Here is a 248,651-nt window from a genome sequence, read left to right on the forward strand (position 1 = left end):
GAGTTACGTGTAGTTGTAATCCACGTATTATTCAGCTCCTTGCAGCTCATTTTCTGAATGTCATTGATGAACTTCACACCGCTGAATTGAAGGTGACTTTCTCAGTGTTTATCTGTGCCTCCACCTTCCTTTGCTGGCTATAATCTCTCCTGGTGCCCTTCTTACTTAACAATATTTTTTGACATTTAGTGTTTCTTAACAAGCATGCATGTTTGGTGGGAGTGTGCCCACAGCAAGCGTGGGAAGTCAAAGGCCAGCTTTTACGTGTTCATTCTTGTTTTGTTTTTGAGATTATAATTGAATTACATTTCTCCTTTTCCTCCCTCTAAACTCCCACATAATCCTCCCTGCTCTTCTTCAAATCCATGGCCTTTTTTCATTAACACATGCAATGTATATGAATATACATATATATATTCCTAAAAAATAACCTGTCCAGTTTGTATAATATTATTTGCATGTTTTCAGGGTTGACCATTTGGCACTGGACAACCAGTTGGAGTGCACTGGACAGCCTGAGGAAGACTTCTCTTGCCTTCCTTCCACCATGTGGGCTCCAGGGATCAAACTCAGGTCATCAGACGTGGCTACCAGAGTGCTTTCCCATGGAGCCATCCTTCTGGCCCCCTCATACATCTCCAGCCATTCATCCCCAGCTTCGAGGAGCTTTTCTGTTTTCTCTGCTGGTATACCACAGGGTTCTTTCTATGCTTGCCCCAAAGTTTTTGTTTATCTTTGTACACTTCTCATGCAGAATCCCAACACTGATATTGTTTGGAGACTGTTGGTGCATGCAGGAGGCAGTGCACAGAGCATAACCAAGAAGGACGTTTTAATTTACGTCAGATTTGAGATCTCTATGGAATATGCGAAACTAAAGATTACACATAAGGTCAAGGTTAAAGTGTATTATTTATTGATCACCACTGGTGCCATCCCCATTTAGTTACCCAAACCAGAGACAGAGGAGCCATGCAAAACTTATTTGTCTGAACTCTCTGCATCAGGCCAGTCAGTAGAGTTCATTAGTTTGGGCCCTGAATGATTTTGAATCTGTCTTTGGAGCCATCGCCATCTGCAGGATTCTGGTCTTTCCTTTCTGGTTCAGAACATTGTTTCCTCCAGTCCCTTTCTCCTGACTTGAGTCCTTATGTATATTTTCTGCACGATAGAGAAAATACTTCTAAAGCAAAACTGAATCTTTTAACGTCTTTACTCAAACCCTCTGTCGTTCCAGATTAGAGTGCTACGTTTGTGGTATCATTTCCCAAATGCCACTTGCTTTGTTTATGTCTTCTCGTCACTTCCTGCCTCATTTCTCACCAGTCGGTCTTGTTTCACACCAGTGTCTAATGACACTCAGATGTTTGTTGCTCCTCGCGCCTTTCCCACTGTTTTTGTTTCTGGTTTTGCTTATTTCGTGCCCTTTGTCTCAAATTCTCTTCCAAGTGTTCTTTGCCTTGAAGTTTTTTAGCTTATCTCTCAATATTCTCATCCGTGGCATCTAAGTTTTCCCTCCAACTTCTATTTGTTCTGACTGCTCTCTTATGACCCTCACACAGAACCTGTGGGGCTTCCTGTATGCTAATACAGTGAGTTGCCTCTGTGTGTCTGATCTAATAGGCAAGTCTTCCTTCAAAGGAGGGCTCGTAACTATTCATTTCTCTTACACACCCCTGTTTTGGCACAGGACATAGTGCATAATGGATGTTTAATAAAGTTTTGTTATGTAGAATTTGACATGTTGTGGGCTCAAAGTCCTGCTGTGTGAATTCTACTCTGGTCCTGAGACCAGGAAGCCCAAACAGGCTTCCTGAAGAGAGCAGTTCACTGGATTTGGATTAGGAGAAGAAATGGTGTGTAGCTGGAAAGCATTTGAATGAACAAAGTTAGAAGATTTGTGTGAAGGACAGAGAAGCCACGGAGCTAAGCAATCTTCAGGTTTCCACGCAGATTGGTGGAGCTTTTGATAGGGGCTGGTGGACATAGGACCTGTCCCTGGGCAGAAGGAAGCTGTAGAGATCCTGGAATAGCAAGATGGCATTTCCAGAGTGCAGGAAGAGCAGCCCAGCGTGGGGAACTAGGAGAGCTGAAGTAGGAAGTGGAAGGGACCAGCGAGGTCAGGGATGCTTGGTGGACAGGCATCAGGTGAGACGGTCTTAGACAAGCATGGAACTGTTGGGGGGTGGGGGGGGAGAAGAGTGACACTTACTTGCTTCTCAAACACACAAGATCTATTTAAAATAATTAAATAAAATTTCAGAACTGGAGAGATGGCTCAGAGGTTACAAGCATTGGCTGCTCTTCCAGAGGTCCTGGATTCAGTACCCAATATTCACATGGTGGTTCACAATCATCTGTAACTCCAGTTCTAGGGAATCTGATGTCCTCTTCTGACCTCCACTAGCACCAGGCACACACCTGGGTGCACAGACATACAAGCAGGCAAGGCACCAGAATACATGACCTAATATTTAAAAAAGTCTAAGAATAAATATTAAACACATATGGTAAAAAGTACCTAGCATGTATGAAAGCTTCCATAAACCAGAAAGTCAAAACTCGAAGCTGGGGAGATAATTCAGTTGGTAAAATAGTTCAGCAAAAAGACATTCAGTTCGTACCTTAAGTACTGCTGTGAAAAGCAGGGTATAGAGACATCCACGTACATATAATCCCAAAGCTGAGAAGGCAGGGACAGGAGCATTTCTGGGGAACATCAGATGAAATGAGAGATCCTGTATAAAATGAAAAGGTGAAGGGCTTGAAAAGACTCTGGATGTTCTCAAATTGACAGCTGGCCTCCATGTGCCTGAATTCACATATGTATATACACTTACATATGTGCACACACACACACAAGAACACCCACACACTGGCAAAAACTAACCACAAAACAAGCAAAAAATATCCAACTTTCCTTAGGAAATCTAAAATAATATGATCTTCATGTTTAGCAAATTGGAAATTTTGACACTTAAATGCAGTATTCATTGGGAATACAGCTCAGTTGACAGAGTGCTTGTATGTGAAGCTCTTAGTTCAATCGCTGGCACCTTGTAAACTATGAATGAGGACGTTGACCTGACATACGTGAGAAATGGAAGCATGAGGATTAAGAATTTAAGCCTAGCTTCAGCTACATATTGGGTTCAAGGCCAAACTAGACTGCACAGGATGCTGTTTAAAAATCAAACAAAATTCATATAAGCCCTCTAAGAATTTGACAACATCATATTTGATCCAGTAAGTTCTTGCAAGTTACCTTAAGGAAATAGTTGTTTGGCACCAATATTTAATTATAAACATGTTTATTACCATTTTACCTATCAGCTGTGCAAAGCGGGGCACACACTTCCTCTGAGCTGAATAGTCGAGCATCTGGAACTTTGCCACCTGTGTTGAGTGGTGCTTGGCCACCCTCTCCAAATAGCTCTCGGCAAAGCTGTCATAGTGGTGCCTGTGCCTTGTGTTGAGGTCTCGCACAGCGCGTATTTCCGTGGTTATTCCTATATCTAATCTACGGCATGTATCGCTCTTCTTTTACGATTGCACAGCTTCTTCTCTCAAATTCTCAGCGTCATTGCTGCGGAGTCTCATTGGCACGCCACAGATTATTTGGCCGTCTCTCTGAGTGTCATGCGTAAATATTTCACTGCTCCTCAAAGAATCTTGCTTTCCAGTTGACTGATGTTGAATCAAGTATCCTTACTCTCCCCGCAAGTCTTTTAAAGCAACAGTTGACTGTGTTTCCAAAAACGCACAGACTGCTTGAGGTGTCATAAACACAATGTTTTCAAACCTTTGAATACTCCATTTTGCATGAAAGGTCATGCGACTCGCTTAATGCTATATGTTGTGTAACTCTAAATCCAGTTATTTTTAAGATTTTGTTTTAGAATGTTATGTGTATATGTGTGTGTCTGTTTGTGGCTCTGTGTACATACATGAGTGTGGGTGCTCATGGAGGCCAGAGGTTTGAGATCCCCATGGGCCCGGAGTTACAGAAGAAGTTGTGATCCAGTTGACATGGATACTGGGAACTGAACTTGGGTCCTCTGGAGAAGCAGTGTACTCTCTTAACCACTGAGATATCTTTCTAGTCCCTTAACTCTAGTCTTTAAAAACATTAACTACATTCTTAAAAACTTAGATGATTTCTTTAAATGGTGAAAGAATCCATCAATGACCATGTTCATCAGTTATAAATACATTAGTAAATACTAGATTTTACTTTTACAAAGCCCCACGATATATCACCAAGTTTGACCTCAAAGTCTTGATACCCCCCCGTATCTGCTCCCTGAGTGCTGGGATTGCAGCTGTGCACCACAACATCTGGCTTTAGAATCTAGCTGGGTGATCATTGGCAAGCCATGCCCTTTTGATTCCTGGGACATGGTCCTAAGTATCATCTATTAGACAGATAGGCAGATAAGTAGGTAAGCTAGATTAGGGTAAATACATAGTAGGAAAATGATTAAAAATAATGTAGAACTGGTTTAATAAGACGATCAGTTATTTTACTTCACCTCTTAGCACACATAGAAAAAAATGGGTCACCACAATTAGTCATTGCTTGTTTGATCATGCCTTCAATACTGCCAAGAACCAGGAATAAAATGAGAAAAGTTCTATTCTTAGTTGGTAGGTATAGTTGAACTTATTAATTGCTCAGTTAAGTATGATGGATAAAAGCTCAGGGTCAGAAATTGGGGTTCTACCTGAAGATACAAAAAGTAAAATAGCCAGCCACTGGCTCTTACCTTAACCTTAGTCCAAAAAATGGTGATCTTGCCTCCAGGAATCTCCGAATGAGACTGTGTCTAAGAGCTGTCTAGCCCTGTTTCATATTCCTTTCTAGGGCTGGGATTAAAGGCATGCGCCACTGGGATTAAAGGTGCATGTCATTGTGGCTGCTGGGATTAAAGGTGTGTGCCACCATAACCTGGTCTGCAAGGCTGACCAGTGGGACTGTTTCACCCTCAGATCCTCAGGCAAGCTTTATTTATTAAAGTACAACTGAAATGCCACTACAGCTCAGGCTCAGTTTAGTCTAGTCATGGGACTCCTCTTCTTTACTAGGCTTGTTTTCTCCACTGAAACCAAGGCTGAACATTGGGCATATTGTTAAAAAAGTCTTTAAAGTACTAGCAAGACGGCTTCTGTTTTGTGCTGAGATTGGAGACATGGGTGCCTTATACCTTATGGAAATGTTTTGTATCTCATAAATGCACACAGCAAGGATGGACAAGCTATGGAACTAATGACCGTAGGATAATTCACTGAAGACTCTAGTCATATATCGAGAAGACTACAAAGGTTCCAGGAAACACCTTGAAGAACTATCTCCATGGCCATCCTGCCTTTTTCATAGGCACAGACAGACAGATGCTTATTCCACGGTTAAACAGTTTTCTTGTTTGCAAAATGGTGCTCCTCCTGCAGTGTTTATTATGTGGGTAGTCCTAATATGTTGGTTAGCAATCCAGAACTTAAAATTCTTACATTCTAGATATACCCAGAGACATCCAGATAAAGCAAAGCACATATGTAGTCTATGAAAATCTTTCTGCTAAGCAATATGGAGGTATTTGTTAAATTCATCTCTTTCCCTTCGCCTAAGGACCAACCAAAGTAAACTCTTTCCTAGCTCCATTTAGCCCCTGCTTCTGTGTCCATCTATTCTTAGAGCCAGAAGAAGCAAATCTGAGGAGGTGCAAACTCCAGAATGTCTGAGAGCGCCCAGAATATTCATAGTTTAGTCTGTGTAACACAGGCAGCATCCCCAGCCACACAAAAGAGAGATATCACCTGTTGGAACTTGGGTGTCTAGTATTTATTTACTTATTTATTTGGTTATATAAAACACTCTGGTTCTTGGCATTTTAGATCTGTTAATGCTTTTGAACTAAATTCACACACACACACACACAAACACACTGGGTTGAGGAAACATGCTGCGATTTTATGACTGTTGAGAGATAGGATGAACACAGGTTAACATAACGTTCGTGAAAGTTGACTCTGCTGCTGAACGGCATGGGTTAAAATCATGTTTTTGTCACATCTTGGGTCAGTAGAGTTAATTAACGATTCTGTTCCTCTGTTTTCTTAGCTATGACATGTGGAAAGTATAAATCATAAGAATTGCTTAGTGGTGAAGAACTGCTTTTGGAATATACTGAAAGCTTACTAAATACAGCATACAGAGGGGAATCCCACATCAGTGGCTGTCCAGCAATATCATGTGGCGGTTCCATCAGAAAAACACTGTGGTGTTTCTGAGAGGTGATCATCAACGTCCAAAACCATCCCCCTGAGTTTTATTAGCATAGTCTTGGGTTACTGACATTGATTTATGTTTTACTAAAAATCAGGTTCACAATCAACTGCTTCAGTCGACATATTAAGTGATAATGCATGGTATTATAATTTGTTTTGATTGCTTAGTTTTTCCCACCCAGGTAGAAAAAGCAAATGAGGAGGGAAATCAAAATATAATCAGAAAATTGATAGAAAATATGACATTTGATTATGAGGAGGTTCTGTGGGCCCAACTAGATGATTGAATCTCTCTGTCATTTCTAAGAATAAACATACAGATTGGCAAGACAGATGCCATGCTTACTAGTGAAGAAAGCATAAGGAAAACAGGACCTTGGACTTCATTTTTCTGAATCTAAAGAGTGCATTTCCCTTCCAATCCATAGGTTCCACTTTGAGAGAGAATCAGCCCCAGGGGTTACATTCTTCATATTTCATAGTTGAGTCTTGCTATTTGGCCTGACTCAGCATGGAGATCCACAGAGCTCAGACAATTACAGAAAATCATGCAGAACAGAACTGCAGTTGTGTTCAGGCCCCTGCTTTGCTCTGTTATTAGCACAGGGCTTCCCTGAGGATGTCAGATACCTCCCGTTGGCATGTTGTGAGTGCTAGGTGTTTAAACCATGCAGAGTTACACAAATTAAGAAACCTGTTATGCACCATTAACTTCTTCCTAGTGAAGAGATTTTGTTGCTTCCTGGCTGTGTAGATTGTCTTGTGGAGAAAAAAAAAAGTCATCAAAGCAATCACTGTAATTTAAAACATTTGTGCTTGTCTTTTGATATGGGCTCCCTAGTTAAGTCACTGACATTTTCTGTCTGTCTGTCTGTCTGTCTGTCACAGAGGGTCCTCTCTTATGGGAGGAAATTAAACATCAAAGTAATAACTGTGATCTACAGCGTTTTTGCTTGTCTTTTGCTATTCCTAGTATTCCCTAGTAAAGACGCAGACATTTTCTGTCTGCCAGAGTGCCCCTCCCAACAAGTGGTTCTTTTCAGGCTTGCCCCTAGCTTTCCCAGAGGGCAACTCCCTGTGACTTTGAGTAAATGCCAAAGTATATTTCTGTATGTCACAATCTCTGTTTCAAGTCAGAGTAGCTTGATTGTATTCTTCATACTCAACAGAAAAACCAACTTCGTATTTTCATTTGATGGGAGAGTAAATGAGGAGATTGCATTTGCTTTATTTACAAAGGTTGATTTTAGGAACTGTCATCCCCAGGGTCCACCCGACCCCACTGTCCGCCTCCTTTGAGACAGTCTCATTGACTTACAACTCACCAATTAGTCTAGACTTGCTAAGCAGGGCGTGCCAAGGAGTCTCTTCCCATCTGTATTACCCACTGCAAGTGTGTGATACTGCACTTGGCATTAGAACACAGGCTCTAGGAAGCAAACTCATCCTTGCAAGGCAAGTGCCCAGGAGTTACTAATTTTTGAGTAGCTATTTTGTTCCATGAGCATTATGGTTTGCATTTATTCCCTCCTCTCATCCTTAAAAAAAAATTCAAAAAAGTGAAGTTCAACTAAGTTACAATAATAAAGCATCAAGACCCCGCCAAAAGTTTCAGTTGTTGAGCAAGGCAAAGGTTTATCATCCACCCAAACTCTACTGTCCATCATCAAGTGTTCTTCATCTCATAAAGACAAATCTCAGTTTATAAAGCTGGCTGGTTAGTGTCGACATAAAGGGACCAATGCCATTAAAAATAAAAAGTTATTGTTTCTCACGGTTTTCCTGGAAGTGAGGGGCATGACTCACTGCAAGGACTATATGCCACCCAAGTCAGTCAACCAGCAAAATTAGAAGCAACAGGAAAACAGGCCCGAGGTTTTCATTGTATTTTCTGAGGATTCAGTACAGTAGGTCAGAGTCAACAGATCAGTTCTGAGTTCTGACTAGCTTGGATAGGGGTTAGTCTTGGGCCTGGTAGTCTCTAGTTGCTTGTTTTGTACCCATGGTGATATCATGAGAGGAGGATACTGGCTCTGTATGTGAGAGTAAGCCATGGGAGGTGGCCGGACATGGACACGGGATTAGCTGTTTTGGAATGTCGTTTCTTTGGTGCACTTTTCAAGGCTGGTCTCCAGAAGAGGTATAAACAACTTCGGCTGTTAATTTGGCACTGTGATTGATTAATGGAAGCTCCTTGGACAAATATAGAATCTATGAAAATCCAGAACACATTTCAACACCTGGCCCCTGAATTTAGCATAGCTGAGCAGAAGAAGAGAGAGCAAGGCTCCCTCTGGGGACTTTACAAATGTCAAATCTGTCTGTCTATAACCATGGCCAGGGTGCTCACAAGACCTAGAGGATTCTACTTCTGATGTTTGCTGAGCGGACACATCATCAAACTGCCTTCTACGCATTTATGATTACGGCCATAGACTAGTGCTGTCTCAGCCCTGGTCAGAGGAGCTCCGTTTTACAGTGGGCTGAGGTAAATGAAGACACTGTTAACCGGCCCAAGTGTTGAGAACAAGTGACTGTTAGGTGTTCAGTCTGAAATTTGACATCTATAGCACACTGCCCACGGCTTCAGGAATGAAACACTACAGAAGAGAATGTAAAAAGATTGTAAGGCTCAGAAGACATGAGTCGTATTGTGAACTACTGTCTTCTGGGTATGTCATGGCCATTGTGATTATGAACACTCATAGCTGTGGCTACCACACAGAACTTGCACAAAAAAAAATTCATAAAAATAGGATGGGGGCTAATTGGGGTAAAAAAGAGGGGCCATTAGAGGTGGGAGATTAATAAGAGGGTAATGGGTGAGATACAAGATCACATTTTATACACATATAAAAACTGTAAAATGTTATAAAGTTTAGAGCCGAGAACTCCATAATGACCACTTGTGATTTCTGTGCTAATTTCTATCCATTGCAAAAGGAAGCCTCTCTGATGAGAGCTGAGGGACGAGCTGATCTAAGCACTGATCTGTACATCTACCATATAAAGATATGAACTTAGAGAGCAGTTTAATACTATGTCCCGTGAGCAAGAAATAGCAGTAGGTTATTTCCTGAGGTTTACAACCCATCTAGCTCTGGGTTCTCCATTCTGATAATGGTGCCAGGTATTAAAATTGAAAGTGGCACTGACTTTACAATCCAATAAACATGGTATACTAAGACCCATCAGCTTGTATAAATGGCACATTGTATGCTATGAGTATTATTTATCAATTAAGATTTTATTTTCCAAAGATGGCTCAGCTAAGATTCTAGGAATCAGATGGATTCCAAAGTTTAACAATTAGGGCACTGATATAATGTAAGGGAGAGTTCCTGACTTTACAGCTGTGTTATCAAGCTTTAAGCATAAGAGCCTTGAAAGACGCAAATAGCCTGGAAAACCAGTGCTCTCAAAGGTTTGAATTTCTCTCTGTGAAAATAGAGATACGAAGAACATGCTTGTCACCAGCAGGTACTTTTTTGGTGAGACAGCTCAGTGAGAGCCTCGTCTGGCATCCCCAGGGTCACCATACCACATTGCTGTCAGTCTAGTTACCTCAGTAACACATCTGGAGACGCATCTTCAAGACAATGGATGAGAACAGGCGAGGTGCAGGCCGACACCGTGTGCAGAAAGTCCCCACTGAGCACCACAGTGAGTTCCTGGAAACTGTGTCATACAGCAGACCAGTATGCGGTACTCACATTTTGGCAGACAAACAATGCTATATGTCAAGTGCAGGCTATGCAGCTACCAAATACAACTTAACTCAAACATATGACCAGACAACTTTTGAAAGCAAAGATATATACACTACAGGCCCCATTACAATTTCAGAACAAAATATGCCAATTTCTAGATATATATAAGAAATGCAAACACTGAGTTTGCTTTGAATCTGAATAATATTTTCATGTAGTATGAAGCCTAACTCACAAATTGTATCTTCACTGCTTCATAACCATGACTTCAAACACATTCTGTTCCTTGTGATTAACCATTCTATTTGAAATTTTATAATGTAAGTTTTAAATATTAACCAGATTTTTCAGGTCTCTTAGAGGACTGTCTGAGGAAGTCTAACAGATGTGTATGTCGGGTGTGTATGTGCGTGTGTATGCATATTGCATTTTACAGTTTTCTCAGCATTAAATACACCTTTTCAGAATTATTCACTAGGTTCATTGTATGCAAAAAGTGTATGAGAAAATGGTACATATGTGTACAATAGGGACAGATATACCCGTCTAGAATAGGGACAGCTCTGTCCAGCAACAGCTGTCTCTAACAGGGAAATGGTAGATGTTGTCCATGGGCTTAGAGCCAATTCAAGAAAGATGAGAAAGTCCCTTTTTAGGCTTGGCAGTGGTATCCAACAGACTGATTTTTTTTTTCAATTACTGTGCACCAGTTCTCTTAATTTATATATTTACACATAAAACTATATTTGTTCATGACCCAGTGACTACATTTATAGATATATAATCAAGAGAAACAAAGAACACATCTTCACAAAAATATGTTCAACAATGTCCATTACTGATAAGAGCCAAAATCAACCCAAATCCTCCTAAACTGATAAATGTGTGAATAAAGTATTATATACATATGTGTGTGCATGTATGTGCATGTGTGTGTGCATGTATCAGAATATCATCTGCCATAAAACATATATAATAGCATAGATGAATTTTTTTAAAAAACTAAAATTTATTTGGGTTGTATATGAACCTATGTCTGTGTGTGTACACGTGAACAATAGTGTGCAGGTGGAGGTCAGAGGGTAACTTTTTGGAGTCAGCTCTTTCCTTCCACCATGTGTGTCCAGGGGATCAAACTCAGATGATTAGGTTTGGTGGCAGATATCTTTACCCACTGAGCCATCTCAACAGCCACACAAATGAATCTTGAAAGCAACAATCTTAGGGTTGCTAGTGTAGCGGAGCTAGACACAAAGGACTGAATATTGAAAAATCCCCATCCAGAGGGTAGTGGACAGGGTGGAGTAGAAGTGGAGACAGTGATGAAAGGGTATGAGGTTTCTTAGAGTGTGAAGATATTCTAAAATGTATTGGAAAAAATGGTGAGCTACCAAATTGTAGACTTTGACTGATTCAGTTACATTGTATGCGGATTGTATTTCAGTGAGGCTGAAGTAAAATTTCTATAACATCTGCCACAGCTCAACACTCCAGAAGCAACACAAAAAGAATTTTCATATTATATATTTTCATTTCAGGCACAAAAATATCATAGCATTCCTGGTACTCTGCTGTCAGGGAGGGAAACATAACTGAATAGTCTCAGGACATGTGGGGCTTATTTTTGAGGAGGCAAGATTTACTCCAAGAACCACCAAGAGGCTAGTTTACCACTTGGTACTATTCTTAAGACTTGTTTAGTTGGTTGGATCGGTTTGGGTTTCTTTTACATGTTGCTAAATCATATTTTTTTGTTTTTATATATTGATTTCACAGATCTCATTAAGTAAATGATATAGTCCAAATACTATGTATGGAAAGGATGACTGCCTTTTCATCTTCAGTTTTGTCCCAAACCATCATGGTCCGCAGGGATAGAGATTAAGATGTCCTGAGAGCATCATTGTCAGGGGCATGCTGGGTGCTGTGAAGGGTTCAGTGAAGAGGTTAAGAAGATACTGATTGGCTTATAAAGGGCTATTATTAGATTTGTTGTCTAATGACACTCATTATCTTTGAACCATAGTTTGATCTTCAGTTAAAAGAAGGGGCATCTGAGGATATAGTTGGTAAAGTCCTTGCCTAGCAGGCACAAAGCATTGGGTTTGATGTCTATTATCACAAAACTGGGTCAGGGTGGTACATACCTCTAATCCTCACACTTGAAAGGTTGAGACAGAAAGATCAGAAGTCCAAGACCATCCTCACATATACAACAAATTCCAGGCCAGCTTAGGTTTCATGAGGCCAAGGTTCTAAAAATTATTTAATGGTGAACAAAATATAAAAGAGATTCTAGATTTTTCCTCACCCCTCCAGGACTGTATCCTAGTTATGTTGCAAAGAGGTTTACTGCCTTCCGCTTAGGAAATGTTTTCTTCTTTCTGTTGTGGGAGGAAAGAGAACCAGGTGCATCTTAAAAGAGAAACCGCCTTTTCTATTTTCTTAGATAAATAGTATTTCTTTGCCACAGGTGATCTGATACCCAAGGTTTTCATGGTGAACAATTGTTTCCTTACCCAGCATGACACGTGTGTCAGTAATCACTAGTGTCTCTGGGCAATGCTGCTGGGAAGGGAACTTCCGCTTATTCCCAGGAATTCTCAGGACTGCATCCTTTCCCTGCTGTGTGAAAATTCATTTGTAGTTTTGTGAAGAAGAAAATTAATAATGAAACTTGAATTATCACCCATGATGTTACTGGTTTCCATTTACCCCAAGACTCATTTATCTCTTGCCATCTCTTGGCATTTGATCAAAACCCAAAGGATGCGAAAATGAGTCATGGCTTTGTGAGTCTTACTTTCTCTATCTGTAGCCTTTACCTTCATGGCTATGAGTGAGAGAGAAGGTGCATCTCTTAGCCACTCTTAGCCAGTAACAGAGGAAGTGAAGGGAGCTCTTCGAAGCCCAGGACAAGAATATGCATTTGTTGTGGTGACTACCTTGGAAAACGAAAGTTTGATACTGTTTACTTGTGATAGTTTGGTTCTCCAAAGTTGCCTTCTAGGAGGCAAAGCAAAAAAAAAAAAAAAGAAGAAGAAAAAAATAGAAAAAAAATAGCATGGTTTGTATGGAATGCATTCTTGAGATGAGAAGACTTGAGAAGACTACACATGCTATTCATTCTTGAGAACATTTATTCCTGGTGCCACTGGACAACAGCCAGTGTGTGTGTGTGTGTGTGTGTGTGTGTGTGTGTGTGTGCATATGTGTGTGCAAATGTGTGTGCATGTATGTGTGCATGCATGAATGTATGTTATGCAAGGGGAACCAAAAGTGTCTTCCTTCTGTAAGAGTGGCTATGTTCTAGAGGGGGAACCAGAAGAGTCTTCTGTGGGTATGTTCCAACCTGCAGATGACAAGACTGCTCTGTGGAACCAGAACCAGGAGAATCCATCTCATAGAAAATGTGCACTTGGAGATTCCGCATCATAGAGCCAGGTGGTGGTGGCATGCACCTTTAATATTTCTCCTCATTTTGAATCTGACTCTCAGGCACAACTGCTTTGACCAATGGCATGTCAGCTTTGAAACTAGCTTTAAGGCAACTAAGGAGATTCTTTCTTGGGGTGGAGCTCTGAACTTTCATATGAGAATTCCAACTACCTTCTGGAGATTCTGCCTAGATGGGGAGAGGAAGAAAGCTCAGATGCAGCCTCACAGATGCCACTGTCATGGCAGCTGGTATGGGAAGGAGACCATCCTGGCCTCTCCAATCTGATGAACTATCTGTTAGAAACCAAATATGCTCCATGAAGAATAGGTAGATATCCCAGCCCAGGTACCCGATTCTACATAATTGTGAGGTACAAGCTACTCTGAGTTTTAGGCTTGAGGCTAGTTAATTATGCTGCAATAGACCATAATGAACTATAGTAGGAATCAAGTAAGTAGATACACAAAATGCAATTAAGCAGGGTATGGTTAATAGCCAATAGCATTTCCTTCTCTGTCCCCTCTCCCTTTCTTCTTCCTTCCTTCTATTCTTCCTCTCTTTTCTCTTACTTTTTTCTCATACCTTCTAAAATATGTCAATGACTTGGCAAATCCTGCAGTTCTCAGCATTCAGCACTCACAGTCTTTGTCCTGTCCATTCATAGCACAGAGTAAAACCTAGATGGCATCATTTCCTGATGGATTTCTTGGCTTTTCACTTTTTCCCCAAGCTCAAGACAGCTGATAAGTCACACTGACATTCAAGACTTCAGTTTGATGTATTACTTTTGAAACTTTGTCTTTTCCCTTTTATAAATACATCCTGGAAGTACTTAACAGTAATCCTAACCTATAAACTGTTAGGTTCTTGGAGAAAGGGGTGAATTACAACAGTCTCACCATTAGGGAGATTAAATAGAGTGGGAACAATGTGACAGTGAAGGAACAAACAGAAGTGTCCCAGAGGCAAGAGTCTGAGGCTGTGGGAGTGAGGCGTGAAGGGATCCATTCTAGGTAGCAAGGTCAGGGAGGGTCCTGAGACATGACACCAACACCAAGGTCTGGTAGACATGATGCCAAGGCCGTGAGATGGATCCAGAGTGTCCTAGGTGGAGAGGGAACTGGGTGGTGTGGAGACCTGCTGGAAAGGAAAGGAAGTCTGGTGCTTGGCATCTAGGCTAAGATGGAGGAGCAGATCTGCCATTGGGTGTTGACACCCGCCTCTAGGGATTCTGAGAGGGCAAGGTAGGTTGGGGCTCATGCAGGCCATTCACATGGGAGGCTCTCTGATGTTCTCTACTTTAGATTTCGAAGGTGGCATCTCTAAGATTGCTGAAGGATTGAGCCCATTGGGAGAAAGGAAAACATAAAGACTCTGTCATCTCCAAAACTGATTCCAGAATCTCCAAGCAGAGGGTTTTGCTTTTTTTCTTCTTCTCTGTGGAGAATATTACAAGCAAAACTTTTTGTTGTTGTTTTAAGATAGGATCTCAGTATTTAGTTCTGGCTCCTCTGAAACTCACTAATTCAGGATGTCCTCAAACTCAGAGATGTACCCAGGCCCCACTCCCACCCCAACTCACCACCATTTACCCTCTGCCAAGTACTGGAATTAAAGACCCGTGCCCTTGTGCTCGGCTTGAAAATTTCATACACATGACATCATTTGACCTCTAGTATAGCCTTATAGTTTATCGTGTGTGTTTCAGTGCTAGCGGAAATGTAGTTCGTTCCTGAGAATGCTTTGAAAGAATTGAGAATCTCAGTTTTATGCAGTAATAATGAACATTTGTTGAATCAGACTAAGAATGATTGCAGGTGTCATGAGTTTTCAAAATTATAGCTATATAAACATTTCTAGTGGTAGTAATGTTAAATACTTGGAAATGATGGACAACAAAATATAATATATATAGTGTAAATATAATATATAAATATAATGTATATAAGTATATATATATATATATAAAAACTTATAAATGATTTTCTTTAAAAAAATTAATGTCTTGGCATTCCCTTAAGTGACTTCTATAGAGTACTAACACTTTGAATGCTTCTAGAAAACAAAATGCCCTTGCCAGTTTTTGGAACCACTTCAATCCCATCTGGGAAATACACAGAACTCAGAATCCCATGGACAGCACTTTTTTTTCTTGTTTTCCTAATGATAATTTGTTTCTGAACCCATTTGAAGACACAGAGTACCTATTACCTTCCTCCAAAGTACTGTCTGCAAAAGAACCCCAGGAAAGCAGAGCCAACTAATTTTCCAATATCAAATGGTCAGCCCTAAAAACATATGCATATAAATAACATAAAGACCAATCAGATTATAGTTATGTGTTTAGGAATACATATGTCTACACATATACATACACGTGTGTAACAACAATTAATGAAAAAAAAGAGGCCATAAATTTGAAAGAGCAAGGAGGAGGATTGTGGGAAGGTAAAGAGGAAGGAAATGGGAGGGGGAGATGATATAATTAAACTATCACCTCAAAAGATAAAAATATAATTATGAAAATGATATAAAATTTAGATGGGGCATGTGAAAAGAGATTTCCATTTAAATGAATCAATCTGTGGCGAGTTCATTTATAAAAAGGGAACATTCTGGCTGCGCTGTTTTCAGGCTCTGATGGGAAGATGGATGGGAAGAGCTGAAAGTGAAGACTGAATGCTGGCTAGCAGTCTGAGGGAATGCTGGGCAAGCTGACAGGTCATGGCCGCTATGCTCAGTTATTGTGGGAAATGCTGATTCTCCTGACTTTTATGAACAGGGTTATTTATGGTCTTTCTCCATGAATTTTATTTATTTATTCATTTATTTATATTGAGTTGCATGGCCAAAATGAGAGAGATGAAAATCACTATGATTATAATTATGTCTCAGATGGCTCTCTGAAGTGAAAAACTAATTCATTATTTTATTCATAACTATGTCAAGTGAATATTTTAAGCTAATTAAATAAATCTACAATAGTGTTTCATATTTGTTTAAAATTGTTTCTCTAATTTACCGAGTGAGAGGCTTTTTTTTTAAAGTCTCATCACAATGTTTACTAACCTAAAAACTACTTACAAGTTAAAAGTTGCTTCAGTAACTTGTGTTATTTGTTAAGCTTGGCCATTTCATAGGAAGTTGTCTAACACACTCAGGAAGAGGAGATGAAAGTGGAAAACAAGGAGCTGAGCCACTTCATGCTTGAGAAAAACAGAGAAGACCAAATTGAGCTCACTGAACTTGACCACAACAGCCTGGTCCTCCCCTGGTACCCTAGTTCTCTCTTCCTTTTCACCCTGAAACCACAAATTGTGTTGGTCACGTTTATTTATTATGTTCTTAGTATACAGTTAATACTTAGTAAGGAGCAATGAAGAAAGAAAGGAAGGAAGGAAGGAAGGAAGGAAGGAAGGAAGGAAGGGAGGGAGGGAGGGAGGGAGGGAGGGAGGGAGGGAGGGAGGGAGGGAGGAAGGGAGGGAGGGAGGGAGGGAGGACAGAGGGAAGACAGATGGAAGGAAAGAAAGAAGGAAGGGAGAGAGGGCGGGAAGAAGAAATGAAGGGTAGATGGCAGGAGGGAGGGGGAAAGGAGAGGAGATAACTGGAGGTTTTGTACTTTCACAGAAAGGTTCTAATAATATACATTATCTTTACCTTGATCATAGTTTCATAACAGAAAATGATGTGCTGTGGTTCATGTTTTCATACAACCTTCTCCAATTCACATAAATTCACTGGTCCTATGGGGAACTGGAGGTTTTATAGGATTCCACCTAGTGATTTTTGTTTTTAATGTGTGTGGGGGGGAGCACTAACATCTAATTGTACATGTCCAAATGTATGCACGTGTACATGTGCACGCATGAAGAGGAGAGAGGTTGATGTCAGGCAACTTTTTCAGTTGATTTCCACCTTTGTATTTACACAGGGTCTCTCACTGAGCCTCCTGAGGCTCATTCCCAGGAATCCTCCTGCCTCTGCCTCCACAACTTGAGGACTACAGGTGCGTACTGTCTCACCTAGATTTTTGTGTGGGTGCTGAGGGTACAAACTTGGTCCTCAGGTCCCCATGGCAAGTGCTTTACTGACCGAGCCATCGCCCTGGTCCTCTCCATCTAATCCTAAACTGATTCTGCGATCTGTGAGAGGTCTGTCTCCGGTCTTGTCTCCTTATTTCCTTATATAAATATGAATAATCAGGCTGTGGAGCAGATTCAGCAGCTAAGAAAACGCTCTGCACAACCACGAGGAACCAATTCTGGAGCTGCAGAACCTGCCATCCATGTTGTTGTTTGTTTATCTGCTTTTTAATTTTTTTATTGATTTTATTGAGCTCTACATTTTTTCTCGGCTCCCCTCCCTTCTTCTTCCCTCCTATTCTACCCTCTCTCATGGTCCCCATGCTTCCAATTTACTCAGGAGATCTTGTCTTTTTCTACTTTCCATGTAGACAAGATCCATGGATGTCTCTCTTAGTGTCCTCATTGTTGTCTAGGTTCTCTGGGATTGTGAATTGTAGACTGTTTTGATTTTTTTTTTTTTTTTTTTTTTTTTGCTTTGTGTCTAAAAGCCACATGTTCTAGTTCTAGTAGATAGTAACAGAAAGATCACTATTGATAGCTGGCCAGCTACCGGAGCAAAAGGGGCAAGCTCCAGGCTCAGTGAGAGACCCTGTCCCAAAGAAATAAGACTGAGAGCAATAGAACAGGATATCCCACATCCTTCTTCCGGCTTTTACACATGCACACATGCACATACAAAACGTGAGTACGCACATATAAATGAAGAAGAAAAGCAAAACCAAGGTTAAATCTAAAGACCCCTGGCAATCCTCTCTACCCCTTGTGCACATGCGTGCATGCTCACACAAGTCACTTGTATGACAATTTCTACCGTAGTGCTAGTTCTAATGGTCTTAATAATAAAAGCCCAGAGTCAGCTACCAGGGGTGAAAGTTGAAAGATCAGAGAAGCAGAGCAGCCAGCCACTAGTTCTAACATTTACCTCAGACCTAAAGAGCAATTCTGTCTCTATGAATCCTCAGGCTGAATGCCTGCATGCCTGTCTCCTCCAGCCTTATATTCCTCTCTCTACCACTCATATCCCTTCCTGTCTCCACCTCCGAAGTGATGGGATTAAAAGCTTGTGACTCCCAAGTACCAGGATTAAACACCACCCGACTTTGTTTCTCTTTTAGACTGGCTTGTGTTTGTGTATTTAAGGGTGGCCTTGAACTCACAGAGATCTATTTGCTTCTGTCTCCTTGAGCGCTGGGATTAAAGGTATCTTCCACCACGACCTGGCCTCTATGGGTAACAAGTGTGGCTAGCTCTGAACTGTGATCTTCAGGCAAGCTTTATTTGTTATAGTACAAACAAAATATCACCACAGACCACCTCCGATAAAACTTTCAAGCCCTGGACAGGTCCCTGCCCTCACTACTGGTAATCCCCCTGACTCTGGAGTGTGGTTTGGAACTCCCACGTAGTGATCTTCTGCCCTACTTCTGGATTTTACAGTAAACAGCTTAGCAGCTGGAGGCACTGAAGTTGCAGAAAGGTCCTGTGGGTTTGCGTCTGATAATATTCATATTGTTTCTAAACTGTTGAATATTTCCTGCTCTTGTTGAAAAATCTCTTTCAATTTTTTTTTTTTATTTTTGTCTGCCTTTCCTGGATTCCAGGCCCTTCCTGAGTTCTACCTGCTTGGGGCTTCCCCATTACACTCTTTGTTTCTCTTAGCCATGTACTTTTCTTCCTTCCATTAACTCAGGTCTCCCATGGCAGCTTCGTTGTTTATTCCTATTAGTTCAATAATAACTTCTTAGAGAATGAGATTTCATTTAGTGGAATTGTGATATCTCATCCTGACTTCATTTCTAATCTGTGTGCATGCCCTATAGTCAACCCAACTGACACAGTTTGTTTGTGGTTTTGGTTAAGCACTGCTGCTTTCTCTACATATTCAGGGGTCCAGGTGTCCTGGCCCTGTCTTCCTTCTCTATGCCTTCTCCACAGAGACAGGGAAGATCAATGTACTGACTAAAGTAATTACTTTAGCCATTTCAACTCTTCATTTCTATTTTCTCTTGCAGAAACATGACAATTTCACAACTTTTGATAGGAAATGAGATATCGTCCTAAATAACACTCCCATACTCCAATTTCACTCTGTTTTGGTCTTTTTAGCTTTACCCTTGTTCATTTCTTCAGTAACTATCTCAGCTCATATTGTGTGGGAGGCACTGAGGTGGCTTTGGAAAGTCAGGAATGAAATGTGTTGGGTGGCGCTGCCACTCTCACAGGGTATGTGGTCCTGATGGGAGATAAGCAAGCCTCCATCTCTCCATTCTGTTCCCCCTCCCTGGGTAAAGCTCTGAAAATGTGCTCCTATATGCAGGTGCTGTGATTATTCCCATTAGGATTTCAAAATAAAAAAAAAAATGCCTGAGTCATGAAGGAGTTACAGCCTACGTCTGGTGTGTGTAGTAGAGAGGAAGGATATGCAAATGGGGAACTGGTCATTTCTGGAGCAGGGGGCTGGTGAAGAGCAATGGAAGCTTGCTTATCAGACTCTCCCATCAGATCATAAGTTCATATATAACACCATATAACAAATTTCATTCCTGACTTTTCAAAACCACCTCAGTACCTGCCACGCAATATGAGCTCAGATAGTTACTGAATATACTGAGCCTTTTCCCATATGTTCTTGTCACTAACCCACCCCTCCAAATATGTTCACTTCCCCATCTGCCTGTCCATTCTCTCTACTGCACACACCAGACATAGGCTGTAGCTCCTTGATGGCGCAGGCATTATCTATCTATCTATCTATCTATCTATCTATCTATCTATCTATCTATCTATCTATCATCTATCTATCTATCTATCTATCTATCTATCTATCTATCTATCTATCATCTATCCATTTATTTATTTTAAACCCTAATGGGAATCACAGCACCTGGCATGTAGGAGCACATTCTCTGAGCACTTCCCCAAAGAGGCAGATCCTGAAGAGAAGACTGATTTTATTGTAGGGGCAGAGAAGTATTTCTGAATGAGTAGCGTACCTGAAAAATGACTGTTTGATGTTGCGGTTTCTCTGGGCAATTATAGATCTGCACAGCAGTTAGTTCTTCTACCGTGTAATCTGTAAGGGAAGGGGTGCTAAGGAGAGAATTGGCTAGTCATGAGAAATCATGCGTGCTGTGACGGAGAGGGTTTATTTGTAAGATGGCCTCTAAATGAGGATTGAATACAGTGATGGAGTACTTGAACTAAGAACATACAATGCTTATCAGGTAGGACTTGTGAGTTTACTTACATGATATTAGGGAATCAGTAAAAGGTTTAAAACAGAAGACAGAGATGCTCTGTCGGATGTTTGCTCAGGGCCACCTTATGAAATGCGAGTAAAGGAAGAAGGAGGTTACCACAGCAACCTGGATGAGCTATCAAGCCACAACAGGTGGAGAGCGTGAGTTTTGGTTCTGAGATTGTCTAATTCTTGATGGCTCCAACAGTCTGAAGAGATGGAATTGGTGGTTCTGTGAGTCTGCACCATGAGAGGGACACAGATCTTAAAGGTGACAACAGATTTTCCGGCCCAGGGGATAAGAAACACATAGCATCTGAGAAGAGGGAAAGGAGCAGGTGGGGCATGCATATGGAAGCGCCAGGTGTTCAGATTTGCTCAGATTAGTTTGAGGAACATGATGAACACCCAAATCTGTGTATCAACTCAGCAGCTGGATAGAGCTAGATCTGGAATTTGGCAGTCAGTCAAATTCCTGTGAAGACGCAAGTCTGATTCACAAATCATTAGCACCGCAGTGCCGTGCAAAAGCATGGCATCAAATGAAGCCACTTAAAGCAATGTTTTCAAACATTTTGGACAACAATGTGAAATTCATATTACCTTACACACACACACACACACACACACACACACACTTCCTCCTGTTAAAAACTTTCAAAGACCAAATCTGAGTGCACAAATGTTATGCTCTGACATTTTTAATTTTGTTTCATTTTTAAAATATTGGTTATGATGTTCTAAACTGACATCAGAACACTAATATTTAGCAAGCCACATTTTAAAAACCCAGTGTAGGAAATTAGTAGAGGTCTGAGAACTGAATCCTGATGCCAAACTAGTGTGTGGACTTCTAATAATACTTCTGAAATATCCAAGCTAATGAATGTTACTATTATAGTAAAACTATTATATATTTATTGATTTATTGATTGAAAATGATATTTTAAAAAGTCACTCCTCTGAAGAAATTGACCTAATGTAAAAGATATTTTATATAAATATTTAGCCTTTATAGGGTTTCCCTAAAATTGAAGTGGCTGTATCCTAATTTGGTTTTTGTTGCTGTGATGAAACACTAACCAAAAGCAACTTGGAGGAAGAAAGTGTTTGTGTTTGATTTGTTTTGTTCTGAGCTTGCATTTCACACTACACTCCATCATGGAAGGAGGCCAGGATAAGGTCAGTGCAGGAACCTGAAGCACAGATCATAGAGGAATGTTGCTCCATCGCTCACTTCTAGGCTCCTGTTCATCTACTTTGTTATATAGCCCAAGACACAGCCTACATATGCTCCCACCCATAGCGATCTGGTCCCTCCCACATCAATTAGCAATCAAGAAAATAGCAGTGAGGTCCTAGATGGAGGAGGGCCGTCTGTCTATGTGTTACTTTCATTGGTTAAATAAAGATACTGCCTTAGCCTTTGATAGGGCAGCCCTTAGATGGGCGGAGAAGACAGAACAGAATTGTGGAAGGAAGAAAGCAGACAGGCAGACGCCATGGCTCTCCTCTCTGAGACAGACATTGGTTAGACTCATGCCGGTAAGCCACAGTCAAGTGGCAATACACATTAATAGAAATGGATTAATTAAGATGTGAGAATTAGCCAATATGAGGCTAGAAATAATGGTCCAGGCAGTGTTTAAATGAATACAATTTGGGTGTGGTTACTTTGGGGGTTAAGTGGCCGGGTGCCAGGAACACTGCCCGCCGCTTCTACTACAAATCATAATGCATTATTACCATATTCTTAATCTTTGCCACACTTTCTCTCGCTCTCTCTCCCTGCCTCCTGTGTGTGTATATGAGTATTTCTCATGTATAGCCCCAAGTCGCCTTGATGAACCATATTGAAATCACCCTGTATGGAAATTTCCATTCCTGTGGGTGCCCTCATCAACCCATGTGGATTCTGTTACACACCTGGATTTTGCTTCCATGCAGTTCTCCTCAACCCTATCTGTGTTGTTATTCTTTTTTTTTTCTCTTTACTCTTGGGGGGCCCACCACCTAGCTCCCAAATAAATCAGACATGGAAGGTTATTCTTTCTTATAGACACCCAGCCTTAGGTTGACTTATTTCTTACCTGCTTTTCTTAATGTATCCCAGCTACCATTTGCCTCTAGGCTTATTTTCCTTTTCTTACTTCTTTCACTCTTACTCCATGGCTGCTTGGTTGACTGGCTCCTGATGTTCTCCTCTCCTTGTTCTCTCTTGGTTCCTCTCCTTCCCAGATTTCTCCTCCTATTTATTCTCTCTGCCTGCCAGTCCCACCTATCCTTTCTCCTGCCTTGCTACTGGCTGTTCAGCTCTTTATTAGACCATCAAATGTTTTAGACAGGCAAAGAATCACAGTTTCACAGATTTAAACAAATGGGACATAAATAAAAGCAGCACATCTTTACATCATTAAACAAATCTTCCACAGCATGAACGAAAGCAACACACCTTAAAATAACATTGCACACCATATCTGATGGTTTGGGGATTACATTTCTGAGGAAGGAAAAGAAGAAAGGTTTAGCTAATTCTTAAGATTTTATCTTTATTGTTTCACTGGCTAAAAATCCATTGCCCAAGGGTGGACAGGGGTGGACCAAGAAATCACATACCATAAATTCAAGTTCAGTATTAAGACTTTTAAATAATGGAACAGGAAAGTAGAATTGAGTTAAAGTTTAACGTAAAATGACCCCTGAAAGAATTCTTCAGAAATTTAGGCTTCCTAGCATTTCATATGAATGACAAGTTTTATTTAGTTCTCCAAGCTCCTGGTAGCTTGAGTTCCATCATTTTCCTATTAAAATAATTTATTTTTCCAAAGCAAGTTTAGTCTAAAGATTCTCTAGAATATTTCTTCTTATGTATTTTGGCCACAGGTTCTCTTCTCTGTGATTATTCAAAGCAGAAATTCTGAATCACTTGATTATAACAGAACTTTGATAACCAAATTTCCTGTGGTTTTCTAATTGTTTTCCTGTGCAATAATGGACCACCCCAGAAGTTTGTTAGTTACTTCAAAAGGTCTAACAGAAATCCAAGCTCACAAACAGGCTCACAAAGCTCAGTTAATGCAAGCTGATACTGTAACAACGACAATAACAACAACAACAACAGTAACAACAAAACCAAAACCCCAGGACCAGAAAGGGGATTTCTCTGCATCCTTGTTTCTCTTTCCTCCCTTTACTAGTAGACTTTATCCCTACCCGCATCTGTCACCTTCACCTACATTCATTTGCATCATTGTTGTCTGAGGCCAAAGCCCTCTATTTACTAAGGGAATTGCAAGCTGAGTAATTCCTGGAGAGATACTTGGGTTTCTGACACAATCAGAGAAAACCACCCAGTCCTATCACATTCACCATGCTCATCTGGTCAGTGGCATAAGAGAGTCCTGGAATTCCCCCCCCTGCAGTGGAAGAATGCAGGGCAGACCAAGAAAAATACCCTTTTACAGGTCCATTCTCAAGGTTGCTTTAGAATAACCAGGGATATCGCTTTTTTTCCTCTTATGAGAATTGTATTATTCCATTGGCTCTGAGTTCACTAAGTGGAGATTTGACATTTCCTATCCCACTAGCCTGCCGTGACCTCATTGACAATCCTGGAGCACTAGTAGATACATCTTTGTGGTGTTGAATAGCTTGGTCCCCAGGGTGGTGCTATAGTGGAGGTAGTAGAATCCTAATGTTAGGGAAGGCTTTGGGAGGTCCTTCTGTCATAGGTGATGTGTCCTTGAAGAAAATTTTGGAATACTGACCTCTTCCTGTTTCTTTTATACTTCCTGCTCCTGAAATATGACATCTGCTCTACCTACACTCCCACTATGATGTGCAGCCTCCACTAGAAGGCCCAAGTGAAGATGCAACTAGATCTTGCGCCAGAACTACAGCAGTGGTTCATTTAAAATTGTTCTTTGCTCTCCAGTATTGATCCTTTTTTTTTGCCAAAGGAAGGTCTTTCCTCAGGTTCTGGTTGACTAAGTGAGGGAAAACAACATCTATTGTGTGGCACTTGCCAGAGGAAAAAAGCGTTTTTGTGTATGATGAAGATTCCCAGGCACAGAGATTTCCCACGCATTGTCTCATGTCACACATGTGTCTCATATAGTACCTTTCTATCCCTGGACCTTCCTGAAGGTAGAGATTTGTGACAGAAAAGGCTCCACTATTCTCCTCAGGGCCGGCTGTGGACATATCTCCTTCCTTCCGCCAAAATCTGTCTTCTAGGTTTTGATGGAATGGCCAGCAGGACAAACCTCCCAAGCCAACCATTTCCTTCTTCTTTCGGCTCAGTGTTAGTTTTCATTTATTTGTGTCTATCACATTTCATTATCCATTAATCCATCAGTGGTCATATGGGTTGCTCCAGTGTTTAGGCTATTGTGAATATAAGAGGAATATAAGAGATATCTAAGACTCCAACTGCAATTTCTTTAGATACACACCAAGAAATGGGATTCCTGGAACAGATGGTGATTTCATTTTTAACTTTTTGAGGTATATTTGTATCCTCTTCCACCTTCCATATTAACTGGTACAGAGGGCTGCCTTTTCTCCACATCTTCTGGTATAGAGTAACAGCCATTCTAACTATTACTAAGTGATTTTTTTCATCATGATTTTCATTTTCAATTTTCATTTCCATGATAATACTGATGCTGAACCTTCCTTAAAGTCACCTTTGCATATCTTCTTCAGTGTCTATATAGTACCTTTGTTAAACTTTTAACCAAATTTTGGGGGGCGTATTTACTTGATGGAGAGCATCCCACAGTTGCTCAACTCTTCATTTTATATCAACTCTTCATTTTATACATGGTTTGTAATAGAATCCTGTATTTTTTTTTTCTTGATGTTCCAGCACATAGAAGCCACAAGACCATTACATGGAATGTGGGCACAGTTTGTTTTATAAAGCTTCAAATCTTAAAGTTTTTTTAATAAGGAGAAATTTAGCAGCTGAATAATTTAATTCAATATTAAAATGACTATCATGGGGTTGAAACTAGAGAAGATAAGCCTCTAAGGACGAATGGAGGAGGGAGGCAATTAAATACAATGGAGTAAAATATACTTAGCACCAAATAGAGGCATCATTGGGTTAAGAATAAATAAGAATGAGAAGTGACTTCTTCCTAGAGAGAACCAAGTCTCCCAGAGAAGACTGATCCATGAGTTCAGTAAGCCAAAGTTGGGAAGTATAAGACTTGAGGAGAGGGTGCCTGCTAGGATAAGGCTATAGCACAAGGTCTCTGAGGACTATGGCCAGAAATAATTCACAAAAGGCAGTTGCAGAATGGATCATGATCTCTAGGCTCTTGATTGATGGGTTCAGATTTTGTTGTGCTTTACATCTCAAGTGTCGCCTGTTAAGAATATTCTCTAACAGAGCCTCTCTGCCAGCGTAAAGAATTCCAATCAGACCAGATTAAGCCAAATTAAATGCCGAGTTTAATAGAGGGCAGATTCAGGTGACCCAGAACATGGCAGGGGAAAGCAAAGGGAGCACACACACAAACCTAAAACCATGGGTTCCTTGTTCTGGCATGACCCTAAATACCCTGTGGTAGGAGTCAGCACTTGGCAGGCTGGGAGTTGGAGTCAGGACCAACATTCCAGATTCTTTGGATATAAGGGGTATGACAAGGAGCTGAGGTGATATCTACAACAAACATTTTAGACTCCCTTTGGATAAATGGGTGTTGGCTCAAGTCTGGCTACTTCCTGGGGGCATAGAGCACCGTGGGAGAGGGGAGAGCTGGGAGTTGGCGTGCTCACGCTCAGCGAGAGGAGTGGCTGGAGTGGCATCCAGTTTGTTGTCATCCTGGAGTCCTCAGGCAGCTGCTTTTTGAGGAAGAAGAAAATATTGTTATTACTGGTCCTATGCTTTAACTGCCAGAAAGAATGGAACAGGGAAATGTCCTGGTTGGACAGGTGAGATTTGGGTGTACCAGATACAACCAGATTTTAGTAGGTAGGTGTCCTTCATCTAGGAGAGTTGGTATCAATGGTGAAGGCCCAGGAGCTAGTGCAGGTGCTTAGTGTTGTCTGGAGAGCACTTTGTGAGTTGGTCTTGGCCCAGGCAGCAGGAGTGACCTGTAAAATATGCTTGAAACTGGCTGGGGTTAGCAAAAGGCTCTGGAGACTGTTAGTTGTTTTGTTTTGTTTTTTCCAGACCTGAATTTGATACAGCAGTAGAACTTTTCCAGGAACCTGTAAGAAAACTGGAAGAAATTTATATCCGCAAAAGGCTACTGCTTTAGGTTAAAAGGTATAAACATTTTAGAATACAATTAAAGTAAATTAGGAACTCTGAACCTCTGAAGAAACACCTGAAGCCTGTTAATCCTGGACTATGGAACCTGTTAAAGAACAGTACCCTAAGTTGTCAAATGCCCTTAGACAGATCTGGAAGGGATAAATGAGCAAAACGGAAAGAGCTTTTTAGCTATGTAGACAATCCCAAATCCTCTCCTTAGCCCTTGGAGAACACCAGTCTAAGAAGCAGTGCTTGAGTACAAGAGGCCCAAAGATTCTTCCTATGGGGGAAAGATTTTAGTCTACTTGTCTTGGCAGGATGAGACAATTGATTCCCCAAAAGGCATCTAGAAGTGCAAGGCCGCTTTTTGCTTTGTGGGTTGTTTTGCCAAATCCAGAGGCAAGGCATGGAGGCAGAGGGTCTTCTGTCTTCTTGGAGGAGCTAAAGGATGCTGCGGAAACTGCATGTCTGTGTTAGAAGCTCTTGTTAAAATGTGATGCCCTCATATCTGTAAAGGCATTTGAGAACCAGGTACCATTACCTATTATTTTAAACTGGGTGTATAAGCTAAATTTAGATGCATATTTTATCCAATTAGTTACAGTTTACCAATGCTAGTAGAATACTAGCACATGTGGTTATCCTTACCAAAGATGGCAGACTAGCATACATGGTTGCCCTTACCAAAGATGGCGTTCAGGTTAAAATGGTGGCTAGCACATGTGGATACCCTTATCAAAGATGGCAGTGAAGTTAAAATGGTGGCTGCCCACGTTTTTTTTTTTTTTTTTTTTTTTTTTTTTTTCCCCATGTTTGTATTTTTCCAGACTGTTGTAATCTGGAGATATAAGTTTTACTAATCTTAACATAAGCACACATGTACACAGAAACTTATATTAAGCACATCAGGAAAGGACACTAACATACTTACATAAACATATTGTGGCCATATCATTCTAACAGACAGACAAATAGGACACTTGGAAACCTGTGTTAGCTGACCAACTTAAAACTCCTGGTGCAGTTAGGACTGGCAGGGAAGCAGTAAGGAAGGAGGAGCAGAGCAGCTGTGGAAATGGAAGTTGGGCTTGAGAAACCGCTGGCCTCCAATGAGCAAAGGGGGGAGGATGAGGGCGTGCATCTAAAAAATGTGGGCGTTTGGAACATTGTTAATTCAGGTTAGATAGTCCCAGTTTAAAAGGATTTTTGTCCTGGAATTAGCTCCTGTCTTGAAAAACCAAAAAAAAAAAAAAAAAAAAAAAAAAAGGATAAACGGCTGCCTAAGGGCATTTTGTATTAGGCTTGGAATCATAAGAAATCCATTTCAAGCGCATGCCTGTGTGACTCAATCCTGTTGTGGTGCGTCCACTGAACAGTATTTGAGTAAAAAAAAAAACAAAAAAAAACAAAAAAAAAAACCAAAAAACGGGGGTGCATGAGAAGTGGGTGACAGATGTCTCTTGAAACCCAAGCCCCATCGCAGCGAATGGCTTTCACCGCATGGATTAGGCTTTCAGCACAGCCGAGACTTCAACAAAACCCGAAAAGCGAATGGGTTACCCCAAAACCCTAAAAGTGAATGGGTCACCCCCAAACCCGACCTGCAAGCAGTTTAAAAGGGGAACTTACCAAGTGAAGCTGATCTTGCCTGGCAGAGGAGGCACACAAGAAGAGCATTTTCCAGCAGGCAACTCTGGGCCCTGGGCCCGTGGGAAAAAAACAAACCCTCCATCTGTTAAGAATATTTTCTCTGTCAGTGGAAAGAATTCTAATCAGACCAGATTAAGCCAAATTAAATGCCCAAGTTTAATAGGCGGCAGACTCCTGGGTAGCTGAGAGCATGGCAGTGGGAAGACAGAGGGAGCGCACTGCAAACCTAAAGCCACGTGTTACTTGTTTGTGTTACTTGTTCCGGCTGCGATCCAAAATACTCTGTGGGAGGGTCAGCGCTTGGCAGGCTGGGAGTTGGAGTCTGGACCAACATCTCCCAAAGGCCCATTTGTAAAGGCTCCGTTGTCATTAGAGATACATTCTGGAAGGGGATGTTGGGAAACCAGCCTTTCCCCTACCTAAATGCTTCTTTGTTACCGTGAAGTGGGCAGCCTCATCAGCCAAGTCCTCTCTCCATGCTGCCAAAAGCTCAAAGCAACAGGACCAAAACTTTGGATAACACGTTTTCTTACTAAGACAATTTTTTTTCTGATATTTTGCCATAGTACTGAAAACCTAACCCAGATTACATTTTATTAGTAGCATGAAGGAATTGTGTAAGAAAGTGAGTGGCATAAACTGATTATCAGTTTGGGAGCTGTGTGGTAGAGTGGGCAGCACTGGTGTCATAAGGTAAATTTATTACAGTCTGACCATTTATTTATTTCGCAAGTATTTGTTGAGCATTCAGTAATTAGTGCTGTTCAGTTAACAAGGTGTGGCACCTGTCTCTGAACCCTTTCTCACCAGGTTGGTGGCATAGTCTTTGAGAGTGATCGTACAAAGAAAATGTAACTCAGACTGATAAGGACAGATAAGAAGGAAGCAATGCTATGTGGGTAGGTGGCACTGTGCTTGAGTTTTGAAGGATGGGTGTGCGTATATATCAATAGACATATCTGGTGTATAGATGTGGGCATGTATGGTGATGGTGGTGACATTCATGGCGATCAGACGCTTCAAGTACAGAGACTCATGCATGACTACATAGACATGTAAATTATTTCACAAAAGTGGGTTTAGCAGTATGCAGCAGAAATGGCAAGAAAATAAACTTAGAAAGATAGACAGAAATAAAATCATGAAGGGTCTTGGTTGATCAATAAAGAATTGTGTCAGGGGCCATGCGAAAGTAACAGCAAGCAGCATTGAAACTCGTGGAATATGGCTCAGCAGTCAGCTTAGACACACTGGAAAGGCAGAGCCCCAAGGACTATGTGGGCTAAGGACCTCGTGCTGTTATCAACATGGCTGTGCTTCCTGCACACCCCTCGTAACCTATGAGCTGTATGAAAACTCTCAGGGGGTTTCTGGCCCCTCACCAGGCACTGTCACTGGTACTTACAATAAGAGTGATTGACTTTTTCCAAGCCTTGTTACTGGAGCAGATAAATGATTCAACCACCACACTTAAAAGGAATTTAGACATGTAGATTTTTAGTAAAGTTAGGTTAAGATGTTTTTGTTAATGGCTTTGATGGAGAAAATCTTGGGGGAACATTTTAAAGTTTAGAAAGACAAACTTTTAATAGTTGAGCAAAGGAGTCATTGAGGTCAGGGAACAAGAGAAAAGGAAGCCTGGCTATTGCAGACTGGTGTAGCTTTCTTGCTAAAGATGGGTTGTTGATCAAAGGTGATGATTAATTCCTTGTACCCGTTTTTCCCTCAGTTTCATGGTATGATTTAATAAAAAACTTTTGATGAGTGGTTATCCACCCTGAGGATGTAAAGTAGAAATGACTGATCATTTTATTTAAAAAGTTTAGATTTGTTATTCTTTTAATTTAAGGTCTTTATAAGATTACCCTTTGAGATAAATAATAAAATGATTGATCATTTCTTTTTAACCACCATTAAGCCTGCCATTAAAAGAACTGGCTGAGAAAAATACCTTGCTTGTTTGCACTTTGTTAACCTATGACAAATTGCTTAGACACGAATGAATGTGGGTCCTTGGGAAGAATTTGTTTTCACCTGTAGTAATATAATGTTTAATCATGTAAGGGTATTGAGATACATGCTGGCTTCTACTTATATTGTAATAATTCACTGAATAAAAGTAGAATGTACCACACTGTAATTTTCATATTGCTTGAAAGATTTTGCCGGGGTGTATAAGCAGCAGTAAGGGAAAAAAATAAAGAGATATAGGAGGAAAGATATAGGATAAATTCAAGGAAGATATAGAAGGAGTACAGCTAGGAAGAAGAAGAGAAACAAGAGGTTAGAAAACAGAGCAGAGAAGGAATGGGGTAGAACAAGCAGCAGAAAAATAAAATAAAATGAAGAATTAAGTTTGGTCCTCAGAAAAAAGTTCCCATGTGTCTGTCTGTCCAGTAGTTGGCCTAGTCAGATCTCCTCTCTAGTTTCTCTGACCAACTGAAAGTTGACCTTTCAACAATGGCATTTTATTAGTATTCTGAAACCTATCATCATCAAAGATATACATTTAACAAAGCAAATCTCCTAATCAAATTTGGGGATTAGAGAGATAGCTTAGGTACATATAAAGAGAAGGCAACCAAAATAGAGGCAATAATAAAGAAGGCACAGTTGCCCCACTGAGAGGTAATGAGGCCCCAGGATTGTAGTAACAGTGGGTAAACTGAATCAAAAAAAAAATCCTGGGGTGAAATTTATAGATTCAAAAGTTAGATAGGATACAGGATGCTGTGTGAGGACTCGTCTAGCAAGATAACTAATGTTTGGCCCACGGTAAATAGAAAATCAAGATAGTATGACTTGGCATAGTAAATGGACATCAGAGAAAAGAGAATGTTTGGGGAGAAAAGTGATGAACGTAGGGTGTTGAGCTTGGAGATGCTATGAGTCATTGCTTTATGAGAATGAACAGAATTCTAGGGAACTGTGACATTTAAGAGATGAGTGGAGGGTTCTCTGAGAGATAGGAAGTCACAGTGTCACAAACGTGGTCCCTGTGAGATTAAATGGTAGTTCGTATCTGAGTAACACAAAACCATCAGGCTGTTGCTTAGGGATGGCAGGAGGGAGGATGCACGTTTATGGCTGCGAATGAGGAACAGATTCAAACACTAGCAGGACAAAGAGGAGGGTCGCAAGTGCGCGTGCAGTAAAGACATGCATGGGAGGCACAGAACTATATAGCTGTAAACTGGCAAGTTACTAGATGTGAAAAAAAGGTATCTTTATTATAAAAGCAATACATTTCTTGCATACTTTCCCATTGTTATGCTCATAAAAGTTGTCCTGTATGTCTGCTCTTCTCTCATGACAGTACTACAGGTGACAATGACTGGAAGGGCATTTGATCTTAAAGAGACCAAATTACAGGCCCGGCTTCAGCCTGGGGAAGGAGCACTAAAGGGAAGAGAAAGCATGTGAAATGGGCAAAGGGGTGTAGTTTGAACCCCTGGTTTGCATCAAGGATTAGCAGTTCTACAGAATGTGGAAATCGTGGGACCCACTAACAGGAAATATTTGCAGACTTAGAACAAAAATGTTTACTTGATTTTGAGATTAAACGGTAGTTCATATCTGAGTAATAAAAAACCATCAGACTGTTGCTTGGGGACCACAGGTATTATCCTTATCTAGGAATTATGGGAAAATCCCCAGGGGTTATTTCTCTCAGACTACCCACAGGCATTTGAGTAACACTAGAGATGTTTGGTTCCTACACATTCTATAAAATGTTGGCTTCTGGGTACCAGAAAAGCCTAGGCTTGACTTTTTATCCCATAATAAACATTCTCATATTTTTATAACAGGAGATACAGTTTTAGTAGAAAATAAAATGTTTACCAAAATGGGTAGAAAGTAGAAGTTTCCCACTGTTAGCACCTCATAGCCACTGTTAACCAGTAACTGTATATACTATATTTAATTTGTAACTTTGTTTCTTTGATGCCAGCATAAAGATGTCAGTCTTTGCTTTTTTCTTGTTAACAAAAAAACAACTTGTATTTCATAATGTGTGAATTATAAAAATTATTTTCAATGACTACTGCTAGATATTTGAGCTGTATGGGTCTTTTGCAGTTTTAGACAGTGTGATAATAATTATTTTTGTTTACAGTTGTGGTGTGTGTGTGTGTGTGTGTGCATTTCTGCCTAGAAGTCAAATCACATATACTTTCTATCTACTTCTGAAGTGCATATATATATATATATATATATATATATATATATATATACTACATGACCCACAGTTGGGAATATTACTTTGGCTTAAGTACAGCTCTATAGTATAAGCTCTCAACTTGGGTTTAGAGACTGTACATGTGATTGTTTGTGAGGCTCAACAGGGGAAGAACTTTCATTTTCCCCAAATTCTAACTAAAATTTAGATTTCCCTTTAATTATTGACATCAACCACCACCGTGTTTGAAGTGGCTGAGACTGTACCACTAATGGAGCTCACAAATATTTCCATTGTGGTGCCAGTAACTTGAAAGGGTATTACTTGTGCCTGTCATTGATTCAAAATTATAATAACCATGAATTTAGTTGGTATCTCTTCCTATAAAAAGTTTGTGGAAAATAGCTATTACACCAAATCATCAGTCAAAAAATGTGTGATGTATAATTTGTTTTCATTGGTAGCTTATGCAATATATGTTTTTATAGTATTATGATGAGAAATGGCAAACATGAATTACCAGAATGTCAAAATTTATAGCATAGGAAAAAGACTGAAATTCCTAAGAAAAAAGTAGAATCTGAGAAATGAAAATTATTCTCATTAATTGAGAGTGATAATAGAAAACAGCTAAGCAAAACTGTGATGTATTAGACCCTGTTAAATACCTTGTTTATTTAATTCTTAAAACCTAATGAGGTGATCTGTTTGAATTTACAAGCAAAGAGCCTGAGGTCACAGAGCTAAGCCAATTTTGTAACCAGGGCCATGAACTCAGCAGCGCTCCTCAGGGGCTGGCTACTTCCTCTTGGGTGAGCTAGAATTTAGGAAGAATAAATGTGGACGTGCAATTCAGTGAAGTCAGTTACTTTACCTGGTCATCCTGACCTGTACCTCACAAGTCTGAGTACAATGTACCCCACCTACTATATTTATGCAAATTTGGGGCAAAACACTAACCAGGGTGTCATGGACTGTGGTTCTGACCATAGTCTATAACTCGACCTACTTTATTCATTAATTATTTTCAACTTTATTCATTAATTCATTCATCCCACAAGCGTTTCAAGTCTCTAGTGAAGCAGGCACATTTCCAAGCCCTGGGAATATATCAGGAAATCAGGAAGAATGTGGTTCGTGCATGTTCAGGGCACTCCACTTCGGTGAGGAAGATGAGACACCAAATCCAGCATCCCAATGTCAACCTTTCTCCTTCCCCCTCTGTGTGGATTTCTTACCAGCCCAGCCTGCACCTGTGTATTGCTGTGACATAAGATAGCCTCAGCTTTATGAAGTCTCACAGATTCCCTGTTTTAGCCACTTCACCCTTCCTCACCAGAGTTTATATGTTGTATGAAGATATTGATATTGATGTGCCTGGGGGTCTTTTCTTGTTGTTCTCCCCTCCTGCAGGGGTGGAGAGGGAAACCTGCTGGAAGGAGACAGATGGTGTCGGTGGTTCACGGTTCACTACCTCGCTGACCCCTTCCATGCCGCCTTTGCGGATAGGAAGACAGCTCTAGAGAAGAGCGTCTCTCTGGGGTTTAGGATTTCAGTTCTGTGACGATGTTACACCACTGACCAGATTTATGGCATTAAACTGACCAGCTTTAGAAAATACTTCTTTCTAAGAGAATCAGGATTAACATATGAGCGGGGAGGGGGGTTAGGATCATGATGGGGAAGACCACAGAGAAGCTGACCTGAGCTAGTAGGAGCTCATGGATTCTGGACCCCCTGTGTGGGACTGAACGAGGCCCTCTGAATGTGGGTGGCACTGATGTGACTTCATCTGTCATGGGATCCCGGGCAGAAGGACCAGGGCTTATTCTGGCTGCATGAACTGGCTTTTGGGGGCTTGATTCAAGGGGAAGGTTCCCGGTACTGCCTCAACTTGGTAAGTCAGACTTTGCTGACACCCCAAGGGAAGCCTTGCCCCTTTGAGGAGTGAATGGAAGATGGGAAGGGAAGGAGGTGGTGGAGGAGTGGGAGAAGGGGAGGGGGGAGAACTGGGGTTGGTATGTAAAATGAAAAATATTAATTAAAATAATGAAGAAAAAACAAGAAAGTCAGGATGAAAGGAGGGGGGTTGAGGAAGAGAGTCCCTGCGGTTAAGAGGAGGTGAACACAGGCAGCTGGCAGGGGCCAGGGTTTGTACTCACAGGAGCCTTCTCTTGCTCAGCTTTGCTAGGGGTCTGGGGAGGCTGAGGGAAGCAGCACTGGGCAGCTTCTCATAGGAATGCACCTTCAAGATCTGGTTCTCACCATCCTTGGGCTTGCCCTAAATGAGCTGGCAGTGGAGACTGCTGCACAGACTCTGTGTGGTTCCTAAAAGCCTCAAGGCAGCTTTCAGAAGGCAAGAGAGTTACACCTCAAGCTGTAAACACATTAGAACTAGGCTCACCACAGAACATTTTCTGCTTTTCTTCCAAAGTCAAGTTGCCTCCTGGTCTTAAACTGTACATCAAATTGTCATCTTAATGTCATTATAAAACAGTAGTGCACAACCGAAACTAGAATTTTTAAGTGACATGGTGGCCTTGTTGGAACAGAACATCTCTGGCCGCCTCTTCTCGGTATCACAAAGACCCTTGAGGGTATAGGGGAGACTTCACCGAAAGCCTCCTTTTGGACTCCTGACATGTCACCTCAGATCACTTCTTGACTACTGTTTGGAATTCTGGGCATGAGGACGGAGTAGGTAGAGACACTGTAGCTCGAATTAGAAGTGAGTCTTAGTGCACAGATATCAGCACAGCTAGAAGAGGAATGTTAATCTATCAGTGAACCAACTAGGGACTCAGCCTGGAGGGAGAAGTGGGAGGGAATTGAAGGACTCACATAGATAAAGCACCCTAAACAGGAAGAGAATGACACCTAAGAACCAGAGCACACCATGTTCCAGCTTCAGAATTGTGACTGTGTTAAACTCCTTCCAACTGGGAAGAAAGACCCTATGAGTTTTTACATGTAGCTGAGTGCCCCTACTCTACCTAGGAATGTAAACTAGTCTTAATTTAAGAAAAACTTTCCAGACACAAAAGTCAAGTCCCAAGCCTTGAACCCGTGTTACTGAGCTTGATGCTCACGCCCAAGGGTCAAGGAAAAGAACAGTTTTAGTATAGATTTTTGAGATGATTTAAAATGTTTTTACTGCCTCTCAACTCTCCTGGGAAGAGGAGCCTTCCCTGGATGTGGACCAAGAACCTGCATCCTAGAGGTGTTACTCTGACTAGATTCTATGAAGGGAGTGGGTGCAGGGGATAAAATACTAAAACAAAACTGGGAGCCAGGGTCCCCATCTGCAGCTACAACTTAAACTTAAGATCCTAAACATGGAGTCAGTGACAGGTGTTGGGAAGGGTGCAGGAGGCAGAAACAGGGAGAGAGGAGGGTTTTGGGGTAGAAGTCTGTCTGATTGCCTTCACTTCTTGGCCTTGCCCTGAGAGGCCACAGTGCCCATGGCTTTCCGCACCCTCTCTTCATCTCCCAGGAACTGCAGGGGTTAAAGGGTTTCAAGTTCTTGTCCAGTTCATAGACAATGGGAATGCCAGTTGACAAGTTCAGCTCCATGATGCATGATGGCCTCTTCTGAGAAACCTTCTAGATGCTTGACGATCCCCCCACCCCCCGAAGGCTGTTGCCATAGTCACAATCAGGACTCTTTTCCCCTCTTTGATCTGGGGCACAATCTCTTCATTCCAGAAGGGCAGTGCTCTGGCAATAGTGTCCTTCAGGCTCTCCCAGGACGGCAGCCGGTCCTCAGTAAGGTCTGCGTACCTGCGATCGTTACTGATGTTGCTGTAGAAGGGACGATCCGGCTCCATTGTGTTGGTGGTGGGACATCGTGAGATCGCCTCCAGATCTTTACTTGTGACTCAACATGCTTAGCAACAGTTACTACTTTATTGAGACCAGTCAGACCCCCATTGTGTCGTTCATTGAGGCGCCAGGTCTTGACCAATGGCAGCCACATCCGGTCAGTGGCATCCAGGACTGTCCAGAGGGTCCAGATTGCTCTCTTTCTGCACGGAGGTGAAGCAGATGTCGAATTCATAGCTAGCGTCTCGCAATGCCTGTCCGCCGTGCTTTGCCTCCTCGTGGCCGGCCAGGCTTAGGTCAGGCTAAAGCGGTTCTTTGAGTTCCAGGTGCTGGATGAAGACTAGCTTGTAGGCGGCCATGGCGATCTTTTGTTTGCAAGGGTCTGCTTTAGGAGGATGTCAAGGAGGAACTATGCTGTGGCCTGACCAGTGAAATGCTGCAGCCAAGTTTTGACCCTAGAGGAGCTGCTGGCCCCAGAAGGATGGGATCAATCCTGTCAAATCTATGTGTTACATTTACTTTTACAAAAATAAAAAGTACTTATATATTTATCAGCACACAAAAGCCCCTCTGAGATTTCTAGTGGTGATTGAAATAGTCCTATGTGGTCACCAGAAAATAAGCCATCCCTCATATCAAGTGGGATAAGCTCCTTGTCCTCAAGGGACAGGAGTGTCTCTTACTGTGTGTTAGGATCCCTCCGCCTTGTCTTGTAGAGGGGAAGTGCCCCTTGATCGTGTCCGGGGTTTTGTCTTTCATTGTCTGAATCACGTTCCAGCTGCTTGACCCTACCATGTGGGTTCAGAACTTGTTTTGGGCATACTAAATCTCTTTCCAGATCAGTATAATAAATGAGTGAGGTGCAATAAAAAATAAAATAAATTTTTTCAAGGTTCTGAGCAAAGTACTTAGCAGTAGGACTCTGCCTTGTCTCCAGGCAACTTGCCTGTGTGCACAAATGTTGTGGTGATGTTTTGCATCACATTAATTCATTTTGGTAATATACTATTCCATCATTGCTGAACAAAAAAAGACATTCATCTTTGGGACTGTGAAGGTGACTCAGTGAACAAGAACATTTCCTGTGCAAGCAGTAGACCGTTAGTTAGAATCCCCAGAACCCAATTGCAGCCAAACATGGTTGTGCATGCCAGTATTATCAGCACTTGGGGCAGAAAACAAGTAGATCCTGGGAGCTTGCTGGTCAGCCAGCCTAGCTAAAATTGCAAGCTTCAGGTTCAGCGAGAAATCCTGTGTTGGGGGGGGGGGCGTAAGGAAGAGAATGATAGAGTGGGACACCAGATGTTCTCTTCTGTGTGCGTACCAGCAACACACATGTGCACACCCATGCAGTATGCACAAACAGAGAGAGAGAGAGAGAGAGAGAGAGAGAGAGAGAGAGAGAAGGAGAGGGAGAAAGAAAGATGATAGAGAAATTTAACTTCTCTGAGGCTTAAATCAAACTGAGCAAATAACTGAAGTCAGGAACTTTCCAACTGACAGATCAGGTACATTTCTCCTGGCAAAAAGAGTTTTCCATGTTGCTTTCAATCCAACTCAGTAGAAATGTAGTGAGGTCAGTAACATAACTTCACACTTGCCAAGGAAGTCATCCTGTGTGACATTTCTTAGTTAGGTTATGATCTCATGCCTCTCAAAACTGTTGCTGATATATCAGCATGTCCCGCAGTGCAACATATCTCATCCACTACACAGCCCAGCAATTATTCTTAGACCCAGTCAAGTGTCAACATCCTTAGCAGAAGCCCATGAAAAATATCAAAGGTCAAGTGGTCACTGATGGAACTGAAGATAAAGGCAGAGAGGAAAGTTTAGAAAATTTACCAGCGCTTCCTACACGCAAGAAAAGAAAATGTTCAAGCATGTAAGGAAACGCCCTTTGAAAATTAAAGATTGATTAGAAATGAAACAAGGCGATAAAAACATCAATCTGGCAGTGGAATTAACACGAAGAGGCTTAGAGCCACAGATCTAAGGCTGCCTAGAGAGTTCACAGCAAAAAGAAAAAGCAGAGGCTAAAAGGGTTTAACTAGCATTTTAAAAACATGGGAGAAAGTGGAAAATTAATTAAACTTAAGATTTGTTGCTGAATGATTTACTGCACAGTGGGATGATTCAAAGATCACAAGGACTTTGTAGCATATCCCAGATAAAACCCAGTTCTGATCTCTATGCCAAGATGTGTCTACAGAATGTGTGGCTGGATCTCTGATCTTTCCCCCCAATGCCTTGGCATGGCTTTCCTGACACCATACTCTCCTCGGGCTCTCCTTCCCATGACCAAGGAAGCTATGAAACAATTTCAGATGTATGATTCCACCTAGCTTTCTTGAAGGCCCATTCTTACATAAGGGTGGTTTTTGGTCTTGAGGGTATTTGAAAGAGCATTGGAGTTAGGGTCAGAAAAAATAAGCCCCAGTTACTCACAAGTAAAGTAAAAAACTACCACTTTGACCATAGCTTTCCTATTGATGGGCACAATTTATTATCTACATATACATGATTCCAGGTACAGAAACTGTAATGAAATAACAATTTCCCAGGACTTTTGAGAGGCTCCAAAGTTTACATTTTCTTACTATATCCAGATAATAAGATATCTAATATCATGAAGTTGGTATTAATGTAGATAATCTAAAGATAAAAATTATATATAAAATATATTTTAAATAGTTGATGTTAATTTTAGGTAATTCATAAATGACAATATTTAATGAAGTGGAAAGCTCATGGGGTTAAGTCATGTGATTTGAAGTTTGTAGTAAAATAAATCAGCATTTTAGGCATTTTTTGGGTCCTTTCTGTTTTGTTTTGTTTTTCGAGACAGGGTCTCTCTGTGTAGCCCTGGATGTCCTGGAACTCACTCTGTAAACTGTACTGGCCTTGAACTCGGGGATCCACCTACCTCTGCCTTCCAAGGATTAAAAGTATACATCATCACTGCCTATAAATTATAATTATTAAGAGTAGATATTATTATAGCATATAGCTTTAAATCTAGGTTTTCAATGGAGCTTTATGTGTTCATCTATCCAAGTATCAAATATATGTATATATATATATATATATATATATACACCTGTATTTGATTTCATGTGGTATTATGTATGTATACAGTATACATTTGATAAATTTATTTAAATTAAAACTCCAAGGATTTGAGAATAGCTAATAAATTTAAGATTTTGGAACTTCACTTCGGTCTTTTGGATATCAGGAGTGGTGATAAAATTGTACAGAATCCCACTTAAATGCCTTAACTGTTCATTATTTTCCAGTAAATATTACCTATGGTCAAATCAATGGTTTATGCTTTATTATCTTTCAACATATGTATAAAAAGTTGTAATTTGCATGTCAAAAGACTAGCTTATGAAAATGCCGCTCAACAGTGTAGTGCAGTCACAGAATTGTAGAGCCACCTCCACGGTGTAGATTTAGTACCCTTTCTCCACTCCAAGAGCAAACCTAAGCCCGTGGATGATTGCACCCCCTTCTGACACAGTGCTGGGGCACACTAGCACATGACTCCATAGATCTGTCAAGTGTATTTGCACTGGCTGACTTTATTTTCTTTACATTGAGCCGAGCTTGAGTTTCTGGAATCACCACCACCTGGTACGTATTTTTAAAGTTCTTAAATATTGCTGATTTGCTGCTACTTTTTATAAATTTTTCTACCACTATTATAAAGATGTTGGTGTTTGCTTTATTTTTTTTTCTCATAATGAGTGTCTGGCTTGAACATCAGGGTGATTTGGGCCTTATAGAAAATGTTTTAGTGCTTTTAAAAATCATATTTCGGAAAAGCTCATAAAGAATTGATATTACTTCTTAGAATTTGCCAGAGGAATTGTATATTTTGTGCTTTTCATTATGAAAAATTTCTAAATATCTAATCTAGTTTTTTACTTGTAATAAATATACTTGGATTTTAAGTTTTATTACCTAGTCAGTTTTAGCACATTTATCTTTTTGGAATTTTCCCATCTTGCTTGAGTTATCTAATTCGTTCTTCGGAGTGTTCTCTTACTATTGTTTTATTTTTGGAAGACTAGCAAATAATGTCCTCTCCTTGCTAATTATTCATTAGTATTATAATAACTAAAATCATCCTTCTGTTTTTCTTAGTCACCCTAGCTAACAGTGTGCCAATTTTATTATCTTTTCAAGGAACCAACTTTTGACTCCATTGCTTTCATCTACTGTTTTCTATTTTTATGGAAATTATTTTTGTGTTAACCTTTATCCTTTTTCATAGAAAACTTGTAGGAAATTATGCTATTTTCATTTTCATTTATAACATTTAGTTGGAGCATGATTTTTCTAGTTTAAATTGCTGGGTTATTTTTCTTTGATTTGTTTGTTAACATTGTTTTACTTATTTGTGGATTTCCAAATTTTCCTTTGTTGATAATTTATAATTTAATTTGATTTTGATTTGAGAATGCATTGTATAATTTCACTTTTCAAATTTATTGAGTTAACTTTATGACCTACATTAAAATCTGCAGCAGAAAAATGCCCACTGGAGAAGAATATGAATCCTGTTATCATTGAATGGAGTGTCACATAGATGTTTCTTAGATAAAGTTGTTTTACCACCTCATTAAGAATTTCAATCTCCTTATTGATATGTCTAGTTGTTGTATTTATTATATAAACAAAGAGAAAGAGACCATGAATTTGAAAGAAAGCCAGGAGGGACACATGTAAGGAGTTGGACAGAAGAAAGGAAAGAGAAAGTGATATAATTATATTATAATCTCAAAAAATTATTTAAGAAGTTACGTGTTTATGTGTATGTCTTTGCATATATATGAGGACATGAGTGCAGGTGTTCACATATGCCAAAGAAGGCATCAGATTCACAGCAGCTGAAGTTACAGGTAGCTGTGAACCACCTGAAGTGGGTGCTGGGAATTGAAAGTGAGTCCTCTGCAAGAGCAGTGTTTTACTGCCCAGTTGTCTCTTCAGGCCCACCCTCTCATTCATTAGAAATGATAATTTTCAAGGTTTTGGACATAGTTATATATTTGTTAATTTGTTTTTATTTTTACTGTATTTAGGTATCAATCCTAGGGCTTAACACTGAACACTTTAGCCTTTCTTTCTTTTTCTTCCTTTCCTTCTTTCTTGTCTTAAAAACCATGAATGAGAGAGACAGAGAGGCGAGAGAGGCAAGGGAGAGAAGGGGGGAGAGAGGAGAGGAGGAGAGAGGGGAAAGAGAGAAAAGAAAGAAAAAGAAGAGAGAGAGGGGAGAGGGAAAGAAGAGAGGAGAGAGACAGAGGAGAGAGGGAAAGCGGAAAGAGAGAAGAGAAATTAGCTAACTTAGTTCCCTGTTGTACAAAGTCATCTCATTTCTTTCATTCATACCAAGAACTTCTGTTATAGCTACCACTGCTGATCAAATCAAAGAAATGCTTGACAAACATCCTCCATGATGGGAATGTATGAGCAAATATATAGAAAAATTATGTTTATCTTATCTGTTGTTGACAGAAGTTTGTGTACCACCAAGTCCTGCAGTCATTCAGTCCCAAAGAAACACACAGAAACCTACATTAATTATAAACTGGTTGGCCTATAAGCTCAGGCTTTTTATTAACTCTTACATCTTACATCTTAACCCATTATTTTTGTCTATGTTAGCCACGTGGCTTTGTACCTTTCATCAGCGAGACGTTCTCATCTTGCTTCTTCTATGTCTGGGTGACAACTATAGACTGAGTTTTCCTCTTCCCAGAATTCTTCTATTCTCATTGTCTTGCCTCTGCTTCCTGCCTGGTCGCCCCACCTATACTTTCTGCCTGGCTATTTGCCAATCAGTGTTTTATTAATATAAGACCATTGTCCCACAGCACTTCCCCCCCTTTTTTCAAAACAAGAACTCTGAATCAAATATTCTTTGTTTAGCTTTTTTCCTATTATCCATAACAACTTGTAACCAACACTTTAAACAAAGATAAATATCCATAATCCATTTCGGGGGAATGTGGGCATAGTTTTCCAGGCTACTTCCTGCTGATTGGGGGAACTGATAATCTTATGAGGACCTAAAGAAAATTTAAGATTATGGTCAAGTACTCACTGGAAAATTCTGTGAGGCTTGATCATCTCATCCAGCAGACAGAGAGGAGAGGTTGTTCTGGATGTAAAATGTAGACATCTGGGCCATCTGCTCCTGTCAGAGATGTTTCAGGAAGTCTTCCTTGATCAAATTTTATTTTTATTAGTCCAGAATGAATCCACAGCCTCTCATTTCCTGTGGAAACAAAAGTAAAACCTCTTCTCCAGAGTAACACATCTTTTGACTTAAATTTTGAAGTCAAGGTATTTTCAAAATACACATGTTGGATTAATCCAGCAGCATTTATAATCAAATGTCTTTTAGCAGCTGTGCTCCTTCCTCAGTCATCAAACAATTTAAAGACAACACAATAACATACAATCTCCAGATTCTCTGTGTATTTTCCATCTTTACATGGCTTTATTTTAAACTCTATTTCTTTTCTTTTTATTTTTAATTTTTGGTTTTTTGAGTCAGGGTTTCTCTGTGTATCTTTGGCTGTCATGGAACTCATTCTGTAGACCAGGCTGCCCTTAAACTCACAGAGATCTGCCTGCCTCTGCCTCCCAAGTGTTGGGATTAATGGTATGTCCCACCACACCCAACTGCTCTCTTTATTTTTTTTTATTTTAAAGACTTTATCCTTTTTCTTTTCTCTCCCAAGCCTACATATATTTTTAAACACACTGTAAAATGTTTAGAGACTTTTTCGTCTGAAACTATCTTTACTGTATCTCTCTTTTTCTGACCACATGAGTTTTTAATTTGCTAAGCAATATGGCTAGGATTGAAATCGTGGCTTTGACAGCTGGATCCAGTCAATTCCTTAGCTTTCTGAGAGTATAACCTCATGGCAGAGGTACCAGCCCAAGCCATGATCACTGCCACCACCAGAAGCATGCTATTCATCAACACCATTTAAGTGTTTGGTATTGGGGCCTCTTAAAAGAGCTACAAGGTTTTTGCAGTTAAAGCTTAGTCAGGAAATCTCTCTTAAATAAGACATACTTTCCTCTAGCAAACAGAGCCCAACCAAGAAAATGCTGCTACCAAGAAACCATGCTCAACTCTGTTCTTTTTCTAGAATTACTTCACAAATTCCCTCAGGTTTTATGTAGATGCAGTTGTCCATGTTAGTACCATTCTGTTGACCAAGGTTTCTATCCTGCCTGGTCCTGCAACCATTCAGTCCCAAAGAAACACACAGAGGCCTACATTAATTATGAACTGGTTGACCTATAAGCTCAGGCTTCTTATTAGCTCTTATATCTTACATCTTAACCCATAATTCTTGTCTGTGTTAGCCACGTGGCTTGGTACATTTTATCAGTGAGTCAGCCTTATTTTGCTTCCTCTGTGTCTGGGTGATGACTGTAGACTGAGCATTCCTCTTTCCAGAATTCTCCTGTTCTTGTTCCCCCGCCTCTATTTCCTGCCTGGTCACCCTGCCTATACTTCCTGCCTGGCTACTAGCCAATCAGCATTTTATTAATACAAGACCGTTGTCCCACAGCAATCTCTCTCTCTCTCTCTTTTTTTTTTTTTTTTTTTTTTTTTTTTTGGTTTTTCGAGACAGGGTTTCTCTGTGGTTTTGGAGCCTGTCCTGGAACTAGCTCTTGTAGACCAGGCTGGTCTCGAACTCACAGAGATCCGCCTACCTCTGCCTCCCGAGTGCTGGGATTAAAGGCATGCACCACCACCGCCTGGCCCCACAGCAATCTCTTAAGAAAATAATTTATACTGATTGGCAGCATCAACAATTGATAGTGTTTGGAAGATGTACTCTAGGCTGTAGGTGGTTCATGCCTTTCAAGTTTCTATTCAAGGAGATGTTATCCAATGAACACTGAAAAGGTTTACAAAGAAGACTAGCATACATCCCATTCCATTTTACGTGGACATCAAAGGGTGCTGTGCCCAGGCTTGTGTCAGAAAGAAATACCAGATTGTTCATAGGCCCCACAACAACCCTGACGCAAGAGCTGGAGGAAATTGGTGCATAAACTTTTCAGCTGTTTCCTTGACAAACCATAAGTCTTCTCTAAAGAATGTCTTCCAGACTATTTCCCAGACTTTTTCCACAGTAAATTTTGTCTTTTTTCCCCCCCTCTCCTGACTCACTTCTCTACTCCCAGTTGACCTTCCCAGTAAATCATTGGTGCCTGAATCTATGTCTCAGGCTCTGTTTTTGGAGAATGACAAAATGTAATGGACACATGCATAATACAACCAGGTCCCAGAATATGGAAAGGAAAATAAAATTGTTGATAAAGGAACTATTCCTTGGGATAGAAAAGAACATCATATATGTTCAGAACTGGAAGCTTACTGACTGAAGAACTAACTTTGGTAACAATTTTATTCTACTTGCTATTGCTGTTTGAATTTCCATTTTTGATAGACATAATCTCAGAGCCTCATTTTCTAGTCCATTGGTAAGATCTTGTATGACAAGGCTGCTGAGTTGATCATTCCCTTCCAAGGCTGATAGTCTGCCTACCTGGCTTCTCAATAGGAACAAGGGATTCCCAAAGCATAAGAAGACACCAATAATTATCATTTTCAGAGTTACTATACTGTTGTGATATATTGATACTATATTGCGATGAACACAGCACTGAGAGTAGTCCTTATATAGAGAAGGAAGGATTCTGGAACCATGGAGATAGGCCTAAGCCAAGAGTATTGTTCCGCCGATGACTGCATAAGTTTTACAAACACAAACACAAATACAGACTTCCTGTACTTCAAGATTGTCTTTGCATTGAAGAGAGTCAGGATGGCGTTTAGCTCTTAGCCTACTGTCTCTTCTTTGATCCATCTATCTTCTATTTACAGTTTTGTATGACAAAGGCAGAAACGTATAATGAAAGATAGCTATACAGTGTATATAGTAGATAAAGAAATCTCTAGTAGATTCCATGGGGGAAAATCTTTAAAGGTTGGAAGAAGTGGGAAGATGAAGCTAATTGCTATCTTAAAGCATGGTTTTTACATTGTAGGTTGTGATGCCATATAGGCCATAACTGAAATGTCACATATTAACCTAGAATTAAGTGTATAATGAATCACTTGCTAGTGTTGCATTTAACTTCACTGAAGCCTTGGTTCTAAACACATAGTATGTGCACTCTACCCAGAGTGTACCCTCGTGCCACACAATGCCAACAAACTCTGCCTGAAGCTTGTCGGCTCAGACTTGAGACTACTGAGTGGTTGCAGTGTTTGAACTATAAATATGTTATTTGCTCTTAGATAAACATAGTCATTTAAATATGGAAAACAAAGAATTTTGAGTTTTCCCATTGACATTCCACAGTGTTATCAAGTTAGTGGAGAAAAGGCCTTGATGTAAAGGAACTCCTAGCATTCCACAGAAAAAGAGAACTGCAAACCTCCATGACGGTTACAGTGAGACTTTCTGACAAAATTGTCACTCACATCAGTTTGCTTACTGAATGACAATGAAGCCTTTCATGCCATAAATAACGAGACCATAGAGATAGGAGAGAAAACCTTTCTAAACTTTCCAAGTAGAAACTGTAGCATGTGGGTTATAATTCAAATGTTGTACAAATTGAAGGCAGGTAATTTTCTAGAAGTAAATTTGTTGAAAACAGTTATTGAAATCAAGATAAGCTATCCAGTTTCTATGATTGTTTAAAAAAATCAAATTAATGAAAGAGATTTAGAAAGTGCATATAATCTCTTCTTTTGTTCAGTGTCAAAATAGCACCTTAAATTATGACAGTTTATTCAAAGATACTTCACAAGAGAAACGAAACTTAGGCAGTCATGTGTTCCTTTTGGAGATTTGACTTTCCCTTTGGAAAAATGTTTTGGACTCTAAGATACCATCTTCCACCTGGCTAAGATCAAAACCATTGACGACAGCTTATGTTGGAGTAAGAGGAACATTCCTCTAATGCTGGTAGGATTGCAAATTTGTACAGTCACTTTGGAAATCAGTATGGTGGTTTCTCAGAAAATTGAGAAACAATCAACCTCAAGACCCAGCTATACCAATCTTGGACATATACCCAAAGGATACTAAATCATATCACAAGGACACTTGCTCAACTATATTCATAGCAGTATTATTCATAATAGCCAGAACCTGATTACAACCTAGATACCCCTCAACTGAGAAATGGATAAAGAAAATGTGGTACATTTACACAATGGAGTATTACTCTGTTGTGTGGAGCGGCGGGCTGTGTCCCGCCACCCAGCTAGCTTTATACCTGAAATAATTACATGGAAACTGTATTCTTTTAAAGACTGCCTGGCCCATTAGTTCCAGCCTCTTATTGGCTAGCTCTTACATATTGATCTAACCCATTCTTAATATTCTGTGTAGCACCACGAGCTGGCTTACCAGGAAAGATCTTAACCTGCATCTGTCTGGAGTACGAGAATCATGGCGACTGCCTGACTCGGCTTCTTTCTCCCAGCATTCTGTTCTGTTTACTCCACCCACCTAAGGGTTGGCCTATCAAATGGGCTTAGGCAGTTTCTTTATTAATTAACCAATGAAAGCAACAGATTAGAAAGAAATCACTCCCACATCATTACTCAGCTGTAAAAAGCACGATATCATTAAATTTGCAGGCAAATGGATGGAACTAAAAAAAAATTATCTTAAGTGAGGACTCAGAAAGGCAAATATGGTAATGTACTCATGGATATTAGGTGTAAAGAGTAACTATGCTACAATGCATAGCTCCAGAGAGGCTAAATAACAAGGAGGGGGGACCAAGGAAGGGTGCATGAATTTCCCTGAGAAGGAGAAATAGTTGTAAATAAACTGGGGTGGGGGACATGAGGGATCCCCAGTGTGTGAGGGTTTGGGGTTGGAGGGGGAGAGTAATGAAAGAGATGTCTTGACTAGGGGAGGGGAATTTCAGGATTAAGGAGAAACCTGGTGCCAGGAAAACTCCCAGGAAACCACCAGGATAACCCCAGCTAAGACTCCAATCAGTAGTGGAGAGGGTGCCTGATCTGGTCATCTCCTATAATCAAATTGGTGACTATGCTAATTGTCATCAGAGAGCCTTCATCCAGTTGAAAGCAGATTCAGAGAGCTACAGTCAAGCACTGGACCCAGCTCTGCTCTGGGAGTTCTGTTGAAGAGAGGATTGTATGCAACAGGGGGTCAAGGTCATGGCAGGGAAACCCACAGAGACAGCTGACTTGAGGTGAGCTCCAAACAGCTAGGGAGCCAGCATGGGACCTACTTAGGTCCTCTGCATGTGTGCAACAGTTGTGTAGATTGGTTTGCTTGTGGGGCTCCTAGCAGTGGGATTAGGACTGTCTCTGGCACTTAAACTGGCTTTTGGGGACCTATTCCCCATGCTGGATTGGCTGGCCTAGCTTTGAGGCAAGGGAAGGAGCTTGGTTCTGGCTCAATTTGATGTGCCAAGCCCGTGCTTTATTCACTGGGGTAGGGGAGGAGGGAGGGTGGTGAGAGAGGAGGGAGGGAGGGGAAGCTGCAATTGGGATGTAAAATAAATGGGAAAGTTTAAATTAATAATAAAAGAATGTTTTGGTGTAATTCTTTTTACAAAAACATCAAGCATAGTTAAATATCACAGAAAATGAACAAAATGGTTTTTAAATGTGTACTTTGTTAAGTTTAAAATAGAATGTGAGGAAGTGGTTACATAGTTCAAATGCATTTTTACCATTTTTCAAATAATTTAGACAGAGAAAAAATGTAATTTCTAAAAGCAACATCAATGAATTTAAAATGACTTATGAGTGGTTTGTACACCCAGTGGATTTGGGAGGGTGGAGAAGTGTGGAGGATCTGGAAAGCATTGGGGAAAGGGAACCCACAATTAGAATATATTGTATGAGAAAGGCCTGCTTTAAATGAAAAGGTTAATTAGTTAAATAAAATGACTTATGATTTGAAACAAATAAAAACACTTTAAAAACCTATCACTTGCAAAGAAACATAATAAAAATAACCCCAAAGTCAAATACCTTCTGAAGAAAAGATTTTCAGTGAATTCTAATGTTAAAGCTGTAAAACAAATACACAATACACAAAAGTCATATGTATTCAAAGAGGCAGAATACTGAAAAACATCTGTTTTCATCATCTGGAGACTGTAGCTAATTTTCTTTAGTGACTCATTTGTCTTGAGAAATTGGGTAGTGAAATACGGTGGATCAGCCATTTGTCTTCTAAGATGATGCTGTAAGATCAAAGGGCTTTTATATCCATGATTTCCCAAATGACTTAGTGGGGTCTAGAAATACAAAGTTTGGAGTTAATGTATGGTAAATGGCTGCCTTCGCTCTCTTATCTGAGGAAGTTGTCTTTGGATGTCCACGGGGCTTGGGACATCCTAACACCTGTCTTCATTAGGGTTTCTGTTGCTGTAATGAAACACCATGAGCAAAGCAACTTGGGGAGGAAGGGGTTTTTGTGGCTTACACTTCCACAGCACTGTTCCTCATCAAAGGAAGTCAAGACAGGTACTCAAGTAGGGCAGGAACCTGGCGGCAGAAGCTCATGTAGAGGCCATGAAGGGGTGCTGCTTACTGGCTTGCTTCCTATGGCTCACTCAGCTTGCTTTCTTATAGATCCCAGGACCATCAGCCCATAGATGACACCACTCACAATGGGCTGGGCCCTCCTTATCAATCAGTAATTAAGAAAAGGTCTTACAGCCAGATCTGCAGCGGGGTGGGGGTAGGGTATCCTCAACTGGTTTCCTCCTTTTCGGTGGTTCTAGCTTGTTTCACATTGACAGAAAATCAATCAGGACAACATGGTTGTGTTATTGTCGGGCAGTTAAGCAGAGAAGGCTGAGATGGGCAAAGGTAAGATGGGAAGATGATTGTCAAAAGCATGATCTTTGAGATGGATCCTGAAGGAAGTCCTATCAAGCTTGGATGCACAATGCAAGGGAAAAAAACACCTGGATACTGCAGTCTGTGTGTTGTGTACTGAAAGAGAGTAGAAAAGTGAGTCACAATAACACACTTCAGTAAAAAAAAAGTGGTGTCTACACAATATGCTGCAGGAAACATCTGCATGTGTAAATCTGATGTCTGTCTCAAATTCCTTTGGTGGAGATGGAGATGAAGGATATTAACATTTGCAGAGAGGTAGACAGAGAACTAACAAAGAAGTATTAATTAAAGTATTATTATAGATTGGAATGACTACAGTTCCTACCTAAGGTAGGAATGGACACCTGATCAAATTCTTTGCAAACACTGAGTCATAAATTTTAAACCGGAGTTCCTAGGACAGTAGATATGACTTGGTGCAGAGACCAGAGAATGCCTTTGTATCCATCATTGCTAACTAAAGATGTGATTATTTTTTACAACCAAAGGTAACAGACCAAGCTGTGCTTATTTCCTGAAAGTGGCTTTGACATTTGAAAGTGAAACTCAGCATTAGAAGCCTGCATGTATCCAGTGAAAACAATCTGTGAGCTGTGAAACTATAAAACCATTTTGTGGATAAGTCAGCAAAGTCATTGCTTCATGGGATTTCCTTCCCCAACGAAGCTATGATGTCGGTACATAAACTTGGACATTTTCTTCCCACTATCTGCTCTTCGCTAGGCTAACTCATTAGAGTATGGATGTAACTTTTGATGATAAATGTACAACCATCACAGCATTTACATTCGCCAAAGTTTGCTGCCAAGAATAATGTCTTGAAGGTAAGGCAGGCTTGCGTCGCATCAGCTGAACACACGTGAATAAAGCGTTATCACTTGTTGATCCTCTCCCTGAGATGACAATGTTGTCAGTTTATAACAGAATGTTCCTTACCTTTATTCATCTCTGTAAGTGTATTAATTTCAACAATGACAAAACAGCCAAGTGTGATGGCACACACCTTTAATCCCAGCCTTGGGAAATCTCCATGAGTTTGAGGCCAGACTGTGTCTATGTAGTGAGTTCCAGGACAGCTAGGGCTACATATAGAGACCCTTACACAAACAAAGCAAAAACAAAAGGAAAGAAAAACAGCAAAGCATTCTTTTCACTGTAGGCTCTCCCTTGATTCAGTGTGACTACACTGCTCCCCTTGTCCTGGAGCAGTGTCTATTTCTCCCACCCGTTGAATCAGAACTTGACAGAGATAAAGTCGTTTGGATCATAGTTGCATTGAAAACTATTATAAATATGACACTGGGACATCAAACATGGTGAACAGAGTTTGTCTTTGAAACCTGATCCTTAGGTGTTCTTTTTACTTGTCCAAAGAACTAGGGTCCTTCAATTCTTTGGGACCTTAGGTCTTATATATAAGGAAAGCTCTGAAATTTTCAACAGGGTATGCATGAATGCATGCTTTATTTGATAAATGGATGGGCACTGTGAGATGGACCTTTGAGAATGCAGGACCTCACTCCTTCAAAGCTTTTTTTTGTTTGTTTGTTTTTTTGTTTTGTTTTTTGTTTTTTCGAGACAGGGTTTCTCTGTAGCTTTGGAGCCTGTCTTGGAACTCCCTTTGTAGACCAGGCTGGCCTCGAACTCGCAGAGATTCGCCTGCCTCTGCCTCCCGAGTGCTGGGATTAAAGGCGTGCGCCACCACCGCCCAGCTCCTTCAAAGCTTTTAAATATCACTGAAAAGACAAAGTGTTATAGTTTTATGGCTCATACTTTTGTTCTCTCTTCTCCCCTCACTCAACTCTGTTTCCACCATTCCCCAGTGTCCCCATATCCGCCATGGTCCGACTGATTTTCTTATCTTCTAGGGACTATATAGAAGAGTGTCCTAATTCATTTTTAAAATTTCGGGCCAGAAATATCTGATTCTTGGAAGTTTACATATAACCTCCCTACTCTAGCCAGCCCATCCTGAAATAATTTGTCAAGTAAATTACTGTATATGTTAATCAGCCTTTCAGTCAACTATTCGTCAGTTCAGCTTTCCCACTTCTATTAATGGTGACTTCAGTCCACTCACCCGAGGCCACCTATCTCAGTAGGTTACCTCTTCCGTCTTCTAGTTAGCTTAAACAAAGCAAAACTCAACAAAGTAGTTCTGACTGACCTCAGTTGTCTAAGACTTAGGAGACTCTTTAATCAACTTATTACTTTTAAATAAATAGTTTCAGGTCTAGAGAACTGGCCCAGCACTTAAAAATGATGACTGTTCTTCCAAGGGACCCAAATTCAGTTCCTAGGACCCACATTAGGAGGCTCACTTCACCTTCACCCATAACTCCAGCTCTGAGTGGACCTGCAGTCATGTGTACTTGCCTACAAACAAACATGTGACTAAAATGTAAATAAAAGAAGAAAATAATTCCAAATCCTTTCTGAGCTTTTCAATATTTTCTATGCCCTTAAAAATGACAAGTCGAGTGGGGCGGGGGAGATAGCTTGGTTGGTAAAGTGTTTGCCTTACAAACATGAAGATGTTAATTCAATTCCCAGAATCCACATAAAAACAGCAGGGCAGAGTGTCATACACTTGTAATTCCAGAAATGGGGAGGCAGAAACAGGGGAATGCCTGGAAACTTATGGGCCATTCAGCCCAGCCTACTAGATGAGCGCTGAATCTGTGAGAGATCCTTTCTCAGTTAAACTACTTGGATGGATGCTGGAGAAGGATACCTGAAGATGAACTCTGGCCTTCTTACACACATGCATATAATACATGCACCCCCTGCACACATACACACATGAACATGTGCAGAAGTACATAGACCCTCACATGATGACTCTTATCTCAACACTCTTGGTTCTGTGCTTGTTACTTTTGCTGATTGTCACTTATACTACCTTGTCTTCATGTGTATCTGATAAATTTGCATTATCTGTTGGACTTTGTATTTGAAAATTTTCAATATTTTTAGATCTGAGATAATTTTATCATCCTCTAAAGAAGGTAACTTCTGTGAGGACCTTGGAACCACTGGGTTCTAACCAGATGGGTTGTAGGCTCTATAAGTACAGTTCTGTTCCTCGTTCACCCCCACTACTAGAACTTTTTCTAAGGAATGTTAAAAAAGGTAAACTTTAATAGAAAAATTCTATATTTAAAATAAATGAAAGCAGCAGTGTTCTAAAACCAGTAGATGAGGACAGAAGCATCAATTACACCTTCTTGCATTTTCCTGGTCTGTGGTAGTTCCTAAAGGATCTCTAAGGAGGTCAGCTTTTTCTGAGTATCCTTTTTCAAACCTAGAATTTTAGAAATCAACATTTTTTCTGTCTTTATAAAACCAACATAAATAACATAAATTTTGGTGGGCATACAAGCTTGCCACATCTCATTAGTTTTAGATTTACCGGCATGCATTATATCTTTCAACTCAGGCTTGTGAATAAAATCAAATAAAAAGCAAATTTTGGCTCAAAATACCTCAATTTAGTTGCAAACTACTTTTCTACTGTATATAAAGACTGTTGTAGGAGGCTGCTTGTTCATTTCTCGGCCTCGTAGACTCCTAAAATAATCACACAAAAACTATATTATTTGCAATACTGTTTGGCCAATAGCTTAAGCATATTTCTGGCTAACTCATATCTTAAAATTAATTCTTTTCCATTAATCTGTGTATCACCATGAGGCTGTGACTTATCATATAAAGTTCTGGGGTTTGTCTCTGGCTTCTCACTGACTCTGCCTTCTTTCTCTCAGCATTCAGTTTAGTTTTCCCCACCTAGCTCTACTCTGCCCTGCTTTAGGCCCAAAGTAGTTTCTTTATTAATCAATGGTAATCACAGCATACAGAGGGGAATTCAATATCACCTCCCTTTTTCTGTTTAAATAAAAAGGAAGGTTTTAACTTTGACATAATAAAATTACAAATAACAAGATAAGTATCAAGCAAGAATTGGTTACAATATTTATACCTACTTTATCTTTTATCATAACTAAGGAAAACTATAATTATAACTATCTATTCTTCAGCTCCATCAAAGATTCCAGAAGGATATAAAATTCCTAAGTAAACAAGAAGTACAGTGTAAGCAATTTCCAACACTCTAGAATTAACAGAGACATCTAGCTGCCTGGACAGTCACTCAAAGTTCTTTTGTATCATTGGGGTATCCATCTTCAGCCCACAGGCCCATAGTATCCAGCAGACTTTTCCATGAAGCAGCAAATTTCAAAGACAGTTCTGCCTATATTAGCAGTTTTTCAGTCACTTTCTCCTGTGTTCTGCAAAATGTCTGGCAGACTCTTTCATGAAGCAGCAAACCTGAAGAACTGGTTCACGTTTAGGCAAGTTCAACAGCCATTTTTCTTTGGGTCCTGCATGTCCAGTTCATACAGCATAACATCAAGCAGTCCGGGCAAGAATAGTTTCTTGCCCAAATGGCTAGTTTTGCCAAAAAGAAAAGCTCCAAGTGGAGTGCCTTTGGTGCTCATCATTCTCTGTCAGGAATAGATAGGTGCTGCCAGTATCAATCATGTCTCATGACAACAGAACCCTAAGTTATTTAAATGTCATATTCTACAGCTCTTTGAAGTGTTTAAAGATTACCTATCTATATACAATCTCTATGTATCTAAAGAACCTGATTAGTCTAACTATAAGTATGACAAACATGGATGACTATTGATATATAATTCTTAATATCTTCATAGCTTAAAGACTAAGACTTCATATTAGGATATTAAACAATCTTTAAACAACTTGCAAGAAATGAGGACAATGACCTCAAGTGTAAAGAATGTATAAGTATCTTGATAAGAGGTCAAAATGTATAGTGCAATATAATAAGTATATCCTAAAAGTGATCAATATACATAATGTCTTAAGCAGAGTTAGAAGCATGCATGCATACAATATTACAAAATAACTTTGCCTAGGTATACCAATATGTAGACAGAAATAGGAACATATTCAATATAATTTGAATTTGTATCAATGTACAAGAATCTATACCAATGTAAATTGCCTATAAATAGATCACAAGTACTTACTTTATTACTCACTATCATTATTAGTGTGAGTGAGCTCACACTAATCTATCTATTATTCCATCCAATTTTCCTGTTTTTTTTTCCAAAGAGATCCCCAAGCCTACATCATTTCCACCCAATCCCCCAACCCTATACCAATTATAACCAAACTCTAATTGATGTTCCGAACCCTGAGGACAAACTTTGTTGGGAGAGGGGATGTCGTCTTCTAGAATTACTTCCAGCTGTCATGGGGCAATGTTCTTTCTATAGGATCCTGTGAAAGTAAAATGATGGTTAGGTTTCAAGATTACTGTCTGGTATAATTGCAAATAGTCTCTGAGTACTTAGGTAATAGTATATCTTTCTGGAGTTTTTTATGGTGTCCTAATTTAGCTGCCCTTTCTTCTGTCAGAATTTCCTCAGGAAGGGAAAGTAGGAGGACTACATTGACCACACCCTAGGTGACCAGGGGCCAACTATTCTAGGTTGTCTATTATGGATGCTGTCTTCCATCCTTGTTTGGTCCTTTGGTCCTGGTTTAAAGACATTCAGTATCTCTTCGGTAATGAAAACTTCAGGAAGAAAAGTATAAGATGAATGAAAAAAATGAAGCATTTATTTTGCTATTTATTTTTAAATTTTACATTTCTGGTTGTGAGTCTAGCCTTTAATGGCTGAGTCATCTCTTTAGCCCTATTTTTAAATTTTAAATATTGAACAAATGAAAAAATATAAAGGAAAGGACTTAGGGTGTTAAATGAATGCTGATTTCATAAGTTTTATTTGCTATTAGTGTCAATGTTTTAGAATGACAGGCATGGCTTTCATATATATGTAATGTGAATAGATAAAACAAATTATTGTCTCCCCAAGAAGAAAAGGAAATTTTCTGAGGAACCTGAGGCTGCTGCTGCTAGCTCTACAAAAACCACAAAGAAAAAGAAAAAGTCCCAGAAGGCATCCCAAGAGGATTAAAATGGACATGCTTGGTGGGAGGGGCACACATTGAAGGGGACAGTTCCTACCCATGATTAACCCCAATAAAAACACACACACACACACAAAAAACAAATTATTGTCAACATAACAACTGTGAATTTTTCTAAATCGAATTTTAAGAAACCTGAATTTTTAACAATGCATGAATAGAATTCAATGTTTTTGCATTTAAATTCTATCTCTAGCCATATATCAGTGAGCATTCTAAATTGTATGTCACCTTGGGCACAAGATTAGGGAAAATAACATAGTGTAAAGAAGGTTTCATTCTATATGATGAGATTAATTATTTAGGTCTGGGAGTAACTGTAAGAAGTTGGGTCATATTAATAACTGCAAGCATACTTATTTAAATTGGTGAATATGAAAGTGTTTGAAAGATGCCTTTAAAATAAATGTATAAATCACTTTTTTAATGGGACTTGGCCTGAAAGCTTATAATGTAGTTAGCTAATAACATCCTTAAATCATGTTTGATATGCTTCAATTTAGAGGGAGTCATAGTTTGACATTTAACAAATGACTAGCTGTATGTTGCGCCTGAAGTAATACCATTTAGTTTCTCTGCCATTAAAATTAAATGTCATGATGTAGCATTGACCTTATAGAAGCCTTGAATGTACTGCCTCTGTGGTAAAGTTAAACAAGCCTCTGATGCTTCACATGGGTTTCAGAATGCACACTAGCTAGTTTTAGAAAGCAGTGACTAACACTGCTATTGGTATGTGTTCAGTAGACACTGTTAGTTATTGAGTCTTAAGACATGTACTGAAGACGTATATAGACCTTCTGTAGAAATTTTATGAAACCACATGTGGCAATACCAGCATATAGCACGAAATATTTTCACAGGTTAACATTTTGCATGACTCTCCAAATTATTCAGGAGAATAAATATTACTAAGAGCTAGGGTTAGGTAAAAGGGTATAAGCCATTCAAAGGGAACACATCCCCATATTGTTCTCTACAAGGGGTCATAGAGGACCACAAGTTCACTTTTGTAGATTTCACTTAACAATGAAACCAAAACATCTCAGAGTCATTGAGTCCTCTACATTTGAATACTCTAATCTCCAGCTGGGCGAAAAATTTTTAATTAAAACTGAAATTGGGAGTGAGGAACCTGGACACAATAAATGAATCTTGATAGAGAAAATTCTAGAGGGAAATTTTCCATTTATTTTTTGGCAAGTCAACTTATAACTCTCATACCCCGTGGGAATTCCATTCTTGCTCTTTGGACATTCTTACCCAACCTAATAGCACATCTGTATTCAGAGTCATTTGTCTTGGTCTTCATTTTTTTCAATCAAAACTCTAATTGCACTGTTTTCCAAGTGAATCATGACTATATTTCCTGTGCATGACTTCTAAACCAGTAGTGTTCAGCCTACACGACCCCCACAAGGATCACATATCACATAATCCTGCATATCAGGGATTTACATTATGAGTCATAGCAATAGCAAAATTAAGTTAAAGTAGCAACAAGATAATTTTATAGTTGGGAGTCACCCCAACGTGACAAACTGGAATAAAGTGTCATAGCACTAGGAAGATTGAAGGCTACTGTTCCTTAGTACATTTATTCCTCTTCTTTCTAAAAATTCTTACTTTTAAAAGTTAAACAATAGCATGTAATTTAAGTTTCTTGATTTGTGCTTCTTTTCTTGGTGCTTCTGAGCTTAGAAACTAACCTTAGAATCCATGGAATCCCCAGGGTGATGTTTTAGAAAATCAAAAAGTATTGAGTGAATCCCTCTTTGAATGAGATCATTAAATCCAATGTTTCTAAATAGCTCTTTCATTCAAGCTAATATTAAATTATACATGTTTTGGTTGTATATCTGAATGGATGAACTATGCAAGCATGATGCCTGAATTTCTCTAGATATAAAACTGATTATTTATTATTGTCTGCTGTAAGAAAGTTAGAAATTTTAAAAAAGAGTACCAAATGTTAAATCATTTGGCATGATTTTCCTGGTGGTTTAATATCATGGTTTAAAAGTGAAATGTCTCCCACAGATGTGTCTCAACATGTAATCTCTACATGGAGCACTGCTTGGGAAGGATGTAGAAACTTTGAGATATGAGGCCAACTGAGAATGCAGGTCACTAGAACCAGGCTTTAGAAGGTTGGAGCCTTCTTCTGCTTCTGGCCTAGCTCTCTGCTTTCTCAGCCTGTTAAGATCTGATGAGTCTACCTCATGTTCCTGCCACTATGGACACAATGCCATCTCAGGAGCAATCCTTCCCCCAAACATGGCAGAGTGAATCTCCCTAAGCCATGGGTGTGTGTGTGTGTGTGTCTGTGTGTGTTAACTCTTTTCTGTTAGAACAGCGGTTCTTAACCTATGAGTGGTGACCCTTTGGAGGCCAAATAACTCTTTCACTGGGGTCAACTAAGACCACTAGAAAATACAGATATTTACAGTATGATTCATAACAGTAGCAAAATTACAATTATGAAATAGCAATGAAATTTATTTTATGTTGGGGGGTGGTCACCACAACATAAGGAACTGTATTAAACGGTTGCAGCATTAAGAAGGTTGAGAACCACTGTGGTTAGGGTATTTTTGTCACAGACAATAGAAGTAACCGTTGCAAAAAAAAAAAAAAAAAAAAAAAAAAAAAGAATGTCAGAGAGACCAATCATGTGATCCTTAGAGATTCTAGAACTGGGATTTAGAAAGTATCCTAGTTAAGATTACTATTGTTATTATAAAAATCCATGACCAAAATCATCTTGGAGAAGAAAAGATTTCACTCATGCTTCCATTTCATCATTGAAGGAAGTCAGGACAGGAACTCAGGCAGAGCAGGAACCTGGAGGCAGAAGCTGATGCAGAGGCCAAGGAGCACTGGTGCTTACTGGTTTGCCCCTAATGGCTTGCTTAGCCTGCTTTCTTATAGAATCCAGGACTACCAAGCCAGGAATGGTACCACTCACCATGGGCTGGTCCCTCCCTCATCAATCACTAATTAAAGAAAATGCTCTACAGACTTGCCTATAGTCCAATCTTATTGAGGCATTTTCTCAACTGGGGTTTCCTCCTCCCAGATGACTATAGTCTGTGTCAACTTGATATAAAACAAGCCAGCATAGGAAGAATTCTTAGCTGCAAGCTATAGGAACCCAAGAATGCTGAAAATGGATTTTAATGAGCAATTCTCATGAGAGTCCGGAAGGCCTGAGTTCTGATAAAAGTGCAGATAGTAAAGACTGTTGTTGACTGGGTTTTCTGTCCTGCCTGGTTCCACAGTCATTCAGTCCCAAAGAAAGCACACAGAGGTCCATATTAATTATAAACTGATTGGCCTATTAGCCCAAGCTTCTTATTAACTAATTCTTATATCTTAAACTAGCTCATTATTCTTGTCTATGTTATCCACATGGCTTGATACTTTTTTTTTTTTTTTTTTTTTTGAGACAGGGTTTCTCTGTGGTTTTGGAGCCTGTCCTGGAACTAGCTCTTGTAGACCAGGCTGGTCTCGAACTCACAGAGATCCGCCTGCCTCTGCCTCCCGAGTGCTGGGATTAAAGGAGTGCGCCACCACCGCCCGGCCGACTTGGTACCTTTATCAGTGAGGCATTCTCCTCTTGTTTCCTCTGTGTGCAGGTGACGACTGCAGACTGACTCTTTCCTCTTCCCAGAATTCTCTTGTTCTCGTTGCCCTACCTCTACTTCCTCCCTGGTTGCCCTGCCTATACTTCCTGTCTGGCTACTGGCCAATCTGCATTTTATTAAAATAATACCAGTGACAGGATAAAAGACCATTGTTCCACAGCACTCCCCCCCACTTGGTTTAAAATAAGTTCTGATATCTTTTGTTTAGTTTTTTGTCCAGACCATTATCCATAACATATTGCAGGCAACACTTTAAACAAAGATAAATATCCATAATCCATTTTTTTGGGAATGCGGGTGTAGTTTTTCTAGGCTACTTCCTGCTGATTGGGAGCACTGATAATCTTATGGGGATCTAAAGAAAATTTAAGATTATGGTCAAGTTCTGACTGGAAAATTTTGTGAGGTTTGATCATCTCAGCCAGCAATCTTGATGCTATTCTGGATGTAGAATGCAGACATCTGGACCATCTGTTTTTATCAGAAATGTCTCAGGAGGTCTTCCTTGATCAAACCTTATTTTTATTAATTCAGAATGAATCCACAGCCTCTCATTTCCTGTGGAAACAAAACATCTTCTCCAGAGTAACATATCTTTTGACTTAAATTTTGAATTCAAGGCATTTTCAAAATACTTTTTTAAAATATATTTTCAAAATATATTGGATTAATCCAGTGGCATCTATAATCAAATGTCTTTTAGCAGCTGTTGCTCCTTCCACAGCAGTCATATCATTCAAAGACAACACAATAAAGTACAGTATTCAGACTCTCTGTGTATTTTTCATCTTTACATGGCTTTATTTTAAACTCTATTTCTTTTCTTTTTATTTTTAATTTTTTTAAGACTAGGTTTCTCTGTGTATCTTTGGCTGTCTGGCACTCACTCTATAGAACAGGTTGTCCTTGAACTCACAGAGATCTGCCTACCTCTGCTTCCCAAACATTGGGATTAAGGTGTACCACCACACCCAACTACTCTCTTTTTTATTTTAAAGACTTTATCCTTTTTCTTTCTCTTCCAAGCATACATATATTTTTAAACATACTGTAAACCATTTAGGGGGTGTTCTTCATCTTTGAATCTATCTTTACTGTATTTACTCTCTTTTTCTGATCACACGAGTCTTTAATTTGCTAAGCAATGTGGCTAGGAATAAAGTCATAGCTTTGACCACTGGATCCATCTCATTCCTTAGTTTTATATCTTCAGGGCAAAGATACTTGTGGGAGCCATGTTTATTGCCACAACTCTATGGAGTTTCAAAGTCCCTGATACCACCAAGAAGCATGCTGTTGGAAATTCATAAATACCATTTAAGTATTTGGCTTTTAAAAATACCAACTTAAAATGTAAAAAGATCCTTAGCCTTTTAAAGGTCAGATCAGCACCAATAGATAAATGGATCTTACATACAATGAATGTTGAGACATTTAACTGTAGCACTAAAGCTTGGGTAGGAAAAGTGATTTCCAATGGTATGAGGAGACACCAAAATACCAAATGTTTTAATTGTGGTAAAATAGGATATATAAAAAGGGATTGTAAACAAGAAATTCCTAAAAACAATATCTCCCCTGAAAATGGCAAAAATAGGAGGACTCAGCCTTCAGGTGTATGTAGGAGGTGTGACAAAGGCTGACATTGGACCAATAAATGTAAGTTGACAAAAGATAGACAAGGAAACCTGATACTATTGGGAAATTCATTGGGGGGACGTCTCACACGCCTCCATGTCAAAAGTGGTTCAATCATTCCCAGTTACTATGAAAAACATGTCTCACCAATAATGCTTTATTAACCTTGATTTTTCTTAATGTTAATTAAAAGAAACAATGGCAGCAGAGAGACATTAAATAATAATAATAATAAAGCTTCTACATTAAATCAGCTGGTGTCTTTCAAGGGTGTGTTGACCTCACAATGAAAACCAGGAAATGGACTACATTGGGAAAGGTTTACTCTTGTTTCCAAAGGGTAAAAAATATGGATACCATCAAAATGAATAAAGATTCACTTTTAAAAAAACTCTTACAAAAGAAAAATGACAGCTAATCCACAAAGATAACAACCATACACATGGTAAGGAAACCATATGGGGTTGGAGCAGGGTTCCACTCTTGTCTTTATAGAAAAAGACACATCTTCAAAAAGTCAAGAGCTCCTGGACATTTGGATGCTAACAGAAAAAAAAAAAAACTTTCCAAAACAAATCACCAAAAAGAAAAAAGAAAAGAAATATGACTTATGAGAACAGGTGATCAAAATATATACATATAAATATATGTTTATAAATATATAGATCTGGCTTTGGAGTTGGACAATGGCTATCCTTATCTAAATCCAAGCATGTTGTTTAATAAAAAATTCAGAGTTTCTGCCTCATGTCAGGAAGCATCTGGTATGGGACAAAAAAAAATTAGAAAACATTTTACTTTCTGCAGGCCTATTTTGTCTATATCACATTTTCATTAAATATATGCCTATATAAATAATGTTTAAGTTTTCCACAATGAACAGTAGATTTTCCTACAGATCCTTTTCCTATAGTAATCTTTAAAGATTCCAGGAAGGAGATGGGGCCCCACAGCAACAACTCCACCTGGTTGAGATAACATGATGCTAATAGCGATACTGTAAGACAGGTTTTTGGGTACCACCTGCTAAAATGGTGCACATTCTCACAATGTTCTAGCCAGAACTGTTATGGTAAAAGTAAATCAGAACTGTTTCCTGAGTGGTCTTCAGGCCACAAGGGGCAGCGAGTCCCACGCAGCAAGCCAGAGATGGATAGGCACATCATGGCATGCAGAGTGAGGATTGGATATTTATTTAGTGGGTTATGGAAGAAGAGGAGAAAGGGGAAAAGGGGGAAGAACAGGGAGAAACAGAGAGAGAGAGAGAGAGAGAGAGAGAGAGAGAGAGAGAGAGAGAGAGGAAGAAGAAGAGGAGGACGAGGAGGAGGAAGAGGAAGGGGAGAAGGGTGAAGAAAAGAGAGGCAGAAGCTGCCTCTTTGGGAGAGAGACAGAAAAAAAGGAACTCAGGCTAGAAGTGGAAGGAAGATCTACCTGCCTCAGCAGACGGGGGAGGGAGTGGGCAGGGCTTGTCTCTTAAAGGGACAGGACAGACCATTACAAGAACTCCAAATAAAAACTTTGGAAACACTTGGGAGGCAGAGGCAGGTGGATCTCTGTGAGTTCGAGGCCAGCCTGGTCTACAAAGGGAGTTCCAGCACAGGCTCCAAAGCTACAGAGAAACCCTGTCTCGAAAAACCAAAAAAAAAAAAAAAAAAAAAAAAAAAACTTTGGAAAAACCCTATCAACTACTCAAAAATCATTTGCAATTATACTAGACAGTAATCTTAAAACTTAACCATCACTTTACTCTTACAAAATCCCATAAAAAGGATATCACTCACATGACAGCTGAAAGCAATTCTAAAAGACAATGTCCCCCCTCCCAAAAAAGTTTGTCCCCAGGGTTAGGAACACTATTTAGGAGTTGATTATTATTTGTATAGGGTAGAGGGTTAAGATAAAAATTATGTAGGCCCAAAAATCTCCTTAAAAAATAAAGAAGGAAAATTGAATGAGATAATAGGTAATTTAGTGTGAACTTATTCACACTAATAATAATAATAGTGAATAATAGAGTAAATTCTTGTTGTGAGCTATAATTTATGGACAATTTACATTGGTATAGTTTCTTATATATTGATATAAATTCAAATTATATTTGTTATTTCTGTTTATAATATTTATACTCCTATGCAAAGTTATTTATTCAGATTGTATACATGCACGTTTCTACCTCTGTTTAAGACATTTTGTATATTGATGCTATTTTAAGATATATTTATTATATTGCATTATACATTTCTACCTCTGATCAAGATAGCTATACATTGTTTACATTTTGAGGTCATTGTCCTCCTTTACTGCACAGTTGTTTAAAGATTGTTTAATATTCTGATACAAAATCTTATTCTTTACGTTATACAGGTATAAAGTATTATAGGTCAGTAGTCACTCATGTTTGTTATACATATAGTCAGATTAATTAGGTTCTTTAGATACATAGAGATTATATTGTGCATAGATAGGTAATCTTCAACCCCTTCCAGGATCTGTAGAACATGGCATTTAAATAACTTAGGGTTCTGTTGACATGAAACACAATTGCTCCTGACAGCACCAATCTATTTCCAAGAAAATGTTGAGCACCAAAGACACTCCACTTGGAGTTCATTTTCTTCTTGGCAGAATTGGCCTTTGGGCAAGGATCTGCCCATGCCTTGACCACTGACAAAGTACAATGGTGTCCGGACTGAATAAGCTGAATACAAGAAAAAAAGACTGCCAAACCTTGACAAGACAGAGTAAGATGGTTCTAAAACTTTTCCTGTCTCTAAAAATAGTCTGTCAGTTATGCTAGGCCTTAACCAAAGTTGGTTGCTTGAATGTTACAAATAAAATTTTTGAGTGATTGCTAAGGTAACTAGTTGTCTCTGTCATATACTGTACACTTTGGAAGCTTCTTAATTGCACTTCCTGCCTACTCAAGTAATATTGTCTCCCTTCTCAGGCCTTCAATGGGGTTAAACATTAAGTAGTTATAGTTACCTTCCTCTTAAGAATTAGCCAAGCCATTTCAAATACAAAACTTAGACTCTTTAAAATAAAATGTTTATTAAAACATTTAACTTGTGTTCCTTGCTTAATATTGTTTATGTTGGTTACAATCCTAATTTTATACTAGATATCTGTTCCTAGTGTATGTAGTTTTGTATTGGATTTGTAACTCTCCTATTCAGCCAAAAGGGGGAGCAGCGAATCTCTGTCAGCCAATGATTTTAAGAGTTGGGACAAGGTTAGGGTATGACCTTTTGGGTATCCTGAGGAAAATGCTGGCCCACCCACAGTTCTCTCTGTGTGTGGTTCCCATGCTATACAACTGAGGTTGGACTTCTTCCTCTTTTGTAAGTTTGCCTCTTATAATAATAAAAGTATAACTGGTTTATCTTGGAGTTAGCTTGGGAATTTTTGACCTGCAACCTTCAACACTATGACAGAAGCACAGGGAGCTAGGCAAATGATTACTTTAATCAGGATTTAGAATTTAAAAAAAAATGTACTTCCATCCTTCAGAGTGAAAATTTCTCTCATAAATTTAAAAATGCTATGTTATTGAATACATATACATACACTCAAACACACACAGAGACACATATACTCACACATGTAGACAAATACACGGAGAGATACAGACAAACACAAAGATATAGACACAAAGACATACACACAGGCACAAACATACACAGATACACATACTCATACAGAGACAGACACACACACACAAACATACACACACTTCTGTAATAGCTTTCATTCAATTACTTAACAGAAGGTCTTTGGTTTGGCAAATTTAGGATTTTCCTCTGTAGTTTCTGTTCTGGCTTTCAATTGATGGGGACTAACTGATTTGTGTTGAGCTCTGGGAAGGAGAACCATGGAAAATACAAGCATTATTATCCACAATTCACCATCTAAGTGTGAACTTAGTTTGGTGATTTAAATTACTATGGAATAGGCAATTGGGATCTTGATTGTTAAATTTTAGAGTCATAATTCTGAGGAAAAGAATAACTTTATTTAAAACTGATAAAAGTGTGGTCACATTGGAAGGATTAACACTTAGGCATACAGACAACTGTTTTAAGACAAAAATAAGTCCAAATTATACTGTAGCTTGGGAGTTCAGCTCCCAGAACTGCATCCAGGGTTACAGAAAAGAATGCTTTCAGAGTAACAGGGACTTAAGAAGATTTCCTATCTATCTGAGGGAAAAAGACTCACATACACAATCCGAGGGTCATGCATGCTTTTTGTATTTACAGCCCACATTCTCCAGGTTCAATTTTCTAGTTCTAAATCTTTAGTTCCAATTCTCTAGTTCTAAATCTTTAGTTCCAATGTTCTCCTTTCAATTTTCTCTAGCTTCTTTATTTACCTAGCTTATATACACAAATTCAACAACAAACTTCTTTCAGTAAAAAATAGTTACCAGAGTTACATCTGAGGGGAGTGAGTAACTGTGCCAATGCCAGGCCTCAAGGTTCCTGGTGTACAGGCTGTAACCTGAGGCTGGGGATTAGTGCCCAGTGAGACGAACTGCTGAGTATTTGTACAGGGAGTAGGTCTTCATCAGCCAGACGTGGCGAGAGAAATTGGCACAGTATTTTAGGTTGCTTTGTGCTAATAACCTTGGTTTAGACACTGTAACTCCGTCCTTGTGCATATCTGTAAAGTTTTTAAATCTACGTTTGGTTTATAGAGACACTCAACCTAATTTGAAATTGTTCTGCGATTTTTAAACCAACTAAATGTTAGTATCTTCTTTTAGACTAGGTAGAAATTGTTGTTTACTTATGTTAGTTTGGTAAAGAAAAAAACACGCTTCTAAATGTCATACAGCTTTCATGGAATGATAGATCTGGTTATGAAGCAGATCCCAATATATTTTTGTTCATCAAAATTATATAACTTAATGAGAAGTTATTTTCTTGACTATCCACAGATATAAGTACCCATAAGAATGAGATTACAGCCGGGCGATGGTGGCGCACACCTTTAATCCCAACACTCGGGAGGCAGAGGCAGGCGGATCTCTGTGAGTTCGAGACCAGCCTGGTCTACAGAGCTAGTTCCAGGACAGGCTCCAAAGCCACAGAGAAACCCTGTCTCGAAAAACCAAAAAAAAAAAAAAGAATGAGAGTACATGTACAAATTACTTGAAAATGCACGGTAATGGGTAGATTCCACAGCTGGCTTTGTACATGTGAATTTACAGACAAAAGCAACTGGTTTCCAGAGTCTGTGGTCTCATAACCCTTGCTTGAATGAAGTCCTCCTACATTAGAGAATTACTCATCTGATGGGTAGACATCTGAATTATCAATAGTTATGTGCTGTATTTGCAACATGGCTCACAACAACTCATGACAAAATTCCATAATATTCCATTTCAAATTGAAAAAATGACTTAAAAGTGGACATATGACCCTCTGGCCCCTTGGGATTAATTGCCTAACCATGGCACTATGTTTTAGTAGTCCAGGGAGACTGGAAAAATGTACAGTGGTCACAGCAATTTCTGTGGTTTATGGCATGACTTCAAACCCGGCATCTCTGTTTCTGACGTTTCAAGGAAATTACTTCTCATCAACTCACAGAGATATACTTGCGTCTGGTTAAGTGCTGGAATTAAAGCCTTGCGCCACACAGCTGAGTCAATTATGCTCATATGCTTCTTAAACTATTTCATATTTCCTGAAGACAAATCTCATTTACTATGGCCCTTAAAAATACATTGTTGAATTTTATTAGTGAATATCTTAACTAGTACTTTTATTGCCATGCTGAGAGCTTTATGCATGTTGGCAAATGCTCTACACATGAGCTATATTCACAGCCGTTTACCTGAATGTGGTGTATTGATATCCACTCATGTATCATTGTATCGAAGTTAATCAGAAAGGTTTTCCTCTCTGTGTAGTTTGGTGTCCGTGTTGCTGTGATTTTCCGCAAGGCAGTGGAAAATCTTCCTTCTATTTTGAAGTTTTCAAACAGCATTAGATTTTTATCTCTCTGTTCTCATGATTTGTGGTTATCCTAAGCTTAGATTTAAGACAAAGTAGAAATTTGAGGCAAGTCCCATTTTCAAATGTATTCTTCGATAGAAGTTAACATTAGTCTAACAAGTAATGTTAAATAATAACAGTAATTATTGCCTCTCAACATTTTAAAAATGAAGTATTACATGTTAAGGAACTCAAACCAGTCTTGTGCAGTGCAACATAATTTTAGAGTCATCTTCATGATGTACTGAGCAGATGCAGACAAGTCTTAAGTTTTACTCTGGCTACCTAGTCCTCAAAGCTGGGGGAGGTACTTAGCCTCTCGGGGAGTTCATATCTTCAAGTGCAATACAAATACCAGACCACGTCTAAGACCTTACACAGTTGAAACCCATGTGTTATCTTAATGATTATAATCTCCCTGCCTATCACAATGCTATTTTAGATGGTATCATCAGAAGTAATTTAGGCAGGTGGTTGCCCTGATTCCTATTTTAGAATTTAGAGAAGCTAATCTGGGGTGTTGGCTGGAGAATTTAATATTTCTTCAACTGTCCTTTGACTTTTTTGGTACCCAGGGTTTGGGAAAGATAAGTGTGTGCTAAATAATCAGAGAGCAGATCCAAAGAAAGCAAGGGGATACTTGCCTATTTAAAGTAACAACACAATTAAAACTCCAAGTCACAGGAACAAAGATGCTGCTTCACAAGCATTATCCTATTAGAGAGGACTCCATCAAGCCCAGACAGGGCCCTCTTGAAGCTGAGGCTCCACATTTGAGCACAGGCATTTCAAATGTGTTTATATGCTTTGATCATTGTTAAAAATAAACTTTGTCTAATAATTATTATTTAATCAGAGTAAAATTAGACCACCCAGCTCTGACAGTGAACTACTGAGGTGTGACTTATAGATAACCATCATCCAATTCCACAGACATTGACAATCTTGTAGTAATGTTCCCGTAACGAATAGAGCACCAGTGAATATGGTTGAGCAAGTGTCTCTATGGTAGGATGAAGTGTCCTCTAGGCATACATCCAAGAGTGGAACAGCTGGATCCTGAGGTAGATGGGTTTCAATCTTATTGGGAAACTAACACAGATTTCTATAGTGACTGTAATACGTGAGTGTTCCCCTTACTCTACATCCTTGTCAGCTGTCATTTGTTTTACTGATTTTAGCCATTCTGATAGGTGTAAGATGAAATCTCAAAGTAGTTTTGATTTGCATTTCTCTGATGGCTTAGGATATTGTGTGTTTAAGTGTTTCTCAGCCATTTGACCTTCCTTTTTGGGGGACTTCACTGTTTAGATCTGAACCCCATTTTTAACTGGGTTATTTGTTTTCTTGATATCTAGTTTTTGAGTATTTTATATAGTTTGGATATTAGATATCTATAAGATGTAGAGATGGTAAAAATTGTTTTCCATTTGTAGGCTGCCACTTTGTCCAATTGATTATGTCCTTTGATATACAAAAGCTTCTCAGTTTCATGAGATCCCATTTTATTAATTGTTGATCATAGTGCCTGTGCTAATGGTGTTTTGCTTAGAAAGTCTTTTCCTGCGCCAGTATATTCAAGGCTATTTCCCGTTTTCTCTTCTATCAGATTCAGAGTATTTGTTTTATGTGGAGGTCTTTGATTCATTTAGACTTGAGTTTTGTGCAGGGTGATAAATATAGATAAATTTGAATTCTTATACATGTGGTCATCTATCTTGACCAGCATCATTTGTTAAAGATGCTATCTTTTTTTTCCTAGAGAGTATTTCTGGCTTCTTTATCAACAATTAGGTGTAGGCTGGATGTAGTGGCTCACACCTTTAATCCCAGCACTCAGGAGGCAGAGGCAAGTGAATCTCTGAGGGTTCAAGGCTAGCCTGGTCTACACGAGCTAGTTTAAGGACAAGCTCCAAAGCTACAGAGAAGCCCTGTCTCTAAAAAATAAAAAGAAAAGAAAAAAACTCAGATGTTCGTGGGTGTGTGGATTTATGTCTGGGTCTTCAATTTGATTCCGTTGATCAATGTGTCTGTTTTTGTGACAGTACCATACTATTTTATTACAAAGTTCATATGGATTCACAGGGACTGAAGCAGCATGCACAGGGCTGCGTGGGTCTACACCATGCCCTCTGTGTATATATTATGGCTTCCAGTTTAGTGTTTTTATGCACTTCCTGAATGTGGGAATGACTGGGTCTCTAATTCTTGTGCCTTCTCTTGGGCTCTTTTCTTTTTGCTGGCTTGTTTTGTCCAATTCTGATGTGTATTTTTTTATATTATATATTATATTATAATACCTTAGAAGCCTGTTTGTTTTCCAGTGAGAGACAGAAAGGAAATGGATCTGAATGAGAGAGGTGGTGGGGAGGAATTAGGAGTGGAGGGAGAGGAAACCATAATCAGAATATATTATACGAGAAAAAAGTTATTTTAAATAAAAGGGGGAAAAGGAAAGAAAATGTTCTTTCTTTTCTCATAGGCAATAATAGAATATTTATATTCAGGACATCATAGATTAAGCTCCCTAAAGCTTTCTTCAGTCATCTCTCTCTAGCCCCTTAATTCATTCATGGTTGTTATGAAAAATCAGCTCCACTTCTCTCTAGCCCCTTTCTCTTGCACATCCTCAGAGCCACGTGGTCCCCACTCGTTTGTTTTCCTTTCTGATTACATGTTCCCCTAGGAGAGAAACCTCCCTCCATTCTTGGGAAGGATTAATTCTCTTACAAGGAGGTCTTCCCACCACAATTCTAGCAAATTAAGCCCTCATCACTTTTTCTCTCCCCATCACAGCTGCACTTCTCATGGTTTAGTGACAAAGCAGAGATGGATTTTTGCTCTGTGGAAAGAATTTATCAAAGAGAGATTTTCTGTGATCCCGCTGGCAAGAGGAGAAATTTATCCAATTCTTCCTCATGTTCCTCCCCTCTTGGGAATACCTAAAGGATGTCAGTGGTGGTTTACATGGGTTAAATATATTGAAATTATTCTGATCACATAAATCATTGCTTCTGTAGGGTACTCACTAAGATGACATATAGCCTTAAAATCTACTTACTGATTTTTTTTAATTATTTGGCAAATCTCAAATCAAGGTTGCTTTATGCAAATTAAACTTAAGGTTGCCCTAACATGCCTGTCTATTTGGAAATTTCTTGTAGCATCCTTTGAATTTTAAATCACAGATGTAGCTTCAGAGAGTATTTGGGGGAGTGGATACTTAACGGACTTTTATTTTCTTTTCAACATTTATGATAAAATTACAGAAAACAGTCAAGCATTTTGGAGGTGGGGAGACCATGGAGGTGAAGATCATGTTATATCCTGATAGGAATAGGGAAAAGACACCATAATCTTCTAGCAATTCTTCAGCTAAGAGTTTTTTTATTACAGAGCAGAAAAGATAACTATGCTGGAAAAAATAGGGTTGATAAGGAGTTGGGATCAGTAGGATGATCTTCCTAAGGTATTGGCGTTCAACTCTCTACTGCCCGTTTAGAGCACCGAATTAGGCCTCTTCAGTTTGACTCTCAAAGGAATGAGACGTCCTGAACATTGGCTCACTCTGGCTCCCTTGGGGGAAGTAAGAGCACATAACTACAGGAAAGGCTTTCTATCTTCCCACGCTGTGGTTACCAGTCAGAGAAATAACAAGAAATAACCTTCTTGCCAAATGAAAACTGCTGGGGAATAGACCATTAATTTAACAATGTAAAGATGTGCTACGTTTGTTCATGCTGCATCTGTTTAATTGTGTAAAGTTGTATGGCTGTTTTACCTTGTCTGCCTAAAGCACTTGACTGATTTGATAAAAGGTGCATGGTCAATAGCTGGGCAGTAGAGGGATGGGCAGGACTGGTGGGCAAAAAGAATAATAGGAGGAGGAATCTAGGTTCGAGAAAAGAGAATGAGGGAGAAAGAGAAGGAGATGCCTGGAGCCATCAGCCAGCCAGACATGGAAGAATCAAGAAAAGTATAATATACAGAATGAAAGGTAAAAAGCCTCGAGGCAAAACATAGATAAGAGAAAGAGGCTGAATTAAGTTATAAGAGCTGGCAAGGAAAGAACCTACGCTAAAGCCGAACATTCATAATTAATAATAAATCTCCTTTTCATGATTTAGGAGCCGGCTGGTAGCCCCCCCCCAAAAAAAGCCTGCTACAGAAAGCTAAGGTGGTCAGAGACACTCTGATGTTGGCTGCCTTATTACACACTTTATTTCCAAAATAGGAATCTATTTCTGTGGCCCCATCAAGGAAGTGAAAATCAGGATTTATTCTAAATACTGTGTTCTTAGGTCAGCTACATTTAAAAATAGATTGATGGGAATTGAGAGGACCTTCAAGGTTTTCTTTCTGCGGATATTCCCCCATCTTACGGGTGCTCAAGAATATCCTGAGGAAGATACCCAACAATTTATTTTCGAACCTAGTGTTGTCTGAGTCAGAAAAGTACATCACGTCCAGCTAGAGTACATTCAATCCAAGTTGGTGGATTTTCCTACCTCACAGGAACAATATGTGAGTTAATAAATTAATCTTCAGTTACCGAAGTTTTCGTGATCAGATTGGCAGAATGACTTTCTAACACTGACCTTAAGCAGGTAGGAGTAGAAAGGTTTTGCAGAACATGGAACGATAAGACAAGCTATTCCTCCCCACCCCGCCCCGCAGTGGTCAGAAGCTAGCTACCCTTCAGCCAGTGGTGTACATGTCTCAGTGGAGTCCCTGTGCCTGCACAGCTGCACGTCATACTTCTGACAGTTAAAGTCACGATTGCAATGTTCCTCCTTGGGCTTCATTAAGTAGTTCTGTGATGGGGAAGCTCAGCCAGTCACATCTGGCTACGGTGTGGCTGCCTGGAGACCAGGTAGAAAAATAGGAGAGAAAAGTGCGCACACTCTCTCTAGGCTGTGCTCGCCGGACCATTTCGGATTTCGGACCTCTCACTCTGTTAGCGTGAGTGTCCCCCTTTTTCAATTATGAAAAATATAACCGTTGTTCTTGAGCTGGTCTGTTTATTCATCGCACCGACCGGATACGCAAATGCTTACAGTTCTGTCTCATAAAATGCTCTCTGGTTCTAAAATACTCACCATACTGGCATCCGCACCATGACACACACAAGGACTTCCTGGACATCTGCCCCAGCCTTTGTTTACAAATCCCTTCTTGATGGGCAAAGGGGGAGAACGAGTGGTTTCCATTATGTATAAATCTAGCAGTCTCCTTGACACCATTTTAATCATCCCTGAATTTTTTGCACTAGATTAAAATCTACTGTTCTTTCGTCATTTTATCCCTTGGTTTAATTCTGTAGAATAAATAGACAGTAAATGTGCTTGGTCTCTACTAGAGAAAAATGTTTGGCCATCAGTAACTTTGCTTTCTAGAAAAAAATAAATTTAAGCAATTAAAGCAAACAAGAACATGATTCTCTTAAATCTTGGAGAAGAACTTTGAAGAACTCAACCCTGCTCCAATTAAATAGTTAGTTTTGAATCAATATTTATTTGAATGACATTGCGAATGGATTTCTCAACCTACTCTTTCTATGTGATAAAGATATGCTGGGAAGCCCCAGTGTATCCTATCCTTTTTTTTTTTTTTAAGCTGTGGTTCGCTGTCTTGTCTCCTTTTAAAAAACCAAGAGAGAACTTTCTTGGAGTAGTTTCATGCCTGGTAATCATGCAAAACCAACTTCCCTTCTACTTCTCCAGTAAGAAGCCCAGGAGCGGTCTAAGACAGAATAAGGACAGCTCAGGGTGATTGCTGGGCTCTTTCTGGATGAGAAAGGGAAGGGTCCTCGTATGTCCTTCAGGAAGACTTAACCATCTAAAATCTAAGTGTGGTATGTGCTTCTCGGAACACCCATCATCTTCCTCGGTATCTATAATAGAGTCAGGGGATGTTCTTGGGAGATTAGAGATCACTAACCCAGATCTAAGAAATAAACAGTGCTGGCTAAATTCACGTGCATCTGAGTGCTGCTGCAGTACAGAGGTCACCTTTGGCTGCTACGTGCTTCCTTAAAGAAATTTCGATTCCCATCAAAATCCCAGTAAAATTCTTCACAGACCTCAAAAGAACAGTACTCAACATCAAATGAAAAAGCAAAAAATCCAGGATAGCCAAAACAATCTTGTACAATAAAAGAATTTCTGGAGGCATCACAATGCCTGACTTCAAACTCTACTACAGAGCTACAGTACTGAAAATAGCCTGGTATTGTCATAAAAGTAGACAGGAGGACCAATGGAACTGAATCTAAGACCAGGATATTATCCACACTCCTTCGAACACCTGATTTTTGACCAAGAAGCAAAAAATATCAAATTTATCAAAAATATCAAACTTAAAGCATGTTTAACAAGTGGTGCTGGCATAACTGGATATCAACATGTAGAAGAATGAAAATAGATCCATATCTATCACCATGCACAAAACTCAAGTCCAAATGGATCAAAGACCTCAACATAAAGCCAGTCACATTGAACCTTATAGAAGAGAAAGTGGGAAGTACACTTGAACGCATTGGCACAGGAGACTACTTCCTAAATATAACCCCAGTTGTACAGACACTAAGAGAAACAATTAATAAATGGGACCTCCTGAAACTGAAAAGCTTCTGTAAAGGAAAGGACATGGTCAACAAGACAAAATGACAGCCTAGAGAATGGGAAAAGATCTTCACTAGCCCCACATCAGACAGAGGTCTGATCTCCAAAATATACAAAGAACTCAAGAAATTGGTCATCAAAAGAACAAATAATCCATTAAAAATGGAGTACAGACCTAAATAGATAACTTTTAACAGAAGATTCTAAAGTGCCTGAAAGACACTTAAGGAAATGTTCAACATCCTTAGTCATCAGAGAAATGCAAATTAAAACAGCTCTGAGATTCCATCTTACACCTGTAAAAATGGCCAAGATGATACTGATGGCAACTTATGCTAGAGAGGATGTGGGAAAAAGGGAACACTCCTGCATTGCTGGTGGGAGTGCAAACTGGTACAGCCCCTTTGGATGTCAATGTGGCAATTTCTCAGAAAATATGAAACAACCTTCCTCAAGACCCAGTAATACCATTTTGAGTATCTGTCCGAAGGATGCTCAATCGTGCCATAAGGACATGTGCTCAACTATGTTTATAGTAGCATTGTTTGCCATAGCCAGAGCCTGGAAACAACCTAAATGCCCCTCAATCAACGAATGGGTAAGGAAAATGTTGTACATTTACACAATGGAGTACTACACAGCAGAAAAAAATAATGACATCTAGAATTTTGCAAGTAAATGGATGGAGCTAGAAAACATCATTTTGAGTGAGGTAACCCAGACACAGAAAGACAATTATCACATGTACTCACTCATAAGTGGTTTTTAAACATAAAGCAAAGAAACCAGCTCACAAATCACCATCCCAGAGAACCTAGACAACAATGAATACCCTAAGAGAGACATACACAGATCTAATCCACATAGGAAGTAGAAAAAGACAAGATCTCCTGAGTAAATTGGGAGCAAGGGGACCTTGGAGGTGGGTGAAGGGTATGGGAGAGGCAGGGAGGGGAGCAGAGAAAAATGTAGAGCTCAACAAAAATCAGTTTAAAAAAAGACGAAGAAAAAAAGAAGTTTCCATTCCATGAACATTTTAGAGGTCTCATTCCTTCCTTCGCTCTTGCTCTTTGAATGACCTTTATCTCCACCTTAAATGGGAATGTTAATCTTGTCTTATCACAACTTAAGTTTCAATTTGTTCTTGAAGAGGCTCTTTCAGGCTGGTTGTCATCTAGTTATCAGTTTGAGCTTCAAAGGGCTGGCTGCTTTCAACAACCACCACCACAGACCAAAGATTTGCCACGTTAGGAGGTACATTCACTGATTTGCCCCAACTTTCTATCTATCTTTGGTCCCCAATGCATCCTGTTTGCCTTATCTTGCCTAACTTTCCAAGGAGCTCTCTGCTGCCCCCAGACTCTGCCATGGCATGTGGCATTTACTCCACTTGGAATACTTCCTTCCTTTCTCATATTCACCTAACATTATCACTCTTGTAAGTAAATGCCCCCCTCCCCCTTTTTTCAAAACAAGAGTTGGGCATTATCATCTGGGGATTGGCTTCAGGTTTCATCAGTATATTTTTATTTTAGGTTGCCATCTGAAATGCCACCACATGTTCCCATGGATCACTAGGCTGCCCCCACATATGCCTGTGGATCACTAGGCTGCCAACATGTATGCCCGTAGATCACTAGACTGCCACCACATGTGCCTGTGGATCACTAGGCTGCCACCTCATATTCCTGTGGATAACTAGGCTAACTGTTTGAGTAGACATTCCAAACTTGTTAGTAGTGGTCATGGTGTGGGCCAGGTTCCTGGTGTCTTCTTCCAGAATGAAGTAAAGGCACATAGACCACACAGCTAGCAAGGTAGCTTTATTCAAAGCAATATACAGTTCAAATTTGATGGTGAGCCACATGAGTGAAAGGGTACTCGAGAGCTCAATTATTGTCAGGGACTTTTCTTTTAGGAGTTCAAGACAAGGCAGAGATCTTTTGCTTAGGGCATAACAGGTGGTTCTCCATTTAGATTGAGAGGCTGGGATTATGTAAATCTTTGCTCAAGGTCTCTTCCATAACACATAAGTCATAGGTAAACTCAAATATGCAGAGGCATAAAATGAGAAACAGGATTTTTCTTAAAAAAAAAAAACAAGAGTTCACTTAGAAGATATAGTTTTCCTTATTGAGCATTTATTCAAAAATGACTGTGCCCAGATTTATCCTCCTTCTTGTTCCCAGATATACTGAAAATACATTTGAATAAAAACTGTTCAAGTTTATGGTTGATAATGAAAAGAGAAACATATCCCACTGTTCAGAGTAGAGGACATTTGCAGACTGATATCAGTGGAGGTCCTAGACTATTAACAATTTTGTTGTGCAGAGAGAATTGTGTAGACTTAGTATGCTCAGGTTAAGGTCTCAGGTTTTCAAATGCACTAGAGGAGAAGTGTGTGCATAGCCCAAGTCAAGTGGAGTGCTAGGTTGCTGAACTCTTCTCTGTGTGTACCTGTCTCAGACTCAAGTTCCTGACTTCTCACAGAGCCCACTGAAAACCCAACTGGACTACAAGTTCAGCAGGGGTAAATCTTACCTAGGAATAAACAGCAAATCCTTATTTTCTTTGTGTGTATGTGTGTACATATATACATGATTGAGTGGTTGTACATATCTTGTGTGCATACAGGAACATGTGCACATTTGTATATATGTGTGTATAGGCCAGTTACTGATATTGCATGTCTTCCTCAGTTGCTCTCCAGCTTATATTTTGGGCATGGTCTCTCTTTGAACGTGAAGCTAACGTGTTTGATCAGCAAATCCATGGGATTCTCTTATCTCTGCCTCTTTAGAGCTGGAATTATAGGCATGCACTGCCATATTCAGGTTTTCTGCATGAGTTTTGGGGTACAAACACAGGTTCCCATGCCTGCACAATAAGCACTTTACCAACAGCTGTCTTTCTAGCCTACAACCTTATTTTTGAACAGTATTTCCTCCTCTCTTCTGCCAAATGTATAACACTTCCTTAAAGACACTCATCCTAACTCCTTACTCCATCCTGAGTTCCTTAGCATCTGAGCTAAGAACAATTTATTGAAAAACTCAGTTATTTCTTTGAAGAAAGAAACCATATTGTTGACTTGGAAACTTCAAGTAGAAACTTAAGAATGGCTTACTTAACATTTGTCAAATGAATAGGTTGAGGGATGGATAGTTGAATGGGGGATTCGTGGCTAAATGGGTAGATGGATAGATGAATGGATGGATGTGTGGGTGAAGGGTAGATGCATGGGTGAATGGCTGAATGAGTAAATGGTTGAATGAGAGAATAGATTGATGAGTGGATGGATTCATTATGGGTGAATGGATGGGTACAAAGAGAAGAGTGAAGGTTTCGGGATTAACAGAATACCTTACTCTTGATATTTTGGGTTGTTTCTTACTTTGTTTTCTAGAAATAAATGAATTATGGGCCTAAAATCTTGTTCTGAGATTTCAGCAATTGCTTTTACTTAAATGCGGAGTTTTACATGAGTTTATTTTGAATCAGTAAAGACTGTATGTATCTATCATGAATAGCATGCCATTTTAAAATATTTTTGGATATGAATCATGGAGTGGTGTAATGTAGCTAATTAACAAATACACAACCTCACATGATTCTTGTTCTGTGCTGATAATGTTATCCAGTCTGTACAGCTTTCCAGGCCTGTGTCTCCTCTATAGATCTTTAGAATCCATTTCCCTTATCTCCAGCTTCATAGCATTTGACCAACATCACCACATTCTCTTGGGCTCATTGCTTTGGACCTTGGTAGATATATCCAAGAGCCCAGGCGGCACCCAACTTTCTGTAGGGTTCTCTGAGACTGCAGCTGAGCCACAAGTCTAGTAGTTGTGGACCTTACTCAGATTTTAATTTCTTCCCAACCAAGAGGCTCCTGGGGATACTGACAAAAAGTCCCCAGGCTGAGGAGGTATTTCATTTCTCACCCTAAAAACTGAAAGTTGTCCTGGTTTTTAGTTGATATGTTGGGAAATTTTTAAGACATATCCAGACCTCACCCTTGCTTAGGCTGGCCTTATAGAAACGTAACAAGGTCTATTGTCTTTGATAAAAGGCGAGATCCTGAAAGCAGATCACACTCCAGTGACAGCAGGTGGCTTTGCCATGTTCTCTCCACGTAGTGCTGCTTTCTCTTGAACTGCATTGATAAATCTGGTGTTTTCTCATTGGCACGCATTCTCCTGTCAGCTGTGGTTTTCCCAGGGAGTCACATTTTTCTTCTATGAGCACAGCATTCTTTCAAACATCTTCTATTGGTGAGTCACAGGGACCCACCACAGTAAGAGAGAAAAATCCATCCCTACACTGGGGCATGCGATGACTCAGTGGACCCAGGGCACATTCCAGCAGAAGGCACTTCTGTATTTTATCATGGGCAACTTTCCACCACCTCCACCCAGAAAAAGTGAAACGCACTTTGGGCTTTTCCCATTTATTCATACCTGCTATCTCTCTCCCAAAATGATGGCCACACAATGTTTTCTCACTTCTAGCGGAGTGCATTGTTAATTGTTTAGACTTAAGAGAAGGCTGCATGCAAGCAAGAAGATGGCATGTATACAAAAAAGTAAGTAAGGAAGGCAATGAACGGTTTCTTGGAGGCTTTGGGAATCAGTTACATTATCCTGTTGCCTCCATCAGTCTTTCCAGTTAATTCAGAAATAACCAAGCCTTAACTATGTCTACTTTTACTTCTTAGCGCATTTTTTGGTACTAGGCAGTATGATGTCCTCAGGAAAACTGCACACTGATTAAGTACCATAAAGTACTCTCTAACATGATCTCATAGCACTGTCTCCTTTGTCTTTATTGCAGTCCACACCCTCAGTTACTGTAGTTCTTATTTATCTTTCAATGACTGCCTCCAACTAAACTATGAAATCCTAGACAAAGAAAGCCATGTCTGTTTATCTGGAGTCTTGAATGGTGCTCCATAATCATAGACTTTCCATAAACAAAGGATTAATGCATAAAACAAATTATCAGCTGGCATCGGCTTACCTGGAAACAAGCCCCAAAGTGCTTCTTTTAAACCACTTCAGTTATTTCATCCATACCCTGATTGAAAGCCAGTCTACAGAGCTCCTCAAACTTCTGGTGCAAGTTTCCCTAGTTTCCTAGGCTCATATCTGTACTTTGCTCATCCCCCTGCCCCCACCCCACTACAAACTGCCTAATGGCTAATATAAGAAGGCACTGTGGGCTCAACTGTGGTCTACTTCACCCTTATACCATCCTACCCCTCCTCTTCACACTGTTGCTTGTTGCCTACTTGAACTCATCTCTCATTGTTTCTTAATCAGATTTCTCAAACCCTTTCTCTCTGATCTGTGGGTTCATAGTTGGGTATCAGAAAAATTTTCTATAATTGTGTCATTTTTCTCCATAACCTAGGAATGAATTAAAGAAACAGTAGAAAAGGCAGTCGTAAACTTCAATTTTCTTGGGGGAAAATCAAAACAAAACTAGGCTTTCCCCAGATTTCCAATGATGAGTTGGACCAAAGGCTCATCCAAGAGGAATGAAGTTGAGACCCAGGAAGTACAGCAGAGGGAAAGGATTATGTGACATGACATCAGACCTCAAATACATGTGGTGGAGTTCCTTCTGCGAAATTTGGCAACCTTAAGTCCTGACCACAATGGTCTCAGCACATGACCTGCAGGTTCTAGAGTAATCGCTAGCAGCTAAAGAAAAGGATGCTAAAGTGCACTGATCTACAAACACTTTTCACATGTTTAGTCCCTAAAAGGGCTAAGATATTATACATCTCACATCTTTAAGCTAATGTTTTTCCTACAAATTTAGATAGATATTGAAAGATATATTATTTCGGCATATTGTACACATTATTCTCAAACTTTAAATCATTAAAAACATATCAGATAAAATAAAAATATAACAATTTGTCACTCTTTCATATTGAAATAAGTGAGCATATCTATTTGAAATTTTTATTACATACGTTTGAATTAATATCCTTACTGCCACATAATTTTATCCTAAAATATCTACTTTGCCCTAAAAGTCTTACCTTAATTACCTTGTAATATTCTTTATAACAAATATACATCTCTATATATATTTAAATTTCAACATTTGAAACTTTATCTATATTGAATTACTATAATAATTAGTAAACAATTGATTAAATATGTGAATAAATTTGTGGAATGTAATATAAGTGGATAAAATGTTACACGGGACTGTTTTCCTTTCTAATATTTACTGTAGGTATCCATGAATGAATCTGTCTCATTGCTAAAATATGACAAACTTGAGCATTCAATTTCATTCCCATTTTTAATTTTTAGGCATAACAATTTTGCAGACAATCTGTGCTCACATAATCAAGCAGGCGTGGGAACAGAATTCCACACAGTCCAATGATAATGCTCCTTAAGTATGAAATGCCAACGCTTACCTCAGAAGATTGAGTAAGGATAGTTTGCTTAATGATCTGCCAACCGAAAAACTGATTAAATCCTAGTCTATCTCTTTCAAAACCAAGGAAGCTGCCTGGCTCATGATCCCCAAAATGCTTGTTAAGAGTTCTTTGTTTCTGTTTCTAGGTTCTTTGTTTAAAACTGCCAAGTTTTAAATGTTGCCTTTTTCCTTTCCTATCATGTTTTTAAACTCTGAAGCATCTTTAGGACAGGGGGTGCTGCAGGACCAGGCTGGTCAGAAATTTTGTCTAAAAATAGCACTCAACATGAGGCTTGAACTCATGACCCTGTGTTCTGTGCTTTTGTACCTATAAAGATTTGTGACTCCTATTAGTTTAATAAAATGCAGATTGGCCAGTAGCCAGGCAGGAAGTGTAGGTGGAGTAACCAGACTAGGAGAATTCTGGGAAGAGAAAAGGCAGAGAGTCAGTCACCAACTAGATGCAGAGGAAGCGAGATGCCTTACTGAGAAAAGGTACCAAGCCATGTGGTTAAACATATATATGAATTATGGGTTAATTTAATTTGTAAGAGCTAGTTAATAATAAGACTGAGCTAATAAGACAAACAGTTTATAATCAGTATAAGCCTGTGTGTTTCTTTGGGACTGAATAGCTGCAAGACCAGGCAGAACAGAAACTTCCATCTATAGAGGAGGGTATACTTTTTTTGCAAAATGAAAGAAAAGATAACTTATACTTTATTGTTAATATTTGACACTTTATACATGGAAACTCAGTCCCTTAGACCTTTCAATCAGCCCAATATGGTGGTCCACATCTCAAATCCCAGAACTAGGAAGAATGACCCAAGGAAGATAGCAAGTTCAAGTCCTGTCTAGCCTTCACAGCCAGTTTGAGGGCAGCCTGGTTACACAGTGTGACTGTGTCTGTACATCTCTCAGAAGTCCCTACACACCACTGGTATGTGTAAAACATGTAGAAAACCACTAGATTAGTGCCATGGCTTTTGTTATCTTGGATGTCTTTTTCTTAAGTGGTGACCATGGGTCTCATTAATAAGACCTAATGCACTCCAAAATTGTTTTCTGAATTCTAAATTATTATCAAGACAGTCATTCTTAGAGTTTTGCCATCACTCATCTGAATAATACATTTGAAATACTTTATTGGTAATAATGATGAGAAATAATAATTGACCTAGCATTTGTGTATATATTATGTTCAAGTTACTTTACAAAAACTTTCCATGAAGCCTATACTACTAACAACACTATAAAGTACATATTATTCCTATTCTACTGATTATGAAATAAAGCCACAGATTATCATTTGTGTATGGTTTCATTGGTAAGTGGTGGAACTCAGCTTCATACCTGGAGAATTTGAGTGGGACAGCTGGAGCTTAACCCCCACTTACCATCGCCTAATGGGCTATCACTATTGTTCTTAGCTTAACATTGCTGAGTTTCCTTCATTGAGTTTTCCAGATATATTTTGAAGCCCTGAGGAGCAGCAGCATGAAACAGTTGGGTTTTGTTGGAGGGGTGATAGCCATGCCTTAGGGTGAAAGTCTGAGAAGGATGCTGCTGCAGTGACAGTGGACAATGGAAAAGGCAAAGTGTGGGTGGAGCATTCTAGTCCTAGGAAGAGAGGCTAAGAACTCAGAAATGAGGGCGGGAAAATGAATTGGATCTTATCACTATGATCGTCCACCGGGTCCCTTTGGGAACCTGGTGTGTAAAGCAGAGAATTAACCCTTATGTTCTAGTGATGTTGCATGTCCTGTGCACGTAGGCATGTGTGGGAGATTTAGGGAGTCTTTCACCTCAGTCTCAATATTATTGTGCACATATGCCCTGACTGTATCACGTGATGCAGACATAGCCAAGGCTAATGTCTTAGATAAGAAAGGCTGATAATTGTGGTGTGTTCCTGACTCAGGAATGTTTCAGTTTCAGGCCAGTTTTCCACTTCACTTGCCAGAGTCAAATGTAAAGTCAAGCAAAAAGGGCTTAGACTAATTACATCATCCCAAGATTAGGGATGGATAGTGATAAGCTCAAACCTACCCGAATGTCTTGAAGGTCAAGGTGTCGGTGCCTGTCAGAACAAGTGAAGGAAATTCCCAAAGTTTTGACAAAGTTATATGTGTTCAACTGGGACTGAAATTCTGGAGTTTGTGTATCCTGCTTCATGCAGTTAGAGCATATATGTTGTTTAGATGGAAGGGAGGGTGGAAATCAGAACTTAGACATGAGAGCTGTGAGTTCAACTCTGGAAAGAAAGAAGCTGTGGAAGCCGCTGTAGGGGTTGTTTGTGTTAATCTATGGGTACCTATTTCTGAGAACCAGAATATTATAAAAGAATTTGCTGATAAAGATTTGAAAAAAAAAAAAGCCAAAGACCTAAAGTAATGCTTAATTTTGAATTCAACCCACTGGAAAAATCCTAAAATGGACTACATTAATCCCACTCCCCCATTGTAAAGTATATCCCCACATAAAATCTGGCATAGGACTTGGGATAACACTGACATGAAAGAATCTTGGTATGTGGCTTTTACTTCTAAATATGAGTCAGTTGCAGCAAGGCTGTGAAACACAAATCACTCTGGGCACAGTACCAACATGAAAAGAACAGTAGCTACTGGCACCATGAATAACTGAGTGGTTGGCAGGCAAAAGTTCTAGAGAGTCAGACTTCAAACCACTATTGCAAAGAATCAGCTAGTAATTCAAAGTTTTCAAATACGACATGGACTATCTTATGAGATAATGGGATGGAAATGGGCAAGGAAAAGCCATTAAGGATGTTATAGGGGGCGGTGCTGCTTTAATGGGCTAGATATCAAATTAGGTCATCTTATCTCTCATGCCACTTAACTCTAGCACAAATTTTTAAAATCAAAAAATTCACTTGGAAATTTCTTTTGTTTTCTTCATTAATTTTATAAATATATAAACTTGTGAGGTAAGTAAATTTACCTACTTTTAAGATACAATTATTTATTAGAAAACATGGGTGGGTGGTAGTGGCGCGCACCTTTAATCCCAGTACTCAGGAGGCAGATATCTGTGAGTTTGAGGCTAGCCTGGCCTATAAGAGCTAGTCCCTAAACAGGCCCCAAAGCTACAGAGAAACCTTGTCTCAAAAGAAGGAAAGAAAGAAAGAAAAAAAGAAAGAAAGAAGAAAGAAAGAAAGAAAGAAACAAAGAAAGAAAGGACAAAAAACAAAACAAGAAAAGAAAGCACGACTGTAGTTTGCAAATACCCTTCCATGTTTTTTTTTTTTTTTAAAAGAGGGGTCAGAATATGAATCACCATGCTGTATTTCAGGTTCCAGACATTTCATTGAAGACAAAAGGAGAAAGTGATTTGATTCAAAGAGATCATTATCTAATTATTGAATGGTTGGAGGGCCTTCTTGCCCCAAGGAAAAAGTGTAACCAAGTGAATTTTCTATTATTAATATTTTTGTTAGCATATAAAATAATGGGTTTCAGCCTAACAGTTTCATTCATACATTATTAAATTTCTCCCATAGTCATCCCTCATACCCTTCTCCTGCCCACCAGCTCTTCCCCCATCCTTTCATCAAACATTCTTTCTCCAGCTTCCATGTCATATACATATATTCAAATTTAGATCACAGAGGAGTTTGTGATGCTTTGCTTCCCTAACTCCCTCTCTTTTTCTTCTTTCCTTTTTTTAAGTCCCCTTTCTCTCTCCAAATATCCCTTCCTTCTTTCATCTCTCTCTCTCACACACACACACTCATGCACATACACACTCATGTGCACACACACAGTCAGTAGTGGGGTCAAACCAAGGATATTTCATGTGCTTTTCCTCAGTCTCAGTCCGACAGACTTTTTTTTCTTAAGATTTTGAGACTAGTTTTTGTCAAGATATTCAGGTTTGCCTTGAACTCAGTTTATAATTGAATTTTATTCAATTTACAACATATAAGAGATTGTCATATGATATGTCTATGGGGAGAATAATGTTCACATTGGTGTGTGCAAGTCCCCGATGGGAGTCATTCACTCAAAGGAAATCCAAGGATGCAAAGGAAACAGAAAATGATAGTGGAAAATGCAGCAGAAAGTCATTCACAATTATGGACCCTTGAGTAAGTCATTCACAGTTCTGGGGTCTTGAGTAAGTCATTCACAATTATGGACCCTTGAGTAAGTCATTCACAGTTCTGGGGTCCTGAGTAAGTCATTCACGATTATAGACCCTTGAGCAAATCATTCACAGTTCTGGGGTCTTGAGTAAGTCATTCACGATTATGGACCCTTGAGTAAGTCATTCACAGTTATGGACCCTTGAATAAATCATTCACAGTTATGGACCCTTGAGTAAGTCATTCACAGTTCTGGGGTCTTGAGTAAGTCATTCACAGTTATGGAGTCTTGAGTAAGTCTCATGCTGCTTGTGGTTGGAACTATTTGAATTAAAGGTGGTGTAGTGATACTTTGTGATCTAACAAATAAAACTTGCCTGAAAGATCAGAGAAGCAGAACAGCTAGCCACTAGTTCTTACCTCTGAGACCAAAAGGGCGATCCTGTCTCTATGAACCCTTGGACTGAATGCTCTCTCCAGAAAACCTCAGATTAAATCTGAGCTTCTGTCTCCTTCTGCCTTATATTCTTTCCGTGTTCTACCTTACAGCAGTACCAGACACTCTCCCCACCCCCTTCATAGAGTTCCTGTACTATCTGGTTAACCATAAGCTTCACAGTACATGGTATATATTGCTATCTTGCAAAGACCCAATCAGTGCAGGGGCTCTCTAGCTGTGCGCAGCCTACATTAGAAACACGTGAACGATTGTTGAAAGACAGATTCCTGGGTCCCATTTCAGCTTCCTATTCAGTAGATGAATCCCAAGGATCTCTGTTTCAATACAAATGAGGATGGTGTCACAACCCAGGGAAACATGCTTTGAAGATTACTGACCTACATAAAAAATAGAGTGACAGGTGAAAATTGGAAAGGAGGCAGCAGTGATTGAAGCACAGCTCTGTTTGCTACAGTTGTGCAATCGCTGTACAAAGATAAAATCAAGTTGACTTGAAATTCAAAAGTATTCCAGATGAAGAAATGTTAAAATATTAAATCCCAGCTAGAAAAATGCATTCCCAGGGAGACAAATCCCATTCTGACTAGGGGTGAGGACAGTGCTAGGAGCTTAGGATTCTGGGATAATTACATGAATTCCAGTCTCATTACTTGACTTTTAGATGTTGGCAATATAGTTCTCTACTATGGCCCAACAGTTCTCACATTTGACCCTTTATTAAAAATAATAACCTATGATTTTTAAAAATAACTGATCCATGTGACCCGTGCCAAGATCAAAGGTGTGGTCGGTCTGCACACCAGGATATTTGAATGCTTTCCAGGTCTATGTGCATAGCTGAGAGTGTAGCCTCTAACTCGTTTGGTTTACAAACACTTTCTTTACCCCGAAACCAAGCCCAAGTTCCAAAAGTGGAGTGGTGAGCTGAGTGGAAGGTATAAAGGTTAACTTCTTAGGGTTTCTGCTTGTATAAATTAACCTAAAAACAGCAAAAAGAAAAGAAAAGGGAAAGAACACGTGACAGTGGTCAACCAAACTGACTCTTTGGCAGCAGTTCTACAAAGCAAGGTATTTTCAGGTATTTGGGGATATGATGAGCATAAAAGAACCAGATTTTTGTAGTATGAAGGAACTGCATTCTTTTTATTTTTTTTAAGTCATTAGGTCTTAGTCCAACGTAGCTCATTTAAACAGATACAATGAGAAGCGAAGTTCTGTGTATTTAGAAGCCTGGTTTTGAGGATGGCTCTCACCTCCCTTAAACAGAGATGTACAGGCTTGGCCCATGCCCTTCAGTCTTGTTTCGCCTGTGACATCACTTTTTCCAGCTACTTGTTTGGAACGTTTACAATTTGTGAGCCTGTACTTGCCAGATCTCAGGCTGCCTGGGGAACAAAAGGTAAGGATAGAAGGGGAATTGACATCACCTGGCAGCCTTCCGTCGACTCTGACTCCGGGTACATAGTAGAAATAGAACAGAGGTTGCAAGTGAGTCACAGTCATGCTAAGACATGTTGGCAAGAAGGATTTCCTGCTGGACTCTGGAGGAAGCAGATGAGAATTTTATTTTCCTGTATCTCCTGATTATTTGTGTTGCAAACAATTCTCTACACAATTAATCTTTGGACTACTTGTCAGAATTCTCTTGGTCTGTTCTTCCAAGTACAGAAGGTGGAATACAGGTTCTTAAATGAGTCTGTGTCTTAATGAATGAATTTGATACAAGAAACTTCATATCAAAGTGAAGAAAACTACCAGGCCTCTCCCATGGAAAACCCAGTATAGAAAAGACTGCTTGAGGTACCAGGGCTCTGACAAGTTTTCTGGAAAGAAAACAATATAGGTGCCCAGGAGGCAACGTGGCAGCTTCTGTGATCAGGGAAACATTAATTGGATCATAGCCATCATCACTGAGGGAGCAAATGGTCCACATAGATACTTGCTCAATCTCTAGAAACAGGGATCTAACATTAATGTGCATCTGAACCTCCTAGATACCACTCTTAGGACAAACACACTGCTCTAGTACACATAACCAAAACCTACATTTTCAAGACTTTCTCCCCAGTAATTCATTTTCATTGTAGTGTATATTAGCCGTACAAAACAATGGGTGTTTGTTATGACATTTTCACACAAATAATGTACTTTGATAATATTCACCCTCATTAATGTCTCTTATCCTCTTCCTACTTCACATTGGTCTCATCCTCTTTTCAAATAGCCTTACTTCTAATTTCACGTTTTTATTAAATAGAATCTGAATATGAGAGAAAATATGCAGTATTTATCTTTCCAAATACAACTTGTTTTACTTAAAATATTGTATCTGTCTCTACTGTTTGCCTGCAATGTAATTTCAATCTTCTTTGCAGCTGAATAATCTGCCATTGTGCCTTTAAGCTTTTCATTCTCTACTATCCATTCATGACAAAGAGGCTGATTCCATAATTTGTCTGTCAAGAATAGTGTCACAATAAATATAAATGTATGAAATTTCTCTTGTATGCTGCCTTGCGTTCTTTGGGATATATACCCCAAAGTTATATAATTCAGTCATAGGGTAATTCTAATTTTAGCCTTTTCAGGAACTCCATTGTTGATTTATACCATGTTAAACCCTGCATTAATTTATATTCCCACAGAAGAGGTTCAGTGTTACTCTGTTTCTTCACCTCTCTTATCCATGCAAGTGTTTCGTGTTCCTTTTCTTCATAATGTCCATTCTAACTAGGGTGAGAGAGACCCTCAGTGTAGTGTTGGCTTTGCATTTTTCTAATTGGTAAAGATATTTTTCTAATAGGTAAAGATAGTTTTCTAACAGGTAAAGCAAATTCTTGGGTTTTTTTTTTTGTCATTCTTGCTTCTTTCAAGAACTGTTTGTTCAATTTGTCAATTGATTAGAATGTTTATTCTTTTAATGTTTATTAGTGTAGTAGTAAGTTAGTAAAATAGTGTGTTATTAGTTTATCTGAATCATAATCCCCTGTGAGAAGAATAACTGGTGAAGGCTTTCTTCTGTTCTCTAAACTGTCTTTTCATGTGACTGCTGCCTTCATGTGCAGATGCTTTTTATTTTTTTATATTTTTATTGTTTTTACTGAGCTATAAATTTTCCCCCACTTCCCCCCCCTTTCTATTCTCTTCTGTGATACCTATGCCCCCAATTTACTCAGGAGAGCTTATCTTTTTCTACTTCCCATGTATATTAGATCCACGTATGTCTCTCTTAGAGTCCTCTTTGTTGTCTAGGTTCCCTGGGATTGTGAACTGTAGGCTGATTTTCCTTTGCTTTATGTCTAAATGCTACTTATAAGTGAGTACAAATTTTATTTTTCTTTCTGAGTCTGGATTACCTTACTTAATATGATGTTTTCTAGATCCATCCATTTGTCTGCAAATTTCAAGTTGTCATTATTTTTTTCCATTGTGTAAATGTACCACATTTTCTTATCCATTCTTCGGTCAAGGGGCATTTAGGTTGTTTTCAAATTCTGACTATTACAAATAATGCTGCTATGAACATAGTTGATCACACTTCCTTATGCTACAATTGAGCATCCTTTGGGTATATATCCCAAAGTGGTATTGCTAGGTCTTAAGGTAGGTTACTTCCTAATTTTCTGAGAAATCACCATACTGACTTCCAAAGCAGCTGTACAAGTTTGCACTCCACTAGCCATTTTGAATTCATCTGTTGAGAGTTCTCTGTTTAGGTCTGTACTCCATTTTTTAAATTGGATTATTTGTTTTTTGATGACCAATTTCTTGAGTTCTTTGTATATTTTGGAGATCAACCCTCTGTCTGATGTGGGGTTGGTGAAGATCTTTTTCCATCCTGTAGGCTGCCATTTTGTCTTGTTGACCATGTCCTTTGCTTTACAGAAGCTTCTCAGTTTCAGAAGGTCCCATTTATTAACTGTTGCTCTCAGTGCTGGTGCTACTGGGGTCATATTTAGGAAGTGATCTCCTGTGCCAATGTATTCAAGTGTACCTCCCACTTTCACTTCTATGAGGTGAGGTTCAGTGTGGTTCATTTTATGTTGATGTCTTTGATCCATTTGGACATGAGTTTTGTGCATGACAATAGATATGGATCTATTTTCATTCTTCTACATGTTGATATCCAGTTATGCCAGCACCATTTATTGAATATGCTTTTTTATTTCCATTTTGTATTTTTTTTTTCTTTGTCAAAGCCCGGGTGCTTGTAGGTGAGTGAATTGATATCTGGGTCTTCAATTCTATTCCATTGGTCTTCCTGTTTGTTTTTATGACAATATCAGGCTGTTTTCAGTACTGCAGCTCTGAAGTGGAGTTTGAAGCCAAGGATTGTGATGCCTTTAAAGTTCCTTTGTTGTACAGGATTGTTTTGGTTATCCTGGATTTTTGCTTTTCCATATGAAGTTGAACATTGCTATTTTAAGGTTTGTGAAGAATTTTGCTGGGAGTTATTGGGCATTGCATTGAGTCCATAGATTGGTTTTAGTAAGACTGACATTTTTACTGTGTTAATTCTACCTACCCAAGAGCTTGGGAGATTTTTCCATTTTCTTGTGTCCTTTTCAATTTCTTTCTTCAAAGATTTAAAGTTCTTGTCATATAGGTCTTCCACTTGTTTGGTTAGAGTTACTCCAAGATATTTTATGTTTTTTTGTGGCTATTGTGAAGGGTCATATTTCTTTGATTTCTTTCTCAGCCCATGTATCCTCTATATAAAGAAGGGCTATTGATTTTTTTGAGTTAATCTTGTATCCTGATACATTATTAAAGGCCTTTATGAGTTGTAGGAGTTCTTTGGTAGAATTTTTGGGGTCACTTCTGTGAACTATCAGATGCTATTTGAATTGTGTACAACCCTCACAACATCTTCCATGTGTTTTTGGTATACGACAACTCATTTTTTGCTTTTTTTCCTATGCTATTGGTATTCTCTTTAGAAAGTCAGTGCATACCTACATCTTTAAATGTTTTTTTCCAATTTCTTAGAATTATTCCAGAGTATCAGATATAATATTAAACACCTTGATCCATTTTTGAGTTGGGTTTTTATAGAATAAAGAAATGGATTTTATTTTAGTCTTCTGCATGAAGGCATCTAGTTTCCCCAGACCTTCTTGTTAGAGAGTCTTTGCTCCGGCACCTCATGCTCTTGTCACCTTATCAATAATCCCATGGATGAATATAACCATGAAAGTTTATTTAGGAGTCTTCTATTCTATCTCATTGGTCTCTACATCTGGGTTTGTGCCAGTGTTGTGATGTTTGTTACCATATATCATATCATTGAAATTGGGTGCTGCAGTGCCTCGGAGCTTTGCTTTTGTTCTCATTTACAATTATTTTGACTATTTGGAGTCTATTGTGCTTCCATATGAATTGTATGACTATTCTTACTAGTTATGTGAAGAATATATTGTAATTTTAGCAAGTAGTATATTGAATCTGTAAATTGTTTTTGGTAATATAGCCATTTTAATTATATCAATATATGAGAATAAGATGGCTTTCACCTTCTAATCCTTTTTAGTTTCTTTCCTTGGCATGTTGATGGCTCCTTTTTGAGTTCTTTTACCTCTTTGGTTATGTTTATCCCTAGAAATTTTATTTATTGTTTTTGAGGCTATTGTAACTAAATTAATTTACTGATCTGCTTGTTTGAGTTCTCTTTGAGCTGTTTGCTCGATTTCAAAACTAAATGTTTGAATTCCTTGGCTATCAATCATTTTGGTTTCTTTGGATTCAGTTACTGGTAGGCATAGATAGGGAAGAGAGGGGGAGGTTAAGTAACAAAAAGAAAACCAGGGAAGTGAGATTACTATATCCTTTGCAACAAACTAGCCATATCTAGTAAGTATTTTTCCTAACTTGTGTGAACCATAGAAAATTATTGAATATGGGAAGGGAGATCACAGGAATCCTCTCTTTATAGGAAATGTGGCTGGCCTAAACTTGTGGTTTGTATCTGAAGTAAAGACAGACTGGTAGGATTAAGGCCCTTAGCTTTAATCTGTGTTAACCCTGGACTGTTAGTGTCAGAATTAAATTGAATCATCATGTATATTATGATGGCCAAAAGTTGCAATACTGGTTGTTGGTGTTTAAAACCCACATATTTGAAATCAAGTGTTGAGAGTACCCTACTTTTGTACATAAAACATGTAGTTTTAAAAGAAACCATGAAGTCAGCGATAGAGATAAGAAGAGTAGTAAGGAGAAGAATTAGCAAAGCTAACATCAAAAAGTCAATTTTAATGGTGTGACCTGATGTTCTGTGAAAAAGTCTGTCTGTATTAAAGATTGACTGGAACTTCATAACTGTGGAGAGGTGGGATGCTGCAGATGAAGGCCAGAATTATCTTGGGTTGTCTTCAATCTCTTGAATAGGCATTTACCACCACACTGCATGACTGACCTAATATCCTTGTGACTTCCAGGTACAATATTTAAAATTTATCTTTAGGCTTAGCAGACCATTAATTAACTCAACCAACACTAAAGGTTGTTAAAATGTCTGAACCCGTTAGAAGATGTCTTTCTGTTCTATACTGCCTGGTGATCTGATGTCCCTACCAATGTATCTGACTTAATTAGACTTAAAATCTCTTCTTTTGTTTTTCTGTGACTTTAAAAGTTCATGTAACCTTCTCCACAGCAGAAGAATATGGCATTTAAGGTAACTTCAATCACATATTCTCAGATCATGGTTGCTCGTTTTGGCTCAGAATAAACTAATTCTTATTCATTTTGGAAAACAACTATATTTTTTGTCAATGAATATAAAAATGTATAGAAACAAAATAGACAGAAAAAGAATATTTTGTGAGGTAGAACTAGAGCAGAAACAGATTATATTATCTTTTGGTGTTTTGTGGAACCCAGGTGACAGAAAAACAATCTCACACGTTCTTTCTGACTTCACACTGTTCTCCTTTCCCCAGATTGCCCTTTATTTCTCATCAGCCTTTCCCAATACAATTATAGAGTATTTGATCAAGGTGATCATTATGTGTAGCAATCAAATCTAGCATATGATTGGCAACTATTCTATTAAAAAAGAAGGAAGGTGGGAAGGAAAGAAAGAGGTAGGAAGGAAACAGAAGGCTGTGGGAATGGGGATGAGAGAGCAAAGAAGGCCAGCAGGTAGGTGGTACTCTTTGCCAAAACATTCCCATCTTGTTGAGTTCTCCTGTGTTCTCCTCAACTGAATTAATATCTCTTTATCCACTAGAGGGAAATACCATCATTTCTCCTTTAGGAAAACTTCCTAAATAAAACTCTCTTCCCCCATCCTACTGGAGCCTATTTCTTCTAGACAGCATCATCACATTTTCCTCACCCCTCTTCCAGATAGGTTTTGGCAAAAATTAAGCAGCATCTTAATAAGGTGTGAACTGTCAAAAATAACTTGTATCCCTGCTGTAGAAAGTTCTCATTCACTCTTTAATCCTTAGAAATCAAAACATTCTCTAACTGTTCTCCTTAGACTCACATGGGTGGTCATGTGTACCCCATGTTACAATCTGACAAGATAGCATTACTGCAGTGTGTACTTTATTGTCTTTTCAGAAAACAAAGCTGGGAGTGGAGCTATGGTTCAGAGGTTAAAAGTGCTTGTTGCTCTTCCAGAGAACCAGAGTTTGGTTCTTAGCACCTCCATGGCAAATCAAAACTACCTGTAACTCAAACTCCAAGAGATCTGACACTTCTGTCCTCAGAGGACTCCTGCAGTCATGTGTACATACCCCCAAGCCTCCATGCACATATACACATTTTAAAAAGTAAGACAACAAAACTAGATGCACTGCAGGAAAGTATGAAACTTTTCTTTCCCAACTATTGCCACTGAAAATGGACAAATTGTAAAACAGATTTTAAAACACATTAAAACTTGATAATGTACCAGGATTCTTCATAAAAATAGAAGCAATGCCGGGCGGTGGTGGCGCACGCCTTTAATCCCAGCACTTGGGAGGCAGAGGCAGGCGGATCTCTGTGAGTTCGAGGCCAGCCTGGTCTACAAAGGGAGTTCCAGGACAGGCTCCAAAGCTACAGAGAAACCCTGTCTCAAAAAAAAAAAAATAGAAGCAATGTAACTTCTAAGTGAGAGAAGGAGAGAGGCTAGAGAATGAGAGAGGCTAAAAATCCTGAAAACTGAGGAATTCTAAAATTATCTGGTAGCAGGTTGGAGACCCAGATGAGCCATGCTTCATTTTTGAGCTTTGGCAAACCATGAAAGTTCAAAATGGTCTGCCAAACAAAGGTCTCACCTATTTATAGCAAGGTCAGGCTTCTCATTCTGTGTAGACCTTTATCTCACCAGATGAGTCAGTCACATCAGGCATACTAGAGAAATGTTATACTTTACCCAGCCCAATAACTCAGACACTGATCTCATGCAAAGGCACCCTTACAAAGACACACCCATAATAACATCTCACCAAATATTTATACTTTTTGCCAAAATGACCCATGGAATTAACAATCCCAGAGAAATAAATTCCCTAAGAATTATACTGCACTTTTTCTGTAACAGTATTTGTGAGCACAAGAAAAAAGAATAATGTCATAAGCAAAAGATGGTCATGCTAATTGAGAGTCTATGGATGTTCTAGATGGTTCCCTTTCTCTGACATTGTTCAGCCTCCCAGAAGCCCCATAGTTATTGTCTTTCATTGTAATGGTTTGTGTCCAGTGAAAACCTGGGTCCCAAGAAGAACTGTTAGATGACAAGGTAACTCAGGGGAAGGCAAAATTAGAGTCTATAACCCTACAAAATCATTATCATCATCATCATCATCATCATCATCATCATCATCATTTATGCCCCTGGCAATGCTTAAACATGAATGTGCAGCCTGTTTGTGGTGGTTCTCCAGTAGTTCCTATTCTGATGGATACCCAAGGTATGGTTTACGAGGCTGCTAGTTAGTTCCCAGCTGCTCAGCCCCAAAATAACCACACAGAAACATTAATTAAATCATTACTTGGCCCATTAGCTAGCTCTAGCTTCTTATTAGCTAACTCTTACATCTTAATTTAACCCATTTCTATTAATCTGTGTATTGCCATGGTGTCTGTCTCTGGCAGGGATGCATGGCTTCTCCTGACTCTGCCTTCTTTCTTCCCACATTCAGTTTAGTTTTCCCCACCTAGTTCTACTCTGCTTTATCAGACCAAGCCAGTTTCTTTATTAACCAATGATATTCATAGCATACAGAGGAGAATCCCACATCACCTTCCCTTTTCTGTTTAAATAAAAAGGAAGGTTTTAACTTTAACACAGTAAAATTACATATAACAAAAGAGTTATCAAGCAAGAATTATAGTTACAATATTTATATCTACTTTATCTTTTTATCATAACTAAGAAAAACTATAATTATAACTATATATTCTTCAACTCCACCAAAGACTCCAGAAGGATATAATATTACCTAAGTAAACAGAAAGTGTATTGTAAGCAATTATAGAATTGACAGAGACATCTTGCTGCCTGGACAGTCACCCAAAGTTCTTCTGTATCATTGGGGCCCCATCTTCAACCTATAGGCCCAGAGTATCTGGCAGACTTTCCCATGAAACAGGAAATATCAAAAATAGTTCTGTCTATATTGGCAGTTTGTCAGTCACTTTCTTCTGTGTCCTGTAGAAGGTCTGGCAGACTCTTTCATGAAACAGGAATCCTAAAGGACTGTCCCACCTTTAGGCAAGTTCAGCAGTCATTTCCCTGTGGTCCTGCATATCCAGTTCATACAGCATAATATCAAGTAGTTCAGGGAAGGGCAGTTTCTTGCCCAAATGGCTAGCAAACTCAGAAAAAGCCTCTTTGATGTCCATCTTACTTTTGAAGTAATTGGTGCTACAAGGAGCAGTTGTGTTTCATTGTCATAAAAATTCCTTAGTTTTTAAAACATTTTAAATGCCATATTCCATAGGTATTTGAAAGGTTTGGAGGATATCTATCCAACTGAAAAATATCTCTATATATCTAGACTACCTAACTAACATGACTAGAAACTTGACTATTATAGATGACTATCTATTAACCTATAATTCTCAATTATACATTACATTTTTAATGTAATGTGTGCACAAACACAAGAGCAGAAATACATGTATAACAAAATTGACCTCAAATTTCTATCAATAAACCAAGATCCATACCGATTTGTGTTATTGTCATAACCAAGCCTTCACAGTCTTCTTTATGCTCTCTAGCCAGTGTTTTTGGGGTCTTCTTCTTCACCTTATCCCGTGCACTCCTCCAAGAAATGCTATCTTTGGGTATCTGCCATCATCTATTCTCATAACATGGCTGAAGTATCTCAAGTGTTGTTGACATACCCTGTAGTTTACTTCCTTCTGTAGATGGGATGTTTCTTAATGTCATCATTGTGCAACCTATCTCTTCGTGTGACACTTAGAATCCTCCTGAGACATGCCATCTCAAATACATTCAGCTGCTATTTTGAGTAGCATTTCATTGTCCAGGTTTCAGAGTTGTAAAGAAGGCAGCTCACAACAAGTGTCTCATGTACTTCTAATTTTGTTGTTGTCGTTATGTCTCTAGCTGACCAAACCTTTCCTAGTGCCTGGAATGCAACCCTTGCTATCCCTATCCACCTCTCAATGTCTGAAATAGTTCCCTCCTTTGAACTGAGGTTTCCTCCCAGATAGACAAAGTTGACTGTTTGTTTGAGGTTCTGATTCTTAATTACAATGTTAAAATCCTGTCTTCCCAAGTGCTGTATCTCAGGCTTCTCGATGTTTACTTTCATACCAAGGTTTTCACTGACTTCCACCACTGTATTTACCATGGACTGCAGCTCATCTGGACTTTTATCAAGTAATGCTGTATCATGGGTGAAACACAAGTTATTGATTTGTACACCACCTATCTTCACACCTATCTCCTCATCCTCCTGGGCTGTTGCTATTATTAATTATGAGAATATATTAAAGAATAGGAGTGAGAGGATAAATCCCTGAAACACTCCTATGATTGTCTTAAACAAATCCCTTAGTTCTCCACAGACTTTGACTGATGCAAAGGTATCTTTATAGGCATTTTCTAGTATTCTTGTTATTTTCTCTGGATACCTGTCGAAGCTCATTGTTTCCCAAAGTCCTTTCCTCCAAATGCTATCAAATGCTTTCCTGAAGTCAATGTAATTGACATATAAGACACATTAAAAGAAATATACGAAGAATAACCCTACAAAATAGATAACCCCTAAATATATGTCTTAGAAGGGGTCATCTTTGAAGCAAACTGCTAAAGACTTTGTGTAATGTGTGCTTAGAAGCATTAATGAATGCTTATGGTTTTCTATGTCTTGATCTTGACTTATATGTAGTGTTTCGATTTTAACAGAAACTCTCTGAAATATGCACTATTATTGTTCTTTGGGTATGAAGGAATATATATATATATATGTATATGTATGTCAAGGCAAGTTAGATAATGCTCCACAGTAATAATTTGGAGATCTAAGATCTTACTTTAATTTACTTCACCCTAATAACTATATTCTTGTTGCTATAGTATATTGATTCTGTTTACAAAGGAAGCACATGACCCTAATTTAAAATGATCCCTGACTGTACTATCAAATGCATAAAATTAGAGAATGGAAAAGTTGGATTTCTGTTTCTATTATTCTTCTTGCAACATTCTTGTCAAGTCTTTGACAGTGACATGATTCAAGCAAACAGTTACTTAAATTTTCTCCTTCAGTACCTTAAGCCATTTAGCAGGCTTAATGCCCACCACTCATTGAACTGGAATCAGGTGTAAATGAAAGAATTTATTCAAAAGTCTAGTGTAGTTCCTTTCTCTCCTTCTCCATATGTTCCCTCTAGCCATATACACTTCCTCAGTCAGATCTTTATTTTTTAAAACAGCCTTTTCTCATTTTACATACCAATCCCAGTTCCCTCTCCTTCCCATTCTCCCCCTCCTCCCCCTTCCCTTACCCCACCCTCATCTGCTCCTCAGAGAGAGTTAGACTTCCCATCTGAGTCAACAAGGTCTGGCACATCACTTTGAGGCAGGACCAAAGCCCTCCCCACTATATCTAGGCTGAACAAGTTTTCCCTCTAAAGATAATGGGCTCCAAAAGGCCAGTTCAAGCACTAGAGATAAATCCTGGTCCCACTGCCAATGGTACCACTAACTGCCCCAGCCACACAACTGTCGTTCACATTCAGAGGGCCTAGTTTGGGCCTATGCAGGTTCCCCTGCTGTCAGTCCAGAGTCGGTGAGCTCCCACTAGTTCAGGTCAGCTGTTTCTGTGGGTTTCCCCATCATGGTCTTGACTCTTGCTCATATTATCGCTCTTCCCTCTCTTTGACTGGACTCTGGGAGCTTGGCCCAGTGTTAGGTATGGATCTCTGCATCTGCTTCCATCATTTTCTGGATGAACTTTCTACAATGACAATTAAGGTAGTCATCAATTTGATTACAGGGAAAGTCCAGTTTAGGTATCCTCTCCACTATTGCTTAAGGTCTTAGCTGGGGGTCATTCATGTGAATTCCTGGGAATTTCTCTAGTGCCTGGTTTCTGGCTAGCCCCTCAGCCAAATTTTATTTGGGATTTCTTATTTGCAAGGAGTTCATGGTACATACCTGACTAAAACTTGTGTTTTAGAGCTTGTCAGTTACCCAGGGCTCTCCATTCAGGTTATTATTATTATTATTATTGATTTTATCAAGCTCTACATTTTTCTCTGCTCCCCTTCCTGCCTCTCTCCTTTCCTTCAACCCTCTCCCAAGATCCCCATGCTCCCAATTTACTCAGGAGATCTTGTCTTTTTCTACTTCCTGTGTAGATTAGATCTATGTATGTCTCTCTTAGGGTCCTCATTGTTGTCTAGGTTCTCTGGGATTGTAAAAAACAGCCCACAAATCACAATTCCATTTGGGTTTTTAAGTTTCCCAGAAGACCACTCCAGTAAACAGAATATATTATGAAACTGCAAACAAAGACAGAATCCTATTTGTTTTTCCAAACACTTTTGTCCTTCTTGGCCTATCCAGTCTACTCTTGGTTGGCTTCTCACAGTTATAAGGTCCTCTATTACTTTTGAGCTGTATTTTTTAAAGGATCCATTTCTCAGGCTAGAAAACTCCCAGTTTTGAAGGTGCCACTATTCTCTGCTGTTGATGGCTTCACAATGCTCTAATTATGTGAAAATATTATCTTTAAAAAATTTATATTTTGAATTTTGAAAATGCTAAAAAGAAGGTCTCTTAAAATTGTAGTTGAAGAAAACTGTAAGCAATCTTCACAAACTTCTGGTCACTGAAAACTTTGCTTTGCTACATCACAGGAATTCACTAGTCTGGTCTCAGAAAAAAAAAAAAACCGTATCCAACCAAGAATCATGAGTTAGGGAGAAACCCGGGGCTAGGGAAATTGCCAAGAATCCAAAAGGATGACTGCCAGCTAAGACTCCTAGCAATAGTTGAGAGGGTGCCTGAACTGGTCTTCCCCTGTAATCAGATTAGTAGATACCCCAACTATCATCATAGAGCCTTCATTCAGCAATTAATGGAACCAGATGCAGAGATCCACAACCAAGAACCAGGCTGAGATCCTGGAATCCAATCAAAGAGAAGCGGGAGGGAATATATGAGCAAGGAAGGTCAAGATCATGATGGAGAAATCTACAGAGACAGCTGCACCAAGCTTGTGGAAACTTAGAAATTCTGGACTGACAGCTGTAGAGACTCCATGGGACCAAAGTAGCCCCTCCATATGTGGGAGACAGTGGTGAAGTCTAGACTACCTGAGAAGCCTCTGGCAGGAGGACCAGGATATATCCCTGGTGTATGAGCCAACTTATTAGAACCCATTCCCTATGGGGCGATGCCATGCTCAGCCTGAATGCAGTGGGGAGGGGCTTGGTCCTGCCCCATCTTAATGTGCCAGACTTTGTTGATTTCCCATGGGAGCCCTTACCCATTGGGAAGAGTGGATGGAGAGTGGGCTTGGGGGTATATAGGGGTGGGGTGTGAGAGGAGGGTTGGGGGGAGAACTGTGTATGGAATGTAAAATGAAATTAAAGAAATAAGTTAAAATTAAAAAACAAAACAAAAATAGACTACCTCAAAAAAAAGAATCATCAATTAGACTTGATAAATTAAAACTTGAATTGTTCATGATCTAGATGGAGTAGAAGATTTTAAATATTATAGAAATTTTTAAGTATCTTGGCTTTTCTTTCATGGAACTCTTTCCTCTATGGTTCAAAGATAAGAACTTGTCTTCTAAGTGGGCTCTTTCCCAAAGAAAGCTATGAGAAAATCTGCAGCTGGTGGAGGCTATGGCAGCCCTGTCTGTTTGGTGGACCTGAGCGGGGTTGTATCTTTTTCTGAGGGTATATGTGACAAGTCCACAACAGAATGGATTTTTAATGGTGGGGATGAGCCTATCTACAGAGAACTCAGGATGGAAAGAAAAAGTCTTGTCTTCTTTAAGCACTGGAAGATTACAGTTAACTGTTAGTTATGGATAGATCTAGATGATACAACCTACTGTTCCACACCAAGTCTACTGCTATAGCCCATTGCTCTTGGGCTTCCACTCTTCCTAGCCAGCTACTGTACAGAATACTGTAGGCAATATTAAAATATAGTGGTGAGTATTTGCATACAGTGAACATATATAACTGCAGAAAACACCACAAAATATGGTACAAAAGGAAATATTAAAGAATATTTCCTGAAGGGAAAATTGCTCTTAAGTCAATGAATGAGTAGTAAGTGAACATGAAGGACACTGTCATCCACTATTGTCAATTATTAACATGGACAGTTAGGCCACATTAGATTCTTTATAAAATAGTCCTTCAGCAATAAATTAGCTGTACCTTACTATAACTTCACTACTGTATAAACTTTAATTTTTAATTTTTAATTTTTAAAAAACTTTTTTGGCACCTGAGGTAGCACTTAAAACACAAACACAGATATATGTGTGTGTGTGTGTATGTATGTATGTATATATACACACATATATGTATATACACACATATATATACATATATATGTATATACATATATATACATATATCTGTACAAAAGCTGTGTTTTAGGTTTGCATACACATTGTGTGGTTAAGCAGAAGCAATGCTTTGTGTTGAAATGGACAATGAAAGCAGTCTACCAAGAACCAACACCTCTGAAACCACAGTCAACACAAGCCTTTATGTTAATTGTCTAGGACAGATATTTTGTCATAGTGGTGAAAAACCAACATAACAAACATCTGCTAAATGCTAAAACTTTTGGAAGTAATTATGCTTCCAATGTGTTGTATAGTAGTTTCCTGTGAGTTTAAAACCTTCCAGTTTGGAGGGAAACTTAAGACAAAGGATGTAAAGGAAAGGCAAAACAGTATTTATTTTTATTTTTTTGGGATAGGGTATTTTAAGACAGGATGTGTTAATCCCACAGATGCGAGGAGAAAGACCAATGACCCAAATCATGACCAAATTAATTAAAGCAAGCTTTTTTGTGTACACGGGTTGTCTCTCCCCAAGGCAGGGTTCGAGAGATAAGAATTGGATATGAGGAAGATATAGCTCAGGAGTAGAGGGTTTCCAAATGAGGGATTTGGCAGCAAGTAAGCAGAGTTACAGAAGTAGAAGAAAAACATAAGAAGTTGGTCTTAATAACCTCCCGAATCAAATGACATGGTTGCAAGGTGGTCATAGAAATATGGTCATAGGAAGGTGAACCTAATAGGGTAGTTATAACAAGGTGGTCATAACAACTTTTTGAAACAAAGTCATCATTGCTGTTCCTGGAACAGGCAGTTCAGAACTACTTGTAGTTAGGGTTATTAAGTGGGGCATAGCCAAACTTTGAGAAACAGAGATTTAATCATAAACAGAAATAAGACTACTTTGTTTTCACTATACGATGGCTTTCAAAGCTAAAATGGAGGCAGGTTGTTTTACCTGATTTTAACACGGAAATTAAACAACAGAATGTTCTAGAGCAGTGATTCTCAACCTGTGGGTCACAATTCCTTTGGGGTTCAAATGACCCTTTTACAGGAGTCATATACCAGATATCTTGCATATCAGATATTTACATTATGGTTCTTAACAGCAGCAAAATTACAGTTTTAAAGTAACAATGAAAATAATTTTGTGGTTGGATGTCACCAACACATAAGAAATGTATTAAAGGGTCACAGCATTAAGAAGGTTAAGAACCACTGCTCTAAAGGGAAGAGTATTCTAAAAAACACTCCATCTTAAGTACAGCAAAGCTTCATTAATACAGGAAATAAACAACTCAAAATAGCTTTAGGAAGTCCCTGAAACTGATCAGTTTCACTAGTCCCTGGCTTTCCCCAAAGTTATATAAGCAGCAAAGGCTCCTGAGAGTCACTCTGAGAGGATCCAGGCTACACAGAAAACTTTTGAGAGACAGCCCAGATGCCTGAAGAAGCAGAAAGTAGCTGAGCAACCTGAAAGTAACAGAGAGGAGCCAAACTGCTGCCCAGAAAAACAAAGATTAGCTGGGGCACCTGGAAAAGATACTTTCCCACAACTGCCTACAGGCTGTGAAGTGTGTTCCAGGTTCCCAGCGTTTGTGAGCAGCTGTCACCCACGTTGGGGTGGGCCTTGGTGATCCAGATGTCTTTTAGTCATTTGTGCCCCTGAGAGTAGCCCCTCACCCATACTTCTGTAAACCACCCTAATAAAACCAATTGGTTCACTAAGTTAGACCTTGGTGATGTCTGTACTTTGGTCTGTCATCAGTTCCCTATCACAGGTGCAGTGTACATTTACAGGAAGCATCAGTCACCCATTGATAAAGTCTTATATTTCTATAATAGAGATATAGAAATAAAAGTGCATTCTCAAGCTCCAGGAGTTGACCACGACTAAGGAAACAGGCATGAACAGGATAGTGGCAGTTTGTAGGTGTGCTAATTTCTCTAGGAGCAGTGTGTTCTCCTCAGATAGCCACCAACAACAGATCAAGCTAACAATCTTGCTCAAGTCTAGTTTGGTGAACCAGGGATTTTTATGGTAATTCATGAGTTATCATGATGAGCACGGGTGAAGGATTATTTACAGGAGCATGAATGATCCCAAAATCTCTGCATCACTCAATGATTCTACCCCAGAGCAAATGACAACTTCATCCTAGCTGCTCAGGTGGAGTTCCCATTCAACCAACCTTCCAACCTCTTTGCACTTTTGAACATCCCAAGACAATGTGCAACTCGGACAGAATTACACATGGCTGAGGTGGGGGACAGGAAGGAGTGGTTGGAGTCTCATGTGGGTGTCTAGTGATCTTCTCACACCCTTCTTTTATGAGCTGACGTCAATAGACCCAACCTTGCTGATGGTTTCTTGGAGGTAATCGCTGTTGTTCCGAATAAGACGCTAATGACTATTATGCTTGGAGGAGCATCATGCAAGAATAGGGTTGGAAATAAAATGAACATGTTCAAGATTTGAGAGACCACACAACAATTAAACAAAGAGAAGTCATGAATTTGAGCATGAACGAGTGGGGGTGCATGAGAAGAGTTGGAGGGAGGAAACAGAAGAGGGAAGCAATATATTTAATTTCAAAAAAGATAAACTATTTTAAAAAGACAACAGCTTTTAACATCATCAAGCAATTCTAGTCATCTATGATCCCTTACATATTTCCTGAATATAGCCAGGGTGTTGTGCATATGGTGACAGTAATCCTTATGTCCTGACTCACTACACTTGGCCCAGTCTTCCACTTGGGTCAACTCAGTGAGCTGCACACATGTTTACAGTAAGCAAGGAAGGAAGAAGGACTTCTGGGAAGCTTCCAAAACCAATGTCCCTGGCGATGCAAAATGACTAAGGGTGGTTATGCAAACAGCTTGCAAACAAAGCCAAAGGAAGACAATATGCCCTTCAGACAGAGCTCTCCAGCCACAACTGGCAGCCAGTAGCTCACTAGCCTGAGACAGACTTAGTGCCTCACTGAAAAGGAATGTGTTTGAATCAGTTATAGTAAAAGATAAACAACTGAGATTGCAGATTGCAGGCTCAGCTGGTAGAGTATTTGCCTACCTACACAAAATCCTGAGTTCAAGCTCCAATATTGTATAAAACCAGTGTGGTAGTGCATGCCTGTAATCCTAGCACTTGGGAGGTAGAAGCTAGAGGATCAGAAGTTCAAAGTCATCTTTAGTTACTTTGAGAATTTGGGGCCAGCCTAGGACACCTGGTACCTTATTTCAGAAAAACAATAAGTAAACAAACAGCAGGTAATGCTGGCATTTCTATGTCTGTTTTATCTTAACTACCCTTCACCCTCCAAACTATATGGAAATATTTAGATTATTTTTACGAGGTTATATTTTATGACCCAGGATGATTAGACAGCAGTAAAATGCCCTCTGCCCATGACTCAAATGCAGTCTGTCATGTACTCAGTAGCTTAGCAATGTTCTTAATAACCTAAAGGACTGAGGACCAGGATGGACCAGCACCTCATGAAAAACCTTTGGAACAAAAAGATGTGAGAACTAGATCATTCCTGCAACCCAACCCCACTGAGTCAGTGACCTTTGCAAAAGGAGAAGGGATCTTAAGCTGACCAAACCTGTTTCCTTTCTAGAGTGAACTCATGAGCTCAAAATCCTAACTAAATAGTTGTGAAATACAAACAATTGCATGTCCTGAATACCCACTCGGGTTGAGTCTTCAGAGTTATTTATTTATCTGTTCTTCTGTCCACTCACCCCTACATCCTCAAGAAAGAACCTAAGATAATTTTTGATATAAATGTCCCAGCTGGAGGAATGGTTTAGTGGGTCGTAGTCAAGCATGCAGACTTGAGCTTGAGTCCCTAGAACCCACATAAATGCTGGCATGGCAGCTGTTCTGTAATCATGGGGCTGAGGAGGCAGAGGCAACAGAGAGCAACTCCCTCCCCCAGGACAAACTAAGTAGCTAGATTTTCCAAATCATTAAGCTCTGAGTTCAAGTGAGAGATTCTGCCTCCATATATAAGATGGAGCTATGAAAGCATACTTCCACAATACACATATACATGCAGTCCTAGCCATACCCACACATGCACATACAAAACAATGAATTTCATAGATCCTCGAACTAGTCTGGGCATTACAGTTTAGATGCTCAGGTAGCCAGCACATCAATTAATAAAGTATGTCATAGTAAAGTAAATCATTGCCTAAACTGTATGTCTTGTGTGTGTTATAACTTTAGTGACTTATGAGTGTGTGTTCCATAGTATTTAAAATCCTCTTCAAGTAAAAGATACTTGTTGCAGGGAGGGGGCCCCTTGTTTTTCCCGGCTGCCCAGCTAGCTTACACTCGAAATAATTACACAGAAACTATATTAACTAAAACACTGCTTGGCCATTAGCTCTAACTTCTTATTGGCTAACTCTTACATATTAGTTTAACCCATCTTCATTAACCAGCCTATCGCCACATGGCTGTGGCTTACTGGAGATTCTAACCAGCGTTCATCTCAGGCAGAGGATCCATGGCTTCTCTGCCTCTGCCCTTCTTCCCAGCATTCAATTCTGTTTTCTCTGCCTACCTAAGTTCCACCCTATCAACTAGGCCAAGGCAGTTCCTTTATTCATGAACCAATAAAAGCAACACACAAACAGAAGGAACTCCTATACCAGATACTTGCCCAGTTACCTGCCCTGTCAGTCTTCTCTGGCTCTGCTCTTTCTCCTGATGGGGGCATGTAGTAGAAGAAGGCTGCTTGTTTCTTCCCAGCTGCTCAGCCCTGAAATAATCACACAGAAACTATATTATTTAAACCACTGCTTGGCAAATCACTTAGCTGTATTGCTAACTAGCTATTATATCTTTGGTTAACCCATTTCCATTATTTTATATTTTACAACAAGGCTCGTGGCCTACCCACAAGGTTCCAGCTGACAGCTCGCATCTTTCTCCTCTGGCAGCTCCATGGTGTCTCTCGACTCCGCCTTCTTTCTCCCAGCATTCGGTTTAATTTTTCCTGCCTAGCTCTATTCTGACCTATCACAGACCAAGCCAACTTCTTTATTCATTAACCAATAAAAGCAACACATATACGGAAGGACTTCTCACACCAGGGGCAGATACACCCCATTCCACTAAATCACTCAGAATCTTCTTAACCAATTCTCAGAAATATCCTCTTTCTGGGGGTCTATGTCTTATCAGCAAGGGGGTCAGAAGTAGAGACACAGCTCCATTCTGTCTTCTGCTGCTGTTTCTGCTGTTTGAGGAGTTCCCCTAAACTTTTTAGGCTAAACTGGGACTCCCGGTTCTGACACAAAAAAAGAATTTCAGTACTTTTAGTGATATTTCATTTGTATTTTAATAAATAAAGTTCACCTGAAGACCAAAGCTAGCTTTGAAGTTGGAGTGTGGCTCTCTCCTTCTCTAATGCCAAGCATGATTATTAAAGTTAAATCCAAAACCTCTGTTTCAGTCAGAAGAGCCATCTGATATGGGACATAAGGAAAACAAAAATTTAAGGGCTATTTTATTGCTACTAATCTCATAATCATCTGGTTTTATATTGACTCTTTAACAGCTTTTCTTAAGGTGTAAATTTTATAAGATTAATATTTATATATTTAAACTTTTTGTCATTATAGAGTACTAATTAATTCTAGAAAAAGGTTTCATCTACCTTGCTGTACATGATTTGGGGTTTGAGTTGATCAGTTTTCTGCAGTGAACCATGACGTCTCCAAAAGTATAGAGCCTCACAATGACAATTCTTCCAGGACTATGGTAACACCACTAAACTGAAAAACACCACCTAAAGATCGGTTTTGTACTAAAAATTTCTCAGAATAATTTCTAGATGGCTAACTGAGATGATCTATCCTAAAAGACTACATAGCCAGGATTTGAGACAAGCCCTGCACTTTCCCATTACACAAAGATTGAACAAAAAATGATAACAGCTGTCTTTCCCAGGACTTGATAATTAACCCAGGTAACCACAACCTTTATACAGATAGTTTTATCCTATCTGCCACCTAGAATTATTTGTATTTATCTATTGATCAATTGACCAGTTAGCCAACTTACTTGATATTAATTTTCTAATATGAAAGATTGGGCCCTAGATTCATGGTAATTAAGCTGTCTATCCAGTCAACTACACATTTACTTGTGAGGCTAGCCCAGGACACTACAGATATGGGGAAGAGACATCAGAGACAGAAAGATATTGAAAAAAATTGCTCTCAACGAAGTGATAAATTTCTTCTCCTGCCTTTTTGTTTTCTATTTGCTTCATTTATTTATTTCCTGCTTCATTCCACAAAAGCCAGAGGTAGCTGAGAGTAACTTAGATTCTGCCTCACCAGGGCCAGCTGTAATCTGTCCCAGGTTGGCGGTTTGCCTTGATTTGAAACACTTCCAGTACATAAATCTCAAAGGTCAAAGGTGGAAAGTTCATTGTATCTCAGAAGATAGTGAGTTTAATTCAGAACCTTCAGAGTCAAGCAGCTTTCTAGGTCTCAGTCTCTCTCCTTCTTCCGTCTCGACACCTCTTCTGCCTCAGCTAATTGCCAGATGGTGGAGCACATCATTTCACTGTTTCTTCTTTGGAGGGCTATCCCTCCCAGGTGAGTTAACTGAGCTCCATCTCTTCAGGAAATAATTATGACTCTAGAAACCACTTTTCTTCTCTTTTGGACCCATCTCAGGAAGTTTAATAGATGAAAATGAAAAATAATGAAGTTGCTCTTAATTCACAGATGTTGTTGTTGTTGTTTTTTTAATATATTGTATTTGTCTGTGTGTCTGCCATCTTTGCGAGCATGTGAGATATGGGGTTCTGTGAGGGAAATGTGGGCTTTAGGATCAAGGAGTTTCGTTTTAGCCTAGAAGCAGTGTATTCTTAAATAAGTAAGCTAATGTTTTGGAATCTGTATTTTCTTTTCCATTAAAATTGGGAGGGATGGTGTCCTCGCACTATCTGCTCTAGTCTGTGTCATTGCCCTTGACCCGACAAACCCTTCTTTTTACCCTCCTCCCTACTTGATTTGAATCTTTCTCATCTGCTGTAGAATGAATGCTATCCTCCAAACAAACAGCAGTCAGATGAAGATCAGAAAACTGGTCACTTGCAAGAAACATCCAAGATAAGACTAGCTGACTGTGGATACTCCCTCATAGAAGAGATTTCAGCAGCCCCAGTTTGCACCTCTTATATGTGATTCTGCCTTAACTGCACAGGGTCTTGAGAATATGCTAGAGTATATGGACGTTGGAAAGTTGTCTGAGAAACAGGAGGTGCCATTTAGTATCTACGGTGAAAAGCCATCATTGTGGGGGTCCCTGAAAGTGCTGTGGGTGTCAATTGATCAATAAAATTAAGAGAACTCTCCCTGAAAATTGTGATGATTTTTTGCATCTATTTGGATCTTATGGTGGATCTTAAAGGCATATCTTTTTTTATTGCTTAGCCCAGGAATGGTTGCTGGAGTACAAAGAGAGGTCTCAAAGATGCCCTATATGATTAGTAAAACTATTAATATTACTGAAAAAAGTATTAGAAGAAGTTAATCAAGAGTTGGGTGAATTGAGGAGCAAATTTTACAAAACAGAACTCCTATATATTATTTGTTGCTTAAGCACAATCTTGGTTGTTGACAGTTTCTTGACATATGTTTCTTTAATGTATCAGATTTTTCCCCACATTATTGATGGTAAAATTGATGATTTGCGTAAAGAGAGATAAAATCTGTCAAATGACCAAGAATGGCTGTCAAGATCAGCCTCCTCGACATGAGTTCCAAAGCAGCCAGGGCTACTTTGTGAGAACGTGTCTCAAAATAAAAATGAAAAGAAAACGCGCAAAGTCAAGAAGGGAAAAGTGCGTCCACACCATCACTTCCTGTTCCATCTCCACCTCCATTAAAGAGGCAGCAATAGAGGAAAAGACTGTCTTGAATTGTTTCTGCAAAGTAGGAGAGTACAAGGTGAGAAAGCCCATTCTCTTGTGACATGTCCAGCATGTCTCCCTTTAAGGTCCATTTCTCTCCAGTTGAAGTGAGTATTAATTATCCTTACTGGCTTTCTGAGGAGCTACCAGAAGAGTCAGAAAAGGAAACTCTATTAAAAGTATAAACTCAGCTGAGGAGAGAGGTTAGGGCCACAGCAACTTCCACCCTGGCAGATTAAAGTAGAGATTATCTGTATAGCTTGTAGATCTCCAATGTAGTCAGGCTATGGTGGGGAATGTTTGACTCTGACGTGTGTGATATCAGCCGAGATCTGGAGAATCCACTCCCAAGGTAGAAGTACTAGAGCTGCGTAGTAAGAGGTATGTGTTTGATTTACGGAACTCCCAAAAGATTGGGATTTCCTAGGTAATGGTGAAAAGAACATCTATTGTCATCTATAAGAGCCTTTCCCGCGTTCCTTCTTCTCCCTTCAAACTCTCCCACACACCCCTCCCTTCTTCAAACACACAGACTCTTTTTTTTCATTACTAGTTATGAAAACCAACACAATATGTATTTTAAAACTAAAATATGAGGCCTAAAATAATGAAACTACTGAAGGAAAGTGTACACACATGTGCACGCGCGCGCACATACACACATGCACATTCACGAAACTCAGCAGATGTATAGCTTGGGAAGCAGGTGTTTCCTCCTGATCCGTGGTTGTCTTTTCGTTCTGTTGCAGATCTTAGTCTGAAATAATCCACATGCCTTTCTAATCCTGTTTCTGTGCTCTCATTTTCATCTTAAAAAATATAGTTGCCCAGTTTAATGCCAAGAATTTTTTACTCTGGTTTCCTTTGCCGGTTCTAATTTCAGGGCTTACGTTCAAGTCTGTTATACATTTTCACTTGGCTTTTATGTATGGATAGTGGTCCTAGGCAAAAAGCCAAAGTCAAATATGGTCTCTTCCCCTATTCCAAGATCAGAGCTCTGTGCTAACTGCTTTCCAATGTCTGAAAACAGGTTCTTTATAGAATTGGCCTGGTTTTATAGTTTTTCATAGCAAAAGGGAAGTCCAATAATCATTTCTCCTCTATGACTGAAACTGCACCTGCATTGGAACATATTACTGTGTTCAGTCTCATAGTAACTCTGACATAAATACCAGCAGGCCACTTCACAGCTGTAAAGATTAGCCACTTTCCATTATCTTCTAAGACCCTCGAAGACAAAAAATGAATTGTATTTGCTGTTTTGTTCATAACTCTGACAATTTGGCACACATCAGATCTTCAAGAAATAAACCACAGAAGGTCCCGTTTTTCCCTATGTATATGAAAATTTGAATATCTGAAAAGACAAATCAGAGAAATGAAGTCAACTTTTATATATTAGCTAAGTGCTAGAATTTTCAAATTTCCATGAGCCAAAACCTCTCCTCTCCCCCCCCCCCACACACACACAAAGTTTTATTGAAGCACAGCCATGCTTATCAGTCTAAACATTCCCTGTCTGCTTGCTCACTGTGGTCATCAGCCCGAATATTTAGTCCTGAGAATCCCAAAGTATGTAGTGAATGGACCTTGACACAGGATTATCAGTCCCTGATTGGTGGCACTGTTAGAGGACTTCTCAACTCATAAGTTTCACAGCTATTCTGTGCAATAAATAATGTAATTAATCGGAAGCAGATTCTCACACCCTCAAAGGTACTTGCCCCAGGTTCTATGGCTCATAAGCAGCGGAGCACAAATTTGCATTCTGATTTATCAGACTCTGACTCCTAGGCTTTCTGTTTCTTGTTTTTTTTTAATTCCCTTTATTGAAAATAGTTTCTTTTCTCAAGTAATATGTCCTGATTACAGTTTCCCTCCCGCTACTCCTCCCAGTCCCACTCTACCTCCCCTCTCACTTCTTTACTGTATCATTAGAAAACAACAGACTTCTAAGAGATAAAAATGAAATATAATAAGATAAAGCAAAAAACTATCACAACAGAGTTGTACAAGACAAATCAACAGAATAATAAAAAAAAACTCATGCAAAAGCCCAAGATTCAGAGACCTACTTGTTCACACACTCAGGAATCCTGTAAGAACACTAAACTGGAAGCCATAACATTTACACAGAGTCCTGGTGCAGAACTGTGCAGGCCCTGTGCATGCTGCCTCGGTCTCTGTGGGTTCATAGGAGCTTTGCTCAGTTGATTCAGAGGGCCTTGTTTTCTTGGTGTCCTCCAATCACTCTGAATCTTAAACTCTTTCTGCCTCATCTTCCTTGGGGTTCCCTGAGATCTAGAGGGAGGGAGTTGATAGAGACATCAACTTGGGGCTGAGAGTTCCAAGGTCTCTCACTCCCTCCTCTTGTTTTTTGTCTGACTGTGGGTTTTTGTATTTTCTCTCATCTCCTGCAGGAAAAAGCCTTTCTGATGATCACTGAGTAAGGCACTGGCAGAATGTCATTAGTAGTACAGCAGAATGTCATTAGTAGTCTCTTTATCACTATGTTTTATTTTTATTTTTAATTTGTAGCCCAGTAGTAATTAGTTTTAACCTAGGTTTCTGGACTATTTGCTTTCAGAGTCCTAGTCACCCAAGCAGTGTCAGATATGGGTTCCATCTTATGGAGTGGGCTTTAAGTCAAATCAGAGACTGGTTGGTTACTCCCTCAAGCTTAGTGCCACCATTGTCCTAGCACATTATACAGGCAGAATAGCATTGCAGATCAAAGGGTTTGTGGCTGGTTTGGTGTTCACAGTTTTTTTTTGGTAGCTTGTGGAGTACCAAAGGCCCAGAACATAGAGGTGAAGGCTCTATGTAGGCACCAACTCAGCGTTTCCATGTTCAGTGAGTTATGTAGGTGCTGGCTTCAGCAGTGGGGCCTTGCTGTCAGTTTGTGGAGAGCAAACTATAGACTTGGCAACAGCCTGGGTTGTTTGGGAATTTTCATGGGACACCTTTGGCCAACAATGCAACTAAATGTAACCCAATCTTGTTACTGGAAGCTTCATTTGATGACAAGAGATAGCCACTTAGGGCTCTGTTTCTCCCATTATTTGGTGGTTTCATTTAGATCACCTTCATGTATGCATATATTTGAGGAAGCTTCTACTGTATTAGGTTTCCATGCTACCCTTCAAATGCCTCTTATTTTAACTGGTTCTCCCATATTCCTTCCTTCACCCCTCGCACCCCTCTCTACTTGATCCTCCTGTTCCAGCACCCCATTCATCCTTAATGATCTATTTTATTTCCCTTTCCTCATGAGTTCTGTCTGCACCCTTTAGTCTTTTACCCTTTGTGAGTCTACAGATTGTAGTTTGTTTTTTATTGAGTTGATAGCTAATACCCACACATAAGCAAATACATATTATATTTGTCTTTCTGAGTCTCAGGATGAATCTTTTTCTAAGTTCCATCCATTTGCCTGCAAATATCTTGTCATTTTTTTAAATGACTGAGTAATACTCCATTGTGTAAATTACCACATTATCTTTATTCATTCTTCTGTTGAGAGACATCTGGTTTGTTTCCAATTTCTGGTTATTATGAATGAAGCAACAGTGAACATGGTTGAGCAAGCATCTCTGTGGTAGGATGAAGCGTCCTTAGGTGTATGCCCATTAGTGGTATAGCTGGATCTTAAGATAAATTGGTTTTCATCTTCCTGAGGAACTGTCACACTGATTTCCAGAGTAATTGTACAAGTTTACACTCCCACCAGCAATGGATGAGTATTCTCCTTACTCCACATCTCTGCCAGCATGAGCTATCACTTGTTTTATTGATCTTAGCCATTCTGACAGGTGTAAGATGAAATCTTAAAGTAGTTTGGTTTACATTTTCCCAATAACTAAGAATGTTGACAATTTCTTTAAGGGTTTCACAGCCATTTGAGTTTCCTCTTTTGAGAACTCTGTACCCCATTTTTTATTGTATCATTTTTGATATCTAATTGTTATCTATATAATTATATATTATATATGATAACTACTTATATGTATATCTAATTAGTTTTAATATATTTTTGATATTAGTGATCTATTGGGTGTAGAGTTGGTAGAAATCTTTTTCCATTCTATAGACTGCCACTTTGTCTAAAAGATGTTGTCCTTTGACATGCAAAAGCTTCTCAGTTTAATGAGATTCTATATTATTATTGTTGATCTCAGGGCCTAAGAGTGTTCTATTCAGAAAGTCTTTTCCTATGCCAATATATTCAAAGCTATCCCCCATTTTCTCTTCTATCAGATTCACTGTATCTGATTTTATATGGAGGTCTTTGATCCATTTGAGTTGAATTTGATACAGGGTGCTAAGTATGGATCTATTTAGATTCTTCTACATGCAGCCATCCAGTTTGTTATAGATGCTCTCTATTTTTCAGTGTGTATTTTTGGTTTCTTTACAAAAATAATTTAAAAAACCCAGTTGTCAGGCCGGGCGGTGGTGGCGCACGCCTTTAATCCCAGCACTCAGGAGGCAGAGGCAGGCGGATCTCTGTGAGTTCGAGGCCAGCCTGGTCTAGTTCCAGCTAGCTCCAAAAAGCACGGAGAAACCCTGTCTCGAAAAAAAAAAATCCAGTTGTCCATAGGTGGGTGTATTTAAGTTTGGCTCTTCAATTCCATCAATATGTTTGATTGTTTTTGTTGTTGTTGTGTTGGTGGTTTTTTAGGTTTTGTTTGTTTGGTTTGGTTTTGGTTTGCTAGGTTCTGGGGTTTTTGTTTTATTTTATTTTTGCTTGCTTGCTTTGCCAATATGATGCTCTTTTTTACTACTCTATCTTTGTAGTACAACTTCAAAGGGAGATAGTTGGTAATACCTCCATCAGATTTTTTAGCTATTATTCATGATTGTTTTAGCAATCCTGGAGTTTTTGATTCCATATGAAACTGAAAATTGTCCTTTTAAGATCTTTAAGATTTGTGTTAGAATTTTGATGGAGGATTAACTGAATGTGTAAATTGTTTTTGGTAGGATGGCCATTTTTACTATGTTAATCTTACCAGTCAATGATTATGGAAGATCTTTCCATCTTCTGATATCTTCCTTAATTTCTTTCTTCAATGGCTTGAAATTTTTAATCACATGAGTCTTTCACTTGCTTGGTTAGAGTTATCCCATGATATTTTATATTTTTTGAGGCAATTGAGAAAGGTTTTGTTTCCCTGATTTCTTTCTCAGTCTGTTTGTTATTCATATATGGGAGGGCTACTGGTTTTATGAATTACTTTTTAATATAGCTACTTTGTTGAAAGTATGTATCAGCTTTAGGTGTTCTCTGGTGGATATGTGTGTGTGAGAGTGTGTGTTTGTGCGTATCACTTATATATGCTACCATGTCATCTGCAAATAAAGATACTTTGACTTCTTCCTTTCCAATTTGTATCCCCTGATCTCCTTCGGTTGTCTTATTGCTCTAGCTAAGACTTAAAGTACTATATTAAATAGGTACAGAAAGAGTGGACAACCTTGTCTTGTTCCTGATTTTAGTGGAATTGTTTTTAGTTTCTCTCTATTTATATTGTTAGCTATGGGCTTGATGTAAACTGCCTTATTCCGTTAGGTATATTTCTAATATCCCTAATCTCGCTAGGGCTCTTGTGATGAAGGGCTGTTGGATTTTGTCAAAGGCCTTTTCTGCATCTAATGAGATGATCATGTGGTTTTTGTGTTTCAGTTTGTTTAAACGGTGGACTACACTTATTAATGTTGAACCATCCCTGCATTTCTGAGATGAAGCCTACTTGATCATGGTGGGTGATGTTTTTAATGTGTTCTTGGACTCAATTTGCAAGTATTTTACTGAGAATTTTTGAATCTATATTAATAAGGGAAATTGATCTGTGATTTCTTTTCTTTGTTGGTTTTGGGATTCCATGGCTCCGTAAAATGAACGGGGCAACATTCGTACTGTTTCTATTTTGTGGAATAATTTGAGTATGGGAGTAAACTCTTCTTTGAAAGTTTGGTAGAATTCTGTTCTAAAATCATCTGGCCCTGGGATTTTTGAGGGGGAAGGGTGGGGGGTTGGGAGACTTTTAATGATTTCTTCTATTTCACTAGTGCTTGTAGGTCTGTTTAATTGCTTAGCTAACTTGATTTAACTTTGGTAAGTGATATGTATATAGGAAATTATGCATTTCTTTTATGTTTTCCAGTTTGGTGGAGTACAGGATTTTTAAGTACATCCTTATGATTCTCTGGATTTCCTCAGTGACTGTTATTATATTCCCCGTTTTAATTTTTGATTTGCTAATTTGGATATTCTCTCTCTGACTTTTACCTAATCTGAATATAGGTTTGTCAGTCTTATTGATTTTCTCAAAGAACCAACTCTTTGTCCCATTGATTCTTTGTATTTGTTTTTTGTTTCTATTTTATTATTTTAATCCTTGAGATTATTTCTTATCATCTGCTACTTTTGGGTATGATTTCTTCATTTTGTTCTAGCAATTTAAGGTGTGTTGTTAAGTTGATAGAATAAGATCTCTCTAATATTTTAATGTAGGCACTTAATGCTATGAACTTGCCTTTTAGAATCATCTTCATTGTGTCCCATAAGTTTGGATGTCTTATGTACTCATTTTCATTCAATTCTAGACGGCCTTTAGTTCTTCTTAAATTTCTGTCTTGTTCCACTTTTCATTTAATAGAGAGCTATTTATTTTCCATATGTTTGTAAACTTTCTGTTGTTGCTCATATCCAGCTTTAATCCATGGTGGTCAGATAAGATTCAGGGTGTTATTTAAACGTTCTTATATCTTTAGAGACTTACTTTGTGTTCAAATATGTGGTCAATTTTTGAACACAAAGTTCCACAACATATTGAAACGAAGATATATTGTTTTGTGTTTGAATAAAATGTTCTGTAAATATCTGTTAGATACATTTGGTTTATAATGTCAGTTAGTTCTAGCATTTTTGTCTAGTGTTTTATCTGGATGACCTGTCTATTGGTGAGAGTTGGGTTTTGAACTTTCCCACTGTCAGCGTGTGAGGGTAAATATGTGATTTAAGCTGTGGTGATGTTTCTTTTATGAACTTGGGTGTCCTTGTGTAGTAGCCTGGACTAACATCTGTGGTCTCTTAGAGTCTGTAGTACATCTGTCCAGGGCTTTTCTTAGAGTCTGTAGTACATCTGTCCAGGGCTTTTCTGGCTTTTAGAGTCTCTATTGCGAAGTCATGTGCAATTCTAATAGCTCTACCTTTATTTATTATTTATTTATTATTTGGTATCTTTTCCTTGGAACTTTTAATAGTTTTTTCCTTGTTCTGTATATTTAGTGTTTTGATTGTTATGTGCTGAGGAGACTGTCATTTCTGGTCCCATCTATTTAGTGTCTTGTCTGCTTCTTGTGCCTTAATAAGCATCTTGTTCTTTAGGTTAGAGAAATTTTCTCCTATTTTTTTTGTTGAAAACACTTTCTTAGAATTGATCTTTGCATAACACCCCAGATTCCCTGGATGTTTTATGCCGGAAGCTTTTTAAATTTAACATCTTCTTTAGCAGAGATATCCATTTCTTCATGTCTTTCAGTGCCTTTTATTCTCCTTTTCATCTCCTTTTGTTGGTGAAGCTTACCTCTATAGTTCCTGTTTGAGTTCCTAACTTTTTCATTTCCAGATTTCCCTCAGTTTGAGTTTTCTTTATTGATTCTATTTCCACTTTCATGTCTTGAATAATCTCATTCATTTCCTTCCCCTGTTTGTTTGTATTTTTATAAATTTCTTTCTTTAATTTTATTGATTTTTATTGAGCTCTACATTTTTCTCTGCTCCCCTCCCTGCCTCTCCCCTCACCTTCAACCCTCTCCCAAGGTCCCCATGTTCCCAATTTACTCATCAGATCTTGTCTTTTTCTACTTCCCATGTATATTAGATCTATGTATGTCTCTCTTAGGGTCCTCATTGTTGTCTAGGTTCTCTGGGATTGTGATTTGTAGGCTGGTTTTCTTTGCTTTGTGTTTAAAAACCACTTATAAGTGAGTACGTATGATAGTTGTCTTTCTGGGTCTGGGATACCTCACTCAAAATAATGTTTTCTAGCTCCATCTATTTTCCTGCAAAATTCAAGATTTTTTTTCATGCTGTGTAGTACTCCATTATGTAAATGTACTACATTTTCTTTATCCATTCTTATCCATTCTTCTATCGAGGGGCATTTAGGTTGTTTCCAGGTTCTGACTATGACAAACAATGCTGCTATGAACATAGTTGAGCACATGTCCTTGTGGCACAATTGAGGATAAAGGGGTTTATTCATTTCCTCTTTAATGACCTGTATCATATGCATAAAGTCTGTTTAAGGAATTTTGCTCGGGCTTCAGCTATGTTGCAATATTCAGGACCTGCTGTGGTAGGATAGCTGGGCTCTAATAGAAACAGATCTTCCTGGCTCTTATTGATTGTTTGTTACCCTGGCATCTAGGCATCTGGGGTTACAAAAATTATAATTCTAGGTTCTAATATCTGATTTTGTCTTTGTTGGGTAGGAGTTTTGGTCCTTGATTTCTGTTTCTCCTATGGTTTTTAGGAGAGTTTGATGGCTATGTGTTGCCTGCTAGAAAATTCTTCTGGGGTCCTGATAGGTGTGGCCAGTGAGTGAATGTGCAATGTGTTTCTGGGTATTGGGAGCTGACACTTAGGAATGAGAATGGGTTGGGGGACAGCTAAGGGGGAGTTACAAAAGCAGAACGTTCTACCAGAATATGTTTAGTTAGTCCCCTGGGAATAGAGGCAGAGAGTGAGGAAGGTCACAGTAGGTGTTCTGCCACAGAGCTGGGGATGTGAAGGGGGATTAGATCTGGAGGAGCAAAAGGAGAGGTGAAGCTCTGCAGTTAACTATCTGCTTTCCCGGCCAGAGTGGCCTGCGAGTTCTCAACAAGTGCCTGCTGGAGTTGGGAGCTGAGGTAAAGCAAGGAGTCGGGGAAGGGAAGTTAGGAGAGAAAGATCTGTGGGACCCACTGGAGGTAAGGGGTAAGGAAGGTTGCAACAGGTACAAAGCTGGGCATGAGACTAGGGATTAGATCTGGAGGAGGAGAGGGAGAGGCGAAGATCTTCAGTCATCTCTGTCTACTTCCAACAGTAAGATAACCTGAGTCCACATGGTACTGACCACAGACTGTCAGGTGTGGGACCATCAACTCTAATCATGTAAGACCCTTTCAACCATCCCTGAATTTATATTAAGGTATAAATATATATGGTATATATATGGCATAAATATATAAATATAAATATATGTATATGTGTATGTATATATATATATATATATATGGTGTAAGGTAAGACACATGGAGATAGATGATGGTTTCTGTGTGCCTGGAGGATAAGAACATTCACTCCCATCCAGAGATCTCCAGTAAAGTGAGAGAAGTTGAAGATTAAGTTCAAGTACCAAAGGACAACCCTTTGTTCAATCATGTTTCCATGGAAACTCCATAAAAAAATCCTAAGTGATAGGATCCAGGCTGGTGACCATGAGGTACAGGGAGGGTGGCTCACCAGGAAAAGAAATGGAAACTCAGTTTCTCATCTCCATTCTTTGCCTTATGCATCTTTTTTATGTGGTTATAGGCTTTATAATACACTCATAAACATGAAGTATTCACATGTATGAGCCCTTGGAACAAGCTGTTAAACCCAACGAAGGTTCTTATTTATAAGAACCTTTGGTTTATAGCTAGTTGATCAGATGATAGCCTGGGAACTACAGTTAGAATATGGACTAGGGAATCTATGAGACTGAGACTTTAGTCTGTGGGCTTACCACATTCTAGGTAACTGGGCATCAGAAATATATTAAATTATAGGAAATCTAGATGGTCTTAACAGATAATTGGAGAATGGCTTAATGTATAGGAAAACCCCACACATTTCTGGGGTCAGAAGTAAAGTGTATTTGAATGGAAATGTAGGATTGCCTTAGAATAGCCCACTTTGTAGCCAGTTTTGACTGTTGAATGAGAACTCAGCTTGGGCTGAAGATAGAACATTGTTGAGTCTTTCCACTTTGGCTGAGCTATGGGATCTACAGTGGCTAGGTCTCAAAAGTCAGATCCGAAGTGATAAGAAATAGAAGCAGTCAGTTTCGTGAAACCTAAATCCAGAAACAGTCTCAGGTTGGTAGCTATTGAATTCTAGCAGCCAAATATCTCAGAAGTCAGACTGATATAGTCCTTACCAGCCATCAAGGAACTAACAAAGAATTTGAATACCATGTTTTGAAACTGTCAAATGAGATGCACAGGTTATGAGGTGAGGAATAATTTTAGAGGGGAAAAAAATAACGATCTGAAAGTAGCCATGCAATAACAAGATGGCATGTCATTGACTCCAGATGCACGAACACCTATATTGTAGAGTGCTAAGTGCTACCTCTAGTGTTTTATGTATTTTACACTTCTGAGTCAACATGATGAACCTCAACAGGGCCTGTGTGGGTGTCACAGATATGGGTACTCCTTGCAGGCCACACTAATATTTGCAGCACACTCTCCAGTACCACAGATATTGTCTCAAAAGACATAACTAACTCCTAGGACTTCTGCTTTCCTAGAACTTCCTTAAGAAAGCTTCATTTCCCCTTCTTACTTTCTAGGAATTTGAGAAACTACTGTATCACCTTTGAATATATAACCATCATAACCATAATAATAATCATAATAAGTGAAAATATAATCATAAACCACTTTTGATGACAGTGTTACACCCTAGTAATAAGTATAAAATTTGTGTAAACCAAAGAAAACATACGATCCATCATAATAATCATAGGAATTATAGTGTCTTAGGTTTCTCTGTTAATAAAGGAACATCCTCTAAACCAGTAGTTCTCAACCTTCCTAAGGCTGTGGCCCTTTAATACAATTCCTCACGTTGTGATGACTCCCAGCCATGAGATTATTTCATTGTTAGTTCATAACTGTAATTTTGCTACTGTTATGAATCCAAATGTAAATATCTGTTATGCAACCCCAAAGGGGTTGCGACCCATTGGTTGAGAACCACTGCTTTAAACTTTTTCTCTAGGCTAATCTTCAAGGATAGGTGTTGAATTTATGGGTGTCTTGGTGTCCCTATTCAGACAAAAGCCTTGGGAAGGGGCAAGTTGACAGATTTGCCACCAAAAGCTAAGATCATCTACAGGAAATCTATAATGTCCTGCTAGCATGAGCATACTTTAGTTAATAACGACAGCTTGGGAGACTAGGAAGCTGCTTGAGCAGATAAAGGGTTTGTTGTACAAGCATCAGAACCCAGGTTTAGCTCTCCAGTATCGACTCTAAACACTGAGCAAGACAACAGGTGGCTCTAACGCCAGGGTGGGCGGAGGCAGAGAAGGGAGAATCTCTGGAATTTGCTGGCCTGTCAGTCTAGCTAAATTGACGAGTGCCGGGCTCAGTGAAAGACTCAACACCACCCCCTCAACATCAAGAAATGTTGGAGAAGACGGGGTGAGTGGCAAAATTTAGGAGGCAGAACCACTGTCTTTAGCTGTGGACGAACTGCAGAGCCTACCTGGTTCCAAAAGACCGCTCCAAACCCATAGTCACACAGACAACCATGTTAATCTCAGTGGGTTACAAAAAGAATAAGAACAAAGAAAAAGAAAGAGAAGAGAAAAGGAATCGATATAAAGGTGAACAAGAGATTTGTAATGAGGAACGGGAGAATAGGGAGCTAGTAGTTGACTGATCAGTAGCCATGTCATACTGATACAGAATTGCCTAAAAACAATTTTAATTAGTAAGAAAAATTTAATTTTCAAGAAAAAAATAAGATGTATAGAGTTTGAGGGAAACCCAAACACCATCCTTTGGTCTCTACACATGCACGTGCAAGTGTACACACATACAGACACAAACATATAGACACAAGAGTACTGAGGTTTTCCTTGGATGGGATGAATGCTGACCTTTTCAAAGCCTAATAGGGGAAAAACGCACTTTTATAATATGTTAGGTCACGTTTGCTCAAATACCAAAACCTGAACTAAATATTTCCATTCCTGGGCCATTGCTGAAGCATTTCCTCTTCTTCTCAGAGCTTATGGAACCTGTCTTCTTTGTACAGGATAGTCTCAGACCTGAAGAAATACTGACTTGGGTGTAAAGTGGGCCAGCCTTGTAATCCTTCCCGAGCCCTTTCCAAAGAACTACAGATACCTTATCATTGTTATAGTCCCTGCGTAGATCCTGAACCAAGGCAGAGAAGCAGGGAAAGCCACGGGGCAGCTCAACCTTCCCACACAGCCTCCCTTCCCACAGCAGCGTCACTCTCCTCCAGGTGCCATGAATCATTTCCACTGCTTCCCACCTGAGGGAGTGGAAGAGCTCTCCCCAGTGAAAACAATTCTGGGTCACTCCAAGGTAATGTTTGTTTTCTCCTGGCCCTCATCTCGCCAGGTCCCGGTTTTCATCATCCTCTAAGGAATAGCACAGAGCTGAGCTTGGCTTGAGGGCTTGAGTGTGCACTACAATGCATGGAAATATTCACCATAAACCGATGTGTGTAGCCTTTCCGTTTTTATAGACGGTGAAGTTATTCGTAGAGATGAAAGGGCACATCTAAATAGCACAGTTGGTGGCAGAGCAAGTATTGCGTTTGAAGTTGGCTGATTCCAAACTTGAACATCTTATGTTGTTTGAACCATTCCATTCTATAAAACTTCTTCCTAATTAATAGAAGGGGAGCCATATAAACCCTCATAAACGTTTACTTGGGCATATGTGGAGAACTTAAAGGAAACATTTTATTTTCAGAAGTCTTGGAAGGAGAGGTGAACAAGGTCAGATGGAATAACAGCCTCGTCCCTGCTTCCTCCACAGCGTCCCTCGGCTGTTTTTATCATCATTGTCTCTTATCAACTGATTCTGTGTCACTACTTGTTTTACACTAACACTGTGATGACTGTCGGGCTGGGTCTTCCAAGCTACAGGGTTATGGTTTCCAGAAGAAGCAGTATCTCTCAGTCTTCGGCCTATATTCTGAGGCATTGGCCTGAATTGACATGTGAAGATCCTAAGGAAATGGACAGATAATCAATTTGTGTCTGACTTCTGGTAACATGGGCCAGACACACGAAGATATTTAGTTCTTTATGTTCCTGTAAGAGAACAAAATAAAGCAGGGGAAATACATAATGGAAGTTAACACATGAAAAAGAGGATCTTCAGCGTGTTTTGACTTGCTCCTTGTGGAATGTGCCATCTGGCATAGCAGGCATTGCAGTCTTAATCAGCAGCTGTGACTCTCTGCAAGGGCCCCTCAGGATAGAACCTATTAGCTTTCCCTCATAGGAGGAGAGGTTAGGGACGATCGGTAGACTCTTTCCTGAGATTCCAGCCACTCCCTGCACCCCTCCTCCTGGCTATATGTAATCCTACCCCAGTTGCTCACAGTCTTGCTCATGGTCTTGGGAGGTTCTGGAAGATACTGAGTGTAGGAAGCTAACTGAAATGGGAACACCCTCTCTGTATCCACAGGGAAGTCATCGTCTATGCTGGGGAGGGACTTTTTGGTGATATGGTTGTTTGGAGGCACCCATGCACCTGTAAGGAAGCCAAATAAACTCATTGGCTTAGCAAGCTAGACTTAGGTGAAACTGTGACATTGTTCTATCATTGGTTCCCTACTGAGGGTGAATAAATATTTATTTACATTTCTCAGGCAACTTTTATATAAGATTCCTGAATCTCCTAAAACAGGTGAGAAAGCCTAGGATACGGTATACACTCTATCCATGTTGTAAACCTGTTGGGTAGTTATTCCTAGATCAGAAACCAACTGGTATAAGATGGGTTGGAATCTTCCAGAAAGTGATGTGTCTGATTTTTGGCACATGCTCTTCAGAGGTCTTAGAAGAATCATAAGAAACGGAGAATGTAAGGACAGGGCTCTGCCAGGCTGGGCGCTCGTTATTTCCGACCTGGGAAAGGGATTATCATTTTGTTGGAGACCAGGAAGAAGTAAGAACACCAGGGGAGAACTGCCAGGGATTGCTTGAGAACCCGGTTCAGCTGGCATTGCTTTCTGGCCCTCATGTTAAAAACCCATCTGCCTCACTTGGGTCAGGCATTGACTTGTCTGCAATAGAGCTGACTCAGACACCAGGTCTTGGGGATCACGAAAGGTCTCTCAAGCTGCGAGATTCATTCTTACTTTCTGCCAGGGAAATCCACAGGGTGAGCGCATAGATCATCATCCCCTAGGCACTTGTGTATATGGACCAAGGCTCCTATCTGCAGGTCCTCACAGTCACCCGACTGGAATGCAAAGCTGGTGGAGAACTGAAATATGAAGCGTTCCCTAGGAAAAATGCCTTGACTCTCCCCTCTGAGAGTTTAAGGACTTTCCGTTTTGGAATACCTGGGAGTGTAACTGATGAGGCACCAGGCTAGGGGAACCCAGGCTGAGTGGAAATCCTATCAGATCTACTCCCTAGATGAAGTGGCTGACAGTGAAGAGTGTATGATGGAGAGGAGAGCCGGGGGAAGAGTTAGCCTCCCTCCCTAGGCTGATGAAGCCTTTGTTTCTGTGTTGGCATAGAAGTTGTCAAATCTAAAAACCACACTGACAGACACCTGCTCTCTCTACCCTGCTCTGTTAGATCCTTCAAAGCAGCAGCTCCATTCTTTCCACCATCCTGAAGGGCAGGGTCATACCCCATCCTACCCCTCCTTTCTGGCTTTTCCCACTGCAGCAAACACACAAACTATTTCCCTTAGGGCTAACCTATTGCCTTTGGGTCTGAGAGATGCACATTTTCATGGAGCCACTGAGAACACTGGCTTGCCAAGGAAATATCCCTGAACAGATGCTTCTTTATAGAAATTTCCATCCAGGTTTTTGTTTTAACTTTCAGCTAGAAAATTGAAACATGCAACCATCCATGTTCAGCCAATCCAGTTCCCGCCATCTTTTCTGCTTCCTCAGCAGGGAGCACACAGCTAGCACTTCTTGCATTGGCTTTATTGATACAGTACTGCAAAGTTCCCTTCCAAATCACCTTGAGTAGTACGGAGATGCCTCTGTGAACCTCACCATATAAACTGCAATTCTCACTGCCTCGTTTCTGCTCCTCCTTGTCCTAAAGCCTCCCTCTGCGTTTCGTTCTCTCTGGTGACCAGCACCTTATAAAATCGTATATATTTGGCCTGTGCATTTATTTATTTAATGCTTCTCATTGCTTGAAGTTAAGCTATGTGTTTGTTGACAGATCTCTAATGTCTGTAACAATGCTGGACATATAGTTGGAGTAATGTTAAAATGATGGGAAGATGAATGAATGAGTTAATGGTTCATCAAATAAAATAGGGGTTATAATTCTTTAGCACTGTTCTTCACTTGTTCTAATTACTTGTGTCACTGTGGCTTTCACAGTGAAAGAGAGAAAGTCAGCTAGTTGGTGACTTCAGAGCAACATACCTCCCAAAGGACTGTTTTCTGGCCATTCATCTTCCACTAACAGAAAATGTCACCGTAAACGAACAGAAGAGGGAGATTAGTATCGGTGCTGTTCTTAGTCTCATTTGAAAACTACAGGCTTACTTTAGGCTCCCAAGGCAAAGTCTTGCATCCCAACCCTCTTGAACCAAGCAAGCCTGGTTGGCTCATCTCTGGTTGCTGCAAGTACCGAAAGATTTCGTGTGATGATCTGTGGGAAACAATGCCCAGAGCAAATTCCTCTGAAACACACCTTCCCTTCTGGCCTGGGATTAGTGACATGGAGTACGAAACTTAACCCTGATAGAGCAGAGATGTGCCAGTGTCTTCAGGAAGCTCTTACCAGCTCCCAGTCCTGTCTTAGCATGTTCTTCCTATCAACCTGCCAATGGGTTTCAACTGCAGCTTCATCTGCGGTAAATGGTAATGAGAAGTAATAAGATGGTTTGGGTTTCATTCAGCAGGTAGAGCCTACCCACCTCCAACCAATGGAAAAATGAAGAGCCAGGAAACAGTCTTCTATAAAATATGCTGCTTTGAAGTAACTGACTAGTTGACTAACAATCCCTTAGCTCTACAGAGAAACTATGACAGCCAGAATAGAGTTGTAGATCTAAACAACATATCCACTTCTGTGTATGTGCACATGTCTACATGTATATACGGAAACAGGAATGGGTGGGCAGAGAACATTAACTCAAGAGCTACGTGCAAACTAATGTTTAAGTATCTCCACTGTTCTATTTCCTCCTCATGCCTAGGCCACACCAGCACTTACAATTTGATTGTCTTTTTCTATTATAGTCCATGCTTAGAATACTTGGTTTTCCTTCCAGCCTCTTTAATAATGATTATATCTCTTTTTATGATCACATTTAATTGTTTCTTCACCCACGGTTTTATTTGGAGTAACTTGTCTTGTCTCTCTCACTCCCTTTGGAATGGCACTTTTGCCCACATCCTATAACTTCAAACTCAGTACTACTGTCCTGTTCTCCCTCTGTAATAAAGATGGCTGACTAGGCCTCTACCATTATATATACATCAGTATAGCTATCTTAGTGGTTTTTCTTCTTTGCCACTGGGTTTCTCCATTCTAGGCCAATGCAAGAGTAATCATTCTAAAAGAATTATATTTCTCAAAGCTCAAAAATTTTGGAGGATTGGGATGTGGTTTAGGCAGTAAAGGGCTTGCGGTACAAGCATGAGGACCTGAGTTCCCATGCACACCACTCATGTAGAAAGCCAGGTACGACCATGTGCAGCTGTAACCCCACACTGAGAAGACTGAGTCCGAAGGATCCCTCGGGCTTACTGACTTGGCCACCTAGCTGAACTGTGGACCCGGTTCAATGAGAGATCCTGTCTCAGAAAACAGGGTAGAGAGATCAGTGAGATGGCTCTGCCGGCCAAGAAGCTTGTCGTGTAAACCCTGAATTCCAAATAAAATGAAAGGAAAGAACTGGTTTCCAGAAGTTGTCCTCTGACCTCCACACATATACCATACACAAACCCACGTGTACATTCATGTACATATATGTGTGTGTTTGTATATACATATATATACATACATCAAACACAAACACATGTATACAATAGAGCACCACTTTTAATATTGCTTTTTTAATATTTTTAAATTTTTAAAATTAAAATGTAATTACATCATTTCCCCTTTCCTTGCTCCATCCCTCCTATGTACCCCCACCTCACCCCTCCTCTTTCTCAAATTCTTCTGATCTCTTTTTCTTTAATTGTATATACACAGGGTTTTTTTTTCCTTTTTCAAACCTACAGGACAAAATCCAAAAATTTTAGTTTAACAATCAAGGCTTTTCAAAGCCCTGTCCAATCCACCTTGTATTTTGGTAATTTGTTCCTCCACTCTTCCTTTTGAAGTGTTGCTTTGTTCTAGGGAGTCTATAAGCAGTTCAAAATGGAGTTCCCTATCCTTGTGATATTCCCCGCATCTTCCTCTATTCATCCTTTAGCACAATTAAAAAACTATCTTTTCATGATGTCTAAACCAATTGGCCTATTCCTCTCGAATCACTGGTAACATGTAAAAACTACCATCAACAGACATTTATTTGGTATCAATTAGGCTTCAAGGATAATTCTAGGTGTTGGAGACATGGTAATAAAGAAACCCAGAGACACCAAGATACGTTCAGTCATATAGAAAAAAATGAAAATCACAATGCTTAGATATAAACACAATCTAGTCATTCACAGGTTATCATGGGAACATAAAGAAAGCAGCAAACTAATTTGAATTCAGAATGAGAAAGCTAGGGAAGTTTTCATGAGTGGAATGATGATTATTAGTTTATACATTTCCCCACTCAAATTTTAATTCATCCAGGGAAGGAACTGCATCTCACTTGTTCTTGTCATTAGTGGTGGACATGTTTATTGACTAAATGAGCGAAACACTTAAAACCTAGCCAGACTGGGCTAAAGAAATGTTAAGTGATTTCAATCTCTAAGACTATAAAGTCATCTTTATGGAAACCAAGGATATATTATCAAAAGACAGAGTAGCCAAGAGGTGGTGGTACACGCCTTTAATCCCAGCACTAGGGAGGCAGAGGCAGGTGGATCTCTGTGAGTTTGAGGCCAGCCTGGTCTACATGAGCTAGTTCCAGGACAGACTCCAAAGCTACAGAGAAACCCTGTCTTGGAAAAAACAACAACAACAACAACAAAGACTGTTTAAGATTTTAGGAGTTAAAGATCCTAAAATCTCCTATTTGAAAGCAGCTCCCAAACAAGGGTAAGCTGTCTTGAGCACAGGGATGCATAAGTAAGAGCTGAGGCAAACGAACCAGCCTATGGCCTGGGAAGGAGTGACTTGGTGAGAAAGGAAAAAAAAAATGTCCTTTAAGTGAAACTAACTAAGCCTATCATTCCCTCTTTGAAAGCAGGTAGGGTGATGTTTCAGGTTATTTAGTATTAACTTCCACTCAGTAGCAAATAAAGATCTAGAGAAATGAGCTAAAACAACACTGCAAGATAGTTCATCAAAGTGTCCAGAATGTGGGATATTCTACCGAGCAACTCAACTGCTTCTCTTTATAGGATAACCACTATAGAAACACCATGCTGCCAAAAAGCATGGGACTATTCTAAATAAAAGGAAATTGGATTGTAAGCAAAGGTTATCTCAGAGACAAGCTGGGAACTTGAATGTTGATCAGACAGGTTAGGGAAATGCTGTTGCTGGTTTAGATGTGCCATGTGATTATGGAGACGAGTGTTAGTTTTATAATATACTGGTAAAATTAAGACAAGATAATAAAGTTTCATGAGAAATTTTCTTCAAATGGATTGAGAAGAGGAGCAATGGAAGAGAGTGAGAGACAGAGAGAAGAATGGAGGGAGAGGGAAGGAGAGAGAGTGCATTTACACAGTATAAACAATCTGGTAGTACTGAACTCTCATTTCACCTTTTTGGTATGTTAATATTTTTGTTGTTTTGATTTTTTATAATTGAAAGAAGAGGTTAAAAGACCAAAATTAAGAGGAAAAGTTGTCAGTATGGCAAACAGGTAGCTAATGCACTGTTCCATGTTAATCCACACAGGTTTAGAGTCCCAGAATTCTAGAAAGCCAGAGGGAGTTCAAGCCTCTGGAGTCCTTCTGAACTAACCACAAATGAGCGTTTCCCAGTGAGAAGCAACAAGCTCTATAAAATTTCAGAGAGATGAGCTGTGAGTCCTAAATCCCAAAGATCCATACCTCTCCACTCCCAGCACACAGACTTTGCCGGCTAAGAGGGCTAGGAGCATGTATGTATGGGCTCACATAAGATGTACATGGGATGTGCATGTTATACAGTATTTTACTAATTAAAAATTTTAATATATCTGTAAACTATGAAAGAATAATTATTCAAAAATTTAGAATGCCCAAGGGAAAGTTAGGTGAGCAAGATAGAGCACTCAGCGATGTTCTCTGCACACAATTATCTTTTTTATTTATTTATTAAAGATTTCTGCCTTCTCCCCGCCATCGCCTCCCATTTCCCTCCCCCTCCCCCATCAAGTCCCCCTCCCTCGTCATCCCTAAGAGTAATCCGGGTTCCCTGCCCTGTGGGAAGTCCAAGGACCACCCACCTCCATCCAGGTCTAGTAAGGTGAGCATCCAAACTGCCTAGGCTCCCACAAAGCCAGTATGTGCAGTAGGATCAAAAACCCATTGCCATTGTTCTTGAGTTCTCAGTAGTCCTCATTGTTCGCTATGTTCAGCGAGTCTGGTTTTATCCCATGCTTTTTCAGACCCAGGCCAGCTGGCCTTGGTGAGTTCCTGATAGAACATCCCCACTGTCTCAGTGTGTGGGTGCATCCCTCGCGGTCCTGAGTTCCTTGCTCGTGCTCTCTCTCCTTCTGCTCTTGATTTGGACCTTGAGATTTCAGTCCAGTGCTCCAATGTGGGTCTCTGTCTCTGTCTCCTTTCATCGCCTGATGAAGGTTAATATTCAGGAGGATGCCTATATGTTTTTCTTTGGGTTCACCTTCTTATTTAGCTTCTCTAGGATCACGTATAATAGGCTCAATGTCCTTTATTTATGGCTAGAAACCAAATATGAGTGAGTACATCCCATGTTCCTCTTTTTGGGTCTGACTTACCTCACTTAGGATAGTGTTTGAAAAGGGTACATGAAGGCTAGTGGTTAAGGCTCTTGTTTTAGTGGAGGTTTGATTCCCAGCACCCACGTGTCATCTCATAATCATCTGTAACTCAGTTCAAGGGGATCCAACACCCTCTTGTAACTTCTATGGGCACCAGGCACACACACAAACAAACATTCAGATAAAACACTCAAAAATACTGAATGAGTATTCTTTTAAGTTACATGTATTTGCCCCCTCTACTCCAGAACCTAAGAGGAATTGAATATTAAATATACTTGACAGAAATTCGTAGATGCCAAACTTCCTTTTCTGGATCCTTCAATTTCTAATGTTTTGGTTCTCTTTAAGAGCTGGTGATGTGTGCGGTAAAGATGATTCCCATCTTAGCAATAAGGAGTCGTGAGTGTGAACCTTCCCATTGCTTCTGTTGGGTCCCAGAGTGTGCCCCAACTCCAGCATGCTCCTCCATCTGTCCCTGGAACTGGCGTTGCTGAATATGGTTCTTAGGACCTCCAGGCCTACCTAAGTCATCCGCACTCACTATAGAGGGCTCCTGTCCTCACAAACTGAGGCTCCTGTCTCTGCCCTTCTTTTCAGCTCTAGTAGTGGATTACCAGATAACACCAGGAAATATGCACCCTACTCTGAAACTATCAGGAAAGTTCCCTGGAGGCCTGTCTTATTCCAGAAATGCCCCAAATGTCTCACACCACTATGTCTTCTTGAGAGATTGTACATTTGATATGTCCCCTTAGAACTAGAATGTTGAAGGAAAATAGTTTTCATGCTTACATACTAGTACAAACCAGAAGTTTAATCCCCTCCCATCAAGCTAATCCTCCTACAATTCTCTGTATGGAAAAAAAATTTAAAGTATAAATTTCCAGTGTTCCAGGATTTAGGTTGATGTTACTTTTAGGGTTTTTAAAAATCTTTTGGTCCAGAATTTTGCAATTAGTTGATAATTATGTTTACTGCACATTGTATATAATTCATCTTTGTTAAAAAAGGCAACTCTATGAAGAGACAGTATGTCCAGAATACTTAGGACACTGGTTTGGGAGCTTATTAGCCTGGCTTACAGTTTGTTACTGATAGTTGGCTCCCTATCTTGACATTGAGAAGGCTTCTAAGAACTTTGCTGAAATAAGAAAATAATATAAGATTCTTATTTTTCTAATAACTTCTTTTAATGACACAGTGGCTAACTACAAACAACTAACACCATCAAGGCTCCTCCGTTTTGTCATGACCAGAAAGGAGGAGACGAACAGCTGTGGTGAGGTTATCAGGGATTTGTTCTCCAAAATGAAATGCTGTTGTAAACCCATCTCTCCCCTCAGTTTCTACCAGATCACATCCACTACCCTTTCATGATTCAAAGAGTGCATCTTTATTTTTCATATCTTTCTCTAATTTTCTTATTCTCCTTTCCTGCCTACCAAAGGATAAATTTCAAAATTTTTTTTTCCTGTTATCTTAAAGACATGTTTTGGCTCAGAGTGGTGATGCACGCCTTTAATCTCAGAACTCAGGAGGCAGAGGCAGGAGGATCTTTGTGAGTTTGATCTAGAGTTACAGGTCATTGTGAGATGTCCAAGGTGGTTGCTAAATGTTGAACTTGGATCCTCTGCATGCGTAGTATACGCTCTAGCCCCATTCCCCTGCTATTTTAAAAGTAGTGTTTTATTTTTTGTATGTGTATGTCATGTGTGTGCTGGCGTCTATGCACATGTGTGCACATATGTGTAGAAGCCAGACATTGGAGGGCAGAGGTTGACCTTGGGTGTCTTTTCCAATTCTTCTCCATCTATATTCTGAGACAATATTTCTCCCTGATTCTAGAGCTGAATAATTGGTTAGACTGGCTGGCCAGTAAATTCCAAGGATCCTCTTTTGTGTTAGAATTACAGGCACATAGTACCTGGTCTTTACCCACTGAGTCATCTCCCCAGTTCCCCTTATTTTAAACTGTCTATATTTATGTGTTCTTATATCTCTATTAATTGTTTTAATTTATCAGTGCTTTTTATCATATCATTAAAATACTATTTTTGCCTCCATACTCATCCTGTCTGATTTTTGGTACTGAGTTAGCAACTGGCCTTTTCTCTTTTCTTTAGCTGTCATTTTAAATAAAATATGTAAATGAACCAAGATATTGGATCACCCTTGTTTCTTCATCTCTTATACCAGTTTTTAGATGTGTTTCTTTTGTTTAGAAACCTCTCCAACATTATAGACAATGGTACATGTTTATGAGACAGACTTGAGACTATACCTAAAACATTAACTTCCTTTTAAAAGAAATGATAATTGGGTGCAAATATTTTCATTCAACATTCACATTAATCTATTCTTTATTCTCTCTCTCTGTACACACACACACACATCATTGTGCACATATACAAATCAGAAGAAAACTTGTGAGAGTTGGTTCCACCATGTGAATCTCAGAGATCAAATTCAGGTCATCAGACTTGGCAGCAAACACCTTTACCTGCTGAGCCATCTTGTTGGCCCCTTCAGTATTTTAAAAATAGAATCTTGCCCCCACCCTTTTCCAATCATTGTTTCTACTTGAAAATGTTTTCTTGTCTTATATAATACATGGTTTTCCATTCAAGCTGGATTTTGTCAGGGGCCCCAATTTCTCAGTACTGCCCACCTCCTTAACCACTTTGGCTAAATTGCTTAGAAATCCCTCCACACACTTTTAAGTACCGCCTTTGACATGAGCTTTCTTGCTAGCTTAGACTTTTGGTATGTGAAGGTTCTCAGCTTGTCAGAACAAGCTCAGCTGAGAGAAACTTGTGGGCAGGGCTTGCTATCAGGTGCCAGAGAACAGCATAATCTTCACAGCCAATCAGCTGAAGCAAGCCTAGTGTGCACACACCAATGGAGACAGTTAAAGCCAAGAAAAACACCTGAATCCTACTTTCAGCTCTCTCCTTAAGTCACTCCCATGTCAGACCAGGTAGAAACTCAAGGGGCACAATGGTCTTTAAGAATGTCTTGGTTCCTGTAATAGTACCTGGGCCTTAAATGAGGAAATATGGATATTATGATGAAAATCAAATTACTGTCAAGATCTTAATTATTAAGATGTTCCTGAGCTAAAGACATGGTTTAGCAGCTCAGAGTTCTTGCTATGTATAAGCATGAGGATCTGAATTTGAATCCTCAGCACCCACATAAAAAACTGGGTGTGGCCATGTGTACCAGTAATCACAGTGCCAGTAAGTCTGAGACCAAAATGAACTAAAGACTAAGACAACGAAATCACTGGCACTTACTGGTCACCAGTTTAGCTGAAAAATTCCCCTCTGGCCTATGCATGTGTGCCCTTGGATGTGTACATACACATAGAGAGAGTCACATACACACACATTTATACATACACATACATACATACAAAGAGAGAAAGAAAGAGAGAGAGATCTTTTAATAAGGAGGCTGCTTGTTGGTTCCTGGCTGCTTACCTCTGAAATAATCACACAGAAACTGTATTAATTAAATCACTGCTTGGCTCATTAGCTCTAGCTTCTTATTGACTAACTCTTACATATTAATTTAATCAATTTCTATTAATCTGTGTATCACCACATGGCTGTTGCTTACTGGCTTATGTTCCGTCTGATTCCGGCAAGGCTACATGGCTTCTCTCTGACTCTGCCCTTCTTTCTCCCAACATTCACTTTAGTTTTCCCCGCCTAGCTCTTTCTGCACTGCTCTTCTGTGGGTTCAAAGTAGTCCTTTAATAACCAATGGTGTTCACAGCATACAGAGGGGAATCCCACATAAGGATCTTATATGAATATCCCAACTAATGTTCATTTATCCATTATATGTTCATTATGAAAGGATCCCTGAGTTCTTGCTACATGAAAAGCCCTATGCTGTCTCACTAGGGAGATAAAGCAGAACTTTCTCATATGGAACTGATTATATGGGGGGAAGGAATTCTAGTGAAGAAACTTCACAGAGCAATACAAGAGTATACCTGAGAAAGTGCTCCTAGGAACAGGGGGACTGTGTTCTTCAGCCACACGGGAGGGGTGTGAACTCATTGTGATGAAGGAGGAGCCAGAGAAAGATGTCTTGTTAAGGTGATGACAGAACTGAGATATGAAGCATTAACAGGAAGGAAATAGGCAAAGAGGGAGAAAACATGTGGTTTTAGTTAGGGCTCTATTGCTGTGAAGAGGCACGACCATGACAACTCTTATAAAGTAAAACATTTAATTGGGAAGGCTTGATTACATTTCAGAAGTTCAGTCCATAATGAACATGGTGGTGTACAGGCAGACATGGTACTGGAATAGTAATCTAGAGTCCTGTAGCCTACAGGCAACAGGAAGTCAACTGAGACACTGGATGATATCCTGAGCATAGGAAACTGCAAGGCCTGCCCACACAGTGATGCACTTCCTCCAACAATGCCACACCTCCAAATAGTACCACTCCCTATGAGATTATGGGGGCCAATTACATTCATACTACCGTGCTTGACAAAGAATCCATCTGGAAATATAATGAGAATGTATAGACAGACAGAAAGAAAGCCACTGTGGCCAGAAAATAGACAAAAAGAAAATCAGGTCAGGGCCAGAATGTGTTAGGCCTCCTATTCCATGTTGAGTATATCTTTAGCCTACGGACATGAGAAAATCATAACGATTTTTAAAGCCAGAGTGTAGAGATGGTGTAGTCCCTGCTGAATATGAAAATTTTCATCTTGACAGTGATATGGAGGGTGTTATTGTGGGAAAGAATATCCACTGGCAATAGCTATGTAACATTTCCAAGAATTGGGAGCTCACGTTGATGATATGCTTGAGTGGAAACTAAACTTTGTAACAAGTATGTCTAGCTGTTTGGAAATACTAACAGTCTGCCTACGCACAGCAGCAGTACAAAGAGCACTTCCCATCCTTAAAGTTTATTATTTACGATGATGATAACATCTAGAATAGACCACTAAACTGAACTGCAGGTAAAGCTCTGAGAAATGCTTTTAAGAATGGCTTCCTGCATCAAGTCTGCTGAGAACCGGAGGCACCATTGCGACAGTTCCCTGTGGCCTTGCTTCTCCAGCTGTGCATGGGGACCAGCTGGAGACTTTATTAAAACACAGGGCTCTGGTCCCACTCTGGAATCTCTGATTGGTGGTGGTGGGCAGGGGGAAGGATTCTAGCTGCCCCATTAAAGCTAAATAGGTTTCCAGCTTTTCAACAGAAGTCATTTTGATATGAATATTTTAATAAGAAATCATCCAAGCTCCTCTTTAACAGGTTTATTTGCTAATACACATTTACATTTGAATCTCCATATTTAATAAAAACTACAATGTGTGCTGCACATGAACGGCTTCATGGTCTCTAAAAATCCTCAGCTTTGAGTTATGTTGTGACACAGGTCAAATGTTTTATACTATTTAAATTGGCCCTCTTCCTTCTCCTCCTCCTCCCCTCCTCTCTTCTTCTTCTTTGGTGCTGGGGATCAAACTTAAGGATCCAAACATACTGGTAAGTACCTAGTACTGTGCTATATACTGAACTTGTCTCTGCCTTCTGAACTTTGAATGTCTTGAAGTTGATGTTTTCCCAAGTTTATTATCAGTCATATTCTTAAAGCATTTTTCTTTTATTGAAAAAAATAATTTTTTTTCATACAGTGTATCTTGGTTAGGGTTTCCCCGCCTTCTATACCTCTTAGTTTCTTCCTACCTCCCCTCACATCTAGATCTACCTTTTTTCTCTTTCTCATTAGAAAATAAACAGGCATCTAAAGATTAAAATAAAATACAATATAATAAAATAAAGCAAAAACAAACACATCAGAGCAGTACAAAACAAACAGAAGGAAAAGAACCCAAGAAAAGGCACAAGAAACTGATATAGATGCAAAGACCAACTATGAGTCATAATTTTTAAAATTAAGACTCAAAGAAGATAAACAATAATAACTTCATAAACTTAATACTGATAAAACCTCAGTTAAGTAACTTATTTTTAATAATTTATTTATTTTTATGGGAATTTGTGTTTTGCCTGAATGCATGTTTATGTGAGGGTGTTGGATCATGGAGTTACAGACAGTTGTGAGCTGGCATATGGGTGTTGGGAACTGAACCCAAATTCTCTGGAAGAGCAGTCAGTGCTCTTAACTACTGAGCCATCTCTCTAGTCCCATTAAGTAACATTCTAAAAATTAGTTCTCATTTTTTAATTAAAACTTTTCATGCAATATATTTTGATCATATTCTTTCTTCTCCTCTAACTCCTCTCCTCCTCCCTCTCCACCCAACTTCATGTTCTTTCTTGCTCTTAAAAAAAATCAAATAGACAAAAGACAACACAACAAAAATCAAAACAGACAAATAGACAAATAACCTAAAAGGAAAAAAATCAATAGATGAAACACACACACACACACAAACACACAAAGAGCACATACAAAAAACATGGAATACATTTTGTGTTAGCCAATACTGAGCATGGGGCCCGTCCTGCAGTGTCGTTGATTTATTCAGTAATACTCCATTGAAGAAAAAGGTTCTCCCTTTCCCAGCAGGTGTCAATTGCAAATAGATTCTTGGTTCGGGGTAGGACTTTGTATCCACTTCCCCTTCTCAGTGCTGAGCTTTAGTCTGGTTTGAACTGTGCACATGTTGTCACAGTCTCTGTGAGCCCATGTGTGTATCAGTTCTCTTGTGTCCGGAAGACATTGTTTCCTTGGAATTATTTCCCACCTCTGGCTCTTAGCTCTTTCCCCCTCCTCTTCTACACAAAGCCTGAGTGGAAAGTTTGATACATACATCCCGTTTAGGACTAAGTACTCCAAAATGTCTCAACTGTCTACATGTTGTCCATTAACTTTGTTAATTACCATCTACTGCAAGAAGCTTCTCTGATGAAGATTGAGTGAACTATGCTCTGCTCTATGAATATAGATATATGCCATTGGGAGTCATGTCATTGCTATGTTCCTTTAACAGAATAATAATAGATTTTCCCTCAGGCCACCAACCTATCTACTTTTAGGTTCTCTAGTAGTAATGCCATCTATGGGTTTCATCTCACATGGAGTGAGCCTTAAATCCAACCAAAAAGTGCTTGCCTATTCCCATAACATTTGTACCATTACAGCGTGGAATTCAATCAAGAAGGCAGGGTTAGTTGACTCTTCTTTCCTCTCCCAGCCTCAACTCTTTCCTTTCCAAACCAGCAGGTCCCACGGCCAGTCTCTACTTTCTTTGAACTTATATCTGCTTCTTGGAAGAAAAGACTTCCCTTACCCGCACGACCCAAGACAGAAGGCAAGAGGGAGCTCTCTGGCCAGCTGCCTTCTCCTCCCAATTCATGCTTTCCCATTCATACAGCTGTTGCTACATTGCCACTTAAAAAAAGTGCATGGAGCTGAAGATGTGTTGTTTTGCAAGAAAGGGTATAGTTAGGAAAGCTGGCTTGGCTTCAAAGGATAGAGTGTCTGACTTATACTACATCAATATCTGTTTCTGAATAAGCGTAAGGGAAAGGCTCCTCACTGGAGCAAGATGAAGCGCAGCCTTAGTACTAGTTGGATGGGTGGGGGATTTGGTATCTGACACTACTTCAAGTTATTCTTTTGTGTATTAGATTTAAGCCAGTTTGCCTAAAAAAATGTTTAAAAGATGATCAACTTAAAATATCTTTGCATTCATTTTTGGTACATAAACTCATGTTGAAATAATCTAAAATTTTGGGGGGAACCTCCCCTATGCCCTCGACTGCAAACACAGTTTCTCAGTATGTAGATAGTGCCTCTTTAAAAAAAAATGTCAGAGAAGCTGGTCACTCTCCCATCTCCATAAGGAACACACATTTCCTTTATTTTATTTTATTTTTTTAATACTGAAGTTCACTTTATTTTTTTTCTTGACACTGTATTAGCATAGTTTAATGTCAACAAAAATAAGCATGTTGGTGCTGAGAAAAGTGATGCCACATGGTCAGACTCCATCCATAAGCAAACACAACTCATGTGTTTCCCGGAGGAGCTTGGATGGGATCACCTTTCCCACACTAAGGTTTTATGTGCTTATAACTTCATTCTAAGATTTGGAGGCAGAAATGAAAGAGCTGTGCCTGCTACCTGTTCAAAATTCTACTTCCAAAATTTTTTAGAGCAGTGTAGGCTGCATACAGCAAATTGGGAAGATCTAAAGTGTGAGTGTTTCGGCATTACCATGAAGATTCAATCAATGCTAGTCCACAGAAGAGGTCTCCTTATGCTTCCCAGCCATTACCTCCTTGAGAGATATACCTATTTTCTACTCTGTTGCCATCATAAATTTTGAATGTTATATTAATAAAACCATACACTACACACTCCTTTATGTCTATGTTTTTATGTGCAATACTGTTGTTATGAGGTACATCTGTGTCATTGAGCATAACGGTAGCCCTATCTTTTACATTTCTGTCTTCTACTGTACAGATATACCTTGGTTGATTAATCTTTTGTATGAGTACATATGTGGATTATTTCCAGGTTGGGGTCCACTATGAATAGATCTTCTCAGAGCCTCTTGTACATGTCATGTGTATACACGCAAGCATGCACTTCTGTTAGTTACAAATCAGTAGCAGAAACACTTGGCTGTGAGCTAAGTTTGGAAGACACTGCCATTTTCTAATGAGACTTTGCCTGTTTACATGGCCACCAACAGCATACTGTAAATCATTAAGCCCTTATCGACCCTTTACTGAGTGCTGCTTTAGTTGATTTTGACCTGGTGGCATGTGCTGGTTTCTCATCATGGTCTTTTTTTGCACTTTTAGCCAGGGATGCTGACCTTTCCCCACATGCTCTGCTATTATTTCCTGAATCACTCCAGTCTGGCTTTCCCATCAATCACACGGACAAAACCACACTGGTCCAGTAACAAATGGCCTTCATGATGGTAAATCAGTTCTCAGTTCTCATTCCTTTGACCTCCAAAACCACACACTTCTTGTTTTGCTCCTACCTCAATGGCCCATCTTCCTCAATATGTTTTACCAGCCTTTCCTAATACTTCAGCATTTTGGCATACAGTAATTTATTCAACCCTGTTCTTCCTTCTGGCCCCAACCTTTTCATTCCTTTTTTATTCTTTTTTTTTTTTTAATAGAACCTCTCTTTGTAGTCCTGGATGTCCCAGAACTCATTCTGTAGACCAGGCTGGCCTTGAAACAAAAGAAATTCAACTGATTGTGCCTCCCAAGGGCTGGGATTAAAGACATGACCATTACACTGGCTTTCATTCCGTTTTTCTTGCCCTTTTCTCTTTCTATCAATTAGGACTATAGTTAATAATATATAATTTTCTGTGTTTGTTGATGTGGGATTTCCCTATGTATGCTATGAATGTGTTTTATTACCATTAGTTAATAAAGAAGCAGCTTTGACCTATGGCAGAGCAGAATATAGGTAGGTGGGAAAACTAAACCAAATGCAGGAAGAAAGAAGGCGGAGTCAGGTAGATGTGATGTAGCTGCCGAAGAAGAAAGATGAGAAAGATGCCAGAACCTTACCAATAAGCCACAGTCTCGTAGCAATACACAGATTAACAGAAATGGGTTAACTAGTGCTAGCTAGGAATAAACCTAAGCCATTGGCCAAGCAGTATTTTAATTAATACGATTCTTGTGTGATTATTTGGGTCTGGGTGGCTGGAAAACAAAAAAGCAGTCTCCATTTACAGTTTGTTTTTTACCCTCTGTTATTATAAAGGATATAAACTCCATGAAGGCAGAGACTGTTGTCTGTTTTAACTCTTGACATATTCTTTATACTAGAGCAGTCTCTGACCCTATACTATACTAGAACATTGACATTTTAGTAAAGAACTGAGTGATTGGTTGGATGAATTAAATGACAGGGAAAACAGCAAAAGGCCCTGGAAAGATATATCCCACCAAAAACTTTTAATTGTATTAATATAGAGATAGTCTTCTTTGGAACTGAACACTCTAGGTTTTATATGACCTATAAGAGTTTTCTTTGCATTTAGAAATAGGACAGTATGATAATTTGTGCTAATTATCAACCTGACAGAATCTGGAATTGGGATACAGGACTTGGAGCATGTCTACAGGGTTATCTATATTATTTAAATTGAGGTGGGAAGAGTTACCCACTGTGGGTAGCACCATTACCCTAGCTAGGATCCTGGACTGTGTAAGAGGAGAAAGGGAGCTGTGCAGTAGTGCTCATTAATCCCTCTCTACTTCCTGACTGAGGATGAATGAGATGCCATGTATCAAGTTCCTGCTGCCTTTGCTTCACCGCCATGATGGACTATACCCTCCAACTGTGAGCCAGAATAAACATTGAGTTAGAGTTTTTTATCAGACAGCAGTAGGGTAAGTAAATCATATAGATATGAATGAAAAAGAATCAAGTCAGGAAAAAGACCTGGCAAGTGTTAAGGGCCTCTCAAAAAAAATCACCTGAAATAATTTCACAATTAATTTACACTGGAATATAAACTGGAAACAGATGTAATTTGGCAAGGCTGATATCACAGTACTTCATTTAGGTTCTACCAGCAGAGTCCAAGAAACACAACAGCTGTAGTATCAGCAGGTGAGGTGTAGCAGCAGCTGACTACCAATCTGGCCTAAAGCCGGATTATACAGTATCAGTGGCTATTATGTCTGTGATCAATGAAGTTGAAAGTCAGCATAGGAAAAGGCTAAACTTTGTCAGAAAGCAGTAAGGAGAGAAGGGAAAAAAGAAGGGAGGGAAGGGATGAGGAAGAAGGAAAGGAGGGCAGCTAAACAAAGAACTCTTGGTTTTATTCTGGGCCCCATCAAGGGAGTAGAGGTTAGATGAGAGAGGCATGATCAAGTCAAGTCAAGAACAAGGCTATGAATGCACATAACGTTGAGTCACACTCAGTATGCACTTGGAGCTCCAGGCTGCTGCAAGGAAGAGATGTTGCTGGCTCCATAGCACTTTGCCTGGATACTACCTGCAATAGTCCCAGTCTTCCTAGAGACCTAATTCTGGAAAGACTGAGAACAGAAAAACAAAACAAACAAAAAAACAGGTGATGTGGAAGGCTTCTCCCTCAGAACTGGAGACTCTTTACAAAGTAAACAGAGTTTATTACCAATATTCCTAGATATAGGTGTGGTGGTTTGAAAAAGAATAGCCCCTAGGCTCATATATTTGAATGCTAATCATTAGGAAATAGCACTACTTGAAAGGGATTGGGAGGTGTGGCCTTTTTGGAAGAAGTGTGTCATGGGGGTAGGCTTTGCATTTTCAAAAGCCCATGCCTAGCCCAGTGTCTCTCTCTCTTTCTCTGCTGCCTGGATATGGAACTCTTGGCTACTTCTCCAGTACCAGGGTTTCCTGACTGCTGCCATCTTCCCTGCCATGATGATGATGAACTGAACCTTTGAAACTGTAAGCAAGCCTCAATTAAATGTTTTCTTGTATAAAAGTCACCATATCATGGTTTCTCTTCACAGCAATAGAACTAAGACAATAGGATAAAATGGTTTTTAAGTTAAATAAATGTTGGTTAAACCAACTCTCTTCCTCTAAAATTTCAAATGGACAATTTGAACAACATATAAATGTTTCTGTTCTTGAGTTATTGGTTATCTTTTGACTAATAAGATGTATTGTTTTGATTCTTCCTCCTAGGCTACAATTACAAGGAGCATAGAGACTATGGTTTACCCATCTCCCATCTCCACCTAGCCAGTACCTGGAGACATTTGTGATTCAGGTTCATATTGTATATAGCTCAGTAAGGTATTGTTTCTGTTTTGATACAGAATCTTGTTATACATTCTTGCTGTCCTGGAACTCACTATGTAAGTCAGGCTAGCCTCAAACTCAGAAATTGGTCTGTTTCTGCCTCCCTAATGCTGAGATTAAAGGTTTCCTCCACCACCAGACCCAAACTACTAAATATTTTCTGAATTAAATGGAATTTCCAACAGCTGTGCCAAAATTCGTAATGTCCTAAGGACATTTTAAAACTACCTTCCAATAAAATTACTTCCCTAGCATATTGACACACATGGACTGTTTTAATTACTTTTCTAATGCTATGATAAAACACCATCACAAAAGTAACTTAGAAAACATTAATTTGGGGCTTATGATTTCGAATAGAATCCTTAGTGGTAGAATAAAGCCATGGTGACAGGAACAGCTGAGGGTTTACATCTTGATTCAAGAGTTGGAGACAGAGAAAGCATGCTGGGAATGGCTCCAGAATTGTGAAACCCCAAAGTCCACCCAGAATGACATACTCCCTCCAATAAGACCATACTTCCAAATAGTTCCACCAACTGGGGAACAATGATTCGAACATATGAGCCTCCGAGGGCCATTCTCACTCAAACCATCACGAGGATGAGTCTGGTTTTCCTGTACTTACTTCCTGCCTAACTAGCAAACACCCTTTTGTTGACCTTAAAATACTTATCACAATCTCTTAGGAGTTTTATGTTTCCCAAGGACTGGTGAAGTAATTAAATTTGTGATAACTGACAGTTGATAATTAAGCTTATATGTTTTTAGTTAGTAACAATACTAAGAACATGCCTCACGAGCCTCAGATTCTTCTTAGTCATGAAAAAAAAAAACCACTCCTCTTTGAATAAAACTAATTTTCTGTCTCTCAGGACCCATCAATTACCAACAACTCTTCAGCTAGAAGTGGGGCTTCATGGCCACCTCTTCTTCCATGTTGGCACTTTGTCTGGATTGATCTTCTCTATGATGTCACAACTGCTATAAGTTCTTATGTGTGGTTTTGTTGTAGACATCTACCATCTTTGGCTCCTAAGGGTGTAGCCTCTGTTAGGCCAACCACATTCCAATGAATGAAAACGTACCCAAGAGTGTATAGGAAGTACCAACTGGACCCCATGGCTTTAAAGAGATAAGGATCCAAACCAGGGTGGGTATGAAAGGCATGGTGGACCTAGGAAGAGTTAGGGAGGTGATAGAATAAAAATACAACATTTGTAATTCTCAAAGAATTAATAAAATATTTTTTTAAATATTCTGCTTTGAAAATAGATAAACTGTAGCGGTCATGCTGGTGTTCACAAATTTAACACATTTGTTTTAAATTATTCAATTCCTTCCAATGTGTCCACTAGCAACTGCCAACCCTTGGAGTGGAGCTGGAAGTTTCACTTCCCCCACCATTTCTCAGTTGTGAATCAGTGGTGCTGTCCGGTCCATGGCCTACTAAGAGAAAAAACACTGGGCAGGAGCCTGGGATGTGGTTGCAATGGTGTCACCTCCAGTATAATTACCACCATGTGTGATGCAGAACCATTAGCCATAGCTTCCTTTCTTCCCAGAAGACACATTTCTCTCTTCTTGCACTTGAATTTCATCAGCAGTATTTGATAATATAGGAATGGACAAGACAAGAAAGGAGGTAAAGAGAAAGCATGGACTATTAGGAAAATCTCCTGAGGTCAAAGAATTTCACTCTGGCTAAAAATGAAGACCCAGAAGAAAACAAAGTGAAATGAATTTGTTCTATTTTGAGAGTTTTCCTTTACATGAGCTTCCTGGAGCTTTTAAAAGATATCTCATTGCATAAAATAAAAAATATTATATTGGGTAAATTATAAGGACCCATATTGTGATGGTTATTTTTATGTGTTAACCCAGCTATAATATATTACAATATGTTTGATTAAGCATTTGTCCAGATGTCTTTTAAATAAGATTAACATTTAAATTAGCAGATTTTTAGTAAAGCCATTGTCCCTCCTTTCATAATGTATGAGCCTCCTCGTTTAATCAGTTGAAAATCTTAAAAGAAAGGTCCCATCTGAAGAAATGCCTTCAACTTGGTCTTCAGATTGACTCTTCTCTCCAGCCTGCTGGCCTAGACTGCACAAATCATGTCATTGTCCTCACAACCATAGGAAACAATTAGTTCCGAATTTTCTCTCTTTCATCATATACACATACATAGCATGTACACAGAACATTCTATACATACACACAAACACACAAAGTGTATACTGTATACACAGAGACCACATCATACATGCAACATGGGGGAGGGACATATACATGCAGGGATCATATCACACTTAGAAACACAACATACCACACACGATGCCATTTGTCATAGACCACACCTTATATGTACACATGGCACATCACATACCTATATTATACTGCATACACAATGCACACCTCACACACTAACATTTTATCATTTTTGTTTTTCTAGAGAACTCTGATTAATATAAATAGATTTTTAAAGTTGGGTTTGGGCTTTGTGGCCAATAATACAATTATCTGATGAGACAAGGATTGAATAAACTTCAGATTGTCTTGATTAGAAAAGGAAATGTTAGTCTATTAAGTATTCCCTCCTGAACTGTCACTTTGATTAAGGAGACGTCTGGGGTATTTTCTTTTCAGATTACCTTGTAACTAGACCAACTTGTCCAGAATTCAATCTATAATGATGGCTACTGTATACTGTCTCCTACTATGTATAGGGGGTATAATAATAATACATATTATTCATTCTTTTTAAAGTAACTCTGTAAGGGAATATTGGTACCGCCGTTTCATAATGCAAAAATTGTCCTAGCATGCTCTTTAAGCAAGGATGTGCTTCCAAGAATATTGAAAAGATAAAGAATATCAATATAAGATTTTGATATATCACTTAATTAATAAGCACTAATAAAACAGATTCATGAACACCAGGCACATGCTATATTGGATTATGAAGCTCCCAGACAGGTGAATACAGATGTATTTTTAGAAGAGTCTAAAATCATGATCGGTATCTGGCCAAAATTCTCATTTTTTTAGAAAAATGAATATGTGAGAGCACCCCACTTCCAGTACATGACAGTTATTTTTCTAGCTCTCAAATCATCAGAGACCTCCAGTCTTTTACATCGCCAGTGGCTTGCTTGACATCTCCACTTACCATGTAACACACAAAATCTCAGATCCAGTCTGTTCTTGGCTTCTTCCCTTTTCTCAAACACTATGTCAAATGCATCATCAACCTCCACAACTCATTACTTCTATCAACTGGATTCTAGCCTAGCCAAGGTAGTATTCACTGAATATTGTAAAACAAAAGCCTCCAATTCTTCTTCTTGATTCTTATTCCTTACGCTCAGAAGCCAGAGGGATTTTTACAGTGTAAACCACATCATTTCACCACCGTGCCTCTTCACATAGACATACGTTTTGCGTGATATAAGCCCTGTCTATTGTTGCTATTGTCTTTATTACTCTACTCCTCTCTTTACAGCTTGTTCTCTCTGCTCAGCTACACTAACTTGCCAATCTCCTTACTGATGGCATTGCTCTCTTCTCATTAGAACATTCTTTCCCATAGGTTATCCTGTCCCCTTCATCATCCTGGGCCAACAAAAATGCCAGATCTCAGTTGTCTCCCCTAGTCACTCTAGTCAGGATAGCCACCACCGTCAAAACATATATGCCCCCTTTCCTCCCCTCTTGCCACTCCTCTTCTCTACCCTTCATTACTATTACTTTCCCTCACTTTCTCTCAGTGGTATATAAAATCATCTTAACAATCATCTTCCTTATACATTCCTGTTCATGAACAGGCATTGCTGGTCTTGTTTACAGGGCTGAGAACAATTTCTGGTGAATCAATTATTCTTTGACACAGTGTAGATGAAGAACGGAAGTTCTAGAATGAATATTTCTGCCACACACTATATTTCAGTTGCAGTGGGAAGTCTGTTTTGTACACACACACACACACACACAGACACACACACACACCCTTTATGGTAAAATGACTCTTTCATCAATGTTTCTAACCTTTTGCAGTTTATTCCAAATAGGCAGTTTCCTGTAGCCATAGTTTTAATCGAGACATTAGGCAAATACCAAAGGGGAAGTGGAAGTTCATGGGAGGAGGGTGTTTATGTTTTCTTGTTTGTGACATTTCCTAAAAGGAACCATCCCATTTGCTTGATTATCAGTGTCTACTTATGTCTGCCAGAGGCAGCTGATCTTCGCTCCTAAAATTCACTGTGGGACAATTTGTGTCTCACATATATAATTTTAAACCAATGAAAGTCAGCTTCCTTTGCTTTGGTATTAAAAATGAGAAACCAGATACAGTTTACGTTCAGCAGAAATAGAGGTCATGCCCCTGGAGGAATTTCCCAAGTGCCTTCAGAGCACCCCCAAGAACACTCCTGACCGACAGCAAAATATTCCACGAATCCTGATGAAATTTAGTCTGTCTGTCTGTGTTTAGTCTCCTGGAAGGTCACCAAGATAACTCTGTGACCAGGAGTGAACTAAACCGTCTAGAAATCACCTCATTTTGTGGATGTACAAAAGTTTTTTAGTCCTATGCTTAAATGTATTTTTCCTTGAATAAGTACAGTAATTACATTCTATTTTAATTATATCAATAGTACTTACAATGTTTTTTGAATTTACTTATTATCTTCACTTCTTCTAGATGCAGCCATTAAGTAAATTAAATAGGTTAAATAAGCAGAGTTTGAAGAAAACTATTCTAGAGGCAAAAAATACACAAGAATATAGAAAATTAGAAGTTTAATTTTTCATTCTATTCTATACTCTTATTTGGTTGGCAGAAACTCCTCTCTTTCTCTCCATACATTATCTGTGTGCATGAGTGTGTAAAATTACATATTATCTTAGATAAGCCATATGCATATGTGTATATACCATATGTAATTTTATATTATATTATCACATATATCTTAATTATTTTATATAAAGGTACTTATGTACATATAAGTCACATACATCCTTATTTTAAACAGTCTCCAAGTCACTTATAAGATCTAATCTGACATGAGTACTATGAAAGTAGTTGGCATATAATGTTTATGACATAGTTATAACACAAAATCTTAGACATTCAGTACAGATAAAACTTTTTTAAAGGGGTTTTCAGTGCACAGTGGTAAACTTTGGATATGAAACCTATAGTTTATGGAGGGCTATCTATACTGAGGTTATCTATACTATGCTGTCCTGGATTCTTGTAACTATAATCTGTCTTTCTTTCTTCCTTTCTTTCTTTCTTTCTTTCTTTCTTTCTTTCTTTCTTTCTTTCTTCTTTCTTTTTCTTTCTAATACCTTTCTCATATATTACATCCCTGAATGCATCTAGTCTCATCTGACCTTGGAAGCTAAGCAGAGTCAGGCCTGGTTAGTACTTGAATGGGAGACTCCAATATTTCTAAGCTGTTTGAACAATGTGTCTTAGTTTCTCAAAGATTCAGGTTAAATTTTCACTGGATTTAAATTTAATGTATAAATAAAGGTCCAGTGAACTGGTATTTTTATTATCTTAAGTCTTCAAATCCAAACTGGTTTGTGTTTGATAGTCCCTTCACCGCAGTTGTCTGTTGCGAAGGATATTGGTGTGTATAGAAGAGTACCCGTGTGATAAAGAAGATGGAGGTATGACTAGTCATCCTCCAGCCTGGAAAGCCTGGGAAGTTCTTGCAGTCCCCCAATTGTCCTGCCACATGATCACTTGGGGGAACCTCTACTTATCTTTCCCAAATCAGTCCAAGTATTTTCCCTTCTGTAAATCCTTCCTAGAAACTTTACACCCGAGTCCCCGCCACTTTATCCACCTCTGCAGATCTTATTGCCATTACCTCTTGGTGTGTCTGTCTCCGTGAGGTCAGGGACAATAGTAAATAACTCAGTAGCCTAACAACCTACCACAGTGCTTGCCACATGACAGATACTTGAAGCTTTTTGAGTGATAGGTGGATTTCACATCCTTTTCTTCAAACTAAAGAGCAGACAGGTTTGGGATATGCTACAAGTATACTTTCAAGCTATATTAAATATAGTTAAGCACCCTTACCTATAATATTGCTTTGTCCAGAAGGAAGTATATGTCGTAGTTTAGCATTCTTAGTATACTAAGATCCTGTGTGGCACCAGAACAAACTGCTCCCATTCTGCAGTTACTTAAAGGCTGGAGTCACGAATTCTGTGTAGCTTTGAATGCACTGAAGAACTAACAGGGACGAGACCACTGCTAGCAAGTTCAGTTTGAACTAATGGAAAGCAATTTATGGAAAAATTGCCTGGTAGAAAGAAGAAGTCTAAAGAAAAAAAATATATCACTTGCTGCATTTACTCTTTATCCTCCAATGTTCCAAGAACTGGCTGGCTGAAAAGCACCTTAACATGGCAACCAACAGGACCTAAATCAAGATTTAGGATGCCTATAACAACTTCTAATTCTTCGCGACTAACAGGTCTATTTAGATTGTTCACCTGGTCCTGGTTTAACTTTGGTATATGGTACTTATCTAAAAAAGTGTCCATTTCTATAACATTTTCCAATTTTGTGGCATACAGATTTTTGTAGTAAGATCTAATGATTCTCTGAATTTCCTCTGAGTCTGTGGTTATGTCTCCCTTTTCGTTTCTGATTTTGTTAATTTGCGTATTCTCTCTCCGCCGTTTGATTAGTTTGGATAGGGGTTTATCAATCTTATTGATTTTCTCCATGAACCAGCTTTTTGTTTCATTGATTCTTTGGATTGTTTTCTGTGTTTCTATTTTGTTGATTTCAGCCCTCAATTTGATTATTTCCAGTCTTCTACTTCTCCTAGGTGAGTCTGCTTCTTTTTTTTCTAAAGCTTTCAAGTGGGCTATTAAGTCTCCAATGTGTGCTTTCTCCGTTTTCTTTAAGTGGGCACTTAATGCTATGAATTTTCCTCTTAGCACTGCTTTCATAGTGTCCCATAGGTTTGAGTATGTTGAGTCTTCGTTTTCATTGAATTCAAGAAAGACTTTAATTTCTTTCTTGATTTCTTCCTTGACCCAGGTGTGGTTCAGTAGTTGACTGTTCAGTTTCCATGAGTTCAAAGGACACTGTCACTAAGACAAAAAGGGAATCCACTGACTGGGAGAAGATCTTCACCAACCCTGCAACAGACAAAGGTCTGATCTCCAAAATATATAAAGAACTCAAGAAACTAGACTTTAAAAGGATAATTAACCCAATAAAAAAATGGGGCACTGAACTGAACAGAGAATTCTCAACAGAAGAAATTCAAATGGCCAAAAGACACTTAAGGTCATGCTCAACCTCCTTAGCCATCAGGGAAATGCAAATTAAAACAACTTTGAGATACCATCTTACACCTGTCAGAATGGCTAAAATCAAGAACACCAATGATAGCCTTTGCTGGAGAGGTTGTGGAGAAAGAGGCACACTCATTCATTGCTGGTGGGAATGCAAACTTGTGCAACCACTTTGGAAATCAGTGTGGCGATTTCTCAGGAAATTTGGGATCAACCTACCCCAAGATCCAGTAATGCCACTATTGGGAATATACCCAAGAGATGCCACATCAAATGACAAAAGTATCTGTTCAACTATGTTCATAGCAGCATTGTTTGTAATAGCCAAAACCTGGAAACAACCTAGATGCCCTTCAATGGAGGAATGGATGAAGAAAGTGTGGAATATATACATATTAGAGTACTACTCAGCAGTAAAAAACAATGACTTCTCGAATTTTGCGTGCAAATGGATGGAAATAGAAAACACTATCCTGAGTGAGGTATCCCAGACTCAAAAAGAGGAACATGGGATGTACTCACTCATAATCGGTTTCTAACCATAAAATAAAAGACATTAAGCATATAATGTGTGATCCTATAGAAGCTAAATAAGAAAGTGAACCCAAAGAAAATCATATAGTCATCCGCATGGAGAGGGGGAAGTAGACAAGATTCCAGGGCAAAAACTGGGAACTTGCGGGTGAGGTGGCATGGGGCAAAGGGGAAATGGGATGAGAAATATGAGAAGGGGAGGATGGGAGGAGCTCGGAGGATTGGGATGGTTGGGATATAGGAAGGATGGATACGGGAGCAGCGAAGTATATATCCTATCTAAGGGAGCCATCTTAGGGTTGGCAAGAGACTTGACTCTTGAGGGGTTCGCAGGTGTCCAGGAATATGTCCCCAGCTGGTACCTTGGGCAACTAAGGAGAGGGAACCTGAAATGACCCTATCCTATACTGATGAATATCTTGCATATCACCTTAGAACCTTCATCTGGCGATGGATCGAGGTAGAGACAGAGTCTCAATTTGGAGCAACGGTCTGAGCTCTTAAGGTCCAAATGAGGAGCAGAAGGAGGGAGAACATGAGCAAAAAATCAGGACCACGAGGGATGCACCCACCCACTGTGACAGTGGAACTGATTTATTGGGAGCCCACCAAGGCCAGCTGGTCTGGGACTGAATAAGCATGGGTTGATTCCGGACTCTCTGAGCATGGCGGTCAATGAAGACTGATGAGAAGCCAAGGACAATGGCACTAGGTTTCGATCCTAATACATGAACTGGCTTTGTGGGAGCTTAGCCTGTTTGGACGCTCACCTTTCTGGATGTAGATAGAAGGACCTTGGTCTTCCCGCAGGGCAGGGAATTTGGACTGCTCTTCAGTAACGAGAGGGAGGGGGAATGGAGTGGGGGGAGGAGAGGAGGAGTGGGGATAGGGGGAGGGAAGTGGGGGGAGGGCAATATTTGGGAGGAGGGGAGGGAAATGGGAAATGGGGAGCAGGTGGAAATTTTAATTAAAAAAGAATAAAAATAAATAAATAAGTAAAAAAAAAAAAAAAAAAAAGATTTAGGATGCCGTAAACCCCACTCTACTCCTATTTTTGGTTTGCTGAGAGACAATTTATATCAAGAATAATCAACATCAACCAGAACTTAACTATATTAGCACCTATACAGCTCCTGAATTAGTAACACAAAGAACTGTACGTAACCTTGGCACTGTCAAGGCTGAGGGAAAGGAAGTGACGGATGGATGTATACCTAGTGTGTATAATCCTAGAGATGTTGGCCATCCAGATCTCTTCTTTTCATAGCCTTTCAATATAAAGATTCTAACTTCATCTATTTCCAGCCTCTTCTTTGAAACATTGAGATAGCAAAAGGGAAGCCTAACGACAGTTCACGTTTTGTTCCTACAGTTCTAATGATGGAGTTCACCATCTAGGCTCTAGCTCCACGAGCACATGGTGGAACCACAACAAGCCTCCCTCCCCCATATCTGAACCCTATTCATGAAGAAGCAGCGGAAAATGATCTTTTCCATGACCATTTGAAAAACATGGCTCCTCCCATCTTGCAATCTGCCATGAAACATGGGAAGCATGCTGATGACACTGATGAGGAGGTGTATTTGGGGGTGGCTATGTTTATCTTGGGGCTGCCTGTAATCTGATGCCTTCTATGTTTAAATTTGTCTCCACTCCCTTCCGCTCTGCTCCTGCAACCTTTGTGATGCCACTCTCTCCTTACCACAACGGAAGTATTAAAGGGTGGGGTGAGTCTGAGGAAAGAGTTTCTTTAGGTCAAGCTGAGGCAAGAAGATCAAGGTAAATTACTCAATCCTTACAGAACCTTGTGCTAATTGCCCACACTGCTAGGGTGCAGAAAGAACTAGGCATCTTTCCTTAAAACAGTTTGCAGCAATCCCTGTGCGTGAGAGATGTAAAGATGGGCAGAGGAGATGGATAGATACACACATGCTTGCTATTGACCAAAGGAAAACAACCAAGTACATTTATTTAAATGTAGCTGTAAGGCTCTCACAGCTCTTGGTTCCAGTTAGTTTCAGTTGAGAGAATACACTCAAAGGACCTTCAAACTATTTTGAGCCTAAACATGGAAAGTAAGTGTTCTAGCCTATTTATGTTACTATAACAGATGTTCCAACATTAGTGTCTGGTAATGTCTGCTGGATGTGTCCAGAATAGTGTTGTGTTATTGCAAACTCATGTGTTGAAAGGAGAAGGGAGTCTTGTATTATATGAAAACTCTTTACCAAAGACCTTAATGCCATTTACTCCGGTTCCACCTCATAACTCCATCACTACCTAGACAACCTACAGTCTTAATGGTATCACACTTTAATAAATTCTGATGTATTAGTTTTGGAGGGAACATAAACTTCCAATGCATAGAAACAAGGTTACTTTTATCTCAAGACCTGCAGCCTTCTTTGTTATTGATTCTCAATATTAAAAAAAAATGAGAAACAAACAAGCAAAATCCCCTTTGCTTCACATAACAGGAGGGAAAACAAAGAGGAAAACTAAACTGTCCACCATATAAAGGTCAGGTGTGTGAAGAGTTCTTCCTTTTCTCCTGAGCCTGATTTCCATACTCATCAACCTGCTTAACAAATACTCATCCCTGATTCTGCACGAAACAGCCTGTCTCTATCACTCACTCTTATCTTGTGGTTACATCTAAAGTTATTTCCTTTCTTCTTTTTTCCTCATTTCTTTTACTTAGATAAAACAATTTTTTGTGTTGTTTGCCAAATTTTAATAAATCCACTTAAAAGCAGTCTATGCTGTTCACAAGTTCAGTAGAAAAATGTTACATATGTATGCACAGTTTTGTGGCTGCCCTTCAATAATAAAATTGCTCAAGAGTAATAAAAAACAAAAAAAATGATGATGAAACTTCAAAAATACAGCACTTATATCCATTAATTTATTGACCTGTAGAAGACATGTTAGTGGCTCACATTGCCTGGTTTAGCATTAGTATTCTGTGATATTAATGACTCATACTGTATTTGACATGTTACAAAATATGTTCTCATTAAGAAACGCCCATTGAGGACTTTATACAACCCTTTAAATACAAAACCTAAAGAAGATTAAGTCGGCTATTAAACAGATACTGCAAGCTTAGGGACTATGGCTCTACCTCACATGTGCTCTTGGAAAAACCCAAGCATTTTTAGTCTGCTAATGCATTTTCCAAGAACAGCCTTCTGTAAGAAGAATTTGCTGGTATTAGGTGAAACCAGATTTGCTTATGTATCACACGGAGAAAACTGTCTGCTACCCATGCACATAGTCGAAAGACTTTCACAAACCACTTTCTCATCATTAAGACAAATTTAGCCCACCATGAGCAGAAGTGAAATGTTTGCGGGATTGTTATCTGTGACCTTATTATTCTCTTTTGTCCTTTCCTTTCTATTTAACCTCATTATCTTCATTTCAGATGCTCTTCAGCCCTCTACTTTCTTCACACGCCTGCATTTATCCAAAAAGAAAAATAGAAGAATTTCAAAGAACTATAAGTACTTCTGCTTGCATACAAACAAAAGGAATGACCAGGAAGGATAAGAAACTCCTTTGTCCTTAAGTGGGGGCCCTATTTTCCCTCTGAAATGATTGTTGTACATATGTGTGCTTTTGTTCAAGGAGAAGGTTGAAGGAACAGGAGAGTGAGTTGAGGGGTGACCCTTACATCCAGGAAAAATTAAAAGCTTTAATATGATCTATATCCCTGAAAATCTCAGTTATCTATTTATTTTTTAGTAATTCAGTACTTTGTTGAATTACTCTGTGCCCTCTCCAACACTATCACACCAAGAATAAACTTGTCACATAGATAACCACAACACAAAGCAATAGACGAATGAATATCCTAATGGCACAAAGGAAGAAGAGGTCAGAGGCACGTCAACAAAACCTCGTAAGGAGGATATTCGAGCTAGACTTTTTTATAGAAGAATAAAGCATAGTCAATCGTATATTTCAAGAAGACTAGCTGTACTGGCTATATTTGTGCCAACTTTACACAAGCTAGAATTATCTGAAAGGAAGGAACCTCAGTTGAGGAAATGCCTCCATAAGATCCAGTTGTAAGGCATTTTCTTTTTTTTTTTTTTTAAGGCTTTTTCTTAATTAGTGATTGATAGGGGAAAGTCTAGCCCATTATGGGTCCATCCTTGGGCTGGTTGTCCTGGGATCTATAAAAAAGCAGGCTGAATAAACCATAAGGGGCAAGCCAGTAAGATCCCTTTATGGCCTCTTCATCAGCCCCTGCCTCCAAATCCCAATTCTGCTTGTGTTCCTGTCCTGATTTCCATCAATGATAGACTATGGTGTGCAAGTATAAGCCAAATAAACCCTTTCTTCCCCAACTTGCTTTTAATCGTGGTGTTTCATTCTGGCAATAGTAACTCTAACTATGACACTTGCAAAGATACATAAGCCTAAAACCAAGGAGAATGGAGCAGAGTAGAAATGAGGAAGACTGAGAGTAAGCCTGGCTCTGGTATGATGAACATGCGTGGGCAGTGTGCTCGTGTTGCGTTATCTGCCCCATATCTCTTGCCATTCAAGTCCAAGCAGAGTCATACTTTCCTTTATTTTTGTGACCTTGGATCAACGTCCTACTTTTTGGGCTCTTGGATGAGTTATCATTTGTGACAAGCTTCCACGAGTAGACAGCAGCTCAACATGCCAAGTCTAATGGTATACTCCTTTTCTACATTGGTTTATTGAAAGCACAGAACACAAACCAGGACTACCACAGTCTTTCCTAAGATTTGGTGAGTAAAACTGAGATAAAGATCTTCATTTTTATGAGACTTAACTTACTACTTGTGATCTTGGGTGAGCTGTCTTTTGTCACAAGCTGCCAGGGGGAGACAGTAACTTAACCTGCCAAGTTTAAAGGCATGCCATTTTGCTATAGTGATTAGAAGCACATACTACAGGCTAGGACCATCAGAGCCTTTCCTAAGATTTGTTGAGAAAAACGGAGGTAAAGCTCTTTATTCTTTTGAAATCATAGCCTACATAGGTTAAGCAGTTGTATGTAGTTACCTCCAATGACTGCCTAAAAACTGCTTGCCAAATGAAGCAAACAGGAAAACATGAACTAGAAACAGGGTAAAACAAGAGCAAGAGAAGTGGATGTCATTTCAACCTTCTGCCAGGGAAGTGAAATTTTTTTTTTATCAGTCACAAGACACTCAAGTTATCTGTGTGGGATTGACTTGAGACACGTGAAACTGAATTCCCAATACTGTGACAAAAGGAAATCATGTGAGATAAAATGTGTTATGTCCTTTGGGCTTTATTATCTCTATTATGAAGGAGTTTCAGTGAGTCGGAAACCATGAAACAGTGTATGTTCTAATGCATATGGAGTCAGAATAAAAGAATGGCTTGGTATAAGGGAGGGAATGCTGGTTGTAAAGCTAATATAAAAAAAAGTAAATCCTAGATTAGAGATCATGAAGGCCTAGGAAAACAATGGCAAACAAGCATACATGAAAGGGTTCAATAGGCCATTGGGTACACGGTATGACTGAGAGAAAGTGTTCACGGTAATTCTTGGATTTATTGCATTTGTTTTCAGTTTGAATGGGCTTTTCATTGTTGATGATTTTTGTTCTTGTTCTTTGTTTTGGTATGGTTTTTCATTTGTTTTTGTTTTGAGGTTTATGTTGTGTGTTTATTTAGCTTGGTTTTGTTTCACCAAAAAGAAATAAATATTGGAGTGGAAGTAGATAAATTTCTTCAGGTAACTTTTAGAATCTGTCCCTCATTTGTACACAGATGTACACATACCAGTTATGTGTTAGAGATGTATCTCGTGGAACTGGGCTCCACAAGTCCACATTTTGATTGTAATTTTCTGTAATGGTCTCTGCTTATTACAGGAGACATTTCCTTGATGAGGCGTGAGTACTGCACTTATCTGTGAATATAAGGACATTTTGTAAGCAGCATTTAGCTACACGTTGAGTGTGAACACAAAACATGATAACTCTGCACTCTTTTGGGTATACAAATAACACCATCTGTCCAGCATGGACTGACAAATAACATATTTTTAAAAGTAGACACGGTGCCACCCTATAAAGTTATCAATGTGAATTTGGACTGAAGGAGTATATTAGTACATTAGACTCGTATTAGGAAAACCAGGCGTGAGAACTTACCTAACACGCCAAACTGTGGAAAGGAGGCAACCCCCCCCCACATAAAGCCCATAAAGAGGAAAGTACCTAACACTGTGATGCTGACACCCCACTGACCTATCATCCGACTTTCCGACACTGATAGGCAGAAAAGTCCCAACTGTCCCAAGGGCTTCAGTGTACCTCAATTCCCATCACTAATACAGCCTATTAAGAGTTACCATCTATGTATCTACTATTCAAATGTCTGGACCTTCTACCTATCTGTCCACCTACTCATTCGTTGAAATGACCCCTTCTTTCCATTTGCTTCTATAGTCTATATGATCCCACATTTTGCTGCTTTAGCTCACCTTGATCTTAAGGCTTAGCCCATCTCTGCTCTGACCCTGGACCCTAACTTTATGAGAGTAATTTCAGCAGATCTCCAGTAAAGCAAAGAAAAGGAAGTTCTAATAGTTGATGATGATTGCCAACTTGGCAAGATCTAGAGCCACCTAGATGATAAATGTCCAAGCAAGGTAAAGGGTAGACAAGATTGCGATCATTAATATTGATTGTCAAATTGATGGGCTCTAGAATAGCCTAGGAAACAAAATGAATGTATCTAAAGGAACTTCTGGTCTAGGCTAATTGAAGTAGGAAGACTCACCCTAACTGCACATAGCAGCATTCTGTGGGCGCCTGTTGACTTAGCACCAATTTTTGTCCTTCACTGCTTCCCGAATGTGGACACAACATGACCAACCTCCACATGCTCCAGCATCAAGGCCTCTATAGCAGGCAACTTAACTGTAATTTGAAAGCTGCATAGCTACAGCTCTCTCTGGACTCTTCCAGGATGGGAAAAACAAAGTACATGACTTTGCTGCCCCCTTGAAGTCAACTACTAGCTTCTTGGCATGAGCCTCTCAACATCCACTGCCATAGTTATAAAACCAGCAGAGCACAAGAGAGGATGAGGTTCTTACCAACCTGTCATAAGACTCTATTAATTAATCTTCTTAAGCTAAATACTATACAAGGTCTCACAGATACAGATGTCTTTGATTCTATCCGCTAGAAACTCAGGACCTATATGTATATTTCAATTATTTGAGAAGGCTTTGGAGCCTAAAGTCAACCTTCAACAAGCCCATTACCCTCTCCATGCCTCTTTTTACTTGTCTGTAGGCTGGTGCTAATATTACTATCTTGGAGCTCCACTGTGAAGATAAAACTATAATGTAGTAAAGTCAGCCCCTATCAATATGATCCCTCAATTAATTACTATTATTTTTATTATTATAAGGGACTTTTCCTTGGAAATTTTGTCACTCTAGAGTTTTATCTTGTCTAACTAAATGAAACTGTTTGCAGATGCTGTAACAGAAAGCCCCACACAATCTCACAAATTCTTGGGAAATCCTGAGCCTGCCTGTGCTCTGGTGAATACTACTTTTAGTGTTCTTACTTTTGCACTCCCCGTGATCACTTGCGAAATGAGAGAGGACTTATAGACTGTCCTCCTGACTTTTGCTATAGATGGCTTTATGTATTGACTAAAAAGAGGGGGGAAGGTGTTAGCCCACATGGCCACACTCTCACTTCTGATACAACCCCCAACATAAACCAGAACAATAGCTGTCATTCTCCAGATGTGACTTCCTACTTGTCTTGTGATTTGAGTGTTTTGGATCCTTGAGGAGAAAACATCTCATGATCAAAAATTACATCATGATGCACCAAAGCCACCCACAGTTTCCTCTCTCAGATGGGCCCAGGGAATGTCGTTAACATCACAAGTACATAATAGACCTTAGAAGCTAGAAAACAAACACCATTCCTTTGTAAGCTAGGGCAGGATTTATATGAATAAAGCGTATTTGCCTCATCTTAATTATCTTTGTATCCTCACTCAGTCCTGAGATGCCAACGCATTGTAGTATATAATTATAAAGGTCCTTATAGAGTCAGTCAAGTTAGTATCGATAGAACCAGCAATGTGTACCTTCTACTAGGACTAGAAAAAAACTCTGTGACTTATTCCCTTTTTGTGAAGCTTAGAAAATAAAACAAAGACATCCGCAGCAATTAAAGAAAATGCAGCATCTAAATAGTAATGTGAACATCTAATGAGAATACAGAGTTAAAGAAGTTGGAGGTAGACATTAATAGGATCATAATGAGAACATAGGGAAGATTACTGGCAGTGTTCGCTTTCAGAGGAGAGGAAGTAGGGAGAGTGTTGCAAAACATAGAAATAAAACAATGAGCAAAAAACTCAGAGTAGACAGGAAAGAGAAAGGGTGATGCTTTGTTATTAATCCTAAAGGTTTTTTCCTTTTTAATCACAAAGTATCACCGCTTCTAGTTACACTCCTAGCTACAATTCTAGCTTCCCTTTGTTGGTCATTGCCATGTATCTAAGAAGGCCAAGGATCTTCCTTGATGTTAGTTGAGGGTACTGTTTTAAGGAGTTTCATGAAGCCAGAAAAGAAACAGTAAGGACCAGTTCAGCTGCTGTGTTTTCCTTCTTAATGGCAGCACTGCAGAGAAAGCCTGGCAAAGAATGCTCTGACCACCCTGTGCTGCTCTCTCACCCCCACCCCATGCCACCATCATTGGGGGAGATGCTCACACCAACGGGACCAGGAGCAGGCCCATATGGCGAGTGGAGAAGGTAACACTGAATACTTGTGCAGACTCTGAGTCTCTCTGGCATCAGGCCTCACTGGGAGGCTGATTTCTAGTAAAGATTTCAGTGTTTCAAGGTAGCAAAGCCAGCATTCAGTCCTCCTGGTGATAATTTTAGTTTTCTTTCAATACACCCACAGTGAAGGAAGCAGAGAGAATTGCCTTTCTCAGTAACACATCTTTCCAGGAAAACACACACTGGCCCATTTTCCCTTCAATGTGAATTTAGATCTGCTTTGGTACCCTGGCATAGTCTGGAAGGAAGGCTTTTGTATATATTTCTCTGACTAAACTGTGGGTTTGTTTATGTTTGTTTTGACAAGACACTGTGCTACTGTTACGATTGTTTTATTTCAGAAAAATAACAAACAAGCATGTGTCTTTTTACCATGTCAGAATGTATTAAGTAAACTTTATGAGCTATGGTGGTTTCAATGACAACCATTTGCCAGACACTTCTGTTTTCCCTGGTAAAGTTAGCTGAGGCAAGCACAGGTTCTTTGACTCCAGTCTTAATCACCAATTAGCTCTCAGCTCACACACCCTACCTCCCATGGTGAATATATGCATGTGAGAGTGTGTATGTTGGCTGGAGAGTGGCTGGAAACAGTAAAGAAGACATAGCAAAGTTCAAGAGGTCAGAAGCAGGCCTGTGGAAATGTAGACAGAGTCGGTACTGATGCTGACAGCTCACCAGGGCTGCGAAGAAGCAGAACAGTGTGATTGTGGGCGCCACAGATCTAAGAGTGGAGCATCAGAACTGAGTCCAGTTGCAGAGGTAAGAGAAAGACAAAGGAACAGGCAGATGGAAAGATAGTGTTTGAGGAGGCTACATCAACCATGGGGACCAAGCTAAGCGGGAGTCCTTTCTTCCTGGTCCGATGAGAAGTTGGTGGCATTTGTCAACATGACAGAGATAGATGTCCATCTTTCAGTGGGCTCTAGGGAGGGAGTTACATCCTTTCCTTGGTCTGGTGTGTCTGATAAGTTCTTTGGCCAAGTTTCCCTAAGATGATTATAATGTACCACTGTGCTCCTGATAAATGTATTGAGTGGCACCCTTTCTATTCCCAGGAATAAGTCATTTATAATTTTGTGCTCTGCTGGTGGTTTGAATGAGAACAACTCCCACGGGCCCATACATTTAAATACCTAGACCCAGTTGATAAAAATGTTTGGGAAGGATTAGGGTGATATTTGATATTTGTGGTTTCAAAACATATGCATGTAACAACAACTGTTGAAAAATACATAAATTTTAAAAGGAACAAGAAGGGCATATGGGTGTGTATAGAGAAAGGAAAGAGAGGAGGAAAGTGATGTTCATATATTGTAATCCCAAAACTAAAATTTTAAAAATTTTCCTGATAGTGCCATGTCTCCTGCTTGAAGTTCAAGATGTGAGCTCTCAGCTGTCCCTGCCTCCATGCCTACCCTCAGCCACGATAGACCCTAAGCCTCTGGAACTGGTAGTCCAGTCCAGTACTTTCTTTTACAGGTTGCCTGGGTCTTACCACAGCAATAGGGAAGTGACTAAGGCAGCGCGGTCACACGTCCACCCAGGTACACCATCATCCCCCGCCCTCCAAATGGGGTCAAAAGCGGCACAATCTGAAAGACAACAAACGAACAAAAGCAAACACTGTTTTTATACAATATGGAAGAACTTCAGGTAAGTAAGGCATAACTTGACGTAAGCAGACCCCTTCCCCGGAGTGGAACGAGTGGCTGATTCATACCGGATGTTCAACAAGTGAAAAGGGAACTGAACAGTAGCTCCGTGGTGGAGCACGTGTCTAGTATGAGTGAGCATGAATGAGTCTTATGCGCATCTCCAGGACCACAAAACCGAAAGGAAAAACATTTTTGAAAAAAAGAGAACTTCTAGCCTTCGTCCTTCAGTTACCCCCGGACAAGCACATCATGGAGAAACATGAAATAAGCATGGGAAGAACTCCTCCACTGGGTCAGCGCCATTACACTCCAGACTGAAGATGGCTTTAGAATGTAAAGAATTGTCTGTCTTGATTAAAGAGGTATTTCTCAAAGTAGTCTTTAGCTTCTTTAGTCACAGAAGGCAGTTTTGCTAAGAGTTGGCGAAATTTCTTGAAAAAAGTAGATGGTAATACCCAAAATGAAAGGCTCTGTGCATATGAAGGGTGCAGGGGGCTAAGGAAGAAGCTGGAAGGCTCAAAAGACACATTGAATCAGTGGTTCTCACCCTTGGTAACTGAAATTTTGCTACTGTTATGAATTGTGATATAAATGTCTGTGTTTTCTGATGGTCTTACATGATCCCTAGGAAAGAATCATTCAACCCCTAAGGGGGTCATGACCCGTAAGTTGAGAACCAATGCCTTAGCTCTTCTCCACCCACCCCAGAGCTGATAAACATATAGTTTAGCTAAGAGTTCACCACACCTTCCTGACTGCAAACACAAAGTGCACAGACCAACAGAAGCAACTTAGTTTTCATGAGAACCAGAAAGCAATGGCATTCTCAAACCATATGGGGAACTGGAGGATTATAACAAAAATATGTGTCAACCAGAAAAGCTGTCAAGATCCTGTACACTGTTTTTAAGGAAAAAACCCCATGAAAAGTAGCCAGAGAAAAGTTGCCAAATGGGTGGCTTTCTCTGGAGGATTGCTTTGTGACAGAGAACATTCCCAGGTACTTGCATCTTTCTCCAACGAGGCTACAACTGTATTTGATTGCTTGTTTACATAGACCTTAGCATTTGTTATTCCCAACTCAAGAGCTAACTATAATCTTATCTAATTCTATTCAAGTATTTAGAAGGATGTAGCACCTACCAACATCATACTTAATTAATTGTCCAAAAATAAACAGAGATGTAGAATAGCGAAGTCAAGAGCAAAGAAATTCAGAAAGCCAATGACTCTGGGCATGTCCTTCAGCTTTCAGAACACAGCAGAAACCCACGCTTCCTGCTGCTTAACACTTTACCAGCCACTACACAGTAGCACTCACACACTGTGTTCAAATATTTAATCTCTACTTCCCTCTTAGAAGGACCAGTTCTTGATCAAATATTTCCTGGCTTTAAGTATGTTCCCCTCTTTAAATATTTGTAGGCAGAAATGCCCATTTTTTCATTTTATCATCACACAGGAGCATTGTCTGTCTTAACTGAAAAGTTCCTGAGAATCAGAACTTGTTTATATAGCAAGTGTTTGGGGACATTGTCTCTGTGTTAAGGTTGATCTAACCTGGCAGGTGATGGTTGATGGGTTTAGGTAAGGTATCCCGTCCTGAAGTTCCATTTTACATTTCTTTACTAAGTGAAATCTTTTCAAACATAACGTCTTCTGGAATCCCTAAGGGAAAAGAAAGAACAGATTTTTGCCACCAATGACCCTAATACACAGCAGAAAAAGTGAAAACACACATGCAACAATGGCCCTAATTAATCATCAGACTTCCTGGGCCTTCCTGGGAATATTGTAACAGCTCCTGTGTCATGGAAAGAATGTGTCATTGATATCCAAAAGGACAAGAAATGTACAAGAAACTTCAGATGAAATAGAAAACGGATGTTTTCCAAAACATCTAGTGTTAATCCCATGGGGAGAGCTTGAGGTTCATATTGTGTGGGAATCCTCTTTCCTGGTTAGTATTGACACATGCACAGCAGATTTTCACAGCTGGAACTACCTCCATGTTCTACCTTCCCATTACAAACTGCTCCAGGCTAATGGCCCAGGCCTTATACTTACTGTTATAAAGTCAATGAAACAACTTGTTTAAATGACTTCAAAGTATACACAACCTTTCTCTTTTTGTTCTGTCACTCAAAATGCCACACCATAAAACATTGACACGTTCTATGTACATGGAATGTGCCTTAAGGGCAGAGTCCCTATGACTTGATCACCTTTATTTGACAGCAGAAAATTTGTAAGTGATGGCTGTTCAATGCATTATTTTTTTTTAAAAAAAGCGTATGATTTCTTTGTATGGAGGACATCTGAAATTTACTGTCGGCAGAATACAGTGAATGACCATTACGGTAACTGTACAATGGGTCTCTTGAACCTACTTCTCCTAAGAGAGTAAGTTTCCCTTCTCTCTGCCTGTTGTCACCCGCAGCCGTCGTTCTAACCACTGCTTCAGGGAGCTCCATTTCAGAAGCTGCCACAAACAGAGGTCATGCAATATCTTTCAGTATCTGGCTTATGTCACACAACAAAATTTCCATTGGGTCTGATAATACCCACTGTTAGAAATAATAGCATTTTCTTCATTTTCAGGCGGACTAATATTCCATTGCATATATTTCACATTATTTTATCCATTCACCTATTACGGGAACTTAGGTTGATTTCGTGTATTCCCCACCAAGGAGAATGCTGTGGTGAATATGGACTGAGAATAGCTTATCAATGTACTGAATTCATTTCTTGGAGATATATGCTCCTTGGTGGGCTTCCTGGATCATAACTTGCTTCTGATTTCATTTCTTAAGGAACTCCCCCCCCATGCTGGGTGTATGTCAAACTTTATATTTCTACAAACGTGTGCCAAGAGTTCAGTTAGACATGTCTTTACCAGACCCACAGCATTGGTCTGTGTAGCCGCGTCCCTCGTACAGGGCGACAACAGACTTGTGCAATATCTTCTGATTGATGAGGAAGAACTCTGTCCCTCTGCTCTCAGACACTTCAACTTTGAAAGGATTCCATTTGGCTATGTTTGCTTTTGTTGCCTGGCACTTATGCTGAGTTGGCAAAAATAAAACTTCTCAAACAATTTCACAGAATTATCTTCCTGTGTTTACTTGTAACAATTTTATAGTTTTTTCCTTAAGTTTTTAACCTATTTTGAGTTTGTTTTAATGAGGCATAAAATAAAGATCTACTTTAATGTTTCTATGTGTGTTTATTCAGTTTTCTCAACATCATTTGTTAATGCAACCTATCCTTCTCCATTCTATGTTCTTGTAAAATAATGTAATTGTAAATATGAATTTATTTTGAGAATCTTTTGTTCCATTGGTCTATATGTCTGTCAGCTTACTGGTTCTATGCTGCTTGGATTATTCGAGCCTGGTGTTGTAATTTGAAGTCAGGTAGTATGATGCCTCAGGCTGCAAAGACCCTTTCAATATTCTTGTAGTTTTGGTTGTGAGCCTAGCCTTTAATGGCCAAGCCATCTCTCCAGCCCACCAAGATTCCTTCAATATTCTGAGGGTTTTTTTTGGTTCCATATGAATTTTAGAATTATTTTTCTATTTCTATTAACACTATTGTGAATTTAATGGAGTTTGCATCAAACATGTAAATTGCTTTGGATAATGTCGACAGTTTAGCATTGTTAATTCTTCCAGTCCGTGAACATGGACTGTCGCCCTATTTAACAACCATTTCTTCCATGAATATTTTATTGTTTTCAGCATGTGACTCTTTCACATCATTGGTTAAATTTATCCCTAAGTTGTTAGTTTAAAAGGATTGGTTCCATGATTTCTCTTTTAGATAGTTGAGAGCACAGAAAAGCTGTTAATTTAAAACACCAGCTCTATATGGGGTAATTTCACTGAATTCAGGAAGCTTCTAAGATTCCCTATGTAGAAGATCGTGTTATTTGGCAACAGACAGTTCCAGTTCTTCCTTTATTGTCTATCTCCACTTTCTCTGTTGACAAGGATTTCCAACACTGTATTTAACACAAGTAGCAAGGCATCCTGCCCTTTTCTTATTCCTAACCTTGAAGGCAGAGCTTTGGCCTCTCAGCATTGAGTATGATGCCGCCACGACACTGTCACACAAGGCTTTATTGCATTGAAGTGCATTCCTTTCTACCTTAACTTTTTAATGTAATATGAAGAGCTGTTATTTTTGTTGAATGTTTTTTTTAATTTATTGAAAATTTGTGATTGTCACAGAATTTTTCGTGTCTCTGTATTTTAAAGATAAATCCACTAAGGAATAGCGAATGATCCTTTTAATATAATGTTAAATTCAATTTGATATCTTTTTTGTTGAAGATTTTCCCATCTTTGTTTGTTGGTGACAATATCTTTATTTTCTTCTATAGAGTCATTTCCTGGGTCTTGTATCAGATAGTAAAGACCTCATAAAATTAGTTTATAAGTATTTCCACCTCATAAAATTAGTTTATGAGTATTTCTTCTCTACAGTTTTTGGTACTTTGACAATAATTAGTATTAGTTATTTAAATGCTACAATTCACCAATGAAGTAATCAAATCCAGTACTTAATTGATAAGAAGATTTTTATCGTTGGTTAGTATCTGTACATATGATTCTTCTGTTCACATATTCTATTTCTTCATGTGTATTCCTAGGAATTTGTTAATTTCTTTTAAGTTTTGCAGTTTGACTTGTAAGTTTTCAAAGCAGTCTCTTGTAAGCCTTTCTATCTCCCTGGTAATATCTGCACTGCTGATTCTGAGCCCTCTCTCTGTTTACTTAGGATATCTAGCTCCCTTTTCTTTACCTGTCCCGCTTATGAACTTCATTGTTTCCTGTGTTCTCATGATAGAAACTGTTTTTTCTTAGGGGAAAGATTCCTTCAAGAATCTTCCACAGTCTTGACTTAGTGGTCATGAACCACCTTAGTTTGTGCCTGTCTGGAAATGTCATTATTTCTCTGCCAGTTTACAGTTTTACTAGATCAGTCAATGTTGGTGGACAGTTTTTTGTTCCTAAGGCTTGAAATATATTGCTCCACTCTTTTCCAGGCTTTTAATATTGCTGATGAGAGATCTGATATTATTTTAATGTCTTTTCCTTCATATATGTGTTGTCATCTTTTCCTAATAGATGTTTATTTTGATCTGAACTTTACATTGTTTTATATCTTGGCTACCATTTGTCATGAGAGGTACTTTGCTGGTCATGACTATATGGAGTTTCTCAATGCCTTTATTATCTGTCCATTTCTTTCTCTGTATTTGAGGGATTTTCTATTATCACTTCATTGAATAGATCCTGCACTGAACCTCTTTATTTATTTTTCTCAGTTCACCTCCTATACCATGGAATCTCATGGTCTGGTTTTATTCTAGTGGTTGGATGTGTAGTCATGGGCCTTTTTTCTTTCTTTATTCTTGTTTGGATGTAGTGTTTGTTGACTTTGTCCTCTATTGCTGGTATATTTTTCTTCTGTTTAGTTGTTCTGTTGGTGGTACTCTCTACTGTGTTTGCTATTTTATTCGTGAGTTTTTCATTCCCAAGATTCTTTTTCAAAATTTTTTATGTCCTTACTGTTTTTTTTCTTTTATGTTGCTAATTTATTTAATCAATATTCCTTATTGTCTGGTCCATTTGATTGTTTTTTTTCTAATGTTGCTGACTTTCATGACTAGGTCTTAAAGTGAATTTGTCTAACTAATTTTTATAGTCTTTTAGGTCATCTATAATTTTTACAAGTAAACTTTTAAAATCTTCAACCAGAATTTTACCAATTTTAACATCTTTTTATTCTGTAGTTGAGGTAATATGATCTTTGGGGGAACTCATGTTGCCTTGGTTTTCCACATTGCTTGTTTTACTGTGTTGCCGTGTGCACATCTATCGGTTGAGATAAGTCCACTAATTTTCTTTAGGGATCTTCTTGGTTATCCTACTTTTGAGGATTCAATCACCAAAACCACTCAGAAGAGAAAAAAAAGAAACTGTTCTTATAGCTTTTGTTTGAGGTGTCTGCTCCCTTCCCACTACAGGGCTGTGTCCACTTGGTTTATTTCTTTTTCTCTACATATTTCAGACCCCTTTGTGGATTTCTTTTTTTATTATATGTGTGTATATCAGTGTGTTTGTGTGTGTATGTATGTTCTTGTGTATGGATATGCACATGTGTGTGTGAGTATGTGTAGAAGCCAGAGGACAACCTCAGCTGACATCCTCAGGGACATTATCCAACTCCTCTGAAGCAGCTCTCTTATTGGATTTTAGCTCAATAACCAGACTAAACCTGCTGAACAGCAAGCCCCAGGGATCCTCCCGTGTCCCTCTTCAGTACTGAGGTTACACGTGTGTAGACAGGCTTGTTGCATGGGTTCAGGGATCAAACTTGGGGTTTCAGGCTTGTGGGCCTTTGCCAGCTGTCCTATCACTGCAGGCCCTTTTGTAAATTTCTAGAGTTTTTAAATTTCCTTTCTCTTAGGGATATGGCCCATTTTTTCTCTTATTCTTGCTATTTGCTTACACCAGGTCACACAGGAGCCACTTCTGCTTTCCCAACCTGCCCTGAAGAAGTGACAGTAGGCCATTCACGATGTCAGAGGTAAGCTTGACTTTTTTCAGTTTAATGATAGAAGTTAAGCATGAATTCCACATGTAATTAAAAGATGAGAAAGTTAGAAACAAAAACAACAAAAGAATGTCAAAATAAAAGGTCTGATGAAGTGAGCTGAAAAGTCCAACATGTTTATTGTAGGGCCAAATAAAGTTTTCTAAGATCAAAAACTCTAGCAGTGATTGAATGGTGAAAGGGAAAGGATAGTTATAACAGTGGAAATTTAAGATGATGCAAACCCATAAAAGATTGACCAAATGAGATATATGGGATATGTTGGACAAATGCTCAGGGAAGCTAAAAGTTGCATAAGATAGTCTGTGTCTCTATTTTCAAAGCCTAAGTGCTAAAGTCATCCTATGAGTACCCTCCAGCTGGCTATTTGAGCTTTGGCAGCATTCTTTAAAAGGTTTTTTTTTATTGCTTTATCAATTTCTAGTAGGACAGTTTCAATGGCATCCATATTAGGACTACATTCATCAATTTATCAATAAATGCAATGTTTAGGGCTACAGTTATTTCCATGGTAAACACTTTTAAAAGGGAAAAAAACTCAACCATGGTGAGATATCTATATCAACTTACAACCATCATAACTCTCTCTTCTTTTGGAGGAGTGAGTTTTTAATTTGATAATGTGATTGTCATGGTGATGTCTAATCAAGCCATAGTGTCTATGTGATGTAAAGTTAAAATTTGCTGTCCAAAATTGGAGATATGGCTTACATTTCTTATAGTTAGTCGCTATCTCAGAAGGTGGGACAGAGATAGGTGGACCGCTGAGTTGTATATTCTTGAGATACAATAAAAAAATTACTGTGATCTAAAAGTTCCCTCCACAATTCATGTGCTAGACATTTAGTCTCCAGTATGTTGGAAGCTGAAGATTTGGGAGAGCATGGAGACCCTAAGTCCCCACCAACGCTAATGAATTGAGGCTACAATAAACAGGACTTGGTAGGCAGTAGAGTTGCTCTCTCCTGCCCCACTCCCATAGTCTGCTGGATGAGGGTGAAGTAAGGTCCAATAAGACATTGCCTCTTTACTTTTATACTTCCCAAACCCCAGACTGTGAGAAATAAAATTCTATTTTCTACAAATTATCTATGGTCTGTGCCATTGTACTACAAAAGTGCCGAAAGACTTTGATAACCGCCTAGAAAATAAATTCTGATGAGTATAAATGTTCTTAATTCCTATGAAAAGAGGAAGTTCTCATATGCAGTAAATGGGGGTGGAAAAAACTTCATAACCTGAAAACTCATGAATCAGACGTTTTCATCACTGTAGTAAACAAAATAAAAAGTTCTAAAGATTATCAATTTTCCATCCAAAAGGCAAGAACTCTCATAAGAACTGGCAAGGGAAGTAAATCACTTTGTTCCTGTCCATTCAACCAACTAAACACTAACAACAAAAATCTACTAATTGGGTTTGGCAGTGTGGTCTATGGATAAAGGAAATTACCATGTAAGCCTAGTAACCTGAGTTCAATTCCCGACTCCACAAAGTTGTCCCCTGGCCTTTACATGTGTGCCATGGCATGTGCGCTACCTTCACTTCCCGTATTAAAAAAGAAGTTAGTGGTTGGGCTTTCCTTATTCCCTTCAAGTGATTATGGAGATTAGACACCCTGAAAGACTCCATCCTAAAGATTGTCAGGGACTGGCGTACTACAAAGTCTTCCAGTGCTGCAATGGAAAAGTACACAAGTGAAGGGTGAAAGTAAATTAGTGCATCTACAAACGCCTCAACTGGAGATTAGCTGAAAACTCTGCTAAAAGACCGATTCCAAGTGCTCAGCATATTCCAGCATTGAGTAAAAATAAGCAATGTCAAACTAGCCTAAAGATAAATCCCTACAGCATTTGGGTTGAACAACATGGTTCTGTGTGAATAAAATAAAGGCAACCCAAAGAACAGTCAGGGAGACAATGCTTTAACTGATGAGCTAGCATGGCTCCTAACAATTAATGCCATTCTAGGCACCATTTGATGAGAAGCAAATGTTCTCCCTGGATCTTTACAAATGAAGCCTACTCTGGAGTGTTTTGTTTCAGTTTCAGTAGAGCAGCTGGGTTGTGAGCAGGAACAGGTGATTCTAATAACATCTTCATACAATTGTAGTCTACACATCTTAACATACTTTCAGATACTAATTATGGCTCCCATAGGTATCTTATGATATAAACACTATGTCAGAGAGAGAACCCTTGAGAGTTCCTGAGCTAACTTGAAACTCACACCTTAGACATACACATGGATACTGATTTTGATCCATATAATCATCATAGGATGTAAACACTATGAGAGAGTGGGGGGGGGAGAGAGAGAGAGAGTTACTCAGCTAACCTGAAATCTCACAATCACACACAACAATATGTATGTGGACATTTGTAACAGGCTTAGTCATCATCCCTCAACTGGAAGCAGCCAAGAGAACTTTACTAGAATATGCATGTTGGCACTTTTCCTACATTGCAAAACTATTGCTATGCTCTGATGTTTGTATTTTCCCAAAATCTATCTTAAAATTCTCATCCTAACACAATGCTATGAGAAAGTCAAAGCCTTTTGGGAAGTATTCTGGTTAGTTTTAGCTGTCAACTGACACAACCTGAGAAGGGAGTCTCAACTAGAGGTTGCTTAGATCCAATTAGACTACATGCATGTCTATGGGGGACTGTCTTGATTGTTAACTAACCTAGCCCACTATTGCTAGCCTCACTCCACAGGCATGCTGTCTAAGACTGTAAGACTAAAGAATGAAAAAGGCTGTCTGTACTTACGTACACTAGAGTCATGTGTCTAGCCCCTTGAATGACTGCCCCCAAATAAAGGACTATAACAAAATAAGCCTTTCCCTCCCCTAAACTGCTTCTGGTCAGGGTGTTTCATTGTAACAACAGAAATGAAACTAGAACACATTTCTCTATTACAAAAGTGAGACATTGTGAATAGAATCAATGATGTTACAAAAAGGCCCAAAATTTCAGCCACAAAGAATTACAGGCAACCAAGGAATACTGAGAAAAGGAGAAGCAGTCTTCTCTAGGGAAGAGTCTTCCAATTAGTTATCCAATACCTGATGGAGGTGGGTCTTGTATTAATCTGTTGCTTTCATTGGTTAATTAATAAAGAAACTGCCTAGGCCCATTTGATAGGCCAACCCTTAGGTGGGTGGAGTGCTACACAAAATATTAAAAATGGGTTAGATCAAAATATAAGAGCTAGCCAATAAGAGGCTGGAACTAATGGGCTAGGCAGTGTTCAAAAAAATACAGTTTCCGTGTAATTATTTTGGGGCATAAGCCATGCGGGCAGCCGGGTGCCAGGGATACAGCCCCGCCGCTCCATATTACAACAAATACCAAGTGGTCAGTCCTAAAACCATATACATGCAAGTAACATATGGACTAAGCAGGTTGTATTTCTATATTAAGAAAATGTATATAGGTACATATATACATATGTATGTATATATGTTTTTATTTATACAAATCAACAACTAAAGAAAAATAGGCCATGAATTTGGAGGAAAGAGCAAGGTTTGAATACAAGTGTGGGGTTGGAGGAAGAAAAGGGAAAGACGAATGTTATATGATTATATTTTAATTTCAAAATAATACTTTTTAAAGAAGAGGCCCCAAAGAGTGCCTTGCCACGTTTACCACACAAGGTTTCCAGCAAAAATGACCATCTAGGAAGTACATCTTCACAGGACACTGAATCAAATAGTGTCTTGATCTAAACCTGCTCACTTCTAGAACTGTGAGAAATTTATTGTCATTCATTGAAAAGCACACTACAATATTCTTTTTCTAGAGATCAATGCCAATACTGAGAGGCATTAACTGAGCATGGTTAATAAATGACAAAGACAGATCGTTGACTTCTGCTCCTCTCTTCTGTCCTTTCTACTATATGACAGATATGATGCTCACTGTAGAGAGAAAAGGCTGAGTAACTATTATCACCCATCACACATGGAAAGGCTATTGATGAGAAAGGGTTACTCAAAAGAGATAAATAACCAGTGGTGAGAGAATTGGATTTATCAAAAGCCGAATGAGCATCACTGAAGTATATAGAGTAGAAGGAGGCTTGTCTTATGGTTTCTATTGCTGTGAAGAGACACCCTTACCACAGCAATTTTTATAAAGGAAAAATATCTAATTAGCGTCACTGACTTTCAGTTAAGAGGCTTAGTCCATTATCATCATGATGCGACATGGCGGCATACAGGCAGACATGGTGCTGGAGAGTAGCTGAGGGTCTTACATATGGCAGGCAACAGGAAGTTGTCTTTCTCACTGGCCATGGATTGAACATATATCCTCAAAGTCCAACTCCAGAGTGACACATTTCCTCCAAAAAGACCACACCTACTCCAATAAGGCCAAAACCTGCTATTAGTGCCACTCCCTTTGGTGACCATTTTCCTTCAAACCAGCACAAGACTAAAGCACAAATCAATAGGAATAAAAGAGGAAATTGCATGTCCTAATAGAGCTTTGATTTTCCTAGAAGCTCAAAAGAATAAGAATTTGTGCAAAGGTTTTTCCTTTCTTCTCATCTTTTAGATACACTTCACTATTTTCCTTATGAAAACAGAAGTGGAAAAATGAGAGAGAAGAGTTGTTAACAATGACCCTGGCAAAAGAAATACCAATAGTCTCATTTGCCTAATGCTTTGGGATTGCAGGAGCAAACCTTTCCTGGCACATACCAACCGTTGTTGCTCCATTAAGAAAAGATGAAAGAAAGAATGAAAGCCAGGGTTTCCCCAGGATATCTGCATGTGGTAGTACCATCTCTCCCACACACTTAAAGCTCATTCTGATCCTTCAAAATACCATGCTAGCATTTGGCTTCTCTCTGCAATCCCAACAGCAGAGAATGTCAAGGAAAAGATCTGAACTAGAAGTTGGAAATGCTACTTCTAATCCTTCTTTGGCTAAGTACTACCTGACTTAACTAAGCATAAAGTTAAGTCCCTGCATCTAGAATAAATACCATTAATACATATAAGTAAAATAAAGAGGATTGGAGAAAAAGATCTGAATGATTTAGCTGGCTTCAAGTTTAGAATGACCTAATGGAACTAATATTGCTATGCCCGTACTAATGCAGGGAGTACTAAGGTTCACCTTAGGCAGTGGAGGTCCTGGGGCCCCGCACCTTACATAGAACTTACAAGCACACATTGTGCAACGTTAGTTCAATGTGTGTGCTTTTTGTCTCAGATAAGACTGATCTGTAAACAATTTTCTATCTGTTCAAAGATATCGTATCTTAGGGACTTCATTAATTCCTTTTACCTTAAGTTCTTCCATGTGTTGCCTGTAGATTTGGAAAGCAATATGGTTATCACAAAAGTAACTGCAGAAAAGTCACTAGTCACAATGCCTGTGTTATGTAGAAGGCAGACTTTATAAGAAAGTTAGAAGGAATGCTGTCAAGTACAACTGGGGGAGGGACAGAGGGGATCAAGTGGCATGGGCCACACCTTGAGGCAAAGTCTGCCGGGGTCCAGCCTCAATGAAATTAGCATGTTTCAGGGTAGGAGCGTGAGAATAAAAATTATTAAACAAAAAGAAGAGAGATATGAGAGAGAAAAAGAAGGCAGAAAGACAGAATAGCATCAGGAGGGAAATTCAGTGACTACTGAGCCAGCCGCATTTATTTTCCACATGTTTATATACTTCACTCCAAAAGGAGAGGGGGAAGCAACAGGCTTCATTGACATGATATAAGGAATAGACTTGAATTCTCCAACCTTTGGTTCAGGTGAAACAGATTCACCTCTATATTCAAAATTCTAATTAATCACACCCTAGGTCAGAATCTCTTGTGTGTAGCTATGCCTGTTGTCAACAACTTTGAAAGAGCAAAAAGAAGCTCAAACTCTCTGAACTTTAGTCGAGGTGGAACAGGACTCACATCTGTGGGCCCCCACATATTCCTCCTTCTTTATTTTATTGAATAAAGTCTGTGTTTCTGCTATAGGACAGATGACTTGCCTTTGGGGGGGGGGCTTTTCCCATTTTTCCAAACTTACCCATCATCAGTACATATATTCTGTCGTGTACATTCTGTTTTAGATTGCCTGGGGGTGGGATCTTATCCATCATTGACTATCAGTCTCTGTAAAGAAAGGGTTAAGAGAGAAGGCATCTCTAGGCACTGTGCACCTCTGAGCCAACTTTCTGTTAAGAGAATTCACCAACTAGATAATTATATGCAAACAATGTTTTGTGATACATATACTCCTATGGCTACAATATTTCATAATAAAGAAGTGGAGGATGACTAGAGGTGGGATTGCCTTTTTAAATCGGTCTAGGATGTCTTTAACAGTTTTTAGCTGCATCAAAATCCAAATGTGTTCTTTTAAACATATCAAATCTAAGGACTCATTGGCAATGTCAAAATTCTCTCAGACAAGTTCTAATCTTTTTCTAATCAGTAACATCTCCATAGTGAACTAAAGCAGTTACAAACATTAACAGGTCAATACCATGATTCTAGTGTAGAAGTTAACACAGTTTGTCAAATCACAATTCTCTTAAATCTGCTCTAATAAAAGACAAGAAGAGGTTTCTGTGATGGGTGAGCTATGACTCTTTTTTCTCTCCTAGAGTTCAATTGTTTTACTGCTCTGAACTTTCAAAAATAAGTTCAAACTGTCCCAGTCTTTGAGTAACAGAAAAAACTTTTATGCCATTGCTCCTCATCTCTGAAGAAGGGATTCAGTCACTCTTTGCCTCCATAATAGTGTTTCATTCCTTTAACAAGGCTCTTTCCCCCAGAGGGGAAATTTTCTGAGGTCTCAGTTCTCAGGTCCTTTATTTCAACAGCAGATTGAACAGCATAATGTGTTCCAAGATATAGTACAGATAAACTGCCTAACATTCAGTCAGCGATCTCGGGTCAGCTCCAAAGTAAACAAAACACACCGGGGTCTAGAAATTGGTGCACTAGGGTCCACCAAGAAACTGGGGATCACCACAATCTTCCTTCCTTTTTTAAACTGCAGCAAGATGGCATAAGAAAGTCAGGAACATGGATTCAGAAACCTCACTCTAACTGTTCTGTGGGGGCACCAGCAGCTGTGACGTCATCAGGGCTGGCACGCCTCAGTTTTATAGACAGTATTCCTGTGGGGAAAAAAAGCACAAACATACCCTTAACCCCATACTAACACAGGGTTGGGTCCTTTCCAATCTAGACTGAGGGTATAACTCCCTCATTTTTTTTAAAGTTATGTTTTAATCTCACCTAGGGGCTCAAGATCCCCTGTAAAATCCAAGCTGCAGTCTCACTAGGTTACAGGTTTTCACAGACACCTGGTGGTGCATTTGCATTTCAATAGATACTTGACCATGGGCTAATTCTCCACAGTTTGGCTATCTGGTTCCCAACTTAAGCTGGGAACAGGGCAGGGTACCGCTGCACTCACTCTCCTGCTTGGCTGTCCCAGGAACCTGAACCTGGGACTATCACCCCAATCATTCTTCCTTAAGTTACATTAGTTAGTATTTTGTCCAAACAACAGGAAATGTAGTTAATACAAAGGATTGTGCATAAAAATGCAGAATAGCTAGTATATGGTAATCTTTCAAAATATGATCCATTTTATAATCATTTGTGCTACAAACAAAAATAATTGGTCTCAGACCAACAAGATTTCAAAACAGAATGCTTGAAAGAAACTTGACATGTAATAGGAAGTGGGAATATATTGAGACCAGAACAAGCTCATTAATAGCAAGTCATGCCAGACCCCACACACATTTTCTGTTGGAGCACAAGTTTTACCACCACAAGAAAGGAATTTTGTCAGTATAGCACAAGCAAATATAATCAATAACTGGAATCCCTATAAAATGGGAAATGTGTACAGCAGATGCTTTGGTGGTATGCACATATAGCAACTATACTCTCTGGAGTGTAGAGTCAAAGTATGTATATATTCTAGAGGATATTGTTGTAATTTATTTAAAAACACTGCAAAGAGAAGTCATGCCATTCAACAAGGCTCACACAGGAGGTTTATTGGAAAAGGAGAGAGAAGGGACAGAGAAGAGGGCAGAAAGGGGAGCAGAGATGGGTCCCTGGGTATAAGAGTGGTGGAAGGGAATGAGAAAGGGAGAGAGAAAGGAAAAATGAGAAAGGAAGAGAGAAAAATAGATGGGAGGTGGGCAAAGCCCACCTTTTAAAAGAGAACCCAGTGAATGTGCACAGGAGGTACTCTTAGTGGCTACAGCTGAGGATGAATCCTGTCAGGACCCCAATTGCTGGCCAGTACAGATGCTAGTATACTAACAGATATTATAACAGATTAAGAAAAATGAATGTTTTTACAACTCTTTAGTAAAATATGAATAAATATTCAGCATTATAGTCACATAAAAACAGATTCACTAATTCTGATTGATTATGGAAGGCAAAGGGATCCCTGGGGAAAGATATCTGAACTGACTTTGAATTGTGCTCTTTTTTAATGTTATAATAATTTTAGGAAACAACTTCTTATTCTATCAGAATTGTCACGACTTCAAGAATTATTTTAATTAAAATGATTTTATCCATTTATCATCAAAACAGCATTATCCAAAATGAAACCATTTTGTGATAAATCAGAGCATCATCTTGCCATTGCTTATTGCTTGAGGTCCACAGTTTGGTTTGGTTTGGTTTCTGCTGTGTCTGAAGCAGAGCTGCTCACCTCTCCATTGCTCCTGACACTGAAGACCATTCTTCACCGAGAAAATCTTAGTGGCCTCTTGAGTCGTCATGCGCTGCCTGTCCCATCTACCTTCTGCATAAAACAGGCAAAATCAGGCTTTAAGAATCTAGAACTAAGTTTCTCAAAAGCAAAGCAAGAATCGTTCCTGGGATTTGCTAGTGTTGGTTTTTGCCTGGTATCTCCACACATGCCCTTCCTAGGTGGTGAGAACATACCTCTCACGCTCTGCCTGGAGACCAACTCCTGCTTTTTATTACATAAAATTCAAACATCTACTTTTACCAATTACCTAAAATTTGATATTTCCTTGGTATAGTCCTTTAATCTCTATAACACATTGTTTTTGATGATCCAGTAGAAGAATGGGGTTAGGATTTGGTGATCCAGATTCCTATTCTTGCATTGCATTTAACATCATTGTGTGTCAGTTTCTGTATTTTAAGTGAGAGATTTTAGATTAATTATCCTTTTATAATTTATTTTATCTAATTTTATTTTATTTAAAAAAGAAAGCCAACTATCTTTTTTCATTTTACATACCAATCCCAGTTTCTACTCCCTCCGCTCCTCCCCTACCTCCACCTATCCTCCAACCCCACCCCCATCCTCTCCTCAGAGAGGGTAAGGCACATTGCTTTGGGGAAGGTCCAAGGCCCTCCCTACTATATCTAGCCTGAACAAGATATCCATCCAAAGAAAATAGGTTCCCCAAAAGCCAGTACATGCAGTAGGCATAAATCCTGGTGTCACTGCCAGTGGCCTCACAGTCTGTCCCAGCCATACAACTGTCACCCACAGTCAGAGGGTCTAGTTTGGTCCTATGCTGGTGTTTTCCCTGTCCAGCTGGAGTTGGTGAACTCCCATTAACTCAGGCAAACTGTGGGTGTACTCATTCCGGTCTTGGCCTCTTTGCTCTTATTCTCATTCCTTGCATTTTTCAACTGGACTTTGTGGGTTTAGTTCAGTGTTCCACTGTAGATCTCTGCCTCTGTTTCTATCAGTTGTTGGATGAAGGTTCTATGGTGACATTTAAGATATTTATCAGTCTGACTACAGGGCAAGGCCAGTTCAGGCACCCTTTTCTCAATTGCTTAGGGTCTTAGCTGGGGTCATCCTTGTGGATTCCTGGAAATTTCTCTAGTGCCAGGTTTCTTGCTAGCCCCATAATGGCTCCCTCAATCAAAATATCTCTTTTCTTGCTCTCATCTCTGTCCTTCCTCCATCTCATCTATCCCTTTCCTTCAAGTTCTCCTCCCACCTCCCCTTCTCCCCTCTTCATCCTCTTCTGCCCCCCTTCTCCCCTGACCTCCATGCTCCCAAGTTTATCAGGCGATCTGATCTATTTCCCCTTTCAGATGGCTCTCTGTATGTTTTTCTTAGGGTTCACCTTGTTACTTGGCTCCTCTAGGATCATGAACCATAGGCTCTTTATCCATTGCTTTACAGCTAGTATCCACTTATGAGTAAGTACATACCATATTCATCTTTCTGGGTCTGGGTTACCTCACTCAGGATGTTTTTTTTTTTTTTTTAGTTCCATTCATTTGCATGCAAATTTCAAGATGTCATTGTTTTCTTATGGCTGAATAGTACTCCATTGTGTAAACGGACCACATTTTCTTTATCCATTCTTCAGTTGAGGGGCATCTAGGTTGTTTCCAGATTCTGGCTATTATAAATAATGCTGCTATGAACATAGCTGAACAAATGTCCTTGTAATATGATTGAGCATCTTTTGGGTACATGCCCAAGAGTGGTATTGCTGGCTCCTGAGATAGATTGATTCCCAATTTTCTGAAAATCCTCCATACTGATTTCCAGAGTGGTTGTATAAGTTTGCATTCCCACCAGCAATGAAGGAGTGTTCCCCTTATTCCACATCCTCTCCAGCAGAAGCTATCATTGGTGCTTTTGATCTTAACCATTCTGACTGGTGTAAGATGGTATCTCAGAGTTGTTTTGATTTGCATTTCTCTGATGGCTAAGGATGTTGAACTTTTGTTTAATTGTCTTTCAGTCATTTGAGATTCTTCTGTTGAGAATTCTCTGTTTAGTTCTGCACCCCATTTTTTAATTGGATTATTTGGTATTTTGTTGTCTAGTTTCTTGAATTCTTTACATATTTTGGAAGGCAGTCCTCTGTCTGATGTGGAGCTGGTGAAGATCTTTTCCCATTCAGTAGGCTGCCTTTTTGTCTTATTGACTGTGTCCTTTGCTTTACAGAAGCTTCTCATTTTTAGGAGGTCCCATTTATTAATTGTTTCTCTCAGTGTCTGTGCTACTGGTGTTATATTTGGGAAGTGGCCTCCTGTGACCATGCATTGAAGGCTACTTCCCACTTTCTCCTCTATCAGGTTCAGTGTGGTTGGATTCATATTGAGATCCTTAATCCATTTGGCCTTGAGTTTTGTGTATGGTGATAGATATGGATCTATCTGCATTCTTGTATGTGTTGACATCCAGTTAATCCAGCACATTTTGTTGAAGATGCTTTCTTTTTTCCATTGTATAATTTTAGCTTCTTTGTCAAAATTCAGGTGTTCATAGGTGTGTGAATTAATATCCGGGTCTTTGATTCGATTCCATTAATCAACCTGTCTGTTTTTATGCCAATACCAAGCAGTTTTCATTAATGTAGTTCTATAATAGAGCTTGATGCCAGGGATTGTGATGCCTCTGGAAGTTCCTTTATTGTACAGGATTGTTTTGGCTATCCTAGGTTTTTTGTTTTTCTATATGAAGTTGAGTATTGATCTTTCAAGTTCTGTGAAAAATTGTGTTGGGATTTTGATGGGGATTGCATTAAATCTATAGATCGCTTTTAGTAGGATTTCCATTTTTATTATGTTGAATCTATCTATCCAAGAGCATGGGAGATCTTTCCATTTTCTGGTATCTTCTTCAATTTCTTTCATCAAAGACTCAAAGTTCTTGTCAATCAGGTATTTCACTTCTTTGGATAGTGTTACCCCAAGATATTTTATGGTATTTGTGGCTATTAAGAAGGATGATGTTTCTTTGATTTCTTTCTCAGCTTCTTTATGATTTGTGTTAAGAAGGCAAGTGGGTTTTTTGAGTTGATCTTGTATCCTGCCACATTACTGAAGGTATTTATCAACTGTTGGAGTTCCCTGGTATAGTATTTGGGGTCATTTACTATCATATCATCTGCAAATAGTGAAAGTTTAACTTCTTCCTTTTGAATTTGGATCCCCTTGATCTCCTTTTGCTGTGGTATTGCTCTCGCCAGAACTTCAAGAACTATATTGAATAGATATGGTGAGAGTGGACAGCCTTGTCTTATTCCTGATTTTAGTGGGATCACTTTGAGTTTCTCTCCATTTAATTTGATGTTGGCTGTCAGTCTGCTGTTTATTGCTTTTATTATGTTTAGATATGTTCCTTGTATCCCTGATCTCTCCAAGACCTTTATCATGAAGAGGCATTGGGTTTTGTCAAGTGCTTTTTCAGCATCTAATGATATGATCATATGTTTGTTTGTTTTTTTTTAGTTTATTTATTTGGTGAATTACAATGACAGATCTCCGTATGTTGAACCATCCCTGCATCTCTGGGATAAAGCCAACTTGATCATGGTGGATGATTTTTTTATGTGTTCTTGGATTCAGTTTGTCAGTATTTTATTGAGTATTTTTGCATTTATGTTCATGAGTAAGATTGGTCTGTAATTCTCTTTCTTAGTTGCGTCTTTGTGTGGTTTCAGTATCAGGATAACTGTAGCCTCATAAATAGAGTTTGACAATGTTCCTTCTGTTTCTATTATGTGGAGTATTTTGAGGAATATAGGTGTTAGCTCTTCTTTGAAGTTTTGGTAGAAATTTGCACTGAAACCATCCGGCTCTGGGATTTTTGGTTGAGAGGCTTTTGATGACTGCCTCTATTTCCTTGCAAATTATAGGTCTACTTAAATTGTTCTTCTGGTTTTGATTTAATTTTGGTATGTGGTAGCTATCCACAAAATTGTCCATTTCTTTTATATTTTCCAATTTTGTGGAGTACAGGTTTTTGTAGTATGACCTAATGATTCTCTGGATTTTCTTAGTGTCTGTTGTTACATCCCCCTTTTCATTTCTGATTTTGTTATTTTGGATGTCCACTTCCCTTTAGTACAAGAGAAACTACAAGTTTCCTGACCTTAACTGCATTAACTATGCTCCTGAGGCCATTTTTCATTGACAAGAGAGGAGACTATTTGAGAATAATAGGGATGGGATGGAAAATGGTGAGGAAAGGGGGCTGAGGGCCTCAATTGTCCAGGGTACACAGAAATGCTGTTTTAGCACTAGGAGTCAGAGTTATGAGCCACTTACTGGTTCACTACACAGATAATAAGGACTCTGAGACAGGCACTGCTAAATCCTGGACTTGATTATCAACTTCCTTTCAGAGACCAGCCAGTCAGCCAAGAAGCGCAACACAAAGATAATGAGAGAAGATTGCAAAACTCTCTGTCTTTTACTCCCAGGAAACTAAGCCAGCCCAGTTCTCTGGAACTGATGCATCTGAATGAAAATGGTTCTTCAGGCCCTGAGAGAGAGAGACACACTATCTCCACAGTGTCCCCTGTAAAAAGGCAAAATGGGAACAATCATCCTGAACCCTGAAGCTGAAGATTTCTGTATTGATGTGGTACCCAAAACATGAGGAAGTTGCTTTAACCTTACATTTCTTGCCCACGAAATTATCATTTTTCTGTTTTTAGGGGCATATGACAAAACTTTCTGGTGTATTTTTATAGACAGAACAAGGCTCCTCAATATTTCTGGGTCTTGGACTCAACCGTTTTGAACTCCATATAGTTGTTGGGTGGTGTCAGAAACCAATAGGTTTAAATGGGATGAAGGACTCTGTATCTTGATACCTAGGACATTCAGCGTGGATGTGGTACCGTGTGCTCAATGTCAACTCTAAAAAGAAAATAATTTCTACTAGTAAAACAATATATTTAAAACAGATAGGAATGCTTCTCTAATTTACTTTAACTGTCAAGAAATTAAAGGTGATGTTTTCTGTTTGTTTTTAATAGCGTTCTATTGCATCCAACTTTATTGATCGATACTTTGAATTTCTCTCTGACTTTTAATTTAGCTTTTGTTTGATTGATTCTGTGATGATAGTTTGGAGCTTTGAGAATCTCTTATTCTGAGTCCCCTATATGACTTTTAAACACAGAAGAGTAAAGTCAAACACTAAAGTGGGACTTAGGAAATTAACTTTTACTGATACAACGTGGCCTGGTACCGAAATGCTAGAACGATATCAAGAGAATCCTTTCCTCTCCAACATACAGGAATTACAAAGAAACTCTCCCGGTGCCTGTCCAGAGATCAGTGGCAGCATCCCAGCTGTCTAGGTTATACTACAAGACACTGCCCACTACTTTTGCAGAAAGGAAAGAAAGCAACAGAACTTTCTGAATACAAGCCTAGTAGGAAGACTTAGGGTACTTCCTAGAAAGCTTTGAAATAAATTTCTTGAAATTGTGATATGCAAAAAAAAAAAAAGTGCCTTCCCCCACCAAAGAAAGGTAACCGTGGTGACTGTGGGCTATAATTTAACTCCATCCAGGAAACCTGTTAGGAAGACAAAGGCCAAACGCTAGTTAGAAGAGAAGATCTTTTTGCACTGAGGTGAAACTGCACACTCTCTGCTTCCTGGGGCAAAGCCTGTGTACTATGAACAAACGTGGGGCTCACAAGAGAGTTACAACCAATGAGATTGAGGGTAATGCTATAATATGTATCTGCATCCTTTCAGGTCAAGGAGTGTGCCTGTTCCTACTTGAAGGGAATCTTCAAACTGATGACTTGCCAGTCATATTTCTGCTTCTCCTAACTAATAAGCAAAAATGCCTCCCCTCAGTGAAACTGTCTCATAAGGATAGAACAAGGCAAACATTTCCTCTCCAAGATCTACATATACACCTCATCTAAGGGATTTGCTTTGTTAGAATAGTTTGTGGGCTTGCATCACTTTTTTACTAACTGCTATCGTACAACCAGATGCTCCTCTGCAGTCTTGTAACACTAGCTACAGCCTGGATGAGGGAAAGTGGAAGGCAAACGGCTATTAGTGTGAGCTGAGTCTCAAATGGGTGATCCTTGGCAGGGTGGAGTAGTTGAGAAAGGTAGAAGTCAGAAAGTGGAACTGCCTGACTCATCAGGAATAGAGGCAGTCGAGGCCAACACTAACTGCACCCAACTCTCACTCTTGCAAGTCCTGACATTTCTTGCCAAGATGTGTCTGTATGAGCAAGGATTTCTCTGATGTAATTATGTGCTCTTTAAATCACTAACTTGCCAATAACCAAAGGACAAATCAATTGCAGTACAGTTAAAAATACACACTTTATTATAGCCTTAAAATACAGAAAAGGAACTGAGTATACATTGGAAGCAAAGGCTGAAATGATAACATTGGGAGAAATTCAGATGCAGTATGTTGGTAGCTATCCCTCTGTCTGAAGTATGGAAACCTCTTCTGGTTTCTAAAAGAATCACAATGCTTTTGAACCTTTGCTGGGAGTGTGACAATATCATGGCGTCATTTTGTCTGCCTTGATTGTCCTAAGAATGAGGCTGGGGCAGAATGACATCATTAAGTTTCAAAGAAATAGCTCCATTGATAACACGCCTGCTATGTAAGCATAAGGACTGGAGTTCAGATCCCCAAACCACATGTAATAGTCAGACATGGTGGTACACATCTGTAATCGAAGACCTGTGGGTGGTGAGGTAAAGCAGCAATAGGCAGATCCCTAGAGCCAAATGGTGGTCCAGCCAAGCCAAATAAATGAGCTCCAGGTTCAGTGAGAGACCTTGTCCCAAAGACTAAGGTGGAGAGCAGCTAAGGAAGACACTCAGTATGCCACCCACAAGTACATACATATATGAACAGGCTCTCCCACAACACATATGTGCACACACCTACACAATCACATACAACACACACATACACAAACACACACACACACACACAAAACACACATGCACACCTTTTTACAAAGAATGGTGTCCTAGTAAACCAGTTTTCCAAAAGAAATGCTTCCATTGGTAGTGTTTGTCAACCTCCATGGCATAAAAGTTCCCAAACTGCACAATTCAAAGGAATTAAACAATCAGTTTTTATGAAGTAGTGTTAGCCCATGCCAGCACAGGGCTGCTTGCAACACATCAAATATCAACACTAACAGGTTTCTATAAATACATATGACATAATTTTAATTTCCTGAGAAGATATGCAGACACAAGGGTCTTTGTACTCTTTAGCAATTCAGCTCAGCAAGTATTCATAAAAAAATAAGAAATAGCTTAGCCTACAATAAGTATTTTTGTTACATACAATAAAGATATTTTTAAATTAGCCCTATATAAAACATAATTATAATACAGTTTTTCACAAATACCCATAAATATTATAAATTGGTTTAAAATACTTTTCAACAAGAACTCACAAGCTGGTTAAATTTAGCAGAATCCAAAATTTGAACATGAGTGTTCTTCATTACTTTGAGACCTCAGCATGCTCTTCCAACAGGGTCCTGGCTTTTCTTGCTCCAGGCAAGAAGAGGAAAATGTCTGCTGGTAAAGAAAGGCTCTCGTCGCTTCATTCTGGCCACCTTGGGGTAAAGGCGATGCATCCATTTGAAAGCTGAATTTATTCCATTTTAGAGATGTATAATGAGACAGTAGAAAATACCAGTTTCAAATCGGGGACCATGTGAATGGCAAAACCCCACTCAATTCATTGTGAGTTAGGAGTTGAGGTGAGAGTCTTATGATCCATCTGTCCATGTTATCATTGTTCAATTTTTTTCTAAAAATATCTACTCCATTAACATCATAGAGTTGTATAGTATAGGAAAACCAATGTATTTGTCAATTGGGGAACACCAACTAAAAATTTGGAATCATTACATAATGCACTAGAGAAACACCAATTTCTTGGGCTAAATCTAATGACTGCTAGTGCAAACTCATTTTACTATTTGCAGTGTTTATACATACATACACACAAAAGCAATAGAGGCTTACGTGAAAGTTCAGGATGAACCTGCATCCTGAGGATGACAAAATCAAGAAAAATTCTCCAGATAAATTTCATTCCATGCCATCGCCACTTCTGTCCCAATAGCTTTCAAAGTGTTCTCTGTCCTCTAAAAATATCACGTGTAAAAGGGGGTGCTCTTGGCATATCGTGGCCACCCCACCAATCTGACAGCTTTTCATTAGGAGGCTCTCAGAAGGTGAGAGTACGAAGGGATTAAGGTAAACAGCTCAAGGAAATTATGATGAGAAGAAGGCCAGGCTGCTGCAAACCACCCTTTGTGAAAACCAAGTAAGATTCCCATGGAAATAGGACCTCATTTTCCACCCAGAGATTCAAGAGTTAGAGAGATATGCTTTGGAATACTCATTTTATCATGGATTATTAAACTCTATTTCCAGATCTAACATCAGGGATTTGGCCCACGCACTGAATCTTCCTCAGACAGATATGAGGGTTAAAGTCTTATGATGCCAAGAGGTTATGTTTGTGTTGATTTGTAAGGTGCCACAAACTGTGTGCATTCAAACAAGCAACCCCCTCCAATTCACTGAACAGCATCTCTGGGTACACTGAGGAAGGTGATGAGACCAAGCTAAATCTCTAGGAGCTGAATGAGAGATCTGGCATTAAAACAACCCCCCAGTATGTATCATCTTTTCGAACATGGTCATCAGAGTTGAACCTCAAGTATATGCTATCTCCGGCATGCAGTTCATAAATCCCTCCTATAGTTAGAATTTGAAAGTCATTTGTTGCAGACTGTAAGACATTTCCATCTTTAATTATCTCTACTATAAATTCAGCAGAGTTTTTTATGTCTTTCTTAGCAAAAGGAGTCACTTGTCCATAGATTAAATACTCGCCACGCTGAAGTATCCCCAGCTTCCCGTCAGATGTCATGTTGACACAAAGAGGTTCAGGAGACGTCATTTGCCACTTTGAAGATGATAGTTCTATAAGAAATTGAAAATGAAGGGAAAAAAGAAATCATTATTACTTCATCCTCTACCTGGTCGCAGTATGTTCTTTACTACCTACATACTAATTTACCTGGTCTATGCTAGTTTTTTCAGACCATATTTTAAATAGATTGTGAGAATCAACCATTTCTCTGTTTCAGAGAAGTTGCAGATCCTCATGGATCTGTACCTCTTCCCAGGTAATAGGAATGAACAAGGGAGGGAGAGGAGAGAGGAACCACACAGCAAGACTAGAATAAGGACTGCTCATAATTCATGTATCTCCATGTCTTTCTTATATGAACAGTATTTACTCAGTGGTGGTTTACCAATGACACATTCCCTAATCAGTCTACATGCAACATTGCTCTCCTGTGACTCCCTTGTTCTATACTGCTTTAATTTTCTTCATAGAAAGTATTAGGAAGAAGCTTATTATAAATTAATTTGACCATTTTTTCTATTGTCTTACATCCACTTAAATACGACTTCTTTGATAATAAGCATTCTCTATTTTTCCAATTACTATATTCCCATCACCGTGAACTTTTAGAATAGTGTGAACTCTAAAACTTTTTATTTTGACACGGGAGTCCTGCTGTATTGCCCAAACTGTGCTCAAATGAATGAGTTCTAGTTTTATGTTGTTGTTGTTGTTTGTTTGATATGGGAGTCCTGGTATATTGCATAATCTGGGCTCAAATTGATGAGTTCAAGTGGTCCTCCCCCCTCAGCATCTGTAAATATCTCTAAACTGGTTGACAGATCTGTTTCTGAATTTGATGCTTTGTGTCTAAAATGTATTTCTTCATATCACTTTCAATTCCACATATCATTATCTAGTTTACTTCCAAATATCTACTGGTACACTGATGACTTTGTCACTAGAAATAAATTCATCTAATTAAATATAACTACCCCTGTCTAATACTGCCACACAGGATAATGTGTCCAAATTTAGTCTTTCCTTTCCTATGTACTACACTTACATATTTCCCTAATCTTAGGGAATGTACAACTATGTAACTTCAAGGCCCCAAGAGATGCTTTTACTGGTTCAAAGTTCTTTTCTCTAATACTCAATAACTTTAGTTATAGAGGGCAAAGCCCTAGAAGAAGTAACACTGGCTTAAATTCCCTTTCATACAGAAATAGCTAGTAGAAGACTTGGAGGTAGATGCTGGAGGAGAATGAAGGACTGATGACTAGAGAAAAAAGCAAAGACTCGCAGCATCCCCAGCGAACTCTGTATTTCTCCTCATTGGCACACAGGAAGCAGATCTCTTGGAACAAGTATAGCTTTTTTTCCTATTTAATTCAATTATGGAATTTTTTTAAAAAGAGCACTTTAGCATCATTTTTATCACAACAAGGAGAAATTTCAGACATTATTCTATTCCTTTCACTGGCAAAACAAAACACAAAATTGTGGACACATTCAAAGAATGCCCCAAGCTCTGAAAGCCAATGTATTTTGAAAAACTGGAGCAAAAGATAGACGAGTGAAAAACTGAATTATAGAAATCATCTACTCTCAAATATAAATGTGTTTGTTTGACCATACGAACAATCAAAAAATGTATACACTTGATGTTTTGAATATATCCTAAGGAATATCCTGGGCATCAAGGCGATGCTAGCTTTTCTGTCAGCTTGACACAGCCTAGGGACACCAGGAAGAGAATCTAAGTGAAACCTGTCCACACTGAGTTGGTCTATAAGGGACTGTCTTAATTAAATTTAAGGATGTGAGAAAATCCAGCCCCCTACTGTTGGCACCATCCCCTAGGCAAGATGTTAGGAACTATAAGAAGGTAGAGAAATGGAACTGAGCATAAGAAAGCGAGCAAGCAGGCAAGCATACATTTCATTTCTCCTCCTTGTCTGTGAGTGTGATGGGATGCTCTAAGCTCCTGCGGCCACTATTCCCCCGCCATGGCGGACTATAGTCTGCACTTGTGAACTAAGACAAATCCTTTTTCTCCGATGCTTGCTTTTTGTGCCATACTTTATTGGGGCAACAGAAATGAAACTAAAACACTCAGCAACACTGTTTTTCATACATTTTCTGAGCAGCTATCAGGTGACTGTTAAGGAAAGTGACTCAGAAGCAAAGAGGAAGTGCCTGTTCCTCTTCTATGTACTTACCCACAGCATTAATGTTTCCCATACACTCTATTAGAAATGAGAAATCTGTGAAATATGAGAAGGACTTTGAGGAAAAGTGGTAGGAATCTTTAACGGACTACCAAACCAAAAGCTGACTACTGTATGCATATCCACATGTCACCAAATGTGGGCTTATCAAGTATAGCTCAGCTCTGGAAGCCTCGGCTCTCACTAGGCTGATGGCCTAGTATAGAATGAGTGATTATAATTTAAAAAAAATAAAGGAAAGTGGACAAAAAGTTGTACAGGTTTTTTGAGGGCACTGACAGATGCCTTCTTGCATCAGAAACTAAGAAAAATGAAAGGCGGGTTACTCACCGAACTTAACCATACAGGGCTCTTTGGCAATTGCCTGTAGAAGGAAAAGAAGAATTGGTCAGGATGATGGCACGGTTGCCACTTGCTTGCATGAATTATTTAGCACTTAAAGATTCTGTAGCAAACTACTATCCAAAGCAAAAAAAATTTAAAAAACCCACCACACATAGAGACCTGTTGCATTTCTTTGCTTCCTTTACAGATGGCTGGCTCTGTCCTCTACATTTGACTTACAATAGCTTTGACATTAGTGTTTCGAAGAGATAGGAAGAAGCAAGTGAACAAGTGAGCTATTAGGATACAAGGGAAGAGGTGTAAATAGACACACTGAAATTCAGCTGTATAAGGAGACAAAACCACATGAAAAGCGTGGTGGGCAATATTATTTTAGTTTTAAAAATGATATCATTGAATGATAGATTTGACAATGAGAAGAAAGATAGCAGATCTCTTTGGGGATCTTTCATTCACTTTGGGGTCATTCATTTGGTGTCTCATTCTGTTCATCTAACTTTGACCCACAAGGCAAGTATTGGAGCTGTGTTCTTTCCCTCTAGTGTACTACAAACAACAGTCTCTATATCCCTATGGTTTCCCAAGATTATCTGGTACATATGGGAAGAAGATAAAGAAACCTCTGCTTATGTTTTTCTTTACTTAAAATAACAATAAATTGACTTTAGAAATATTAATGTTTAGAAAACCACATGCCATATGCAATGACTGAGAATCAGATACAACTGTTTCAAATGTCTACCACACTCCACAGCATACATGCTGAAAGATGACATTAGTTATGACTAGTTTACAAATGCAATCACTTAAATGTTGTCAAATGCTTGAGAGTAAAATAAGGCATAACTATCAAAGTTTTTGGTACTCATACATTTCCTTGGAGCAAAGTGCTCAAAAGACTTTTTTTTACATATGGAAAGAGGTATATGTTCTTTTTGAAGAATCTATCCAGTTATTGTGCTAGGAAAAAAAACTAAAGAGGATGAAAGGCAAAAGCACTGAAAACAATTAAGCACGGACCGGAGCTCTTGAAAACAGGAACGCACTGCCTCTGACCAAGGTGCTGGCAAAGAGGGACTGTGCCAGCTGGTCTGGTATCATGATGCATGCCATATATAACAGCACTTAGGAGACTAAAACAGGAGGACCCTGGGTTTTAGGTCAAGCTAGGCTATATTTCAAAGAAAGCAAGAAGTAGCTGGTGTTCTTGACAGGAATACTGGTGTGAGACAATAGGAAGAAACAAAGGTAATGCCAAGATTTGGGACTGCAATCATTGGAAAAAGTAAGTTAATTGGCAAGATGGGCATGACTAAGAGAAATAAAGTAAGAGAGGCCCAATCATGAGTTGTGGATGTGTTGATTTGTGCTTCTGATATATCAAGTAGGCGGTTAGATATGCAATGCTGAGACTCTGCTTTCAGACCTGACGTTATATGCGAACATCAAGTCCACGAGGGTAACAGAGATGAGTACTGGAACCCTTTGATATTCAGAGGTCAGACAATGAGGAGGAATTCTCTAGGAAGATCAGTGAGTCTGAAAAGAATGGAAGTGTGTGATGTCTGGGAACCAAGAGAAGAAAGTCTTCTAGAGAGGAGACTGAGCAGTTGGTGTCAAAGGTCACTGATAGATCAAAAAAGAAGAGGGCAGAGACTTGACTGGTGGAGTTAAAAACATGGTTACTACAAGAATTTCTGACAGAATAGTTGTGTAATAGTTTGTATGATGTGATAAGAGCACAAGTCTCACCAGGATAAATTTAAGATGAGATGAGAAATTGGGAAATTTGCTAGATGGGAGGCTAGCAAAAGTGAGTGGGCCCTGGATAAGGGTGAGAAGTCAAAGAGGCTTTTGTTGTTGTTGTTGTTCCTTTGTTTGGGGTTCTGTCTTTGCTTGTTTGATATGAAGGAGATGGCAAGTTTGCTTGTCGCCATTCGATGGGACTATTCCAATCGAATGAGGCAGGCGAGAATTGCAGCAATGCTCTGAGCAGGTGAGACATGCGAGAGCGAGTTCAGGGACGCGGATAATGCATCCATGCAGATGAAGGAAACAGAATGTATGGACACAAATGCAGGCAACTGGCAGATATCGTCTTTCCTCTCCCCTACCGACTGAGAGAGGGTGGAAAATGGTTCCTGAAAGCTCAGAGAGGAACCAAGGGTGTAAGGTAGTCTGTGAAGGAGAAAGAACGGACTGGAGAAGTACACACCATTTCCATAGCAACAAGAAACCGCACTTAAAGCTGGTGGCCACGAGCATATAAAGAATGTTCAAAAGGCCTTGTGTTTTCTCAGAGACCCATTACTGCTGGATTTAGTTATTGTTGGAGTCCTTTGATAGCCAGATTTTGACATGGGATTGTAGTGATGAGAGAAAGAAGCAAGTGAGCAAATTTGTGTAAGGAACGAGATGTAATTAAAGACATTGGAGCTTAGTTGTCTAATGAGAAAAAGAAAAGACATGGATGAAATGAAATATTATTTGAATTCTAAAGAGAAGCCCCATCCAATGATAGTGATAATTAAGTGCCTTGGCAATTAAGAATATAAAAAGATGCTCTGGTAAATTTTTATCTATGTTTCCTTGTGAGGTAATTTTCAATTGTTATAGTCAAAATCACAAATCAAGTTAGATTGGAATAAAACCTTGAGTTCCTATCTTATAAAATGTAAAACTAAAATTAAGAAAATAAAGACAATATCAAATTACTGGGGCTTTGAATGTGACAAGGAGGTAGAGATTCTGAGTTTGAACCCCATAATCACAAAAAACCAGTATTTCAATTATTTTGTTATATCTGTATCATGTGTGAATATATTATAGAAAACTTAACGTCTTAGCTAAAACAGGTAGATTTAGACTAGAAAATCTGTGCTAAACCTTTAGAACAGTGACTTTCCATCTTGTGTGTCTGTTATGTGTCCATGGTATTGTACTCAGATATGAGATACTATTTGGCACACATCTGCTGGAAATTATAATAAAAGTATTTTATTGATAAGGAGATACAATAGAAAATTATGGAAACCATAAATCTAAAAACCATAAGTAATTGGATTTCCTGAGATCAGTTTTACTCTTGCAATTATTTCATTCTATTTTGGTTTTTCTTAGGCGAGATGTCCAAATTCAATTTAGAACGACTGATAGACTTAGAGCAGGGACTCCAAAAACTCATTTCCTCATCCAATAACCAGGGATAATAGCAGAGTTCACTGAACTGTTGTTCTACATAACTGTGCTGACTCTTGGGAAGGGCTTCTCCAGACATTCTATCTGAATATACTCAGTAAATATCAGTTATTTTGATCATGATACTGGTTATAATGAAGAATTAAACAAACAGCTTACGTATCTATATTCCCAACATTATACTAATGTTGTAAGAGAGACAAATTTAATGTATAATTGCTGCCTCTCAAGATGTTTGTAATCTAACTAGAGAGACACTATTGCTTATATGATGCAATTAAACTGGCACCTAAATATAAATGTTGTGGATTGTGTCCCAACTGTTACCATGTGTAAGAATACACAGAAAACTTAAATCCATAGACAAATGAACTGACCGACAAACATCCAGAAAGTCAATTGCAAACTTCTTTAATATTTATTTAGAGTTACAAAACACCACTCAGCTCATCTTTAGCTACTGCCATAAGTGAAAATCGAAGTGGAAAATCATCGGTGTGCTTGAAAACTGTGGTCTTCTGACTGAGGAAGGGATAAGGTCAGACAAACCACGCATGCTTTAACTGGCCTTGCTAGTCTGTATTCATTGTGACCTTCTAACTAACGATGGTATGAATATTAATCACTACCACCTATCTAGAGTCTACTGTGAGTCAGGCACGTCAGTCACTTCCCTGCCTCATTATTCCTTGAAGAAGAATTAGCATGTTCCTTCTGCGGGGGAGGAAATGAAGACTCGGTGACGACAAAGTAACCAGCCCTAGGTCACATGGCCGATAAGAGGCGAGGTTGGGATCCAGAACCAAATTGTCTCATTCAAAACACTCAGCCTACCACTCACAGAGGCTGTTTCTATTTATAATTCTGGTGATATTATAAAGAGTTACACACAAGCCTTTTGGTTTACTTTTAGTTTTGCTTACTTTCATTTAGAAGAGTCAGTTGGTCTTCTAACCTCACTTTGGTTTAATCCTAGATTACTTGGTTTGTCTCAAACTGGCCAAAATAGACTTCAGACTAATCCTAACCTCCTCTGTCCGGAAACAAACCCTACTCTATTTGTTTGCAAGTACAGTTGTACAAATTCCAGTTTCCCTTCTGGAAGCCTATCCATCCTTCATTTCACTGAAGAAAGGGACTTTCCTCAATCACTGGATTCTTCAGAGGGAACTGCTGTGAACTACTTTCACAGAGGACTTGGCCAAACTCCTTGAGCCCAGAGCATAGTCTATTAACTAATGTCTTCTATAAGAGAGAGAGAAAAAAAAAATCTCCCAAGAAAATTTCTGCTGATCTGAAAGGAATCAAGTTAAAAAAGATTACTATCTGAAGGGATTTTTTTTATAAATGGAGATTTGCATGAGAAAATTGGAGTGGAGAAAAATATAAAAACATTCTGAGTTCCTATCTATGCAAAGGTGGAAGTTACTATCATCTGCCATCCACTCAGATTTTTCTGCTCAACAATTTTTTTTTTGTAGCTAATAAGGAAAGTGTAATTCTCAAGCTAATACTAAAGCCCAGTGGTTTTTCCATAGTAACTAGGCTGTCTGGCATTCTGGCAGGAAACTAGACTCCAAAACCTTGTTTACTTCCCTAAGTTTGAAATATCCTCACAGGTATTTTTAGAGGGGGAACCCTTCATTGAAATATCCTCACAGGTATTTTTAGAGGGGGAACCCTTCATTGAAATATCCTCACAGGTATTTTTAGAGGTGGAACCCTTCATTGAAAGGAGTGTGTTCTCTTGAGGGGATAATCTGAAATCAAAGCTCAAAACACCATGAATTAACAGTTTGCTTTTGGAAAAAGGTGTCACTCGGAACAAAAGAGCAGGACTCTTTGACACCTAGACTCAGTACACTTCAGAACCACCTGACTAATAAGACTTGAGGGGGTTTACAGGAAAAAAAAAAAAAGCAACGTCAAATCAATGCTATTCTCATTCTTCCTCCTTTTCAAAACTTTCCACACTTGAGAGACTGATAGTCCTTTCCCTTTGGCTCAACATTCATTGCTTTAGAAGCTCTCTTCTTGGTTCCTTCTTTGGAATTGTAGGGCTGGGATTAGAACTCTCTCTGCCTCTCATCCACTTGCACAGTTACAGAGTACAGAATAATGGGTTCCTATGAAGCTTTTCACCAGAGCGTTCTAACTAACCTTGGCTCTACAGCGCACTACTTCCTCCTGTGCCTTTCCTCAAAGTCTTGCCAGTGTAGAACCACACCTTTAAAACCATCACTGGTTGGTCTCCTTAGACAAATGCTTATCTCCAACCCTTCCTTACACAGGTATACATCACTTTATTCTGCCCAAGGTTTAGAGTCTTTTAAAGTAACGGGCTAACTCCTGAATTATATAAAGTCCTATTTCATTTCTTCTGGTCAAACGCTTTCTTTTTTTCTTTTGTAGTTTTTTGAGACACGGTTTCTCTGTGTAGCCCTGGCTGTCATGGAACAGAAAGCAAACTTCTAGAAAGAACCTAAAATATATACATTCCCAGTACAGATCCCATCTAGATCCACAATTTAGACTGTAATTCACTGGGAAATTCCTGATAACCATCAGGGGCTTCCCAAACAGACATGTTCTCTTCTTTCCTCCATGAAGCCTTCCCAGGTCACTCCAGTCCAAAGTCATCATCCTTGCTTTAGACTTCCTAAACTACAGGTACACGTGGTACCCTACACTTAGGTAAATTATTGACCAATGTAATTATAGCTAGCAGGGCATTAAGTAAACGGATCCAGTCTCCAAACACCATGTTGTAAACCTAAAATACTAGAATCAGAACAACAAAACAACTTTTTCACACGCGTGCAGTTGGTTTTAGTGAGATTCACCTAGAACTGGAATCCAGATTTTCTTTCTTCTAGCTCATCACCATTTCCCTCTTCCACATGCTCTTGCTTCCTGTGATTTCATTCTGTCTTCCACTATCATTTTGCATCCCTACCCCATTGAGACAACTGCTTGTCTGGAATCGCATGAAGAAGAGCACCATGCTTCATGTCTCTTCTTCGTCTACCAATATGAGACTAGTGGAGTTCCAGGGAGGGAAAAGGACCCCCACAGAGACCTTTAAAAGACTCAGTTTAAACATGTAGTTCCATGTAGATCAAGCCCACAGTGGGCACTCTGTGTCCTCTAGTGCCTTTTGTCTCAGGACATTCAGATGAGTTTCAGGGGCCATGTCCTTACAAGATTGGAATTTTTTACGCTGTACCCTCAGATCTCTTCCTTCCCACTATCTTCAGCAAGGCTGAATGGCAACAATAATAATCAGACTAACAATTAAACAACCCTTATATACTGTAATTAGCACCTGTAGGTTCCTTTACCACCTTACCTTGAGTGACGTAAAGATCAGTGCACCCGTGGTATAGAAAAGCAGCAACAGCAGAGGAACCATGCATAAAAGCCATGGTTTCCTGAACCTCTGTGCCCCTCGAGGACTTGGCGGGCTCAAAGGCATTTCCTCCACGAGGCTAGAACTCATTCTGTGATGGGCTGAGAGCTCTGGAAAGCAGATATGCACAAGCGATGGATGAACGATGCAATTCATGTTTTATAGTGATTAAGTCGTGGGTGTGGGAGGTGGAGTTTTCCTTTGGAACACTGCTGAGCACTGACAGTCATCGTGGCAGCGGGCCAAAACTACAAAAGGAATGGGGAGGCTTAGAGCCAACAGAAACACGGGAGGGAAAAAAAAAAAGCCACTATGAGGCAAGTTCAGAAGGAAAAAAAAAAGTCATTCCTAAAGCAAGAGGAAGTACTGTGTGCATGCACAGCCAGCCTCAGCTGCTGGAAGATACTCCAGAATTATTCCCAATGAAGAAGAAAAAAAACTTATAAGAATAAATAAAACTTAAAGCTAAGTTTTATCATACTGCAGATATAATGACTGGATGGGGCAGAGAGTTAGACAGCAGGGATGCACGGTTTGAACAATGGAGTTCCCATGAAGTCACCACATTGCACACTTTACATATGCACTGCTTTATATATACACCATTTTTATTTGTCAGTTACACCTTGATAGCAGTTTAAAATATCAAATCAAAGCTATAGTCACAAAAAATTAACTTTCTAGGTTACAAAATGTGTTTGTTCTGAAACAGTCTTGAAGAAAGCTGCAACTGGAGCCGAAGAGATGGCTTGGTCATTAAGATTGCTTGTTACTTTTACAAAGGATCTGCATCCAGCTCCCAGCAGCACTATGGGGATGCACAACCATCTATCGCTCCAGTTCAGGGGACCCAACGCCCTCTCTGACCTCCAAGGCACCAGACACTCACATTACACACATACATATATATGTGGGCAAAACATTCACATACACAAAATAAATCTTAAAAAATTTTTAAAAACCTGCAAATACATTACTAGAACTTAGTAAATATTGGAGAATAAAACAATGGTCAATTTTCTCATAACTTGACCCTGCTGAAACTAAATTCCAATGCTAGTATCAAATAGTAATAATATTATCCTTTAAAAGGTTATTTCCTTGACTTGACTTGTACTCTGCCCTTAACCCCAAATAGAGATTATTTTCCCCTCCTGACATCAAAATGCCAATTTAGCATAAAACTGAAGAAGTCCCTTGTTCTCTATACCTGAGCCTCCTCATCTGCTAAAACAAAATTATTGCATGTCTTACAGAATGTCAGTATCATTTGCTAGAAACCTACTGGGCTTTTAATCTAGACACACCTGAGAGCATTGCCCAACAGAGCTCATCCCTAACTTACTGTATGCACATTAGTGGAGTTCTCTGAGCCTAGGTTTGTACTTCATAATAGTTTTGCAAGAATAAAATAAATGTACAAAGTTTAGCTTACAAAAGATATCCCATAAGGGTTAGGATAGTTTGTCTCTGCCCTCTTTAGAAGTGTGGTGGTAAACTCCATTATAAAATCCTAGAAAAGAGTGACTATTTCTTATTATTTTTCATAGGAAATAATTCAATTGAAGTTAATTAAAGACAAAGTTTTTTTTTTGGAGACAGTATTTTTTTTTTTAATCTGAGGAAAAAGCAAGAAGTTTTTGAAAGCAGAAAGAAACACATTTAATCTCCTCGCTTATGAAAAAGGAAGCTGAATACTAGAGATTGGGGGTTCCTCAAACCACTAGTGGCTGATGAAGTGGAAATCCTAGCCCAGAAACCATAGCATTTTGCAACAAAGTCAAATCTGTCTTAGTGCCACACTATTTTGGTTGTTCCTACTGAGCTGTCAAATTTCAACTGAACCTTATTGTATCTTAACCAATAAGCTACTCTTGAGGAAGATGGTTACACCAGAATCACTCTTCAGTACAGCAGACATTTTAATATCTATGTACTAGATAATACCACACAGGGGTGAATGCGATACTGACACTTGATCCTGCACCCCTTGCACTTGAGTTACACAATCAGAGACCTTGAGATCACCACTGACGAGTAGAGCTCTTTCCTTCCTGCTCATCCCATCTGCTCCTTTCTTGTCTCCTGTCCAAACGTTAGACGGAATTGCTGCTTACTCACTTCAGTGGAGATGTGTTCACATGAGAAACTAGTCCAAGTGAAATCCACGTACACCTTCAGATAAGGCTGGGCTTGGGTGTATTCTTATTTTAGCTTTGTGACAGTATCTGAAGAAAATTGACACAGTTCTCCTGAGAAGAAGACTATACATTCCAGGGCATCTTTCCATTCAACAGGACTCTGAGATGATGGAACTTCAAGTCAGCACAGGAGACAGCAGACAAGGATTCTGACATTCTCAAACTTTGAGTCATAACTGATACCTTGTTAGCATAAGACAGAAAGAATAATTTGTGACATTTCAGGATTTGCCAAAGGCAAATGAATACCAAACTCAATAGTTGTCTTAATTTAGGACCTCCTTTGGCTTAGATAGTTGGAAATAAAAAATTTTAAATAAACTTAAATCCAACTAGCAAATATATTTTTCCTTTGTTTTTGAGATTATAATATAACTATATAATTTCTCCCTTCCCTTTCATCCATTCAATCCCTCCCATACACCCCTGTCAAAGAGATTTGGAAGAATATTTAATACACAGTCACCAGAGAGTTTGCCATGCAACCCCATTAAAATTCTACACACAGGGAGATCTATGCCCAAATTAATATTATATTTAATACAGGATCTCAGAAAATAGAAAGATCTAGATAAGTTGAAATTATTGAAAAGGCATATTAGGAATGTCAAAAGAAAAACACTTTTTCTGGAGGAATAATAAAACTTAAGGAATATGTTAGGGCATGAATACTTGCAAAAATACAAATTAAATAAAAAACATTCAGAAAAAATAAATTCTATCCACTTTTTTTTCAGGCTGAAAGAAAAGAATCTGAAATACACTCAATCAAATACTTTAGCTCTATGCATTACTCTCTTAAATTGAAAATGAATTATATATATATACATGGTTATAGTTCAGCAAGTATGTAGTTTGCAAACTAAATAACACTAAAGTGTATTAGGCTTTCACTCTGGGCATAACCTTTACATTTAAACATCAAGTATCCCTTTGTTGAATGTTTCCTCTATAAAAGTGATGAAACTGACCCTTGGAAGGATAATTCACTATTTCATACACGTAGAAGAGGGATTGAATCCTCATCTGTTGAACCGGAACAGTGATATTGTGTGTATCTCTCTATACTAAATAAATAAGGTGAGAAATGTGTGCTGTCTGTGACAGAGCATTAATACATGATCAGCTTCTTCCCAGTCTCGTGTTACTAGAGTCTCCTTTTACAACTGTTTATTGTGACTTCATTCCCATTGATAGCATATGGTGTCACACAGTCAGAAACATCTACTGTGTTAAAATTTAGTGAGAAATGATATACACGTGATCTAAGATACACTAGACAGTAAAGTCTTTCTTATCATATCTTCTCAAATATGGCATATGTGACATAAATAAATAGATAAAATTACATGGGAAGAGAAAAAGAAAGGGAAGAAAGGAGAGGAGAGAGGAGAAGGGAGGGGAGAGAAAAGGAGAAGAAAGCAGAGAGACACAATTACATAATTAGGTTTTCAATCTTGAAATTTTAAACCTAGAACTATTAAGGTTAATAAAAGTCTACTCTAAAAAATAATTGTGGGACAGAGTAAGTAGCCCAGCCAGTGGCAGAGTGATTGCCTAACCTACACAAGACCCTGGGTTTGATCAGGAAGCATCAAAACAAAGAGGATAGTGCATAACTCACTATTCATAAGTAAATATATTTGTTCATCTATATATAGATAGGGTATGTATATATGTGCAGATATATACATGCATGTGTATATCTATAATAATTCTAAATTATACAGAAGTTCCTCATAATTATCATCAGATCATATTTTCTAAAGAAGTAGCTACATCCCTAACCAAGGTGATCCAAAAAAATATTTCTATTCAAACTATATTTTTATTTTTTTAATTACTTGGCAGCTTTACATATTTATGTAATGACCTTTGGTCATTTTCATTTCCACCATTCCCTTTTCTTATCCCAATTTCTTTTTCACTGGAATACTGCTCAATAAGCCCCTTCTTGTCTTCACAGTGTTTTTATTGTGTGTGGTCCACAGAGTCAATGAACGTTTCATGCCTGAGTGTGGATGGAAGGTTTATTTTACTGAAGAAAAGACAATGTATCATGGCTACCCCAATGAACAAAGTGACACCTATCCCTCCAAAGTTTTTAATTCCCAACCATCCCTTGGGGAGAGGTAGAGCCTCTTAGGGCCCCTCAGGTGCAATCCCGGGCCAACCACAGCTGCTATGAGTTTATGAGTGCAGCAGCTGTGCCACATCAGAGGGCATCTTTGGCTGCATATTTCTCTGTCTCCTCCTTTCTTTCCATCCCCACTTCCACGATGTTCCCTGAGTCTTGGGGAGAGTAATATAGCTGCTTTGTTTAGGGCTCTACCAGCACTTGTGGGTTCCTGCATTTATTGCTGCCTGCTACAGTGGGAAGCTTTTCTGTTGGAGGTAGTACATAGTGCTAATCTATAAGTATTAACATGAATATTCACAAGGCAATTAGACATGATCCTTTAGCAAAACAATACCATCAGGTATTCAGTTGGACCTATGACTTACCCAGCCATGGACTCTTGACCTGATTAACAGAACCAAGGCATGAGTTCCTGTCTCAAATCCAATAAGAAAGTGGTTGGTTTCCATGATAGCAGTCATGCCGCTAGCACAGTAGGAAGGCATGTCTTCCCTGGCAAACCATTATTTCAGGGTTCACTGCTGGATAAGACCTAACTGTGCTAGTCTCTTCACCTGCAGAGTTGATCCTACGCTCCACATTATCTTTCTGCGTTTTATCTTGGCTTGTAAACATCTTGCCAAAAATTCTTTGTTATTTGTGTATGTTTTATAATCCTGAGTACAGGCATTAAGTAACACGACTTTTGTTCAATTTCCATGGAAGTCTTTATTTCTTTAACCTTCTGCTTTTACTATTAATCTTTTAGAAAGGCTGTGTGAGGTTGCAAGTTCCCAACTCTGTACTCTGTAACCTGAATCCACTATATCCATCATGCAAATATCATAACTGCGGGAGAAGCGCTTTTTAAACATCCTTTGATGAGAGATAAAGTTTCTATCTCATGATTTGTATTGAGAATAAATCATTTTGAAATGTGACTTGACACGAGCTATTTGAAACCATCAACACTTCTTTAGATGATGTAATCAATCCCTGTTAAGTCACATTTTGCCTGATTTCACAGAGAATTCTGAATTTTACCTGTCAACCTACTTGAAGCAAAAGGTTTAAGATTCCTGATAAATTATTTTACCCCACCATCCTTGCTTTCCTTGGTCATCTCTGGAAAGAAGTTTAGGAAAATTTTTTAACCTCCTACTGATCTCTCCACCTGAGAAAAATCTTAGAAGTTCCCACTACAAATGACGACATAACAGGTCCAGTGCAGAAGCAGCGGCGTGGTCTCTCAGTTATGCAATGCGAAGCCCTGAATTGTATTTTTATAAAAGCCTTCTAGAAAAATACAAGAGATTTTCTCTCCTGTTTATCCACTGACATTGCTGTTTACATTTCAGCTCACATATTGTAATTCATGGCTAGACTTTTTGTGTTGAACTGAAAAGTTAAAATTAATAAGAAGGACTTGGGCACTTCTGTATGCAATGATTCCTAAATGCAATAGACTCTGCTGCCCTTATTTAGGAATATGTTGGGAACATTACCCAATATTTTCTTGTAGCAGGCTTTCTTTTGGGCCTCCAACCAGCTCCCAAATCATAACATTGAGACTTATCATTAGTTATGAATGTTTGGCCTTATCTTATTCTTGTCCCTCTAGCTTTTGTAATTTAATTTGACCTGTTTCTCTTCATCTATATTTTGCTTTAGGGATTTTTTTTCTTTCATTCTGTATCTTCTACTTTTCTGCTTCTTCCATGTCTGACTGGCTGGTGGCTACCTGGCTACTGGTCCCAGGCATTTCCTTCTCATTCTCTCTCAAGCCTCCTCCTACTTATTCTCTCTGCCTGCCAGCCCTACCTAGCCCTCTACTATCTAGCTTTTGGCTGGTTAGCTTTTTATTAGGCCAATCAAGTACCTTAGGCAGGCAAGGTGAAAGAGCAACACATCTTTACCTAGCTACACAAATGCATCATAAACAAAAGCAACACATCTTTATATCATTAAACAAATGCAGCATGAACAAATATATCAAACTTTCACATAGTTAAAGTAACATTCCACAACACCTTCTCTGTACTAATTCAATGTTAGAGGCTTCAGTGATAATAGACAAAGGCCAACTCTACAAATTTCTTGTTGTTTTTGTCTTTTTGGCACCTGGGAGAAGAAACACATATATGAGATCAACACGGGGAGCGCTGTACAGCTGTACTGAATACTCTATATCTAATGAGACATTTTAGAAAAGAGATGTCTGGGCTGAGACAAAAGCACAAAGTCAGGAAGGTTAGCCAATCAGTTACTGTTTATACTAATGAATTTTCTGAATACTACACAATACTTAGAGTATAATTAATAAATGTATTTAGTATATATGTAGAACGCTACAATGATTTTAAGTATTTTACTTGAAAATAGAGGATTAAGTCAAAAATCTGTAAGTTTAAGGAATCATTGCTCAGTCATTACTGAGTCTTCGTCTATATGTAAGCATCCCAAAATTGTATTAAAAATATGCCTGTAATGATAAATTTCTTCCTTATGTAACTTCCTCAGAGTTAATAAGTAATTCAATTTCAGATGCTAACTGGCAAAGCATCCAGAGTTCAAGCCAAACTATCTTTCTATTCAGTTTGGTGATTAACTATGCATACAGTAGCATGTTCCTCTCTAAAGAGGGAACTTCAGACCTGTGTGCAGTGGAAAAAACACTGAGTCACAGGCACGGTTGTGGAATGCAGCTTTGTTTGAACGGGAGCCAGCTGAAGGCAACAGGCAGTTTCCATTCACTGAGTAAAGAGCAAACACCCCTGAAGAGTTACGTGTGAAAGTTATGCAACGATAAGATCCAAATTATTTCAAGTCGTTCTTTGCCAAGCGAGCCTAAGGGAAATCTCCTTGGCTGCAGGTAAAGTCATTGCCCTGCCCCACACGTACACTGCCTCCTACATCCCCAGAAGCCCTGGCCTCTCATCCATGAAATCACCATTCAGTTCTTCCTCCTGCGCATTCCTAACCGCATCAGGATGTGGCCTCTCGGGTTGCAGTACCACTGAGTAATGATTTCTAGTATCAATCACAAAAACAGACAAGGAAGACTGAAAATGAGAAATTAACAACAGAAAATGAATTTTGTATCAAAGACATGTCCTTTTACAGGTACCATATTTAAAGTTTAAACTCATGGATTATTTGGATTACCTGATATTCTTTGCACTATTATAAAGCAGGTCTCATTAGGACTCATAAAATCCTGAGGTTAAGATGGGACAATTTACCCAAAGTCACATGACTGATAAAAATAAAATATAAATTAATTTAACTCTAAAATCTATTCTTTCCTCTATGTCTTGATATATAAATGAATATCTCAAATTGGGGATGAACTTTTAAATGAGAAATAGTTAGCAATGTTGAACATCCTTATAAAAGTATTTCTTAATATGATATGCTAATAATCTCTTTTGAAAAAAGCTTACTAATTAAATGTAATTTTCAGAAAGGAATAACATTTTGACTCTGTGTTCAGTCCTGTATTCTTTCTCATTTTTCTCCTTAATCTAAAAATAACTTCAGTTTCCAAATGGAGCAACTGTATGTCAAGTTTTAAATTACAACAAAGATGCAAAATGTAGTAAAAATAGCATAACTTTTTCCAGGCACAAACTTTCGGCTATGCTATTAAATTTTTCTTAAAAACAATACTATTGTTTGACATTGAGAAAAGTTTTATACATTACCTTGATAGCATTTATATGACATCATATTTTATAAATGTTATCCTTTATGCTAATTTACAGATGAGAATGCTAATAGTAAAATTTGTGGGCAAACACTGAGCCAAGACAATAAGTAAGAATTTTAAAAGAAATGTTGAGCCAAGGAGAGTTTTGAGAAACAAACAAATGATTTAATTTTAGTAGTTCCATTTTAAAAAAATAAAGTGAATTCAAATAGAAGGGAGACAGGGCAGTAATCCCATAGGACTAACAAACAATCCAGGAACCTCCAGAGTCAGTTGTGAATATGCTGTACACACGAAGACTGACAGGAATATTCCATTGGAAGTGGTGACATTACCTAACAGCAGCAGTAACAACGAATGCCATCCACTGAAATTCTGCTCTCAGTTAAGCAGGAGTTGATCACCCCAACAGAAACACTTGCCCACACTGATTTGAAGTCAACCAATATACAACATTTTAGTTGCAAAGCAGGAATTATGAGTGGGAAAAAGCACATGGTTTGTCAGGAAGACTGCACAATGGATATCTGGAAGGTGTGAGCTAAGAGAATGAAAAGTGCACCCGTAGTTCCATCTCTTCCCCGTCTCAACCCCCGGCTGCCTCTGCCTACCCATTGTACATGGTCACTTGAAGCTAATATGAGAAGGCCAGACTTTCTTGGCTGCTGGTGTTCCTCTGGGTTCTGTGCTCAAAGGGAGAGGGAGCGGGGAGTACTTCCTGGTTAACACTTCAGTGAGGTAGAAGGAGTCCAGCCAACAGGTCAGGGATTTCAGATTCTGGATCTGATAGTATGTAGTCAATGTGTGACCTTGAATATGAAAAAAAGTCCTCTTTAGATTTTAGCTTCTTTATCAAAAAAAAAGTGTTATAAGTTGTGAATCCATATATAATGTAAAATGTTTGCCATACTTTTCTGTCCTTGGCATTGAACTTGTCAGGCTACTTATCACATTTTTTTCTATCACAGCTAGATACTTCTTTCTAACTTCTTTTTTGTGAACTCCCTTCCCAATACACACACACACACACACACGCACGCGCGCGCACATGCACACATGGGTGCACAGACTAATCTGTGATGGCAAATGAACAATAAAGTAGCTGGATTTCCTAAGTGTTTATCATCTGTGTTCACTTGTCTGAAGAAACTATCCAAATGGAGCGTACTCTGGAGAGTTGTTGAGTCTGTGTGTGGGTATACAGGACCAGATTCAGGATTCTTCCAGTGTTCTTTTGAGGTCTTCTCACCATAAAATGCAAAAACTGAAAAGGATTGCTTTCACTTCCCCATTTTCCCAACAATGAGATTATAGGTGTAGATATTATCTATTTATTTATATATATAATATAATTATTATATTATTTCTAAAATTCTGTATTGTTCTGATAAGTAACTAAGTATTTGAAAAGTATTGCAGTAACACCTACTCTACTGATTTGTGAGTATGAATATATTCAAGGTTTAATGAAAATATATTTAAACATTTATTTTCATCAGATTTTCAAGGACCAAGATGTTGTTCTAAATACTCCAGAAATTTATTGTAAAAATGTTTTTCACAGTCGGCCACACCCTCAAAAAGGTCCAAGTCATTCATGGAAATGAAATGAATTCTCTCAATTCATATGTATCCTTTAAAATATATTAAGGTTATATAAAAGTATAGTGGATAATTGAGATCATGTTTAATTATATAACTTGCATATAAGCACTCTAAGAATACATGTCTTATTAATAGTATATTCTCATAATTATAATAGAACTATGACTTAAAGTCTCAAACTCAGCAATGTACTCAGAAATATACACAAAGAGACTTTACTTTCCACCAACTGCTACCAAAGTTTTCTCATCTTGATTCACCCTTATCCCATCCTCTATGTGTAAGACTGTAACAGTTGAAAAACAGGGAGTCTGGATACGACCCACTTTCTTGTTTCCTGATATTGACCTTGCCTGGGGCCACCTGTTCAACACTGCTATGGGGAGGACAGGTAAAGAATTAAGGTGGAAAGGGGAGACTGCTCAGCCCAGTGCAGGACCCAGTGGAGGTCTGAAGTTTCTTTACAAGACCGGGACTCCTCCCAGCCCTCTAGGCAGTCTCGGGTCTTGTACCAAGTGGGTAAAGGTATACTGTTTATTGCTGTCATAACAAATTGTCACAAACTCCGTAGTTTGAAACATTTCCATCTTATAATTCTGTAGGCTAGACATCTGGTAGCCCCACAAAGCTGCCATAAACACATTAGTCATCATGTGCACTTTCCTGAAGAAGCTGCTTCTAGGCTCCTCTAGGCAGCTGGCAGGATTCTGTTCTCCTCCACCTTCGGGCCATCAGTAGACAGTCATGCTCTGAATCTCTCTGACGTCAGCCCCACAATGTTTTCAATGTTTAAGGCCCCCAGCAGTTCATTAGGCCCACTAATTAATCTGTAATAACTGATGAATGCATATAGTTATCAAATCTGCCAAGTCCTTCTGGCTGTCTACAGTGATTGTCACATTGCAGAGGTTATGTACATCTTTGGGTGGTGCTACTGCCCTTTACAGGAAACCATCTATCTTCCACAGGAAACCATCAGAGAGTCCTAGGGAAAGTATTGCTGTATTCTCTATGTGCAGTGGGTTATTTCCAGGAATCCTCTGCTACAGGCTTGGCTTTTGAAGTCTTTGAAGGAAGTATCCCCTATGGCTGTTACTCTTTGTGTGTTGTGACCTTGTTCCTATAGAGTCGGAAGGTTGGATTGGGGTGTGAAAAGAAGCCATGTTCTCACAACCCACACCAGGCAGCCCAATTATAAGGGTTTTCTTCATAGCTGTTCTGATCCTCCCCCTTTCTGCCATGGCCCTTTTTCCTAACTCCAGCTGTTCAAAATCAATAAAGAATAGAGGTTTCTTAAAATTTAATAAGCTGTTTCTCTTTGAAAAGCTTGGAACAGGCATTTGTATGACTTACAAATGTAAGTTTAGAGCAAAACATTCATTCATAGATCCTTAGCTGTGAGATGTCTGTGAGCTGTACCAATCACCAAGAAACGAGGTGTTTAAGAAGAGGGCAAACACTTTTCATATCCAAATCTATGACCTCATTTTTATATTGTTCCGTACCTGTCATTTTCTAGAATAGCTACCAGCACTTTGTGAAAATCTACAAGGTAATAATGAATATAAATACTTATAATAAATGCATACAACAATATACTGTTTTCAAAATTTTTAAATTTTGAAGAGCATGAAAAGTAATACATCATCCAATGCTGTCACATGCCTTTCTCAAATTCTGGTGCAAAACAGATGAGATCAGATGAATTTGGGTTGGTATGACCATAGATATTGGTGCTAAACAGTGTGACAGAGAACCCACAGTTCAAGTGGACACAGACTTCTAGAAACATTATTCCTCACTGTTGTTCTATACTCAAGCTTATTACTTGGGTTCAAAACTGGGCAAAATAGTGATGCAAATGTGATCTGAAAGTGTGTATAGAGTGGCTGTCCAGACTCTACCTGGTGCTCTTCTCTCGATGCCACTTCAGCTGAGGGATGCCACTGCTTTGCGGCAGAAAGCATTCGGCCATTGTATGTTACACTTCTTTTTTGTAGTGTAGCGGATTCTCGGGGTATTTCTTCCCTTCCTTCAGTAAGAGTCTCCTTCTGAAGGGAAGTCAAGAATCTGCCTCCTGGAATCCCCCATGTCAGAGGCCAGTATTAAAGCAAAAAAGCTGCCTTTCAGTGTCTGTTTCTTACCCTTCCACTGACCAGCTACCGCCATACTCTGAGAGTCAATCCTTTCGAGAGTGACTACCTTCTAATCTTGCCATCTTTTAATTTTTAATTAAATCATATGTAGTGGAAAGTGGGGCGCTGGCATGGATCACACATGGGAGTCAGAAGACAACTTGTAGAGGATGGGTTCTCTCCTTTCACTGTGTGCGTCCAAGAGATCAAACTCAGGCCATCAAACTTGGTGACAAGCAACTTCATTAGCTGAGCCATCTCACCAGTTTGACCTTGTCATCTTAATTCTATCCATCTTCTGTATTTCCTCAGATACCATTACATTTATCCATGTTGTGGTAGTTAACACACCACAGTAGAAATCATCTGCTTATTTATATTTTGTCCACAGGCAAGTATTTTCTGAAAATCACTTAATATTCAAAGTCAACCTAAAACTGTCTCATAGTGAACAGTTAATAAACACAGTATGAATGGATAAACAATTTTAATAATGCTAGGTCATCATATAGCAGCAACAAGACCAGATTTAGTTTCCATGATTGAGCCTATAGGTATGATGGTGCCCATTCTACATATGCTGATCAACATATCTGACCCATAATGCCTCACTCTCTTTCTCCCCACTGAGATAATGATTGCGAAGATGAAGTTGAGCAAAGGAAGCAAGCAGTGTATGCCCTCACCATGTTGCCTAAGCCTGTCACATAAACAGCATGACTCATATTAGTCGTGTCCATATTAGAAGCCCAGAAGTACCCTGCCCGTGGTTTATAGTTAGCAGGAACTTACTACTATAGGCCTTGAGTGATTACTGTGTGTCTGTTTCCTAATGTGTATTGAGCTATGCAACAACATAAGCTTTACCACAAAACCACAACCCTATCAAAGAACTAAGTACAGGGAGCACATGCTTCCCATAGGGGATGACAATAATCCACTCATCCAAGATGGACTCAACAGCTCACATGCCTCCCAATCAACTCTTGAGCTTGTTGTCAGCTTATAATTATAGTACTGCTTGTTCCTCCTTTTCACCTGCTGTGGTACACTGTACTTATCCTTTAACAATGCCTCTGGATGAAGCTTAAAGTCTCTTAGAGACCAGAACAATGCTTTATCTCCATCTGCACTCTGTCTGCTGTTAAATGTACGCAAAAGGAATAAATGAATAAGTTAAAGACTATGTTGATTGACTTATTCCATTTTCCACTATTAGAACAGAACACCACAGATTGGATAATTTACAAGCAATGGAAGCTTATTTGGATTATGATCCTAAAAGCTAGGAAGCCTGAGACTGAGGAGTCACTTCTAGTAGGACTTTCTTTCTGCCACAAATGTCTTTACATAATATTGACTCCTACAGCAATCAGATCCAAAACCAGGGACCCACATTCAACTCCTGCACACATCCTCCACACACATATATGCATGTACACATGCACATACACACACATAAATAACTGTTTTTAAAAAGTAAATTGGAGTTCCTATTTGTGCTCACAAAGCTAGTTTTAATTTAATATTCACAAATACCTTGAGGAAATAAGGTTAAATCTATCCATTTTATATTAAAGGAAATGTAAGGCACACAGAGGGGAAAGGACTTGCTAGGTTTATAGGTGCCAAGGGGCAGAGCTCAGATGAGACCACAGGTGTGACAGTTAATACTAATTATCAACCCGTCAGGATCTAGAGTCACCTAGGAGGTAAATTTCTGGTAATGGCATCATTCCATGGGCTGGAATCCCAGAGAGAGTAAAACACCAATGTTCATTTCCCTCTGCTTCCTGACTATGGACACTATGTGGTTAGGTGCCTTACACTCTTGCCACTGTGACTTCCCCTCCATGATGAACTGTGTTCCCTGGAACTGTGAGCCACAGTAGACCCCTCCTTTCTTAAATTGCCTTTGTCACGTATTTCACCTCATGTCTTAGGGAGGATTACTATTGCTGTGATGAAATATCACAACCAAAATGCAAGTCTGGAGACAAGGATCTATTCTGTTTCCACTTCCATATCGCTGTTCGTCATCAAGGGAAGTCAGCACAGGAACTCACACAGGAACAGATACAACACAGAGATGTACTGCTTGCTGCCTCTGGCTTGCTCAGCCTGATTTCTTATAAAACCCAGGACCACCAGGCCAGGGGTGGCACTGTCTATCACTAATTAAGAAAATGTTCTACAGGCTTGCCAACAACCTGAACTTATGAAATCTCTCTCTCTCTCTCTCTCTTTTTTTTTTTCTGTTTTGTTTTTTAAGAGAGGGATTCTTATTATAACCCTAGATGTCCTGGAAGTCACTTTATAGAACAAGCTGGCCTCAAACCCAAAGATCAGTCTGCCTCCCAAGTGTTGGGATTAAAGGCATGTGGCACCACCACCCAACTGGAGGCATTTTCTTAATTGAGGTTCCCTGCTCCCAGATGACTTTAGCTTGTGTCAAGTTGGCATACAACATACGACCATCTAGTATACCTCAGTAATGAGAACAGTATCTAACATACACAGCCCGACCACCATGCTGCTTCTATTATGAGAGTCTCTACAACTCTATCCAATAAGGAAGTGGGTGTTATCATGTAGAAGACCAGAGCTGTAGTCCTTGTGTGCTATATCTGGCTGTGAATTATCTGGCAGCTGTGAAAAACAAATATGATAATTACTGAAGTATTTATTTTGAATTTGAAATAGAGCATTCATTTATCTACACAAAAAGTAAGGTAGTTTTTGGAACCGTGGCCCTCTGTGACTGACATATAGGCAGCATCTCATCATCCCTTCCATTACGGTTTTACATAAGAATTTAAAATGCTGTCCAAATGTAGCAAATGATCCTGTGTGGATGCAGATGAATAATGCCTAAAATGTCAAATTATAGCAAAATTTTTAAGAGGAAAAGCTTAGTGAGAGGTCTTCTGACAATGGGGGTGGATCTTACAAGGGGTATTAAACCCCACCCTGCCTTGTTCCCTAGCCATGAGATGAATAGTTTTGTCATATGGTCCCACAATAATGTGATCATTGCTTCAAGCTCAAAACCAACAAGGCCATCTTACCATAAACTGAAAACTCTAAAACTTTGAGCCGATTAGCCTCGCTTATGAAGCTCATTGTCTCCAGTATTTTGTCACAGTACCAGAAAGCTAGCCCCACCCATTACATACTGGTGGTGAGTAATGTAAAAGAGGATGGGGCAGGTTTCCTTCATCTTCTGACACATAAAAAACACTGTTGTGTAAAAGAGTATTATTGTTAATATAATTTAGAAATAAATTCTGTTTTTTCCTAGACTGTGCTTCTGAGCATACTTTGAAGGCAAGCTGGATGGTATATTATGCAACAGTTATTACCTTTGGAGACCGCAACCATCTGGGCTCAACATCCTCTTAGAAGAAATGTAAGTATGGCTGCCAAGGCCACACATTATGATCAAAAACAACTGAAAGATGAAAAGGAAGAAGAAAAGCAGAGAGAATTTCCAAGTACTCAAAGCACTTACAGACAAAAATTTCACACTATTCAAAGGAAGTCAATGCCTATTTATTCCTGTATTTAACTACAAGAAATAGTTTTTATAAGTATGTTTTTCCTTTCTCTGAATGATGGATGAACCACCCATGTTCTAGAATTGTGACCTTGTGACCAGCCTTGTAAGGTTCTCTAATTCCAAGTGCCTTTGAGTCCTAATGGAGACTCCTCAAAGAACCACAAAACCAAACCTTTATGAGTCCTTAGGATCAACTCTAGCAAATTTTGTGACACCATCTACCCTTTGTGGTGGCAACCCCTTACCACACATACCATAGCCCTGTAGGCAGAGACTGCTCATTCATTTCCCGGCTGCCCAGACATGAATAATCACACAGAAACTATACTAATTACAACACTGTTTGGCGATATCTCAGGCATATTTCTAGCTAGCTCTTACATCTTAAATTAATCCATTTCTATTATTTTATATTTTACCACAAGGCTTGTGGTTTTTTACCTCTTGCTTCTTAGGTAGCTATATGACATTTGCCTCCTTTGACAGCTACATGGCATCTCCTTGACTCGGCCTATTCTCTCTATATATACCTCTGTTTGGATTTCCCACCTAGCTTTACTCTGCTAAGTCATTGGCCCAAATAGCTTTATTTATCAATCAATAAAAGCAACACATATACAGAAGGACATCCTATATCATGGCCCCATTTCCTTTATTTATTAACAAAATAATAAATCAATTCTAGCAGCCACAGAGACTGATAGTTTTACTCAGGAAAACTCTGAAGTATAGAAGGTTGAGGGGAAAGCTGAGTTCACCAAAGCATCTAATTTTAGTCATGTTGCAAGATGGCAACATGCCAAGAAATTAATTGTTCCCATCTTTGTGTAAACTCAGCCTCAAGCTTTCTATAAAGTTTTCTTCAAGAGACGGGCCAAGTTTTCTTCATAGAGGAAAACAAATGTCCTGCTGTGCTCTTAGAAGAATATGAACTTGGAGTATTTGAGAGTCAGGGAGAACTGTGCTGCTGGCCAAGTAGTATTTATTGAGCACAAATGACAAACCTGAACTATACCTTCAGATGAAAAATGTATGAATAACAGATGCATGTATCCAGCTTCCCACTTATCGCCCCATTTGGAAATCCCATGACCCATCATGTCCAAAATTGAATCCATTCAACGTCCACTAAAATAATTCTTCCTTGTAATTTTTATCTATGCCCAACCTACTACCCATCCAACAGTTAATTCTTTATTCTTCTTTCTTGCACACTGCTTCTCCTTCTCCTACACAATCTTGAATAAACCTTGTGGTCATATTATTTTCTGGTTTTAATGGCATTGCCTGAATTATTACAGCAATGACATCCATCCACTCTTGCTTTTTCTGATTCATTTTCCATAGACTATAGTCACCATGACCTTCTGAGAGGTGAAGACAGAGAGAAACAGAGGTAAAAAGAGGGAAGGAAGAAGGATAGAGTTTTTGAAGGGTCCTAAACACAGCAGGGTGCTCCCTCCTGGACCCTGGATTAGGCACAAACCACACCCAAACATCTACTTTTACGAGAGTTTCGTTATTAAATGGGGGAAGGGAGTACGGTTGTTCATTTCTGACACAGGCGATTCATAGATTAATAAAAATGGGTTAATTTAAGATATAAGAGTTAGCCAGGAATGTGCTAAGCCATTGGTCAAGCAGTGTTGTAATTAATATAGTTTCTTTTTTTTTTTTTTTTTTTTTTTTGGTTACTGCAGCACTTTTATTTTTCTTTACACAATGACATGTTGCTGGGGCCTAATGTTCTCACTGAACAGTAGAAAACCAAAATTTGTCATTTCTTAAATTGAGTACAAAAAACCTTACATAAATTAAAAGAATGAATACATTTACAGGTGTCAATGCAAACGTTCCCAACTCAAGGCAAGTAACAACCCACGCGGTCAGGAGGGAAAACACCAGAACTGGGTCCTAAGGCTCCGACTTTCCCACCCTGTTAGACCGGCAAGACGGAAGTGGTAACTGGTTCAGGAACCCTTGCCAGCCTCGAGAAATCCTGGAAGTCAGCAGTCAGTAATACCCTGCACAGATCACTGCACCGTGCTCACACATCCACCAGGCTGGGGGTTCTCCTCCACAGCATGCTCTCGCTCTCCCCAGCCACCTAGTGACCGAGCCACATGACTAAGGACTAAATCAAGATACGCACAGGGCATTAAACAATACCAAGGGAGCAGTTAACTTGAATACAAGGTCAAAAATCAGCAACAAGTTCTACAATCCAGTGCTGATGTTGGATACAAGCTTCAAGGACAAATTTCTTTTCAAAGGCTTATTCCAGTTTCATGAGGCTAGCATGAGGTGTGTACATTTGCCAGGGCAAATTGATACTTCAGAATCAGCTCATGCAGCAGATGTCTGGCACCTGCTCAGTCCATCTAGAAGCATTTGCGGTGGACGATGGAGGGGCCCGACTCATCGTACTCCTGCTTGCTGATCCACATCTGCTGGAAGGTGGACAGTGAGGCCAGGATGGAGCCGCCGATCCAGACCGAGTACTTGCGCTCAGGGGGAGCGATGATCTTGATCTTCATCGTGCTGGGCGCTAGGGCTGTGATCTCCTTCTGCATCCTGTCGGCAATGCCTGGGTACATGGTGGTACCACCGGACAACACTGTGTTGGCATACAAATCCTTGCGGATGTCCACGTCACACTTCATGATGGAGTTGAAGGTGGTCTCGTGGATGCCACGGGACTCCATGCCCAGGAAGGAAGGCTGGAAGAGAGCCTCTGGACACCGGAACCGCTCATTGCCGATGGTGATCACCTGCCCATCAGGCAGCTCATAGCTCTTCTCCAAGGAAGAGGACGACGCAGCAGTGGCCATTTCCTGCTCAAAATCCAGGGCAACGTAGCACAGCTTCTCCTTAATGTCACGCACGATTTCCCGCTCAGCCGTGGTGGTGAAGCTGTAGCCCCGCTCGGTCAGAATCTTCATGAGGTAGTCTGTCAGGTCCCGGCCAGCCAGGTCCAGACGCAAGATGGCGTGGGGAAGGGCGTAGCCCTCATAGATGGGCACTGTGTGTGTGACCCCGTCACCAGAGTCCATGACAATGCCAGTGGTGCGCCCAGATGCATACAGGGACAGCACCGCCTGAATGGCCACGTACATGGCTGGGGTGTTGAAGGTTTCAAACATTATCTGCGTCATCTTCTCTCTGTTCGCCTTGGGGTTCAGGGGGGCCTCGGTCAGAAGCACCGGGTGCTCCTCAGGGGCCACACGCAGCTCGTTGTAGAAGGTGTGATGCCAGATCTTCTCCATGTCGTCCCAGTTGGTGACGATGCCGTGCTCGATGGGGTATTTCAGGGTCAGGATTCCTCTCTTGCTCTGGGCCTCGTCACCCACGTACGAGTCCTTCTGGCCCATGCCCACCATGACGCCCTGGTGTCGGGGGCGCCCGACGATGGACGGGAACACGGCCCTGGGGGCGTCGTCGCCAGCAAAGCCAGCTTTGCACATGCCGGAGCCATTGTCAATGACGAGCGCGGCGATTTCTTCTTCCATGGCGATCAGCGAATGCCGGGGAGACGGAGCAGCGAGAAGACACGCAGCGCGCAAACCGGCGGCGGAGTGTGAGACCCTTAATATAGTTTCTATGTGATTATTTGGGTCTGGGTGGCCAGGAACAAAAGAGTAGTCTCCATTTACAAAAATATCTTTGAAACCTTTTGGCTGTGGGACATACAATTGCTTAACACCCAAATTGCTAGATTGGATTAGGGAATTAACATTCAGTGGGCAAGATTGCTCTTGTTGAATATGTGGCTGGCATCATAAGAAATGATTACATAATCCAAAAGGTAAAACTTGACTTCTGTATAAAGGTGCACATTAGTGAGTATTGGCTCATTTGTATAGTGGCAGGATTTAGGGAGAAGTTGACATTGTGGCAGTGAGGAGAAACTCAAGATCATTAGGTTCTGCGAGCTAGAAATTAGAACCATACGTGGGAGGGTTAGAAAATGGTGTTCTCTTGAAATAGAGTTATCCTCACTCAGGTGATCAACTATGGAATACTGCTCAGCTTTAAAGAAAAATGAAATCACGAACTTTGTGGTAAATGGATGGAACTAAAAAACATATTGAGTAAGGTAATCCAGACCAAGAAAGGCCACCTCATTCTCAGTTTTTATCTTGTTTTGAGTCATAGGCAGTTATTGTCTATAATAAATGAACTCTCTCTCTCTTTCTTTATTTCCACGTTCTTTATCCCATAAGAACTCATTGTAATATGCCCACTATATGTCTGTATGTGCATGTGTATATATTTCAAAGATATATATCTAATTTTATTATATAATCTACAAATATATTAAAAGTATAAATATATTTAAATATAGTATTTCTTTAGGTATTTATGTGTTTTAAAGTTACTCAGATCAACCTCCTGAATTAATCTCTTGTCAGTACTTCTTCAGACAGACACATTTATAAAACTATTACAGAAGTTAAATTAGAAAGGCAAGAGGAGATAGGTGTTCAACAGAGCCATGCAGAGGACAGAATGATATGATCATCTAGCCTGGTGGAAAGAGTCTAACAAGGGATGGAACAATACTTAATCAATGACTCTGAAGTTCCTTAACAATGAAGAGATTTATACTTAGACATAAAACATTAAAAGAGAACTATCAAACATTGCTTTCTCTCATTGCATGCAAATGGGAACTAAGTAACACAAGGAACAAGGATGGCTAAGAAAACAAATTACCGTCCCCCTTGGACATTGCATTAAGAGTCAAAGAACCTCAACCCAAGGCATGTACCGATCTACTTGGAGGAGAGACAGTTCAGAAAATTACTTCTTTGCTTTTCTAATGTCATGAAATAAAACCTTTTAAGCCCAACTTTCAGGTTGCGTTTCTCAAGAGGCACCCTATAGTTGACAGGCCTATTCATTCTTGAAATTAAACTTGCCTTCAGAATGTCAACTTCCACTCATAATGATGCTCCTGGGAATGTTCCACCACAGGCTGGTAAGCATTAGTACCCTAAAGTGAGCCTTGCCACACACATACACACACACACACACAGACATGCACTAGGTGTGACATGCACTAAGGCATCTTTTGTCATTTATTTTCCTCCCAGAACATTACAAATTCTGCCAGAGTTCCATCCACATGGTTCTGAGGCCTAAGTCTCTGGCTTAGCTTCTGTTCAAGTAGATGATGACAAACTCTAAAACAAGATGGACAATTTGGAAGCTCCAGTAGCTCAGGCTGAATTGTCATCACCTCCAAATCTGGCTCTACAAATTCTACAAGTTTCTCATTAGAGAAGTGTCCGCCACCAGTTTGGAATTTTAAAGTATCCCTTTTGAATATGGGTGTATTGATCTGGATTCTCTAGAGTAATAGAACTTAGAGAATGAATCTCTCTATAAATAAAATGGGCACTGGTTAGAACAACCTTCAGGCTGTGGTCCAGCTAATCCAACAATAGTTGCCTATGAACAGAAGGTCCAAGAGTCCAGTAGTTCTTCAGTCCAAGAGGCTGGATATCTTAACTGGTCTTTAAGTATGCCAGAATCTGGAAAACATAGGTTCTAATGCCAGTGAAGGAATGGACTTGCTAGGTAAGAGCAAGCAGACATAGTAAAGTGAGGCTTCCTTCTTCCATGTCCTTCTATAGGCTGCCAGCAGAAGGTATAGCCCAGATTAGAGTTGGGTCTTCTCACCTCAGAAGATCTGTATTAAAGGTATGTCTTCCTACCTCAAAGATCCAGATAGAAGTGGATTTTCTCACTTCAAAGGATGTAAAAGCAAAAATTCCTCATAGATGTGCCCAGTTGTTGTGGGATTTCAATCCCTTTAGCCAAAGGCTTTTGGGGTTATGAGCCCTAGAGTGTGGTCTTGTCTGTTTACATGGCTGTTTAAAAGCTGATAGGAGGGCTCTCTCATTCTCTTGCTCTTGCACTCTCTCTTGGTGTGGTGGAGAGCAAGTGGCAAAGAGGCAGCGGAGTTGGTGCTCTTCACCCCTGGGCAGAAAGGCTGGATGAGGCAGCTCAGTCAGTAGTTGTGGCTGATTTGTTCTGTATCTGTAAATTTGTCTTTCCATTGCACTCCTTAATAAATTGTGGATTCTCACATCACCCAGGCATTTTGAGGTTTATTTAATTCCAAATATAGTCAAGTTGACAACCAACACGTCTTTAATAGCTCTTTGGAGACTAGTGCATGATTGTTGTGAGTTTGAGGCCAGCCTAGGCTACACAGCAAGCACCAGGCCAACCAAGACCTTGTCTCAACCAAAAAACATATTGTCTTTTGCTTTATTACCTAATATTTGAGGGTATAAATTAACTAATGATAATGTAGGATCTGGCCTTTGACATGAAATAACTGTTTTAGTTACTTTTTATTGCTGTAAAGAGGCACCATGACCAGGTATCTTTCCCAGTTGAGGTGAGGTAGCGATGTACTCTAGTCTAAGGGAAAGAAACAACAGATAAGCAAGAAGGGAAACTCTACTCACTGATCCTCATCTTTTGTTTCTAGGGTATGAATTCTTCTTCAAAGGGCAAATGAAGAGGAAGAGAAAGAAGTATCAATGCTGGAATCATTCTATTAATAATGAAGTTTCTTTGCTGTCCTGATTTCACTTTTGGCTTAGACCTCCTTTGTCGAGCACCTTTTCAGTTCCCCGGCCCCTTTCAGTGGGCTTTGGTAGTGATGATAGAACAGCTATTGCCGGGGCCCCATCTCTTTTAAATCTGAACACTGGTGCAGGTTGTCTGCTGGGAGAAAGTTGGTGAGTAATGTTTTCTGGGCTTATCTTTCTCTGAGTGCCTTGTAATTTGATCATTTCCTGTAGAGTTCATTCCAAGTGACCCCCTGATCAGACAGCTGTATTCAATTCAACTCTCCCCCTCCATAGTTTGGATCTCTGGAAACTGTTGAGAAAGAAAAAGACATGTTTCCAGCAACACTACAGACCATTGCAATGCTGTGAGCTGTCTCAAGGCCTGCAGCTCCAGAGAAAGTTCTAAATTAACTCACACTTGGTGAAAATGGTGGTCCTTTGTCTTTCTGGTTTAATTGTCATCAGCCCGATTGTTATTGTTAACTTTTCTAAAGGAGAAAGGAGCCAGAGCCACCATAGGCAACAGGAGTGGATTTAGCAAATAACCATCCATGGTTTAGAAAGTTCTCACACAGAAGCTAGAAGAGGGGAACTGAGCTTTAGCAAGCTTGAGGACAAATTGAGTCTGTTTTCCCTGCCATGGTCTCTGATTTTTCGTTCAGAAGAATCCTCAGAACTCTTAAGTCAGACAAAGAGTAGCTACCTCTTCACAATTAAAGATTGCTGTGTTCTGCTGTTAATAATCTATTTATTCATGGTTTATACCTGTGAGAGCTGTATCCCCCAAACTGGAGTTAGAGGCAGCTGTAAGCAGTCATGTGGGTGTTGGGAACCAAATGTGAGTCCTCCGAGAGAGTAGCATGTGTTCTTACCGACTGCACCATCTCTCCAGGCACAACTATTAAGCTTTCTACCACACCATAGGTTTTTTTCATTTGGTTCCATGATGGGTCTTTCCAGACCCACCTAATATATATAATCCAGGAAGACTTCACATAACCTCCAGGAAGAACCTTCATCATTGTGACATTCCAAGATGAGGTCACTTGTCAATCTCACCCAGAGTTTATGCACAGAGCTCTTTTGTCTGAAGAGTGAGTGCTTCCAGGGATGAGGGGCTGGGGGAAGAAACTGTCTTATTTTTTCTCTTCTGCCTAATAAAATAAAAGTAATTTTTTAATTTAGAGTCAGTGAATTTTCATCCTATTTCAGATAAACATTTAGGGATATTTTAAGGGCTTCTGGAAAATATTCTGATGCATTGTTTTACTTCGTTCTCAACATTCTCCACGTGGTGAAGGAGGTGTTTTCAGCACTCTTTCTATTATATCCACATTCAAATGAAAAAGTTCTGGATGGATGTGGGTATGGTAATGAAACATTTACTTGTCACTGAGAACATTCTTAATGCCACTGATATATATTCCACTAGAAGAAGAAAAGGAAGACAAGGAGGGACTTAGTCTTTATCTTTAAGGAGTAGGCATGTGATGGCCTGATGGGAAGTGAGGAAGGAAGGGAAACAGCCACAGAAAAGCTGTGTAGAAGCAAGATGCTGCCTGAGGGGAGGCTGACCAAACAGGGGATTACTCTTCAACCACGGCAGAGGGTCAAGGGTGTGGGAAATGGAGCTGTGCTCCGGTTTTCTGTCTTTGGTTTGGGCTTAATTAGAAAGTCTTGACTTTTGGTTTTGATATCGTTTCTGAGAATTGTTAATTTCGAACTTTTCCCTGGCCTTGATTTTATCAAGATCCACCTAGGCTTAGGCCTGAATCCCCATAAAGTTGCCATCACTTGCAACGTTCTACTGAAAATACATATACTTCTCTAACAGTTGAAAGAGAGAATTTACAGTTGTTGGCACCTAGATTTCTCAGAAAGAATCTTACTTTATGGCACACTGGCCTGCTCCTTCCCGATACCATTGTGTGTTGTCAACCAATTTATAACTGCCAAGATTTAGAAAACTGGGTCATCTCGTAACTGTCTTTGTTTCTTGTACTGCCTGTCTCGTGGATTTCTTCCTATTTTCTCATAATCACATGCCACTCTCCTTCTCAAAGATAAAGCTCCAATTTCCATTGCCTTCTGATGGTCACCAATCACTGAAAATATAGTGTGCATGACTCAGGACATTTGTCTTGGGGCTTTTAGTCAGCTGGTATGGAGAAATGTAGATCATATTTCAGAAAGTGTATTCTGCAGAGTACTGATGGGATCTCTTGAAAATTTTATTCTGTTATTAGATAAGTTGGAAGGTATTTAATTAAATCACATTTTTTTCTCTGCAACATTGGCACAGTAAGTTCCATCAAGCCAAAATTGCTACTGTGTCCCCTGTGCCTAGGAGAAGGTTTGATACTTGAGATGTACTGATTATTCCTTAAGACAGTAATTTTTACAAAAAGACAATTATCACATGTACTCACTCATAGGTGGGTTTTAAACATAAAGCCAAGAAAACCAGCCTACAAACCACAATCCCAGAGAACTTAGACAATAATGAGGACACTAAGAGAGACTTACATAGGACGTAAAAAAAGAGAAGATCTCCTGAGTAAATTGAGAGCATAGGGACCTTGGGGGAGGGTTGAAGGGGGAAGAGGAGAGGCAGAGAGGGGAGCAGAGAAAAATGTAGAGCTCAACAAAAATCAATTTTAAAAAATACAGTAATTTTTAGAGTCTTTATCAGCATAAAACCTATTATAAATTTCCAAGAAAGGAATGCTGTATGTAATGCAGTGGCTGCTTTTATGTCAACTTGACAAAAGCTGCAGTCATCTGAGAAGAGGAAACACCAGTCTGTACGGCATTTTCTTAATTAGTGATTGATGGGGGAGGGCTCAGAATATTATGGGTGGGGCCAAACTAGGGCTGGTGGTCCTGGGTGCTACTTTAAAAAAAAAAAAGGCAGGCTAAGCAAACTTGTAAGCAGCACCCCTCTATGGCCTTTACATCAGCTCCCACCTCTGGGCTCCTACCCAGTCTGAGTTTCTACCTTGACTGCCTTCACTGATGGACTGTGATGTGAGTGAAATAAACCCTTTCCTCCCAAGTTGCTTTCAGTCATGGTGTTCCATCACAGCAATAGAAACCCCAAGTAAAGCACATAATCTTTCCCCTTTCCCCCTCCCAAGACACATGGCAAAACTGATGTTTGTCAATTCTCACTAAATTAATGTTGAAGCCTCTTCTGTACTAATTGAATCTTTTGTTATATTTATTATAAAACACTTTGAGGGAGAAAGAAATTAAAAATATTTGAAGCCATTAATAATATTTCCTTTCCTGAATAATAAAATGACCTGTGTTAAAATATTTTGACATATGTGAACTATCACCACAAACTCATATTAGCTTAATAATTTATAAATAGTGCTTAGAAATATAAAGAGCTGGTTTTTAGAGAAATATTTGCAATCAGCATCAGAAGAAAACATGCTATTAATAATTTATAAATAGTGCTTAGAAATATAAAGAGCTGGTTTTTAGAGAAATATTTGCAATCAGCATCAGAAGAAAACATGCCATTTTTTTAGAGAGTGAACTAGTGACCCAATTATATTCTCTCACTTTCTCCTAGTTAGATGGAAATGTGGTACTCGTCCTTCCAGCTAAACATGAACCTGTGTTCTGCTCACAGTCTCTTGCGTCCTCTCCCTCCTCATATCCCTTCTGATACATCTTTGTAAGTGCCACAACTGTCTTGCAGAAGTAAATTTCCATGTTGGCTCTTAGTATGAGGAATCTCTGTGCTAGGACTTATGACCATGTTTCATCTACCTAGGCCCTCCATGAAGACTTCAGTGCATCCATTTTCTCTACCTTGAAGACCCTCAGCCTCTTTCCCTTTCTGTCTGGCTGATTTTGCCTGTCCTTGAGGGTGCAATCTGAACACTTATTCCTCTTTCATAGTCTCTATTCTTCACTCAAAACACTCAAGGTTCAGAAGAGCTTGTGACTTTAGGGTTTTCTTAGAGACATCTGTGTTTACTTCTTTGCAGAGATCCACTCAAGAATCAGTGCACAGAACCTCAATATGAGAAAACATTGATGGGAAAGAAGAATAGCAAAGATCCAGAAATAATGTGATGGATGTCAATAGTTCCTAAATATCACAGTGCTTGCATCATGTCTGAAGGACAAAAGGAAGCTATGCTTTGTTATTTTTAGAAAGTACTTTCCGTGTTCTGAGATGATCTCTTCCCTTTTCCTAAGCCTTTTTCCCCTCTTATACTCTACAGCAGTAAAGCCACAAGTTTTTACAAGAGCCCTGTAAAATCTTTCTACTTGTGTGTACTGTCTGGTTTTGTGTGTTAACTTGACCAAGCTACAGTCATCACAGAGGAAGGAGCCTCAGTTGAGGAAATGCCTCCATGAGATCCAGCTGTAAGGCTTTTCTCAATTATCAATGGGAGAGGGCCCAGCCCATAGTGCATGGTGCCATCCCTGGGTTTATGGTCCTAGGTTCTATAAGAAAGCAGGTTGAGCATGCCATGGGAAGCACACTAGTAAACAGCAACCCTCCATGGCCTCTGCATTAGCTCCTGCCTCCAAGACTCTTTCCTGATTGAGTTTCTATTCTGACTTCCTTCAGCGATGGACTATGATTTGGAAGTGTAAGCCAAAAATTTGCTTTTTGATCATGGTGTTTCATCAGATCAATAGAAACCCTAACTTGTTGCACAATTAATTAAAACCTAGAGGCAGATATTGCGGTTCAATAAATAAACCTCAAAGTCAGAAAAGCAAAACAGCCAGAAACTGGCTCTTACCTCTACCTCAGTCTGAAATGTCAATCCTGCTTTCAGAAATCTCAGAATGAAACTGTGTCTGAGAGCTGTCTCCTCCCGTCTTACATTCCTCTCTAGAGCTAGATTAAGGTTCTGCACCACTACCATCCAATTTCTATGGCAAACTAGCATGGGTACTGGGATTAAAAGTGTGCATCACCACTGCCTGGTCTGTAAGGCTGACCAGTGGCACTGTTTTACTCTCTGATCTTCAGGCAAGTTTTACTTATTAAAATACAAATGAAATATCACTACAAACTAAGGCAATGTGGGTATGGGGTTTGTTTTGTTTTGTTTTGTTTTGTTTTTTGTTTTGTTTTGTTTTGTTTTTTGAGGATAGAGTATAAAAAAATGATGAGGAAATAAAGAGAATTTTATTTTCTCTGCCAATTTTTAGCATGCAAATATCAGGAAGGACCTAAGGAAACATGGAAGGTTGCCTGGTACTTGTCTCTGTTTTTGACTGTTTTCAAGAATGTGATGAGTCATGAACACATGAATTTTAGACTAATTCTTCAACTCATTACACACACCAATGGTCAAAACTAATCAAAGGACCCTGATTAACACAAAACAACTGGGAACCAAGAGAACTGCGTGTATGAATATGTCCTTCTAAAATGTTTACTCTGAAGCACTACCTCCCTATATAAAGACAATATTGTAGCATTAAAAAAATGGGAGAATGTTGTCACAAGATCTGAAGATGCATTCTAACTTATAAAAGATCTGTCACACCCAAATCTAGATTGGTATGAGCCAAAATCAAGTATCATACTAATTTGACAAAGAGCCTTCAAAATGATCTGGAAGGCCAGGATAAATTTATAATTCTTAATTTACAACTGATATGAAAAATGACATTGCAAGGGCCTGCTTCTGTCACTTTCCCTACCCATCTCTTTCTATCATTGGCTTCTTCCCACATACTAAGGAATCTCAGTGTTGTTGTATATATATATATATTGCCCTAACTTACACATCCAGCTCTATCCATAGCCCTTCCTGCCCCTACTCCATCCCATCCCTGTTGTAAACAGCTACTACATGGCTACTCAGAGTTCTAGGAATGTACATTCCACAACTGTTCTTTATCTTTGAAGGACTGATACAAGGAAGAGGCCCCACAAGTCTGAAAGCACATAAGCCCAGAAGTCTATAAAGATTTAGCCAGTTTGTAACCACTTGGTGTAGGCAGACTTTTCTTTCCCACCTTCCAGCTCCCAAAAAACTGACATGGAGACTGAATATTAGTTATAAATGCTTGGTCAATAGCTCAGGTTTATCACTAACTAGCTGTTACAACTTAAAATGACCCATTTATAGTAATCTACATTCTGCCATGCGGCGTTACCTCTCTTTTATCTTGTACCTCCTATTTCCTTCCATGTCTGTCTGGCAACTTCTCTGACTTTGCCCCTCCTTTACACAGTGTCCTTAGTCTGGTTCTCCTGCCTAACTTTATCCTGTCCAGCTATTAGCCAGTCAGCTTCTTTATTAAACCATTCACAGTGGAATTTATACAGTGTACAGAAGAATTAGGGCCCTGCTAACTCTTCACCAGGAAAGGATACAGCCAAGGGAAGGGTAGCGTGGAGTTCCAGCTGACCACATTGGTCCTGTGGTCCTTGGTAGGTACACATGTTCCTCACACCCAACACGCCCAAACAAACACTCTTCTTGGTGGACCTCATCAAACTTCTGGATATTTTTGTTGTTGGTCCTCTTCTTTCCCCATTCCCACAAGAAGAATCTACTGAGATACTGCTTTGAGGATATCTGGGGCTCAGCCTGCATGGCCTCTACACATTCTGAAGACTAACCTAGTAAAAACAGGACACTAGAAGCTAAAGTCCAATCTAGATCAGTTGTCTAGGCAATAGCTACGAGCCACCAGGGAATGAGGTACAGACAGGAGGAAAGGCCGCACCTTCATCTCAGGGCAGAATCTTCTAGGGTTTTAACTTTGGACCAGAATTTATAACTGTTACTTTTTTTTTTTTTGATAAATGCTAAAGGTAAAAAAAAAAAAAATGGAGTCTATTTAAATCAAGCATGCTAGAAGAAAGGTTGCATTCTTGCTAAAAAGAGTATTGCAATGTACTGTCATAGTAAAATGATCAAAGAGTGCAGCCATAGATGTACAGATAATCATGTTTTTAAAAGTGCAGGACAGTATTTTAATCCATTTGTAAGAGATGTATTAGTTCTTTGTCATGTGGCTGTGATCAATCCCTGATAAGGAAAAAAAAAGGAAAGAAGTGGTTTCGACTCACGGTTTAAAGAGACACAGTCCCTCATGATGCGGAAGACACAATGGCAGAGGTGTGCAGTAACTGGCCACACTGAGTTCACCATCAACCATAGCATGACCATAAAATGGAACCAGTCTATAAAACCTCAAGGTGGGTCTCAGTGACCCACTTCCTCTATCTCCTAAGGTCAACAATCTTCCAAAGCTGAGCTACTAGCTGGGAACCAAATATTCAAACACATGAACCTGTGGATGACATTTTACATTCAAACCACTAGAGACACCTGGAAATGGAAAAAAAGGAGCACAAAAATGTGAACACAGCTGTTACCTCATCCATTGCCATTAGCTTCTGTAGAATAATAATTAGCTGTGTTAGAGCAATACAGTATTCCAGATACTATGCTTGCTCTACATAGATTATCTAAGCAAGGCTCTTCATTGGCATTTGCAAGATGGAGCATGTGCCTAGTTCTTGATGGAGCCAGTGATACTAGAGAAACACAGGTTCTGTCTTTAGGCTTTTTGCCTCATTGATAAAAGAATTTAAGAATAGACTCAAACCCAAAGTATGAGATAATTTTATTAGAGCATAAGAGAAAAATGCCCTAGGACAGGCAAACTGCATGCCCCGGCAGCTGCCCAGAGGAGTGAAATGAAGGAGAAAAGGGGGAAAGACAAGCCATTTGAGTTAAGCTGGCACAGAGGACAGCCGCATGGGGGAAGGAAGGGCTTCAGAGGTGGAATGAGGGAGCCCAGATTACCAGGATAAGATACTTGAGTTCTAGCTAGTGTCTGAAAGAAAGAGACAGAACAAAGAAAAGTTCCAGAAAAGTGGACAGACACAACAAACCTCATGGCAGCTTATAGGGGCAGAAATTCTGGGAAGGAAAAGCATATTACCTCATTAAAGGATGAGTTATTCCTTCCTCTTTAGCAACCTTCTAGGAGTGCTCCCCCTTCCTGAGTGGGGTAGTCTTTAGTCAAGCCATTGGCCCTGCCCACTGAAATGTTAATTTTCCACTCAGACTAGGGATTTTACCCTCTTGAGCAGAGGAAATCGTTTTTCCTTAATGGGCCTTTATGACTGCTGTAACTTCAGGCCAGGCATCATTTCTCTAGAACTTACACACCAACTACTCAGTCCTTCTACCCTCTGAATCCACACTGTGCACAGAAAGAAAAGGTTGCAAGTTTTATGGCCTCAGAGATTGTTCTTAATCTTTATCATCATTTCTAAAATAAGGGCAATAATACCGCTCTCTCGGTACTCTTCAAGCAACCAGAAGGAAGAAGTTGTAGAAAGTGCTCAGATTAATGACAGCATAACCCAGAATTTAGTAGGTGTGAATTCCCTCCTTTCCTATGTCCTCTTTCTTGCTCTGCCTGGCTACTTGGCCTTCTCTCTTCCACTTGGACCTGCAAGAGCAGGATAATATCACTTCTCCTTTTGGCATGTGTACAAACCAAATGCCTCCCTTTCCTGTCTAAAGAGCTTCCACTACGACCATCACCAGGTTGCTGGCGTTGTTTTTGTACAGCACCACGTCTTCCTTTATGAGCAGGGTGTAACTTTCGATTTATGCAAATGAAAGCAGAAGCCTCTCCCGGGTCATCGCAACTCTGTCATCACCCCTAGAAATGTGCTTTTTGCCGAAGTCAGCGGTTCTGGATTGACAAAAATGGAGTCTTCTCCTAGGGACCTTCGCAGTTCGGTTCCCGGGCGGGCGGTTTACAGGCTGGCATTTGGTTATTCTGGATTGATTTCTGTGTGGTGCTACTGTGAGCTTCCTGATATTCTACATGGGTCCAAAATACACAGCAAGAAGTCAGGTATTAGCACAGATCTAGAGGGTCTGCTTCCTTGCTCAAGAACGAGCCAGTTGTTTAACGTAGCCTTCCACGGGGGGAGGAGGGGTCACTTTATTCCGCAAACATCAATTAAACTAAGTGAACAGAAAAATAGATATCCTCCCTAGGGCTGACTCCTTTCTGATGTGGATTCAAAAAAAAAACAACCAAGTCTGCAGGCCATGCCCCTCCTACTGAGCACTAAAGCCAGTTGTTCCAACTGACGGAAAACCCCTCTGACTGTTCTGCCCGCCAGAGAGATTCCTCCTGGGCTGGCCCGAGTTGTTAGCAGCACTGTCACTCCCAGCCCCAGTTGCATCACTGAGAAGCGGAAGCCCCAGAAGAATCTTATCTCAGACAATCTTCCTGCCAATACTAACAGGGCTTTTAAAAGCGAAACCAACCATCTGCTTCCCCGGCTTGCTGCATTCCAAGAGAGCCACAGCTGCTTGCTCCATTAGCCAAGCAAAGGAAGGAGCTTCGGTCTCAACGACAGGCAATCCCCTCCTGTGGGGCTTTAGGAACTCCAGATGCCCCCTCAAACTTGTTAACACGTCCTAAATTTTCCCAACTTCCTAAGCCTTCAGCAGCCACATGAGGCCCCACCTCCCTGTTACTCAAGTGAGGTCTGGTTCCTGGACCTGGGAATTGAGGGCCTAGATGATTCTAACACCTGCAGCCTTCACAGCTGACAGGGCCCAGCCTGGGAGAGATAGAAAGAGACACTGCAAGCTTGCAGCCCTCTGAGCACAGAAGGCAACTGATGTGAGCAACGATGAGACCTGAGCTGACTCAGGGCCTTCCTTTTCCTTCATCTCTTCCTTCCCGGAACTTAGATTATCTTAAAAATTCTTTGCTGCTCCCGAATAGCAAAGCTTCCCACTCCTTCCCTTTTCTTGCCTCCCCTGATAGTCATTCCTAAAAATAAAGCCTGATTTCTTCTGTCACTGCACCCATGCCCTGTCCCTCCTTGATAGTCTCTGTAGTCCTTCTACATAATGTGGCAAAACACCTTTGACTGCATGCTGTATAATCAGCCCAACTTCTCCCTTCACCATGTCCCCAGAATATGAGGTAACAGAGGCAAGAGGACTTGGGAAGGGAAAGCTCTCTCTCTCTCTCTCTCTCTCTCTCTCTCTCTCTCTCTCTCTCTCTCTCTCTCTCTCTCTCTCTCTCTCTCTGTGTGTGTGTGTGTGTGTGTGTTTTCTGACTGAGAATCGGAAACTTTCACCCAACTCTCACAAACCAAGATTACCCACAGATGCAGTATTCCTATCCCAAGAGTAGTGTATGGGCTAAAGTTTTGTTTTAAATTTTAACCACTGTGCGTAAGAGAGCTGCAAAAAAAAAAAAAAAAAAAAAAAAAAAAAAAAAAATGCCCCTAACCTAGAAGCCCCACTTCCCCAAGGATAGATAGCCTCCTGGAATGATGGAGGTTGCTCATGTCAGATATTAAGCCGTATGATTTCACTTCGGTAAACAGAGTCGGGTTGTCCCAAAGGCACAGGATGTACTTGATACATGGAGGTGGGAGGTACATAGGCAGGAAGTCTGTCAGGATGTATGCTTGCCCCCAGCTGGATGAAGGCAGGAAGTATGTAACCTTGTGGGGTTTGCCTTTATAAGTACCTGAGTAACATAATTCGACAATATTTTCTGGGATTTCTGTTTATGACCTGGCCGGTGTCTATCGTCCTGGACAGTATTTAATAAAGCTTGCTTCAAATTTGACTACAAAATTGTGGTAGTGAGATCGTTAAGAAAAAATAATAAGAAAAAGGCAGCTCCGCCGGCGCAAAAAAAAATCCAATTAGGTCAAATCAAACCAAATCAAAATGCCCATCGTTTTATTAAAAATGATGCTTTCGGGTGGCCGAGCACATGGCGGGGAGATAGGACAGCAGAGAGCCCATGCAGACCCCCAAACCATGTGTTTCTGCTCTGGGAGCCCATTTAAATACCCTGAGGGAGTGGTGGGGTCAGGACATTGCATGCTGGGATTTGGAGTCCAGACCAAAGCAACTCCAAGGCCTGGGGGCTGGGATGGATGCCAGGGGTTGGAGGCTATGCTCCCAACTTAACAGTAGTCTTCTAGCTCAAACAAAGGCATTAAACATAACAAATGGACTACTCTACTTGAGACCAGAATGCCTGGAACCTTTGAGTTCAGCTATATCTACACTTCTCTCATCTCTGAGCCCGAACAACACACCTGCAAGCCCCTTACAAGATCGTTTTCTTTCTTTCTTTCTTTCTTTCTTTCTTTCTTTCTTTCTTTCTCTCTCTCTCTCTCTCTCTCTCTCTCTCTCTCTCTCTCTCTCTCTCTTTCTTATTTTTGCTTTCTCTGTGTAGCTTTGAAGACTGTCCTGGAACTCACTCCGTACACAAGGCTGGCCTCAAACTTATAGACATCCTCCTTCCTCTGCCTCCCAATGCTGGGATTAAATGTGTGCCACCACTGTCCAGCCCAAGTTCATTTTCAAAAAAGATATTTTTTTAAGATAAGAGAAACAAGCAAACAATTTCATATGTTCTTTCCTGGATTTTTAAACTTTGCTTAATTTTTGAGACTGGTTGTAAATTACAATCGTTAAGCAATATCATTTCAAAAACCAACACAAAAATCATTTATCTAGCAAAGACACATAGGTGCAATTCTCTCTCTCAAGAAGCCCACGCCCATGTGTTGTGTGTTTACTATTTTCCTTTTCTTGACATTCTCTCTATCCCCTCATATTTAAGTTTAAAACAAGCGCTATTTCTGAGCTCTACTTAATGAACTTAAGCTTACTCTGCCCTGACTTGCCTTCTTCTCTTCATTGAAGTCAAGGACCTTGCTTTCCCTGAATGAAGGATCCTGAGGGGGGAGTCTTGCAGCCTCTGACAGCCATAATGGGCTACAGTTCCTCTCTGCTACGGACACTTGGAGTATCTCATTCATATCATTATCTAGGGTCTGGTTCTGTGACATCCTGCTAGCACTAGGGAACTTATTATTGATGCCTTAGGTGCTGTTCCTTTGCTGTGAAGAGACACCATGGCCAAAGCAACTCTTATAGAAGAAAACACTTAATTTGGGACTTGCTTACAGTTTCAGAGGTTTAGTTCCATTATCATCATGGTTGGGAGCATGGTGGCATGTAGACATGGTACTGGAGAAGGAGCTGAGATCTCACCTCCTATTCTCTGATATGGTCTCTCACAATCAGAGAGAGATACACTGTGCTTGAGGTGGGCTTTTGAAATCTCAAAGCCAACCCCCAGTGACACACCTTCTCTAATAAGGCCACACCTTTTAATCCTGCTCAAAGAGTTCCACAGTCTGGTGACTAAACATTCAAATATATGAACCTATGGGAGCCAGTCTCATTCAAACTACCACATTCTCCTCTCTGACCTCCATAGACTTGTACCATATCATAATGAAAACTGCATTCAGTGTGATTTCAAAAGTGTGCATCCTTTTCAGTCATGAGACTGTTTCAAAGTCCAAAGTCTCTTCTGAAATTCGCAGCAATCTCTTAACTGTAACTCCCTGTAAAATTAAAATCGAAAAGCAGACCACATATGTCCAACATACAATGGCACACAATATGCCTTGCCATTCCAAAAAAAAAAAAAAAAACAAAAAAAACATAGTAAGAAAGGAAATACTAGATCAAAGAAAGTCCAAAAGTCAGGAGACCAAACTCCAAATTCTGCAGCTCTCTTTGCCCGATGTCCAAGAGCATAGAAGATTCTTTCCTCCCAGTTTTATTGACTGCAACACTCTTCTCTCTCTTGGACTGGTTTCCTAAAATGTCTACCATTCTCTTCAGCAGATATCCCACACCTCTGGCTTCTCCAACATCTTGGTGTCTCCAAGGCAATCCAAGCTTCCCAGTTTCATACAATGACCTCCCTGGGCCTCTATGCAGGGACTCCCTGCCATAGGCCTGGCCTCGGCAGCTTTTCTTAATCAAGAAAGATTCCATAACTCTTTTCCTGTGTCATTCTTGACTCTAAAGCCAGAACCATATGGCTGAAGCTGCCAAATTCTTCTGCTCCCTGGGGCTGGGCCCTGGCCCCACTCCTTGAACTACATTTGCACAAGCTTTGTATTGTTTGCAGTTGCTTAAGCTTTCCTTTAATGACTTTTCACAAGTCTGAAGCTTAGCTGGGTGAGATCTTTTCCTGTGGACACCACTCCCTTTATTCGATTTCACATCAGGCCTTTCTTTGGACATTTTATCTCGTTGAACACAAGAATTGGCTCCAACCTTACATTTCTTGGTATTCTTTTTCTCTTCAAATTCTACATTTTGTACTTTTCTTTGCCAGTGTGTCCCTTTATCACTTTTGAGTAGGTATGCACAAAGTGATCACTCAACACCTCATAACACAGTGGCTAATAGATAAAGAGCAAAAAGCCACATATCTGCCAAATATCACAGAAATAGTCCCAATATTAATTCCCTCTGAGACTTCTTCAGCTGGGCCAAGGCAGTCCACACAGCCCTTGACACTACTGTCTTCCAAGCTCCTCCTTGGAGGCCCATTAAGCTCCACTTCAAGCGTTCAACCGTTATTCTACAGGTCCCCAACTCTTCCGTATTTCTCCAAACAACAGCCTAGTCAGACCTATCACAGCATTACCCCACTCAGGTACCAACTTTTGTCTCCGTTACTGTTGTTCTATGATGGCAGGTGTGGCAGGCATGGTGCTGGAGAAGTAGTTGAGAGCTACATCCTGATCTCCAGGCAACAGAGAGACATTTGAAAGCTCAAGCCCACCCCTAATGACATATTTCCTCCAAGGTCATACTTCTAAATCCTTTTAATCCTTTCAAATAATGCCATTCCTTGGTAACTAAACACTCAGGTATTTAGTGTTTATGTTTATGGGGGCCAGTCTTCTTCAAACCACCACAATGCCTGTGAACACTATCCCATAAAATGTCTGACTCCAAGAAGAACCACATGTTTAAAGGTTTTAAGCATCTAATACTATGGAAGGGAAGAGGGACTTTGGGGCTAGAAAGATTCTTCAATGGCTCAACAGTTTGCTACTCTTCACAGGACTGGAGTTCAGCTCAAGAGGTCAAGTCGTTGACAACCACTTGTAACTCTAGCTCCAGGAGATCGGATGTCATCCTCTGGCTTGGTGTGAACCCACAAACATATACATATACTCACACACAAACATACACATGGTGGTGGGGATGGATCCTGTAAACCCAGGGCTGCAGGATCTCTACAACACAAGGCAGCAACAGGATGTTCAGGAAGAGTCCCAAGTGAGGTCCCAGAATCATTGGTGTAGCAGCAGAGACCAGGAACCTTGAATCAGACCAATGATTCTCAGCAATGAATGCCTGCATGTAAAAAATGCATGAATATAAAGGGGTTTACTGTGTGACTTACTATGTCATACTGCAGCTTCCATGATGAGGTTTTTTCCTTTCCTTTTCCTTTATTTTTCCCCCTTTTATCTCTTAAATTTTAGTTTAGTTTTTGTGGAGTGGGGTAGATGAGTGAGATCAGGATGCATACTGTGAAAGACACAAAGAATATGTAAGAAGAATAGGGAGTTTCTTGGGGAAGATGGCAAGAAATTATGGGAGCATGTGAAGAAGTTTGTTGGGGTGGGGGTGAGTTGCTTTATGTAGATGATACTATGGCCTGTAGGCTGAAGATGGATGTCCCAAAGGTACAAAAAACTTTGGGTAACTGTGCAGGAAGCGAAAAGTCTCTGTCATTTCTGGACTTTTGGAAGTTGCTTACTTCTTGTTTACTTAGGTAATATTATATCCTTCTAGAGTCTTTGATGGAGTTGAAGAATAGATAGATAGTTATAGTTTTCCTTTGTTACGATAAAAGATAAAATAGATCTAAATATTGTAACTGTAATTCTTGCTTGATAACTGTTTTTGTTATTTGTAATTTTACTATGTTAAAGTGAAAGCTTTTCTTTTTTGTTTAAACAGACAAAGGGGAAATGGTGTAGGAGGCCCTTCTGTATTTGTGTTGCTTTCATTGGTTAATCAATAAAGAAACTGCTTGGCCTGATAGGGGAGAAATCAGATAGGTGGGAAGACAAAACTGAATGCTGGGAGGAGGAAAGGAGAGAGAGCCAAGCCACCATGAAGCTGCCAGGTCAGACATGCTGAATCTTTCCCAGTAAGCCATGACCTTGTGGTGACATACAGATTATTAGAAATGGGTTGAATCAAGATGTGAAAGTTAGCCAATAAGAGGCTAGAGCTTATGGGCCAAACAGTAATTTAATTAGTATAATTTCTGTGTGTTTTTTTCAGGGGTTAAGCTAGCCAGGCAGCAGGATGCAGCCTGCTGCTCCTCTTATTACATGTAGATAAAGGATCTCTTACATAACAAGAGCTGTCTCAGAAAGCCCATTAGGAAAATGGGCAATAAAGAGTCTGGAGATTGTGTTGTCTACCCTATGAACCAGTCTAAGGTAAGAGTCTAGGGAAGGAACACATGATAATTGATTTCTGTTTTAGAGCCTTTCTCTATAGGCAGACAGAGGAATTGCAGAGAAAAAGCATCCCTGTACTTTGAAGGACAATGAAAAGCATAAAGTATGAGAGAAGGGTTTAATGGTCTGTCTAGTCCCTTTAAGAGACAAGTCCCGCCCACTTTGCCCTCCTTCCACGGGGCAAGTGGCTTTTTCTTCCACTTCCAGTCTCTCTTCCGAAGAAGTGGCTGCGGTCTCCTTTTTGTTTCGTTCCCTCTTTTTATCTCTCCCCCTTCCCTTTTACTGAATAAACTATATCCAAATTCATTCTTCATGGCATGCCAATTCGTCTCTATCTCTCACCCGCTCCTGGTGGGACTAGCTGCCCATCTACCTGCCAAGGTCTCCCACCCACCTGGGACCCACAGAGGCCTCGGGTGGTGAGACCCAGCTGCCCCTCGTGGCCCACTGCTCCCCTCAGGAAACTGCACAGTGTTTTATCTAAATTATTAAAAAGGGGATTTGAGAGATCTTGGAGTTCAAGGACAAAGTCCAAAATGCAATGTGGTTTTCTGAGCCCCAAAGGTGCTTAATTAAAATCGAGTATTTACCAATCCTAGTGTTCCAAATCCTCACCATCATCCCTCACCGATTGTGCTCCTCTGGGGAGATTTTGTTCCTGGACCTGGGTCAGAGCCTGCACCCTGACAGATCAATTAGAGAGAAATAATTTTGAAAATCAGAGAAAGGAGACTTATGCAATATTGTCATATTTGCAATATTTGCAGATAAAAAGGTTTAGTTTTCACAAACGTGGCTCATCATGAGGACACCTGCTGTGGTTTGAAGGTTTTCATTTGCTAGGGCAAAGGACTCAACCTGGGGCAAATGGACAATGACAGAAATCAGCAGTGGAGGTAGCACTTCTGACCAGCAAGTTTGGAGGGGTGTGTGTGTGTGCATGGATCCAGAAGAATCATGCCCCATTGCTGGTCATCTTCACGGTGCCACCCTGCTCCTGAATTTCAGAGACTGTGGACTTTTCCCTGGTGGGGAGTTTCCAGTCTTTCTGCAAAGTAGCTTCACTCCCATGCAAAGCTCCATGCCTCTTTTCCTTACCCTCGCTCCTCTCCTGCCATGCAGTAACCCAAATCTACCTCTGGGGTCTTGACAAGAGGTTTAGGTGTAAGTAGAAGGCAAGAGGTATCCACACATAGCTAAGCAGTCCTGCTCAAGGTTATAGCCAAGCCACCTTTGTCTGTGTTCCTGTCTCTCCTGTAGGATGTCCGACAAGTTGTCAGCACTGTCTGAAGTCTTTTCCTGAGAGACAAGTTCCTCCTCTGGCTGACACCATGCTTCATCCTGTCCCTTCTCCCAGCATAAGATTCCTGGGGAAATTCCCATTTCTTGGGAGCTATTATTTCAATAATCTGATAGCCAAAGGGAAGAGCAGGAATGTCTCCTTTTAGAATATCTTCATTCCTGCCAGGATAGTTAAGCTTCCTCTTATGTAAGACAGAGAGAGAGAGAGAGAGAGAGAGAGAGAGAGAGAGAGAGAGAGAGAGAGAGAGAGACTTTGGAAAAGAACAATCCAACATATTTAAAAGGCATTCCATGGAAATTTGAATCTGGACCTTGGTTTCCCGAAAACTAGCTTGGCCTTGATCCTTGGTATACCTGCATGTTAAGAAATGCCCCAATTTGAAAACTTCAGCTAGTAGCATCCTACGACACAGACACAGAAAGGTCCAGCTGTCTTCCTTACGTCATTCCCCTTTCTCCCTGGCTTTCATTTCATTCTGTTTGCTCTTTTCTCTGCTGCAGTCTGTAGAGCTTCCTGGCTCTGTTTACATATTTCGTACAGACTCATTCACCACTGCCTAGATGTGGTGAGCACTGAGCCAAGTTCATGTGAATGAAAACGAAGGAGTCATCATCACAGAACACACCCCAGTGCGTTTTCCCCAACTGGCTTCCCAGGTATTGGCCTGTGTGAACAATAAATGGGAAATTTCTCAAGTAGAACTTTCCGCACCCCGACTTTAAACACTACAAGTTTGCTCAATCTTGAAGCCTAAAAGAGACGATTTGCTGATAATTGATGTGTTCTCACTTGATTCTTGAGATTCTTTCTTGCATTCCAAACAAGTTAGCCTGTGCATGCACCTTGGGGAACGGTTTGCAGAAGAAAAACTCTATAACAAGACTTTTTTTTTCTTCACCAAATGTCCCAAATGTATTTTTCATATTTTCAAATTCAAATGATCGGTGTAAAGTCCAGAAGGTCTAAGGAAATTCGCATTTGATGAAAACCTTTTGGCAAGGAAACCCTCACAAGCTGAGGACAGATAGTGGAAGGCGGCAGTTGCAGGTGCAGAGGCACTGCAGGGTCAAAGGTGACTCTCTGACTCATTATAATCCTAAAAGGCAAAGACACACTTCTGCAGCTATTTAAGATGTGGATGAAACATGGGAAACTACATGAAACAGAAGGTGCATGACAAAGCCTGCACTGTCCAAGTAACCCAGAAACTCTGCTTATAAAAAATTACCTCCAAATCCCATGAAATATAACATAAAAACCCCTATCCTTATACACCTTTATTCCATAAAATCAAGAGTCTCTGAGGGCTCTTCTTATTGTTCAGGCATAGATCTGAGTCCAGACAGAGCCTGCTGAGATTTCCAGTTTCTTATATTGCAACACAAGGAATTAGACCAGGGGCAAATGGATAATTGTAGAAGCAGAGACAAGTTATGAAGAAAGTGAACATCCTAAGCAAGGAAGCAGGTATAGATCTGAGAAGTTAGAACTCTAAAGGCCCCAGCCATGAGTGTGGTGTGCCTTTGTGGGCCACATATCACCTCCACTGGTGGGAGATCTTCCTGGCTATTCTTCATACATGCTTTATTTCTAACAGCCCTGGCTATTAGACCTGGTTGATAGGCTCTGTAAACCAGGCTGGCCTTGAACTCACAGAGAGCCATAAAGGCATGCACCACCACACCCAACTTCATGTTAATCTTGGTGCCTTTTTCCCAAAGCCTTGCTTACTCTTCTGTATTACAGACTGCTTGAGATGTCAGTTTCTGTCTATTAACCACCATTTCATTCTAAATTTCTGCCGTTATGGTTCTGAAGCTTATTTAGAAATCTGAGACTGTGTTATCTTCAGCATTGTTCTGTTCAAGACTGATGTGGCTCTTTGGGATCTTTGTACTAAATGTGCCGCTGAATTTGAGTTGGATGCATTTTATTCGCTTGCTTATTTATCTAGTTGTTTATTTATTTGCTTTTATTTATTTTACTCATTTATTGCATCTATGTTCATCAAGAAAATCAATCTATAATTTTATAATTTTTCTTTTTTGACTGAGCGGTACCCAAAATATTCTGGTTTTGTAGAATAAACTTGGAAGACATCTTTTCTTTTATATTCTATGGAACTGTCTGAACAATGGTGTTGGTTCTTTTTTGAACAATGGTGTTGGTTCTTTTTTAAAAATCTGCTAAAATTTAGCAGTGAGTCCATCGATAATCTTGGGCTTTTCTATGTAGGCAGACTTTTTATTAACACCTCCACCTCACCCAGCACTTTTATTAGAGATGTTTACTTTTTAAATATACTTTGAGTTCTATTTGTTTTCACTTCGCTTGTACTGAAAACATGCCAGATTTCCAGCAGAAGAAAAATGTGTTCTACACAGCAGTGAAGTTATTCTCAACTAGACTTAGGGAGCAGCTCTGTGGAGCAGGACCCATCAAGTGCCAAGTTTGTCACGCAACACTGCTCATATAAATAATCCAGAAATACACTACATTAAACTCTGTAATTGAGGCACCTATTTTTAAAATGAGGCAATATATGCTAAAATGTTTTTTTTTAAATGGTAAGAATACAAAACAAAAGAAAGGTAAGAGAGATTTACAAAGAAGACTTCAGAAGTAGTTTTCAAAGAGAAGAGAATAACAGAGGCTGACACAATAATACGGGGGAAATGAGAGAGGAAAGAAATCACAGTAACACCCCAAGATAGAAACAAAGGAGTGAAACAGTTAAGCTATAAAAATGCAGGGGGAAAAATGAAATTAGACTAGAGAAAAAGAACGAGAACAAAATAGAGCAAAGTTAGTTAGTGCAGGACACCTTGTCTAAGTTCTGGTCAGACTCTGAGTAGAGGTGCAGTGTTCCAGATTCTGTAAGTCTCTGCCTGCTTGGAAGGAGAATGGCAGGTAATTATCTTCCCTTCCTCCAACTTAAGGCAAGCCGTCAGATCAGTTAGGACTCTAGCAAGCATCACTGAAGCTTCTCACCGGGCAGGTTGAGAGACTGTTGATCAGGTCAGGGATGTGTTTCCTGGAGACCTAAAGGCATCACAAGCAACTGAACCAGTTGGGAGCACTCTGGTTTCTGTGTGTTTAGATCCCTGCTGTGGTCACTTTCTCCCAAGACTAAGACTCCAGGCACCCAACTGCGCCCCTAACCCTTGGGCCACAGTAAAGACTTTTTCTTTTAAATAAACCCCTTCTAAGAGTTACTAGGGCATATTTTATAGGCTGGATGAGGTTTCAGCAGATGAGTCTAGACTCAGCATCTGAGTCCTGGCTAACAAACAAGCCCCAGAATCCAGAGGGTGGGGCCAAGGCGGACTAGCTGCTCCCTCCAAGTGTACTTTCCCCTTAACAATAATGATGATAGTAATATTGTTAATTTTTGAAATCACAATGTAATTGCACCATCTCTTCTCTTTCTTTCCTCCCTTCAATCCCTCCTATGGAATTCCCCTTTGCTCTTTCTCAACTTCATTGTCTCTTGAATCGTTTTTACATTTATATCCATATCCCCAGTTGGTTATCCAATACCAAATGGTCTCTTTTCTCAGTCTGTGATAGCAACAGGAGCCACCTGCATGCCCCACTCTGCGCTGCCCCACCGGGCACTCCCCCACCACTCCAGTCTCTTGGAAGACACCCTCAGCCAGAACTACCTAACATAATGACTTTCCTCACACTGCGATCCACACAGGCTGCCCGCTGGAACGCAAATATGCGATTTCTAGTGTCTTCAGGTCAGTCTACAGAGGGGTTAGTCCTCAAAAAGGGACCATCTCAAGGTGACCTCTGGAAGAGTCCTTTAAGAGGTTACTGAACCAGGAGATGGATTTCTTCTCCAGTGCTATCTTGCTGTGCAGGTCACATCACTCTCAGAACAAAGCCCTGAATTTGAAAGGACTCAGGGCAGCTGCCCAGTGGTGTGATGGCAGCGATCGTATTCTCATCTTGCCCTATGCTCGCACCGTCTCTTCCTGTCCCCGCCCCAGCACAGGAGCCAGGACAGAAGCTGTGAATTGTCGTGCAGGCTGCTCTGTACACGGGTCTGGTTTTCTAAACAGTTTTAGGCTTTCCAGACGCTTCTGTATTAGTTCCCGGATTTATCTTCCCCTCACTTCTTCCCCTCCGGATACAGTGTCTTTGCTGCACTGTCGTCTCTCAGTTGCAGACACGGGCACAAAGCTTCCATTCTCCCTCAGTTCCACCTGTCGCGATTTCTCCGCAGCATTTGCTGCCATCACCTCTGCCTGCCCCCTTTCTTCTCTCCTGTGTCCTTTCTGGTTCGCTGACTAACAGACATTTGTAAGGCGGCCTCTTCCCCTGTGAAGGCTAACACAACCTTAGAAGCCCCTGCTTTCTGATTGAGAAATTCTGCCCATACCTTCCTGGACGTAGATAGAAGACCTTCGTCTTCCCGCAGGGCAGAGAATTTGGACTGCTCTTCAGTATCGAGAGGGAGGGGGAATGGTGTGGGGGGAGGAGAAGAGGAGTGGGGATAGGGGGAGGGGAGTGGGGGGAGGGGCAATATTTGGGAGGAGGGGAGGGAAATGGGAAACGGAGCAGGTGGAAATTTTAATTAAAAAAGAATAAAAAATAAATAAAAAGGAAAAAAAAAGAATTTTCCCTGAAAGGACTTTTTTTAAAGAAGCAAAAGACTTGTCAGTGTTCACAATCAAACAAGTTATGCAGACACGGGGAAGCCAATAAAATATGCAAATATTTGATGCCCTGAGACTTCCAGATATCACCTGGGGTGTTTCCTCAAGATAAGAAATCGCAAACTAGAGCTGCTGCCAAAGGGAAACTACCTCCTCAACAGGCTGAATTCCTCGCATAGTATCATCTCTCTGTTTCAAATTTTCCCATATTTTCTTGTCAATCATACACCCAAGCATTTTCCATGGAATCATTATGGCTTACTTTCCCTTGGTCACGTCACCACACATTCTTTGAGAATCTATTCTTCAGACAACATTCCAATAGAGTCGTCTGTGTCATTATTCCTGTTATGCAGGAAGAAAGTACCAAGTTTTATCCAGTTGTGCATCCCTATTGGCTAGTTCACTTCCTGATGCATATGGGCTGAGTTCAATTCATTGTATTTTCAAATTTTCTTTTCTTTATCTTTTGCAAGACACATGCTTGCCCTTTGCATTGAGGTTTGAAAACGGAATGTCTGTCTCACACATGAGGAGAGGTGTTGGCTTCCAAGGAAAAGACTGATATATGACCAGCATAGTTTGTAAGACGTAGTTGCTTGAAGTTCAGGAAAAATTTTGATTCAAAATAGGGCATAACTGCTCAGGGGGCAGGGCCAAAAAGGATGCTGGAAAGTCCAAATCAGACATTACTGCTTGAGTTTGTCAGAGCAAAGAATAAAGAGGGGAAGCTGCATGGGAAAGGTCAGAGTGGAGTCACCTTGGGTAATCATCCTATGTAAGTCCGTCTAAACTGTAAAAAACAAAAGAGTTGAAATGCATGTTGGCTTGTCAGGAAAAAACAAGTGATCATCCAGACTTGAGAAGAACAGGAGATCAACATCCAATCCAAGAGACCAAGGGATCCTGGTTTCTGAAGGGCCACAGAAGAACTTCTTTACTGTTTCTGCTTTCAAATGTTGTGGTACTTAAATAAATTCTATTTGGTTCATTCAGGACACATTTCCTGTATTGCCATTTTATACTCTCCGTCCATCAAGATTTGGGAAGAGTAACAGAAATTAGGGAGACAAAGGAGCAGTCAACTCCCCTTGCCCCCAGAAGGCATCCAGAAGAAGCAGGTTGACCTAGGCACTGGAGGAAGGGGTGTGTCACCGCTGTGTTTTAAAAACTGTTAGTGGATATTCTCATTACTGATTTGAAAATGTTCATTAACTCAAAATGGATATGCGTCCTGTGCAACAGTCTTGCAGTCCTCCAGAGTTTATAATCTAGGGGTGGGGAAGGACGGTCTTTTCTGATGAAGGGATAGAGGGAGACGATAAACTCATGCTTTATCTTTGGCATGAGTTATATGTGCTCACTCTATTGCACTGACATCACGTGATCACTGACATCATGTGATCCTCCCAATACTTATGTGGGATGAAGGTGTAAAACCATGACCCGCAAAGGTTATCCACAGCCCAGAGAATGTCAGCTAAGCCTCTCGGTTGCAAAAAGAGAGCCATTCTTGTTAGTTGAAGCAGACAAAGAGTTGATCATTCAACTTTAGCTCCTCCAGAAAGCCAGAGAAATAAGCTTATGTTTGAGTTTCCTAAGCCTGCTTCTGGAAGCTCACACATGATGTGATTCCCTTGAACCAAACCACCACCTATTCTCATGCTTTTTTTATATATGAGTCTGATTGGAAAACTCTGGACCATATGTCAGCAATATCTTACTCCCTCCCCCCAAATAAGGATGCTACTTTAGTCGACTTTCTGTTAATGGAGCAAATCTATGAGGTCATCAACTTATGCAGAGAAAAGCTTGTTTTGTTCTCACTTTATGGATCTTTGGTTGATGGATCCCATTGCTTGTGGACCTGTGGCAGCACATTGTGGTGAGAGTCCATAGGAAGTGAAGCAGTTCACTTCACAGTCAGCCATAAAGAGAGGCAGAGGAAAGAGCTTCTTCAAACACATGCCACCAGTGACATAAGGTCTCCCACCAGGTTCCACATTTTAAAGGTTCCACCACCTCCCAATAACACCAAGCTGTGGACTAAACTTTAGCAGACAGACATTTGAAAGACATTCCAGATCCGAAATACAGCAGGCAGGAATAGTAATAGACATATTACTATTTTAATAGTACATTTAATAGACATATTTAATAGTAAAAGACATCTATTTAGAGGTTGTTAGGCAGCCTCAATAACAAGATCAACAAGAAGTACAATTCCCACACTGATTTCTCTTCCAGTCTGTTGCCACAGAACGAAATGCCTTCTTGTTCTCTGCCCCCAACCCTAACTCTGATAAGGAAGGGTTGGGTTTAGCAACTCCTTCACAGTGGGAGCTGTGTCCCTGACCACACTCCACACAGACTGCGAGCTGCAGGTCTGGCCACGGTGCTTTCACCTTTTCGATAACTTGGAAATCCTAAAGGTTACTAGTGGCTCACCACATACACGAAATTTTCTCAGAAATTCTGACGATGGCCTCTCCTTGTCTACCACTGCCTCCACTCATGTCTGTGCTCTTCACTTGGCCCTGGGTTCCTGTTACTTACCTGCCATTTATTCTCTTTATAAAAGCGACTGAAATAAAATCAAGAGAAATTCACCGGCAAGTGTTTCTCATACTTTCATGTGTCTATTTTCCATACTTAACACATCATAATAAATACAATAAATCATCAGGAAAATGTCCTCTCATTGTCTTCTGTGAGCGCCACATCATGTGGTAGTCACGGACAGTCACTGGATAGAAAACTTCCGAGAATTATTCCAAAATTACGTGGTCTAAGATTTGTCACTTTCTCAGCATGCATCCGCCTCTACCTAGTGTTTATGAGAAGGCTACCCAAAGGCTGTATGAACTCAGTGCTTACCCACAACCCCCTCATCTCAGTATCATGGCCCACTGCAAAATCTACTCCAGAATCATTATCAGCTGCCAAACATTTTCATGACTCTCTGTTAAGAACTCCATGAAGCGTGAGTAATGAGTCTCCATCAGTAGCAAGATGTGCAACTCGTGATGTGCTTCATAGTTCAGTAGCTTTGGGACTTCAGTCCTCACCTAGGTCTGGGTTAGGGTAAACTGTCCCTTTTCTCTGATTTCTTCTTTCACATGTCCGTTTCTTCTGGCATAGAATTTTCCAGTCATAGGGAAAGGTTCTATTTCTTGACTTTGGCACCTCTTTGCCATGGTGTGGTTGAGGTTGTCCAGCTTAAGGAACATGACTTGGGCTTATCTTCTGGATAACCTCACTTGCCTCACATCTCTATGGAGGAGAATCCAGATGTGCACCTAAACCTTAGCCTTGCATGTCTATACCTACACATGGTACAGTGACTCCTTCCTGTTTGACACATTGCCCTAGTTACAGCCAACACAGACTCAAATTCATCACCCTGATGAGGCCTCTAACACAGTGGTTCTCAGCCTGTGTGTCTTGACCCCTTTGAGATCAAACAACCTTTTCACGGGGGTCTCCCAAGACCATCGGAAAACATGGATATTTACATTATGCTTCATAACAGTAGCAAAATTAGTTATGAAGTAGCAATGAAAATAATTTCATGGTTGGGGTCCTTACAGTATGAGGAACTGTCTTGAAGGGTCATAGCATCAGGAATGTTGAGAACTGCTGTTCTGTGCTCTCCTAAGAACTTTTGTCTTGGTGAACTTTAGTGTTAGAGGTCCCAACAACCTCTGCTTTCCAGCTATTTTCTCCTATCTGTGATTTTTAGTGGACTGGTCACATTAAGGACTTTCCAGCCTCCCAAGAGTTCTCAACATTTCACATACACCAGTGCAATGATGATTTCAGTGTTTGCTACAAATCAATAATCTCTTGATCTTAAGTTTCTCTAACACTTCATAATTTACAAAAAAAATACTCTTTGGGTAATCTCATTTAATTCTTTCATGGGTAATCTGTCATGGAATTTTACATGTAGGGATACCACAGTTCAGAGAACTGTACTGACCTGTGCAAAATCACAGAACCCAAAATAAAGATGATACAGCTTCTATCATACTGGTAAGCTACATGCTGTTCATCCTTGCTGCACAAAGTCAGCATCTCCTTCTACATTCCCCCAACCCCTCGAAACAACTATCCCACCTCAGGACTCATAGGCACATGGGCATTACTTTCTTTAACGCCCCTGCCATTATACTTTAGTGACAAACCTTTATCTTGTTAATACCAATCAGTGTGAATGTCTACTCAGAATACCAGGTTAATAAGATTTCTGAAGCTAGAACAGCAAAAACAAAAGGGAAAGTCTAAGTCAATTAGTGCTGCTTGGCATGCAATAAGGAGATGCTGGCAGTCTGTGGAACACTTCACCCTGCTCCTTCCCAACTCCACCTGCCTCCATATGTCTTCTCCATCTTCTCTGCTTTCTAAGTTTGCATCAGTGGGTGTAAGACTCCACTGCTTATTTCTGATATTTTAAAAAGAAAAACTGTTCTCATGCCCCCAAGGCCGGCTCTCCTGCCTGTGGTGGCAAAGTTTGGGGTGGGGGCAAAGGCATATTTCCCTTACCCTCTCCTGCTCTTACTCCTACAGACCCAGCTCAGCTGGGCCCCTGCCAACTGGGTCAGCTCTACCGTGCTGCCCAGGCAAGGCACCATGCCTGCTCTCTCTTGCACTGCAGTTGGTAAGGGTAAGGGTCAGAGCTCTCTCCGCTGCTGCTGGAGCAGGACGGTGCTAGTTCTCCCACTCTCGTGACCTCAGGGCTAGCTCTCCAACCTGTCACAGGCAACAAGGGACAGGAAAGGGAGGAGGTCATCTGTCCCTCTCCCACTCCACCATATGGCAGATGAGGGGGCACAAGAACAGAAGATGTCCTTCATCAAGTGCAGCAATCAGAGAGCTGGCCCTGTCCCTCACCTGAGCAAAGCAATAGAGCTGGCCCTGGTGATGTGGAGTGTGGGTGAGCTGGATCCAAGGGTGGGAGAGCAGGAGAACTGGCCCTGCCCCTTGCTGCCTGCAGCAGTGGGTGAGCTAGCTGGGGCAGGGCTGGAGAGTTCACCTGTGTGGTGACCATGAGGGAAAGCTGGTGGTCTAACCAACCCAGAAACCAAAAACCCAGGCCCAACACCAGCACTATAAAGTGACCCACCCCAACACCACCCTATCTATGAATTTCTGGCTATCTCCCCCCCCCCACACACACATTTATTTTATTTTGTTTTTGCTTTGTTTTTTGAGTGACAGGGTTTCTCTGTATAACCCTGGCTGTCCTGGAACTCACTTTGTAGACCAGGCTGGCCCTCAAACTCAGAGATCCACCTATCTCTGCCTCCAGAGTGCTGGGATTAAAGGCATGCACTACTACTGCCCATTGCCCATCTATCTTGTGAATATGGAGTACAGTGCAATACCCATGTAATGAGATGAAGGAGCAGAAACCATTATGGTGTCATGTGATGCTACAACACACAGGTGACTTGAACATGGCCTGCAACATTGCCATAGCTGATCTGACAATCTAGACATTTGCCAAGTGAATAAAGGGTGAGTGGTGTACATGGTGTGATGTGCTCCTAGACAAGGCATGATCAACGTTCATTATTTCTAAGCAGGTTTCAACACTTCTCAAGACAGACCCCACAATAAGGCAACTTTATGCAAATGGCTATTTCTTTACAAAGATTAAAAGGGGGACATGAATGTGTGTGGTGCCTGCACCACCTGGAATTGCAATCAGACAAGGACCTGGGGAGAAAAGAACACACAGAGACACAGGTCACTCTTGAAGCAAGAATGCCAATTTTATTATGTTCCAAGGCAGCTTATATAGTGCTCTCTTTGACTAGTGGCCACACTCTAGCTCTCAGGATTTTCTACTACAAGCCCACCAGAAACCACTTCCTTGTTATCAGGAACTCATGAGGGTTTTGTGCTCAGAGCAGCTGCAAGCATAAAAAAACAAGTTGTTTACTCCAGCAGGCAATAGATCATAAAAAGTTCAGGGTCTGAGGGTCTGCAGCTCCCAACAGAAATGTGAGTAAAAAAAAAATGACTGGGAGGAAGAAAGTCAAACGCTTGCCAAGTTGATCATTGATGCAGTATCTGACTGAAAACACACTCCTCCATCCCATTGTTCAACCTCAAACAGGCCAGATTAACACCTCAGAATTTGATTTAAAGACAGTGTTTTCTCTAAAGAAATAGCCATCAACAATTAGCTTTACCTCTCAGCCACAGTATGTGGGTTTCATGGTAAGAAGAGCATAAGGAGGGACCATAAGGTGTGCATGTTGGCAAAGGTAAATCAGAGACGGAAATGAAAATTTGTCACTTTCACCAATTTCTATGATCAGGAGAGGTCAGATGGTCAACACTTGCTGCTTGGAGTCATCCTCTGACCTCTTTGTACAGGTAAATTAGCCCAGCTAGGGAGAACTCATAAAGACAAAGTCACCATTTTCACTTTGACATAGATATTTTAGCCTATTCATTTATTCACTCATTTTCTAGTCACCACATATGTCCTAATGTTCTACAATGCCAAAATTCTTGGTAAACATTAGAGGTAAAACTCTAGACATGATATCTAAGACCTAGAGGGAAAACCAGGCAGATGATTTAGTAATTACAGTCAATGTCAGGCATGTATTATGGGTATTGTTTAGATTTGGGATAAAGGCAGCCTTCCCAGAATAAGCAATAAAGCTGTAAAGAGAAGTAGACACTTAAAGATAATAAGATATTTCAGGCAGAATGATTAGAGCAACAGTATTGGGGAACTGAAAGTCATTCATTCTGTTTAGGATGTAGGGTTTTACCAGCGGAGGTCAAAGGTGGGTAGACATATTGAGAGAGGAGTCTGGAAAGAGAGGCTGAAGATAGACCAGAAAGCCACAAATAAAACTTAGAGATGGTGTATGATGTAGAAGTGGAAATCACCAAAGCAATCATTTAAATAAAAGAACTTAATTATTTTTCCCTGAGATAAAGCGCTGTCCAAGCTTCCTCCATGACGGGCAGGATCCAGCATTTCCACACATCCTGCCTCGTTTCTGCTGTTGTTTCTACATGCTCTTTTCTAACTCTTCTCTCCTAAGGTCATCTCGAGGTCTCAAGTTGGCTGTCTTAGCTTTCTCTAGTACTTTGCTAGTCAGCAAGGCAAAGAACAAATAAGAAAAGCAGGAGCAGAGTACACTCTTAAAAGTTAGCCCCACGTTACAGATCTTTTCTTGGTGCCCCACTCTAAATTTTGACTCCTAATTCCATGAATTTAACTTGGTCTTATAATCATAACTTCTGTGAGGGATGTCAGGAAATGTACATTCTTACCTATTCAAGATGGTTTTCCATAATAAAATCACATTTCTGATCATAAAGAAGGAGAAAGGGATTTTTGTAGCAACTGCTAGCTCGCCACACCAGTTTAACACTGTGGTCGGTTGTCCACATTCATCAAGTTAAGAAGCTGCAGGCTTGCAATACATGGAGATCATTGTGTTGAGGTACATGTATTCCTTGCATACTCTTTAGCTGTAGAAGGTTTAAAGCATTATTATTATAACTTCATGTGTATGCATGTTTTGCTAATGTGTATGTCTGTATACCATGTGTGAGCCTAGTACCCTCAGAGGCTAGAAGATGGCATCAGGTCTCCTGGAGATGGAGTTACAAACAATAGCAAGCCACCACATGGGTGCTGGGAATTGAATCCAAGCCTTCTGGAAGAACAAGGAGTACTCTTAACTGCTAAGACATCTCTCAAGTCCCTAGCTATACAATCATATTCTCTCTCTCTCTCTCTCTCTCTCTCTCTCTCATAATCATAAAGGGATGTTTAACATTATCATTATTTTTATTTTGTGTCTGTTGAGATGTTCATGTAGTTTTTGTCCTTCTCTTATGACAATGTGATGTATGTGTGTGTGTTGAATCATCTTTGCATCTCTAGTATAAATGCATCTTGATCTTAATGAATCTTTCTTTTAATGTACTGATAATTCCATTCACTACTTTAGTGATAATTTTTTCTTGTGTTCGTCCAGAATAAGGACCTGTAATTGTCTTTCCTTATAGTATCTTTGACTCTGGTATGGGATAATGCTGACTTTATACATAATTTTGGAAATTTTCCTTTCCTGTTGATTTTTTTGAAGAGCTGAGAAGCATCGAGGTTATTTCTTTAAATGTTCAATATAATTCATTATCTGTCTCTGAACATCTCTCTGATGAAATTATTTTTATTACTGATTCAGTCACATTACTCATGATTTGTATATGCACACTTTCCATTTCTTCATGATTCAGCCTTGATAAATTAGTTCTTGGAGTAGAAGCATTTGTTTCTGCCATGTTACCCAACTGGTTGTAAGTATAATCATTCACAATAAGTGTTTATTATCTGTTGTATTTCTGTGGTTCCTTTTGTAATGGCATCTCTTTCACAACTGGTCTTGTTTGTCTGAATCTACTAGTTTAGCTAAAAATTCGACAATTTTTTTTGCTTAAATCTATTTTAAAAACTCAGTTTTATTGAAAGTTTTTCTTTTTTTGAGATTTCAATATTTTACTCAAGTTTTATTTTAAGTGATGTTAATTATGATATTTGAAGGGGAGGAGTTAATTCCACACAAAACAGAAAAGTCTATAATATAGCCACTAAACTACTAAAAAATATGCGGCGCGCAACTCTGCCAGCAGAGAAGACGACCACAACAGGATTCTTCTTGGAACGTACTTTATTGGAGCGCAGAAGACTGAAATTCAGATGGAGGCAAAAAGACCCCGAGCCCGACCGCGGGGGGGGGTGGGGGGGGGAATATATACAGTGCCTGGTCCGCGTGTGATGTGTCATTGCTTGATTGGCTCAGCCCACACTGATGCAATCGCGTGAGCAAGACGTGTGAGCAATTGATAGGTGGATTCAAACCACTCTTGGGCCAGTAGCGAGCGTGCGCAGAAGTTGTTTACTACTAGGGACACTAGCAAATGGCGGCAACGGGCTTAGTGCCAGACCCTGTGAACATGACAGCGCCGAAGTGCGCAAAGCGCCGTGGCGCGCTACATCGGAACATGACAGCTGACAGCGCCGTGGTGCGCAGAGCGCCGTGGCGCGCTACAAAAATAGAGTGGAGTGACTATAACAGAAGTCAGTTTATATCCCTAGTGTTGTCATGGTGTGACTGCAATCACCTGCCTAGCTCAGAGCTGGAGATACAGGAAGCTATTCCATACTCTGGTGCGATAGCAATAATAATAATAATAATGAATTGAAGAAGAGGAGGAGGATGAAGAAGAAGAGAGAAGAGGAGAAAAGAGAGGAGAGGGAAGGGGAAGGGGAGTGCAGGGGAGAGGAGAAACAAAGAAAAGAAAACCATACCACAACGCAAGGAAAAATTAAGTCCTGAATGACTGTCTGCATATAACCACCCTCTCTACTCTAAAATGGCACCAAAAAAGTTGCTAACCACACCCTGAAGACTACTCTTAGTATAAAACAAGTAACTGATGGGCTGGGATGGGAACAGGGCATGGAGGTCTGTCTAAAACAGTTCCTTTCACATAGGCGTGCACATGCTTGCTTCTCAGCAGTTAGAATCAGAACACCAAGACTGCTCAGTAAGTAACAATCTCATCTGTGGACTCCATACAGATTCACACAGGGTCAGCACACTCCCAGCGTCCACTTGCAGGCTGCCATCTCTGGAGGGTCACCACAACTCACATCTACAGCTAAAAGGACCTTTCTGGAATGGGGTTTCCTTCTATTGCCTTTCTGGTCTATACTTCAGTTATTCCCACTCTGATCCTTATCATTTCCTTATTCTCTAGTTCTTTGGGGGTCTATTGTTCAATTAAAATCATTCTTTTAAATATAGGCATTTATAGCTATACATTTGCCCCTTATTAATTGAATTGCTTTTGCTATATCCTATAATTATGTTTCTACTTTCATTTGCCTCAAGATTTTTAAAATTTCCTTTCTGATTTCTTTTTTGACCCATTTGGACTTCCATGAACATATCCTTTAATTTGCACACACTTGTCTGCTTTCCATTTCTCCTCCTGATAATTCACTCTAATATGATACCATTAGGACTAGAATTATGGGATTTCTGGTTTCTGTCTCTTAAATTGAGAAAGTCTTCTTTTGTGCCTAATATCTAATATACACCCTATCTTATATTTTCCTACTGGAGATGAAACGGCTTGTGAAACTGGCATTGTGCCCAGACTCTGGACCCCTAAAGATCACCAAGAGAACAAATTCAATGCAAAAGCGAAGTCTCTTTTTTACCATTCCTGCATGCTAGGGCTGACCATCCTACACAAAGGCAAGATGCACACACTGAGAAGGAGGTGGAGGCTTCTTTCAAGTCTTACTAAGTGAAGTGCCTAAGGAAGTTGGGTCGTTTTAGATACGATTGACTTAAGCAAGTGGCAACCATATGAGTACATTCTAATTGTCTAGGGATAGTCAGAGGTTGGTTAGGGCTACAGTTTTCCATTTGGGGGCAGGCCCGGGACCAGGCCCTGTCCTTGAGCTGCTGTGGAGGCCAGTTCAGGCCTGGCCTGGCCTAGTACTGCATGCACCAGGCTTCCTCCTTGCTGTTGGGGAGCAAGACTGTTCTTTATCCAAGGCTTTTCCTTGTTTGTTTCAGGAAACTGAAACTGAGATCTGTTCTCTGAGAGAAGACTGGGCAGCCTGTTATGGCGTCTGCTTGATCCTTACACTGGTTTAGTCCCTTGTTTTAAAGTTTAGCTCAGGTCCAATGTTTCTGTTTTAATTTTGCGTCTAGATGATGAATTCACTGCTGAAAGGGAGATGCTAAAGTTCTAAACTACTATTGCATTATTATCTAACTCTTTATCTAGACACATTAATATCTGCTTATATTATCTATTAGTATAATTCTTGTCTCTTTATTGTTGATAGCTGAAAATTAAAGCACAATGAAAGTAATTAAATTATGAATGCTCTTAATACCCTGCTGATCATGTACAAATAACTTACATCCTTTACATAAATGCAAAATAAAAAATTATATAACTATAGCTTCATTGTATAATAATATTCTTTGTCTATTTTCTAAGTTTTTTACTTAATGTCTACTTTTTAAGTTTAATTATATCTACTTCTCTCTTTTGCTTACCACTATAAGGAATGTGTGTGTGTGTGTCTGTCCCCGTCTGTGTGTGTCCATGTGTGTGTATTGAGACAGGGTCTTACTATATAGCCCTGGCTGGCCTGGAATTCACTAATAGAACAGGCTGACCTTGACCTCACAAATATCCAAGTGATGTCTACCTCTGCCTCCCAAGTGAATCCTGGGATTTAAAAGCTTATATCATGATGCCCAGCACATATTTTATATACCTTTATAGTCTATGTGTGTCCTAAAAGCCAACATCAATCTCTTGTAGATATTGCACAAGGCTTTGTTGTGGTGAGCTGATTTGGTATAGTTTATTATCAATTTAGCCTTTCTCTGTTGGTTTGAGAATTGAATCTATACACTTTACATGTTGTTAATGTCAGTTAAGGACAGACTATTGTCATTTGATTAGTTGCATTCTAGATACAGCAAACCTTTTACTTCTCCTAACTTTCCTTGACATCTTCCTTTGTGGTGAGATATAGGCAGAGACTGCTTGTTTGTTTCCCGGCTGCTCAGACCCGAATAATCACACAAAAACTATATTAATTACAATACTAGTTGGCCAATAGTTTAGTCGCATTCCTTGATAGCTCTTGCATCTTGATTTATTAGAAATACCATTTCTATTCATCTATGTATTGCCACAAGGCTGTGGCCTACCCATAAGGTTCCATCAAGAGTCTGTCTCCTTTGACAGCTACTAGACCCTGATGTACATTCATCTGCAGGGTGACCACTACTCCAAGGATCAAAAACCAACATGCACGCTGAAATGATCACAGAACCAAGATCTAACATTGGTCATACACAGAGTTTGGAGGGCAGTTGTGGTGATGGTTTTGGTGTTTGAGATGGAGGCATGGATCATATGTCTATGAAGCCAGGGTCTGGAGTTCATGCCCAGTGAGAAGGAGGAAAGTAGTTACAGCACCCGGGGTTAAAGCAGCATAACAGAGGCCTCTTTTACTACAGATAATGCAGCACCATCTCCTCTACAGGTCCATGGGGGTGGAAGTTATTGATACCCCAACGACAAAATCTGTCCGTGTCCTCTGCCCAACACACACCAAGGAACAATGGTGGCAGGGTCCTGTGGCTCAAACTAATATTCTCAACTTTTCTTGGTTCCTCATTGATTCCAAATGTCTCAAGTACCCTTTCTCCAGCATTTCTCTCCCTTGTTCTCCAGTTTTCTACTGTCTTCCTGGAAGTACTTAACTATATCTTTCAGCCCTCTGAAGAACATTTTCCTTTGTTGAGAGCTGGCTAATTGCTACTATTAATGACCTCTTTTTTTTAAGGAAAGTAAAAACAATAACTTCTACCCTGTCATCTTGTTAGTGTTACTTCCCTTGAATTTTAAATAAGAAAACAGAAGCCATTTACTAACAATGTAAGAGATACCATCTTCATACTCATCTTGGGGGGGAACCCCATAAATTTTAACTTCTTATACTTCTTTTACAAGTACCTATGTCTTTGGTATGTATGAAATAAACTCAGGGTAGAGACTGTGGTTTTTACAAACAGTAACTACAAATATTAAATGCTGAAAATGTCACAAACTATAACTTGTTCTCAACATCCCATTGAGTCCTCACAGTGACCCTGGGAGAAGCTTCTCTCTTATTTGCACAGACTGGCATTTAGTAAGAAACCCACAATTAACTGATTAAGCAAAGGATTCAGTTGATAAGTGGAAATAAAAGTAAATGCCAACTTGAATACACACTAAATCATGGGAACTTTCTACCAACTATATTGTGCCGCCTGACGAAAAAAATAAACTTAAATCTGAGGGGAATGCACCAGATGAAGGGGAACACGAATAAAGTAATCCCAAGCTAGCTCCAAATAGGGCATAATAAGGGGTTCTTTATTTAAGGGGGCCTCACAGATCACAACGGGGAAACAGAAACAGAATCCCAAAGCCACGCCCAACCTGGTCCAGCCTCTCAAAGGCCATTGACTGAAGGAGGCTCCCCATCATAAATCTTGCTTTCCATCCTCCTGCCTCTGCTTCCTGAGTATTAGGATTATAAACCTATATTGCCACATCTGGCCCTCTCCCACGTCCCTAATCTCTCAGATGCTCTAGATCAGCTAGAAGGAATAGGTGCATCTTAAAAGAAATTTAACAAATATCTGCTTAAATAAGTTAACTTGAACTTTTGGGCTAGTCATCTTTTCGTCACTATAACAAATGGTCAATTTAAATTAACTTAAAGAAAAGGTTGCTTTGGTTCACTTTCTCAGAGGTTTCAGCCCTTGTTCAGTTGGCCCCATCGCTTTGGAGCTGGTGCCTAGGCAGTCTATCACAGCAAGAGCGCATGACAAAGCAAAAACATTCACTTTATGGCAGGAAAGTGAAAAAAAAGTGAGGGGAATCCCACCATTCCCCCTGTGCCGGATAATTTTCTGTCAACTTGACACAGGCTAGAGACATCTGAGAGGAGGGAACCACAATTAAGAAAATGCCTCCCTAAAATCAGGCTGTAGGCAAGCCTGTAAGGCATTTTCTTAACTAGTGATTTGTGGAGAGGGCCCAGCCCATTGTGTGTAGGATAATCCCTGGTTTGGTGGGCCTGGGTTCTCTAAGAAAGCAGGCTGTGCAAGTAATGAAGAGCAAGCTAGTAAACATGGCCTCTGCATCAGCTCCTGCCTCCAGCTTCTTGCCCTGTTTGAGTTCCTGTCCTGACTTCCTTAGACAATAAACAGTGGTATGGACGTGTAAACCAAAACCCTTTCCATCCCAACTTTATTTTTGGTCATGGTGTTTCGTCATAGCAATAGAAACCCTAAGACACCCTTCAACTGGACACACCCTCATGGCTTCAGACTCTCCCATGAGGCCCTATTATCTCCTAAAAGTTTCGCCAATAGCATTATTGCGGGGAATGAGCATTTAACTCATGGATCTTTGGGGAGCCATTCACAATCC

The 248,651-nt window shown here is 39.7% G+C and overlaps 2 protein-coding genes and 1 pseudogene across 2 annotated transcripts; all 3 read right to left on the minus strand.

Annotated features, from left to right (window-relative positions):
• Window positions 1–36,279: 36,279 nt before the first annotated feature.
• Window positions 36,280–173,225, minus strand: LOC130874139 (phosphoglycerate mutase 1-like; annotated as a pseudogene).
• An 8,621-nt stretch (window positions 173,226–181,846) lies between these two features.
• Tnfsf18 (TNF superfamily member 18) lies at window positions 181,847–191,404 on the minus strand. Its single transcript, XM_057769131.1, has 3 exons — window positions 191,255–191,404; window positions 184,693–184,726; window positions 181,847–182,199 (listed from the first exon to the last, which is right to left on the minus strand). Exons 1-3 carry the CDS (start codon window positions 191,402–191,404, stop codon window positions 181,847–181,849), a joined length of 537 nt encoding a protein of 178 aa, XP_057625114.1.
• Window positions 191,405–208,331: 16,927 nt separating this feature from the next.
• Window positions 208,332–210,206, minus strand: LOC130875114 (actin, cytoplasmic 2-like). Its single transcript, XM_057770800.1, has one exon. The coding sequence runs from the start codon at window positions 210,149–210,151 to the stop codon at window positions 209,024–209,026; it is 1,128 nt and encodes a 375-aa protein (XP_057626783.1). The 5' UTR covers window positions 210,152–210,206; the 3' UTR covers window positions 208,332–209,023.
• Between the last annotated feature and the right edge of the window lie 38,445 nt (window positions 210,207–248,651).

The sequence above is a fragment of the Chionomys nivalis genome, chromosome 5, assembly GCF_950005125.1.
Source record: "Chionomys nivalis chromosome 5, mChiNiv1.1, whole genome shotgun sequence".
Classification (NCBI taxonomy): domain Eukaryota; kingdom Metazoa; phylum Chordata; class Mammalia; order Rodentia; family Cricetidae; genus Chionomys; species Chionomys nivalis.

Coding starts and splice junctions, on each gene's coding strand:
- Tnfsf18 (XM_057769131.1), bottom strand. CDS start 191,404: ATGAGTTCTAGCCTCGTGGAGGAAATGCCTTTGAGCCCGCCAAGTCCT. Junction 184,727..191,254: donor TGATCTTTACGTCACTCAAG/GTAAGGTGGTAA, acceptor TTCCTTCTACAG/GCAATTGCCAAAGAGCCCTG. Junction 182,200..184,692: donor GCCCTGTATGGTTAAGTTCG/GTGAGTAACCCG, acceptor AATTTCTTATAG/AACTATCATCTTCAAAGTGG.
- LOC130875114 (XM_057770800.1), bottom strand. CDS start 210,151: ATGGAAGAAGAAATCGCCGCGCTCGTCATTGACAATGGCTCCGGCATG.